Source organism: Primulina eburnea, chromosome 1 (genome assembly GCF_022965805.1).
Source record: "Primulina eburnea isolate SZY01 chromosome 1, ASM2296580v1, whole genome shotgun sequence".
Classification (NCBI taxonomy): Eukaryota; Viridiplantae; Streptophyta; class Magnoliopsida; order Lamiales; family Gesneriaceae; genus Primulina; species Primulina eburnea.
Genome location: NC_133101.1, coordinates 6606023 through 6890812, shown reverse-complemented (window position 1 = coordinate 6890812; position 284790 = coordinate 6606023). Strand labels below are relative to the sequence as shown.

Below are 284790 nucleotides of genomic sequence, written 5' to 3'. Positions count from 1 at the left end.
AACTTGCTTACTCAATGGAAAACACAACTGATACACCGAGTCAATTCATGAAATCAAAATCTGGAATTTTCTGCTAATTACCTGAAAATAGTCCATTTCAGCAGCTAAAGACAATAACTCCAGCAATAAACAAGGCCAATCAGTGGCTGAATTCGCTAACGACCGTGAAAACCCACCCTTACTGTTCAAATCTCGAATTGCATTCACCCTCCACTTTGCTTGAGCCTTGATAACCTCTTTCGCCAACTTCAATGCAGCCATCGCCTCCTTGTAATATGATCCCTCCTCCACATTAATGGAAGCATCAAAGTCCCCATTCATCTCCTGCTCACTAAGTCCAGCAGATAATTTAAAAACTGCACTATCCCACAAATGTGATGTAGTAACCCTGTTCTTATTTCTTACAGCCACTCTGTAATTCACAGCATCACCTTTGAGATTCAAAATTCGATTGAGGGCAGTGGTTGGACTGTGCCATTTTGTGAGAATGGTGAATATTTGCTGGGAGCTGATGGTCCCAAGCTGAATGGCCTTTTGAGTCATGGATTCCAGACAGTTTTCAAGCTGAGCCTTCAATGTTACAAGTTTAGGTGCTGGACAAATGGACCATGAGGTCCATGGAAATGATTGACCTTGCTTTGGATGGTGATCTTCAACTGACTCCGCAAAGTCGATATAGCCAGTAATGTGAGGACTTGTGTTCCATTTATCAAGCAGACCTGTCAAAGACACCAAAATGTATAATGATTAGAAGGAACAGTACCAATCAACATTAATTCTACGGATTATTTCCCATGGTAGGAGGTGCCATATTTATGACCTTACAAAGTACTTGAAGTATGCAGCATGGGAAATATGATAATATATCATACCAGGAATTCATTGTTTGTCCACCATTCAAGTTACACAAACCCATTAACACATTAGCCTTGATCTTCTGCAATTGGTAGCAAAATGAACAGATTGTACTATTTTATTATGATCAATCATAACTCAGTGAATCTTCATATGACTGCTGTATTCTCCAAACTTCAGGAATATATATAATTGAGTGATGAAATTCATTATTACTTTTTAAAATTTCAGCTACAGATTATTGATAATTTCTTTTATTCAATACCTTCATCATTATTAACCTACATTTCGTTAAGAATCATCGCTCTAACCTTGGCAGAGTTAAAAATATTCTCTGAAAGGCAGAAGTTTGATTTTTATCTGTTTCTCCCTGTGTCACATCCAAAACCAAACAGCAAAGTAGAAAGAAGAAACAAGCAACAAATTAGTCATTGAAATGGCTTCCGATCAGAGTCCTCATATCACCAGAAACCCCCACAAAAACGGAAAAAACTTCATAAAACACCCATTACCAGCGCCCGGATACACCTCTCGTGATTTATCACCCTCTTTCACAAAATCCCATAATATAAAAGAAGCCCTACTCATTCATCAAAATTCAAGTAAATAAATGTACACAGATCGATAGAAAATGGCTTGTTTGTGACTTACGTTCCAGGATCAGCGTGGTTTGCCGACCCCACGAGGGCCGTGAAGGATGAGGGCTGAGGCACTCGGTGATGCTGCATGTGGTTGTTGAGGATGGTCTCCAACAGAGGTCTTGGGATGATTCGCCATGCCCTGTTCCGCACCATAGATATCTACTCTGCAATTGCCCAGCTTGAAGGAGGGTAGCTGCTTAAACACTTTCAGTAAGCCCTTTCTATTAAAAAAAATCCATAATTATTTAATTTAATCAATTATCAATTATATATATATATATATTAAAAAAATTCCATAACTATTTAATTTAATCAATTATCAATTATATATATATATATATATATATATTTATATATATATATATATATATATATATATATATCTATCTCAGTAAGCCCTTCTATTAAAAAAATTCCATAATTATATATATATCAGTAAGCCCTTTCTATTAAAAAAAATCCATAATTATTTAATTTAATCAATTTTATATATATATATATAAAAAAAATTCTCTCAACATATTTCGAGTGTCTATAAATAGCCCAACAACACGGTGTACATTATATATATATATATATATAATTCTGATATACACCGCGTTGTTGGGCTATATATATATATATATATATATATATATATATATATATATATATATATATATATATATATATATATATATATAATTCTGATATAATGTACACCGCGTTGTTGGGCTATTTATAGACACTCGAAACATCTTGAGAGAATTTAATGTCGAGTGTTTCATGAACCTCGGAAAGATATTATGGTAACCGTCGATGTAACATTTCACAAGATTTTCGCGCGAACATCTTGTGATACACATAGTTAGTTGCTCACCTAATGGTGAACCTTGCCCCCATACATCCTACCTTCAACACAATGAACTTGCCTGAAAATCTTGTGATACACATAGTTAGTTGCTCACCTAATAGTTAACCTTGGCCCCATACATCATACCTTCAACACAATGAACTTGCCTAGGAGCATATTTATATAATATTTTATGTCATATACTATTAATTAAACCAAAGGATTCATTGAAAAACATTTTGCCTTGTAGACAACTCAACTCATTAAACCAAATGATTGATTGAACTCAACGTGTGAAACTCTCATACATATTAAGCACATGGGTTTGCATGAACAACTCAACTCTACCACCCTTTTTAGCATAATGGGTAGGGATGTTTTGCGAAAGATGTATGTGTAATGTCGATTATGTGAGTCCTTGTAGACAACGGATACTGTACTGATATGCAGGGCCGTAACTCTTGTGAGGCGAGAGAGGCCATCGCCTCAGGGCCCGGCCCTCACAGAGGCTAAAAAAAAAATCATAAGTCTCATATTGTTGAAGCATGCACCTAAATAGTATGTGCAATGGACATTAAAAAAAAATTGGGCATTGATCCATAGAAAACATGATTAAATATGATGAATGTGTTCCTTGTGGATTTAATCAAATATATAGAGCCCAACAATAAGGCTACACGGCTCATTAATTAAATTTTTAAAAATTTTGTATGCATAAAATGATCATGTTTATCCAATATATTTATTATTTTATCTTGTATCAACTCATGTGTTAAACTTTTATACTTTACTTGTCGATTATTTGGCATCTTTTCTTGAATTTATGTGGTTGGACCATTTCAAAAAAATAAAACACAAAAAATTGTGATACTTACCTATTTTACATATCTTTATTTTCTATTTTCTTGAATAAAATATTATATTTATTATTTAAAACAAATCATATATTTTTACAATATTGACTCTTTATATTTATCATTTTGTTATTTTGATAGTTTATATTGATAAATTTCAATTTTGGTAACATATCTTACAATTTTTGCCAATTCAATCTTTTTTCGATATAATTGTTCATATGATACTGCATTAAGTTAGAGTCATGCTGATGTTGTGGCGACTGACGTACGAAGAAAAAAATCGCAAAAGATAAATATATAACTCGTAAATTATATTTTTCTTATATCTATTGTTTGATTATTTTTAATTTGCAAAATGAGCTTTACAATTATTCATCACAACAAGATTTTTTTAACATATTGCCTCAGGCTTTGTAAACCACAGGTACGGCTCTGCTGATATGACAACATGTCTATCAGAGATATTTACCAAATCTTGATCATGGATCACTTCCTACAATTTCTGCGAAAATTGGTTCCATAAACTTTTATTCTCTGAGTCATCGACATCTCATGTAATGAAGTATTGACATAAATCTCCATCTTGGGCTACACAAGAAGCAAAAAACCTCTATATTTTGCCTTTAGAAAATTTTCATCAATTACTATAACTTTTCGCATTTAAAAAACCCAGATATTCATACCACATAAGCTAGGAATATGTTTAAATCTTCCAATAGAGTCTATCTCTAAACGAGTTACAATATCTTTGTACACTTTCTTAACAATGAATAAATAAGCTTGCAATGTTCCGTAACACTCTTCTCGATCTCCCATCAAATGATTAGGAGCAAGTTACTTCTCTTATAAGCTTTGTAATAGTTAAGACCAAACCCTTTATTTTCCACCATTTTCATTATTGTTTTTGGTGCAGAGATGATTTGTTGTCATATCAAGTTTTTTAGCAACATATTTGCAACTACAACATAACTTGCTTGTCGGTTCTTTTGTCGTTTGTCAAAACAAGTATGTGTTTTACAATATATATGAATTCCAAACTAAGTGGAAATCTCTTTTTGTGTTGCTCGCACTCTCGGACTGCATTTTTCTATAATGCATCTCACTACATAAAGTTTTTATGTTAACTTTTCAACATTCATTTCAAATTAAGCATTCAGATAAATCTTAGTCAATTCTTTCTTAAGTTTGGCTTCTCAACTTTTGACCAACTGATAAACTCGATCCATTTGTGTCACCATCTCTAATTGACAAAAAAAATTGTGTGTTACCTTCACTAAATCAGAACGATAGTAATCAACATGTGAACTTTAGGTTCTTCGTAGAACGAAGACATAATTCTAGCTAGATCAAGTTTTCGTTGACATTATTTCTTTTATTGTTTCAGTCAATTCAAAATCGTCTTGGATAAAAATATAACCAAATTATTCATCAAGTGGACACGGTTTAAAAGCATTCATATCCAAATCAATTTTCTTTCCTCCACATTCTACATTTGTATCAAAATCACATTATCTTCTTCTATACTAACGTTTATATCATATTAATAGTGCACATTCTTTTCTTCTATATTTTAAATTTATATCATAATTAATAGCACTACCCTTTACATACCCGAAATGCACATTATTGTCATTATTTTTTTATTTATCAACTCTAATGTCACAAATCTTAATGACTTTCATATCATTAAAGTTGAAAGACTTAACATATAATCAGATAACATAACATATAAAAGTGAATGACCGAAAATAATACTTAGCGACTGAACAAAAGAATAAATATATATATATATATATATATATATATATAATTATGTTTACAATATACACATAATAATACAAACCAGTAAAGTGATTTAAAAAATATTTTGAGAAGCATTAAAACTTATATCTTATTTAATTAAAATATTTTACAATGTTGTGAAAAGTTGAGGAAAACAACATTCTCTTGCTTAATGTAGAGGAAGAACTAAAAAAAGGAGAAAATCAATTAGTGAAGATGGAGAAAAGAAGAAGGGAATGAATGGAATAACTAATGAACACATTTCATGTTTTTTTACGTTGTTTTTATTTCTTAATATAATTGGCTTTATATTTTGTTTTTGTTTTTGTTTTGTGCCAATATTTCAATTCTAAAGGTCTAATAATTCGAAAAAGAAACTCATATGTTAAATACTGAAATTAATTACATTTAAAACTCCGTGTTTTAAAAATTAGACATAAAAATCCTTATAGAAATAGGGTAAATTTGTTTGATTTTTGTAACATATGGATTAAATGAATTAATTTTCTTTTTTAAAAAAAAAACAAAGGGTATGTTTTACAGGATTTTATGTCATTTATAAACTTTTCAAAAAGAGTCGATAAAATTTACGATGTTTAATATTTATATAAAACAGCTAATATATATATATATATATATATATATATATATATATATATATATTTGTTTGAATAATTTTTTTACATTTTTGAATTTATAATCAAGTTTATTTTTCTCGATACTTTAAAAAATCTGAAATATTTTAAAAATAAAATTTATTTCGAATTAAATAAAAAAAAGTAGAATTTGTAGGCCAATATGGTCACGTTCCACGCGGCCAGAACCTGTCATTGGGTACTTTAATTCTTGCATGTAACCAAATATATCCTTAACTTCTGTTTGTTGAGCACAAACACATTTAGGTGGGGGCCGAACATTAAATATCACAGGATTCCAAAAAATAAATCTTTTATTATTTTTATATTATATTTTTTGAATATTTAGTTTTATAATTAAGGTCAACATCATCTCGACGCACTTCCTGAAATCAATAATCGGTTTGCATTTTCTCCGGGCATCCTTCTTATTTTTAAATATTGGCACGAGCCTCGCAATAATTCTACACACATATATTACACATTATATATATAGAGTTGATACAGGGATCAGTTACTGCAGAGATGCATTTATGTGAACCACATTACGTCACATATTGTATAGACTACATATTTGTTGCTGAGCAACTCATGGACACCCCAACAAGATATTCATATGAACATCTTGAAATAATATGTAACAGTTTTCTCGAGACATGAAAATTTGGACAAATTGAGACGTTCCACAAGATATAAACATCTTGTTGCATTAGGTGCGTGATATATCAAAATTCATACGAACAACTTGTCCGTGCCCATGAGTTGCTCATCAACAGGTGTGCAACACACACACACATATATATATATATATGTGTGTGTATAATTAAACAAAGAGCGAAATGACATTTTTTTAGAAATAAATCAAATCTAATTTTTTCTCAAATGAGAATTTTAGAATAGGCTGATCTAAGATTAAAAAAAAATTAATATTTTTGTTATTGTATTGTTTTTAACATTTTCATAGTTAATTGATTAAGAGTAGAAATGAATCAAATTAACATAAATTGATTGATTTTTTTTATGATCATATAAGCTTGTCTCAAATTTCGAACTTTATAAAGTTTAATCGAACCAGTTAAATAAACTAGTTTGGTTTTTGTTTGAGTTTGAGTTAGCTATGTTAGGTTACACAGACCATATCGATTACCATTTGTAAACAAAGATGAGTCGAATTAATATAGAATTTTTGATCCGACATATGTGATGTGACCAAATTTTGTCTGTCGATATTACCCACATAACATCGAAGAAATCCTCTACGTATTACCTATTAGGTTGGCTTACCATACCTAAAATAAACGCTTTCTACCATAATAATAATAATAATAATAATATAAATAGAGTAGGTCTCTTATGAGACGATCTCACGAATCTTTATCTGTGAGACGGATCAACCCTACCGATATTCACAATAAAAAGTAATACTCTTAGTATAAAAAGTAATATTTTTCGTGAATGATCAAAATAAGATATCTGTATCACAAAATGCAACTCGTAAAACCGTCTCACACAATTTTTTGTCATAATGATAATAATAATCATCATAATAAAATATATTAAAACGAAGAGCTTCAATTTTTTTTGGTAAAATATTTTGGATAACCAATCATAATAACTATTTAAATAGTTTTTTTAAAAAAATCCATATATAGTGTTCATAATATAGAAAATTATGAATTTTTTAGATCAACTGCGATTATGATCGACACCATAAATGGTTGGTCACATCTTTAATATCTGTATTTAATATGTTACAATGTAGTATAGAAAATAGTAAAATTGGTATATAAATTTGCTTAATTTCGATTTTAGTTTTATAATGAGTGGAATCTCAATATCAGAGCAATAAATAACTTTTCTTCTTTCACAATTTTCTTATATTTTTTTTATTGACAATAGAACCCACAACTGCTATATTTCGATACATACGAGATACACAATTGGATTAATACAATGACATGCAAACTTCGTTAGTTAGGCAATATAAAATAGTTCAAGAAAGTGTTGATATAAGTGATCAAACTCCTAAATATTAATCAAATATTCACTTAACCACCAACTCAAATACTTCCTCAGATGTCTTAGCAGCACAATTTTATCATTCGTTATTTACATATCTCATGCTATATCAATATTTCAACAAAAATGTCCAAAAGATGTCTAAGTTGGTAGAATAGAAGAACGTTTGACTAGTGGTCAGGAAGTCGATTTCAGAAATCAAAACACTTTTGAGCAAATTTATCTAATATGATTTATATACCAAAAAAAAAAAAGATTGACTATTCTTACATCATAAAATATATCCAATATTATTTTACAATGTTTTTTCCCTAGACTAGACACATATATATCAAACTCATTTACGCAACTATATATTTATATTACGTATGAAGGCTTTGTCTTCTTACTAGATATTGGTACTATTAAAGTCCACTAGGAACTCACTGCTACACCGATCTCACTTACCACCTCCGATTTGTCTGCAAATCTTCCGATCTACACTCAAATGCTAGCAACAATGGCGGAAGCAAGATCGAAAACGCTAAAAAATGGCGGAAACTCCCCCCACCCCCACCATGACACCTTCTTCTTCCCCAGGCTCTCGTACAGAGAGAACTCCATCTCTTCCACCCCCAACGGGGACGGATCTTTCCGGGTCCTGTACTACGGCGGCGCCGGTTCGGTTCCTTTCACGTGGGAGTCTCGACCGGGAACTCCCAAGCAGACGTCCGAAAACCGCGCGCGCGCGCCGCATCTCACTCCCCCGCCGTCGTACCAGCTCGGCAGCCCACGAGCGAATCACCCTTCGCGGAAAAAGCATCATCATCCTCCCAAAAGCTCCAAGATCTGCAAGTCCATGTTCTCAAGAAACAGGGCTTCGAAGAAATCCGACGTCGTGCCCACGTTCTCCCCCTCGTCGTCGCAGTCGTCTTCCTCGTACTCGCCGCCGAAGTCCCGATCCCCATCGGCGGCTCGTCTCGAGCCTGATCCGAGCTCTCCTTCTTCAACGATGTGCTTCGGCCCGAGAAGTAACGGGGATTCGAGGATGATTTGGGATTACTATGATCCAATCAAGAATGTGAAGAAGATGGTGCTGTCCATTGTGGGGCATGCAAAGAATAATTAAGAATCTTAATTAATAGGCTCACTGAATTATATTTTTTTCGAATTTTAGCAGCATAATTTATATTATTATTGAATTATATGATTCATTAATAACATATATTATGGTCTAATAATTCGATTCATATGTAATTCAAAAATATAGAACCAATTAAGTTGCGTGGATGCCGCAATAGTTTACATAATCCAATTAAAACTTTATTATTAAGGTTAATTAATAAGGAAATGTATTTGAGTATTTTCCTTTCTTTTTTAAAAAATTTTTGTGAATGATCCAAGAAACGAGTCAAATCAAAGGTCTATTTGATTTGTTTGTCTCTATATTTCGTGCATTTAATATAATTTAAATTTTATGGATTTTTTGGTTTTTATTTTCTGTTGACCGACACTCTATTTTGAATTTATTTGGTAAAAAAAAAAATTCGGATCCCTTTTATTTAGGGGAATAGGATAGGCCGGGTGGCTGAGTTTGATCCATGGATAATGAATTATACCTTTTGAGATATTAATTAGAACTTTTCAAAAAGCATTATTATGATTTAAAGTAAAAGTAAAAATACATTGTCGCTGCAACCAAATGTTAAATTCAATAGTAGTTATTTTGTGAAGGTTTAACGGATTTTTTTCATAAGATAGGTTGACCTAACACATCATTATGATGAAAATTAGTTTATTTTTGACAAAAAAATGATACTTTTTTATGAGTTGAATCGGATTGGAGATTCATCTCATAATTCGAAACAATATTGAGTAACATTTGTCATATCCCGATCCCAGAACGTAGTAGCATCACCGTGTTCAAGTAGGGATAATTGTATATAAATTTAGAAGATTAGCCTTTTACTCCATATACAAAAAATATGCTTATTACACCAAAAAAAACACAAATAAAATTATTTGAATGAACCTTTTCTATAATGAATGAATTAAATATATTATAGGAAGATTAATTAACAAAATGACAATAGCATAGTATCATAAAAACAACAACAGCATCAGAGATGAGATATATGTAATAGTAGGAAATCACCTCTCCCAATATTTCTCCTGATCATTGATATCTTATTTGGGAAGTGGGGTAGGGGTACAAACTTTATACAATCCAGTATTAGAACATGAATAAAATGGCTAACAAAACTCAAAAAATGATATAAAAATACACGTTGGTTTAACTGATATCAAGCTCCTAAATTTCTTTTCGCGGAATTTTCTTAGGATTGCTTTTTTATGCTAGCCTTAGGGCACATCCGACGATAGCGGTTGTAACGGGTAAAATCAAAATCAAAGTCACAAGCTTGTATACTAATTGGTATGTCACGTATCTTTTTGTTTAAACCATCTTTCTAGAAATATCACAAAGACGTTGTGATCCAGATGCTTCAAAATTCACACGCATATCCATCACAAAATTCTCAAGTTGATCCGGAAGTGACAAAAGCTCAACAGGTGGAAAATATTTTGGGTAAAATTGAGCTAATGTAAATTGGTAATTTCACGTCTGAATTCAAGTGGCGCAGCTGCCCCCTTTGCCTCTTAGTGGAGCTGCCAGTGTTCTTATTCAAGCCATATAGAAGACATGATATTTCTGCAACTCGTTCTAATTTTTATATATATATATATATATATATATATATCAAGACATTAATATAATAAAGCAACAGAAACGCAACTACCTCCAAAGACTTATTAAATTAATGATCCAGTCTTCTTTATATATATTAGTCAATACTATTAGTTAGTTTGATTCTCGCCCGACATTTTTTGGGTAAGTCTGTCGCATATAAGTTACTCAGTACGGTTTATCTTACAAACGTGGTTTGCTGTTACTATGTTAGATCATAGTCTACCCAAAACACACCAAATGATAAAAGCTACAAGTTTCATCATCATTTTTTTTTTTGAAAAAAAACAGTTATTTAGTTTAATAAAATATTTGAGGTTTGGGACTCGAAAGACCACGTGGTAGAAATCCAAGAATTATAATTATTATTTCCGATTATTAATTAAAAATAATAATGGATTCGTAAAGACCCTTAAATTATGCGTCTTTAATATGATAACTGAGATTAAACAAAGTGTTAAAATAGCAGATCTGCAGGCTTCATCTCACTTGGGCGAACTGTTTGCCTTAATGTTCGGGTCAAACAAGAATGCGTATATATTTTATTCAGAAAAATGCTACTTATATTCTCCAATAATCGATATATAATAAGCGTAAGATTTACATAAATATTCTTATTTTTTTCCCACAAAATTATTATAATTTACTACATTTACACAATATTAATCGAGAAAAAATCACTAACTTGTATTGTGGGCTTTCATCTATAAAGTATTCAAAATTTGGTCATGATGGAACATCTTCTATTTTGTTAGTCATATTTTGCCGAGTGATGGTGTGCTTGTCCAACGCTATGTCAGCCAATGGTGTCAATTTGGGTGGGTTGCGTCGGGTTGAGCAATAGTATTATTCAAAAATTGCCTAATCCGAACCCGAGCCAACCCGAAAACTCTAAACCCGAACATGAACCCGATTAACCTGATTTTGAATTTTTTTAAAGAAAATTAAATAAAATTCAAAAAAATAATATTTTAATTTAAACACATAATAACAAAATCTCCTCATATATATATGATTTAAATTTGAAAGTCTAATTGTAGAAAAATAAAATAAATTTACTAAATCAAATAAATAATTGTTTAAAAAATAAAAAAAATGTTCAAATAGATATTAAATTATGAAAATTTATGTTATAAATATACAATAAATATTTTTTTAGACATATAATATATAAAAACGTAGACAATTTTTATAAATTATATTTTTTAAAGAACAAATTTAAAATTGTCGGTTCAACTCGTGTCAACCCGAACCCAACTCAACCAGATCATTTTTTTGGGTTAGCTATCGGATTCAACCCGATCTGCCTCGAACCCGAAAATCCCAAACTCAAACCTGATTTTTTTCGGGTTGAACCGTGTCAGGTTGGTGGGTCGTGCCTGATTTTGACACTCTTAATGTCAGCCGTCAGACTAAAATAACTAAAATATAATACATAAAAACCTATATTAGAATATTTACTATACCAAAACTCAAAAATAAATGAGTGGACAAAAAGTTACATTCTCATCATTAATTGAATCTTATAGTTGAATAACAGTTGTAAGATTATAATCGATTTCTATATAAATTAAAGGCACGTTGCAAGATTTACTTTTAGATTTATACATCATTATTACACAATATTTTATACAATAAATTTTGAGATGAAAATAGATTGGTAATATACATTTCAATTTATTAGTTAGATCACAATAATTGCGTTTAGTCTATTTTGTTGACATGTCCAAGATCGAGAAATTTAAGTGATAAAATTTGAATATGTATATTAAAGAACTAAAATTTATATTTTATGCATGAGATGTTAAAAAAACGTTAATTGTTACGAATAAAATTGACATTTTGTATGTAATATATTAGGCAAACATGTATTATATATATAAGATGAAATGAGTTGAATTTTAAAACTTGAAGATGTTTTATGTATTTATAAGTAGAGTGAGTCTCATGTGAGAACGTCTCATGGATCTTAATCTGTGAGACGGATCAACTCTACCCATATTCACAATAAAAAGTAATACTCTTAGCATAAAAAGTAATACTTTTTCATGGATGACCCAAATAAGAGATTTGTCTCACAAATACGATCCGTGAGACTGTCTCACACAAGTTTTTGCCTTATAAGTTTTGGTGATGTGTTTTAAAATAATAAAATATGAAAAGTATTAAATCCAACAAACAAGCAATTTCAATTTTCAGCACAACCATCACGCATATATCAGAAGATCTACGTTGAATTACCGAGGGTCTAGCAAAGTTGCTTCCAAGGCACATACTCCTTTGGATTTACATGTCAAGGATGAGGTTGCAAAGTCTTCTCCAAGAGATAATTAATAAGCCCGAATCTTATAAAAAAAAATTAAAGATTTTTTTATAAATCATATTTTTGTGTTTATCTAGCATTGTTATCTCTTATTATTTCTTTTTTTTATTTGATTTTATCTTATTCGTAGATTTGACAAAAAAAAGTGAAGCAGTTTAATTTTAGAGATAAAGTCAAAAAATCTTGATAAATAATGAAATAAATTATGACGATTTTTTCTTATTTTTCAAGGTGATTGTATACGACTTCAAAGATAACAAAATATCATTTTTTATTTATGAAAATAACGTGAGAGGAAGATATCAACAAACGCCAAAATTACTGAGATTTCTCTTAATCTTTCTTGATAATGTTTACTTCTATAAATTTAAACATGATTTTTTTTGCTTTTGTTTTACATTTTGAGTAGACTTTCGTAGACTAAGACCACGATATAACGAAAATAAGTTATTTTTGATGTTTTGAATTTGATTTGATTAAGTTATCTAATCAAATAATAAGTTAAGTAAATGCATATACAAATCATATATGTATTTGCCAATGTTATTCGTTTCTAATTGCTTTTTTTTAAGGATAAATATGAGATCAACACAAAAGCTATCTGATACTCACGGGAAATCTAGGGTCCGATCCCAACGAGCGTCACTAGATCAGACGTGGGCTTTAAGATGACCCTGAGCCTGAAATCAAGAAAAAGACCGTTAAGAGGGGGCCAGGAGGGTGTCCTGGCGTAGCCCCTCCGACGCTCAAGTCAGTGACTGAGGATATATGGGGGGAGCAGCTAAGGGTGCTGCTGAAAACAATATTGAATTCAATCCATTATCATACGCTCAAACCTGGTATTTATAGGAGAATACCTGGGCTTGTCATGGGCCAGTCACCTGTGGGCCTCAGAGATGGGCCGGGATTTTGGGCCGGATCTTGATGGGTTCATCCCTGGGGTATCACCAGTCTCCCCCTCCCGAGTCGAACTGAATCGTAGGTTCAAAGTTCGATTAATTGTGTTGTTCTTGAGTTACCGGGTGCGAGTTGTGCATTTTCTTCCAGTCGTTCGTCACTGCCGCACGCTCGCCCCTCGCCGAGTCGCACTGCCGCGAAACTGCCCTCGCCTCAACCGCCAGCCTCGCCAGCACGCTGCTACACCCTCGCAAAGCGCCTCTCACCCTCCTGCCACGCACGCGCAGCCAGCGCGCACACGCTCGTCCTCGCCGAGCACTCCTGCCGGGCACCCCTGCCGAGCGCGCCTCGCTCGCCCACCGCGCGCCTGCCACGCTCGCCCCCAGCAGCTCGCCCACCGTGCGCCTGCCCCGTCTGCCACGCTCGCCCACAGCAGCTTGCCCTCACCCCCAGCTCGCCCAACACCCGAGCGCCACACGCTCGCCCAGCGCCTGAGCACCAGCTCGCCCACAGCAGCTCGCCCAACACCCGAGCGCCACACGCTCGCCCAGCACCCGAGCACCAGCTCGCCCCTCGCCCTCGCCACCGCACGCCCGAGCGCAAGCACCAGCTCGCCCATCGCCACGCCACGCTCGCCCGAGCGCAAGCACCAGCTCGCCCAGCACCCGAGTGCCACGCCAGCTCGCCCGCGTCACGCCCTCACCGAGCTCGCCCGACACCCGAGCGCCACACGCTCGCCCAGCACCCGAGCACCAGCTCGCCCTCAGCAGCTCGCCCTCACCCCCAGCTCGTCCAACACCACGCCACGCTCGCCCGAGCGCAAGCACCAGCTCGCCCAAGCGCCCCGAGCGCCACGCTCGCCCCACGCCCGAGCGCCCATCCTCGTCCCGTACATTGTGAATTTTGATATATTCCCTTGCGAAGGGTTGTGTGATTTCTGCTCCCCCAACAACTTTCGTTATCGACTAACCAAAAAAATATTTTTCCTCCCAAACTCTGCTCCTCTGCTAGGCGATGCCTTAGCAGGAAAATTTAATTCTCCTCCTCAACTCTGCTCCTCTGCTAGGCGATGCCTTAGCAGGAAAATTTAATTCTCCTCCTCCACTCTGCTCCTCTGCTAGGCGACGCCATAGCAGGAAAATAACAATTAACACCTTCACCCTCTAACTCCACTCCTAGGCGATGCCTTAGCAGGAAAATAAAACTCTCACCTGACACCTTAGCAGGAAAATAAAAATTAACACCTTCACCCTTTAACTCCTCTGCTAGGTAATACCACAGCAGGAAAATAAAAATCAACACCTCGACCCCTTTAACTCCTCTGCTAAGCCGGGCCTTAGCAGGAAAATAAAAATTCAACGTCCCCACCCTCTAACTCCTCTGCTAGGTGATACCTTATCAGGAAAATAAAATTTAACACCCCCGCCATCTAACTCCTCTACTAGGCGATGCCTTAACAGAAACTAAAAATCAACTCCAACACCCTCTAACTCCTCTGCTAGGCAACACCTTAGCAGGAAAATAAAATCAGCATCTCCATCACCCTCTAACTCCTCTGCTAGGCGATGCCTTAGCAGGAAAATAAAAATTCAACACATCAACCCTCTAACTCCTCTGCTAAGTCGGGTCTTAGCAGGAAAATATAAATTCAACACCTCCACCCTCTAACTCCTCTGCTAAGCCGGGTCTTAGCAGGAAAATAAAAATCAACACCTCAACCCTCTAACTCCTCTGCTAAGCCGGGTCTTAGCAGGAAAGTAAAAATTCAACTTCTCCATCTAACTCCTCTGCTAGGTGATTCTTTAGCAGGAAAATAAAATCAACACATCCACCCTCTAACTCCTCTGCTAAGCCGGGCCTTAGCAGGAAAGTAAAAATTCAACTTCTCCATCTAACTCCTCTGCTAGGTGATTCTTTAGCAGGAAAATAAAATCAACACATCCACCCTCTAACTCCTCTGCTAAGCCGGGCCTTAGCAGGAAAAATAAAAATTCAACCGCCCACACCCTCTAACTCCTCTGCTAGGTGACACCTTAGCAGGAAAATAAAGATTCCACCTCGTCATCCTCTAACTCCTCTGCCAGGCGACGCCTTAGCAGGAAAATACATATTCTCCACCCTCACCCTCAAACTCCTCTGCTAGGCGACACCTTAGCAGGAAAATAAAATTTTTCTCCTTCACTCTTCTCCTCTACCAGGCGATGCCTTAGTAGGAAAATAAAATTTCTCTCCTGCCCTCTACTCCTCTACCAGGCGATGCCTTAGTAGGAAAATAAAATTTTTCTCCTTCCCTCTCGTAATACAACAACATTCATGAACTGAAAAGAGGAACCTGATTTTATTGAATATCAACTGATAACGTAAGACAAATTCAGGAACGAAATACATCAAAAATGAAGTAAAGATATTCTCTAAGGTGGTAAGCGTTCTCAGGCCTCTTTTAGAGCTTTACCCAGAGTTTCCATCAGTAGCACCCCCCGAGATCATATGAATCATTCCTCTCGTAGGGTGGTTATCTTCATTCATTCCCCCCCTCGGTTCGACGGGTTCCTGAGGAACATCTTGACCTCGACCTTCCCCTCTCTGCTCCCCGACCCTCTGATTTATCCATGGAGGGCCTTGACCACGTCTAGGAGACGAGCGAGACCTCTGTCGACTCCTGGATGAGGATCCTTCTCGTCTATCCCGCGAAGGCAATCTAGCACTGCTCTTAGCCCTTCGCGACTTCTCCCAGCTCTCCTCGGGCTCCCTCAACTCCGTCACCTCGTCACGACTCCTATCCAGAGGAACATGTGATGAGAATTGTCTTCTGTCCCTAGCTTTAATCTCCTCTCTTTCCCCTGCGCCCCTCTTCCTTCCTCTTCTCTCCGCTCCCTCAACTCCACTCCTCCCAGGTCGCTGCTCCATTCTCTTATGCCGCTGGGCATCTTCAAGATTTATATATTTCTCAGCTCGAGCCAACAGATCATCATAGCTCGACGGAGGCTTCTTGACCAGCGACTTGAAAAACTCCCCTCCTCTAAGTCCCTGGGTAAAGGCACTTATCATGATGTCAGGAGTGACCGCTGGTATTTCCAACGCTACGCTGTTGAAGCGCTGGACAAACTCCCGTAAAGTTTCACCCTCTTGCTGTTTCATTACAAACAAACTCAAGTAGTTTTTTTGGTGCCTTTTGCTACTAGCGAATCGGTGCAAGAAAGCAGCTGAGAAATCCTCAAAAGAGCGTATGGAGTTGGGCGGCAAGGAATTAAACCATTGCTGGGCTGACCTCACCAAAGTGCCCAGAAACACTCTGCACTTGACTCCATCTGAATACTGATGCAACAGAGCTGTGTTCTCAAACCTCCCCAAGTGTTCTTCGGGGTCCGTATGTCCATCATATTCTCCAACGTTTGACTGTCGGAAATTTGGAGGAAGCCCCTCTTCCAAAATGGCGAGGGAAAAAGGACTTCCTTTCTTGGGGGCTGCATCTCTGTTTCCCAATTGCTGCCTCAGCGTCCGTATTTCCCTCCACATCTCTTCCATCTCCAGATTCTCCTCACTTGGGCGGGGTCGCGTCTCCTCCACCCTACTCTGACTTCCCTCCACATTCTCCTCTCGCTCCTGGCGAGCGGTCTGATCTTCTGCAAACATAGACTCTTGATTCCTCTTCATGGCCTCATCCACTATCCGGGTGATAAATTGACCCAACTGTTCTAGGGTCAAGTTCCCCACATTCTCATTGGGACGGGGTTGCTCGACCCTTGTCTCGTGAAGGGGCTGCTCGGTTCTTGTCTCTTGACGAGGTTGTTCCTGTCTCGTCTCAAGATGCGGCTGTTCCTGTATTGTCTCAGCACGAGATGGTTCAAGTCCTCTCCGAGGACGTGATGATGCTGAGATAGCTCTTCCACTCCCTCTCTTACCTACCATATCTACGTCTTAACTCAAATTTCCCACAGACGGCGCCAAGTGATACTCACGAGAAATCTAGGGTCCGATCCCAACGAGCGTCACTAGATCAGACGTGGGCTTTAAGATGACCCTGAGCCTGAAATCAAGAAAAAGACCGTTAAGATGGGGCCAGGAGGGTGTCCTGGCGTAGTCCCTCCGACGCTCAAGTCAGTAACTGAGGATATATGGGGGGAGCAGCTAAGGGTGCTGCTGAAAACAATATTGAATTCAATCCATTATCATACGCTCAAACCTGGTATTTATAGGAGAATACCTGGGCTTGTCATGGGCCAGTCACCTGTGGGCCTCAGAGATGGGCCGGGATTTTGGGCCGGATCTTGATGGGTTCATCACTGGGGTATCACTATCATCTTATAAATCTTATATTACAAATAATATAATAATATATTATACATATAATAAATGTAACATAACCTAAAAAAATTAATGGAATTGGTATATTTTGTTAGGTTAGTGAAGTGGTAACATACTAACATGATAATATTTTCTTTCTATATTGCTTAGACACCTGTTTAACTGCAAACGGGGGCCCGGCCTGGAACCATAACCGGGTCAACAGGCCAACTACTCCATGTGCCAGTTCTACGGGCCCTATCCAGTAGTCGGTTGGCATGGAAGTTCGAACTCCTATGAACCTGGCCTGTAGTTTGTAAGTCTAACTCCCGACCAATGAGCCAAAGGCCTCGTATAACTTGCTTGGTTAATTGGTCTGTAGATTCGGTTTATAGCTCCGAATAGGGATGTAAACGATCCAAACCAAACCAAACAGTATCAGGCTTGAGCTTGGTTTGTTTAAAACTGTTTGAGGCTCGAGCTCGAGTTCGAGCTCGATTCGAGCTTCTGTTATCAGGCTCGAGCTTGGTTTGTATTGAAATTACTGAGCTCGTTAAAAGCTCGAGCTCGGCTCGTTAAAAGCTCGTTTAGCATGTTAATCAAGCCAGGCTCGAGCTCGGCTCGTTAAAAGCTCGTTTAGCATGTTAATCAAGTCAGGCTCGAGCTTGATTCATTAATAGCTCGTTTAACATGTTTAACGAGCCTGGCTTGAGCTCGTCTCGTTTTCGAGCTCGGTAAGCATAGAATTGAGCTCGAGTTTGAGTTTGAATCGAGCTTGTTGAAAATTAAATATATCTATAAACTAATTTTAAATCAGACATAAAAATGTAAATTCATTCATAAATAACCAAAATGACACAAATAAGAGCAAAAAAAAACATAAATAAGTATATTATTGAACATTCCAAAATCATGTTTGCGAGCCACCTAAACGAGCCGAGCTCGAGCTCGAGCTCGCGAGCCTATTATCAAACATGTTTGCGAGCTCACGAGCCGAATATCCTCAGGCTTGAGCTTGGTTTGATTAAATTTTCAAGCTCAAAATCGAGCTTGGGCTTGGTTTGATATGATTAACAAACAAACTCAAACGAGCTTTTTATCGAACCGAGCTTCGAATAGCTCGCAAACCGTTTGGTTCATTTACATCCCTAGCTCCGAATAGAAAGATTTCGCGTGCGGGTGTGTAAGATTTGGTGTATGGTTCTGAATTTTTATGGCAATCAAGAAGTATCATAGCACTTTGCTCCACTTTTTCCGAAAGCCTTTCGATGATTTATAGCTTCGGCCAAAACAAGAGTCAAACAAAGCAGAGCTGATATATCTGATATAGTTGTCTATATAATAAACAGTTTTAAAAACATCGATGTCTAATTAATAGATAGTTCTTTTATCATCTCACACAAGTTTTTGCCTTAAAAAATATAGTTGTCTATATAATAAACAGTTTTAAAAACATCGATGTCTAATTAATAGATAGTTCTTTTATCACTGAATCAAATTGTCTTTATTAGATAACCGTAAAAATTTAAATAATTGAAATAAAAATATTATTAAAGAAAGATTAATAGCTGCATTATATATTATTTTTTATAATAACATTAAGCTAATAACGTCTATTGAAGGATATCTCATCCAAAAGTTTTATATTTTGTATTTTATTAGTCGATTTTTTTTTTTTTAAAATAAACATATACATTAATCAATTTCCCAGTGCAATAAACTAATTTTGCGACAGATGGGGCAAAAAAAAGAAAATAATTCTTTAATAGTTTATGAGAATATTGAACATTCATAATATACAAGAAACTGTTATTGGGATAAAAGTTTATTAAAAAAAACAAAAAAAAAACAAAACAAAACAAAAACGATGAATATTTTTTCAAAATACAACAACCAGCAGCAAAATATATCTCTGTTGGCTCATCAGTAGCCTTGCCAAAGGCCTCGAGACCTTCTGTGTGACACTTTATAATCTTTCGAAAGACGTCCCTCATCTGGCGTTGCAACGGCTCCAATTCGTTCTTACAAGCTTCGCATACTAACTATAATTAATTTTCAGCACAACCATCACGCATATATCAGAAGATCTACGTTGAATTACCGAGGGTCTAGCAAAGTTGCTTCCAAGGCACATACTCCTTTGGATTTACATGTCAAGGATGAGGTTGCAAAGTCTTCTCCAAGAGTAATTAATAAGCCCGAATCTTATAAAAAAAAATTAAAGATTTTTTTATAAATCATATTTTTGTGTTTATCTAGCATTGTTATCTCTTATTATTTCTTTTTTTTATTTGATTTTATCTTATTCGTAGATTTGACAAAAAAAAGTGAAGCAGTTTAATTTTAGAGATAAAGTCAAAAAATCTTGATAAATAATGAAATAAATTATGACGATTTTTTCTTATTTTTCAAGGTGATTGTATACGACTTCAAAGATAACAAAATATCATTTTTTATTTATGAAAATAACGTGAGAGGAAGATATCAACAAACGCCAAAATTACTGAGATTTCTCTTAATCTTTCTTGATAATGTTTACTTCTATAAATTAATTTAAACATGATTTTTTTGCTTTTGTTTTACATTTTGAGTAGGCTTTCGTATACTAAGACCACGATATAACGAAATAAGTTATTTTTGATGTTTTGAATTTGATTTGATTAAGTTATCTAATCAAATAAAAGTTAAGTAAATACATATAAAATCATATATGTATTTGCCAATGTTATTCGTTTCTAATTGTTTTTTTTTTAAAGATAAATATGAGATCAACACAAAAGCTATCATCTTATAAATCTTATATTATAAATAATATAATAATATATTATACATATAATAAATGTAACATAACCTAAAAAAATTAATGGAATTGGTATATTTTGTTAGGTTAGTGAAGTGGTAACATACTAACATAATAATATTTTCTTTCTATATTGCTTAGACACCTGTTTAACTGCAAACGGGGGCCCGGCCTGGAACTATAACCGGGTCAACAAGCCAACTACTCTATGTCTCAGTTCTACGGGCCCTAGGCTATCTAGTAGTCGGTTGGCATGGAAGTTCGAACTCCTATGAACCTGGCCTGTAGTTTGTAAGTCTAACTCCCGACCAATGAGCCAAAGGCCTCGTATAACTTGCTTGGTTAATTGGTCTGTAGATTCGGTTTATAGCTCCAAATAGAAAGATTTCGCGTGCGGATCAACTGTTGGTCTGTAAGATTTGGGGTATGGCTCTGAATTTTTATGGCAATCAAGAAGTATCATAGCACTTTGCTCCACTTTTTCCGAAAGCCTTTCGATGATTTATAGCTTCGGCCAAAACAAGAGTCAAACAAAGCAGAGCTGATATATCCAAGGCTAGTGTCTCTAAGTTTCTAGGTTCAGTTCTGGAGATGCAGTAATTATCATCATGAATGCATAAGTGTATACTTTATATGTCGTGTCATACTTATAAGCATTGAGTAATCAACATATTCAAGTAAGATCACTTAGACAAATATATAATACATGTAAATATACAATTTCATCATTCTTTTTTAGTAATAATGTATATATATACACAAAGGGATCGATACTGCATGCTAGCAGTTTGTATTTTGATGTTCGTGTTCTAGATTCTTTGCTGATATTTAGTCGAAAATATCGATCTTTTTTATATGCGCGTGCCGAATCAAGATTGGATCCTGATGCCATCTATTATTGTCATTAGTCTCACATGGTCATGTCATCCAGGACAGTGCTTGCAGTTATTATTGTCCATATTAGCGTACTAATTACCTATTTAACATAAATTTAACCGAAACATTTGTCTAAAAGGCATCACTAGTTAATTAGTCCTATAACCTGTATCTATCTCTACTCGCTAAAGCCTAAACGAAAAAGAATCGAGATTACTTTAATGACGTTTCAGCTCCTTGACGACACAAATTAGGATCCGGATTATGTTAATCATGATGTTTTGTCCTTGAAATTGTTTTTTTTCTTAATTTCTTCATGTGATAATGTGTATCGAGGAAAAATAAGTAAAGATAATCAGATTCATTCGGGATTACTCCCATCAAAATTTGTGATCTTTGATCACATATTATAGATGCCTAATAAACAAAATTAAAGCAGCATATGAAGATATGTATATTATAAATGCCTGCCAAAAAAACATAATTATATATAGCATGCCATATATATATATATATATATATATATATATATATATATATATATAAATATATATATATTGGCTTTAATTATGATATTATTCATTATTTTCAATCCAATTCTTGACAGCGTTCGAGATTCTTCGTTTCACCTTCTGAGCATTAATTCTTTCTTCATTTTCTTCAATCTGTCAAGAGTTTATAAATTCAGTAAAAGAATTAGATTTCTGCCCTTGTTTATTGATGCTAATTAAAAACATAATTAATGGGCTATTTAAAATATAAAACTTAATAAAATTTATAATTTGGATGGGACAATTTAAAACTTTCAAACACATACTTAAATTTAAGTATTTTTCTAGTTTTGAGATAAGAGTTATTACTCTACTCACCCTCCTTCCGATCCATATCAAGAATAACAATACTCCTATAGAAATAGAGCAAGGATTTTGCTCTTTAAAGAATCCGCCATATGTCTATGAAAAATACTAACGCAAGACATAACCAAGAAAATCTGATTTCAAAAGTATTGCTGTTTGAAGAATATCAGTCGATTCGCAATCTCGTTTATCATATATATCTTGGTTAGTTTTTGTGGCCTTCTTTGATTTTTTGTGTGTGTAAAATAAACCTTCTCATGCATAATAAATTCATAATAGCACTAAGCAGAAGACAAAATTAAAAGCTAAAGACAAGTATATCCTATATCAAAATTTTCGTCAAGTAATGGTTAAATTCTCTAAATTCTCCTATTTAAGTCTCAGAGGACTAAACAGGCATTGTCGTTAAGTAAGACACTCTTCATAATTAACTTCAAAATCTATAATATATCTGATTTTTTTTCCATTCATTTTACGTCCAAACAACGTTTGCATCGCGACCCGTAAATAAATAAAGCAGGAATTTATATAGTTTTTATTTTATCTAGGTAATTATTAAAAAGGGGTCGATGTTTAAATTTCTTACTTCTCCACCAATGGCTTGTAAATGGAAGTTATCAGCACAAGAAACCCTAGCTTCCACAACGGTCAGACCTAGCTCTTCAAATGTTTCCAATATGTAAACCAGAAGCCCCGGGCAGCTTTTCAGTGCATGCACGTTTACTAAAAAGCCCTTCTCTAGGGCTTCTACGGTAACTTGCTGCAACGAAACATATGGAAATTAATTCATGAAAGTGCAACATTGATTGCACAAGGTACTGCATTGAATAAATATTACCTATGTTACATTTTTAAAATAGAGGGAAATTGTGTTTCTCATTATGTGTATTGCCTCTTAATTTATGAATAAGGTCCTCTGTATTGTCTAATTTCAATCTTATTACACTATCTTCATTTTTTTTCTGGTGCAATTTTAGTATTTTAACATGATACGGCAATGATGTATGTACTATCATACAAGCTAGCACTTCAGATGAAAAATGATTAAAATTGTTAAAAATCGAAATATACAAGACTAAGAAAAACACAAAAATGGTAAACATACATAATCAAAAATTTAATTTGCCTTAAAATAAATAAATAATATATTCAAACCTTTACTTAGTTCCATATTTAAAAACATCATAAATACTACCCCCTTTGTCCGGGAATCATTGTTTTAATATTTTGTGGTCAAACTGTTAATTTGACTAACTCGTATTAAATATATATTTTGATAAATTCAAGAAAACTTTCAAATTTAATATTTATTGTTTTGTTGCTTGTTGGTGTATATATATATTGAATCTTTTCTACATAGAGAGTTATTTTTACATTAGTACTTGCTCTTCGATCCGTACGTTCGTGAAATTTTAAATCAAGGATCTCAAATTTATCTCTAATTTGTTTGGGAAAAATCCACTTAAAATAGATTCAAATCCTAACTACTTATTTGGATAAATAAGAAGTCATTTCAAATTTTATCACAAATTTACTTAAATATTTTTTTTCCAACAATTATATAATTTGAAAATTGATCAAAATTTAACCAAATTATTTCTTATATATAAAATATAATATAAAAATATACCTAGTTTAAAATAAAAAAATTACACATTATTACTATCGTACGATCAACTTAACCATTAATTTCATGTTTAATAGTTAGCCTAGTTGCTTATTTATTCTACAAGTGGTTTGATAACATGAAATATATATGTTAGTTATGATAATATCAAAATAATAAAGTAACAATTTTAGTTAATGAAAAAAATAAGCAGGACTTTAAGAATGTGAAATTAAATAAAGGGATAGATATAGAAAAATAAAATAATAAAGGTATAAATAGTAAAAGAAATTAAAAGGTTAGAAGTATTACTGGCCATGGATTGATGCGAGTGTTTGAACTTTGTGCAGTTGCTCTGTCTTGGTTGAGTCTGTCTACTTTATTCTTCAACTCTGTGATGTAATTTGATGCATCCAATACTATTGAGGCTTCGTTCATCTAGTATCAACAAAATAATATTAAAATCATCAAAATTAGTTTTGTAACAAAACTACACGATAAAATACAAAGATTTACGTGAAAAATCCGAAACGAGTAAAAAATCATACAGATGGAGGAGGAGAATTTGCCATATTGGAAATCAAGAACAAGAGGAAAATGACATCTTACACACACATATTAACCACAAACCTTAATTTTTCTTATATAAATATGTATGAAAAATCCTATTGATCCCATCTTTATATACACTAGCGACTATGTACACGTGATGCGTATATACAAAATATCAAAGTAAAAACCCACAAGAAATCTTAGGAACCACGATTCTAAAAAAAAAAATCTGCCCATAAAATTTTATTTCTTCACACACACACACACACACAAAGATATATATATATATATATATATATATATATATATATATATATATATATATATATATATATATATATGCCAAAATCCAGGAGTTTGATCTTAATCTGTATTCCAAACTACAGACACCGAGAATTTCAATGTGGAAAATCTATAAATATATCAGATGATATGATATGATCGATTCATATATGTGTATAGAAGAATGAAATGATGGAAAATGGAAGGAATTGAATTGAATAACATAAAATTACTGCATGAGAATGAGTGATTGCACGAAGACGCTGCAGCTTATCATGAAGAAGTGCTTCTCTCTTTCGCTCCCTCGAAACCATTTCCAGCGATTTTGATTCTTTCTGAGAATCGTGAAGAGCTACAGCCTTTAAATCGACTTCATTTTTTTGTTTGCTTCCTAAAATATCAAATAATGAGTTTGCGAAGCTGGCCGTTGGTTGAAAGGACTATTTTGCTCCTGGAAAATTCTTTTTAAAAAATTGTTTTTATTTTTTGTATTAATATGCCAGCAACATGGACGATGCAGCATTTTTAATAATTATTACAATAGTGTTTCAGACTTTTTAGTTATTGGATACTTTGTGATCATATCAGGATATATAGCGTTGATGAACGAAAGAGAAAATTGTATTTTTGGTTATATATATTTGTTGGTTCATGGTTTAATCTTATATTTGTCAAATTCTAGTCTTAGCAATCATGTTTTTGGACAATTTGCCATGATAAATAAATTTATTTATTTTTGGATATTTTAAGCTTAATAAATGAAAATTAAGTAAAGACGGATATAAAACTCGAAACAGAATATTGAAGGGAAAACCGACGCTCCCCAACAACGAGAAATGCACCAAAACGCCTTAGAGGTGCCTAAGTCCTTCCTTTGTTCCATGGAATTTCCAGAGCAAAGAGGGAGGCGCTTAGGCAGATTGTCAAATGTTGTGAGTTTTTATGGTACTCTGCATTTAAATGGTGTCTTTTGATGATTTGTAATATTTTTTTTTTTTTTTGGATGAATGGACATTTTTAAATGAAACAACACGTCTCTAATGATTGATTTTTATATATACATGATCCAAGACAAAAATAAAGAACTTTTGAGGGAAAAAAATTTTTGATCATCGGATTTTCTTGCACATTTACATTCACATCGAGTGTCTTCTTCTTCTTCTTCTTATTTCTTCTAGACAAGAGACAAGTCCGTCATTGGAAACACCACTTCATGTCTGACTTGTATGTGTTAAGCATGCTGCTAGGAGTTTATATCATTTCATGGTTATGTAACTTGTGATTTTTAATGCTACTATCATAAGTTGGAAGTTGTTTTATCTTGGTAGATGATTGTCATATCCTCGTGAGCACCAAGTACATGACAAATTTTTCTTAAGGACAAAGAGATATCTCTTGACTTGACTTCAAATTTTCTAGCATTATTTTTTATTATGGCCATCTTTAGATTGCAAATCCCGCCAAGATGTTGATTGGAGAATCCACACCAACAATCTTAAGACATATTTTCTATTCTTTGGATTTTTTTTTCTTTTGGTTTACAACTTTGAAGATGTATGACCACGAACGACTTCAAATTATGTAGTTTCACGACTTGTGAATATCTGAATTTCCAATACTAGGTTTTGAAAATTTTCATTGTTTCTTCTTGTTATAGTCCTTAAATATGACGTTCTTTCAAATTTTTTGATTGAAAAACTAGGAATATGTTAGTTTTTCTCTACAATAAGCAAAGATTGAAAATTGTGAACCACGAGGATTATGTTAAACACATGAATATAAGTAAGTCCATTCAAGTAGTTTCTGCCTCATTAATTCAATGCTTTGTGTATTGAGTGTAAGAAGATTCTTGACACTAAAGAAACAAAAAAATTGGAATGAAACTCGAGTTCTTAAATTTAGACTATGGATTGAAAAAAATAATCAATCATATGTCTAAAATTTTACAGCATTAAATAAGATATGCGTTGAATCATAAATGGTCTCAATCCATCTACTAGAAAGTTTTATGGCTCCTTAAATAGGGGAAAATAATATTTCATCATATTCATTTATGACCGTACATGTATGGGATGTATATCTTTTGAAATGAAAAATGAAGCTTTAGTGGCTTCTAATTGACATAAAAATGATATTGCAATTATATACATTTGACAAGTTGTTGTATTCTCTATTGTTTGGTTCCAATTGAATTTTGTAAGATGTGTATGATTAAAACTTTTGAATTTTTAATATTTAAATCTTGAATTAAGTTTTATAAGCTTTTATGCTTAAAATTCAATTTTTTTATTGAAATTCGAGATTCTAAATTTTAAATTTTGTAAAGAAACATGCTTAAATCTAAATTTTTAAGATATATAAATATTTAATTTAGACTTCTAAGTTAAAATGCTTAAAATTTGAAAACTTGGAAGTTTCAATACAAATTCAACTATAAGTGAAGTGATAGAATTTGTAGGACCGAGCGCTTGCCGCTTTACCAAAAGCTATAGCTAGTAATAATAGTGCAACTCAAATCTTTTAAACCACACAGCAGCTCAAGCACCACGATTCGATCGCTCTACTAAGTAGGGACCATTATTGCACCCAACAATCTCCCTCCTAATAATTGCACTCCTTGCAATCAATGAGAATCGAACCCATGACCTTGGCTCTGATACCAATTGTAGGACCGAGCGCTTGCCGCTTTACCAAAAGCTATAACTAGTAGTAATGGTGCAACTCAAATCTTTTAAACCACACAGCAGCTCAAGCACCACGGTTCGATCGCTCTACCAAGCAGAGACGATTATTACACCCAACAGACTTGAAAAATATAATGTTGTCAAATTTTATAATAATGTACTTGATTTGAATTCTTTAAGAAAAACGATTAATTCAAAACATAGAAAGATATAAAATATTTAATTTGGATGTATAAGTTATTATTGCTTAGAATTTGATAAAGTTATGCTTACTTAAATACGTGGGGGAAAGTCTTTGATATTGGGTATAATTGAATTACATCATTCTCATTTCTCTCTTTTTTTTTTAAAAAAAATAATTAATTCTACATGCAAATTTTTAAGTTTTCACACTTAAAAATACAAAATTTATAAGATATAAACTCTTGAATTTGGATTTTTCAAGTTATGCGCTTAAAATTCGAATTTTGTAATTATATTAGAGAGCTATTTTGAATTCTTTAAACAATCACTTGTAAATCCAAGTTTTCGAGAAATTAATTCATTGATTTGGATTTAATGTTTTATCACTTAAAATTCAAATTGGATAGGACTCTATACATTTCAAAGTTTGTGTAACTTCAAAAATGTCATAAAGTCCTATAAATAATTCGAAGTCCCGGGTTGTCGTATTTAAGTTAAAAATATCATATTAAAATATGACACAAAATTAAATGAATGATGGTAAGTCTTGACTTGTACGTCAAATACACAATACCATGCTAAACTTAATCTCCAATGTTATCATTTCGATTGAGTGAAATCATAAAATAATTTAACGATCACGTTGTATAAAGCCTTGTACGAAGATCAAATATGTAGCCTGTCAAGAGGAATGAACTTAAAACTTACAAAATAAAATTTTCATAGTGGTAAACCAACCTCGTTGATTGGACAACTCAAGATCCTGGTTCAATGGAACAACAAAATTATGAGAACTTGAACGAACACTCAGGAATTATTCGTTTCTCATTCCTATGACGATGAGTGTTGTAACCTACTAATGTATAGTAGTGATGTTAAGTATTGTAGTTTTAATGATTTTCTTTACCTGTAAAAAGTGGAGTACAGTAGAATACTTTTAAAGGAAAGTTACATATGTCAGCGTGAGAACGGACTGCTGAAAGAAACATTTATGAAATCAAGATGTGTTCTATGGTCAAAGCGGACACAACCATAATAATAATAATAATAATAATAATAAGAAATTTATTGTATAGCTACTGATGTCTGGTTTTACACAAACTGCCAAGAAGTTCAAGACATCGTATTCACTTCGTGGCATAGTAAATCTGATAGTATTCTACCAATGTTCAAAGCCAAAAGCTAGAGGGAGGCTTCTAGACGCCCGTAAATTCACTCCTAGGCACCTGGCGTGCGCAAATTGGTAAATGTTGCGAGTTTTCATGATACCCTACATCCAAATAGTTTCTTTGATTATTTTCAATCAATTTTTTGAATGAAGGGACATCTCTTAGATGAAACAACATGTCTCTAATGATTGATATCATATGTACATGATCAAAGACAACATGAAAACACTTTTGAGAAAAAAACAAATTTGATCATCAGATTTTCCTGCATATTTGCATTCATATTGAGTGTCTTTTTCTTCTAGACAAGAGAGAATTCATATCATTTCATGGTTATTAAACTTGTATTTATAGTGCTACCATCACAAGTTGAAATTCGTTGTATCTTGGGTGACGATTATCATATATCGTGAGTACCAAATGTGGGGCAAATTCGCCTTACGATGTAGAAATCTCTCTTGCCTTAACTTAAAATTTGCTAGCATTTTTTTAATATGGTCATCTTAAGATTGCAGATTCCGCCAAAATGTTGAAAGGCGAATGATATATGTTTAGTCGACTTTTCAAATCTTTTGATGTATTCAATGTGATTAATTTACTTTGCTACATTAAATAAATGTTAATCACGTGTCACTAAATCTGTTTAACGTTTTAATATATTTTAAAATTTCATATAACATAAACTGAAAATCTCAAGATTTTCAAGATAATTTTTTTAATAATATATATATATATATATATATATATATATATATATATATATATATGTGTGTGTGTGTGTGTGTGTGTGTGTGATAATTAAAATCGTATATGACTAATCAATTCAAGATGAAAAAAACAAGCTCGTGATCATGGCTTGGATTGGGGAGTGGAAACAATGTATATGAAATTATTGTTTGTTTTTTTGTATAAAAAAATATTATCGAGAAAAGTGAAGGGGAATCATCAAATATGGATGTGTTTTTTTCTTAATAATTTTGGGAATTTTGGAAGGATCCAAACACCCCTCACGGGGAATTTGGAGCTCCCTCTTCTAACAGCCGTCATTTTTGTCTTCTTCCACTCTCTTTCTACACGTGCCACTCCTCCTCTGTCATAACTCTGTAAACGATCCCTAATACCTTCTAATCCTTGTTTGCCCATTTGCATTTACTACATAATATTTATAGTTTCGAAAAAAAAATAAAAAATAAATTTAAACTTTGATAAGAGATTTGCATTAAATGAACACCCCTCCGAAGAGGGACGACATAAATAATATTTAATCTTTTTACTACAAATAGAACAAATTTTAAAAAATGATATTCAAAACGGAAATAAAATATAATGTTTGAGAAGAAATCTGATACAAAAGTGGAAATGGATATCGGATTTGAAGATACAAATTTTTAGAAATAAAAAAATTAAAATCATACTATTTCTAATAAAGTGTTTGGTTATATATCAATTTATTATCTTTATCTCTCAATTTATGATCCTCTTCGAATACATTATTTTAATATGTTATCTTACGAATTAAACAGTGCCCAAAATCATTGGAAAATTTAGTTTTACTCAACTTTTTATATTACACATGTGGAAAAATATCATATGCTTAAAATAAATAATTAAAGACACTCATTGTATTGTGGGTAGGTCTCTTGTGAGACGGTATCACGAATCTTATCTGTGAGATGAGTCAATCCTACCGATATTCACAATAAAAAGTAATACTCTTAGCATAAAAAGTAATATTTTTCATGGATGACCCAAATAAAAGACCCGTCTCACAAAATACGACCTGTGAGACCGTCTCACATAAGTTTTTGCCTTGTAATATATATATACGATCTGTATCGAGTAGGTATATATCGTAAGGTTAGTTTTTCGCAATTTGTTTTCAACGATAACCAGAAATGTTATTTTTCTTAGGTTTGGTTTATTGCAATTTTAGTCTTTTTCCGGCTTATTTTCAGATGATGTTTAGGTGTATAGTTACATCATTACTCCTAATAAAAAATGACTAAATTTATTAAAAATAAATAAATAAATAAATAAAACAAGGCTAAAAACCCAATTTCATGACCAAAATTGCAATGATGCGAAATCCACCACATAAATTTCAATTTTTATTACTGATTATTAAGTGTGTTCCTTTATGAAAAAAGGTTGAAATGTGTATTTTATGTTCCTAATTAATTTTATGAGCTATCACCTCGAGAGACGATAAACTAGCATATATATACAAACTCAGTTTGGGACTAATTATCTTGCACGTGCATGTAAGGATTCTTACAATAAATTATAGCCATTAATATTAGGGGACAAAACACCAACATATATATAAAATTATTGAGGAATATAATAATGGTAGTCACATTTCTTCACCCTCGCTCAGCTAGATGAATATTAAATAAACATTACCAGTGGGCGGGCGGCGCCTCGGCGGTGGACGACAAAAATCTCTTAGGTGGGGGTGCCTAGGTGTTAGACGGTGGACCCATTTTTAAGAACATGATGTTTTTGGGCGTTGTTAAAAAATTTGACCACCTAGGCTGCTTAGTCGTCGCCTAATTTAATATATATATCAGTTTTTATATCATGTATACCTACGTACACACCTATGTGTGTACCGATGAGGTGTCACCCACCAATTGGATGTGATGAAATATAGAAAAATTGCGCATCCAATGGGTGAGTGACACCTCATCGGTTATCACATAGGTGTGCACGGTAGGTGTGCATGATATCAAAATCGTATATATATATATATATATATATATATATATATATATATATATTTTAAAAAAGATTGTTTGACAATTTTGTATCGGATAAAGATGAAGAATATATCATTTATTTTGAGTTTGAATACGATATAGAAAATTATTTGATAAATATGGAGATAGTTGACTGGCTATCTAGTACCGTTTACCGCTTTTCTTAGAATACTGAACATTACATAAAAGAGAAGTTGATCTTGCATGTCACATTAATATAAATACAATTAAAATTTAATACTTACATTATATCGATACTGAATATAATCTAATACTATATATATTGCTAACCATAAGTAAGACATCCATAGTGGTGAATATTTTTCTACTCTTATCCAAAATAATTAGAAAATTTTCTGCTCTATCCAAAATAATCCGTATCTATTTTTTTCAGAAAAAAAACCCCCCCTTAACTAACAATGCTGTTTTAATAGCTAAAATATAAGTGATTAATTTTTTCAAAATGATTTAAACTTATCCATTTTTAAATTTACTTTAAATGTACGTTTTTAGTAAAAAAAATTCTTTATCTTAATTAATTTGGGTTGTAAAATATTAATCTATATATTACATATAAATTTATATGTTATTCATTATTTATACATACAACATGTCATGCCCCCGGGTCTAGGCCTCCGTATACACGACTAAATAATGATCTCATCCAAATATTATTTTGTATCCGTCAATTCCCCAAATACTTAATATAGATGATCATAAAAAATGTAAAATATTTGATAGGATCAATAGAGTGATTAAGAAATTCAAATGTTATAATCAAGTATCAACGTCATTCTACACCTGAAAAACTCCATTTTACAAAAAATGTTTTGGCAAAGTTATTATAAGTTTATATATGTCTCATTATAAACCAATTTAAATTTTATTTTATTTTCTAATTCAACATGTGGGATAGGAACATCACAATCACCCCTTCTATGAACGCGATGTTCTCGTCACAGTTTGACCCATTACATTGATCCACCGGCACTAGGAGTCCAGAAGTAACTCATAGATAGATGCTGTGAGAACCCGAACTTCCAGCAGTAGTTAACATTTTGCAGCAGCTACAATATTCAGCAGCAATGCAAAAGTTCCAGCAGCAGCTAAAATTCCAGCAGCAAATAATATTTCAGAAGCTGATATTTTCCAGCAGATAGAATCCAGCAGCAGAAGAGTTCAGTAGCGGGAGATTCCAGCAGACAGCTACTGATTCTGCTTATAACTTGTAACTGAAGTATTTAACATGGAATAAAGATTGTTAATGGCACATCGTAGCAGATTATGACAATTAATTGGGAGGCTAACAGTCAGAATTTTACCTATAAATAGCAACCTCAAATTTCTGAAATGATGTTATACAAATCTTGAGTAATCACTTGAAATTCGAGCTAAGAGAGTACCTAGTTTCGAGCAGTAGAAACCAGTAGCAAGAACAAGCAAATTCAAGAATTCAACCGAAACTTTATAGCAAATTACAGTAAGTGGGCTTATGTATAAATATCTTGAAACCAATTTAATGATTCTGTTTTGAAGCAAAGTATATGTATTTCTGATTTCTAAAATCTGATTTTTGAAGCACTGAAACCTAGTGAACTAATGGTAGGAATATATATTTTGAACATTACTGAATTCTGATTACTGATTAGTGGCCTCACCCCTTATAGGAGAGAGAACATATAGGGGACTGACATCTAAATTTTAAGTTTTGATTCTTGTTCTGAATACTTATTTTTGAATACTGATTCCTGAATATTGATTCATGTTCTAAAAATAAGAGTTTTCGGTATATTGTTTGTATTATTGTTTCTATGGAAAATGATTTTGAAAACTAGGAGTTATTCTCGCCCCCGCTTACTGAGTGACAACCATATCACTCACCCACCAAACCCATCTCAGATAAGAACGAGGAAGAATTGTTAGAAGAAAAAGAGCAGAATCAGTTTTGGGGCTGGTGAAGAAGATTGTTGTTTTTATATTCTAAGTTATGTTTCTGTTGTATCTGTTAAGACGTTGTTTTGTTTGGTTTTACATTTTCGTTGTAAAACATTAGTATTTGAGTTTGTATCAGACAATGAATTATTTAGTATTATGAATAAAAATTAAGACTGGTTTATGAATTTTGTACTTCTAAGACTTGTTGTTTTCGAGTGTAAATTTGAGTCAACGTCGGTGTCGACTAAACCCGTCACTGAGGCTAAGGGTGTCAATCGGGTGGGTTGGGTCGGGTTTCGAGTCAACCCGCGAAATTTTGTTTATTTTTTTTTCAACCCGAACCCGTATAACCCGACTCAACCTGTCTAACCCGCCTAACCCGAATTTTTTTAATTTTTTTAAATTTTTTTTAAAAAATTAATGAAAAAAATTCAAAAAATAAAAATAATAGTAATATTTTAATTTAAACACATAATAACAAAATTTTTGATATAAATTTGAAAATTTAATCGTAGAAAATTAAAAATATATTTACTAAATCAAATAAAAAATTGTTAAAAAAATAAAAATATGCAAAATAAATATTAAATGATGAAAATTTATCATATAAATATACAATAAATTTTGTTCAAACATACAATATATAAAAATATAAGTAATATTTTCAAAAAAACAGTTCGCGGGTCAACCCGACCCAACCCGAAACACGCCTAACATGACACTAACCCGAATCCACCCATCCCGAACCCAACCCCAACCCCAACAACCCCAACCCGAACCTGATTTTTTTCATGTTAGGTCGTGTCGCATTTTGACACTCCTAACTGGGACGTGACATATGCTCCCATGGATGTAGCAATATTGTCAAATAAATTTAAAAGGTGCATGTATACCATACACATGGTATTTTACGCTGCATAACACTTATCTCCCAGTATTATTTCTCGCAGACAGCTCTAAAATTGGAGCTATACCAACTTAAACACAATTGCGCGATGGATTTTTGAAGCAATCAATTCATATCCCTTCTCGTTTTATCAAAATAATTAACCCAAGTCCGTGATACATAGAAGTCCGTTCTAGCTTAATTATAAATCATTTAAAATATCGTTTTATATATATATATATATATATATATATATATATATATATATATATATATATATATATATATATATATATATATTACGCGCACAAGGTTGCCGACCCATCTGCTGCATCATCAAGAGAACTGGCAAATTTTGGATTCAAATGGCTATTATTACAGAACATACAACAAGTGACAATAAACTTTCATAAATCCTGAAATATGTCGAGTGAGATTAATCACGAGATGTTATAAGTACGTATATACATACAAAAATACAAACTTAATATAATCAGAGCATAAGAGTTCCTGCACATATATAATTAAGTTGCCATTCTTCCATTCTTGCTTGTTGACAAATATTCACGTACGTACCAACCTGTTCACATGTGTGCACTTCATCATTACAACCAAACAATGCATTTCATGCATATACTGTGATTTATATTTGTCTCTTGCATTCTATAAAATACAAGAAGTGTCCGGGATTGATTTTTTTAGGGTTTTCCAAGAAAATTAACTATTCGGCCGAGTTTGATCTAGATTTTATTAAAAATTTATTATCATAAAATGCCAAATATTTGAAATATAAACGAACGATAATGTTATTTTATGTTTTAACAACTTTGACCACAAAAGAATCTTTCAGGATGTTAGAACAATTTTCATAATTATTTAGTTTGTTGATAACGAATAATGTTTACCCTTGCGAAAATTACGGGGATCGACCTGTAAGGCAACTCTTTGGAAACAACACCTTGTTTCATGATGGGTTTTCATGAAAGAGTGCAATGTTTGATGAAGAATCACGTCTGTTCTGAATTGAATTTTCATTTCTATATATATGACATCATTAGATCAAGAAGTTCAGTTTTGTTTGTGTTGGCTTCTGATTTGATTTAGTCACCTACAAATACAGAATATCTTCATTGTATCCTGAGAGAAATTTTTCATATCTATCTGACTAAAGTGATGGAGAAAAAATTTCTTAAAACAAAGCGTTAGCAAACTTGCCTTGGAGTTCATTCACAAATTATTTATACTCGAAATATTTTCTCAACGCGGGATTATATCGAAAAATCAATCTTCTTGAAGTTGTATTCCTTTGCTAGCTTTTGGTTAATTTCCATATCGTTGATAGTGTATGCACATGAAATTTTTGAAGATGGATACATGCATATATATATATATATATATATATATATATATATATATATATGAATAAACAAAAATTATTTTTGTTTCATTTAGAGTTCGAATCGAGTTTTACAATAATCGGAGTTAAAATCAAGGAAAAATAACTTTTTTGGTCCATTGACCTTTTGGGGTTTTGTATAATTCGATCTTAGTATAGCTATGACTGAGATCAAAAGATAAAATTCTAGTGTGATATTATAATGCATTATTATACGATGGATTTAATGAAGATAGATATATGAAATTAGATACATGTATGATGTATAATAGCCATAAATAGACTTTGTGTTGAAAGCTAGCTACTTTTCTAAAGTTTAAATGTGATAATATAAGCTTGTTGAATGAATAGACAAGATTTACTTATTAATTACAGTTACTTAATACTAGGTCTCCTATTTGGTGAAAGTATATATATCACCTATACATATTACAAGAAATCAGGCCAGGATTTAGAGACCAAGGATTTGATAAAAACAGACGTCTTCGGTCTAACCTCTGTTTTTTCTTATACGTGTGGAAAATTTGTCATCTAATAAATAATTTGCAAGACTGAGTAAGTGTTTGTTTACGTTTTACCAAAAGTTATAGCTGGTGGTAACTGTACAACTAAAACCTTTTAAACCACATAACAACTCAAACGTCATGATTCGATCGTTCTCCCTACATAAACAATTATTGCACTCCAATAATCTATCTCTCAATAATTGCAATAAATGATAATCGAACATGTGATAATGACTCTGATATTAATTGTAGTAACCTTATTGTTACACCGAAAGTTATAGTTGGTGGTAACAACACAACTTAAATATTTAAAACCGTATATCAGCTCTAGTACCAGGATTCAATCCTTCTCCGGACAAAGATATATATTGCACCCCAACATAATTGAAGATTCAACCGGATTCAAGAGAAGAATTACAATGAAATACAGGTAAACCAAAGTATTGGTATTCTTCTGAATTGTCTGAATTTTTCTAGTTCTTACTTGTTTGTATGGGCTGGATGTGAAAATTATTTGTGTTTTATAGTGGTAATAGGCGCCTAAGAAGGATTTAAAAAAGGCGTGGGCAAAAACTTAAATGATAAATTTTAGTAGAGAAAATATAGTATCTTTACCTATGCGGCTATATATATTCCCATGATTGCTATTTACTTCACGTTGATTAAAATCTCGTTTCATCTATGTACACCATGTAGTTGTGATTAACGCATCCGCACCAGACAGACCCGGCCTGTGCAACTGGCTCGTCCGAGAAAGTGTTGGTACGTAGAGAGAATCAAACTCATAATCATTGATCAAGCGTTCACCTACAACCTAATTAATCTCACTTTTTCTCTCTCTATTTTAAAAAACGATATATATATATATATATATATATATATATATATATATATATATATATATATATATATATATATATATATATATATATATATATGATTATGTAAATTTTTTTTTTTTTTGGAAATATCAAAATGAAGGTTAGCTCAGTTCTCCTTTTTCATTTCTAAATTATTTTCACTCTTTCTTAAGTAATTTACTTGAATCTATTTTATCCGTGTTTAAACTTTATTTTCTCAACTAGTTAGGAAGAAAATTGGTCACGTGACTTGCTCTCTAAGAAAGTACATTCACATGCAAATGTTACAAATCAAAACAAAATAATTTAAAACATAAAGTTGAAACAAAATTATATTTATATTTAAATTGCATACACCGAACAGATAATAATATATATTTATTTTTCGAAGTGAACATATGAAAATGATAGATAATATAGATTTTAAAGCCAACGACAAATTTCACCTGGGCCTACGCCTCCACATCAATTCATATATTTCATCCTATGTCCCGTTCGAAACCTGGAGATAACAAGGAAAACTGCAAATTGTCTCATAATTCGACATGATACTTAGTTTTGGGTTTGGGTCATATACTTAGTTTTAATTCAATAAATTAGTCTTTTTTTAAAAAAAATAATATTTTTTATCATAATGTTGACGTAATATTTAAAAATTATTTACATGATATAGCACCAGACATGCCATCAAATCTGAAAACATTAGGTTTAGTTGAAAATTAATAATTTTTTATGTGTTATTTTATTTTTACTAGAGATGTAAATGGATCTGGCTGATTGAGTTCGGGTCACTTTTAGTGCACCTGATTTTATTACCGGATCGAATTGACATGAAAAAATAGCCAACTATGTTAAAAGCTGGTCAGGATCAGGTTCGAGTCGACCTCTCGTTTTGACCTTCATCCCGTAATCTCATCTCATAATTTTCAAATTTAAAAAATAGTGTCATGACATTATTTATTCTATTGAGAATAACATATTACATATAAAATCGCGTTTATTACAAATGTGTTGGTGTATATATATCCCTTTTAAGGAAATCATATTTTTACAATTATAGGACTAGTCATGTAGTATAATCTATGAACATGTATCAGCTCATATTTTTGTCATCACAATTTTAGATTTGATGTTACATACATACATATACATATATACAGAGAGAGAGAGTCGCGTTAGTTTGTTCACCATTAGGTGAGCAACCACGGGCGATATCTTATGGAATGTCGCCCTTTACGCATCTTTCTATGTCTTGAAAAATGTATTATATTAAATTCTTTCAAAATGTTCGTGTGCACAATTCGCGACAAATGTGAGCAATATATCAAATTATATATATATATATATATATATATATATATATATATATATATATATATATATATATATATATATATATATATATATATTGCCTTAATCTTGACATAGATACCCACTCAAAACTTTTTTCAGAAGAGGAGGTAGAAGATTTGGAATTCGTGAAGTCTTGATCTTGAAATTACTTAGGTGTGTGTGTGGATCTTCGGATAATCTCGTAGACTAATTTATTAAGGAAAATAACTGATCCCGACCACATTATCATCCCTCGAAATCATACTAAGAGACAAGGAAGCTCCTTTCTCAAGTATGGATTAATCTCGTGTAATATGTACGACTTTATCCCCATTAGAATAATATGCATTTGGCTATCATGCAGTCATGCTCCAAGTCTGAAAACATAATTTTTTTTAGGGAAGCTGCATTTTTTGGTAATTTTGGTCGTCTATGTCGACAAATTTCAGTCTTAATTATTTAGTTTTGTGTTCGTGATATTTTATCATTTTTTCGATGCGATGCTGATGTGACGCCAATGCAAAGCTAATGTGACATTGATATGATATAAATGTGTATAAAAAATTCCGATGAAAATGACTAAAATTGTAAAAAAATAAAAAGTAAAAAATCGTAAAAGATGATTAAGATTGAAATTTCATAGGACAAAAGGACCAAAATCGCAAAGAAGTAAACATATATGACTGAATATACAATTTTCCCAAAACATTTATTAGAAATTACGAGTCGATATTGAAAATGATGTTAGAAATTCTAGTCGAATAATGATATAATTTATTTGGTTGAGACGAAAATGAACCTCCGTTCTTGAGGAGATATCATCGCGTTATGATCATCATCATTCTCGTCAATATAATTATTCTTCCAAAAAATATTAAATAATCAGAATTGACATGATTATAAATCACAAATTCTACTAATCATGTACGTTTTAGATCACTCACTTTAATAATTATTCAGAAAAACCACAATAATACACGGATATTTCTCCCAAATATTTATCATTTCATTTGTTCACGCCATAAATCAAATACGCATTTATCGAATATCTCACATTTCACAATCAAATATGCATCACTGTCACTAAATAAATTTAAATAAAATTATTTTTTTTAAATTTTATCTTAATTAATTTCATTTATAATTTTTTAATTGTTATTTTCATTTAATATTTAATTTATGTAAATATTTTGATAATTATCTATTACAATTAATTTAATATAAAAAATTTATTTAACAAGAAATGGTATTACATAGCAGTACGAAGGTTTGACATATTGTAAATTTGAATAACTAAATTTTTCGTAATTGAATATTGGTGTAGAAGATTGAAATGAATGAAAAATTGGTATTTGGTAGTAAGAAATGAGATATTTATAGAAAAATTATTTTTTAAAGAAAATTAAATCAATTTTGCAAGCGCTAAATTAGTCGTTGTACAACACTAGCACGCACAATGAAGAATCAATAATTTTAAAAAATATTTTTTAAAAAAAAATACTAACAATTTCCACATAAGCCAAAATGTTATCCATACAGCTATCATTTGGAGAAATGTCCCCTAGTTGTTGGTATCTAACACGTTATTTTATAAATCACGTTAACCAAGTAATTTATGTTAAGTAAAACTTGTATGACAGATTCGTCTAAGTAAGTGTTTACGGAAGAAATCAAAATCATGACAATTGATCAGAATCTCATCTAGCTACTTCATAAACTTAAACACTCATCGATGGGCTTACAACATATTACAAAAATCGTTAATACGTAGGAGTGAAAAAACTCGTGAAACTTTAATTTAAAAAAGTTACAATTTTAGTTATGTATACTTATTTTTAACTATTTCAGTAATTTATATTGTTGAAATTCAATCCGAGTACTGATATCACGAAAACAATACATATAATAAATATGAGATGATGTAATTTTAAGAACCAACAATGCAGACCTAAATTATTTTTTGTTCCTGCTTTGTTCATATTGAATGAGAGAATATTTTGGCATTACTAATTGATATATTGATTGGGATTTCTGGAAATAGCTTCACATTCGTCACCATTTGTAAGGTATATAAAGTTCAAACAAGTTAAAATTTGTAACATGCAATGATTTTATGTTTGGTTCTATCACGGGATCGATCTATTCAATTTTTTGGTACTTATGAGTCGATTTATTTCACAGGATTTTCCAATTCGATTAAGGGAAATTTACAATTTTAACTTGGCATATTTTAGATTTTATTCGTATAATTTGCCAAATGTTAACGTAGTACCAACTATTGCCGAGATGGTATCGAAAATTGTTGACTTTGTCCAGCGTCACGTCGGCAATTGAACAAAAATAGTAAGGAATTAAAAATGAGTGCGCAAGAACAATATTTTAAAAAGTTAGTAGACTAAAACTCGAAACATGATAAGTTTGTTACAAAAAATACTTTTCCGTATAAATTATTATGGGATATTTTTTTTTTTTTTTATTTTTGTGTGTTTTTTAGAAATAAAAATAATTTCCAAAAAATATTGGATAAGTATCCGTGGGAGTAGTACTGATTACACGGGTGTTTCCTAGCTTGTCCAGATTTCGAGTTCACATGTATGTATGTATATACAACAAAAATGAATGAACCACATACAAAGGCAGGCAGGCATGATTCCAATTTTTCCAGCCAATATGTCAAGGCAAGCTCCAACACACATTTCAGGTTCTTCTCTGAGGGGATTCCTTTTCAATAAAATTCACTTGGTACACAAATTTTGGCACTTACATCAACTTGAGAATTCAATCAATCAATTTTAATTTTTTACCGTAAACCGAAATACTGTTACGAGACAATATATGATCATGTTAGCTGAATAACCAAAATTTGTCGTTTAGACAGTCGTACGGTTTGAAATATTTAAGTTACATGGTTACAATCGGTTGGAGTTTGTACTAAACTGACAAAAACTTGATCTTATCAATTTATATACATATTTATACAGAGGCGGAGACACAATATATGACATACGGGCTTTAGCCCGGGTGATCTAATTTTTTGTTTAAAAAAATTTATATATAAATTTTGAATTAATTTGATATTAGCTCGGGTAGATCAATTTTAAATATTACAAGATTATAAAGTTTAAAATTCTAGCTCGGGTAGAAGTTTATTCCTGGCTCCACCACTGTATATATATACACGAAAATATGGCCTAGACATGTATATGTGTGTGCACTACATAATCAACTATCAACTCCCTAAATTAAATCTTTGAAATAGTGTTGGTAAATGTTTAGAAAGATAATTATGTATTTTTTTTTTTTACAAAGTTTCGTAAATTTGAAAAAGAAAAATCATAATCATTTTTTTAAATATTTACAAATAATACCTAAGTAGGTAGGAAAATATTTTTTGTGTGTATGTTCCGGATATAACATGTAAAATACGTTCTACTTTTTATAATTTTATGATATATATTTAATATATCAAAATAACTATGCTAAAGTTATGCATATTTTTTTTAAAATTTAGTTTGGCTGATGTATTGTGTGGATAAATAAGATTGCAATTATTAAAGAGTGAGATATGGAATATTAATGAATAGTTAATGATCATATATTTGTTTTGATTGATTAAATTTGAAATAAGACGATAAATTATAATTTTGTCATTTTTCATAATTATTGAATATAAATAAAATAAAAGATTTAAATATTGGATTATTAAACAATTCAGCCCCTAATCAATCTATCCAAACGTATGGACCGTGTGATATGGCCATATGGGCGACCCACTAGAATTCCAAAGCAAAAGAATCGGTCTTTTAAGTAAAAATTTAAGAATAAACACTTTAATATAAACAAAATATAAACAAAACATATTTTTCTGAATAAAATACCTTTCCACTGGGTATAGCCGAGGTATACAAACCTGGATAAATATTACCTCGAACTGATTGATGTTCAGTATAAACTCGATTGTACGATGATCTTTTATAACGACGACTTCATATCCATCGTTGGTTTACAAAAATTGTCAACCCAAATTGCTATATGAATTCATTGTAACTACTTACAAAGAAACAGATAAAAATTCTACAGCATATGGAGCAAGGTTTTAAGGCAACTACTGAGTTAATTACTAACTCGGCAAACACAAGTGTCAAACAATAATGTTAAAACTAAAAATATACATAATTATAATTTGCAAATTATCATAATTAAAAATGAAAAAACATGGAAGTTAATTATAGACAAAAATATACTTTGTTTGAATCCAACCTTCGAACTAGGTCTGCAATCTTGAAGTCATACCAAGTCAAACTAAAGAAAAAGTAATGAAAAATACATTGTGAAGCAAATATGTTAAAAGTTGTCCTAAAATATTAAATTTTTTTTCACAAATTGACTAACACCATATTCCAATTTATATTGTTTCAAGTCGCCATTCTCATAATACTTAATTTATAATCTATTTTCTCTACTGTACATTGTCCGGCCATAATACATGGGACAAAATACATTGGAACGATGCAACTTACTAAATTTTGAAGTTCTCCATTCCTTTTGTTTTCACGAGATCGAAAACACAGTTAGAAAGAAGAAGGTTTGGAGTGAGGAAGATGATTGTTTTCATTAATTGCACAGATGAGTACATTTACAAGTATATATACATAAAGTAACAAATGAATTAATGACACCTGGAATGGGTTTGTTACACAGTTGAAACTATCCTAACTATATCACAAAATGACAAATTCAATCAAACTCCCTCATGTGCACATTGGGCTGCTGATCTTTTGTTGTTATCTTTAACTGTCCCCTGCAAGCACAGCGTGGGAAGAAGTTCAACGCGAAGCTTGGTTCTGTAACGATGAAATGAAAGAGCAGACAATGGTTTAGTCAATACATCAGCTGCTTGATCCAAAGATGGAACATGTTGAACAGACAAGACTTTGGATAAAACTTTTTCACGGACAAAGTAAAGATCAAGTTCCACATGTTTGGTACGAGAATGTAGAATAGGATTGGCACTTAGTGCGATTGCACTAATGTTATCACACCATAGGATTGGGGTGCTGGATAGAGGAACACATAACTCTTTGAGAAGTGACTGAATCCAAATCAACTCAGAAGTGGCATTTGCCATGCTTCGAAATTCTGCTTCTGTACTAGATCTAGCAACAACCTGTTGCTTCTTTGAACTCCAACAAATGGGAGAATTACCCAGAAACCAACAAAAGCCGGATGTGGAACGCCGATCATCGGGATCGCTACCCCAATCTGCGTCACAATAACCATGCAAACCAAGACGGGAAGGAGCAGACAACTTAATACCATATTCAAGTGTACCATTTAAATACCTCAAGATACGTTTAACTGCCTTCCAATGTGAGTGTAAAGGAGTGTGCATGAATTGACACACCTTATTGACGCTGTAAGCAATGTCGGGTCGTGTAATGGTTAAATATTGTAAGGCACCCACTGTGCTTCTATACAGTGTAGCATCTTCAAAGAAATCATCACCATGAGAAGATAGTTTGAGACCCGAAGTCATTGGGGTTGGTAATGGCTTAGCATGATCCATTTTTGTTTTCACCAGCAGCTCTTTAATATATTTTGTCTGTTTAATAAAAAAGGCATTTGTAGAAGGCTGAGACACCTCAATCCCCAAGAAATAAGATAGAGAACCCAAATCACGCAGCTCAAATTGATTATTCAATTTCTGAATCACTGTTTTAACTTGACAGAGATCACTTCCTGTAACAAGTATATCATCAACATAAATAAGGATGTAAATCGCAGAGTTATTGATGATCTTAAGAAAAAGGGAAGCATCCGCCTTAGAAGCAAGAAAACCCATGGCTTGAAGAGTAGTTCGAAGTCTATCAAACCATGCTCGCGGGGCCTGCTTAAGGCCATAAATTGCTTTGTGCAGTTTACACACAAGTGGTTGCTTAGCATTTTGAATTTCAAACTCCGGTGGTTGTTGCATATATATATCCTCTTCTAGATTGCCATGAAGAAAGGCATTGTGAACATCTAATTGCTGGACTGACCATCCTTTGGACACAGCAAGAGTAAGAATGATTCGAATGGTAGTGGGCTTTACCACAGGGCTGAAAGTTTCATTGTAATCAAGACCAGCAGTTTGGGAGTAACCCTTGGCTACTAATCGAGCTTTGTAGCGAGCAACAGAGCCATCAGTGTTGGTCTTGACCTTAAAGACCCAACGGCAGTCTACAATAGGAACATTAGGAGGTTGTTCAACCAAAGTCCAAGTGTTGTTTTTCAGCAATGCATTATACTCGGAGGTCATGGCATTAGCCCATTCAGGATGAGATTTCGCCTCCTGTACAGTGGAAGGTTCACAAGAAGCATAATGATTAGTTAAAAACACTCTAGGCTTAAAAACTCCTACCTTGGATCGAGTAGTCATTGGGTGAGTATTCACACAGGGAATGGCTGATCTGTCATCAGAATTAGAAGAAGAAGAGTGAACTGGGATGGAATCAGATGCAGGAGAAATAAAAGGATCGGGTGTATATTCATGTTCTTGAGAACTTATACATGGAGAAGAGAGAATAGAGGATGGAGAAGGGATTGAAGGAAGATATAAGGACGATGACTCGATGGATTGAGCAGGTTGAACCTTATCAGCAAATTTATGAGCAAAAAGAAAGAAAGACTCATCAAATGTAACATGCCGGGAAATGTAAATCCGACCATCCGAACTTAAGCACTTGTACCCTTTGTGCTTTTCACTGTAACCAATGAATGTACACGGAGTAGAACGAAAATTTAATTTATGTAAGTTATAAGGACGAAGACAAGGAAAGCACCTACACCCAAACACTCGAAGCAATAAATAATTCGGTTGTTTTTTAAACAAACAGTAAGTAGGGGTAGCATTTTGAAGAACAGGTGTTGGGAGCATGTTAATGAGATATACTGCTGTGAAGAAGGCATTATCCCAAAAATCAAGAGGCATGGATGCTTGAGCAAGAAGGGACAACCCCATATCAACTATGTGTCTATGTTTTCGCTCAACCACCCCGTTTTGCTGTGAAGTATGAGGACAAGACAATCTATGAAGAATGCCATGAAGCTTAAGGAATGAAGTTAAAGCTCTAAACTCACCTCCCCAATCTGTTTGTAGAATTTTTATTTTGGCATTGAATTGAACCTCAACTTGGGTTTTAAAATCTGTGAACACTCGGAAAACTTCAGACTTAGATTTGAGAAAGAAAATCCAAGTGTATCTACTGTAAGCATCCACAAAACTCACATAATATCTATATCCATTGGTGGAAACCGTGTGTGCTGGTCCCCAAACATCGGAATAAACTAGTTCAAGAGGTTCAGAATAAACAGTTTGTGAGGATGAGAAAGGCAGCTGATGATGTTTTCCCAAAGCACAGGCAGAACAAAAACGTAAGTTATCATTTCTTGAAATAGGAATATTACATTTGGTCAAAACTTGCTTAACAACATATAAGGAAGGATGACCTAATCTAAAGTGCCATTGATCTAAAGTGTGCGGCATTTCTTGTGGAGACTGAAGCAAAGGTTGAGGATGCTTTGGGCTAAATTCAGGACCTGAAGTGTGGAGATAAACAGCTGGTTGAGGAAGAGGATGAATTGGCAGTCCCAGATTGAATCTATAAAGTCCTTCATGCAAAGTCCCTCGTAGAAGAGGTGCTTGAGTTGCTAGGTCCTTCACGACACAAAACTGAGGATGGAATTCAAAAAAAACATTATTATCTAACGCAAACTTACTTACACTAAGTAAATTTTTGGTAATAAGAGGAACTCGAAGCAAATTATTCAGAAACAAGGTGCGAGATGATGAAAGTGGACGATATTTAGAAAGACCAACATATGATATTGACAGACCTGATCCATTACCCATGTGAACCTTACCAACGCCTGAGTATTCTGATCCAAGAATTAAGTTTGAAAGATCATTGGTCACATGGTGCGAAGCTCCTGAGTCAGGAAACCATCATTCATCATTCATATTTTCAGAACCTGTAGTGGCCACGGCTGCTACTGGTGAAGTATTGAAAGATCTGTTGTAGAAATTCTGATTAGTAGACTGAGTTCTCATGGTTTTGGGAACAAAATCTTTGTCAAATCGATAGTAACACTTATGTGCAACATGACCATCAATCCCACAGATTTGACACACGGGACGACCACTGTTGGTGTTCCATCCTCGTCTTCCACCTCGAGTATTTCTGCCACGGCCACGACCACGAGGTGAGGAATCCGAGCGAGAATAAGAGTGATCATTTTTTTTGTGTGAGGAGAGAACAGCAGCATTCACAGCAGGTGATGTGTTGTCCAAAGTAAGATTGAAGGATTCAATCCTTCCTTCATGGGCTAATAAGAGGGCTCCAACCTCTGAGACTGAAAGAGCTTCCACACGAGATGTGACATGGACAACAACTGAATCAAATTCAAGGCCTACACCGCCTAGAATGTGAAGAATTTGGTCCTCCTCAGGGATAGAATGCCCACAGGCTGCAAGGATATCGATGTATCCTTTCGTCTTGCTGAGATAATCTCGCATACTCATGGTTCCTTTATTTAGTGTTTGTAGTTGCAATTTGTATTGCATAACTCGAGCTTTAGAACTAGACGCAAAGAGTCGTGAGACCCGCAACCAGATCTGCGAAGAGGTTTCACAGCCGATCATTTGGCTTTGGACGCCTTCGGTCATAGAAGCTAAAAGAAAAGAAAACAAAAGTTGATCCTGACGACACCAGGAGACATAGCTCGGATTTATAAAATCTACCGTTTCTTCAGTAGTTATCATCTTCAAAGGAATGGGTGGGGTTTCGAGAATGAAGAGCTCTAACCCCAAACCACGAATTGCAGAGAAAACTTGAAGGTGCCAGAGTAAGTAATTCTCATCGGTGAGTTTGACCGAGCTGATCTGGTTGGCAGGATTAATTAAAATGAAATTGGTGCTGGAAGAGGTGTTGTTACTGGAATCAACATGAGAGAGGGCTTCCGCCATTAAGAGCTCTGATACCAAGAAAGAAGAAGGTTTGGAGTGAGGAAGATGATTGTTTTCATTAATTGCACCGATGAGTACATTTACAAGTATATATACATAAAGTAACAAATGAATTAAGAAGAAGGTTTGGAGTGAGGAAGATGATTGTTTTCATTAATTGCACCGATGAGTACATTTACAAGTATATATACATAAAGTAACAAATGAATTAATGACACCTGGAATGGGTTTGTTACACAGTTGAAACTATCCTAACTATATCACAAAATGACAAATTCAATCAAACTCCCTCATGTGCACATTGGGCTGCTGATCTTTTGTTGTTATCTTTAACTCAGTTATTTAAGATTTATATTCGAGTATTCGCCGATCTTAAATGTTCGTCCCGGAGGTCAGGCATCCGACCGCCTCAACTAGTATTGTAGGGGAGGAGTTTTGCTTCTCATACCTTGTAGATTTGACTGTGAAAAAAAAGATTGGATTTTCTAGCAAAAGTGTTAATGTGTTGGACGATAATGGAAGCACGCTTTTGCAAGTTGAAGGTGGATTTTGGCAATTCAAGAAGAAGAGAACGATGTATGATTCAGTGGGTGCACCTATTATCACAATGCGCCAAAAGGTACGTACCTTTCTACACCGGCAAATCGAGTTGGCGACGAGGGGGCCAGCAATCGAAAATTTTCGAACTTTTTATGTAGTTTTTGCTAAATATCATGTTTCGTCCGTCCCTCTCCCCCGCTATCGAATCTAGTGAGTAACCGCCCTTTTGTCCCATCTCACCTCATAGTCAAAATTTCAAGCCTGTGGTGCACGGGGGGAGTGTATGTTATTCAATTTAAGACACTGAATTATGCAATATATGAAATTTCCACGTTGACTCTTAGGGTAGTTATTGAACGTCTCACGTAACATGTACGAATTTACGAAATTTTATCTAGGATATATGTAATAAGTGAATTAATAGTGCGAAATTTATTTCACACTGATGTGTTTCACTAGATGTAATGTAGCCTCAACCCTATTAACTATAATTGCAAGTCGGACTAATTGACTAATAAAGATAATATTTTTGGTCGAAAAACCCTTCTGGACATGATCAAAATCTTGCCTCTTGGAGGCAAGAACTGAAAGCTGCAGTAACAATATGCAAATTCTTGATCTGTTTTAGAAGGTTTCATGGCGCCAAGAATGGATAGTTCATCGTGGAGATGGAGACAATCTTCTGTTTACAGTAGTGCAGCAGACAAGTCCTATCCAGCTCAAAACACAACTTCAAGTGTTCTTGGCTTCAAATCTCACCTCGCAAATTTGCGACTTTCGTGTAGTAGGAAGCTATTTGTCTCAATCTTTTAAAGTTTATAAAGGTGACACCGTGATCGCCGAGGTACGGGAAAAAAACTAAATTTTTAGATATAATTTTTTGCAGACATAGTGTTCGGGTTAAAATGTTTTTTTTGTTTTTCTTGCTATGGTTTAGGTAAAGCAAAGGTTCAAGTTGGGAAGCTTGGGCAAAGAGATCTTTGAAGCCAGAATCTATCCCGGGATTGACTATGTGTTCATTGTGTCACTACTTGTAATTCTTAATGAAATAGATTAATCGTAGGCAACAATTTTACGTTTCATCGTATATGTGAAATTACGAGATCGCTGACATGCTGTCGTATACTCGAGTCTTAGATATATATATATAAAACAATATGTGCTAGCTAAGCTGTACGTACATAAATAATACGTCGTCCCCACAAGCAAAATAACTAAGATCAAAGTAAATATCATGAAATGCTCGCCAATAATTATCAGATACATGATGAGGCATCCAAGATCCGTGATCATCACACAAATCTGAACCACATCTTACTCGACCCAGCCGAAATACTCTTTCATCAATCCGGCATAAGACGCCGACTCGTCGGAATACATAAATCCCATTATAAAGTCCACTGATATGACCACCATAATTCCTAATCATGAAGAAGGCTGGAATAACTCCTAAGACCTTGGATCCCTGCGCCAATTATGCTAGTCGACACGTTGAAAAACCGACCCCGGGACCTCTCGTCTATGTGGGCCGGCCTCGCTTTTGGACAGGAGAGGGGTGACAGCTCCGGTGGCGAAGGTAGCCGGAGCCATGGTGGAGGGAATTTTCGGTTTCTTGATTGTGTGACATAAACATGTGTGGCCCATGCAAGTTGTTAATTTTAGAATTTGAACCTAACTCAACCTCAAAAGCTAGTTCAAGGAAGAGATTGTCCAAAATTATATATACAACTATCCAACTGATGTGAGGCAACTAACACACCCACTCACGCCCAAGAATGAACATCTGGAGCGTGAAGTTTACAAATGACTCAATTATGGACAGAACGGGTGACCCAACTATGGACAGGTCCAACACATAACGGTGGGAACTGAGCTCTGATACCATGTTAAGATTGGAACTTGGACATAACTCAACCCAAAAACTAGCTCAAGGGGGAAGATTATCCAAGACCATTTATACAACTCTAAATTATTTTATCCAACCAACGTGGGATAATTAATATAAATTGTCGACTGGGTCATGTTGGCAAGTGAGAGAGATGGTATTTAATTTCTGGAGTTCTATTGTTGATATCCAAAGGTTCATTTTTTTTAATGACAGGTGTGGATGAAATTATTATTTAAATTTCAACAAGCAAAATATATATTTTAAAATACGATCATATAGCCGACTTTGAATGAACAAATCCAAAAGCACAAGGAATAACGACTCCTAAGCCATTATTGTTATGTAGGTAGACAGACGCCATTGCACCTGACTCTTTAAAATTCAATATTTAATGGCGGCATTGATTATTGTTGACCTTTATTAATCACGTGTCATTATTATCTTAATTGTCCAAAGCTTTTTTTTTATGCATATACATAATTCAACAATGATTAATTTTTGGATAACTAATTAGAATCCCACAAGCAAGAGATTTTGAATATTCTTTGCCACGTATAATGCTTTTACAATAAGCAATTTAAGTGCCAATGAATACTTGCATGGGAATTTCAAGGCTTGCATGGCAATCAAATAAAATAAAATCCTACACGCCAGATATATTGTTTTTCTTTTCCAGAATGTAATGATCAGACACAAATTATTTAGAATAATGATGGTATTCAATAGATCCATTTTACAAATTCCCAGCTAATGCCCGAGTGTATGATAACGAAAAGTTGCAAGAGTCTCAGCTAAGGTCCATAGTTGCCAACTGAGAAGCAGGCTTTCGAATCATTCGTAGGGGAGATGAGCAGTGTTTTTAGGAGTCGACCATGAACTGGTCGAGGAGAGGTAGTAACGGTCGGTTCGCGATGTTATTTCCACGATGATGAATGTCTCCGCTCTTCATTTCTTGACAAAATAACTACACAGGTTTGAGTAGATGGCAATCACACTCGTCCCCACAGCCAGAAAGACCACTAGCACAGCCAACACCTTATCTCGTGTAGTTGAGATTCGAAGAATGTCTCTGCAGAAAAAAGTCCAAAATAACAGATCACAAATAATAATTTATCAAGAAAAGTCAGTCGATATGATCTGGACAAACTTGAATTTTCTCAAAAAGCTCTTTGAGAGTTGAGACAGCGGTTAAGACGAAAATGATATCATAAACTTAGCTAACATATATGTACCTAAGAATGATTGAGCTTGGGAATATGAACATGAGGAACATTACAGTCGTTGTCCCCATGAACTGAAAGAAGTACCATATGTTTGGAATGGCTATTGCTGCCATGTATATGAAAGCAACTAGAGAACACGTAATAGATAAAAACCGAATGTTTGCTTCGGCTAACGCGCTTCTTTTAGGGAAGAATAGTTCGTCAACATTGACCCTTAGAGAGTAGTTCATCACGGGAAACACCAGCATGAGGTGAATTGCATAGCTCAATCTGATGGTGTCATTGAGAACTGTACCGATAAATGAATCTGGAGTTTTTTCGAAGTTGACTAGCATATCAGCCATTATCGAGTCCCCAAAAAGCAAGTAGCCAAAGAAACCGACAGCGAAATAGATTGCAGTACATATTACAAGTGCGATTCGGACTGCAAAAGTCATATCAGATGGTCTGCCAAGTTCAGCTCTAACAGGATGAACTGCATGCACAAGCAGTTCTAGATTATGAGCTATGCTTTATCCATGAATGCAACACAACTTTCAGGATTCATTTTGCCTGGTCGAATGTATCTACATTAATATAACAATATTCTTACCATTTACATGACATCCAAAGGCCGTCACAATGACTGGAATAGTGGTGAAGAGGTCAAACACAGATACACCATTCGAAAAGTCAGGAAACAGTCGTGGACTTTGTGTTTTCCCAACAACCATGGCATGTATTGCCATCACTGAACATAAGGCGACGAAAAATGCAGCTAGTAGCACAGATAAAGCCGAGATATGCCTCAAAGAATCTGCAGGTAACAAAAACTGTCTCATTCTATTATTACACATATAGCTATTTAATTATTCTAAACAAAACTGTTTCCTATTAATATTATCGATAAATCACCATCAGTAACCTATGCGACGGATAAGAAGCAAAGGAAGCAAGACGAAGAGAACAACAACAATGAGTGAGCATGCACGCGAATTCCACCAGTGGATGCCAAACCATTCTTGCAGAACGCCCAAGTGTACTGTTCCTTCAGATTTATTCCCTGAGAGGACATCTCCTGTAAAATCATTCAAACTAATCGGTCTTAAAACAGACAACAAATTCATGATGTTAAATAGTGGCACATCGGTAAAAACAACTCACCAATTATAATCAGATAAATTATCAAAGCTCCAAGATTGGTGATCATGACACAAATTTGGAGTGCCACCGATCCGCACTTCCCAAAAGACTCAGCCATCATCTCCCCATACGTATTCGACTCACCCGAACTCGTATACTTCAACATAAACTCCACCGTAACTTCCACAAAATAGGCAATAATCAAGACAACAACAAAGCTAGGAAACACGCCCAAGACTTTAAATGAAGCCGGAATCGACATGATCCCGGATCCCACCATGCCTGTAGCAATGTTAAATATTGCCCCATAAATGGATCCACCCTCAGAAGATCTTATAACATCATTCGGCCGGGGTTGCTGGACCAATGGGGTTTCAACTCCACATTCTTCCTTTTCTACAATCATCCTCAGCTATATATACTCACTCAATCTAAAGTGCCACAAACCACAACTGGTGGTGGCAATCTTCAGGTATGTGTTGTTTTCTGGATGGCGCTCACAAACACCTGCCAAAAATACACCACAATATCCTGAAATTTACATGGTCACATTTGGTTGTGTTTTCTTATCATCAAAGTTTCTGTTTGATTAAAAAAAAATTGACTTGCGTAAGAATTTGAAGCTTGGAGTTGAAAAAATAACAATTTTCAAAGCGAAAGCTTAAATATCATCCACATCAACAGGCAAAAAAACTAAAATATATTTGAAAATTCTTAATCTCAAAAACTCAATCCAAATGAGGTTAGTTCCCGATCAGGGATTTCCAAATACTTCTTCTCTAACAAGCTTCACAGCTATAGTTGATGACATCACTATTGTTACTTCTTGATTCAATGAAGCTTACTAGTAAAGAAAATAGGTGCTAAAACATAACACGAACACAAACAGGCAATCTCAGCAAGATCGTAGCAGCTACTGGAAAATATTTTATAGTTTTCGATTTATAACACAAGTTTTGCAATAAAGTTATCACATAATTTTCCATCATTCTGCCTTTGCTACATACGAAACCTCCCATTGGATTTTCCACATCAAGATTTCTGTGAGAAGTTTCTTTGTTTTTCTGATTTTTTTAATTAATATAAAATTGAGAATAAGAACAAACCCACATGAAATTTCACCTGAAATACGATTAATGCCTCCAAGAAAGTCTCTTGCGCCTATTTGCTCTCTCAAATTACAGCACGGTACCCACAACTTTTCTTCAGCAGAAGTATTAATATTGAAATCACCTAGGCCCGAAAGATTTTACCTTACCTTTTAGGCGTGCCGACGATGTTTATCAGCTAAAAGGGATGCCAAATTGTTGCTCCCGAATTATTTTTCCACCAAGTCAAACTGCACAAAAGCTATGGCATCTTCCATTTTTTCGTGTTCGATAATTGGACTAATCCTACCAATTTTTGTGTGTGTTGATTGTTTGATGGCGTCATTTCTCCTTAAAGTCCGTAAACGGCTGGCGGTGTGGGGACAGAGAAAAGTGGGGAAATGAGTCATTGAAGTCATTTAGTTTTTAAATAGAAAAAAAAAATCATCTTAATTTTCTTATTTTGTCTGAAAAATAAAAAAGTTAAATTAATTGAAATAAAAATTGCACATCAAACACATAAAACTTCATCCGGAATTCAACTTCAAAATTTCATTAAACTCTATCGAAATGTGTAAAATTCGACTCGAATATGGAAATATTGACTCAAATGTGAAAAGTCGACTCAAATTTTAAAAATTTGACCCAAATATGAACATCTCGATTCAAATATGAAAAACTTAACCCAAACTCGACCCAAATGTGAAAAGGTTTACTCGAATATGAAAAGTCAACTCATTATGAAAATTTTGATCCATGCTAGACCCAATGTGAAAACTTGGCTCAAACTCGATCCAAAACTGTGAAAACTCGACCTTTATACAATATGTATATAAATATTTAGTTAAATGTGGTATAGTGTAGTGGTAACGTGTTGTATTGTGAAAAACACATGGTTTGAATCTCAATTAAGTTAAAATATGATATTATTTTTTTATTTTATACTAACAAATATGTATAGAGATTATATTGTCCTTTAATCAATCTCATTGACCAAATTTAAATAGTCAAGACTCCCTCCAATTAAATTAAATCAACAGGGAGTCATATATATTTTAATGACCATGAGAAAATTTGAATTTATCTGGACAAAGTTTTTTAGGAAAAAAGTATTTAATTATAAAAAATTTAAACCCAAAATTCCAAAAATTTAATATATGTCAAAATACATATATTTTGATGTTTTGTGTGTGGTTTTATTGTGAAAAACTAGCGGGAAAAGGACCAAAATCTGAATAATTACGTGAAAAAATATTACTGTTTTTTGGGTCCTGTTAGTTTTTATAACATAGAATTAGAGTTATGTGTTGGGAATCTGATGCTGCACGAAATTCGTGTGATCAATCAATCCGGTGAACACGCTGAGAATATCCGCTACTTTTGCAGTCCACCTTAAAAAATATCGGGGTCGCCACCTATGTCACGAAATGAGTTTAGAGGTGTCGGTAGATACCTGGGGAAAAATCCTCCAGCACTCTAGTTAGCAAACACCTCAAGATACGTACTCACAAAAGCTAGAGACTATTGAAGCATAAAATGAGATAATGTGAATGTTTTTTTTCTAAAATGGAGAGATAGTTCATATTTATAGACTTCCATGATGGGTCATGGGCTTGAATATAATGGGCTCTCTGTTGAGCCCATTTTCCTTAATTAATGGCTCATACCAATCTTTATACCTTTAATCAAATTTTAATTATGCCAAACTAATATTCACAAAATTAAATAATTTTCTAGACTAAAACCCATCATAAATCCCTCACTTTCGAACACCTACACTATACAGAAGGTGATCGAGAGTATTAATTTAACCGAAGAAAAAGTTTTCCCCCACGTCCCAAATAAAATATAATAAATTAACATCAAATTCGTTTTATCCTTCGTTTTAATCATGCCACTAGGTCAAATTAAACCATATCTCCCTATATAAGGGTCTCACACACATCATTTCTCTTCAGACTCCCCGTCGCCATGTCAGGTATCCCTTTTTGCTTTGATTTCTTTCTTTATGAGTCACTATTCTTGATTTCTATATTATATACATATATTCACCTGCTTTTCTTTTATTTTTTTAATGTATGCTCCATGAAACAATCGTCTCTCTTCTCCCTTCTATTCGGTTTACTCTCGTAATTTTGTGAGCCACCCTGGAACTCTTCGACCATTACGCATTGGTACGACCTTGGTGGAGAAAAATGTCTAAAAGCTCCAGCGATACCATCCTCTTCATGGCGCCTTTCTCTTCTGCAAACCGATCGGAATCATAAGTGATTTGTGACCTGCAAATCGCTCAAGTTCTGCAAAAATGGTGGCTTGTTCCACACACTTCCTTGTTTTCTATTGGTGTTCACATAAGTAAATAGCTGCTATTTGATGAATGACGCTTGTGCGATGGTTCTTGCACTAGTATAATTTTTAGTTTTTACTTCGCTACTGATTATTTCGGCGATTATTAATTATGAAGTAGTATATATCAATCAACTTCGATAATAACATCGACGAAGTAAAACATTATTTGTAACTTCAAAATTTAAAAAACACGGGCTTCGCTTCTAATTTTTTGCAACATTTTACTTTGACAGAGTAGTTTTGATGAAGTAAAAATTTAAAAAAATTCAAATTTATATTTAGTGAATTAAAAAATGAATCGTACTTAACTTTTAATTTTTCTTAATTATTTTGTAAAAGATGAACCAATAGTTAACTTTTAATCTCCGTCGATTTTTAAATTGTAGCACTTAAAATCTGAAATAGCCAATCAACCGCAATTTAAGTAAAAAATTTAAATATATAATTTTATTTGAAAAGGAGACTGAAATGTTAATTTTATTTACTGAATTAAAATACAGTCCAAAATCCACTCATAACCCTAATCTACGGTTCTCCTCCCGCTGCTCCGTTTCCTTCCAATTATTTCCTTCACTTTCAGCCTCGACCTCAGCTTTCGCTTCAACAGCTGCCTTCAGGTTTGTCATTTTTGGGTGGGTGCTTCGGATTTATGCCTGGTTTCTCGATGATTGTTGCTGCTTGCGGTATATGTTTTGAAGGGCGTCGATTTTGGGTGTTTCAAGATTTCATTTTTTTTTAATTTTGTGTAACTTATGATTTACCAAAAACAGAAGAGAGTTTAAAAAATGGTGGAACTTACGGTTCCTTCCAATTGATTTTTTGTTTATTTTTTAACTGCTGCGGTTCCTTCCAATTAATTTTTTTGCTGCTTGCCTCTCTGATGTGAATTTAGGAATTATATAGTTGTCTAAATAAGGTATTGAACGAACAAAATATATTGCCCCTACCTTATGGTTTATATAATCGACATTTAGCGCAAGATCGGTGAGCTGAATAGTAGAAATCAACACCGATTAAAAAAAAAATCCAAACTTCAGATAAATTTGCCGGGATTTCGGGGATAAAGCTTGAAATCAAATCGAGGTTACTTGTGTTTCGGGGGAACCCGCGTTTGGATTTGGGTCTATGATTGATTGTCCAAGGTTTTGCGCAACGGTAATTTGATTGGAAATCATTCTGATTGTTGTTTACCTTAATCTCAGCCAACGTTGACTCGTAAATTTCTGTTTGGTATCTTGTTGGTTTTGTTGGGATACTGTACATTGCTTTCAGACTCGTACAGCTCACTTAGTGCATTGTAGGTGTTTGATTATTTTCCTCAATGAGTAAGAAGATTGAAGGGTCCATTTCTTGGCATACTTGGCATTCATCTTCTGATATTTTATCTTGAAGTTATGAAATTCATCGAGTTTTCAATTATGTTAGTGTAATAATTGACTGTTTAAATTTTCAAATTGTTTTCCTTTGTGATGGAGTGTAAAGTGTTAGTAATTGTTTGAATTATGAGTTACAAATTTCTTATTTAAAGTATGTTTTCTAGCAATTCGTCGTTTTCTATTAGTGGAATATTATTGTCTATGTGGAGAACTCTTTTAATTAGCTTTGTGTGTGCATTTTTTTGTAAGGTACCCTTTCAAGTGATACCACCAATGCATTGGGAGGAATACATTTCTGAAATAGCATCAAGCATAATAAAGGAGCAGAGTCCTAAACTGTTATGCATTACATTGCTTGTGCCCCTTTACGACATTACCGCCCTTGTTTGTAAATGTACATTCTTTCCTATTTTCCTATTTGGTGTGCTTATAACTTGAGCACAGTATTGATACATCTCACATATACTTCTTGTGCAGTTATCTGGAAAAGAATGGCGGCACGTGCTTGAGTTTAATCTCGTTATTAAATATCTGCACCTTTTATTTGTGAACAAGTAATGGGCTTTTCTCTTTTCGGTTTATTATAATAAGTTTTGACTATCTCTTTGATTTCACCTGTGTGGATAATGTGTTCCTTGCTCATAGCTGCGCTGAAGAATCTCAGTTCTCAAATAGTTTCTGTAGTGACCCGTTCCAGAATCACCTACTAATCAGAACTTAAGCATGCAAAATTAACATTTAAAACTGAATCAGGTAAACAACGGAAAAACAGTAATACAACCCAATCGAATCTGTAAGTACAAAATACTTAAACAACCAGATCGAACTAAATACCAAGAACAAATACCAACAACTACAGGTCAACCTCTGCCAGCTCCCTGTCCACTCCCTCCTGGGCCGTCCAACCTGAGACCTGCCCCATCGAATAGGGTGTCCAAAACAGAGATAAACCGAGGACGTGAGCATAAAACGCTCAGCACCGAAAGCATGAGTATACAAGACTATGACATGCATGTATGCAAAATGTACTGGATACCAGGATCTGGGTATATCGAAATACTGCTCAGGTAAATGACGTCAAGGTATGTAGCACTCTGCGCCGTCGCACCAGGAGGTGGCTCCCATACCAAAATAAACCTGTGGATATACCGGTGACCTGACCACCGTCGGCCAACGGGGTCCAACCATCCACAACAAACGAGGGCTGAGCACCCTCTCAACAGGCTATCTCAAAGATAATCAGGCTCAACATGATTATGCAAATGCCGCATAATAAACCATGCATCATATGACAGATAATAATGCAACATATAAACATGCAACACATAGTAAAGCATACTCAATCCTGCTATCTCGGATAGTACTTTCGTACCTCAAATCAGTAGATCCTAGCAATCAGCCCTAGAATCAAGCCTGCGTCCGTAGTCAGCCCACTGATGCCGCTAGCTCCCAACTAGAGCACAGCTCCGCTACAAGACTAGTAGCTCCCCGCTAGTGCCTAATCCTCGGGAAAAAGACTAGAAACCCATCAGAAACGACTAAAACGCTCTGGAACACTCGGAATTGGCGAGTAACAAATGAAGCCTCGCGCCTCTATTTATAGACAACGATCGGAAGATCCGATCCACTTCGGAAGATCCGATCCGGCACACTTCGGACGATCCGAACTCTGATCGGACGATCCGAACCTTGCATGTCTTCCATGTGTCCAGACACCTGTCTTCGGACGATCCGAACCCTGATCGGACGATCCGAACTCTGCATGTCTTCCACGTGTCCAGCCACCTGTCTTCGGACGATTCGAACCCTCTTCGGACGATCCGAACCCGCTTCGGACGATCCGAACTCTGTTCGGTCCTTCCGATCCCACCGAAATATAATTAATCCAATAATTAACTCAAATTAGGCATCGGGATACTACATTCTCCCCCCCTAAAAAGGATTTCGTCCGCGAAATCGAGTCTGAAGAATGACAATTCTGAACAACAATACATTCAACTTAAGAATGAATTACAACTGAAAGTACAACTGAAATTACAATCATTACTGAAAATACTACAACTAGAACAACTCTGGATGCTCTGACCGCATGCGACTCTCTAGTTCCCAAGTAGCTTCTTCAGTACCTCGGCGCTGCCACTGCACTAAGACAAGAGGAATAGTCTTATTCCGCAGTACCTTATCCTTCCGGTCTAAGATCGAAACCGGTCTTTCCACAAAAGACAAATCCGGATTCAGCTGAACTTCTGTCGGATGCAAAACATGAGACTCATCCGCTACGTATCGTCTCAACAAGGACACATGAAACACATTGTGAACACTAGACAGATACGGTGGCAAAGCTAATCTGTAGGCCAAATCTCCCACACATTCTAAGATCTCAAAAGGACCAATGAATCTCGGAGATAGCTTACCCTTGAGTCCAAATCTCAGAATCCTCCGAAAAGGTGATACCTTGAGAAACACTTTCTCGCCTGCATCAAAATGAAGAGGTCTGCGCTTGGAGTTCGCATAACTCGCTTGTCGATCTTGAGCAGTCTTAATCCGCTGTTTGATCACAAGAACTTTGTCCATGGCCTGCTGAATCAATTCTGGACCCTCGACCTGTCGTTCTCCGATTTCCTCCCAGAATAGAGGAGTACGACAACGTCGACCATACAATGCTTCAAACGGAGACATACCAATACTCCTATGAAAACTGTTGTTGTATGCAAACTCTATCAGTGGCAGATGATCCTGCCAAGCTGGCCCGAAATCCATCACACAAGATCTCAACATATCCTCAAGAGTACGAATAGTCCTCTCTGACTGACCGTCAGTCTCTGGGTGATATGCAGTACTCAAACTCAAGGTAGTGCCCAAAGCTTGCTGAAAGCTGCCCCAAAATCTAGATGTAAATCGAGGATCTCTGTCACTAACGATACTCACGGGCACACCATGAAACCGTACAATCTCCTGAATGTACAACCGTGCCATCCGATCGAAAGTGAAATCTCTGTTATACGGAAGAAAATGGGCAGACTTAGTAAGTCGATCCACTACCACCCAGATAGCATCTCTATTCCCCACAGACATAGGCAAGTGAGTCACGAAGTCCATCGTGATATGCTCCCACTTCCACTCCGGAATAGGAAGATTGTGCAACAAACCTCCAGGTCGTCGATACTCAGCCTTCACCTGCTGACAGACAAGGCACTTGGAGACATACTGATAAACATTACGTTTCATACCTTTCCACCAAAATCGAGTCCTCAAATCTTATACATCTTGTTGCTCCCTGGATGAACACTCAACTTGCTACGATGAGCCTGGGACAAAATCTCCTCCCTCAAAGTGTCATCTTCCGGTACAACAACACGACCAGATAAGCACAAAAGACCCTCGGACTGATAGTGGAAACCAGAAGTATTATCTCCATCAGCTAACCGAGCTAATTTCTGAATCTTAGAATCAGACATCTGAGCATCTCTAATCCGAGAATACAAAACTGGCTCGGACAAAATAGTAGCTATACGGATACTCTCTGTTCCCTTCCGATGCTTACAATTGAATCCCATCGAACAGAAATCCTGAATAATCCCAGATACAGCACAAGTCTGAAGAGCAGATAATCTCACCTTGCGACTAAGAGCATCGGCCGTGAGATTCGCAGATCCTGGATGATACTTGATCTCACAATCGTAATCCTTGAGTAGATCCATCCAACGACGCTGACGCATGTTCAACTCAGCCTGAGTGAACAGATACTTCAAACTCTTATGATCAGTGAAGATCTCAAATCGCTCACCATACAGATAATGGCGCCAGATTTTCAAAGCAAAAACGATCGCTGCTAATTCCAGATCATGAACAGGATAGTTTTCCTCATGAGGCTTTAACTGTCTCGACGCATAAGCAATCACATGCTCATTCTGCATCAGAACACACCCTAGTCCCTGTAAAGAGGCATCGGTGTAAACACTGAAACCACCAGATCCAGACGGTAAAGCCAAAACAGGCGCAGATGTCAAACGTCTGCGAAGTTCCAAGAAACTCTCTTCGCACTCTGATGTCCATTCAAATGAAACATCTTTCCGAGTGAGCTGAGTGAGTGGCTTAGCAATCTGAGAGAAGTTGACAATGAAACGGCGATAATACCCAGCCAATCCCAGAAAACTGCGGATCTCGGCTACTGTCGTCGGACGCGACCAGTTCAATACCGCTTCCACCTTACTTGGGTCAACTGAAACTCCCTTGCTAGAAATGACATGACCAAGGAATACAACCCTGTCAATCCAAAACTCACATTTACTCAACTTCGCATAAAGCTGATTCTCGCGAAGCGTCTGTAAAATAATCATTAAGTGTTGTGCGTGTTCTTGCTGATCATGCGAATAGATTAAGATATCATCTATAAACACCACAACAAACTTATCCAAGAATTCCCGAAAAACCCGATTCATCAGATCCATAAAAACTGCTGGTGCATTCGTCACCCCAAAAGGCATAACCAGAAACTCATAATGCCCATACCGGGTCCTGAATGCAGTCTTCGATATATCTCCCTGATGAACTCGAAGCTGATGATAACCAGACCTTAAATCAATTTTGGAATACACAGAGGTACCTTGCAGTTGATCAAATAAATCATCAATCCGTGGCAACGGATACTTATTCTTTATCGTAGCACGATTCAACTGCCGATAATCTATGCAGAGCCGCATAGAACCATCCTTCTTTTTGACAAAAAGAACTGGTGCTCCCCACGGGGACACACTGGGTCGAATATACCCCTTGTCAAGAAGATCCTGCAACTGCTGTTTCAATTCTTGCATCTCCGATGGAGCTAAACGATAAGGAGCTCTAGAGATTGGTGTCGTGCCTGGCACTAAATCAATGCCGAAATCCACATCCCGAACGGGAGGAAAACCAGGAATCTCCTCGGGAAAAACATCCGGAAAATCGCAAACCACTGGAATGTCACTGATACCGACACTATCTGCGGACGAATCAATAGCATAGATAAGGTAGCCTTCCCCGCCCGACTCTAAAGCACGACAGGCTTTCAGAGCAGAAACCACAGGCATCGGGGGTCGCGCTCCCTCTCCATAGAAAAACCAACTGTCGCCCTCAACTGGACGAAACTGCACAAACTTCTGATAACAGTCCACAGTAGCTCTAAACACAGTCAGCACATCTATTCCCAGAATGCAATCAAAATCCTCCATCGCAAGAATCATCAAATTAGCAGTTAAAACATTACCCTCAAACTCTAGAGGACAACCCAAAACTAGACGTTTAGCTAGCACCGAATGACCCATCGGCGTGGAAACAGATACCACAACGCCCAAAGAAGTGAAAGGTAACTTATGACGCTTAGCAAATCTCGCAGATATGAATGAATGAGATGCACCAGTGTCAATGAGAACGTAAGCAGGTAATCCACATAATAAAAACACACCTGCGATAACTCTCTCGTTCTCCTCAGCCGCCTGATCCTGGTTAAGAGCAAAGACCTGCCCTTGAGTACGCGGTCGGAGGTTAGAACCCTGAGTAGACTGTCCCTGCTGTGGCCTCTGATGAACTGAAGCCTGAGAACCAGATCCTGATCCTCCGCCCGTCTGTGGACAATCTCTCTTCATGTGGCCCATCTCACCGCACTTGTAACAAGCACCCGCAACCTTGCGACAACGCTCCGTCGGATGATCCTTCCCGCAGTGCTGACACGGGCCCCTCTTCTTCCCAAAATGGTGAACTCCTCCAGATCCAGAGGAAGAAGAAGTAGATCCAGCTTTCTTGAATGCTTGGGCGCGGGGACCCAAGAAACTAGTAGGACGAGCAGACTGCATGGCTCGACCTCTCAGCAAACTGCCCTCAGCCTGGCGACAACGATTCACAAGACCCTCATACGATGTCGGATCATCGCAGACAACAACCCGATCATAAATCTCCTGATTGAGGCCCTGAAGAAAATGGTTATACTTGGCACTAGCATTGTCACTGACATGCGGAACATACGGAAGCAACTCAAAGAACTTCTGCTGATACTCATCAACAGACAAACTTCCCTGCTTCAGATTGATCAACTCAATCGCCTTGGTCTGCAGAAGAGCTGGCGGAAAGTAAAGCAGCATGAAAGCGGCTTGGAAATCGGCCCAAAGAACTCGACCCTGTCGCTGAACTATCGGTGCAGAGGTAGACCTCCACCACTTGCGCGCACCACCCTCCAGCAAGAAATCAAGGGTATCAATCTGCTGCTCCGCCGAGCACTGAAAAGTCTTGAAGCAGCTCTCCATCCTCTCGAGCCAGTTCTCCGCAACATCCGGGGTCTCACCGCCTGAAAGAGGTTTCGGCCCCATCTGCAAGAACCGATGCATACTAAAACTCCGAGGCTCATCACGACGGTGTTGACGACGTTCTCGATGCTCTCGACGACGCTCCCGATCGTCGCGGTCTCCCCAGCGTCCAACGCTGCCATGACTACTAGCATCGTCGTCAAAACCAGACATCTCTTAGCTACAAAAGTTACCAGAGATTAAACCCAAAAGAACAGTTCCTAATCCCAAAATCTTAATGCATGCTCTGATACCATAAATGTAGTGACCCGTTCCAGAATCACCTACTAATCAGAACTTAAGCATGCAAAATTAACATTTAAAACTGAATCAGGTAAACAACGGAAAAACAGTAATACAACCCAATCGAATCTGTAAGTACAAAATACTTAAACAACCAGATCGAACTAAATACCAAGAACAAATACCAACAACTACAGGTCAACCTCTGCCAGCTCCCTGTCCACTCCCTCCTGGGCCGTCCAACCTGAGACCTGCCCCATCGAATAGGGTGTCCAAAACAGAGATAAACCGAGGACGTGAGCATAAAACGCTCAGCACCTGAAAGCATGAGTATACAAGACTATGACATGCATGTATGCAAAATGTACTGGATACCAGGATCTGGGTATATCGAAATACTGCTCAGGTAAATGACGTCAAGGTATGTAGCACTCTGCGCCGTCGCACCAGGAGGTGGCTCCCATACCAAAATAAACCTGTGGATATACCGGTGACCTGACCACCGTCGGCCAACGGGGTCCAACCATCCACAACAAACGAGGGCTGAGCACCCTCTCAACAGGCTATCTCAAAGATAATCAGGCTCAACATGATTATGCAAATGCCGCATAATAAACCATGCATCATATGACAGATAATAATGCAACATATAAACATGCAACACATAGTAAAGCATACTCAATCCTGCTATCTCGGATAGTACTTTCGTACCTCAAATCAGTAGATCCTAGCAATCAGCCCTAGAATCAAGCCTGCGTCCGTAGTCAGCCCACTGATGCCGCTAGCTCCCAACTAGAGCACAGCTCCGCTACAAGACTAGTAGCTCCCCGCTAGTGCCTAATCCTCGGGAAAAAGACTAGAAACCCATCAGAAACGACTAAAACGCTCTGGAACACTCGAATTGGCGAGTAACAAATGAAGCCTCGCGCCTCTATTTATAAACAACGATCGGAAGATCCGATCCACTTCGGAAGATCCGATCCGGCACACTTCGGACGATCCGAACTCTGATCGGACGATCCGAACCTTGCATGTCTTCCACGTGTCCAGACACCTGTCTTCGGACGATCCGAACCCTAATCGGACGATCCGAACTCTGCATGTCTTCCACGTGTCCAGCCACCTGTCTTCGGACGATTCGAACCCTCTTCGGACGATCCGAACCCGCTTCGGACGATCCGAACTCTGTTCGGTCCTTCCGATCCCACCGAAATATAATTAATCCAATAATTAACTCAAATTAGGCATCGGGATACTACAGTTTCAGTGTGGAAAGATATTGCCAAGAATTTAGATGTTCTTTAAGTTTCCTGTTACTTTCATGCGTGGTGGAAGGATATCTTGGACTAGATTTTTGTATTTTTTTTATAACTAACATGGCGCCAACAAAGTTTTGGGAATTCAGATCACTTGTGTTGGAGGCTTAGGAGTTAGGGTATGAGAGATATTCATAGTTCATACCAGTTACCAACCTTTATGATTGGTTCTTATGACATAATCTATCGTTGGAACTTGAAAAGTAATTTTTCCTTTGGATTTCCATTTTCCTTGTTCATTGTGTTTATGTTTTAAGTTTGATTTTATCACAATAGTACTTGCAAAATTTTAAAATTTTCCACTGGACATGATTAGAGTAGTTATCTTGTACATTTTACATTTCAGTTTGTAGGATCAATCAAGAACCAATATTACAACTAATCTCAATATGATGAAGTCAGAAGTGAATGGAGTGAATTCGTCTATTTGTATGTAGGTGCTTAAATGGATCGTGTGCGTTGGGATAAATCTTTGGTTTGTCATTGTGCATTTTAGGATATGCTTGTGGATTTACACTTTCGGTTTTGTGGATATACTCGTGGATATATTTTTGGGTTATACTTGTGGATTTGTGGATATATACTTGTGGATTGGTAGATTAACTTGTGGATACATACACTTTGAGTTGAGTTACCCGCCTTTCTTCTTTCTTGATTCCGAGTTTCTCATCCTCTCTATTCCTTTTAATAAGATAACGAGGTTCTATAGCTTCTTCGATGCGAATGTACTTTTCTACTCTTTCAAGTAATTCTTCCAAAGTATTCGGGGGTTTTCCCGTTATTGACTCTTTAAATCTCCGATGACGGAGGTTCTGCTGCATGATTCCTGCCAGTAAATCGTGATTGACATGCGGGACCTCATGAAAGGCCTGAGTGAATCGTTGTACGAACTGTCGAACTCTCTCAAGCTCTTTCCCTCTCTCTGGACTATGGTGAACAAATAAGATGCTGTTTTGAGATACTTCCTATTAATGGAGAATTGTTAAAGAAAACGTCTGGTGAGTTCCTCCAGACTGCCTACTGTCCCCGGGGTAGCTTGTTGAACCAAGTGAGGGCTTGTCCTGATCGGGTAGTTCGAAAGATTTTACAGTAAGCAGCGTCGCTGATATCATAAAGGTCCGCCTTTGCATAAAATTTGTCGAGGTGATCTTGTGGATCCCCTTCTCCTTTATACTCAGATAGGTTTTCTATCTTTAATCCAACCGGCAGCATTTTCGCTAGTACAGCTATGGTGAAAGGGCTACGCTGTGTAGGTAAAATTGCCAATGAAGCCACTTCTCCTTTCTTGGCGTGGAGTTTTTGACAGGAAGGAGGTGCATGGCTATGAGCCTCGTCTTCTTGAAGTGTAGTCCTCTTCTTTAGGTTTTTCGGCGGCACGTCGTTGGTCCCGACTACCCCTCTTTCTCGCATGATTCTGTAGTATCCCGATGCCTAATTTGAGTTAATTATTGGATTAATTATATTTCGTTGGGATCGGAAGGACCGAACCGGGTTCGGATCGTCTGAAGAGGGTTCGGATCGTCCGATCAGGGTTCGGATCGTCCGAAGACAGGTGGCTGGACACGTGGAAGACATGCAAGGTTCGGATCGTCCGATCAGGGTTCGGATCGTCCGAAGACAGGTGTCTGGACACGTGGAAGACATGCAAGGTTCGGATCGTCCGATCAGAGTTCGGATCGTCCGAAGTGTGCCGGATCGGATCTTCCGAAGTGGATCGGATCTTCCGATCGTTGTCTATAAATAGAGGCGCGAGGTTTCACTTTTTACTCGCCAATTCCGAGTGTTCCAGAGCGTTTTAGTCGTTTCTGATGGGTTTCTAGTCTTTTCCCGAGGTTTAGGCACTAGCGGGGAGCTACTAGTCTTGTAGCGGAGCTGTGCTCTAGTTGGGAGCTAGCGGCATCAGTGGGCTGACTTCGGACGCAGGCTTGATTCTAGGGCTGATTGCTAGGATCTACTGATTTGAGGTACGAAAGTACTATCCGAGATAGCAGGATTGAGTATGCTTTACTATGTGTTGCATGTTTATATGTTGCATTATTATCTGTCATATGATGCATGGTTTATTATGCGGCATTTGCATAATCATGTTGAGCCTGATTATCTTTGAGATAGCCTGTTGAGAGGGTGCTCAGCCCTCGTTTGTTGTGGATGGTTGGACCCCGTTGGCCGACGGTGGTCAGGTCACCGGTATATCCACAGGTTTATTTTGGTATGGGAGCCACCTCCTGGTGCGACGGCGCAGAGTGCTACATACCTTGACGTCATTTACCTGAGCAGTATTTCGTTATACTCAGATCCTGGTATCCAGTACATTTTGCATACATGCATGTCATAGTCTTGTATACTCATGCTTTCGGTGCTGAGCGTTTTATGCTCACGTCCTCGGTTTATCTCTGTTTTGGACACCCTATTCGATGGGGCAGGTCTCAGGTTGGACTGGTCCAGGAGGGAGTGGGCAGGGAGCTGGCAGAGGTTGACTTGTAGTTGTCGGTATTTGTTCTTGAATTTAGTTCGATCTGGTTGTTTAAGTATTTTTGTACTTACAGATTCGATTGGGTTGTATTACTGTTTTTCCGCTGTTTACCTGATTCAGTTTAAATGTTAAATTTTGCATGCTTAAGTTCTGATTAGTAGGTGATTCTGGAACGGGTCACTACATTTATGGTATCAGAGCATGCATTAAGATTTTGGGATTAGGAACTGTTCTTTTGGGTTTAATCTCTAGTAACTTTTGTAGCTAGCGATGTCTGGTTTTGACGACGATGCCAGTAGTCATGGCAGCATTGGACGCTGGGGAGACCGCGACGATCGGGAGCGTCGCCGAGAGCATCGAGAACGTCGTCAACACCTGTCGTGACGAGCCTCGGAGTTTTAGTATGCATCGGTTCTTGCAGATGGGGCCGAAACCTCTTTCGGGCGGTGAGACTCCGGATGTTGCGGAGAACTGGCTCGAGAGGATGGAGAGCTGCTTCAAGACTTTTCAGTGCTCGGCGGAGCAGCAGATTGATACCCTTGATTTCTTGCTGGAGGGTGGTGCGCGTAAGTGGTGGAGGTCTACCTCTGCACCGATAGTTCAGCGACAGGGTCGAGTTCTTTGGGCCGATTTCCGAGCCGCTTTCATGCTGCTTTACTTTCCGCCTAGCTCTTCTGCAGACCAAGGCGATTGAGTTGATCAATCTGAAACAGGGAAGTTTGTCTGTTGATGAGTATCAGCAGAAGTTCTTTGAGTTGCTTCCGTATGTTCCACATGTCAGTGACAATGCTAGTGCCAAGTATAACCATTTTCTTCAGGGCCTCAATCAGGAGATTTATGATCGGGTTGTTGTCTGCGATGATCCGACATCGTATGAGGGCCTTGTGAATCGTTGTCGCCAGACTGAGGGCAGTTTGCTAAGAGGTCGAGCCATGCAGTCTGCTCGTCCTACTAGTTCTTTGGGTCCCCGCGCCCAAGCATTCAAGAAGGCTGGATCTACTTCTTCTTCCTCTGGATCTGGAGGAATTCACCATTTTGGGAAGAAGAAGGGCCCGTGTCAGCATTGCGGGAAGGATCATCCGACGGAGCGTTGTCGCAAGGTTGCGGGTGCTTGTTACAAGTGCGGTGAGATGGGCCACATGAAGAGAGATTGTCCACAGACGGGCGGAGGATCAGGATCTGGTTCTCAGGCTTCAGTTCATCAGAGGCCACAGCAGGGACAGTCTACTCAGGGTTCTAACCTCCGACCGCGTACTCAAGGGCAGGTCTTTGCTCTTAACCAGGATCAGGCGGCTGAGGAGAACGAGAGAGTTATCGCAGGTGTGTTTTTATTATGTGGATTACCTGCTTACGTTCTCATTGACTACTGGTGCATCTCATTCATTCATATCTGCGAGATTTGCTAAGCGTCATAAGTTACCTTTCACTTCTTTGGACGTTGTGGTATCTGTTTCCACGCCGATGGGTCATTCGGTGCTAGCTAAACGTCTAGTTTTGGGTTGTCCTCTAGAGTTTGAGGGTAATGTTTTAACTGCTAATTTGATGATTCTTGCGATGGAGGATTTTGATTGCATTCTGGGAATAGATGTGCTGACTGTGTTTAGAGCTACTGTGGACTGTTATCAGAAGTTTGTGCAGTTTCGTCCAGTTGAGGGCGACAGTTGGTTTTTCTATGGAGAGGGAGCGCGACCCCCGATGCCTGTGGTTTCTGCTCTGAAAGCCTGTCGTGCTTTAGAGTCAGGGCGGGGAAGGCTACCTTATCTATGCTATTGATTCGTCCGCAGATAGTGTCGGTATCAGTGACATTCCAGTGGTTTGCGATTTTCCGGATGTTTTTCCCGAGGAGATTCCTGGTTTTCCTCCCGTTCGGGATGTGGATTTCGGCATTGATTTAGTACCAGGCACGACACCAATCTCTAGAGCTCCTTATCGTTTAGCTCCATCGGAGATGCAAGAATTGAAACAGCAGTTGCAGGATCTTCTTGACAAGGGGTATATTCGACCCAGTGTGTCCCCGTGGGGAGCACCAGTTCTTTTTGTCAAAAATAAGGATGGTTCTATGCGGCTCTGCATAGATTATCGGCAGTTGAATCGTGCGACGATAAAGAATAAGTATCCGTTGCCACGGATTGATGATTTATTTGATCAACTGCAAGGTACCTCTGTGTATTCCAAGATTGATTTAAGGTCTGGTTATCATCAGCTTCGAGTTCATCAGGGAGATATATCGAAGACTGCATTCAGGACCCGGTATGGGCATTATGAGTTTCTGGTTATGCCTTTTGGGGTGACGAATGCACCAGCAGTTTTTATGGACCTGATGAATCGGGTATTTCGGGATTTCTTGGATAAGTTTGTTGTGGTGTTTATAGATGATATCTTAATCTATTCGCATGATCAGCAAGAACACGTACAACACTTAAGGATTATTTTACAGACCCTTCGCGAGAATCAGCTTTATGCGAAGTTGAGTAAATGTGAGTTTTGGATTGACAGGGTTGTATTCCTTGGTCATGTCATTTCTAGCGAGGGAGTTTCAGTTGACCCAAGCAAGGTGGAAGCGGTATTGAACTGGTCGCGTCCGACGACAGTAGCCGAGATCCGCAGTTTTCTGGGATTGGCTGGGTATTATCGCCGTTTCATTGTCAACTTCTCTCAGATTGCTAAGCCACTCACTCAGCTCACTCGGAAAGATGTTTCATTTGAGTGGACATCAGAGTGCGAAGAGAGTTTCTTGGAACTTCGCAGACGTTTGACATCTGCGCCTGTTTTGGCTTTACCGTCTGGATCTGGTGGTTTCAGTGTTTACACCGATGCCTCCTTGCAGGGACTAGGGTGTGTTCTGATGCAGAATGAGCATGTGATTGCTTATGCATCGAGACAGTTGAAGCCTCATGAGGAAAACTATCCTGTTCATGATCTGGAATTAGCAGCGATCGTTTTTGCTTTGAAAATCTGGCGCCATTATCTGTATGGTGAGCGATTTGAGATTTTCACCGATCATAAGAGTTTGAAGTATCTGTTCACTCAGGCTGAGTTGAACATGCGTCAGCGTCGTTGGATGGATCTACTCAAAGATTACGATTGTGAGATCAAGTATCATCCAGGATCTGCGAATCTCACGGCCGATGCTCTTAGTCGCAAGGTGAGGTTATCTGCTCTTCAGACTTGTGCTGTATCTGGGATTATTCAGGATTTCTGTTCGATGGGATTCAATTGTAAGCATCGGAAGGGAACAGAGAGTATCCGTATAGCTACTATTTTGTCCGAGCCAGTTTTGTATTCTCGGATTAGAGATGCTCAGATGTCTGATTCTAAGGTTCAGAAATTAGCTCGGTTGGCTGATAGAGCTAATACTTCTGGATTCCACTATCAGTCCGAGGGTCTTTTGTGCTTATCTGGTCGTGTTGTTGTACCGGAAGATGACACTTTGAGGGAGGAGATTTTGTCCCAGGCTCATCGTAGCAAGTTGAGTGTTCATCCGGCGAGCAACAAGATGTATAAGGATTTGAGGACTCGATTTTGGTGGAAGGGTATGAAACGTAATGTTTATCAGTATGTCTCCAAGTGCCTAGTCTGTCAGCAGGTGAAGGCTGAGTATCGACGACCCGGAGGTTTGTTACAGAATCTTCCTATTTCGGAGTGGAAGTGGGAGCATATCACGATGGACTTCGTGACTCACTTGCCTATGTCTGTGGGGAATAGAGATGCTATCTGGGTGGTAGTGGATCGACTTACTAAGTCTGCCCATTTTCTTCCGTATAACAGAGATTTCACTTTCGATCGGATGGCACGGTTGTACATTCAGGAGATTGTACGGTTTCATGGTGTGTCCGTGAGTATCGTTAGTGACAGAGATCCTCGATTTACATCTAGATTTTGGGGCAGCTTTCAGCAAGCTTTGGGCACTACCTTGAGTTTGAGTACTGCATATCACCCAGAGACTGACGGTCAGTCAGAGAGGACTATTCGTACTCTTGAGGATATGTTGAGATCTTGTGTGATGGATTTCGGGCCAGCTTGGCAGGATCATCTGCCACTGATAGAGTTTGCATACAACAACAGTTTTCATAGGAGTATTGGTATGTCTCCGTTTGAAGCATTGTATGGTCGACGTTGTCGTACTCCTCTGTTCTGGGAGGAAGTCGGAGAACGACAGGTCGAGGGTCCAGAATTGATTCAGCAGGCCATGGACAAAGTTCTTGTGATCAAACAGCGGATTAAGACTGCTCAGGATCGACAAGCGAGTTATGCGAACACCAAGCGCAGACCTCTTCATTTTGATGCAGGCGAGAAAGTGTTTCTCAAGGTATCACCTTTTCGGAGGATTCTGAGATTTGGACTCAAGGGTAAGCTATCTCCGAGATTCATTGGTCCTTTTGAGATCTTAGAATGTGTGGGAGATTTGGCCTACAGATTAGCTTTGCCACCGTATCTGTCTAGTGTTCACAATGTGTTTCATGTGTCCTTGTTGAGACGATACGTAGCGGATGAGTCTCATGTTTTGCATCCGACAGAAGTTCAGCTGAATCCGGATTTGTCTTTTGTGGAAAGACCGGTTTCGATCTTAGACCGGAAGGATAAGGTACTGCGGAATAAGACTATTCCTCTTGTCTTAGTGCAGTGGCAGCGCCGAGGTACTGAAGAAGCTACTTGGGAACTAGAGAGTCGCATGCGGTCAGAGCATCCAGAGTTGTTCTAGTTGTAGTATTTTCAGTTATGATTGTAATTTCAGTTGTGCTTTCAGTTGTAATTCATTCTTAAGTTGAATATATTGTTGTTCAGAATTGTCATTCTTCAGACTCGATTTCGCGGACGAAATCCTTTTTAGGGGGGGAGAATGTAGTATCCCGATGCCTAATTTGAGTTAATTATTGGATTAATTATATTTCGTTGGGATCGGAAGGACCGAACCGGGTTCGGATCGTCTGAAGAGGGTTCGGATCGTCCGATCAGGGTTCGGATCGTCCGAAGACAGGTGGCTGGACACGTGGAAGACATGCAAGGTTCGGATCGTCCGATCAGGGTTCGGATCGTCCGAAGACAGGTGTCTGGACACGTGGAAGACATGCAAGGTTCGGATCGTCCGATCAGAGTTCGGATCGTCCGAAGTGTGCCGGATCGGATCTTCCGAAGTGGATCGGATCTTCCGATCGTTGTCTATAAATAGAGGCGCGAGGTTTCACTTTTTACTCGTCAATTCCGAGTGTTCCAGAGCGTTTTAGTCGTTTCTGATGGGTTTCTAGTCTTTTCCCGAGGTTTAGGCACTAGCGGGGAGCTACTAGTCTTGTAGCGGAGCTGTGCTCTAGTTGGGAGCTAGCGGCATCAGTGGGCTGACTTCGGACGCAGGCTTGATTCTAGGGCTGATTGCTAGGATCTACTGATTTGAGGTACGAAAGTACTATCCGAGATAGCATGATTGAGTATGCTTTACTATGTGTTGCATGTTTATATGTTGCATTATTATCTGTCATATGATGCATGGTTTATTATGCGGCATTTGCATAATCATGTTGAGCCTGATTATCTTTGAGATAGCCTGTTGAGAGGGTGCTCAGCCCTCGTTTGTTGTGGATGGTTGGACCCCGTTGACCGACGGTGGTCAGGTCACCGGTATATCCACATGTTTATTTTGGTATGGGAGCCACCTCCTGGTGCGACGGCGCAGAGTGCTACATACCTTGACGTCATTTACCTGAGCAGTATTTCGTTATACTCAGATCCTGGTATCCAGTACATTTTGCATACATGCATGTCATAGTCTTGTATACTCATGCTTTCGGTGCTGAGCGTTTTATGCTCACGTCCTCGGTTTATCTCTGTTTTGGACACCCTATTCGATGGGGCAGGTCTCAGGTTGGACGGTCCAGGAGGGAGTGGGCAGGGAGCTGGCAGAGGTTGACTTGTAGTTGTCGGTATTTGTTCTTGAATTTAGTTCGATCTGGTTGTTTAAGTATTTTTGTACTTACAGATTCGATTGGGTTGTATTACTGTTTTTCCGCTGTTTACCTGATTCAGTTTAAATGTTAAATTTTGCATGCTTAAGTTCTGATTAGTAGGTGATTCTGGAACGGGTCACTACAGATTCTCTCTGAATGATGTGAATGGGCTCCTCCGCCGTGCGCTCCCCTGCTCTCGTTGTCCTGCTGCCGAGTCGCGAGGAATTGCGCCATGACTTCGGTTGCAGCCCGAGATGCTGCATCCTCCATCAATGCCTTCAGAACCTCGGACGTGATCAGGAGCTCCTCATGTAGCGGGCGAGTTGGAGGAGGGCGTCCATGCCCCTCTTGGGCATCATGAGTCGTATGCGAGCATGTTTGCATTCTCAGTGATCAGGTGGCAGGGTTCCCACAAACGGCGCCAAACTGATGCTGCACGAAATTCGGGTGATCAATCAATCCGGTGAACACGCTATTATGAGAGAATATCCGCTACTTTCGCGTCCACCCTAGTAAATACCGGGGTCGCAACCTATGTCACGAAGTGAGGTTAGAGGTGTCGGTAGATACCCGGTGAAAAATCCTCCAGCACTCGAGTTAGCAAACACCTCAAGATACGTACTCACAAAAGCTAGAGACTTTTGGAGCATAAAATGATATAATGTGAATGTTTTTCTAAAATGGAGAGATAGTTCCTATTTATTGACTTCCATGATGGGTCACAGACTTGAATATTATGGGCTCTCTATTGAGCCTATTTTCCTTAATTAATTCGTACCAATCTTTATAACTTTAATCAATTTTTAATTATGCCAAACTAATGTTCACAAAAATAAATAATTTTCTAGACTTACACCCATCATTGAGAATCTCTTTCGTATCTCACAAACAAGAAATACCAAAACGATTTAAATTTATAATTTTGATAAATTCGGCGTTCGAAGTTAGAATTTATGGGTGTCCCAAGACGTTTGTGCAAACATATCAGAAAAATTTATTGTTTTCCATAAAGAGTAAGTCTCTTGTGAGACGTGTCAATCCTACCGATATTCATAATAAAAAGTAATACTCTTAACATAAAAAGTAATACTTTTTCATGGATGACTCAAATAAGATATTCGACCCACAAAATTGATCTGTGAGACTGTCTCACAAGAGTTTTTGTATTCCAATAAAATGTTTATACGAACATCTTGATATGTTCATAGATGTCAAACAATAGATGCACGCAATTAGATAACTCTTTTAAAGTTAATAATGACAAAAAATAGTCAATCTATAAATTATCATCACTTCATTAATGTCCTAATTATAAATTGCAGTATGCGGTTTGATAGGGAAATAAATCTTGTATTAAGATTTTTGAACTTATTGTTTTAAAATATTGTTTAGAATTAAAGAAATTATTATATATTTACAAAAAAAATCATACAATGATATATTTGAAAGAAATCAATATATTCATAAATTCAAATATGCATTATAAGAACATAACTTATTCTCGTATAATTATTTAAATATGGTTTGAAAATTTGGTTGAGTGAATTTTTTTATTCCGTATTCTATTTCGATAGAATTATCGACTTTTCGTTTATTGGGATCAAGTCAATAAAAGCACCGGAGAAGTTCAATTTGGCAAAAATATGTCTTTCTATTGCGAAAACAGCTTTTGTTCATTTAATTTTGTCACTTGCGATTTTGATGTTTTATGTTATTAAATTTTATTTCTAATTATGCAAGTTTTTAATCTTTGAAAATTTTAATCATTCTTTAATGGGAGTGTTGATGTCATTATACACATTAATTTCACATCAACAATGTATTGGTTCTATGTCAGGGTCAAGTGGAAAAATTACTAAAATTATCGTTTTTTAACTAAGCTTGTGAGAACACGTTTTAATCCCATATATGTTGAATTCAAGTAAAGTTGGTAGTTAATCCCATATTAGAAATTAATCACGTTTTAACTGTGTGTTTTGATCTTAATGGCTTTTTGAAAGTAAATTATATGTATCGATAAAGATTTAATTTTTATTTATTATGAGAACAAAAAGAGAGAGAGAGAGTCAAACAAAGAGTATGAAAAGAGAGAACGACTCTCTCTATATTTATTTCCTACGCACCGGCAATTTCCCCCTTCACCCTTGTGAGACCAGAAACCCTCGCACAGCCCGACCCGGAAATGTAAAACCCGACAGCCGACTTCTCTTCTTCCTTCTCCAAACAGCCACAGCTCAAACAGCAGCAATGGATTCCTCCACCACTACACATCGCCGCACTCCCCCCCGCCCGCCGCAACCAATCACTAGATCTGAACCAAACAACCCGTACCCTACCACCTTCGTCCAAGCCGACACCACCTCCTTCAAGAAAGTCGTCCAAATTCTCACCGGCTCATCTGAAACCCTATTTGGAGTTTCTTTCGCCGCAGTGAGCAAACCCTTCACCATCAATTCCGATGCTGCGTAAGAAGAGACCTCAATGGAAACAGTTGGTTGACGCAGATGGTTTTAGTAAACCATAGAAAGAGGTTATTCACCGAGCTACTATCTTCAAATGAACGATCTTCAATTTATTTTCTTCGTATGTGTTGTGTTTTTGCTTTGAAGTTGTTAATTTTATTCCTTTTCTTCCATATAGTGTAGAGACTATACGTTAGTCGAAAATGTCTGGCGCTGAGAAGATAGGAGAAAATCTTTTATCTTTATTTCATTTTCCTTTACAAATTTGCCATAAAGCTCGTTGTAAAATCACTCCATTCCAAAAATTTTCTTGGCCAACCTCATTTTTGTCAACATGGAGTGTTCGTGTTATTTCACGGGCTGTGAGCTTTTGATTTGTCAGAGAACATCGTGTTGCTCTGTTTTGTTTTTTTGCTTCTGACTAATTGAATTGAATACAGCCTGACTGCTTTTTTGGATACATTTTGAGTAGTTTCAGACTGAAGGAGGAGAATTTATTGTAAGACTCAGTATTAACCCTCTATGTAACTCTCGCAGATTCAGGTTGGTGGTCTCTTGAATTCAGCCATCAACCCTTGGATGTACCATTGTTGCAAGAGGTGCTCCAAGAAGAGACCAAGGAGAGACTTTCTTCTTCCAGAAATGGTTTACAAAGTTCTTTTACATCTGCCAGCTTTAGTTTTACGTGATGTTATGAAGCATGTTTGCCGAGAGTGGAGCCTCATGATCCGTTCTCGAAATTTCATGCTTGACCACCTTTTGAATTCACCATGTGGACTTATAATCCAGGGTTATCATTTGTCTCGCGGTGCTTTGTTTGTGGAAATGCGAGGTGTTTGTCTCGAGATATCCAGGTTTGAATTTGTGTATTGTTTATTATGGACTAGCTGTAATGGTTTAGTTTTGATCAATTATTTCAGAGACGGACACTATCTTTACATTGCTAATCCCATGACAAAGCAGCAGCTCCTTCTCCCTCGGTTTTTCTTTGGAATAAAACACCATGAACGTTGTGGTTTAGCATTTGTGGAAGCCTCCATGAAGTATAAAGTGGTGCAGGTGTACAGAGGTTTCGAATATGTAAAATGTGTTGTGCTAACTATTGGGGTTGATAAAGTTTGGAGGCATATTGACATCGAACACCTCTCTATCACAACTAAGAAAGCTGTGATGTCTTTCCCATGGGTTTGTGGAGGCTTTATGTACTTGGTTCGCGAGACTGTTCTCTTGATGATGAATGTTGAGACAGAAATAGTTAGCCAGTTTCCTCTTTCTCCATGGGGAAAGATACCAAAGGTTTTTACCAATGGGCAGTAATCTATCCATTATTGCTATTGCCAATGGTATTTTGTGGGATGTTTGGGAAATGAATCTGGAAATTGGAGAATAGGGCAAGGTTCTTAGCTTTGATTTGGAACCTCATAGCACGATACTAAAGAACTTGTTTGGTTAAAAAAAGGGTCTGATAACACCCATCGGTTGATTAATAGATAGGGAAAACTTATAATGTGAAGACAGGAGAAGCTCAGCCTATTGAGTTGGACACGAATGATTATTCTCATACATTTCTAGCTCATGTTATTGGGAAACACGACATAGTGTACCATTCATAATAGGGGAACACGACATAGTGCACCATAATAAGGGAACACGGTATAACCCTATTTCAACATTATTCATCTTGCCTGCATCCATGTACATCTCTGTATCTACGTCCCAATAAAAAAAGAAAGAAAAAATTTATTGGGAAAGAGGTTTCCTTGACAATAGATAGCTTTATATCATCACCACTTTATTGTCAAAAACGAATAAGAAAATGTAGGATCTGCTCAAAGTTTAGTTATTTCGTTTATATTCTTACATTTGTTACGGTGTTTTTAAGTTTATTTGATTTCTCATTTCTGTGTTACAAGCATATCTAGATCATTAGATTATATATTGAACTATTTTCACATTAGTTTGAACCAGATATAAAAATAATAAGGTTATAAGATCAATTTTTTCCCTCAATTCTTTGGTTTCATTCGTTTTTGTTTGGGCATACTTATTTCTTTTGTGTGTCTTTGTTTTTATTATGATGTTATATACAATTATATTTGTTTATATTATATTAATGTAGTAGTTACAAGAAATAGTTTTATTTGACATATATTATTCTAATAATAATGCGTTACCTTTTATTTGTATATTTCTACAAATTATATTTTATATTTTTACAAATTATGTTTGTTAATGAGAAATGATTTCTTAGAAATAATTTCTTTCCAAAGTTATTTTTTTCTTTAAATAATATTGATTGTTTTGATTGATATTTTAAATTTATTATTTTAATGATTCGTTATATTGAATATGTTTTCTATCGCTAGTTTTATTAATAAATGGAAGATTGCTTAAAGTTGACAAGTTCGATGCAAAATTTTTTTTTATCAGCTATCAACTTGAAAAGATTTAAAATGATATCAATAAGATGAAAAAAGCATGACCATGCTAAGAAAGAAACTGTTTGGTGATACCAAAGAGTTTGTTGTTCTAGCAAATCTTTTTGCTTTGCTGAAAGTACTTCTGTCGGAGTTGTCGAACCAAAGGTTTCCATTGGCGTTGACACAATTTGATGAGAATACAAGCTTGGAAATGAAGGAATCCTTTGGCAAAAATGTTTTAAAGCATAATGTCGCATTCGAGTTTCTGGTTTACTAGATAGTTTTTTTCATGTAGTTGAGGGATTCGAGTTGTCAACTCATGAAGGATTTTGTGATATTTCGTTGGCGCCGGGTGTAGCGAGGTAATGTTATATTTATTTTTTGTGATGCTACAAAATTTATTATATAATTTTAATTCAATCGTAATGATTATTTTTTAGATTTGGGGAAATACAGAAATTCAAACAACGGGAGCAGAAATTGATTGCTGACTTTGATCGCCTTCTGTTAGAAAATGACAAACTGATATGTCCTTGAGAATTATTTAATTTATAAAATAAAATTCCTATACATATTTGTATACATAAGTTTTTATCATAAATTAAGAATCAGAAAATTGAAGCTCTGCAAAGACGTTGATGAATAGAACTTTGGAATTTTATCTTGCAATATATTTTTCATCTCCAGTTTCATTTTCTCGTACTTCTCTGATTAATATAGTTCAATGTTGCTTTTTCTTTTTGAAATGAAATTTGAAGAGAATATTGGTTTACAGTTTTCTTATTGATTTACATACATGATATCTACACTTTCAGTAACATACTACTTTCGTTTATCGTTATGTTTTTACGATACTTTCGTTTATCGTTATGTTTTTACGATACTATTATTGCTCTGTTCTGTGCTAATTGTACATTGTATTCATACTTCGGGTTTAAACATCTCTTCAATTTATACTTACAACTATAAATAAATTCTATGTATAAAAAATTGAGAATTTATTTTGAGCACATTATTAATTCTTAATTTTTTATACATAGAATTTTGAGCACATTATTAAGTCTCAATTTTTTATACATAGAATTTATTTATATTTGTATGTATAAATTGAAGAGATGTTTAAACTCGAAGTATGAATACAATGTACAATTAGCACAGAGCAGAGCAATGATAGTATCACAAAAACATAATGCTAAACGAAATTAGTATGTTACTGAAAGTGTAGATATCATTTATGTAAATCAATAAGAAAACTGTAAACCAATATCTTTGCAGAGCTTCCATTTTCTGATTCTGAATTTATGATTATACGAATATGTACAGAAATTTTATTTTTTAAATTAAATAATTCTCAAGGACATATCAGTTTGTCATTTTCTAACAGAAGGCGATCAAAGTCAGCAATCAATTTATGCTCCCGTTGTTTGAATTTCTGTATTTCCTCAAATCTAAAAAATAATCTTAACGATTGAATTAAAATGATATAATAAATTTTGTAGTATCACAAAAAATAAATATAACATTACCTCGCTACACCCGACGCCAACGAAATATAACAAAATCTTTTATGAGTTGACAACTCGAATCCTTCAACTACATGAAAAAAAACTATCTAGTAAACCAGAAACTCGGATGCGACATTATGCTTTAGAACATTTTTGCCAAAGGATTCCTTCATTTTCTTGCTTGTATTCTCATCAAATTGTGTCAACGCCAATGAAAACTTTTGGTTAGGCAACTCCAACAGAAGTACTTTCAGCAAAACAAATTTTTTTGCTAGAACAGTAAACTCCTTCGTATCATCAAACCGTTTCTTTCTTAGCATGGCCATGCTTTTTTCCTCTCACTGATATCATTTTCAATCTTTTCAAGTTGATCGCTGATAAAAAAAATTGCATCAAACTTGCCAACTTTAAGCAATCTTTCCATTTATTAATAAAACTAGCGATCGAATGCATATTCAATATAACGAATCATTAGAATAATAAAATTTAAAATATCAATCAAAACAGTCAATATGATTTCAAGAAAAAATAACTTTGGAAAGAAATCATTTCTAAAGAAATCATTAACAAACATAATTTGTAGAAATATAAAAATATAATTTGTAGAAATATAAAAATAAAAGGTATCACATTATTATTAGAATAATATGTGTTAAATAAATTTATTTATTGTCAACTACTACATTAATATCATATAAACAAATATAACTGTATACAACATCATAATAAAAACAAAGACACACACACAAAAGAAATAAGTATGCCCAAACAAAACGAATGAAACAAAATAATTGAGGAAAAAAAATTAATCTTATAACTTTATTATTTTTAAATCTGGTTCAAACTCATGTGAAAATAGTTCAATATCTAATATAATGATCTAGATATCTGTAATACAGAAATGAGAAATCAATTAAACTTAAAAACACCATAATAAATGTTAGAATCGAAACGAAATAACTGAACTTTGAGCAGATCCTACATTTTCTTATTCCTTTTTGACAATAAAGTGGTGATGATATAAAGCTATCTATTGTCGAAAAACCTCTTTCCCAATAAATTTTTTCTTTTTTTTATTGGGATGTAGATGCAGAGATGTACATGGATGCAGGCAAGATGAATAATGTTGAAATAGGGGTATGCCGTGTTCCCCTATTATGAATGGTGTTGCTGAACTTTGAACAGGCGAAAAGCCTAGTCTTAAGCATCTGCATGTTTGGAGATGTTCAGCTAAGACAAGATCTTACAAGCCTAATGAAAAGAAATTGGACTCAAGGACGACCATGTTCTATTTTATTGGATACTCTAAAAGATTCAAGGAGTAAAAGTTTATGATCCCACAAAAAAGTTGATTTTTTAGTCGGAAAATGTCCTGTTATTTGAGGATGTTGAGTTTGCGGGGAGAGATATGGTCTGGAGATAAATATTCCCATATGTGCCTTAGACATTGATCAGGATCACATTTATCATTTCGACAAAGACACAATACATGAAGATAATATTAGAGATCATTCCATTCCAGATGAACATATTCAAGCACCTCCCGAACCTATCCTATGTCATTAAGGAAATCCACTAGAGAGTAGAGAAATGCAATATGATTACATTGTATTTTCTTCAAAAATATGATGCAGACATTGGAATGATGGAGGATAATCTTTGAACTTTCATCAAGCTGTGGAAAGTTCTAACTTTCAAAAGTAAAATAATGTCATGAATGAATAGATAAAGTCTATGAAGGACAATGACATATGTGATCTTGTCTTGTTGCCCAAAAGTACGAAGCCCATTGGTTGCAAATGGATATTTGAAATCAAAATGATTCGAAAGACAATGTGGAAAGATATAAAACTCGTGTCGTCGCTAATGGCTTTACGCAGAAAGAAATCATTGATTATAAAGAGACTTATTCTTTGGTGTCCTCGAAATACTTTTTAAGGATTAAACAAGAAATATCAGAAAATAATGATAGACATTATCTATATATAGTTTATTGTGCACTGACGCCCGTAACCACGTTCTCTATTATCTTCCCCGTTGAAAAAACGGTTAAGAAGAGAAATTAAATGGTTCTCTCAAGGAAAAATCACGTAGATCTGGAAGATCAAGACACATTCTAAAGAATTTAAGATTATGGATTCAGGTATGCTTCCGATTAAGTTTTCAGTCAAATTCTTAATGATTTAACATAATAGATTATATGGTCTATTTGGATTTTTCACAACACAAACTCCAACAATGAGACGAAGATGATGAAGCCGACAATAAGTAAAGAGTGGATCCATACGCAAAATGTATATGTTCCTTGCTTTCACCTATATAAATTTAAAACACCAGGAAAGGTACAAAAGAATGATAATTTTTTTAAAGGCATATGATAGGAGATGTTGTCCACACCAACAATGGTTGCCCAAGTTTGTTCTCTTCTTCGAGTCTTCGTAAGACCAGACCCTCGACTGAAAATGGCTCTCTCGATGCTGATAAGTGAACAAATTCCACCTTAATAAACCGGCCACTTACCTGAGAATCCAATTGGCTGTGGAAACCTATACTCTAGCTATCAACACACGCAAAACTCCTTTCTATATCTGTTCAACCGAGTATGAAGACATTGTTCAAGATGGGGACGTTAAGGTACGCATTCTGAATCTACATATAATCCATTAAATGGAAATATAAAGATGGCTTGTGTCTATTTTTATCTAGGAAATGAATATGTACAACCTGAAAATCATTTCTATGATGGCACAAGCATCAATAATCAAAACACAAAGTCAGCATGCACTATACAATATATTTTTAACATAAAAAATAATATTTTGTTATTGTAATCGTCAAAAAGTAATACATAAAATAATAATTTTCATGGGTATAATTAGGTCATAAATTGAATACAAGACCATGTCGTTGAAGAAGTTTTTTGTGTAAAATAAAAAACAATCCCTCCTCCCGTGTCGTGAATCGTGATAAAATGTTAACGCTAATGGACTGGGCCCTCAGCCCACGGGCTCCCATTCTTTTCAATGACCAATTCTGGGCGTGACAGAAAATAGATTTAATGATAATTAGGCCTTGGGTATAATATTTTCAGCCCACGAGTCGTCGGGGGTTTCTTTTGATTCCGCGTTTGCAGTGGTGTCTCAACGCCGATTTTTACATCACTCCCTAATGCTTACTTTTTTCCTGCTCATCTTTGCATTTTTTAGCCGATTTGCTTTTGGTAGATTCTTCTTAAAATCTACGAGTTCCTTTCTCGAGTTTTCTTTAGAGCCATGATTCGTGACATCTTTCCACTTTCTTCTACTACGCATATCCTTTACTCAAATTTGTGAAATTGTAGATTAATTATAAATCGATTATCCAGAGAGATGTGGTCTTTAGTTTGAATAATGGATCAATTTTGTTTGTGCTGCTCAACCTAGGCGATCGAATAATGTAAGAGCAGATATTTTTCAATTTGTTGGGCTTTTTGTGTTTTATTATCGACCCGAAAATACTTGTCTTGACAGAATTGTTTTTGTGATTTTTGAGCATTGTGGAGAAATCGTAATGAACAGTTTTATATTGATTTTTTGTGTTGTTTTTAAATGTGCTCGGTTTTCAATTTTATTATGTAGTTGCATTTCACGGTGTGTGTTGATCTGTAGCTGGTATCCCATAAAGGCTGAAACCTTATTTGGAGTTTCTTTCGCCGCAGAGAGCAAACCCTTCACCATCAATTCCGATGCTGCCTAATAAGAAACCTCAATGGAAACAGTTGGTTGACGCAGATGGTTTTAGTAAACCAAAGACAGAGGTAATTCACCGAGTTACTATCTTCAAATGACATGGAACAATCATGAATTTATTTTCTTCGTATGTGTTGTGTTTTAGCTCTGAAGTCGTTAATTTTATTCATTTTCTTCCATATAGTATAGAGACCATACGTTAGTCGCAGATGTCTTCCGCTGAGAAGATAGGAGAAAATCTTTGATCTTTATTTCATTTTCCTTTGCAAATTTGCCATATAATTCATGGTAAAATCACTCCATTACAAAAATTTTCTTTGCCGGCCTCATTTTTGTCAACATGCAGTGTTATAACACGGGCTGTTGAGCTTTTGGTTTGTCAAAGAACATCATCGTGTTGCTCTGTTATCTTTTCTCGTCTGACTAATTGAATTGAATACAGCCTGACTGCTTTTTTGGATAAATTTTGAGTAGTTTCAGGCCGAAGGAGGAGAATTTAGTGTTAGACTCAGTATTATCCCTCTATGTAACTTGTGCAGATTCAGGTTGGTGGTCTCTTGAATTCAGCCATCAACCCTTGGATGTACCATAGTCGCAAGAGGTGCTCCAAGAAAAGACCAAGGGGAGACTTTCTTCCTCCAGAAATGGTTTACAAAGTTCTTTTACATATGCCAGCTTTAGTTTTACGTGATGTGATGAAGCATGTTTGCCGAGAGTGGAGCCTCATGATCCGTTCTCGAAATTTCATGCATGACCACCTTTTGAATTCACCACGTGGACTTATAATCCATGGTTTTCATTTGTCTCGCGGTGCGATGTTTGTGGAAATGCGAGGTGGTTTTCTCGAGATATCCAAGTTTGAATGTGTGTTTGATTGTTTATTATGGACTAGCTGTAATGGTTTAGTTTTGATCAATTATTTCAGAGACAGACACTATCTTTACATTGCTAATCCCATGTCAAAGCAGCAGCTCCTTCTCCATCGGTTTTTCTTTGGAAAAAACACCATGAACGTTGTGGTTTAGCATTTGTGGAAGCCTCGATGAAGTATAAAGTGGTGCAGGTGTACAGAGGTTTCGAATATGTAAAATGTGTTGTGCTAACTATTGGGGTTGATAAAGTTTGGAGGCATATTGATATCAAACACCTCTCTATCACAACTAAGAAAGCTTTGATGTCATTCCCATCGGTTTGTGGAGGCTTTATGTACTGTGTTCGCGAGACTGTTCTCTTGATGATGAATGTTGAGACAGAATTAGTTAGCCAGTTTCCTCTTCCTCCATTGGGGGGAAGATACCAAAAGTTTTTACCAATGGGCAGTAATCTATCCATTTATTGCTACTGCCAATGGCATTTTGTGGGATGTTCGGGAAATGAATCCGGAAATTGAAGAATGGGGCAAGGTTCTTAGCTTTGTTTTGGAACCTCATAGCACGATATTAAAGAACTTGTTTGGTAAAAAAAAAGGGTCTGATAACACCCATCGGTTGGTTAATAGACCTTTGAGGTATTGGTTTTCTGCGGTGAACCGCCTCAGAGATACTGTGGTGCTTATAATCTGAAGACAGGAGAAGCTCAGCCTATTAAGTTGGACACAAATGATTATTCTCATACATTTCTAGCTTATGTAATTGGAAACACGGCATAGTGTACCATTCATAATAGGGGAACACGGCATAGTGTACCATAATAGGGGAACACGGCATACACCTATTTCAATATTATTCATCTTGTATGCATCCATGTCATCTCTGCATCTATGTCCCAATAAAAAAGAAAGAAAAAACTTATTGGGAAAGAGGTTTCCTTGACAATAGATAGCTATACATCATCACCACTTTATTGTAAAAAAGGAATAAGAAAATGTAGGATCTACTCAAAGTTTAGTTATTTCGTTTCTATTCTAACATTTGTTACGGTGTTTTTAAGTTTAATTGATTTCTCATTTCTGTGTTATAGGCATATTTAGATCATTAGATTAGATATTGAACTATTTTCACATGAGTTTGAACCAGATTTAAAAATAATAAGGTTATAAGTAGGGGTGGGCACGGGTCGGGTTTTTCGGGTTTCGGGTAGTTCGGGTCGGGTACCCGATTTTTTCGGGTAGTATTTTCATTACCCGAACCCGACCCGATTCTGGTCACTACCCGATTTTTCGGGTACCCGAAAAAGTCGGGTTCGGGTAGGGGTCGGGTTCGGGTTTTTTTTTTGTGAAGAAATAACATTTTATCTTTTTGTGTCTACAAATTAATATATGATGAGAAAATAAGCTTGTGAAAATAATATTGTCTCGTGAATGTCTACAAAAGTTAAACACAAATATTTATCTCAAAATATAGAATGAGTATTATGATTAACAAATCTTTAAATCGAGCATAAACAAATATTTATCTCAAAACATAGAATGAGTATTATAATTAACAAGTCTAATCTTGAAAATTCAACTTAGATCTTCACCAAAATATTCCAGAATTCAACTTGCAAAATATCTTCTGGAATATTTCATCACCTACATAAAAAGATGTAAATTTATTAACAAAAAAATGAACATCATAAAACAAAAAATAAAGTGTCCCAATAATTCATGTTTTTCATCAATGCAGGAAACAAACCTGAGAAAAATAAATGCAAGAAAATAATGAAGAATAATCAAATAACCTGAGAAAATTAAAATGCAATAAAGTGTACCTATAATTCAAGAATAATCAAACATCAATAATAGATGTATCAACACCCAATTTTGTCAACTCTGCAAAATAAACAAAGAAAATAAAATGTTAGTACTTCGAAATGTTGAGATATATCTAAAGTAAATAAAATAAAATTAAAATACCTTTGTCAATCATTTCGACATCACACAAATCTTCCTCTATATTAATTGGTTTCGTATCACATCGAAACCAGTCTTGAGCACAAATGAGAGATTGAACTATCTTGGGCGATAAAGAACTCCTAAATGCATCAAGTACACGCCCTCCGGTGCTAAATGCAGCTTCTGAAGCAACTGTGGAAATTGGAACTGCCAATATATCTCGAGCCATCTGAGAAAGAATGGGAAACCTAGGACTATTATCTTTCCACCATTGCAATATATTAAAGTTCTTTCTTTCCTCCTCAACATCTTCAGTCAAATATTTCTCCAACTCAGACTTTAATACTTCACCTTTTCCTCCACTCTTATACATCTTGAACTCTTGCTTCAACGACAATCTAATAGCCATTTCAGACTCATCGTCCGCCTCACACAAGCGTTTCTTAGACATATCTTGCGAGCCAAGGGTGGAATTATTTGATGAAGAGCATAAACTTTTAGAAATGTTTGGAAGGTTATTGGAATGCCTCAGTTTATAATCATCAAACAACTCGTAAAGGCCAAGTCTCACTTGTTCTTTCATGGTCTCATTTTTCCCAACACTGCCATACATTCTATCGAAAGAAAATTCAACAAACTCCAACTTATGTCGCGGATCAAGGATCACAACATAATATAAAATCATATTCATTTTCTCAGTTGATCCCCAATACTTATCATACTTTTCTTTCATTTTTTTTGCCATCAAACTTAGTTCAAAGTCAGCACTTTCCAACCATTGCTTAAGAAGCATGTCAACCTTACTAATCTCATGAAACATAATGTTCGATGTAACATACAAAGAACCAGAAATACGCAAAGTGAGTTTATAGAAATGTTTCAAAAATTTCAGCAAAAGCTTGGATCTTTCCCAATCATGCTCATTTGGAACCCCATCATATGGCTTTTTTGAAAGATCAATTCGGTAAGCAAGATCGACTTCATCATACGCATCAAATGCTCTTTTAAGACATATTGCCGACTCTAACATTAAGTATGTTGAGTTCCATCTGGTGGGCACATCAAGAGTCAACAACTTATTTGTTTCTATTTTTTCAAGTTGAACACACTCTTGAAATCTTTTGTACCTGGCTGGAGAACTCCGTATGTACCTAACAGCTCCCCTAACACGCGAAATAGCTACATGCTCATCATTTCCTTTCAAACCATCCTGCACGACGAGATTAATAATATGTGCAATACACCTTACATGAACATATTTCCCACCCAAAATATTGTTTCCCCAATTGTCAAATTTCTTCCGCAAATAAACAATTGCCCCATCATTCGAAGATGCATTATCCACAGTGATAGAAAATATTGTACCTATACTCCAATCAAGTAAACATCTCTCAATACTTTTTCCTATTTCTTCACCTTTATGACCAGATATTGGGCAAAAGTTCAAAATCCTTTTGTGTAACTTCCAATTTGCATCAACATAATGAGCAGTAAGACACATGTAGTTAACTTTCTGAATAGATGTCCATGTATCTGTGGTAATGCACATCCTTTGACAGTTATCCTTTATGAACTGCTGTAATTTCGCCTTTTCACTCAAATAGGACTTGTAAATTTCTCTTGTTATTGTCCTTCGTGATGGAATATCAAACATTGGACATGCAACCGACAAAAAATGTCTAAAACCAGGGTTCTCAACCGTCTTGAATGGGAGTTCATCCACAATCAACATGTAACACAATGCATCTCTAACTTTTTGTTGCTCAAATCTCCAGTTAACAAGAGAGGCATCTATATCACTTTTATGAATTGATTGAAACGAGAGTCTTTTTTGATTTGTTTCAACCTCATGTGGTTTCTTCTTGCATGATTCATAATGATTTTTAAGAGGTTTAGTGCCATGAGCTTTTGGATCAGCTTTAATCTCTCTAGAACAATATTTGCATCTACCTTTTTGAACATTCTCATTTTCACAAAAAAACCTTTCAAAGTGTTCCCACCATTGTGACCTAGACACAACCGTCCGAGTACGTTTTTTGGAATCACATAATTTATCATCCTTCTCATCAACCTTATCATCAATGTCCATACTAACCTCTTTGTATAAGTCACTTTGTGGTTGTATGTTTGGCGAAGAAAGAGTTTCAGATATTCCTCCAAATTCCATCGCTACATCAAACAAGAAAATCAAATTGTAAGTGACAACAATGAGTAATGACAGCAACACAATGACATCAAAATAGAAAACATGCTACTGGACAAGAAACAAAAAACTGGCACTGTACAAGAAACAAGATAACATGCTACTGGAGAAGGAAAAATTCTACTGGACAAGACACACAATTAATATATGAATATACAATGCTTAAACTAACGGCCAAATATATTTTTACAACATAATTTTTTACAAAAAAAACATGGCACTATATTCAATTCATTTTTTACAACATAATTTTTTGTCAAATTTATGCACTCCAGTAATACAATTCATAACCATAATCACATTAATTTACACAAACTTAAACAAAATCAAGAAAAGTACAGCAGAAATCGAGCTTTAGATATGAAAGCTCTATCAATTCCACAGACAAGATTAGATATGAAAATAAAATAATTAGCTAGGTCACTGAATTCCACAAAACCCTTGTCCTAATATTGGATGACACCAAACAACCACCTTTTCACGCCAACGAGTCCAAAATGCGATTGTTTTCAATTTTCAGCATGAATGTATGATACAGGCAATTCAGCAAACACGTAGTGAACAAGATTTGAATGATACCAACAACTGTAAAATACCAACCAAAGCCAAGATTCGAGCTTGCCCTTTGGATTTTGGAATTCTGTAAAACACCAGCCGCTCACAGAGTCACAATCACGGACCACCGACCCTCGCTCTAAGTAGAAGTCTCGTGCGGTGCTTTGCTTTTGGATTTTGGAATTCTGAAACGTAGAAGAATTATAAGCTTGGCCTTTGGACTTGGGCCTTTCCAATTTATTAAGCTGGACCAATAATTATAACTTATAAGCCCTGAAGCCCATATGGTTTTTTTTAAAACATCGGGTACCCGATAGGGTAATTCGGGTAACAACTTCAAACCCGAACCCGATCCGACTAAAATATTGTCGGGTTCGGGTACTACCCGAACCCGACTATTAACCCTTTTTAAACCCGAAAATTACACCCGATCGGGTTCGGGTCGGGTGAAACCCGAAAAACCCGACCCGATTGCCCACCCCTACATATGGGAATATTTATCTCCAGACCATATCTCTCCCCGCAAACTCAACATCCTCAAATAACAGGACATTTTCCGACTAAAAAATCAACTTTTTTGTGGGATCATAAAACTTTTACTCCTTGAATCTTTTAGAGTATCCAATAAAATAGAACATGGTCGTCCTTGAGTCCAATTTCTTTTCATTAGGCTTGTAAGATCTTGTCTTAGCTGAACATCTCCAAACATGCAGATGCTTAAGACTAGGCTTTTCGCCTGTTCAAAGTTCAGCAACACCATTCATAATAGGGGAACACGGCATACCCCTATTTCAACATTATTCATCTTGCCTGCATCCATGTACATCTCTGCATCTACATCCCAATAAAAAAAGAAAAAATTTATTGGGAAAGAGGTTTTTCGACAATAGATAGCTTTATATCATCACCACTTTATTGTCAAAAAGGAATAAGAAAATGTAGGATCTGCTCAAAGTTCAGTTATTTCGTTTCGATTCTAACATTTATTATGGTGTTTTTAAGTTTAATTGATTTCTCATTTCTGTATTACAGGTATCTAGATCATTATATTAGATATTGAACTATTTTCACATGAGTTTGAACCAGATTTAAAAATAATAAAGTTATAAGATTAATTTTTTTTCCTCAATTATTTTGTTTCATTCGTTTTGTTTGGGCATACTTATTTCTTTTGTGTGTGTGTCTTTGTTTTTATTATGATGTTGTATACAGTTATATTTGTTTATATGATATTAATGTAGTAGTTGACAATAAATAAATTTATTTAACACATATTATTCTAATAATAATGTGATATCTTTTATTTTTATATTTCTACAAATTATATTTTTATATTTCTACAAATTATGTTTGTTAATGATTCTTTAGAAATGATTTCTTTCCAAAGTTATTTTTTCTTGAAATCATATTGACTGTTTTGATTGATATTTTAAATTTTATTATTCTAATGATTCGTTATATTGAATATACATTCGATCGCTAGTTTTATTAATAAATGGAAAGATTGCTTAAAGTTGGCAAGTTTGATGCAATTTTTTTTATCAGCTATCAACTTGAAAAGATTGAAAATTATATCAATGAGAGGAAAAAAACATGACATGCTAAGAAAAAAACTGTTTGGTGATACTAAAGAGTTTGTTGTTCTAGCAAAATTTTTTTGTTTTGCTGAAATTACTTCTGTTGGAGTTGCCGAACCAAAGGTTTCCATTGACGTTGACACAATTTGATGAAAGTACAAGTAGGGAAAATGAAGGAATCCTTTGGCAAAAATGTTCTAAAGCATAATGTCCTATCTGAGGTTTCTGGTTTACTAGATAGTTTTTTTCATGTAGTTAAAGGATTCGAGTTGTCAACTCATGAAGGATTTTGTCATATTTCGTTAGCTCCGGGTGTAGCGAGGTAATGTTATATTTATTTTTTGTGATGCTACAAAATTTATTATATCATTTTAATTCAATCATTATGATTATTTTTTAGATTTGGGGAAATACAGAAATTCAAACAACGAGAGCATAAATTGATTGCTGACTTTGATCATCTTCTTTTAGAAATTGACAAACTGGTATGCCCTTGAGAATTATTTAATTTAAAAAATAAAATTCCTGTACGTATTCGTATACATAAGTTTTTGTCATAAATTCAGAATCAGAAAATGGAAGCTTTTCAAAGACGCTGATGAATGGAATTTTGGGATTTTATCCTGCAACATATTTTTAATCTCCAGCTTCAGTCTTGCTTTTTCTTTTTGAAATGAAATTTCAAGGCAACACTGAACTATATTAATCAGAGAAGTACTAGAAAATGAAGCTGGAGATGAAAAATATGTCGCAAGATAAAATCCCAAGGTTCTATTCATCAGCGTTTTTGCAGAGCTTCCATTTTCTGATTCTGAATTTATGACAAAAACTTTTGTATACGAATATGTACAGGAATTTTATTTTTTAAATTAAATAATCTCAAGGGCATACCAGTTTGTCATTTTCTAACAGAAGGCTATCAAAGTCATCAATCAATTTCTGCTCTCGTTGTTTGAATTTCTGTATTTCCCCAAATTTAATAAATAATCATAATGATTGAATTAAAATGATATAATAAATTTTGTAGCATCACAAAAAATAAATATAACATTACCTCGCTACACTCAGCGCCAACGAAATATGACAAAATCCTTCATGAGTTGACAACTCGAATCCTTCAACTACATGAAAAAAACTATCTAGTAAACCAGAAACCTCGGATGCGATATTATGCTTTAGACATTTTTGCCAAAGGATTCCTTCATTTTTCTGCTTGCACGCTCATCAAATTGTGTCAACGCCAATGGAAACCTTTGGTTCGGCAACTCCAACAGAAGTACTTTCAGCAAAGCAAAAAATTTTGCTAGAACAACAAACTCTTTAGTATCACCAAACAGTTTCTTTCTTAGCACGATCATAATTTTTTTCCTCTCATTGATATCATTTTCAATCTTTTCAAGTTGATAGCTGATAAAAGAAAAAAATTGCATCAAACATGCCAACCTTTAAGCAATTTTTCTATTTATTAATAAAACTAGCGATCGAAAGCATATTCAATATAACGAATCATTAAAATATCAATCAATATTATTTCAAGAAAAAAATAATTTTGGAAGGAAATTATTTTTGAAGAAATCATTAACAAACATAATTTGTAGAAATATAAAAGGTAACACATTATTATTAAAATAATATGTGTCAAATAAATCTATTTCTTGTCAACTACTACATTAATATCATATAAACAAATATAACTGTATACAATATCATAACAAAGACATGCACATAAAAGAAATAAGAATGCCCAAACAAAACGAATGAAACCAAAGAATTGAGGGAAAAAATTTATCTTATAACCTTATTATTTTTAAATCTGGTTCAAACTAATGTGAAAATAGTTCAATATCTAATATAATGATCTAGATATGCTTGTAACACAGAAATGAGAAATCAATTAAACACCATAACAAATGTTAGAATAGAAAAGAAATAACTGAACTTTGAGCAGATCCTACATTTTCTTATTCTTTTTTGACAATAAAGTGGTGATGATATAAAGCTACCTATTGTCAAAGAAACTCTTTCCGAATAAATTTTTTCTTTATTTTTTCTTTGGGATGTAGATGCTGAGATGTACATGGATGCAGACAAGATGAATAATATTGAAATAGGGGTATGTCGTGTTCCCTTATTATGGTACACTATGCCGTGTTCCCCTATTATGGTACATTATGTCGTGTTTACCTATTATGAATGGTGTTGCTGAACTTTGGATAGGCGAAAAGGCTAGTCTTAAGCATCTGCATGTTTGGAGATGTTCAGCTGAGGCAAGATCTTACAAGCCTAATGAAAAGAAATTGGACTCAAGGACGGTCATTTTCTATTTTATTGGATACTCTGAAAGATTCAGGGAGTAAAAGTTTTATGATCCCACAAGAAAGTTGATTTTTTTTAGTCGGAAAATGTCCGGTTATTTGAGGATGTTGAGTTTGCGGGGAGAGATAAAGTAAGAGATATGGTCTGGAGATAAATATTCCCTTATGTGCCTTAGACATTGATCTGGATCACATTTATCGTTTCGACCAAGACACAATACATGAAGATGATATTAGAGATCGTCTCATTCTAGATGAACATACTCAAGCACCTCCTGAACCTATGTTATTAAGGAGATCCACTAGAGAACGGAGAAATGCAATGTCAGATGATTACATGGTATTTCTTCAAGAATATGATGTAGACATTGGAATGATGGAGGATGATCCTTGAACTTTCGTCAAGCCGTGGAAAGTTATAACTCTCAAAAGTAAAATGATGCCATGAATGAGGACAATGACGTATGTGATCTTGTCTTGTTGCCCAAAAGTACGAAGTTCATTGGTTGCAAATAGATATTTAAAACCAAAAAGATTCGAAAGACAATGTGGAAAGATATAAAGCTCGTCTTGTTGCTAATGGTTTTACGCAGAAAGAAGACATTGGTTATAAAGAGACTTTTTCTTTGGTTTCTTCGAAATATTCTTTAAGGATTAAAACAGAAATATCCAAAAATAATGATACACATTATCTATATATAGTTTATGATGCACTGACGCGCGTAACCACGTTCCCTATTATCTTCTCCATTGAAAATACGATTAAGAAGAGAAAACTAAAGGATTGTCTCAAGGAAGGATCACGTTGATCTGGAAGATCAAGACACATTCTAAAGAATTTAGGATCATGGATTCATGTATGCTTTTGCTTAAGTTTTCAGTCAAATTCTTAATGATTTAACATAATAGATTATGTGGTCTTTTTGGATTTTTCCCAACGCAAACTCCAAAATTAAGACGGAGATGACGAAGCTGACAATAAGTAAAGAGTGGATCCATGCGCAAAATGTATATGTTCTTTACTTTCACCTATAAATTTAAAACACCAGGAAAGACACAAAAGAATGATAAATTTTTTTAAAGGCATAGGAGATGATGTCCACACCAACAATGGTTGCCCAAGTTTGTTCTCTTCTTCGAGTCTTCGTAAGACCAGACCCTCGACTGAAAATGGCTCTCTCGATGCCGATAAGTGAACAAATTCCACCTTAATAAACCGGCCACTTACCTGGAAATCCAATTGGCTGTGGTTACCTGTACCCTAGCTATCAACATACACGAAACTCCTTTCTATATCTGTTCAACCGAGTATGAAGACATTGTTCAAGATGGGGACGTTAAGGTACGCATTCCGAATCTACATATAATCAATTAAATGGAAATACAAAGATGGCTTGTGTCTACATTTATCTAGGAAATGAACATGTACAACCTGAAAATTAATTCTATGATAGCCCAATCATTAATAATCAAAACACAAAATCAGTATACACCACACAATATATTTATAACATAAAAAATAATATTTTTTTTACTGTACTCGTCAAACCATAATCCATAAAATAATCATTTCCATGGGTCGAACTAGGTCATAAAATGGAATACAAGACTATGTCATTGAAGAAGTATTTTGTGTAAAATAAAAAAACAATCCCTCCTCTTCCCCATCACTCCCTAATGCCTACTTTTTTCCTGCTCATCTTTGCATTTTTTAGCCGATTTGCTTTTGGTAGATTCTTCTTAAAATCTACGAGTTCCTTTCTCGAGGTTTATTTAGAGCCTTGGTTCGTGACATCTTTCCACTTTCTTCTACTACGCATATCCTTGACTCAAATTTGTGAAATTCTAGATTAATTATAAATCGATTATCCAGAAAGATGTGGTCTTTAGTTTGGATAATGGATCAATTTTGTTTGTGCTGCTCAACCCAGGCGATCGAATAATGTAAGAGCATATATTTTCCAATTTGTTGGGCTTTTTGTGTTTTATTCTCGACCCGAAAATACTTGTATTGACAGAATTGTTTTTTGTGATTTTTGAGCATTGTGGAGAAATCGTAAAGAACAGTTTTATATTGATTTTTTGTATTGTTTTTAAATGTGCTCGATTTTCAATTTTATCATGTAGATGCATTTCACGGTGTGTGTTGATCTGTAGCTGGTATCCCATAAAGGCTGAAACCTTATTTGGAGTTTCTTTCGCCGCAGAGAGCAAACCCTTCACCATCAATTCCGATGCTGCCTAAGAAGAGACCTCAATGGAAACAGTTGGTTGAGCAGATGGTTTTAGTAAACCAAAGACAGAGGTAATTGACCGAGTTACTATCTTCAAATGACATGGAACAATCATGAATTTATTTTCTTCGTATGTGTTGTGTTTTAGCTCTGAAGTCGTTAATTTTATTCCTTTTCTTCCATATAGTGTAGAGACCATACGCGCAGATGTCTTCCGCTGAGAAGATAGGAGAAAATCTTTGATCTTTATTTTCATTTTCCTTTGCAAATTTGCCATATAATTCATTGTAAAATCACTCCATTCCAAAAATTTTCTTTGCCGACCTCATTTTTGTCAACATGGAGTGTTATAACACGGGCTGTTGAGCTTTTGGTTTGTCAGAGAACATCATCGTGTTGCTCTGTTATCTTTTTTCGTCTGACTAATTGAATTGAATACAGCCCGACTGCTTTTTTGGATAAATTTTGAGTAGTTTCAGGCCGAAGGAGGAGAATTTAGTGTTAGACTCAGTATTATCCCTCTATGTAACTTGTGCAGATTCAGGTTGGTGGTCTCTTGAATTCAGCCATCAACCCTTGGATGTACCATTGTTGTAAGAGGTGTTCCAAGAAGAGACCAAGGATAGACTTTCTTCCTCCAGAAATGGTTTACAAAGTTCTTTTACATCTGCCAGCTTTAGTTTTACGTGATGTGATGTAGCATGTTTGCCGAGAGTGGAGCCTCATGATCCGTTCTCGAAATTTCATTCATGACCACCTTTTGAATTCACCACGTGGACTTATAATCCGGGGTTGTCATTTCTCTTGCAGTGCGATGTTTATGGAAATGCGAGGTGGTTGTCTCGAGATATCCAAGTTTGACTGTGCATTTGATTATTTATTATGGACTAGCTGTAAAGGTTTAGTTTTGACCAATAATTTCAGAGACAGGCACCATCTTTGTGTTGTTAATCCCATGACAAAGCAGCAGCTCCTTCTCCCTCGGTTTTTCTGTGGAATAATAGGACATGAACGTTGTGGTTTAGCATTTGTTGAAGCCTCCATGAAGTATAAAGTGGTGCAGGTGTATGATTATTACAGAGGTTTCGAATAAAAAGCTTTGATGTCATTCCCATTGGTTTGTGGATGCTTTAGTACTGGGTTCGCGAAAGTGTTCTCTTGATGATGAATGTTGAGACAAATATTGAGCCAGTTTCCTATTCCTCCATTGGGGAAAAGACGAAGGTTTTTACCGATGGGCAGTAATCTATACATTATTGCTATTGCCAATGATTTTGTGGGATGTTTGGGAGATGAATCCGGAAATTGGAGAATAGGGGCAAGGTTCTTAGCTTTGATTTGGAACCTCAGAGCACGATACTAAAGAACTTGTTTTGTGAAAAAAAGGGTCTGATAACACCCATTGGTTGGTTAATAGATAGGGAGGTATTGGTTTTCTGCGGTGGCCCGCCTGAGAGATACTGTGTTGCTTATAATGTGAAGACAGGAGGAGTTCAGCCTATTAAGTTGGACACGAATGATTATTCCCATACATTGGAAGCTCATGTTAACAGTCTAGGTTGGTTGGAATGAGTATTTATAGCGCATAAACTGAAAAGGAGATGGGGGATGCCAATTTCTTCGTCTTCTGGCGCATGCTAGGGAAGGGAATGGTTGGATACACCTAACCTAAAATGTAGAGTATGAATCATGTTAATTTTATCAGGATAACTTGATCTGTCACTTGGCACTTGGCACAAAGCTTAGCCCAAGATTATAGAGCATATTTATTCCAGTCAGTCATATTATAATCAGAATTTGGTAATATAATATCATGAAAATGTTACGCCACAAGAGCTAAAAACACCAAATCTACGAAAACTAGTGCCAGTCATAATGTCAATGTCAAAAAACTACAAATTTCTAACAAAAAGCCAGCATAACATTTACGCTATTAGGGCACCCACATTGGGTGTTAAAGGGGTGTTATAACACCCCTTTAACACCCACTCTCCAATGTGAGTGGGCGTTATAACGCCCACTCAATGAGAGAGGGTGTGGGGCGTTCATATGTATGAATGCCGATGAACGCTCCATGTGTCAGCCTATTTTTTTTTTAAAAATTCCACATTTAGCGACGGTGTTTTAAAATCTGTCGCTACTAGCGACGGATTTATAGAAACCGTCGCCGATCTGCTGACACGCGGGTCCCACGTGTTTTGAATTATATTTGGACGACCAAAAAAATTGGCCATTTAGCGACGGGTTTTTTTAAACAGTCGCTAAATCGTCGCTTTTTACGACGGCGTTTAACTAACCGTCGCTAAACGTTGTTACATGTATAAAAACAAATTATTATTAATATAAAATAATAATAATTTAAATTTCTTAAAAAATTTGAAATTGAATTTATTTAATGTAAAATAAGAGTGGGATGAATGAGTGGACAGCAGGACCCACAAATAATGAGTGTGAATGTTAAAAACGAATGTGAGAGAATATATGTGTTAATGTAATGTGTATGTGGCATGTGGATCCCACGATTTTTGATGAGGTGGTGGGTGTTATAACACCCACCAATGCGGATGCTCTTAGAGAACCATAGAGCATTTGGTGTTATGGTCTCTCACTATCTCACAGAAGCCGAAATCCACATAATTTATCGGTGAAATCCGATAAATTTTGCGATGTTTTAATAAGAAGATTATATTTCAATTTTTTTTTTACCAAAATCATTTTTCTAAGTATCCTCAAATTTTAAGGGGGTGTATTAGTTATAAATTTTTAATGACTTTTATGGAGTTTAAAAGTCTAGAATTATTTAATTTTGATTTTTATATACTCGATAAAAATTTAGTGGTATTCAATATAAATTTTTGTAGAATTTTAAAAATTCACATGCTATTCAAATTTGACTTTTAAAAACTGTACAAAATTTTATAAGTATTCAAAATGTCAATAGACTTTTAATAACTCTATGAAATTCTATTGAGTACGAGAATTAAAGTTAAAGGTATCACAATAAAATGTCAAAAAATGTCTTTGATTCAACCTAAAGATTTGGATATACATTTAACTGAAAAATCTCCGAAACTCACGTACTCAATACAAACATTAATTTTCATTCTTTTCTCATCTATATATTTTTCCTTTTATTTGACTTTTTAAAAACATATTTTTTTTAATTGTTAACAATAATTTAAAATAAAAATTATTAACATCATTCATTTTATTTTTTGAGTTCTAATCATAATACCTCCTAAAATTTAAAATTAGATTTATTTAAAAAATTTAAAATTTATTACACTACGTAAAAAAAAAATTATTTTATTGATATATAAATTGAAAATAATAATTATTTTTAATTAGCAAAAATTAATTTTTTTATTAATTATTATATAGCGTTTGATATGTAATTATTTTTTTAAAATTTTAGTTAATCTATATTTTGATTTTGATTATAACTCAAATTTCTTGCATATATATATATATATATATATATATATATATATATATATATATATATATATATGTGATTAATATATAATTTTTGAAGTTTATCAACACTAATATATAAGGATAACTGGATAACTGTAATAAATTAAAATATTAAGATTTTATAAATTTACGCTAATTACAAATACTTTAACATATTTATTATTTATTTTCAGGTATAAATAATTATTTTGTTTATTTTTTTATTGACATATTGTCAAAAACAAAATGGATATATTTTTTATACAAATATTTATATAAAATGAATTAAATTATTTTCATTTTAATTATTGATTGATATTGAAAATTATTATTATGTATTTTTAAAATATTAATTATAAAAATAAACATATTGAATTGACTTGAATAATTAAAGTTTAATTACAATAAATTTAATATCGACTTATTTGTTGTCTTTCGTAAAATCAATATGTAAAAAATATTATATTGTGAGAGATAAATATTTGAAATAAGTAAAAGTTATTCACATTCAATTGTTAGTTCAAATAAATTTAAAAAATTCACAATAATAAATTACAAAATCCATATGAATTACAAATGTCAATAAAAATCATGAAAAATAAATCTAAATAATTCTGTGAAATTTTTTAGAAATATATTATTTAAAAAAATCAATAAATCTATGCAACTACCATACTTTTTTAACTATTTAATATAAATATATTTTAACATATGGTGAGATGGACAAAAACTTGTGTGAAACGGTCTCACGGGTCGTATTTTGTGAGACAGATCTTTATTTGAGTCATCCATGAAAAGATATTACTTTTTATGCTAAGAGTATAACTTTTTATTGTTAATATGAGTAGGGTTGACCGACCTCACAAGTGGATCATCATAAAAACTTTAAACAGCCCGCTCCTGGTGCCAAATTCAAATCTCTGGGATTTGCCATGATTCATTTGCATGTCCAGTTACAAGTAAACAGAAAACAGATCCCCAACAGAAATGCTTTAATCAATAAATTCATTTTCTATGGCCCATTTTAGTTGCATTGGTTTAATTTGTTAACTTGTATTTGAATTCGTCAGTTTGAAAATCTTGAAATTTTGAATTCTCATTGATTCAAACTTTTTCAACGTAAATGGATGACGGGAGTATCTTAAAGAGTCGATCTTTGTCAGGGCCCAGATCTGAATCAAAGGTTGGACCATTTAAAATAACGTTGGATTTTTGTTGTGCGATAAGTTTTTAGTTTTGTAATCCTTGTTTTATCCGTAAAATTTCTTAGGGTTCTGGTTTTCATTTGGTAGGTTTCGGTAGAGCAGAAAAGGGGCGTTCTTGAAGTCGAAGAAAAATCTGGAAATTCTCCAAAACGAATTAAAATGCGTGATATTGAATCTGTTTTTCGCTCTGAAGGTGTGAGTTTAGCTTCCCTTTTTTCTTTTTGGATTTTCTTGAAGTTTCACTGTTTATCTAGACATGTTAGTCTAAATTTATTGATTGAATAGTTCAAAATATTGCATATTTATCGGCTGATTTAGGCTTTATCAAGTTCAACATGTCCCTCGTGAGTTTCATTTTTTCCTCCTCTGAATGCAAGGAAGGTTCATGTTTTGTGATGGTTTATGTTGATGAATATGGGCATTTTCGTTTTGAAGTAAGGAAAATTGCTACAAAAATTTGTGCAGGATTTTGTGTAATTTATTCGGTAGAGACGAGTGTTGAAGTCTTTGTCCTTCAAATGATATTGAGCTGCAATGGTTCTAAGAGTTCTCTGCAATTCTTTTCCCGATATACAATGGCTACCTATTTCGAGATAATAGGACTTTAAATTTTGAAATCTATCACGATGGGGAGGATTTTGGGTAAGGGGTCCATCTTCAATGAACATCTATCCATGTTTTCTGATGTTCCCGTACTAATGCTAATGGAACGCAGCAAGCCTAACATTTGGGAGTTGGGACATAACAATATTATCAGTCTGTAGTGAACAGTAGACCAATATAATATTCGTGAATGCTCATCAACCTGGAATAGATTTAGATAAGTACAGTCGTTGCAAATATTTCATGTTTACCGTCATATATGCCACACCACATTCTCTATGTCTTGAAAATCTCGGAGTCTTTGTCTGTGTATGATGTAATGCCTTGATGTCAATATATGTTTCACAAACACTTAACAAATATGCCCGTACAGTATATGGACACATCATGTGGCAAATTTAAAATGTTGATATGCTTGTGCAAAGGGTCCGACAAATTTTTATAATTAAGTTGTGTTTAGTTCAACGTTTCTCAAAATTTATGGGTAAAAGGTTGAAGTATTCATTTATAAGAGATCTCTTATTTTTTTATATGTTTTGAATTATGGTTTCAATTTTTCTAAAAGGTTATGATTTTAATTTTTGTAGTGGATCTATTATGTGTTGGAGTTTGTTTTAATTTCAAAATGTGATAGAATTGTATCAATATATGTTTAATGATAAATTTTCTTAAACTTTGATATTATTTTATATTGTCAGTTTTTATTTTCAATATTCCTAATTTACATATCTATATTTGTGATTTAGTCTAGTTCTTGCCATGTCATGTACTAAATCTTTTAACAATACGTGAAGCCCCGCATTACTGTTTGTGTATTATAGATGCAATATATGTTTTTATTACCAATGAACGAATAAAGAAGTTTTGCGTAGGTTATACAATCAGACAAGTGATGCCTTGTTGCCTGTTGGTACTTATCAAGTTATCCAACAATTAATCTCTCAAAATATTTTTGTTAGTTGGGAAAGAATACATGCGCTTTAAATGTTGCTAAATTAATTAGCTAATTCTCTTATGTTTTTTTCCTTTTACTGCTGAATCTGTTGTTATCTGATCTATCATGTCCAAGAAACTCATCTCATGTGGTGCAGCCCAAGCAGGAGGAGAAGCAAACAATGTGGCGCATTTAAATGTCAATATTGCTTCAAGAGAACTTGATCTTAATGTTAACATTGATCCTATCAATGATGCGAATGGAAATGAAGCTCGTGCTAAGGAACTTAACAAATCCTTCTCCCCTAAGATTCAAGCAATGGAATGCAGGGATGGTTTTGCGAAGGCTAGAGGACTTGATCTAGATCTAAATGTTGAAGATATCTCCAGTTCCATAAACCACCCTTACCATTCTTACAAGAACCCTGAAAATCTGAAGTCCGTGGATGATTCTGATTGTGGAAGTTCTATAGGGCCTCTTGATGAAAAAGATTCCATGAAACTTTGGAAAGAGATTAAACAAAACGGTTATATGTCTGCTCCTTATGGAGCTGTACCTGTGTTGATACCGAAGTCACGTGGGCGGAAGAGTAAAAATGAAATGCTGAAGAAAAGATAGAACTTGCAAAGAAAGAACAGATTGATCGTTTTGCCAGGGTTGCTGCTCCTAGTGGTTTGCTTCATGCACTAAATCCTGGAATTATTAACCACGTGAGAAACAAAAAACAGGTTCACTCTATCATTGAAGCAATCGTTATGTCTGAAAGAAATGAAAATCTATTTTCTGGAAGCGATCAATGTGGTCAAATGAAGAGTGGTATAAAAGAACATGCTGAGCGGAAGAACATGGAAAATGTGAGTAGTTCAGGACCAAAAGGACACGAAGCTCATCCTGAAGATACATTTTTTGGAAGCATGCAAATGAAGGGCTATCCATTTTTCTCTGGGCCAATGTCTTTGAATTCTGAGGTCACACGAGATGATGATTCATATATGGGAGCAAGAATGACTTCAGCAAGAATGCATTCAAAGTTTAAAGCAGAAAATGGTGATGATGCACTTATATTTAGGCCGTTATCTTCTGAAATGGTTGCATCAGAGAACAATAGCTCTTTGACCCATGACTCAGCAAACCTCAGCAGTGTTACTTCACTTTCTGTTAAAGGTTGTTCAGGCATCTCTAGATTTTCCTTTGCCCTTTTCTTTTTTCCGTTGTTATAATTCATTCAATCATCTGAAGGCTCAAATGTTTGAGAGCAAATGATTTTTTTGATACTGCTGAATGTTATTTCTCATGTGTCTTTTTCAGCTGCTAATGTAGCTTCCCAATGGTTGGAACTTCTTAATCAAGATATCAAAGGGCGGCTTGCGGGTAAGTTATCTTTGAAAATGATTAAAGGTACCACCATGTACATATACATAATTTTAGAACGTACTGCTTTCTAATCACAGCACTAAGACGAAGTAAGAAAAGAGTCCGTGCTGTAATTCAGATCGATTTACCTTTCCTAATGTCAAAAGAATCTTCATCTGACCAAGAAACAACAAAAGGTCACGGAGAAAATGCTGAAGCACACTGTATTCGATGGAGTAGTCTCTTTGGACAAATGGATAAAGCCCTTTCTGAAGAGGAGAGGCATTTGGTGAGTCGGTGATAAAGTTTTTAACGTGATAACACCAATAGAAAAGAATAAATTATCCTCTGGTGGACCATTTCCTATCAATATCATTATATTTGATGCATCATTATTTGATTTATTCTTAAATCTTGACTGCGTGGAACAAAGGCAGGTTCATATTTTATGCTAACTCTAACTTAGTTCCCTAATATTTCACTCAGTTCTAGAGAAATTAATGGTTCAAAAATCTTTTCTTTATATGCTATCAGGAAAGTTGGCTGAACCAAGTGAAGGAAATGCAGTTGAATTGTGATAAAGGGTTCTACAAAACCAGTTCTTACTATGCTCCACAACACTCCAGTCTAACCAGAAATGAAAGCAGGTAAACATTAGTAATATTTTGTTTTTCAAAAAAATATAAAACTAGAAAGCGAAACATGAAACAGAAAACACCAGTTCTTCCAAATGGGCTCCGAAATCTTTCATCTTTTAACCGTTTGAAAATGCAGATCAGCAGAAGTTGATAACTCACAGAAGGATCTAGCAACTAGAGCTGCTGCTGCTTCGATATATTCTACTTGCAACTTTTTGTTGTCAATGAAAAACCAACCATGCTGCTAATTTTCCAATCAGCAACTTGTTGTAGTAAGTTTTTAACTGGAGTGAGGCATTCAAACCTGGTCATTTGCTTGTAATTGTAGCACAACACTAGTAGGTAAAATTAGTTTGTAGTTAGGTTAGCAGATGTCTAGGTAAAGTTAGTTTCTTGCTTTGTTCTTTTAATCTGCTTGCCATGTTATAGTGTAACATTAGGCATTAGGATTATTGTGGTCATGCACATGTCCTCTGTTCTTAACTTATTACCTAGCATAGGAGTGTATTTGTTGTTTGAAAAACTAATCATAAACTTGATTTATTTTTAAAATTTGGAATTCTGTTGTTTCCACTAATGTAGAGGCTTGTCAAATATCACAATTGGATTATCATTAATTGTTTTTTGGATAAAGTTAACAAGCTTAAATTGTTAATTTTATCCAATTTTAATAGATGCAATTTACTTTACTTTTGTTCTTTAAATGTGTATAGTTTCCATTTTAATCAAATTAATTCAATGCTTTATATATTTATTTTAGTCGAATATTAACATATACTGATAATACGTTTAACTAATTACATATGGAAAAAATATATTTAAAAAGGTAATATAATTGAAAAGTAATACAAAATTATTATATATTTCTATCAAAACTTTTAATTTCGTCCATGAAATAGATTATATTGTAGAATTTAAAATTTACTTTTATTTTTCTAATGGAATAATATTCTATAGGTTCTTATTAAATTTAAAAGATTTTAACGTTTACATATTACAATAAATTTCGAATCCTATGAATTTATTTACTTGGTGTGAACTTTACTCGATGAAATCCAATTTTAATTCGATTTTGGAGAGAGTGGCATCATAGCTCGAAACAAAGCGCATTGACGCGTTCCCTTTTCCTAAATTGATCCGTCAACTCTTCCAAACAGTATAGCCTCTCTCTCCGATTGAACCATTTTCCCTTCCAAGAAACTACAGATACAATAACAATGTTGACGAAGATCTGCACGACACCGGGCTCATTATTGTTCTTCCTTCGGACCCATATGGCAATGGATCTATCTTGTTCAAACCTGGATCAGATATTGAGATAAAGATTTAATCTTGGTTCCAAGAAAGTTTTGGGGGGTGATGAGAATTTTAATGTTAGCCCTAACGGTGATTTTCTTGACTTGTGTTGTCGTCCCATGTCATTCCGATGGGTCTTTTTCTTATATCTTTCGAAAATTAGAGGAGGATTCTGATGCTTCGAAGCTAACTGCTCGGGTATGGGTAGCCTACATAGTGTTTTTTATTTTTTTTCTTTGTAGCGTTTATTGCTAAGGTTGATCGTGAAAAATGTTTGATTTTAGGTATCTCCATCGCCTAGCCCTGTTCCTGTGGAGAATAGGAATTCTGGGAAAGCGGGAAGTCCTGTAAATTCACCAAAGGAGACATGTGACATGGTGGTGGATAAGTGTGGTATTGAGGAATCACATGTTTCAGCCTGTGTTCCTTTTGATGGAAATGGTAACTTTCTTTGTCTATTTGTTTGGTTCATTTCTCTGATGCTGAATGAATGATTATTTTTCAGATTTTATGTCCCTCCTTGATAAATCACATTGCCTTCTTTGAACTTACTTGTTCCATCCTTATGTATATGCATGCCATATGTATGATACTTTCTGTGAGTAGTGTGATGACTGATGAGCAATATAGTTTAGCTAAGAAATATAGGAGACCTCATTTTGTAATTCGTTTGCAAAGATGTTTATGTGAAGTGTGTATGAATTACTCCATCAGCTGAGTTGTCTCTACTGTTTGTTTTGTTAATGAATACTGACTAAATGGTGGTAATAGAGAAGAGGACATGTGAAGTTAAGATGGAGTCATCTTTCCATCTTTCTTGGTGTCAGTGATGATTATATCAAAGTAAAGTATGACTGAGGTCCAAGAACCTTACATAGATTTTTAGGATCGTTTTGCAAATGGAACCATTCTTTACGATTTGGTTTTTCGTCTCTTATTGGCGGTACTGGCATATTGGACTGCCCTTTTTCTAGATTTGTTATTTAACCTTCTTCTCATCCAAACTCATTTGTTAGTTGGTTCACGAAGGTATTAAATCCAACAGAGTCAAAGCATTAAGAACTTATCACAACCTCAAATGTTCAATGTTGACTAGCAGAATGGACAATCTTGTGACAAGCAAACTTGACATGAGGCAAACAATCCTCTTAACTACCATTTGTCTAGGGATGATGTGTATTTAAAAGCAATAATTTGGTTCCCAACTTTCCCTTTTAAAGGTAGCTCTCAACTTCACACCCAATCTGATAAGATAGTCCTATAATTGAAAAATCTGTCCACAATAACAAGAATAGAATTCACACCTTTTTTTAGGTAATCCTAAACATAGTTATTAGAGGCGCAGGGCACACCAAGGCGATCTTGGAGCCTGAGGCGTGCATTTTATTGAAGCTATATTTCTATTAATTTTTTTAAAAAAACTTATTTATATACTATATCATTATATGACAAAAAGGTTATTATTGAAATAATTAAGCTTTTCAGATGTCTAATTCATCAATAAAAATGATTATTTGTTTGTTTGATGATTTGGAGACCCTTCGTTTTCTTCTTCAGGATGCTTGCTGATGCTGGGACTTTGATTGTTTTTATTTATTTTTTATTTTTCAAAACAGAAAAGAAGATAACAGGGCTTTGATTGTTGCTGTCCGCTTCTTATTTTTTAGGGTTTATGCTTTGGGCTTTTTTTCTAAACCAGCTTTGGCTTTTTTTTCCCTAAACCAGCTTTGGGCTCTAAGCTTTGCAGCCCATTTTTGTTAAAAAATAGAGAAACTGGGCCAGTGAAATACCGAAGCGCGCTTTTTGTCGCCTCAGGAAAGCCTTGAGCCTTGCAAGTGGTGTGCGCCTGAGCTCGCCTCTTGCAAGGTCGGCGCCTGTGTGGTTACCCAGGCGTGTAGGGTGCGCCTGGCTGTGCCTTGCGCCTAGGCACACGCTTTATACAACTATGATCCTAAAGCAAAATCCATGGAAACATCCACCAAGGTTCACTCAATAACAAAGTGGACAAAAATGGAATCAAATGCCACCAAAAATTAGTCTTGATAAGTTCTTCATTTCCAAGTTATGCTCACATGAAGAAAATTTTAAATTTTTACTTCAAAGCTTTGTGAATAACGCAAGAAATAACACCTCCCATGTTTATTAATGGGCTTAGACGGAACCGTGCAAATTGGGCCTAAATTAACATTTGGATCACTTGTTCTCGGTTCTCCCAATTGGTTTAGATTGTAGGTCTTGGCCCATAAATTATTGATTAACCCTTCTCTCTTTGAATTTCTTAGCTGATGATCTCGTTATTTAACTGGGTTTAGTGATTAGAGGGTCTACATTTTCGTGCTCTGCAGCATGCTTTCCATTAGGTTCATTCCACCCTGAAAACAACTAGTTCATTTGGTATTCAGCTGGAATCATGTATTTTCATTTAATTAGATAATCTATATGTGTTGCTTAGTCTAAAAACAAAACCCTCCGCTTAGGATCCCCTCCGGTGGTGGATCAAAAGAACTTAGGAGAACCAACAATAGAGCAAAACAGACAAATTTAGCATGTCGTATGCTTCAAACATTTATTGAGGAAAGCTCAAGTGATCCAGCACGGTGGGTGCTTTAACCATGTCTCAAATATATGGAAAGTTTATTATAGTTGACCAGACAACTGTGCAAACTTCTTATATTGATACAAACAATGAATAAAACATGAATTTGAATCAAATATCACACCCAAATTGGCTGTCAAATGAAAACAGCCGGGAAACATTGTTAGAATGCAAATCTAATGAAACAGCTTCTTCTTTTTTTTGGACTCGTTTTAAAGTTTATCATAGTTGCAAGTCTCATAGTATCTATTTTCCTAGCAGTATCTCAAGCCAAATATGTGCTTGTCATTAATGAGGGTGAGAGCTCTCACAGATTAAGCATTACCATCTTTCCTGCAAATGTTACTGTGGAGGAGAATACCGATATATCTGGACACCAAAGCAAGAAGGTGCTGCTATTAACTTTTATTTTCTCCTCTTTGTTCCTGTCCTGGCATCATCCCTGCATTCCTACTCATTTAACATGGATGGATTTCATCCTCTGTTTTATGATCGAGTTCATCCCTGCATTCCTACTCATTTAACATGGATGGATTTCATCCTCTGTTTTATGATCGAGTTTCTGTTTATTTTTCGGTCATGTTTCCCGCAACAGGTAAAATTACTATCGAACATGGGATCAGGGTATTCTTCGATATTGCTAAGCGCTGAAAATGGAAACTGCACCATTCACTTGGGAGCTTCGCTACCTAAAGGTTTTTATATGAATTATGTAACACCAGTAAATGGAACATACTTATTTTTTGTGACAGCATTCTTCATTGGAGGAACTTTGATGTGCTGCAAGTTTAAGAGGAAGGGACGACACCTTGACGGTGTAAAGTATAAGGAACTTGAAATGGGGGAGCAGCAAACCAACTCGACATTTACAATTGAAACACATGAAGATTGGAATGAAGAATGGGGTGATGATGACTGGGATGTGGAAAAGAGATGATATGTTCCTGCCCTTAAGTGGATATGCTCTATTCAACTGGAAACGGATAGGATTTAAATCGAGATTGAGATATACCATACTCGTCGGTCAGCTCTTGGATTACACGGAAATTAAACCACAGACAGCCAAAGAGCAGTGTAAACAACCGAGCCTTGCAACTTGTATGTATGCATGCAGCCACGTTTGAAAAATATGCTATGGAGTAAGGACATCTTACAAAGTTTCGGAATACATCATAAGTGAACACAAATTATCTTTCCGAATGTATACCACCAATTTGGACAGACATTTTGGTTTTACTTGTGCAATTAACGTTTGTTGTCTGATAGAAGCTGAATATTTAAACTGTTTGATAGGTCTTTTTGGTTTCTTGAAATATGGTCGGTGTTATTGCTTATATGGAGTTAGTCTATACAACAAGATATTGATTAAAAACATTTCCTATGTATCACGTGTCGTTAGATATACAGGTCTCGTTTTTTTCCTGATATGGCATATGTCAATTCTTTTGCCTGCCATGACACTTTTATGAGAAAAGGGAAAAAAAATTCCATGTTTGGTGCAGAAATAAAAGGGTCAATATAACTATATTCTTATTTCATCTGATGATTGGTTCGAGTTCTATCATAATGGAAGTAAAAACTAATCATATTATACATATTTTTCAATTTTTTTATCTCGACTTTTATTATCTCATCTCACATATCTGGGGATATATGACAAAAATTTGTGTGAGCACGGGTCGTATTTTGTGAGACGGATCTCTTATTTGGGTCCTCCATGAGAAAGTATTACTTTTTATGCTAAGAGTATTACTTTTTATTGTGAATATCGGTAGAGTTAACCCGTCTCACAGATAAAGATTCGTGAGACCGTCTCACAAGAGACATATTCTAATCATTACTCACATATACGCTCCGTTGAATTTCAACAACAACATAATAATAATAATAATATATTTATTATATATATTTTTTAAATGACAAAATTGTCATGTATTAACTAAGTAATGGTTACTAATAAATATATTATTGTAGTTATTTTTATTATTGAAACTATATATATTAAGAACTACTCATAAAAATTTGTATACCCAAAAATTCTTCATAAATATTTACATTTTGTGAAATAGTCTGGTAAATTTTAGTATATTCAATTTTTAGATTTAAATAGAGCTACGGAACCAAATATATAGCCGCTGAAATAAAATAAGACTTTAAAAAACTCAATGCACCGAACAAGGTAATGTAATAAAACTAAAATAAATATAGACTAACATATAATTCGGAAGATGAGAGCTCAAAATGACTATCAAAATAAATTATTGGAAACTAATATAATCTCATAATTTTATAAAAATGATAAGTATATTATATAGATTAACATAACCGTAAACATGGGCGGAGCAGCTAAGGCCCAGTGTGGGCACTTGCCTACACTGGGCCTTAGCTAACTATGTATATATATTATAATTTTTAGGAAAAAATTAAGTATATATATATATATATATATATATATATATATATATATATATATATATATATATATATATATATATATATATATATTATAAGTTGTAAATCAAAAATTTTAAGTCTTGATATTCTAATATTGTGTAATTCCCCAAATTAACTTAAAAAACAACAAAAATATTTCTTTAATTTATAGACTCAAATTTTAGATTTTTAACTTGATAGTACTATTCTGATTGACAATATGTAATATTCTATACAATTTTTTCCACATAAGCCCCATACTTCATATGATTTGATTAATAGTCATTCCAATTCATATTAACTAATGTCACATTTTTTATATTCCCAACAAAATCCAGAATTTTATGAAATTTAAGATCGTTTTTTTCATTTAATATTATTCGATCATTCAACTGTTTTATTTTTTTGCAATCGAGAATGAATTTATGCATATTTTTCGTTTGTAAAATTTATATTTTCTATCAGATTTTGTTTTGATTGTTGGTTTTGTACGCAATATTTTTTGTCATTTTTCTGATGTTTTCCATCAACTAACAGATGTTTCAGGCTTTGTGTAGCTTGTGTTCTAATCTTACAACACATTTTTTATGGTTTTTGTTTAACCGGTTTTTTTTTTTGCTTTATTAATTGTAGTATATTATTGCCTACACTGAATAATAATTCTGACTCCGCCCCTGACCGTAAAAACCGATTAAGAAAAAGAAATGGATCCAAACACTTATCATCGATAAATTAAACTAATTAAATCAAGGAAACCAATGTAGAGTCAAATAACTGATTAAAAAAAAAACTCATCTCTAAAATAAAATGAAACCCTAAAAGATCCAATACTAAAAAAAATTAATGTAATAAAAATAAAATAAATATAGACTGATATACAGTTTGGATGAGGGGGGTCAAAATAACCAACAAATAAATCCTTAGAGATCGAGATGCAATCTTCAAATTTTGTGATAAATGTCAAATATATTTTACTAATCAATTAACCAAACTCTGAAAAAATCAAGAAGAAGCCATATAGAACAGCAAGACTGGAAAAAGTAGGAATAAATTCAATGTATTCAATAACTATTACTGCTCATATGTATACACACACACACACACATATATCTATATCTATATCTATATACAGATTGAATTGTGAATTTACTCTATTGTCTTTATCCTTATTATTATCTATTAATTACAATTATGCATTTACTCTTTTGTCCTTATCCTTATTATTTATTTACTAATTACTAAACTTTTAAATTCAATCCTTATTATTAATTATTAATTACAATTATGCATTTATTCTTTTGTACTTATCTTATTATTTATTTACTAATTACTAAACTTTTAATCCTTATTATTATTATTTATTTACTAATTACTAAACTTTTAAATTCAATAGCCGAGATTAAAATTTGTTTTGTGAAAAAAAACCTTACAAATAATCTATATCTATCTATATCTATCTATACTAATATAAATATATGAATGTGACCTTCATTTAATAATAATCATTAATATATATTTTTTTTAAATCAATTTTCAATATATGATGTTAAATACATAGCTAAATACATATTACTAAATAATATATTATCTATTATTAATCTATTAAGTATATGACTTTCATTTGTGAGCTTACTATTATATTATTTTTTTGTTTTACAATTTGTCATGTTAATGGTGTTATTTAATTCATTGTTTTCCTTAGTTTAATAAGATCATTAATAGTGTATTTAACTCAATCAAACTAATTATTATTTTAATTTACTTTAAATTTAATTTTAGTTACTTAAATTTATACATTGCCATCAAATAATAACAGGAAGACAAAGGGAAATGAGTCGGATTGAATAAAAATAAATTATTTATAAATATTAATGTCATACAAAATTTCTTTCTCCCATTTAGAATAAAAATAATTTCACACTCTTTAAGTGTCAATAAAGATATGTGATTGAGAGAAATATTTGTCTTTAAGTGATTTCAAACATTGTTTTTAAGTTATTTAGTCAATTTTTTTTATAAATGCTTGTAATGCCCGAGAATTTGATTACCGTAATCTGAAATGATTTATGGATTAAAGGTTGAAGTTATACGAACTAGAATGAAGAAGCCGGGCGTCGTGGCATGGTGAGCCAAGATGTTGGACAGAACATCTGGCGCTCGAGCGGTAGAAAAGAACCGCCCGAGCGCCAATACACCATAAAAGAAAAAGTCGGACAGAACGTCTGGCGCTCGAGCGGCAGAAAGTTACCGCCCGAGCGCCAGTGGTGATCAAGTTGATCTTCGGACAGAATGTGCCGCGCTCGAGCGGTAGAGATTAACCGCCCGAGCGCGAGTCATGCAAAACGTGAAATTGACACTTGGTCACTTGCATGCAAACGTGTATGTATATAGATATATATATGTACAAACGTTAATATATTCATTCAGAGGAAATCAAGAAAAGCTTCTGTATATGTGTAGAAAATCCTTACGCCTTTTCTGAGAAATCCGTCCGTCTGAATTGTAATCCGACTTCAGTACTGAAGTCCTATCAACGTAGGCTACAACTGGACGTAAGTTTTGCTACGTTTTGACATGTTTTGAAATTAGACTATTGTCAGAATTGAATAGGATTCATATATGATGTTCTTGTCATGTTAGACATCATAGAATCGAAGTCAGATTAAAGAACGGACTGTTGATGTAACTGTTATGATTTTTGGAATCGATTTGACTGAGAATTCATATCAGATATGTATGGTTATTGAGATTATGACTGGTATTGATATTGATTATGAGTTCTGGTATTATATCTGTGATGTTTGGACTGACGGGATTATCGAGAAAGTATTGTTATGCCGTCGAAACATCAGTTAATTGATATTGATCAGATTCAGTAGTGATTTCGATTATATCGTGATATTGCCGATATGGATTAGATTAGGTCTTGACTTGACATTGATCAGATTTTATTGTGATTTGAATATTGATCAGAACATGTATTGAACTGAGTTGTTTATTGATGTTATATCTGTTCGATATTGTTATTACCAGATTGGGAATGGACCGAGATAGAGTCGGGACTTCTTCTTCTTCTTCGGAGCGAGAAGATAAAGGTATAAATTAATGTGGAGTTGGGATTGCACAACTCGAGTGAGGTTGGGCTCGAGTTTCCCTAAATCACATACTTTACCTTCTTGCATTGACATTTGCATTGGGTTGATTGATGTACTTGTTCTCTTGATATTAGATAACAGGTATTCGTCGAATTATCTTGTGACAGAAGTGCCTGATAGTGGTGGAATCGCCACGGGCACATTGCACGATGTCTCAAGATAGGATATTAGCGATAGAGCTACAGTCCATGACGGATAGGTCAGGACACCGGATGTTTGGTTATATCGAGTAATAGGAAATGGGAATTCGTCTATTACGGAGTTCGATATAGGAATACCAGGATATTGGTTATATCGAGTAATAGGAATACGGTTCCTTCTATTACGGAATTCGATATAGGAATACCACATCTGGAAACCGGGATCCCTAGACTAGGATTGAGTCTAGTCTAAAATGTAGAGTCACTAGCCTGAGTGACAGCTACATTGAGTGGTATTGATTAATACTGATTAAGGTCCTGACATTGGCACAAGTTTAGAATAGAAGTTATTCTTGAGATTGATGATGTTCCTGATATTGGTACATGTTTAGAATAGGAATTATTCTTGATACTGATTGATGTTCCTGATATTGGTACATGTTTAGAATAGGAATTATTCTTGATACTGATTTATGTTCCTGATATTGGTACATGCCTAGAATAGGATTTATTCTAGATATTGAATTATGTTCCTGACTAGGGTACATGTTTAGAATATGATTTATTCTTGTTATTAATTTATATCATGATGTTGATATAGGATATGATTTTGTTATATGCTCTTATATGATTTATATGATTGCATGTATACATGATTTATACTGGGATATTTATATCTCACCGGAGTTATCCGGCTGTTGTCTTGTTTGTATGTGTGCATGGCAACAGGTGGGCTAGAATCAGGGTCGTGAAGAGAATGAGGCTGGACTAGATAGCGTGGAGATCCGGGCTTCAGAAGCAACTTAGGATTCAGTACTGATATGTAGTTGAACCTAGTTGGATTATTGTAGATGACATCAGATTTTTATGTTCATGTTTAACATGTAATTGGATTTTAATTACATTACGTTTCCGCTTTGCATTTTAGAAGAAAAAAAAAATTTAGACCCTGTTTATTATGAATGATTAAATATTCCTAAAGATGATTAAGGAATGGATTAGCGTCCGGGTCCCCACAATGCTGCTAAATAAATATTACTAAATAATATGCTCCATTTGATCATTTTGTGTTCTTGCAATGAGAAGAGTTTTTTTTTAACCCTAGCGTTAACATGTTTGATTGTTATATGTCTTTTGTATTGATCATGTAATTGTGTTTGCATTGTTTATGTGATTTGTTTGTTTGCACAAAAGAAAAGAGAAAACAAAATCAAATATCCAACAAAAACGGTTATTTTTCAATTTTTTATTGTTGAGATATTTTGTTAATTTTTAAACACATAATGCATGTTTTCTGTTTGCTTAGATTACTTAGTTTGAAGTGACTTAGAAAATATTAAAAAGATTGAAATATTTATTCGTTTTTACCTTATGTCTCATAATATCAAGAGATAACATTTTTTATTTATTGGGGCAAATGTATTTTCAAACTTCTGTCTATAAATCAATATTTAAATTTTTTACGACATTATTATATTCTCTAATCAATTTTTTTTACTTAAATTGATAGAAGGCATTTTAATTTGAGTTTTTATGTTCTTGCTTATATTATTTTTGTAATATTATTTATCATGAAAATAATATGTGAACTACAAAATTTGGTAGGTCTAAGAGTCCTCTGGTGAACGACAAATATGGATAAATTATTAAAATATATATTATCCAGTAGATTTTTGGCATGCGATTTTGCTTTAATTCAATGATTATGCGTCATTCTGAATTTTAATTATATCACAAGTTAACGCATGCTTTGTTGTTGCTAGATATATTTAGTCAATAGTCTAATATGTTTCTATGGTTTAAGAAAAATTGTGTGACTTTGTATTATATTTTTACTGCTGCTTTTCTAAATGGTTTTATTATGATTTCAAGGCACCATTTTTCATGTGTTTTTTAAAGAAGTGAAATGAATATCTATAAAACGATGACATTAATAAGGCTTCTTCTCTTTATTTGAAAAAAATATTGGAAAATTTATACAAATTGTGAATAATATGAGTTAATATTTAATTTGAGAGTGATTTATGCTTTTTATTGCTCGTATATACTTCAATTTTTTTATTATTGTACTAAATAAATTATTTTTAAACTTTGAGTTATCATTTTTTTTTCTTATCGAGGTTGTTTGTGTTATGATTTTTTATTCGTTTTGGTTAGTATTGTTGGCGGTAATTGATTTTTCTGATATTATATCACGTGTCTTGTTGTTTATATAAAAATAAGTATGCGAGTACATCAATCAAAGCCACGTATTTTGGGTCTTCTGTTCTACGAAGAGAATAGTAAATGGTTTCTGTGAATTATATAATTTCTTGGTTTTTCATACATATAGTCTACGAAATGCGTCAAATTTTGAACAAAAAAGTTTTGACAAACATAGTTGATGAAAAAAATGACATGTTAAATAAAAAAAATAATGTTGTGTATTACTATGTTGGGTGCGATAATTGTCCCTGCTTGGTAGAGCAGTCGAACCGTGGTGCTTGAGCTGCTGTGCGGTTTAAAAGATTTGAGTTGCACAATTATTACTAGCTATAGCTTTTGGTAAAACGACAAGCGATCGGTCTTACAATTGGTATCAGAGTCAAGGTCACGAGTTCGATTCCCATTGATTGCAAGGAGTGCAATTATTGGGAGGAAGATTGTTGGATGCAATAATTGTCTCTGCTTGCTTGAGCGGCCGAACTGTGGTGCTTGAGATGCTGCGCGATTTAAAAGATTTAAGTTGCACCATTACTACTAGCTATAGCTTTTGGTAAAGCGGCAAGCGTTCGGTCCTACATACTATGTCCTAATTTCTGTATGATATAATTCAAACACATTTTTTTTATAGATATTTGAAATTAGGTCTAATTAAGTAACATGAAACATATACATATATATTAAATCATACTTAAAGCAAAATGTTAAGATCAAGAATGATTCAGATTTAAATTTCAACGAAACATAATGAAGAAGGAATTGAAGAATTGTATGTGTACGTTAAGTGTTATATAATGATTATGTTGCTACTTCATGGTTGTGCGACATATGAATGTCATATAAAATATCAATATTTCTCAATAAAATAGTTTTTTTCAAAAAGAAAAAATTATTCATTTAGAAAAAGAAATACATGAAAAACAAATTGTGCATAATTCTCATTCTATTTATAATGGTATGAGAACAATTCTAAAACTTTGTTGACACAATATAACAGATCAATTCTGTGCATTTTATTGAGACATTGAGTCAGTTTCACTTTATTTTCTCCAATATTATCTCGATATATTTCGAGGTGATACGAGATTGTTTTTGTCTCTTTTTTAATCAAAGTGTCTAACTAGCTAATTCATAACATATATGATGGTAGTATAGAAAAATCCTCATCAAATAAATTCACTTAGCAAAATATTGAAATTCAAATAAAATTCTACAATATTTCATCAAATTAATTTTGACTATCATAAAATGCTCATCAAATCTAAATGGTTATATTATTAAATGAGATATTGAATAAGACAAATACTTTGACATATATTTGAATGATATCTCATATGCATATCTTAATTACATTATTCATATATCTTCTCAAGCTTTTTAAAATACAATAATTAATTTTGTATATCGTTCCACAAGATATAAAATATTATAAAACAAAATATAAACTCGATAGAAGAAAATTTGTTTTGTTTCAATGAATAATATAATATTATGTTCTAAACGCAACAAATGAGATTGAAACTATATCATCATCATGACATGATGCTCGCAATCATTATTTCAAAGCTTCCAAAAAATGACGATCAAGATGACTTTCTTGAATTGTGTCAAATTAAATGAGGACACAATTCTAAGATATAGCCATTTGAAAAAATTTAAGTATTTTTCTCACACTGATTGAGAAATGGTTGTTAAAAATTTATTAACCTTACAGCTATATGTTGATAATATTGATACTAAATATATAAAAATGATATCACAAATATCACAATATTTGAAGAAGGTGCAACACCATTGATTGGTTATGTTATTGAAGAATATATAGGTTATAAATACTTTTAGTCACAAGTGAAAACTTATCACGAGTAAAAGCATTTTTTCTTAGGAGTTATAGTCGATTATTGTCAAAAGCTGACAAATCATTTAACAACAAAAAAATAGTCGGAAAAATAAGATTATCAAATAAAAACAATATAGAAAATCGAAAAAATGTCGTGATAAAGAAGCAAACTACGAGCACTGTCAGATCCCGGATAAGGATTTTAAATAACATAATAGATGTTAAAGACGATCAGATACTTGTTGAGCATATCAAAATAATTATATGTATATTATAACAAACTACGACAAAGAGCTGTTGAGTTGTCAAAATCAACCAAGAAGCATATTGGAAAGTGTGTCAAGTGGATAAGATACTTTCTCTGATTTATATACCGTCTATAGTCATTATTTTTTTTATTTTTTATGGCTTAGTTTGTTTCAGTTGATAAATGTTAATAACCATGTTTTAATTCATTTAAATATTATTAAAATTTCGTACATATATTTTCAGTAGTTTAGTTTTTTACGTGCAACGCACGTGCATTTTTCTAGTGTATATATATATATATATATATATATAATTCGGAAGATGAGAGCATAAAATGACTATCAAAATAAATCTTTCGAGACTATTATAATCTCATAATTTTGTGAAAATGATAAGTATATTATATAGATTGCCCGAACCATAAAAAAATAAAGAAAAAGAAATGGAAACAAAACACAAACCATCAATAAATTAAATTAATTAATTAAATCAAGGAAATCAATGTAACATCAAATAAGTAAAAAAGAAAAATAGATAATCACTAAAATAAAATAAACCCTAAAAAATCCAATGTGTTAAACAAATTAATGTAATAAAACTAAAATAAATATATACTAATATATAGTTTAGATTAAGGGAATTCAAAATAATCATAAAATAAATCACAGACTACTCCCTGCTTAAGATTCAGACTCAATCGTTTGCTGCGAATGGAGGAAAATACCTGCATGAAACAAGGAAATCGGCCAAGTGTGCCCTGAACGACCGGCGCAAGTTCGTACCACTTGCGCGCCGCCTCGAGATAAGTCCATTTCTGCTAACGGAATGCAAAAAGCTCTCCATGCGCTAACCATCCTCAGCATCATCGGAGTTCACGCCGACAAAGGCTTAGCCCACTGAATGAAACGGTCAAAAACGCTAGGACATCCGACGATGACGATGTTCACGATGACGCCTACGATCGTCCTGGTCACCCCAACGACCTACACTTCCCTGACTACTCTCATCACCAAAGTGGTCAGCCATCGCTACAAGATAGAATGGGGAAAATGGTAAAATGGTCAACGAAAATCCCAAAACAGAATCTATATCCCAAAATCGTAAGCATGCTCTGATACCATAAATGTAGTGACCCGTTCCAGAATCACCTACTAATCAAGAACTAAGCATGCAACTAACTTAATTAATAATAATCAGAGATAATTGCGGAAAAGGCCAACAAACGATAGTTATACAACCCCATCGAAAATCAATAACAACTCAGAATGAAAAGAAAGTATACGGTACAACCATATCGAATCAAAGAGTACTGAATAAATAACTCCACCGGCTACTCAACGTCCTCCTCCTCCTCCTCCTGAGCCATCCAACCTGAGGCCTGCCCCGTGGGAATGGGGTGTCCAAGATAAACAAAACCGAGGACGTGAGCGATAAGAACGCCCAGTACAAAAGCATGAGTATACAAACCTATATGAAATGCACATGCTATGATATGATACCAGGGTAGTCAAGAAACAGGAGTAACAAAGGATCTCAAAATGCTCAGTCTAGAGGCGCCAAGTGGATAGTGCCGCGCGGTACTCCTCTGGGTCACTGCATCCACTACAAGAACAGACGTGGACCTAAAATGTCCCGGATCACCGAAGCCCTCCGGACCCGTCGGCCACTGTGTACTCTCGGTGTCCATGCGTCCACAAGACAAGACAGGGCTGAGCGGCCCCACAAGATATAGCTTATCTCGAAAGAGATACAGCTCAACAGTAAAGGCTATCTCGAAAGAGATACGGCTCAACATGAAATGCAACATGCATCATAAAACGTGACATAATAGCATGCATCATATGACATATATCAATGCACCACATAATAATGCAACACATATAAGAATGTATACTCGACCAGGATATCTCGGATAGTACTTTCGTACCTCTATCACTGCAATCCTAACAATCAGTCCTAGACTCACGCCTGCGTCCGCAGTCAGCCCACTGATGCCGCTAGCTCCAAACTAGAGCACAGCTCCGCTACAACACTAGTAGCTCCCCGCTAGTGCCCGAACCTCGGAAAAAAGACTAGAAACTTGTCAGAAACGACTGAAATTCTCTGAAACGCTCTGAAATGGCGAGTCACAAATGAAGCCTCGCGCCTCTATTTATAGCCAGTGTTCGGACGCTCCGAACCACTTCGTACGATCCGATCCGGTACACTTCGGACGGTCCGAACCCTGATCGGACGATCCGAACCTTGCATGACTTCCACGAGTACAGCCACCTGTCTCGGACGATCCGAACCCCGATCGGACGATCCGAACTTTACCACGTGTCCAGAACCCTTCCACGTCTTCCAGACACCTGTCTCGGACGGTCCGAACCACCTTCGGACGCTCCGAACCCTCTTCGGACGATCCGAACCCGGTTCGGTCCTTCCGATCCTACCGAAAATAATTAATCCAATAATTAACTCAAATTAGGAATCGGGATACTACAGATATACTTATATTTAAGTAGATTAATTACCCGGACTCTGAGAAAAAAAACAAGAAAAAGCCATGTAGAACCGCAAGAGAGGAAGTAAAAATAATTCAATGTAATCAATGGAAGTGGCGTATTTACATGTAAGTATAATCTTGTTTGAATGTTAGACTATATTAAACGAAGGTTAGGGACCTAAAATCTTGAAATCATGCGAAGGAAAGGATACTAAAGGTATAAACGATCTCATGAGTTGATTCGAAAAATATTTTATTGGTATTTGAAATTATAAAATTGAAACCAAACTCGAAATTTCGAATTTTTTTTCGAACCTGAATGATTTTGTTCGATGGTTCACCATCTGCTAATGACGTCAATATTTTATTAATAAAATATAAATATATTTCGATTCTTTATTTTATAGTAATTCACAGACATAATCGAATATTTTAAGCTAAACTCGAGGCTCATTTTAAACCAAATTCGAACCAAAAATATTAAAATTTTCAATTATCGAACCGAGCTCAAGTCACTAATAAGAAACTTAAAATTTTCTTCATATTCAGCCCGATTCAGATTTGTTCACACCCCTCCCGTAACTTCAACAAATCTAATTGAGGAGCCTGCGAAAGAATGAGAAAGGCAGTTGTCCTCTTGACTCCCACATTTTTCCACAGACACATGAAATTCAGAGAGTTTCTAAGGGAGTTTTTATATGTTTGTTGAAAATCTATATAATGATGGAAGAACCTAAATAACTCAGTGCTAAACTACTATATTGAACATCTGAATTGATCTACCTAGATAAGAGGTAATAATTCAAAGCCGGTGAATAGGAATCCGATAAACGAGTATGATAAGAAGTAGCTGCATAAAACTCGACTTGTGCACAGAAAACTCCAAAAGAATTTCAAACAAGAAATAGAGCTACTTCTCCTTTCATAATTTGAACTAACCGGATTCGTCTTCACCGATCACCCAGCATTTTTAGCAAGTCTATTGCTCAAAACTCAGAAAAGAATTAGCTTAGTTCTCACAGCTCATCCTGGCTTTCCGAAGGACATCTAAGAAGCTCCAAAATATTAACAACTTCTGCCATATCAGGCCTGTTTGAAGGCACTTGTGATGTGCAGATTAAACCCAACTTCAGTACTGTTGTTGCCTCTTCCTCCGGAAACTTACCCTGAAGCCTAATATCGACACATTCCTCTATTCTACCTTCATCAAGTGTTCCTCTAACCATATCACATAACACTACAACATCATCATCCATATACTCAACGGGTCTTTTTCCAGTGGCCACTTCAAGAACCAGAACGCCAAATCCATAGACATCACATTTTTCGGTTATCTTGACAGTTTTGCATGCAAATTCAGGTGCCATGTAACCGAGGGCGCTTTGAATCTTACTGCTCAACACGTATCGATCTAGTGTTGGTAGAAGTCTGGCTAGGCCATAATCTGAAACCTTTGGTTCACCAAAGCTGTCAATCAATATATTGCTTGATTTTATGTTGTAGTGGATTATGCTAGTCTGGTGCAAATGAGCCAGCCCTTTAGCCGCCCCAAGAAGAATGTTGAATCGTTCGTTCCAATTAAGAAAACTTTCACCAGATCCTTTGTGGAGAAGCTTGTATAAGTTTCCACCAGATACGTATTCGTATATCAGAAGCTGTAGTGATGGTGTCCAGTAATAGCCATCAAGTGACACAAGATTATCATGGCGTATTTTCCCGAGTATATTAACTTCCTTTTCAAAATCTTCTTGGGACTTGACAAGGCTCGAAACAGCGAGTTTCTTGATGGCAACCGAATGCCCATTTCTAAGCATAGTGTGATAAACAGACCCAAATCCGCCTCGACCAAGCTCACAATCCTTGTTCAGCAGCGAGTGTGTGCCAGTACTAAAATCGGGATTGCCTGAGAACATAACAAGCTTCCCTGAATCGCCATTTGGTGAAGACAAATGGCTGAAAGAATCATCGCCAACTGAAAAAGTAAGAGCTCCAGCAGGCTGAGACGTGGAAGCACGCACACGAAGATTAAGTACAGTGACAGCAATTACACCAACAACAATTGCACCAGCTGCACAAATGGCTATCAGGGACGAAATGCTCAACATTTTCTTACGGCCAGAACTTTCGGTGATGGCACCCGTTGTGGCATTGGTGTAGTCGGGATTAAGTACAATAGGTTTAGGGAGGACAGCAGGGCAACTCCTATTAACAGCTCCACGGCAAAGAGATGGATTTCCAGATACAGATGATGGATCAATGGTGTTGAAAAATCCACCAGCGGGCAGGTCACCTTGTAGTTGGTTGTATGCAATGTTAAATGACTGCAGGTGTGCAAGATTTGCCAGCTGCTTTGGCAGGGTACCTGTCAACTTGTTGAAAGAAAAGTCAACATTTTGCAGGAATGTAAGCTCGGCCAGGGATACAGGGATGGAGCCAGCTATTTTGTTGTGAGCTAAAGACCTGTGAAATTCAATCATTGGCAAAAGGAACTTAGCTCAGCAAAGTCTGGAACTTATAACCGAAGGGTCAGCTAAACTCTAATAATGAAGAAATGTTTCATAACAAAAATCACAAGTTCATGGCTTTAGTCATTGAAGTTAAAGATACGATCCAAACTGACCAAATCAAATTACCTGTTAAAAAATAAAAAGATATAAAAGTCATCCATCAAAAGTTAATCTAATTTAACTAGTTACAAAACTAACCATTTCGACCATTATTTAAATCAGCATCACACAACTCCAAGAAACAACAAGATGGCAGCTTGGGAACTAGTTGTACATAGTTGATTAGAATTACAATCTTTCGTCAGAAATATTATTGACAAAAACAGTTGAAACTAAATCATAGAGAAACCAGAAAAGGATTTTATATAAAACATCACAAGATCGAGCAAATAACTCACAACAACATTAGTGAAGAGCAATCCCCAATTGTAGTTGGAATGCTACCATTCAACTGATTCTCACTCAAATCCAGAACACTCAAAGCCTTTAGTTTTCCGATGCTTGCAGGAATGCTACCGAGGAACTCATTGCTTGCCATATTTAAGAACTGTAAGCCTCCAAAGCTCAAAATACTGGACGGAATTTCACCTGATAACTTATTTCTGGATACATCCAAAATCGAAAGATCTCTCACTGAGTTCTCCGATGCTGAATCCAAAGCATTATCAATGCTCCCACTCAACTCGTTATTTGAAATCTTAAATTTCTGTAAACCAAGCTTGAATGCCCAAACAGGAAAACTACCTGCAATTAAATTATGACTAATATCAAAAGAGAGAAGTTTAACAAGGTTTTCTATGACCTCAGGCAAGATCCCAGTTAGAGCGTTCTTGGATACATTTAGAATCTTCAATGATTGAAGATTCCCAATAGACTCCGGGATTTGGCCGCTGAAGTTATTTTCAGAAAAATCAAGGATCTCTAGGCTTCTCATTGCCCCAATCCATTCAGGAACCACTCCTTCGAATCCATTTTTGCTTAAAACAAGATCATTGCACAATCTAAGCTTCTGCATTGTGCTTGGAAGTGCACCAGAGAGTAAGTTTTGGCTTAAATCAATCGACTTCAATAACAAACAGTTCCCAATTCCATCCGGGACTTCGCCATTAAACCGATTTTTCCTCAACCTAATCATCCTCAAATTGTTCAGACCTTCAACATCCCTTGGTATTTCACCCTTCAACATATTGTCAGACAAATCAAGTGACCTCAAAGCAGATAATGACCTAACTCCAAAAGGTATCACACCTGAAAACTGATTGCCCGAAAAGTTCAAAGAAACAAGCATCGAGCACGAGCCCAAACTCTCAGGAATTTGTCCGGAGAACTTGTTGTTAGCCAATGATATAGATCTCAAACTCCCACATTGGATAAAGAAATCACTTGATATGGAACCGGTAAAGGCATTCCCACTCAAGTCTAAGACCCTCAGATGAGGAAGCTGAGCTAAGCTAAGGCTTACGCTTCCTGTTAGATTGTTTCTTGCAAGAGATAGCTTTCGCAGTAACTTCAACTGAAGGAGACCTCCTCTACCTAATTTTCCTGAAAGCCCAAAGTCATCGAGAACAAGTTCAGTCACTCTATTGGATCTGGGATTGCATCTCACCCCGTCCCAATTACAAGGCTTTTCATCATCTTCATTCCAAGAATTTAATCTCCCATATGGATCTATAACATCAGCTTTGAACACAATCAGTCCCAGAACATCATCATCTAAAGAAGGGCTCAAAGATTTCACCAAAAACGGCGATAAACAAATGAAAATAAGAACTCCAAAGAGCCTCCTCATCTTCAACAAAAACAACATAACACAGGCTGTTTTAAGGCATTAACTCTCTCTCTCTCTCTCTCTCTCTCTCTCTCTCTCTCTCAAGGAAAAACAGAGACTACTAACTGCATAGCCACCGACGTTAAATTCCAGCTGAAAAGACGCAGATTTTTCAACCGTTTTGAACCATAAAAACCCAACATTTATTACTGCTCCACCTCCTCAAAACACATACATGCACGTGTACGCATACACTTCAACTTTTCTCGACTCTCAATGGCTAGAAACGAAGACCTGGGGGAAAAAATGAAACCGACCCAGAAAAACTAAAGTACCAAAGCATCAACGACTACAACCACGCCGCCACATAAACAAAGAAAGAAGACCCAAAAACAGGAGTTCGATCCGGAAGCAAAGCCCAAGCGTGTGATGAAAGATTCGCCGGGATATTCTCTGCGCAACAAGAACTGCGACTAAAAGGGAGCGTCACCGGCATGTACGCCGGAAAATGTGGAGGACTCGAAGGCGTTTTCCGGCCACTGGTGGTAGCATTTAAGGCGTTCACTGTCTTCTTCGTTACTGTCTCTACTTTTTGTCGAAGTCCAACGTTCTAACAGCTAAAAAGAAAAGGGAGAAGGGTCCACTGGACCTGCTTCTGTAATTGTGACTCCTGGAAGATTTTGCTATTTTTACGATGCCACGTGGCAGTCGGACATGGACCCGTCTAGTCATCTCCAGACACCATTTTAGCATAAAGTATAAATTGTTGCTCCAACCTAGAACGTTATCTTAGTGTCATTAAATTTTTTTATTCTAATTGTTTATTATAAGATACTTGTTGACATGACAAATTATATTTATAATGTCTCCAAGTTAGATTGATAAATTAATGAACAAATGAAGTAAACTAACAAGATTATTGTTGAAATAACATCGTGTGTGCTGATATCAAAATCTCTGACAAAAGAAAAGACTAACAAATTTTTTATAGACAAATCAAATTGTCCAACTCAACCGGTATGCTATGCATCCTCCAACAACTTGAATGGAATTAAGGTGTCAACATTAAACTCTTAACATAATAGATCGGTTGTTAGATTGTTCCGACAAAAACCTCTGAAGACAAAAAGAGTTATCTATGAGTTTATTCTGAAAAGCTATCAACAAAGACGGAACAATGATATGTTGGTTACCCATTCAGCTATTGTACAAAGAATTTGAATTAACCGTTGCTATATTTGGAAACACGACGGTGACACATGGCATTTTTTCTTAAATGTCGGTTATCTAGTAAATTTATGAGTACTCATATATTTATTAATGTTAATGATTAACACATATAAAAGGGGATGAATCAAGAAATGAGAAGACTAATATTACATTAATCTTCATCAAACATTTTCAACTTGCACAGACTTTTGTTCAAGCTGTTATTGCAAACGAAAAGAGTTTTATCAATTCAATTTAAGAATAACTTTATGCACATTTTTATTCTCACTTGTATCTTGTCTACACGAGCTATATTATTTTGTGAGAATCATTATAAATGTGAGAAGCTTGCTTCTGAATAGATCGAGTTAAGAAAAGAGTGTGCTAGAAGTTCATATTAAAAAGAGATAAATCCCAAGGAGAAGCGAGTTTGTACAAAGAGTTGTACCGATACTTCTAGAGAATCCTTCTAAAAACATAAAAAGGAGAGGCGTAGAAGGTTGGCCTCCGAACTTCCATATACAAACATTTGCATCCTCTATTTACTGTCATTTTATTGCTATCGATCTCATCTGGTATCATTCGTGTTATTGAGCTTCTAGCCTGAACTGATATGTTGCATTTATATATAATCATATTCACTAAGTAATTTGAGTTGTTTCCACACTTAGATATTTGCTTTAGTAGCTTAAATTACTTTGTATGATTAAAATATTGACTTGAACTATTAACACAACATAAATTTCACATAATTTGTCATAAATGCATAACAGATCATTCACCCCTAAATTATTCTCTTACCTTAGCAATATTTTTAAGCTTAATTATTAATAATTAAATTATATTATTATCAAAATTTGTAACTATTTATTTTTAAAATTTATTTATTCGATAAATAACTAAATTTATGTTTTTAAATTATATTATTAACTGAATAAAACAATTAAATTTTAATTTGATAACTATGAATGTTATATTTAATATTTTTATATTAATATTATTTTATGTATAATGTATTTCAATAGTAAAATTTATTATTATATTAAACCAAGTAATGAGTTTGATTATTTAATATTTCAACTAATTAGAGTAATTGTTTAAATAAATTTAGTTATTTAAATTAAATAATTAATCATTTCATGAATGAAAATGATTGTAGTCATACACGTTTAAAAGAAAAATGCGAATAATTTTAGCATGACCCAATTTGAGTTAAAATCACAAACAGAAATACGTCGTGATAAAGTGAAATACAACATAACGTAATAAATTATAATACGACATGCTGTTAAATACAAAATTATTTGACGGTAAATAATTAACACGAACTAATTAAATTATTATTCTTTACCGCTATAATAAAATAAATGCGCAATTCAACTTTTCAATCTCCGCGCCTCTCTATTTTCTTTGTAAGCGCACGCCCTTCTCTATTTCCCAAATTTTTTCACGCCCCCACGCCCTTCTCTATTTCCCAAATCTCTGAATCACTCAATCGATCGTCTCTCCTTCACTCAATCGCTCAGTGCTTCTCGAAATCACTCAATCGATCTTCTCACTTCACTCAATCGCTGTGGCTTCTCGCTTCACGCAAGTATGCTTTCTTTTCTCAATAACTCCATCGAGAATTTTTTTGTATGCAAGTCTTTAGAATGAAAAATAGACAAATTTTTCCTTCTAAAATAACTTAATCGCTCCAGTTATTAATGTTATGTATGGAAGAAAAGCCACTTGTATGATAGATACAACTTTGCTGTGGGTGTAATAAGATTTTCCTGTCATTATTGTGTGTTTCTTATTTATTAATATTTATTCCCAATTCTAGCGGTTATCGCTCGATTTATACCTCTGCTTACTCAAAAGTTTCCAATTTCGCAGGTAAATTTTCCCTTTTTAAAATTAATAGTAATCGATTTATGATCTGTTTTGTTGTGTTTTTCGGATGATTTTTAGCTGTCTAACGTTGGAGTTTCTGATATTTCTGTATGATTGATTTTTTGTAATCTTAGTCTCTTTTTCGTTGAATTTCGTGATGCTTTGGCTGTGGTTATTTTACTTTTCGAATGAATATGACTGATTCGTTCCATTGTATTTGTTAAACTGTCATGTTCTTCTTAAAATGACACCTTCATTTCGTCCCATCACTGTCATAGTGTTCATAATATTCTGCCTATAAATCGTCTTGATAATAGTCTTCACTGTCGCTTGTGTTATTGTGTGCTCTTTATGGCTGAATGATGTGAACCATTTGTTTTCTTCTTGCTTTTCTGTCAACTACCTTTTGGTCTTTATTATCCTCTGAGTCAGTGGCCATGTTTTTTAAAGTCTTTGCATAAATAATTGTAAATGGTTGTATTCACGAATCTGAGAAGGTAAAAACCATCGCTTTTTAAAAGAACAAGCTGATTGCTGATGTTAAAAAAATGATCTATTTATTGTGCGAGTGATTGTCAATGTGCTTCTTCTGCACAGTAGATTTTCTAGTGACCTCACAGTAGAAGTAATTTAATGAAGCTTCTTACATTGGAGATTTGTTGTTTGAGATATTTTTTGCTTTATCTCAATATGTAGGTTGGTAGTGGTGGCAGTATTGGGGTTGGGAATGATATTGGTAGCGGTTGTGATATCAATCGTCCCAAAAAAAGTGGTACTGCTGATAATGTGAACCAACATCAAGCTGCATCTCGGGTAACTATCTTAAAAGTTTGTGTTATCTAAACCACATTTGTTATAAAATAGATATGGCATAATTAATACTTTGTATTGTTTATATGCAGTCAAATTTAAAGAATGTGAGTCATGGAGATATCCCTGAAAATACTAAATGTAAGTTGCTTCATTGGTGTGGTGATGGAGTTGTTGCTGAAGGTCGAATTGCATCCACAGATTCAACGGTAAAAGTGCATCATGTTCCTCTTGGTGGATCTTGTTGGAAAGTTTGGGTTGATAAAGTTCTTGTGGAGCAGGTAGACTTGATTCGACCGAATTCTGAAATGATATTTTTGGATGATGCTGTTGGAAGCACAGTAGCATGGTTTTCTAAATTTATCGTTTTGTGTGACTGATACAGTTTCTATTGGTTCTAGAATTAGAGACAATATTGCATCAAACCTTCATATTACTGAGTATTTTGTTTACTTTATCAAGTTTTTTGTTTTATTGGATAAAGGAGAATTTACATTAATTACTTAGTTTTTATGTTATCTTATTACATGCTTTTATTCTGGTAATTGGTTGGATGTGGTGTGATAAATCTTTTGAGTTTCGATATAATTGTTTCAATTTTGGTTCATAATAATAAAAATAACGTTAATGTGTTGCACGTTGCTAATAAACCAAATCGATAGCACGCTTTGTACAATATTGATTATGTCAATTAGAGCTTGCATTGCCACCTGGAAATACTTTTAATCGCAGCGTGCACTTGCACGCTGCCAATAGATCAATTATCAACAGCATATTATGCACGCCTAAGATACTTTTAACCGCCGCCTGCAATGCACGCTGCCAATTCTTCAACATAACAACAGCATGCCTTACACGCCGTTGATAACCTTAACCATAGCATGCGATGCCCGCTACCGAAAGATAACTATCAACCGCATTGTTTGCACGCCGTTAATACGTTACCGAAAGATAACTATCAACCGCATTGTTTGCACGCCGTTAATACGTTTAGTCATAGCGCGCTGTGCACGCCGCCGAAATAGAACTATCAACAGCAAACACTGCACGTCGTTATTATAATAAACCGCGGCGTAAACCGCACGCTGCCAATAGTTGAAACTAAAGACGGCTTTCAATTTTGCGGCGTGCGTTGCAGCGTGCGTGGCACGCTGTGGATAGCTTTCCGCGGCGCACATTGCACGCTGCGGAAACCCACTTTTCTTGTAGTGTTTCATGAATCATAACATAAATAATTAAACATAAATTGATTCATATTTTAAAATTTTAATTATCTTAATTATATAATTTTAATTTAATTAATTAACATTGAATACAAAGATACTACTTTGAAAAAACAATTTAAAATCACAAACATTAATTATTTGAAAATCAAAGACAATGATAAAAAAATTGAAATAAACAAAGATAACAAAACACTAAATTATTAATAACGACATTACAATATAACATGACATAACATAACATAAAATAAAATAAGATGAGAAACACTTGACATCAAAGATAATGATACAACATAAACTTAAACAAGATAATAAATAACAAATTATTAAAAGTCACACTACAATACAATAAAATAAATTAGGAAGACAAGCACTGAAATCTTAAAACTTTGTCCTAATCTCATCGATTCAATTGTTCGTGACATATATTCATATTTTTTTTAATTTTGATTTTTCACTCCAAGTGATCGCTACGACGAATTACCACCAATATTTCATCACTTAAGTCTCAAATGTTGATAATCCAAGGGACGCTGATTCGGGGGAATCCGTTGCTTGTGTGTCTGATTGTGGAGATTTGAAAATTCAATACCTCTTTGAATTGGCGCCGTGAGGAGTTTGATGAAACTGCAAAATTTTCCGTATCTTTCATAATACACCATATATGATCAAATTAGCATCCTGTTTTGCGCGAATTATTTGTATATAAAATTAAAGTAATGATAGTAACATATAAGTGTAGACATTTCATCAAAAAAAAACTCACAATATCTATTTCTGAAGCACCGTTTGGATGGAGTTGTTCAACTTGTTGGATGTATGTTTTTAATTTATTAACTGCCGCATGTTAGAATAGATGTCATGCAAGCTAACGGTTGGATAGAGAATTTATTGACTCAAGTAAAATAAACAATCTTTATTTTAATATAATTTAAGTTTTTGTGGTTTCACTTTACTTCATCTGTATACACATGCAATCAGTATAGATAAAGTCCTTGATTATACTTGAATGCAAATGAATCGTAATTCGATCTTGAAACTCATTTGTAGACACTGTATATTCTAAATTCGTTCCTAGTCGATTCAGCCGCCTAAAATAAGGATAAAGGCCGCTTGAGCTTGAAATTAACATCTGTGATGTTGTGTACTGTGTTTCATGGTAAGGGTCTAAAGATGTTCAATCATGCAGGTGAGTAATTATACAATGATTGTACCGAACAACCCTCCTTCGTACTTTCCAAGTGGTTATCATTCATCGAGAGAAAATTCTGTGATTATGATTGTACATGATTAGTCCTTACGACTCGGGACAATACTGAGGCTCTACATACTATGATTGTGCTTTGACTTGTTCGCAAGGGTCACAAAGTGACGAGGTTGGTTGCATTGCGACATGTGTAGGAGCCAATGCATTACAGTCGTGAATTCACCGCTCACCTACGGGTGTAGATATCCTATGTGATCTAACGAAATAATAGTGCATGAAATCTCTGGCCAGAGTGTGATATGTACATTAGGAAAAGAGTTCTCTAGTTGTGCATGCGATGACACTATGAATATTTTATTATTGTATCGAATATAATATGCAACCCTCGATGAATCAATGGTTGCATATTCGATCGAAATATATGAGATGAATGGACCGTAATGTACATTAATCATATCTGATCAGTTCTTGCATGTACTATCAGTGGTATCTAAAGAATCATGAGACGATGTTACTAGACGTTCTTACCATGATTCGATGGTTTTAATCATAAAATGATTTTTGACATTCTCATGATCAAATGTTGGTGCATGGAATGGAGAAAATTAGGGTAAACCAGAATAAAGAAAATTGTCCTGAATCACAAAGATTTGTGAACCCACTGTTAGCTGTATCCCTGAACTATTGAGGGTCACACAAGTATTGGTTTACTTGTTCCCGTTGAGAAAATAAATTCAATGATTTGAATTTACGAGAAATAAGTTTGATATGATCAATCGATAAACTTATAAATAAAGTTTACAAAAGCTTATAGAAATTTTGAGAGCTTGATTGCTAAAGATAGTCAAAGGAAGTGCATCTACCTTATTTAGATATTGGTGGTCTCGAAATTAAAGTGTGCATCATAATAACAAATAAGTTGAAATTTTCACATCGATGATATTGGATCTTCGATCGGGAATAAGATGAGATTGATGTAATGGGAGCATGAAACATGGGATTGTAAGAGTATAAGCATATCATGCTAATTTATTAAATTTCAAATGGGCTTTAATGATTAAATTATATATTAATTGAGTTAAAATATAGCCCATTAAGTTTTTATAAAATATGGTATTGATTTATGTAATATGAAAATATTCATGATACCATAATTTTAAAACTTGCACACAAAGCAAAATAATATTGATACATGATATTCTCAAAATATAAAGCAAAATAATATTGATGCATGATATTCTCAAAATATATGCATCAATCGAGATTTGCCATGATATGAGATGCATTTAGAATTTTTAATTAACTTGATTAATTTAAGAAAAGAAAAGATTAAAAAATAATAATAAGGATTTTGTTTCTTATTTTACAAAATTGCATCAGAAAGTTTTTAAAAAAGAAAAGGAGTGATGCTCTTGACATTACTATTTTGCAAGAAGTTTTCGACAATCCTAATTAATAGCACTGAGTCGATTTCTTTTTCGTGTTCTATCTCTACGCAAAAACATCATCTAATTTTCTAGTACAAATTAGAAGAGAAACAAGTAATCAGGTCGTGGACCTGATTCGGAGATCGAAGAATGAGGTTCGAAGAAAGTCCGTATGGATTTACAATAAGAGCTACGTCCGCTAATACTAGAGTAGTTGGAGCCGAGTGAATTATTCACTAAGGTATATCTTCTGACATTCTATGTATGTTTGTTTAATTTAAACCATACGAGTGTCCAAAGAAAAGTTTGATTGTATAAATAAAATTTTAAACTTCCGCTGCGATTTAGACATGAGAAAAATCGATGTCCCAACACCGTCGATATTAACTTCGTATGAGATTGCAAATATCTTTTGTTACGAACTTCAGTCAAAACAAAACTCACATGATCTTTTGTTGGCATATGGCACACCAGTGGATACTTCTGATGAATATATTAAGATATGATGTCTTCAACGTTTTTTTCGGGATATTGTTGAGGTGTTTGCATAGCGATACCTAAGGTCACCTACCCCCGTTGATATTGATAGAATTTTGTGTATTGGTGGAAAACATGGATTTCCCGCAATGTTGGGAAGCTTAGATTGTGCATTGGAGATGGAAAAATTGTCCAACAACATGGGCTAGAAAATATACAGGCTATAGTGGTTCTTTGACCATTATTTTGGAACCAGTTGCTGATTATGATCCTTGGATCTAACTTCATTTTTTGGTATTCTGGGGTCTAACAATGATATTAATGTTCTTGAGGCATCCAATCTATTTTCAAATCTTGCACAAGATATCACTCTTCTGGCGAATTACTTTATTGATGGAAAGCAGCACCATCAAGGATATTACTTAGATGATGATAAATATCATAAATGGTCAACTATGTTGCCAACTATTTACGATCCATGATATCCTAAATTTTTTTTTAAACAAAGGTCACATAGACATGATGTCGAACACGCGTTTGTAGTAATTCAATCACGATTTCCAATTGTAGCATCTCCGATACGTGCTTGACATAAGAAACACTTGCAAGATATAATGATTGTATGTATTATAATGCATAATATGATTATCAAGGATGAGCATAACTTAGATACACCAATCCAAGGTGAGATGAAAGCACCAACTCCGAATGTAGAAATGGTTATTGATCAAAATATAAGATTTCAAAAAAAATTCGCTTGGTATAAAAAAAATAAGGGATAGAGAGGCTCACTTCGCACTACAAAATGTATTAATAAATCATTTATGAGATTTATATAGTAATTCAGTTAATTATTGATCAAAATATAAGATTTCAAAAAAATTTCGCTTGGTATAAAAAAAATAAGGGATAGAGAGGCTCACTTCGCACTACAAAATGTACTAATAAATCATTTATGAGATTTATATAGTAATTCAGTTAATTAAAAATTGGATATTTGTGTTTCATTTTTATTTTAGAGGCATTATTTATAACATTTGTTGTATGTAATAATTCATCTACATATGATTTTTAAGTGTGGTTGTAATTTTTTTTAATAATCGATTAATTACATTTAATTAAATAATAAGTTTAAGTATTTAAAATAATAAGATTAAATATTTTAAAATTTTGAAGTAATTCTTAAAATAGATTTAATAATTTTTAATTCATTAATATTTCTAATGAATATAAATATAGAAATTATTTTCAATATTATTGATATATATTTTAATTATTGTGTTTAAAAATATGTTGTGGAATAAATTAATTGGTATGAATAAAATAATAGAGAATATTTTGAAAATATTCATTTTAGTGCAGAGTTTAGATTTGATGGGTTGGAGATGAGTTTTATATTCGGTGTAAGAATTACAATATCTTATAGTTAATGTTATACTAAGATAACGAGATGTGGATTACCTAAAACGAAAAAAAAGGGTTAGTTAATTTAAAACTAACTTTTGAAAAATAAAAATAATAATATATAAACCTACATTGAAATAATTTTTTCTTTATATTTTATATACAAAATAATGTACGTAAGATTATATGTAGAGCCCAAAATCAGTACACGTAAACCCATGTCTTTATTAAATTGTTGAATTATTTATTTAAATTTTAAAATGATTTTTAACGATACATGATTTATGAATTTCATTATTTTAAATTATTACATGTTTATTTGATGTACGTTAAAACGTAATCTTGAGTTTTATGTTTCAGACGAATATTCGATGCGGGATCGGGAAACGAGACCGATGACGATTTAGGCGATTTATGAAAATGTGGTATTTTATTTCATGCCATAAAAATTGGTATTTTAAATGATTTATGAAAGTTTTAGCATTTCAAAATCTAATTTAATTTATTAGATGGTTTTGAGATTTTAGACTTTTCAAAAATACTAATTTGAATAGTTGGGATTTCAAATCTTGTAAATTAGTTTATTAAATCTTTGCGTGGGATTAAATAATTAGATTAGTATCATTTTATCACTAATCATTCAATTAAACAATTTTAGTCCCTAATTAACACCTAAACACACACACATGTCATTCACGCACACACACAATTACACACACACATTTCATTTCTTTGAGGGAAAACCAAGGGTTTTGGAGCCCTTCTCTTTTAGCAGCCTCCATATCATCCCTTCCCATCGATTTTCAGAAGATTCGCGCTGGTTTTGTAGAAAGAATCGTGCCACAAGTCGTCCTGGATCGATTCTCACATCTCCTCACGTCGTTATTCGTCGTTTTGTGAGTATAATCATCGAAAACATGTATAATCTTTCGTTTTCGCATCGATCTTGTCATATTAAACATTTTGATGCTTATTGTATGTAGAAATATGTGTATGTAATGCAAAAGTTTGAGCAAAAATGTTTAAAACGATTTTGGATCAAACTTTTAGATCTCAAAACCGAGTCTGCTGTCATTTCGAGTTCTGCAAATTTTAGGTTGATTTTCTGGAAAATCTTTCAACATATAAAACGTAGTACTTTTTGATACCTTCGATTTGACAGTAAATCCGAAATTTTTGGACAAGAAACGAGTGAGTTATGATCATTTTTGTGCGACTGCTCAAACTGTGACGTTTTTAAAAATATGTTTTTCATGTTTCTTAAGTTATTTGGTTGCAGGCTTCGTTGGGAATCGCCGAGTGGTCTTTGCTTTGTTTAGGTGTGTCATGTGTAGTGATCAAATGCTAGTGGATGCTTCGTTTTGAGTTGATAAGGTTTTGGTTTCAATAGAAGTCGTACGGAAGCGAATTATGCCGAATTTCGGGTTTATGGGAATGTGATGTGTTGTGGTTATGTGTCATTGCTTGGGGAATGTTTGGGGCATTTGTATGGGTTAGAGTCAATGTCTTAGCGTCCTAGGATGTATCTCGATGGGTTGGTTCGAGTCGGTTGAGTATGGCTTAGAGTTTTGATCAAGAATCATTTTTGGGAAAATGTTTCGTAGGTCGGGCATCACGGCGCTGTCCTCGTTGCACCGCAGCGCCAACGTTTCAATGTTTGTATTGCCACGCTGCTGCCCGTGTGGTGCCGCAGCGCTAGCAATTCGGTGCTTGTAGCGCCGCGGCGCTGGCAATCTAGGCTTAGCAGCGCCGTATGTCTCGACGCCTATGACTAGTTCAAGGTTGTTTGGGTTGCTATTTTGGGCAGTCTTGGTCCGTAACTTCCATTGATTGGAGAATGTTCATACTTTATATCGGGATTGTTTTTGGGGATCAATGTTATATTTTAGTATGATAGTTACATGGTCAAGTCCCTAGTGGTCTAGAAAATCATAAGTTATTTAATTATTTTGGTAGTGAGTACGATGTCATGATTAAGTTATGAAATTTGAGTTGCTTGAAATACGTGTTAGCATGTGCAGCAGTAGCCCAAGCGAGATCCAACGAATCCCTCAACACTATGTAAGTATGTTTGACGTGCAAAAGAAAATATTTTATGTTTTTGAGGTATGGTAATTGTCTTGTGGCCAAATATGAACGGGTTTAGAAACCGGAGAACGTGTATAGGGACCTCTCCACCTTGATAAAGTATGACCGGATTTTGATCAGGATTGGAAAATGGTAAAATATGACCAGGGACCAATCCACCTGGTAAATTATGACCGGTGATCTTATGTATGTGGTAATGGACATCCCTGTCAGCCCAGTACTGTGATTTAGTCTGATCAGACACACTATGTTATGTGTCACTTACTTTGAAACATATCTATATACAAAATGATGATGATATGCATGTTTAAGTATGTATGATGCAAGTACGTTTATGAAAAAATTTATGAAATGTTGGCACGTCTATGTTTATACAAGTATATTCAGAGTTTAAGTATGTATGGTCTACTTTAAAAATCATGTGATTTTATTATGTATTATTTGCTATGCTCAGTTTATTCATTTTGAGTCTTTAGACTCAGTAGACTTGATCGATGCAGGTGAGGACGAGTATGAGGAGACAAGAGGTGGGGACCAGTGAGTTGGCTCGGACGGTGCGAAGGTCTAACCCGAGGACCGCTTAGTTTTCAAGGATTTTTATACATGTTATTTCATTTACTCTGATTTATAAGAAAATCACTTCTTGTGTTTAAAACAAGTACTTGGTGCATGTTCGTTTACATTTCAAATATTTAATCAAGCATTTTATTCATATTGCATCTTTTTAAAGATTATTGTTTATTTAAGAAAATTTTTTATTTTCCACAAATTTTAAGTAGTTTAAAAACTACGGTACGTTACATTATATTTTATATTAAAATTTAATCACACATAGTATATGTATGATTGAATACCGACAATGTTACGTTAAGAGTGGCGAATGGAAATCAGATCAGAACATGATTACTCCACTTAAGGTCATCCTCGATTTTAGAATCGCATTCTCTCCTCCAAAAAAAAGTTTTACTTTCTCAATTCTCAATTTATCCACAAGAATGAATATTTTGGTTGGTTATTTGCGCCTAGTTTTCGATTCATCTTCTCAAGTATTTCATAGTTGGACATCGAATCCATATCATATAATGAGAGTTGCCTATGTATTGAGATAAGAAAGCAGAGTTCCTGTTCACCACTACAAAATCAATGGTGCAAGAGGATAAATAATCTCCCCCATTATATTTTTTAAAAATGTTTAGTTTTTGAAAAAAATATTAATGGGGTTATATTTTCTTGAAGAAGTTGAATCATACACAATAAAAAAGATTACAATAACCAATTAACCACCAATTAGCTAGCCTACAATGCTCACAACATCGTCTACTACGTTCTCTTCTTCGGCGACTCCATCTGGACAAGCGCAATACACAGCATTTGAGTCCATCTATGGCACGGGATCTGTCCATCGTCGGCATCCGATTTGAACATGGAAACAAACATAGATATCTATACAAACCATAACGTTGAAAGTGAAGTATCAAGGATGGCCAAGCTTCACCTTTGAGGCCTTTTCCTATTAGTGACAAAATATTCACTGTAAAGTTTGCACAACTTCTTTGTGCATGCCACGACATGTACATTATTTGGATTCTCATCATTAAAGAAAAAAATTATAGTGAGTGGTTTTGAGATGGGCTCCAAGCCTCCAAGTCCGCATCTAGCCCGGACCGAAAAAATTAAGCCGAAGTTCATTTTTTGTCTGGTTATCGATTCGATTAAACAAAATCTATATAAAAAAAATTAATAATAAGGAAATATGTTCTCTCTTTCGAAATATATTTTCATATCTAGGTTAACATTGATATATGAAATTATTGTATTTAATTTAGTTTTTCATCACTAAAAATTATTTTTATAATTATATTATATTTTCCCTCAATACATTATCTTATGAATCAAAAAAAATTTTGTGAGACGGTCGTACGAGCTGTTAATTTTGTGATAATAATATCCTATTTGGATCACCTATGAAAAATTATTACGTAATTACTTATTATTGTAAATATGAACATGACTGACTCGTTTCACGGATAAAGATTTGTGAGATCCTCTCACAAGATACTTACTACTTTTTAATTACCTCAACAAGGCATAAAATTTTTACCTAAAAAACTAAATATAAATCACATTACTTAATTTCTACATATCTAAAAATAATATTTAGGAATACCGTTAGTAAAACCAAAAAGAACTCTAGAAAACCGTGACTATTTAAATGCGAAGATTAATACATAAATTCGTAATTTAAAAATTCAAGTCATTGAATTTCAAAAATAAATAAAAGTCAATAGAAATAAGGCATTTATTATTTTATATTTTAAATAAATAGTTCAAAATAATATATGTGGCTGCTGGGATTCGAGCCCAGGTCTCCACGGCCACAACGTGGAATTCTCACCACTAAACTACAGCCACTTCTTGTCCTGGTTCTCCCGGAAGATTTTATTAATAACTTAATTCTCCACAAACCTTGAACTTTTGATCATTAACTCGTGCCACTACACACGAATCTCTTGTTACTCATATTTCGGACCACACACGAAACGTATCAGTTAAGTTCAAGCCATTTGGTCGAGTTGATGGCAATATTGCTTGGCACACTTGTCTACGGCGAACATTCGGAATCCCGACCTTCTAAATTGCTATCGATGCATAATATATGAAACATGTTAAGTTCATGTCATTTAGTCGAGTTGATGACAGTCCTTTTAGTCTAGCTGATGGCCATACACTGCATATATAATCTTATAATAAGCTTTATGTGAGATAGTCTCACGTGTCTATTTTTGGTAATAATTTTTTATGGATCGAGTTGAAGAACTGTATCATGAAATTGACTTATGAGACCGTCTCGTAACAGTTTTGTGATAATCTTAATGGTTATGTGGGTAATGATCCAAATTAAGGCAGCCTCTTATAAATCTCCAAGTATCCTTTTATGAGGTCCAGGAGACCACAGCCTTAGAGGGGGCATAATTTTTTTTTTTATTACATATATATTTTGAGTATGTGGCTTAGTGAAATAAAAAAATTTAGCCCAATAGTAAATAAAAAGAAGATAAATTTGAATATTTTATTTTTATAATTTATCAAACTCGAAGTATTTTCAATTTCGATTTGAATAATTTAAACAATATCAAGAGAATTTGGGGTATTTGTTGAGTTCAAATAAGTTAAAAGATGTAGTCTTTAACTAATTTGATGAAGTATTGTATGAAATTTCAACAATTTTTGAATATGCTACGAATAATTTATTTCGAAATATTTATATTGTCTATAAAATTTTCTTAACCATATAAGTAACTATTGCAATGACAGAAAGAAATTTATCGAAATTAAAGTTAATAAAGACTTTTTTTAATCAACAATATCAAAAGATAGATTAAATGAACTAGTTATGTTGTTAATTAATAAAAAAATGATTCGACAATTAGATTATAAAGATTCGATAAATATGTTTACTCCTAAAAGAGATAGATGAATATTATTTATGTAATTATTTTAAATATTTATTGACTTATTTTTCATATAATATATTGTTGTTGGTGTATTTATATAATATTTATTATATTTATTATTTACTCACTAAATTTTATTATCATTTATCACAACAAGAGAAGTCATTTTTAGATTTTTTTGCTTTGAATCCATGGAACACAACACTGATTCGACTCTTATAGAGCTAAGGTAAGCAAAGTAAGCCAAAATCATATAACATGTCGGGGAAATTGTCTTTGATTCCTACGATGAAACATATACTTCAATCCAAATAGTCTATAAGAACACCATTATAGTACAAGGAAAATACATATACTTCAATCTTTTCTCATGTACTTATTTTCCTGATCCAGGACTTGGAATTTGGAAATACGAGTTTCATAGGGGGGAATGCCATGATCCTACATGACGTGTTTTTCTCATGTCCGAAGGCCATTATTTTTTTCCCTGGAAAGAAATAACCACATTTCCATTTTTCTCATCTTTTCGAAAGATTCGGAGATTTACAGTAGCCTAATGTTGTGAGATTTCATCATTTATGGCTATGGCTATGTACTACCATGTTTTCAATGTAAAATCCTGTGAAGATATGGCACGGTTATTAATAGGAAGACCCAATGCGAGAAAATTGAAGATTAGTACTCCATAATAGTAGTAGCATCAGTGTAGGATCTCATGGAGCAGTGAGGAGATTCTGACATTGATTCTGATACTGATTTTGATACTGTACTGGAGGTGGAAAATTTGGATTTTTGTTTTAATTTTCTAAACCAAAACGGGATTTTATTGGTGATCGAATACTGCATCAAATCCAGGGAAACTTAAGGAGATCACGAAATATCTGTGACAAACTTTGGAAATTTGAATTTTTTTCTTGAAAACCCAAAAAGGTTTTGGGTCTTTCATTCTCTTAAATACGACCAACCACGCTGAGGGACTCTGCGTTCCTTCTCTTTCTTGGTGGGCTTCCAATTTTTATGGATATTATTTAGTGTGTTTTTTGGTGCTACTTTTAGGTGGGTTCTGGCTGTATAGTCAAGAAAGTGATAAAAATGGATACTTCGGGTTCGGGTGATTTCAGAGAGGGAACGGTGGGTGATGTGGAAGAACCTCATGTTCTTGCGGTTGATGACAATTTAGTCGATCGTAAAATTGTTGAGAAATTGCTCAAGAATTCATCTTGCAAAGGTATTAATGGCAATTTCCTTCTTTTTGGGCTAAAATTTGTCTCGATTTTACTGAATCTCAGTGTGTGTGTGTGTGTGTGTGTGTGTGTGTGAATGCCTTGATTGCCATGTAGAGTTTATGTTTCTTGAAATGAATTTATTTTCACATAAAATGTCATTTTTGTAAGAATATTGCCTACCATTTAGTATCTTTTTGAGGCTTGCTTGAGGTGAGAAACTTATCGATGCTTTTGTTTCTTGATAGATAATTTAACAAAATCAATGGTGCAAGGGGAAAAATCTAAGAATTTTGAGCGTGAATGGTCATTTTACAAAAAAGCTTTTTAAAAAAAAAAGGTTTATGTACTTATATATGTTTTTCTTGCAGTGACTACTGCAGAAAATGGAGTGAGGGCATTGGAGTATCTTGGTTTAGGAGATAACAACCAGAGCAGCAATGTGAATAACAAAGTAAGCAACTTCGCGATTATTATCTTAGTTTTAGCTCGATTTGATGGGCAAACGAAATATTGAACTTGGCTCACATGAGTAAAAATTCCCTGAATTTTTTGAAAAGTTGGAAATTATAGAACTGGTGTGTCACTAAAGAAGTAAGAAGTTGCTCGAGCTAGATAGGTCGAGCTTTGGCCAAGCGGCTTGATTCACTTGCTGCAGCTCTATAGATATTAGCAGAGCATTTAACATATTAGCAAACTACTAAATCCCAGATCCAGTTTCATCTTCGGGATCTTTTCTGCATATTCGTCGCGCCAAATGTTGACATTTTCGAGTCCCTCGTTTCTGTTTGCAATGCAGAAGGTCTCAAAGGTGAATATGATTATCACAGACTATTGCATGCCGGGAATGACCGGATATGAACTGCTCAAGAAAATTAAGGTGAGTTGTTATGAACTCCAAATGTAGAATAATTTCACTTGATTAATACGAGAATTTAGAAAGTTCATGTTGAAATCTTCCTAAGCAGGAATCATCAGTCATGAAGGATGTGCCTGTTATCATAATGTCATCCGAAAACGTCCCAACTCGTATAAACAAGTAATTCATATGTTTCTTGTCTTAGTTCAAGATACTTTTCTATACATGTTACGGTTAGGTATCACATTTACAATTCTTTGAATCGATCGATAGGTGCTTAGAGGAAGGCGCACAAATGTTCATGCTAAAGCCTCTTAAATACTCAGACGTGAAGAAGTTGAGTTGCCAGTTGCTACAATCCTCAGTGGGAACATCCTCCAAAATCTTGGTCTGATTCAGTTCTTTAGTACTTTGTGACTTCTTATTTCTTAGACAGTGTTTTCTTGATAAAGGAAGCAAATTTTCAGTTAGTTTCTTTGACTTTTTGGCCCACACATCAATGTGGATTTGCATCTTCTTTATGCCATAATTTACAAATATTTTGTCATAATTTTCAGTTTTTCTCTATGGGTTTAGCCTAATGTGAATAAAAACAGATTGACCAAATGAAATCCAAGCTACGAATAAATGAGTTCAGTACACTTATTTCCATTTTTTATGGCCTGCACTCGAGATCGAAATCGAGCCCGTTCGCACGTCAGAAAGGTAGCATTATATGCCTACAAGAATAGATCACATCGATAAGGTGCATGGTGAGGACTTGAGCATTCTTGATTAAATACAACCAGAACCATTATATCGATCACTAGAGATTTCATTTTAGCACATCAAATTGCATAACATAATGTGAACTCTTGCCTTTTTTTGGTGTGGTTCCCGAGTTGCTTCACTTTGGAAAAACGACGAAAATTTCCAAACACAAACATATATAGCAGACTAAAACTAAAATTTGAAAACAACGAAACCGCAAAAAAATAAATATACATCACCAAAAATACAATTTTCCCTTAATATATACCAAACATTGTAACTTTGTAACACTTTATATCTGTCGATCAAATGTTATGTTTGAGTTTTTGCATGAACTTTACCAAGAATGGGCAAAAAAAAATTATCAGACGTCCGAATGATCAAAAACCAAATCGAACAAAAGAATTAACCCACTATCATATATTAATCAATCCCACCAAATTTTTTAAAAAAATTATTAATACATAATCCCCAAGAATTATGACAAGAACATGAAAATATATCAATAAAAATGGTTGTGGTGATGATGCCTGCAATCATCCCATCCGCAGCACTGCAGCACAGGATAACACACAACAAACATGCATCTCCCTATCATTCTAAACACAGAGGAAACCAATAAACATGGCCAGCAGCAGCAAGCCACGATCGGATCGCCGTAGTCGAGGCCGTGGTCGTGGTCATGGTGGTGGTGATGGTGGCGATTGTGGCCCATTGATTTCGTATATAAATCTGAAATATATATATATATATATATATATATATATATATATATATATAGGGACCTCAAATTGTTGAGGTGTTGACCCAAGTTTTTATGCGGTAAATGATAAATGTTGTTAGGTGTTTGTCCAATTTTGTATATAGTAAATGGTAAATTTTGTTTATAATTTAAAAACGCAAAATGTGTATTCATATTTGTATATATTTAATTGTATAAGCCTTTTTTAAAATGCGCGACATTTATAGAAGTTTTTAAGTTGGTTAAATAATGAACTGTGTCAAAAAGTTTGTGGGTACCTAAAGGATTTTTATGTATTTATAACCAAAAGTGTCATATTTTTAGTTTTTGTGAATATTGATATTTTTGGAAAAGCTAAGAGGCAAGCTTTACGTTACTAAATCTTGTTAAAAAAATATTAATAAAGTTTAAACATCATAAATTCATAATAGCATGCTAATTCACATAAATTCTATGTAATGTATATAGGTAGCACATGCCTAGGAAAAACAAACAGCTTCATAACTTCATTCCTCGTTTCTGCTTTGGGATTGTACCTGAAGAAAACAAAGCCAGCACAATAAGGTGAGTTAGATTCTAGTTTAATAGATGGTGTTCAATCGTAGAAATTTAATTTATCAGAAAAGAAAAAAGGCTAGCAAATCTAATCATACTATTTAAGTTTATTAGAAATAAACAGCTGGTGAAAATATGGAGATTTTATTAAAAAAAAATTCTCTAATGAAGACAAATTATTATTCGTAAGCAAGATTAAGTAACAATATATTTGCAAAAGCTATATCATATGTTAATATTTGGTCGGCATATCTATGATACGTCATTTATTGACTAAAAGTATAAAGAAGCTAAACAAATTAGCCAGTAGTTGGGTCATTAATAACAGATATAGCCTGAAATGTTTAAAAATAGATATATCAAATAGAAAGAAATTGTATACCAAGAACGTTAGAAAGGTTATTTATGTATTGCAATAGGAAAAATGTGATCAAGTGTAAAACGAAATATAAAGACTAACTTCTACACATGTGGGTTAGTTCCAGCATTTCTTCTAGCAAAAATTTCGTCGCAATGTACTCCCATTGAGGTGAAAGCAAACATGTTATTATAACTATGAACGCACATATTAAACTCCTTTGCATCGTCATCATTGCCAGTATACAGTTGTACCAAATCAGAAAACATTTCTGAAGACAAAAGATTTATTTCTCCCGAAGAACAACAAAATGTCGGTGGCTCAGCATATATGCGCTTGGCACCACAATATTTACAATCTGGCACAGCCGGTAGCACATCTGGACCATTTGCTATACACAATAATAGGTCGGCCATAGTATTTTCTACATAAACCTATTGCAAATCATGCGTTGCATTTTTTTTTCCTGTCGCCGAATTTTTTTTCTAACCTACGATCATTTGGACAAACAAATTTTCGTTTACGAGAGTTATTAGTCTTGTTTATATCTACTGAGGTTTTTTTTTTTTGCGGCGGCATCGTAGTTAATTCATAATATTGAGCAATTCAAAGTAGCCACATTTAATATTATTAGCCCGCTGATATAAAAAAATGTAAAATAAAGCTGTCTATGACAAGATAAAACCAAAAACAAATTGGGCTATAAACTTTGATTTAGCAGCACAAAATATAATAAATAAAAGCTCTCTGTAACAAAATAATAATAACAAACATGAACAAAAAAACCAACATATATAGCAACAAAGTAAGAGTGATAGAAGCTGAACTAATAACTCGGGAATAAAAGATCAAACCTGTATAAAGTGCGAGTAGAAGAAATCGCCATAGGTTTTAGCTGGTTAAGCTTCTTAATGAAAAAACAGCTACTTCAATATAGCAAATTCAAATCCAACCTACATATGTCAACAAAATAACAAATTATTTAAGCTAAGCAATATAACAAGTCAGTAGTGTGATAGCAAACAAAATAATTTATACCCCGAAATCATAAAGCAAACTGAGCCTGAGTATTTCAATTTTTCCTAAAAGTATTGTATTTTTTCCTTGTAAAAACAGAAAGAGTCAACCTTTTTTTCTATAAGGAAAATAAAAATAAATAAAATATTTTAAGTGTGTTTGTTCGTCGAGTATAATGAAACCAAATCTCGCAAATGAATAACAAATATAATAAAACCCTTTAAAAAGCATATGAGGAACTATAAATAATTCTTATATTAAATCAAAGCTATATGGTTTGGCTGCCAGAGCTGAGCGTTAAAACAGCCGGGAAAACCCAAAAAACGCAAAGCATACTAAAACAATCATAAAAAACAACAACGCTACAGATAATTGGGAAATCGAATCCTTTTGGTCAATAACGAATATGCTAAATCCCTTTATTAACCACAAAAAATCGCATATCAAACCCAACCTAGCATTAGATTAGAAACAAAATAGCCAAAAAAATTGTAAAACAATATTGGAAAACAGCAAGACTACAGATAACTGGGGGAAAAAAGCAAGTTATTCCAAAAAAACGGAGCGTAGAACACCATAGCCAAACGAATCCAAGGGAAAAAAGCACCTAATTGACACTGTTCAAAGCAAAATCAAAGTAGGTCGCTCCGTGGGCAAAAACATTCAACACAAAAATCCGCGAGATGGACGGTGACCGAAGAAAAGGTTAATAAAATATTTACGGGTTAAATGAGAACGACACACAAGCAGAACGAAGGACAAAAAAAAACCGAAAGTTAGCCGGTGGTAGAGAAGAAGATGAACAACGGACAAGGCGGAGGGGGAAGGCACAAAACATAAGCAGAATGATGCGCAAAAAAAAAAAACAAAAGGTAACCGGAGGCAGAGAAGAAGACGTACAACGGAGAAGGTGGAGGAGAGAAGGAATTTGGGAAGAAAGGGCGAAGTAGATAGGAGCTGAAGAGACGAAGGAGAAGGGAAAACCGACTACCACAACTGTGAGACAAACAACTTGCTCTTGACAGCGAATGCCTTTGGGTTGTTGGAAGACTCAGCATCTGACACGTATTTTTTTGGGTGACCGGAAACCGTACAAAAACAGGCCCGTTTTACATTATTCACGCTTTCAGTATAGTACTAGGTATGATAACCTCAATTCTTGAGGTGTTTACCCATTGTATTACCATTTTTTTTTCAAGCAATGAAACATGCATCTACATTTGTATATGTATTTTTTTAAACTTTATTTATTGCTAAATGCATAAAAATAATTAAATCTAAACAAAAATTCTTTTTAATTTAATTGACATAGTTATAACATATATGGCTAGTTTTAAAAGTATTAATAAAAAATAATCTGTTCAAGTACAAATGTTAAAGAAATAAAAAATGGGAAATATATTCTATCAATGTTAAGTATGAAAAAAAGTCATTATGGTAATAAAAAATGAAATAAAATGAAATTATAATTTTTTAAAAATTGGTAATGCAATTAAATTTTGTAATTAGGTCTGAACCAATTTCTTTCTCACAGAAAGAGATCTACGTCATCGGTAGACATGAAAATAAGTGATTGACAAAAAGATTTAGAATCCAGCTTGCTAAACCTTTAGGCCTAAAATATAAATCTATATGACAATTAGCAAGTGCATATGCACAATATGACTTAAGCTAGTGATGTTTGTAATATTATATGTAAGAGTTGTGGTGTAGAGAATATTTCTGATGCAAAGACTGTTGAGGCTCAGGCCTAGAGATGTCAAAATCAGATACGACTCACCAACTCGAAAAAAATCATGTTGGGTTCGGGGTTTTCGGGTTCGGGTTAGACTCGATAGCTGACCCGGGAAAAATGATCGGGTTGGGTTGTGGATTAAGCTTGAAGTTATTTATGATGACAGGTTTGCTACCTTTTGCTATGACAAGCGAGCAAACTTGGGCCGTCACACATCGATTCGGTATTTAAAGAATTCGGTGGCAAACCCAAATTGGTGATATATTGTTAAATTTGATCGTGAATTATTTAGTTCTGGCCATATTGATAAGTTGTTTTTGTTATTGGGTGAGAAAACTGAAGATAATGCATATCTAGAATTGATAAAAAGGTTGTTTGAATGTAAGACAGTCAACGTTGAATTGGGTGGGGTTTGTTTAGGCAGTGGTCTGCCTCAAGAATCCGCATTGAGTTCAATGTTGATCAATGTTTAATTTAATAGGTTTGATAAGGAAGTTCAAGAATTACGATTAAGCACGTATAAAGAGATTCCTAAATTCATCGAAAATGATCTTGTCTCGGCTTGAAAGAGATTCCGACCATGTTTTTTATAAGCCATTAAAGATTTATGATGTCCGATTATTGGATGAGATATTGATTATTACCTCGGGAACAAAGATGATGGCTTTAGAATTGAAGAATAAAGTAGTGAATTTATTATAACGCGATTTCGATTTGAGAGTGGATAAACTTACAGCAGTAATTCATAGCGCGGCTGATGAGAAGATAGACTTCATGGGAATGAAGCTTCAGGTAGTTGCACCTTTGGTGTTCCGTCCGCCGAGAGAGAGAAAGCTATTATGGCACAAAAAAAGTATATTAGGGAAAAAGAAGTCCGACTTTCGGAGTTGAAAAATGTATAAGAGAGAAATAGGAAGAGTGAATGAAGTTATTGAAGCATATGTTCAGGAAGTTGAAATAGAGCCATCGATTCAAATTCGAGTTCCAGATTGAGAATGAAGCGAGACAAATTTTTCGCACTTGGGATAGGAAGTGGTTCAAGAGTTTCTTGGATCTGTGGATGAATGAGATGAATGGCACCTGAAATTGTCTGTTGGTGATTTTCTCTCTTTGAAAAATATTCGAAATTCTCTTCCACGTGATCTTGTTGATGCTTATGCCAACTTCCAACGTCAATTAAGTTGATTAGTATTTGAGACCGATGAAGGCTAAGAAGGTGTTTGAGGAAGAAGTGAAAAGAGCAGAAGAGGAAGAAGACCGGAAATATGACGAAAGAACCATCGAGGAATTGACAAGACAGTAAGTCAAAGTCGATGCACCCATGTAACTCATTCGGAAGGCAGTCGAGATGGTTGGATTCACCAATAGCACGGGTCGTCCTAGGCCTCTAACTTGGCTTATGGTTCTTGAAGATGTCGACATAAAATGTTGTACCGGGGTGGGAAGAAATTGGCTTGATTTATATTGCTGCTGCCACAACTTCCGAACAATGAAAATCATCGTAACTTATCATCTTCGATTCTCTTGTATCTTGACTTTAGCAGAAAAACACGAAGCCACCAAGCCTGAGACAATCAAGCAATCAATAGTCTATTTAGAAATGATTCATTGGGCCGTGTCGAAATACTATTTGGGCTGGACTCAGGTCAGAGTCTAGCAGGCTCTATCATCTGGGTTTGACCCATTTTGAAAAAATACATTTGTCTTGATCGAAAAACGACTAAAATTTTAATATTCATGATGTCTCCTTTTGTCTGTTTATATTTTTTGAAAATATTTTTTGTTCTTTAAATTTTCATATTCATATAAATTTTAAATTCTTCAATAAGCAATGTTTAAAATATTATTTTAATTTCGTTTTATTATTATATTATTATATTATATTTTAACTCAAAAACTTTACAAGAAGGACAATAACAAAATATGTAACACAATTTTCGAAATAAAATTTCTAAAAATAAGTATTTTTGAAATTAATTATACTGAATGTAAATTTTAAATTTATTCACCCAATTATATTATTGAATACACTTTTTTTCATGTCAATATTATGTAAATCAACCTTGACAAATAGTTCGTGAAAAAATCTAGATTGAACTGGATTGTTTACAAAACATGTGGAACAGAGGTGGTCTAAAACATCACATAATTATTTTAAACCAGCTCTCCTCTGCTTTCTTGGAAGAATCTGATCCATTGACGGATGTACAAGTTCCAAACCTACATTTGTATCGTGCGACCAATTTTTTTTCCACAAAATAAGTAAATTTTATTTGCTATTATACTCTGAAAAGGCAACTATAGAGGTCTAATAGCATAGGAGAAAAATCCACTCAACACAGATGAAAGTAATTTCTCCCAACAACAAAATAACAGCAATTCCTGCAGGAAAAAACTTAGAAGTTGAACATCAAAAGTGTTTAATCAATCATGAAATGATCCTATATGGCTGCTTCGTTAGAAACAAATGAAACATGAAAGAAGAGTAGCAGTGAATAGAGAAGATTGATAAAGTAATTTCTAATTTACATTCAGAATTCTATAAAAGGTTGCATCTTGAAGCTCCCAGTAACAAACCTAAAGCTTAATCCTGGAACAACCGTCAAATACTAACTCGCTTCTCCTCTTCAGTGGACTTGACAGACATTCCAAAGCACTCAGCGTACTTCATCTTCTTCTGGATATCCGTAAACGCAGCGCTGCCATTAACGTCGCTCGTTTTCGCATCGACCTCCTCGAACTTACCCGTCGATTTATCAGCATCTGCTTCGGAAGACGTCGCTGGGATGTTTGAGGATGAATTTTTTGTCGTTGGATCCGAATCCAGATTGAAGAAGTTTCTAGGGTTTTCGATTTCGATTTTGATACCAGCCGCCGCCGCCATAGTAGGTGCGGATGCGGAGTTTTTCTGTGTGCATGTTAGAGCGTGAAGTAAGCCAAATGAAGCCTAAAGTTGACAGAAATGGCAGATGAATTCCTCAGGATTGCGAGTAGGTTGATTTTGGCATTGATTCTGAACTCGAGAAATAATAAACAAGTGAAAAGTATGCTAGAAAGAAGGAAAGAGAAGAAGAGCATATAATGTCCTCTGCCTTTTTAACCGGACCCACATGTTGCTCAATTTTGTTTGTTGTGGTGGAGAGAGACGTGCATGACACGTGTTATGAAAGTTACCGGCTACGGAACAAAAACAGGCCCAAAAAAATTTATTCGCTCTTTCATATAAGTAGATATATATATATATATATATATATATATATATATATATATATATATATATAAATCATTAAAAAAAACTCAAATCCAAGAATTCCAGTACTCTGAGAATCTTGATATACGGATTGCAGCAGCAGCAACTAGTGATCTATGGACACTTTTTAATCCAATTTGTTAAATCTTTAGTTTCCAATATGAAAAAAAATAAATTACCTGGATGGCCCTTTGTTGATGAATTTGTATAGGAGATATAATAATTGTGTGTGCCTGTGCGTGTGCTTGTATATATATATATTTATATATGGAGAACATTACAATTTACAAATCGTGCTAAATACGCGTTGGGCCACCTAATTAATAATTAGTACTAATTAATTTTATTTTATCTACAAAGTTTTTGATGTATAAAATAATTTTTTTCGTGTTAAACTAATTTTTAGTAAGAAATAAACTAGAAAAATATATACTAGAATTTAAAACTTTTGGGCAAAAACTTGCATAAGATTCAAGTTTTTTTATATTCAATTTGAATATTTATTTAAGAGAGATTTTAAAAAAAGTTTATACTGCTTTATAATAAGTTTATAGATTTTTCGCGTTCATTATTATTGTAAAATATAAATAATAATAATATATACTTCACAATTTAATTTCGATAATGGGAATACGTAGGCTGGATTTTGGATCGACATAATAATAATCATAAATTAGAAAATGCAAAGCTTTGAACAGCATGACAACTTTTTTTTTTCGTTTTTATTTAAATAAATTTTTGTATGAAGAGATGTCCGACTTAATCGAGAAGTTAAGTATTTGACTAGCGTTCTTGAATTCGATTATCTTTTCAACATCTTTTCGAGAGATATGATCACGCATGACTTACCTAATATGATTTATTTGGCTTGTGTAATTTGCAGATTATTATATTAATATGAGAGTTTTATTAAAGAGTAGGTCTCTTGTGAGATGGTCTCACGAATCTTTATATGTAAGATGAGTCAATCCTACCGATATTCACAATAAAAAATAATATTCTCAGCATAAAAAGTAATATTTTTTCATGGATGACCCAAATAAAAGATCTGTCACACAAAATACGATCCGTGAGATCGTTTCAAACAAGTTTTTGCTTTTATTAAATGTATGTCGAATGATAATGATTGATTATGAGTCATGTCGTCGTTAAAAAAAGGCAAAAACTTGTGTGAGACGGTCTCACGGGTCGTATCTGTGAGACGGATCTCTTATTTGGGTCACCCATGTAAAAGTATTACTTTTTATTGTGAATATGGATAGGGTTGACCCGTCTCACAAATTATGATCCGTGAGATGGTCTCTCTACTCTTAAAAAAACTACTCTTAAAAAAAGGATTTGCTTCTAACGAGGACTTACATCCATTTAGTTGGGTTGATCTGTTTGTATAGTAGATAAATAAATAATGTTGTGATTATTAAAATTGTTGAGTAAGACATGAAATAATATTAAATAAATAATAATATATTTGATTTGATTTGATTAATTAAATTTAAGATTTGTCATTTTTAAACCTAAATTCTAATGTTCTAAAAGTATATTATTTTTTGATTAAGCAATTTATTTATTTGATTTGAAATCTACGATAAGTCTTGTTGTGCCAAAATAAAATCAATATACAATTTATTTCCTAAAATTATTTTTTAATAATTATTTTCCGAAACTATTCCCTTAGAACTCCAAAAATAAAACAAAATAAATCCCTCAAATTTCTTGCGAGGAGCCAAGAATAATGTTTTATAATAACCATTTGGCTTTAGATATTAAGGTTGCCGAAATGTTCGCTTGGTGGTTGGACATGAGTTCAACTCGAGTTTGGTTTAAATTTCGTTTATTATTTATTTTTTAAAGATAATTTAAATTACTATTTTATCTTATATTATCTCTATTATATTTATATATTTATAAATATTAAATGGTATTTTTACCAGCAGACGATCAAGCTTAAAGAAAATCAAGTTTCTTCTCTGTTCTCAAGTTACCCGAATATTAATCCATTTTGAAAATATGTAGCCTAATTTAGTTGAAGCTTGAGCTCGAATATAAAGTTTTCTATCAACTCAAAATCAAACTCAACTTGCACCAACATACCTCATATTTCAACTCTAACTACATCGATATTTGAATTAAAGATAAGAGATTGAAAGACTATAAAATGATAAGCTTACCCCTTAAATTATATATTGATCAGCTAAAATTGAGCTTATTTAACGAGCTAGAAAACAAGTCAGCTTAACGAGCCGATCTTGAGTCAGACTAATTAACCATGATAAACGAGCTTAAAGAACTGACTCGCAAATTTAATAATTTCAAAACGATCAATCATGATTTATTCAGCTATACTATGATGATTCATCCTGATATCAATATCCGATTATTCACTATTCAATATGTTTCACTTTTTTGTCAGTGGTGTTGATATTCCATAAGGATGATTATACTATACATAATATGTTTCACCGGTGTTCATGCATTCATAGCTGAACAATTTAAAGCTCAGCAAAGGAATTGTTGCAACTCAAACCAAAAAATAATAGTTTACAACGAATGTATACTTTTTTTTTTACAAAATAGGGGGAAAAGGCTTTTGTTCACAGAAGAAATACTACTACTACAGAGCAAGTATGGACTTCTTACATTAAATATATAAAAAAATTAGTTGCCACTAAAAAGGAACTACAAATCCCCTGATGAACGGGGAACAAATGTACAGAAATATGGCAAAAATCGGTTCTCTTGTACCTAAAATTACATCCCCGATGAGGTTCTGTTTATCCTCTGAGCACCCAATTTAGGAGCAGCTGGTTTGGCTCCTCTACCTCGCCCGGATGACAAAGACTTCGGCCCAGTGGTTGGTGGAGGAGCTGCAATGGATGCCCAGAGGTCATCATCAACAGATCCACTAGATTTCAGATTCAAAGGCTTGGAAGATGTTTTAGGAACTGGGGCAGCAATAGCGCCCCACGGATCATCATCATCAACTTTGCTGGATTTCGAGTTCAGAGGTTTTGATTTAGATTTTGGAGCAGGCTGCGCTACAGAACCCCAAGCATCACCATCATCGTCGTCGTCATCAGCGTTGCTTGTCTTTAACGTGCTCTTCGGTCTTGAGCTTGGAACTGAACCGACATTGCATCGGATTAGAAATAAATCTAGAGTGATTTTTCACGCACAACTGTGCATCATTATGTGATAATATGGGTTCAAGAACATTTTTTCAAGGCATCCTCTTTGGAAGTATTACCTCGAGGTTTTGGCTGTGAGACTGGACGTTTTTGAGCAGCTTGGATGCTTGAAAGAGCTGAAGATGGTTTCGATTCCTCCAACGGCTCAATATCATCCCAACCATCTTTGTCTTCACCAATGCCGTTTTCGAGTTCACCCCACTCATCAGTCGATGTAGGGGATGCGGGTGGAGGATGGTCCGTGAATTCAGCTAAGTCAGAATGGGAATTGACCCGGACCGATGTTACATTTGCTGTATCCATCACTGTGGCATGAAAATATAAAAGTCAGTACAGTGTCTGGTCAACAGGCAAGTAAGTGCAGACAAGGGAAGAACAACAATTAATTAGAGGCGTATCCTTGAAGGATAAGTCAATTATCACCAAAAAAAGAGGTATAACGGAAAAGAGAGGTAGAATGTGCACCAGGGCTGGAATTGGAAATTGATGAAGTAAGAGCTGCATTTTTTGTGTCCGATGAAGCAAGGGTATTCTGTTCATAAGGTTTGCCTTTAAGAGTCAAAGAGCTCATCGCCCATCTGCATCAAAATCCGTAAAACTGATACCAACAGCGAAGGCAAATCTCTTTGATAATGAAAAGAGTAGACATTTAGTTCAAAAATATTAGATCCCGCAGTTTTATTTAGCGATGAGAAAAACAAGATAGCGTAGAATACACATAGCAGCCATAGAGCCATTAAAGGGGACAGACCCCGAGAGTATATCACCCTTCATTTGAAAATCCCAATCATCCTTCAGTTCTCTCTCCAATACAATTTTTATCACAAGTCAAAATACAAATTATTTTTACCACAAAAGTCATCCTATCTACAAGTAAACCCCATCAAGAATATTGAGGATTTCCAACCACGTACTAAATACTACATTCAACACAGATATTATAACATGGATTTCAAGTGGATAAAGAAAAAAAGACGAGGAAAATATATTAGGCTCTGTGGCTCATAAAACTCCAAAAAGTATATAGACTCAGACTCAACATACCCAAGTAAACCAGCATTTCCAGGTACTGACGAAATTCCTGCATCTGATGAACCTGTGGTGTCTCTGGTGCTTGTCTAGAGGAACCAAAAAATACCATTAATCCACAAATCAGAAAAGAAAAGAGAGAGGAAGAGATAGTCAGTCATTTAGTATCCAATCCATTGATTAAATCTTGCGCTTGTGACAGCAGAAAACAAGCGTAAATAGCATGCACTATTTTGCAGTCAAGTCTTTATCTTTCTCACTATCTTGATTAAGTTATGAATCACACTGTTCTTCAGAGTTTTCGTGAGCTTTAGCATTAATTTCTTCATATCCTTTTACCAATATGCAGGAAGTAAAACCAAAGCAATCAGGCGCACACCTTCTGATGGTATTGTTTCACTAATTGCAAAAACTGTTCAACAGCCTGGAATGCCTTTGATCGAACATCACTGTGCCCAACAGAGGAGTAAGAAAAGATGAAAAATTATGAAAAAGTCTAATAAGATGAGCAGCCCATGACAAAAGGAATCAAATGCGCTTAAATAAAGATATAAACATATGTTAATGATAATGAGTCGTCAAGGGTAGAACACGGAAAATCACGGGGATAAGAAGAGGTTAGAATATGGAGAGAAGGAAACAGAAGAAAATAAGACAGACACTTTCATCGCGCATTAAAGTCAGTACGCCTAAACAAAATGCAATATATACAAGAACACCCATATAGCTGGCATAATTTTAAAGTAAGAAGTTCACCACAAGAAATACGTAGTTCAATTTTTTGCAAAGATTGAAAGATGATGTGGTTTCCTCAATTTTGATGTCGCACAATTCAACTGTATTATCTTGAGAAGCGTAAAATGAAATATTTACAGTAATCAGTGCAATATCAACCTTTCTATTTAATTCGTGGTATTAATGCTTCCCCAAAACCAAAAAGTTTCTGCATGGAGCTCAATCTCATGAAGCATATTCAAGGTCAACCTAGCAAAACTTTAAAAAATGCAATGAAAAGATTTGTATAAACGCGACATCCAGTGTCAATTAATTAAAGATCAGCTCATTGGGACATTCTTAAGAACACAGAAACAACAAAATAAAGATGAAGGGAGAAATTAATACTCTAACCGGACAATCGAAGTAAATTAATACCTGTCAGGATCTATGGTCAGGACAACAACATTTGGTAAAATCCGAGTTGCAATCTCATTGACATCATAATAAGAACTAGTGGCTGATAAAGCCATAACACCTGACACAAGAAAGTAATAATATAGGAGAGATGAGAGGTGGGGCGAGGGGAACCTGGAAAGGATAGAGAATTCATTTTGACTAATTGAGGTACAAAAACTTTCTTTATACGTCCTCTTTGGGTAAAAGATTATATAGTAGAAAAACCAATTCGGACACTATAGTTTTCCATCTATGAGGGGTCAAGAAATGAGTAAGGCTTTACCTGCTCCTCGAGCAGGAGAAAATGTATCACGCAAGGCTCGAACTGTAAATGCATTTATCAGAACTCTTTTCCTTGTCTGCAATACAATAAATACTTGAGTTGTTAATATTGGAACCAAATATTTATTTAGTATTAAAGGATATAAGTGCAGAAACATCTGGAAGGTCAGAACGTATAAGAACCATTTGACACTGACCCCTTCATTCAGGTGACTCGCAATATTTCCGAGTAATATAGTTGTATTTGTTCTGATTGCTGGTTCTTCATCAACCTTCACCAGTAATAAAGTAGAATAACAAATTCGTTGAACACTAAAAACAACAAAGGAGGCCACAGACGTAAAAGTTTGGAAAAATTATGGCAAATTCGACTAAGAGACTTCTTAAGTGCATAAGCGCATACCTGTAGCTTTGAAAGAAACTTTAGCAACGATCCTGATAGAGTGCGCTGAGAGAGCTGTGGAAAGGTTGAGCGAGGAAAAATTCAAGAATAATTCAGATAGTTTTGGCTTGACCATCAGCTTGTGCATCCCTTAACTGTCAATGATATGAAAGACAAGTGCAGTTACCTTGGGAGCCAAGACAAGCATAGATTTTAGGGTCAACTCTCTCAGAAAAGCTGATGTGTCAGAAAATCCATTAGCCACGTGAGGGTAAACCTGCAATAAAACATATTTTTTCTTTATCACTCCATGCCGATTTATTTGTCCATCAAACAGAGGGGAGATTTAACAATGAGTATTTATCGTGATTATGAAACTTGTTCACACTTGTTCGTCAACAATTTGAGCAGATAAGGCCTCGCCATACTGATCGATATGCTGAAGAAGACTAACTCGCATAGCCCGATCATTAGATGCAAAAAGTTTGACAACCTGTAGGCAATATCTGCAAACAACAAACCAAGTTTAACTACAAGAATAAGCAATACGAAAGATTGCAATAAAGATACAAAAGATAGTTGCCTTATGACTATATTCTTCTGTTGAAAGCCAAGAACCCAGTTTCAACAATGCAGTCAATGCAGGTGCAGCAGCTGAACCAAATTCCATGGAGGACGCTAGTAATGGAAGCAACTAAAAAAGTAAAGCTTTAGTAAATTCAGTTGTAAAATTAAACAACAGAACATGGAAATTCATCAACACCCACCTTTTTCAGCACTATTTGGCGAGGCAGCTGTTCGGCAAGATTTGGAAGCTTACGGAAAAAGTTATCCTTTTCTACACTGTCCTTAAGTTAAGAATTTCCATAAACTGTATGGTCTCCACCAACTTGTTTTCAAAATATTCTGCCAATACATAACAAGAAAATTGAAGTACATTAAATAAGTTGTCCCAAAACAAGGTTACTCATAGTCTTGAACCAGCAGTCAAAATATATTCTTCGTGTCAATAAAAATCGAACCACAAATCTTTAAGGAAAAAACAACGCCGTTACAATTCCATCAAAGAATTTTCTTTTGTTTTTCTAGCAAATCTAAAGCAAACCTTAACGATTGTTTTTGTGTCCGTGGTCTTATAAATTCAATAACACAAATCATGGGAGTGAATTATAGATCAACAAAACCCAAACATCATTGATCGACTTGTTCCACAAGTTTAGAGAAACAAACGACAGAGTCACAGAAGAATGCTTGATATCTATTTCTAGATGAAATTTCAGCCTAGTTTTGCAAACCTTTGACAAGTACACATCAATTTCGCACACAAAAGCAAATAAGAGTGGAATTGACTCGGCATATTGTCTTCGATCTTAAAGACCAAATATAAATGCAAGTGACGTCAGTGCTAACTGGAGAAGGAATAGTTAGAACTAAACATACATCGTCTTTAATTTGCAAAAAAAAAAAAAACTTCACATGAGTTGAAGTGAAAAGATAAATGAAACCCTTCTTGAGGAAAGAGGAAATAGTCACACAAAAAAGTGACATCTTGTCATAGAGTGATCGAATACATTCAAACTGTAACAAATCATATCAGATGACTAATATGTATAACCATGGTAACCTATACCATGATTATTTAATTATAAACTACATAACAATGCTCATGCACTCAATATCGAAGCAGCAGTTGTTCAGAGGAAATATTAAGAAATAAAATTCTAACAGGCAATGTAATTATAAGGTAATATGAAGTTACAGAGAATTCTATCAGGAAATGTCAAGTTACGTTAGTACCGTCCATTCTAGATAGAAAAATTGTAAAATAATTCAACCAAATTTACTGAAATATCAGAAGAAAAACATACCACCATTTTCCAGAAGCTTTGACGAATTCAACCTGCGAGAGGGCATAGAACTCAAAAGACGCTGATAATCTGGAAGTAGAGACTGGGACAGACCAATATAGAATTCCAAAAGTTAACCAATTATCATATCTGATGAAAGTAGAAGAAATCACTGAACCAAAAGAATTAGGATTGCATAATAATTACACAATCCTAGAATAAAAATAAAATTCTGAACACCAACTGGAACATACTTCTGATAAGTTAAAAAAGCATGAACAATTATGTCGCACCTTAGGTATGCTAGAAGTATTCCGCAACTCCTCTGTTTTACTCAACTTAGTGCCCGAGAATAGTTCATAAATCAGACAGCCTATCATTGCAGCATCAAAAATAAAAATAAAAATAAAAAAGGAGAAATCTTGGGATAAAGGATGTCATGTTTTTCATTTCAAATTTTGAAAGAAATAGAAAATTAAAAGGAAAAGTAACCCAAAAGAAAAATAATATTCCGGCATCCATCCAAAAGTAATCATCCTTCCATTAAAAAGCTAATTAAAAAAAGATGCAACAAAGCATTTTAATGGAGACGCTTATCCACCAGAAAACATTCTACAAGGTACACATGGTTTTCATCAACTTAAGATACTATTTTGTTTTCCTAGGCCATTAATGGATGCAAAAATATAGTCCGGTCTTCTACTCAAAAGATTGTTTTTCAAAGATCATCTGTGTTGTATTAATTTCAAGAATTTCATCACAAAAAGGGATCTCACAGCGAAATAAGAGGATAGCAGCCTTTATTCTATTTATCCAGCAGAGAAAGAAGAAAAGAATATTAAAAGTCCATCTAACCTCAAATTATATTAAATTAACACAGGCTGCTTTTGCCATACAACAAAATGAGACACGAATCTAAATTCTCAAGAAGAAAACTGCTTCAGCTTTCCATCCACCGAAATATAAATTAGATCGATCTCAAAGTTTGCTAGGTAAATAATTAACCAAACATCTTATCAGGTGTTGAACAATCAAATGCACACTTACCTAAGCCCCAAGAATCAATAGCCCATGGTGGAGATTTTCTTATAGCTGCCCAGTCAGATTTCGCCAACTCCATAGACTTGTATTGTGAACCAATAAGCCATTCATATTGCTGTGTCAAAAAATGTCAAAGTTGATTAAATGAAAGCAGGTCCATCCCAATGTGTTTAAGCAGAAAACAATCAACGTATTTTAAGTGGCAATAAAATGGAAGTTGAATTAGAACAAAAGTATGCCATATACAAGATCTTGTAAAATGTTACTTGGTTCAGTTCGAATTTGTAATGACTCAAATCCTTATTTTGAATGAAATATTAATTAAAAGATAATTAAAGAGTTGTTAATTAAGTATTATTAAGAAATTGATAATTCAGGATCAAGCTGTTGGGATCCACCGAATTTAAAATAGACGACCCAATCTACTTCAGATTACATTATCCCGAGAAATCCAACTAAACAAATGAGATTCTGACACGTGACAGATAAGATTGATTCGAATTTTCTGAACTAGTCCGATGCAGCTTATAAATAGAAGATGATTTCTTTTGTTTCCTACACAGCATCCTTCAGCGAGAGTTCTAGCCATATACCTAAGGTTTTCTAGCCAGTTTCTTGGGCGGTTTGGTATTGGGAAGTTTCGGAGCTATTGTCGACTCGAGGAGAGGCCGGTGAACTGAGATCGAGACATCATCAGCAGGCTGACGACGGACACATGTATAATCCTAAATCCTTCAATAGTGATTTAATGATTATTAGGAAGAACTTTGTAACATGCTTGGTAATTCAAGATCTGGTTTGACAGTGATTTCATTATGTTGGTATTCTCTAGGTTCAGAGCTTTTTGTCAGATTGTTTTAGTGAGGTACGTGATGTACTGACTGAGATATCCAAGCTTAGTATACACACTTATATGCTGCATATTTATCTGTTGCACGATACATGTTTTACTGATTTGGCATATTATGTATGACATATCTGTTGCATGATACATGTTAAGACTGTTGTTATTGTTCTGTTTTCGTTTGATTGTAAGATGATTAAGTTATTTGGTTTCCGCTATTTAATTGTTGTTATTAAATTTAATTTTGCATGTGTATTAGTCTGTTTAGTAATGGCTCGCGTAATTAGTCTGTTTAGCAGTGACTCGCGTAAGGGTGCAACAGAAATAGATATTCCCTCAGAGAGAGAATAAAAATTCTAAAAGCATAAACTTTTTCAAAAATTATATGTTTTCAAGCATTTTAATTTATGATAAGATTCTATTAGCAGGATTTTTCTCACTCGTGTTACAATCTGATATGTTACTATTTTAGCTTCATCCCAACACACCAAATTAATGGAAATAATCTTCATATAGTCAGGTAAGGGTGTAAATGAGGTCACATTATTTTGAGTTTAAGACACATAAAAGAACTTTGTTTTCCCTTGTACTGGGAAGCTAAAACCGGTTTCTCCAAAAGTACAATGTGAAGAACTGTGAAAAAGATGGGCTCAAACTGATAACTTACCAGCATTGGACCAGTAGCAGCTTCATTATTCCCGTCAAATTCAGATAGAACATCAAATGCGTGGAGCTTCCAGTCCAAAGTTTGAGTGACGACAACACTAGCCATGCAAACATTGCCATGAACCTGCAATAGGATAACACCAAAGACATAATCCTTTGTATATATAGCTAAAAGCAGGAATTCGGTAAAACTCAGGGAGTTCATTGACCAAACGAAATTTTGTATTTATACAGATACTCATACACAATGATAGCGGAGATCCACTTAATTTATATGGGGCTGTTTTGTTTTATAACCCTGGTCAAACTTTTTTTAAAAAAAATAGCCTTCAGTAGTGTATTTGTTCACTACATGGGAGGGTTATTTTTTTTAAAAAAAGTTTGACAAGTCTATTTTCCCAAATATCCCATTTATAGGGCTGTTTTGTTTTATAACCCTGGTCAAACTTTTTTTAAAAAAAATAGCCTTCAGTAGTGTATTTGTTCACTACATGGGAGGGTTATTTTTTGCATATAGAGTCACAATATCACATGAACATATCTAGCATTTCATAAGACATTTCATCAACTCACAACACAATCACATAGAAGCGTGAACGTTTTATGACTGCAAATTTAATACATTACTCGTTTCAAAGCTCATAACAAGTCCTTTTCCATATTCACCATCCAGAAACAGGCTGCCAAGTTATTGAAGAATTTTTTTATATAAATAAATATCATCAAATAAAAGACATAATCACAGGAATTATAGCTAGATTGCAGAACTCAAGCAATGCAACCAGAAAATGATCACATGCAGGTTCTCCCCAAATGGAAATGTTATTACAGAGGAAACTGCTGAAACTAGATATAGATGCAAACCAATTTACAATCATTAATTAAAAAGCTCATATTATTACAGAGGAAAAAGCTGAAACTGGTTATAAGCTGCATACCAATTTACAATCATTATTTAAAAAGCTCACAGCTTTAGCTATCCGATGAAGTCCCCAAGCAAAGTATTCATTGCTGACACAAGAAGCAAGAAAACATTAGAAATAATGAAATACGGCAAACAGGAAGATAAATCTGAGGAAGCTAGAGAAATCTGCCACGAGAGCTCTAGTTTGGGATAGAGTTACAGATCTATTGACTACGAGTTCGTCCAGATCGGAGAGCTTATGTTTGCCTTTGTTCTTTGGAATTTTTCTCCCACTTCTAGCTATTGCTGGTAATTGAATTAACATAGAGGCTCGTTATAAAGAACCTCACGATCCATGCACACGATTTTTAGAATAAATTCAACTTAACTTTATTCATCGATAGAATGTCGTTAAATACAACCAAAGCCCTATCTTGATAACAACCAATCCTAGAGATAACACAAATCAAATAACAGCCAAATCCTAAGGATAACAATTAAGAGCACGGAAACTTTAAAACTCCTCGGCCGGTGCTGTTTTGAATTTCCCATGTGTGTGTCATTGACACGTGGTCACATCCGTGTTGCTTGGCGGGCTTGGGCTTGCGTGAGGCGTGCTCACAACAAAATTTTACAAAAGATGACATGTCGAAATGGCGTCATTTAAACTACTATGTATGACTCCTAAGAACAAAAACACAAAGTCGTACAAACTAACGATCTGTTGGTAGGATTGAATAATATCTAAGGAACCAAGGCATCAAATTATTGAAAATATACTTATTAAAGCAAACAAAAGCCAAAGGTTAAAGAATGTTATTCAATGATTGAATGACAATAGAGAAAAAGACTGTAAAAATATCACACCTTTGGCTGCCTTCTAACTCCAATTCCTTGATCTTTTCCGACAGGGGCATAACAGGCTCCGTCACAATATAGATAGTGACCTTTGTGCTAGAACCATCAAAAGTTTCTGCTTCAGTACTGTGCAGAAATGACAAAATGTTTGGATGCCTGACCTGGCGAAATAAACACAGTTCTGAGTTGAGAAAACCAGTAGGGAAATCAAATGCACAAGTTTGATTCACCATTCTCAAGAACTATGAAAAACATGAAAAAATGGAAAAGGAAGATAAATCGGAAGTCGTGTCATCTTCTACGTCTTGACAATAATATTTAATCTGGCCACACGAATTTTCATGCTAATTTTATCAGAATTATGATGCATTAGCAACGCGTTCTCTTTAAGCAAAAGATGTTTCACCATCTCGGCTTAATCACATAGAACTGTAAGGGTGGCTTCGATGCTACAGTGGAGGTATTTCCCCCACTGTTAATCCAATGGCTCACATGGAACCAAATTAGCTTTTACAGGTGGTCCCACACGTTGGCCCACGTGTAAAAAAATTGGCTAAACATAGACCAAAAAAATTGGCTCAAAATAGACCCTTGGATTAACAATTGGGTTAATAACCCCACTCTAGCATGGAATAAATCGAACTGCAAGATAGCTTTTCACATCAAATAAATTCAGGACTCAACTGGAAACCAGGGAAGACTGACTCGTAAAGAAGAAGCAGCTCAATTATTTCAACAATAGTTTCACAAATTGATTGGCAAAAGCGAAGCTCACAGTTCGAAGGCGTTTGACACCGTTACGACCAGCAGCTAAATGCCCATCATTCACATTGCTTCCGGAAAGAGAAAATATTGAAACAGGAGTCCCATCATCCTGTTTGGTAAGAGGAATCAAATGAAAAGGTAAAAATTAGAGACCTTTATTTTATTAGGATCAGGATTACAATTGAAACACGATTCGGAAAGTACCAAGCAATTTCAATGAGACACGTAACTGAAGAAAGTCGACTACTGACTACACAATAAATAAAACCCTAAATACTGTCACAAGCAAGGAACCTCTGAAAGCGTCAAGGCGCTACCTCGGCACGGCAAATATATGTATGGAAAAAAAACATTCCATCAATAAAAAAGCAATGGCGTAAAATCCACTCTCAAACAACAAACACACCATAAATTGTGTTTCTATGATTGTTGGATAATGTAACCGTCACGACCACTCAACCAGTCATGCCATGTCATGTACACATGTCACCCATGTCAAACCACTAGTATCACCAATGTGACGAGAATCTATAGTCGCAAGCTTCTTGTAAAGCAAAAAGGATTATGTACTTATGATTGTCATAATGATACAGCTTATATTAGCAACTAACTGATACCATCCATTACTCGACCCCTCTCTCTTCTCCAACTTCATCTTCTAATCTTATTCAGTCAAGAACTATTGCCGACAGTAAGCAGCCTTCAATTACAATGAGTAACTACCAAACCAGATTAAACCACCAAATGACGCATCAATATTTTCAACCTTCAAATCCTACTCCAAGTTTCAAGTAATATATTAAAAAAGGGAGAAAAAATCACGAGCCTAGTTGTAGTCCACAGATGCTGAAATTTCAAATTAGCCCCATATTTGTCCCAAAATACAAGTTCCAACTTTGTAAATAGCTTCCCAACTGAATCCTAATTCTGCCCTTATGATGCTATTACTACCAGAAACATACATGTCACGAAGCTGGAACCGAAGAAGCGTAATTCGGCACGTCAAAAGAATCGACCGGCAAAGCTCCAGATGGAAAAGATACCAACCTTGGAGGTTCCACGGCAGTGCACCCAAGATCCCCAGGAAGAGGAGTAAGGCTCTCCGATATTGTACGGCAGATCTTTCAGGCCGGTGCCGGATCCGCCGACCACCCCTTTCAGAAATTTGAACATCCCTCAAGTCCCGGCTCCTGATCCAGGAAACCGATGCAGAAACTCGATCTACGACACTGTAAAGGGATTTGGCAAAGGGGCTGAACGCGATCAGAAAGAGCGTGATAATTTACTTCGATAGATCGATCATTCAGTTGCTTCGCTCCCTCCAATGTCCATGCCACATTATGAGTTTTGTTCACCGTGGATTAGTCACCCGAATAAGATCCTGATGGGCCGTTAGCCCATAACACATAATTGGGCCATTGACCCATAATATAATAAAAACCAAAAGTATTTTTTTTATTTTAAAATAAATATTATTAATTTTTAAAATTGTAACAATAGAAAATAAAATATAAAAAAATTATTATAATATAGTGAAATCAAATAATTAGTTTGATAAGATGTAAACAAATCAAAAATTACATTACTCTTATATTATATGTATATATATATATTAAAAATATTTTTGACCACGTCAAGACGCACCACATTTTTTTAAAAAAACGAAACTCATTTAATCAAAATATAACACGGTTTAGGTCTTAGGACACCAAATAAAATAATACAAGGATGGTTTAAAAAAGAAAAATAAGATTCCTAATTAATCAAACCTAATTTTGAAAGTAAATTGTTAGTATCGATCATTTTGATTTAATCGAAATTTTGTTCATCATTAATTCTGATAATATTATTATTTGTTATTTTTGTCTTCAATTTTATTAGTTTTGTTGATTTTAAAATTTATTTCACATGATTTATTCTTATATTCCTTTTATCAATATTATATTACATCATTAGGTTTTTTTATTTAAATAATATTAAAAAATAATTATACTTGTCGAAATATAAAAAAATCTAAAAAAAAAATAGCCCCCTTATTATTTAATTTAAAATCCCCAAAAACTGACGTTATTTGCAAAGAGTTGTCATCTCCATTTGTGCAGTTTACATACGCGGAGAAGATAAACAGAGCTGAATCTGCCAAATTCAAGGGTTTTTTTTTCCATCGACCATGGCCATCCCAGCTGCGTCAGGATCCGGACTCTTCAAGTTCCTCAGCCCCGGAATACGACCCCAATATGTTGACGTCCAGGCAGCAGCCTTCTGGGGCGTCGCCGCCGGCACGACCGCCCTCTATTTGGTCCAGGTTTTCAATATTCTCTTGAATTCTCCATTTCATTATCGATCTGAAATTCCCACTTTATTTTTTTTGTAAAAAGATTAGATGATTCGCCAATTTTGTGGATGGAAGTATTGTCATCTTCTGTTTTGACGAGAAATTGTTTATTGATTGTTGTTATCAATTTCCTGATTTTCGTGGTTTATTTATGTTTTCATGTGGGATTTGATAGTTGGAAACTTGGAATTGGCTTTAGCACGAGAAGATCAAATCTTGATATGAAAATTATCCTGCAATGTATATAGACCCGTGCCCTGAATTTATGCCTTGGGAGAGCAGCAACTAAATCAATCCCATTTGAAATACATTCTTCGAAACTAAACTCGATATATCCTCGGGAAAAAAGGATTTGATAGTAACACCAGGGACCGATTGTGAGTATGCTTAATTGTATTAATGAAGCTTGTTTAGTGTAAACAGCTAGTAGCTGACTGTTTGAATGAAACTATATTCATTTTCATTTAATTACTCCCTATTTTATGTCATAGGCTACAATGGAGCAAATATTGTAATTTTTGAAATATATCAAGCTCTATATTCTACTTGAATGAGGATGATTGACAGTACTCGAAGCTTCATCGCTGGCTTTTCAATGGTGGCATATCCATATCAGTGAATTATTTCACTAACAATCTATGATTAGTAAGAGGAGAGGTACATAATAATCATGAGAAAGTCAGACTAGGCATATCAATATAGTAAATAACACAATGGAGAAGAGGGATTAATGTATCTGAAATCAATTTTTTTTTTTTTTTTTGAAAAGAAACAATATTAATATTATAAATCGATTGTTTACATCGGCGGATAAGAAATCCGCCAAATATTACAAACACCATATGACAGAGTCAAAAGATTATATCACTACCAAACATAATTCCAGTCCCTAACTAAGTCTGAGATACTGCAATGGTTAAATTCTGGCAGAATCACCAACCAACTTGCAACTCGGAATTTTATGTTATCCCAGATTTCTTCTACCGAGTCGGCCTGATCTTGAAAAATTCTTTTGTTGCGCTCCAACCATAAATTCCAGAATATGCACTGCACTATCAAATACCAGAAAGTAGTTTGTCTTCTCCCAACTTGCAGACTTGGCTTTAGCAGAAACATGTCTTTTGCTTTCTTTGGAAACGTCCACTGAAATCCCATTGCTTGTATGACCTTGATCCAAATGCTATAAGAGAATGGACAATGTAGTAGCAAATGATCTTGATTTTCTTCATGTGACCTGCAAAGGCAACACCAATTCGGTCGTAGTGCACATGTGGGCCATCTTTTTTGCATGGATTCTCCTGTTTGCAATTTCCCCAAAGCCACTATCCACGAAAACACATAAACCTTTGTAGGTACAGGTACATCCCAGATGTTACGACCGAATGATAAGAAACTTGGACTTGGATTATTGAAAAAAGACTTATAGAATGACCCTACCGAAAACACTCCCGACGAATCCCCCAACCAAACTCTATAATCCCCGACACCCCACTGGACCCTCACCGATTGTAAGATACCTAACAAGGCCATGAAGTCATGTTCTTCCCTCTCTATGAATCCTCGTCTAAAAGCTAAATCCCAGCTAGTTATATCTGTGCCATTTCTCTGTGATTGATCTACGAAAAACTGAATAGGCTTATTAGTAACAGAAGAGATTAGAAATAAAGAAGGAAAACGCTCTTTAAATGGCATCCCCCCAACCCATTCATCCTCCCAGATATATGGAGTTTCCCCTGTTCTACTTTAGGTGGCCTGTGGCCTTAGTGAAATCGTGTATTGATTAGAAATGGATTTTATCCTGCATGTGTTAGGTTGTAGAGAATGGTTATTTTATCTTCTATAATTGAAATTCTTGTGAACGTGTTTCTTATGAGCATCTTGAAATTTCATGGTAAATTACATTTTGCTATTATGTATGCTATGGAGTTCTGTTATCACGTTTTTACTTTATTTCACTTACATACGTTTCCTTTCCTGTCTGTCACCCAAAAAGGGGATTGAGATAACCATTATGCTTGTTCGAGCACCTTAGATACAATGATCTTGAACAGTTCCGTGCACTCTGTATATTGAACATTCTTGAAGTGGTAATTAAGTGTGTTATATTTTCGTGTTCTTGAATAATCGTGATTTAGATTTTTCCTTCATTTTTCAAATTGGACAGCCTTTCGATTGGTTGAGGAAGACATTTTTCGAGAAGTCTAACTCTAACCCCGAAGAGAAGTGAAGAGATATGTGAATTATCTAGCTTTTATCTCTAGTTTCTTGATTATGTCGTTGACTCCAGACTTTGGGGATTATGCATTGGGTGGAATAATAATGTTTTGTTTCTTTGCTTCTAAGCGCATATGAAGCTGTTTTTCTTGTTCTGTTTTTCTGGTATTAATGCAGAAACAAGCTGGGAGAGATCTGTTGCTCTCTTCTATTTGTTGGTTCGCATTTACTGATCTTCCATTACTTGTGTTATATATTTTTTTTATAAAACAGGCGATAGAATTTCTATCTCAACTGTTACACTAAACTCAAGATCCAACTCAAGCCCCTCACCACAAAGGGATCCTTGGCCATTACTTATATTATTATAAAAAAAATTGGTTAAACTAAATTAACTTCTTTAAAAAACATTTTAATAAAGGACTATATTTATATTTTTTTCTTTCATAGAATTTCGAATTTTTAAGATCTTTTAACTAGATTTCGTGGAAATACTATTTAATTGCATTTTATTATTGTTGGGAATTTTAGATAATAAGATATAGATTCTAAATATTTCTTGGATGTCTTTAGTGACAAGTTGGGATTGCCAAATTAATTAGAAAATTGTTATATTATGGGTTATTATGTTGTATTTGAATTGATGAATTTTAAATGTATTTTTGTTATTTTAAAGAAGTATGATCATAAACTCTAAAATCATTTGTATATTTATATAGTGTTTCATGTTAATTATGATTAATTTTCAATTCACTCAATAATTATTTCAATTTAAATCTAGCGTAAATAAGTAAAATATGGATTTGAAATTATATTTATTATTTATTTGTTAACAATAAAATTATAATCGAAATCTAAACTTTTGATGAATTTGAATTAAAATAATTTAGGCCTTGATCTATGGAACTAATACTTTATGATTTTAGTTCATCTCACGTGTTTTGATACCAAAACTCCTCTATATTTTATGCATATTTTTTTATGCGAGCTCCGAATAAAAATTATAGAGTGAGTTTTTTGTGAGATGGTCTCACGAATCTTTATCTATGAGACGGGTCAATCCTATCGATATTATAATAAAAAGTAATATTTTTAACATAAAAAATAATATTTTTTCATAGATGACCGATATTCACTGTCGATATTCACAATAAAAAGTAATATTTTTTCATTGATGATCGATATTACAATAAAAGTAATACTTTTAGCATAAAAAGTAATACTTTTTCTTAGATAACCTAAATAAAAGATTTATCTTACAAAATACGATCTGTAAGATCGTCTCACACAAATTTTTATCAAAATTATTAAATTTTCGACGCAAGACAACATCGATCGAATACTTGAAATGTAGTGACGTACGACGGCTTTGACATTATGATGCCCTTGAATTTCAGTCCTTTTAAAGCCCAAGATCCGAATTAAATTACCAAGCCAATTTCCTTCATCCGTCCCAACATTATATATATTTTTGATCTCTTCAAATTGTTGTGCCATAGTCATCGTGACTGACTCGAATTTTCTGGGAATCGGTAAGTTTCGTTTTCTTGTTTAGTTGAACATTTATCGTCAGTTTTAAAATAAAAATAAAAATTATCATCTTGTGTATGCCGTGAGAACTAGGCTAAGACTTGAAATTTGGGGTCTATGTTTCCTATTCTGTTTTCAAAATTGTCCCTTTTGAGGTTTAATTCGATTTTACTTGGATGCTCGGTGATGTATGGCTTCCGTTTGAAGGATTCGAGTTGAATATTTTTGTAATCACCGTGACAACTTTTATATTGCAGCCTAGGTGTTCGAGAAATTGCCTAATCCTTTTAGGTGTTCTCTCCCTTGGACTTGTTGTGTAACATTTTGTAATTCCCTTTGTTTTTACTGGTTTCACTTTTAAATTCGTTCTCTTGATTATCATTTTATAGCTGTATAATTAGGATACTCGAGGCAGGACAAAAACAACGTTATGTTAGCCTGAAACCTCGTTACAATTGTATCTGAATTATTTGAAGTTTTCTTTTTCAAAAAGTATTGGTAACCTAGGCTTCCGTGTGATGGCATTACTTGATTAGCAACTGCTAGATGGGGTCTTTATACCGTGCTTGGTACTTTTGTTTCTGGTATTTGGTGCTTGTTTTTTACCTTGTTTTTGTTTTGGGCAGTTGCTATTTGCAGAAGAAGGGAGAGTCGAATTAAAGTTACGAAAAGAAATGAGAGGAGGAAGGAAGAATCTTAAGAGAGCAGTCACGGAAGAGATGGTGACTCTGCAGCAAGGTCAAAGTATAATGCAAGTTGTGGACCTCAGGGGATCCAATCTTATCGAGGTAGTTGCTTTCTTGTCTACCCATTTTTTTTAAGTTGCAGGTTTTGTTATTGCTGAAGTAACTATATTTGAATTTGGAAGGTGATGGACGCAAAAGGGTATAAATTACTGGCAATCTTCCCAGCAAAGTTCCAGAAAAGCATGTGGTTTAAACGAGGTATGATGCGCGAAAATAAGATAAAATTCTGAAATTTTCAGCAGAGCTTATTAACTCAAGGGCCTTGAAATTAGGTTCCTCGTTGGTTTCGGCTATGTTTCTGTTTTGGTTATGTTTCTCAAACTGTGATCCGTTCTTTAAAAAAGTTCATTATCTTATCGTCAAACATGAATGACCTACATGATAGAGGATTGCTTCTTGGTTTTCTTATGTCTAGGGAGTTTTATTGTGATTGATGAAAGTGGGAGAGAAGAGGCTGCTGAATCTGGTAGAAAAGTGGGAGGCATCGTTACCCAAGTTCTTTATCACGACCAAGTTCGTCTGCTTCAAAAATCACCAGAATGGTGTGTTCTCACTTTTGCTTGATCTTTTTTTCTCTGTAGATCCCATGGTTTCTGGAGTTACAATGGACCTAAAGAGTCGAGCATAAAGGACTTTCCCACCACCTGTATATTTCATTAACAAAACTCAGACGCGGTACCTTTTCAAGGGAAATAGAATTGTTTAGTTATTTATTATTACTTTTTTATTTCTTTACTTTGTGATACAAAATGTATGGTTCAACAATGATAGACTGTGATTTGAACTTAGAAAATGATTAGTGAGAGAAATAAATTTGTTTCATGGTTCTCTATCTCGTGTGAAGTTGAAAAATCTTACAGGACAAAAAAAGAGTCCATGTTCTTAATCATTTTACCATCATATTGAGGTGATCAAATGCATGAATTCTGAATTCTGATATGTGGGCTTTCATTTGAACCGATCAACCCTCTGTTCTGTCTTTGAAGAAAGATTTTTTTCACTTGTCATTCAGAGCTTCAAATATTTCATTGGCAGCTTTCGACCTTGTTACAATGATTTTCTAGAGAAAAGTGTATACTTTTTGCATAATTGAGGTGTTTGTATCTATTAACTCATTTCAACATCAAGAAGATCTTATTTATTAAGTATTAACTCGATCAGATAGTGTGTGTTTGTTCATATATCCCCTGCTAGCCGAGTTTGTGAGGAGAGAATAAAACTATTTTCTTACTAGTGCTCGGTAGTTCCTCCCAATGCAGGCCACAGATTTTCAGATTCAATCCCCAAGAAGACTCCAAGCTGCAATTGCAGTCAAATACTTCCCAAAACGACGATGAAAGTTCTAGTGGGGATGATGGACTTCCTCCTTTGGAAGCCAACACGAACAGGCTAAATCCTATGGGATCTCGTGTCGACACTGAATCAGATTCGGAATCAGATTCTGCTAAAAATTAGTAGCTAGTTCACAGATTGTAATCGTATTGTTAAAATACCGAGGTAACTTTATTCTGTTGAGACCATCTCTCCAAATCTTAAGTTGAGACAATGTTCCCAAATCTGCCTTAATTTGCTATCTCTATATATGCTTAACCTCGAGTTGGATTGAGCAATATAGAGTGGCTATCGACTTATAAGTATATCCTTTGATGTCGAATTTATATAGTGTTTTTTTTCCTTGATAACCAACTAGGTCTGTGTCCAATATAATTTCAACTTCTTTCCTTAGACGTTCATATCATTCTGTGTCGATTAATTTAGACATGTATAGCAACCGACTTGGTACATTAATATGACGCAGAAATAAATTTAGATGCATAATCTTCATACTTGTAAGCTAATGCAAATATTAACAAAACAATGGGAAAACTAACAGCTATAAAGGAGGAGAAAATTCTCTCATGAATCTAGCTCAAAAACCACTGTATCAATTTCAAAAATCATTTTTTCCAAAAATCGAAAATTATATAACACACATCGCGTGTGTCGGTTTCTTGGCCCATAACTAGTATTCTAAATTTGTTTAGAATTAAAAGTATGAATTTATTCGTTCGGCCAATAATGTGGCACATTTTCTTGCTCATAGAGCTTTCAATAACTTTTCTGATGAAATTTGGCTAGATGGAAATATTCCATCTTGGCTTTCTTGTATTGTAAATCGGGATTTACCTACTTAATATAATGAATGTTTATTTTTCAAAAAAAAAAAAAAAAAAAAAAGTATGAATTTATCACAACAATATCAATAGCATTTATTCTATGATATCAAGTAAGAGCATCTTAGTTGATTTCAAGCTCAATCTTATATTATAAAAATAATAAAACAAAACTATCAAATTATAATTAAAAAAAAAACCGTATGATATTAAAATCAAAATAATTTTAAAACACTTTTAAAAAAATATTTTAAAAATAAATATCTATTATATACATACCGTCGACGTAACATATTATGTTTTTTTAATGAAGTAATTTTATTAAAAGAATAAAAAAGAGTTGCAAATAAAGTATATTGGGCATCTTCAGGAGATACACATAAAATCGAAACACTGCAATCTACCTACGTCAAACTAGAAAACAAATCAGAGGAAGAAGGTGAACGTAAGTGTGAATTTGAATCTTTTTTATTATCCCTTCAAGAGCCGTGACTCTCATTCTATTCACTATAGACTTCCCTCTGTACGTCTCTCGAAAAGCTTTCAGAATCGATGTTGGGGTACCCGTAATCTTCTTCATGCCTAGCCACTTACGCACATCATCCCAAATCAGTTTCGAGATCCTGCACTTGAAGAATAGGTGTGTGTTCGATTCCTCGAATGCCTGGCAAAGCACGCATTGTTTGTCTTCAACAAACCCAAGTCTATCACGTGTTAGCAACTTGCGATGAGCAATCAGCCATAGCACAATGCGGTGTTTCGGAAGAATGCATCCTCGGGACAGTATGTTATTCCAAGGCCACTTATCTTTAGCTTTTACATAATAATCATATGCGCTAGGCATTCCATTTGGTGCTTCGAACCATGATTGAAGCTTCGCTATTACCGAACCACCGAACCCAATCTACCAAGGAGATGATCATGAACATTCAGTATTTGCTTAACAAGCGGTGAGCCATCTTTCTTCACTCCCCAATTCCACACATCACCATAAAATCTGTAAATGTGGTTTACCCACCGAATCCAGAGTGTGTCTTTTTTCAAATGAATCCTCCATAAAGTCTTCGCAATTAGCGCCTTATTCCACGCTTTGAGGTCTTTGAGCCCCAGACCTCCATCAGCTAGAGGTTTGCATACTGTAATCCAAGCAATCGGTGGGTGCTTCGTCGGCCACACAAACTTGCGATAGATTGAATGGATGAAGTCAATCACACAAGAAGGTACCGACATTATAGAAAGCCAGAAGCATTCAATCCCTTGGACAACTGATAAAGAATGTCTGGGCCAAGAATTAACCTTTCTCGCAATAGAATCAACAAGTAAGCTGTAATCCGCTGCTTTCAACCGAGAGACTGCTAAAGGAACTCCTAAGTATCTGAACGGCAGTGTACCACTGACAAAACCTTTAATCCCCAAGATATCTTGCTTCACAGCATCATCCACACTAGCCAAAAATATGTTAGATTTTTGTGCGTTAATTCGAAGCCCTGCCATATCTCCAAAGTCAAGCAAACACTGCATAATCATAGAAACACTACGCACATCTCCACCAGACAAGAGTAGCAAATCATCGGCATAAGCTAAACGAGTGATCTTTAGATTACCACATTTCGGGTGAAAAACGTAACATATTATGTTACTCGCATTAATGTGTGTGCGTTGTCGTAGTATATACATCTATTATATTTTATTAAAGTTGGGAGCATTATAATAACCATCTAGGAAAGACATCAATTTTTTTATTCTAACTTTACTCTAGTGTGATATTAATATTACATTTTTATTTTTATTTTATTTTTAAACTTCAACACACTAATTTTTTTTTCAACAATTCAAATATCAATTTAATTTTTTTATAATTTATCAAATAATATCCACACACGTGCACGCGTGCAAAATAACTAATTTATACATAACAAAGAAGATATATATAGAAGAAGATACTGCTACACAAACTGATTTTTCTCCAATGGCAGCTCTCTGCACTCCAACCTTGACTTTCAGAAGCTCCGCCGCCGGCACTCACTGCCGTCGTTTTATGTGGACACCTCGAACCCTGAGGCTGCAAGCCACAGTCTCTGTTGAGATCCCGCCCTCCTCCACCTCAGCCGGCGGTGGCGCTCCGAAACTCCTGCTTCAAGTCAAAGATCTCTCCGCCGTAATCGCGGAGTCCAAGCAGCCCATTCTTAAAGGCGTTAATCTTACGGTTCACGAAGGCGAGGTACCTAATTTAAGTTTTTCCCTCCTTGTGTGGTATACAAATTGATGTCGATATGGTTTATTCCATTGTGCTGCATATGTATTTTTTCCACCCGATTTGATGCAATTATGATAAACAGTTAAGTGGGGGCTAAGTTGGACGGGTATAGATGTTAAGTGGGCAAGATGATAGTTTGATAATGTAATGTAATTTATCTTTTCACAATTCTGCTGTATAATTTTAAGGATCACAATATTAATGTATGGATATTATGCGGAAAGAAATTGACATTTTTGTTGCATTCAAATTGGCTTTGTGAATTTTATTCGGAAAAGCACTGTATAATTTGTGGGAAGGTTCGATCCTGGGTGTGGGGGCAGTGCCCACACCCAGGATCAAGGGTTGAGATTCATATAATGGGGAATAAAAAATTAAAAAAAATTGGACCAGAAAAAATTCTGACCCTTGGATGTACCTCTGCAGGCACTGCCTGCAGGGGTAGGTGTGAAATAATCCTAATTTGTGTTCCACGGTGATGTATTGCATCTGTCGAAAGATTCGAGTTGAATATTTTTGTAATCACATGACCACTTTTATATTGCAGCGTAGGTGTTTGAGAAATTGCTTAAACTAGATTTTTTTCTTTGCAAATTTTTGGCAAAACCTTTGTTTTTGTCGATATTTTATTTTTTTCGATAAAGCATGTATATTTTTAGTGAGACGGATTAATAATGATGGTTGAGAGGGAACTAAAACTACATATATATATATATATATATATATATATATATATATATATATATATATATATATATTTTATTGAACAAAAGTAAATATCGAGACAAATAAAGGTTTTACTCTAATTCTAGTTGTAAGCACATAGTTTTTCAGTTTCTTTGACTCCTAATTTTTGGTTGTTGGATATGAAAGGTTCATGCTGTGATGGGAAAGAATGGATCTGGGAAGAGTACATTCGCAAAGGTCGGTGCCTTTTTCGTGGTTATTTGTGATTTCAATATTGTAATTTCAGGCGCATATAAAGAATGAGTCGTGAATGTGATATTTCTAGTCGAGCTCAAGTTTTAATTGCTTTATTTTATCGGGCTGAATTGAGCTCATACAAGCTGATTATTTGAATTTAGGGTAAAGAACAAGTTTGAGTTGTTCTCATTAAATATAAATTCTTCAAGCTTGTAATTTAGCTAGTCTGAGTTGTTCCAATTATTTTCCGCATTGATGTTTTAGTGATGCAGGGTATCAGTCAGATAAGTAGGATCTCTGGTTTTTTTAAAATTTTTATAATGTATAATTAATTCTTCCATTTCAAACATATTAACTAAATGAGAATGTGCTTTTACTTGATGGTGAGGATGTTTGTTTGACGTGGGTATAACGAATTCGGTACAACTAGAGCAAATATATACATCTGCAATTCTGCCTTAATTTCTATTGTACAGATTTTGCTCGCTTTTACTAAACTCGTAGTCGATAAATAATTTGATTTCCTTGACCACTTATTTGATTTTTTTTAAATGGAGAAAAGTTTCAGCTGTCATTGTTTGGTCATTGGTCTTTCTTTATTTTAGAAAAAACAGCCATGGAAATTCATATCTTTGCTGTCTATGATTGAATGCTTCTTCATCGTTTTATTTTATAATACACCGGGAGAAAGACTCCTATAGCTTACAATATAGATATTTAATGTATCAGTATAACTTACACAAGTTATCATTCATCCAACCCCTTTTCATCGGTGTGTGTATCACACATGATTTGTGTTATAAACACTTTGCAATGGTTTATTTAATAATCTACCATTTGAAATTGTAAAGCAGTCCATTTCACGTACATGAAGCTACAGTTTGTTTCTTTATTGAATTCTGTTTTATAATTTGTTCTTTTAGGTCCTTGTAGGTCATCCAGATTATGAAATTACAGGAGGCAATGTAACATATAAAGGTCAAGATTTGTTGGAGATGGAACCTGAGGAAAGAGCTGTGGCTGGATTGTTTATGAGTTTCCAGTCTCCTGTTGAGATTCCTGGAGTTAGCAATATCGACTTCTTAAACATGGCATACAATGCTCGAAGGAGAAAACTTGGGCTTCCGGAGCTTGGGCCAATTGAGGTTGTTATTTGATAATTTAGTTTTATTTCTGATTTTCCTCGAACCTTTATGTGCATCGTCAACATTTTAATTTTTCTTTGCAGTTCTATGGTTATGTGGCACCTAAGCTTGAGATTGTGAATATGAAGATAGATTTTTTGAATAGAAATGTCAATGAAGGCTTCAGTGGTGGAGAAAGGAAGCGCAATGAGATTTTACAACTTGCGGTATGGCACCAGGGTGGAACTTTCTCTATCGCACTTGTACTCTATTTAATTGAATGTGGTACCTGTTAAGCTATTAGTGCCTTCAGGTTTGTGTCAATTGCCAAAAGGAAAAGTAAACTGAAAGTTCCTCTTCTTTGCAGGTTCTTGGTGCAGACATGGCCATATTGGATGAAATTGATTCTGGTTTAGACGTTGATGCTCTTCAAGATGTAGCGAAATCAGTCAATGGGCTTCTGACTCCCAGTAATTCAATTTTGATTATCACCCACTATCTACGTCTTTTGGAGTTCATTAAACCGACTTATATTCACATAATGGTGAGCAAATTATATATCAGCAGCGGGTACAATGAGACATTGGTTATGAGGGACTTTTATAATTAATAAAGTGTCGGTCTCTTGAAGTTTTCCATTTATATAGTTTTCCCGTTTTTGTATAATTATTCAAAAGTGTAGTGTGCCATTCTAAGTTTTATCTCGAACTCATTTTTTTAGCCCACACATAGCTGTCGTACACAAACCTAGACGCCTGCCCTAAAATTCTGTGGCACATCAATTGCTAATTGGTTAGCGACAATAAACCTGGGGATGTATTTTGTGCATTTCACTCTTTAAATAAAAAATTGTTTGGTTCATGCATCAAGCTGTTTCCTTTTGCAGGAAAATGGCAGAATAGTGAAGACTGGGGATGTTTCCTTAGCCGAAATTCTGGAGAGAGAAGGATACAAGGCAATTTCTGCTGCCTAGTTTTGGACAGGAGCCTGGGCTCTCTCTCTCTCTGGTAGTGACTCCTACACTACCTAAAATATAACTTGTAAGTAGTTTATATTTCTTTCCGTTCCTCTAGATGGTCATTGCTACATGAAAACTATGAATACGTTTTCTTTCCGTAGGCACCAAAGGTGGAAATAGACGAGAGCTTCCAAATTCATGTTTGACAATGAAGATCATGTGTTACTTGACAATTCCTCAAGTAACAAATTGATCAATTCATCGTCTAGTTGTTTTATCATTCTCATGCTAGCGCTGTATAGTTGCTTCTTGTTCCCTTGGGTCGTGATTGTACGATATATATCGATGTGTGTTTCTAGCAATGTGTTGCTCCCGGCTTTATCTGCACGCGAATGATGATACATGAGCTGTAAAAATCTAGTCTTTAGTATCTTGCTTTGGAAGTGGACGAATCTTGGTTTAATCTTCAGTTGTGTATTGGGGGGTAGCATTGAAGTTTTGTACTCAATTTTCACTGTTCGCTTGTTATTTTATCAGATGGAGTGACATTCTTATTGTTTATTTATATTTGTTTTTATTTTTCTAATAATAACGTACGAGGTTTTGATTTCGTATCTAGCCATTCTTGTCGTTTGTTATATATTATCATCATTGATTATTTTTGCAACTATGTATTGTGGTTATTACAAGTATTTCATATAACAACGCTTTAGGTGTTGAAGATGCAATTAAAATCAAGTTGATAATCAAAAATTGTGAAACATGATTTTTTTTTAAAGAAAAAAACATTATGGATGAAGGCTAATGTGTTTTAATTTTTATGAATTTTATTAGGTCTTGCTTCGATGCAATGTTTTTATAACCTAATCGGTGTTTGAACCCGTCTGTCTTAAAATAGTGGTCAGTCATTTGGGCCAATTCACCGAGACAGTCGGACCAGAATAATTTTATATTATATCAAAAACAATAATATAATATAGTAGATAATATATTTTAAATTATATAAAATAATAAGTCGAATTCGATTTTAAAAACGATGACTGGATTGAATTTGTATTGGGTATATTTGAAATAAACCTAAGATGAGTGTCATTTTAGATTGGCAAAAACTTGTGTGAGATGGTCTCACGGGTCGTATTTGTGAGACGAATTTCTTATTTGGGTCATCTAAGAAAAAGTATTACTTTTTATGCTAAGAGTATTGTAGTATCCCGATGCCTAATTTGAGTTAATTATTGGATTAATTATATTTCGGTGAGATCGGAAGGACCGAACCGGGTTCGGATCGTCCGAATAGGGTTCGGATCGTCCGAAGACAGGTGGCTGGACACGTGGAAGACATGCAGAGTTCGGATCGTCCGATCAGGGTTCGGATCGTCCGAAGACAGGTGTCTGGACACGTGGAAGACATGCAGGGTTCGGATCGTCCGATAAGGGTTCGGAAGGTCCGAAGGGTACAGGGTTCGGATCGTCCGAAGTGGATCGGATCGTCCGATCGTTGTCTATAAATAGAGGCGCGAGGCTTCACTTTTTACTCGCCAATTCCGAGTGTTCCAGAGCGTTTTAGTCGTTTCTGATGGGTTTCTAGTCTTTTCCCGAGGTTTAGGCACTAGCGGGGAGCTACTGGTTTTGTAGCGGAGCTGTGCTCTAGTTGGGAGCTAGCGGCATCAGTGGGCTGACTACGGACGCAGGCTTGATTCTAGGGCTGATTGCTAGGATCTACTGATTTGAGGTACGAAAGTACTATCCGAGATAGCAGGATTGAGTATGCTTTACTATGTGTTGCATGTTTATATGTTGCATTATTAACTGTCATATGATGCATGGTTTATTATGCGGCATTTGCATAATCATGTTGAGCCTGACTATTTTTGAGATAGCCTGTTGAGAGGGTGCTCAGCCCTCGTTTGTTGTGGATGGTTGGACCCCGTTGGCCGACGGTGGTCAGGTCACCGGTATATCCACAGGTTTATTTTGGTATGGGAGCCACCTCCTGGTGCGACGGCGCAGAGTGCTACATACCTTGACGTCATTTACCTGAGCAGTATTTCGATATACCCAGATCCTGGTATCCAGTACATTTTGCATACATGCATGTCATAGTCTTGTATACTCATGCTTTCGGTGCTGAGCGTTTTATGCTCACGTCCTCGGTTTATCTCTGTTTTGGACACCCTATTCGATGGGGCAGGTCTCAGGTTGGACGGTCCAGGAGGGAGTGGACAGGGAGCTGGCAGAGGTTGACTTGTAGTTATTGGTATTTGTTCTTGGAATTTAGTTCGATCTGGTTGTTTAAGTATTTTGTACTTACAGATTCGATTGGGTTGTATTACTGTTTTTCCGCTGTTTTACCTGATTCAGTTTTAATGTTAATTTTGCATGCTTAAGTTCTGATTAGTAGGTGATTCTGGAACGGGTCACTACATTTATGGTATCAGAGCATGCATTAAGATTTTGGGATTTAGAACTGTTCTTTTGGGTTTAATCTCTGGTAACTTTTGTAGCTAAAAGATGTCTGGTTTTGACGACGATGCTAGTAGTCATGGCAGCGTTGGACGCTGGGGAGACCACGACGATCGGGAGCGTCGTCGAGAGCATCGAGAACGTCGTCAACACCGTCGTGATGAGCCTCGGAGTTTTAGTATGCATCGGTTCTTGCAGATGGGGCCGAAACCTCTTTCGGGCGGTGAGACTCCGGATGTTGCGGAGAACTGGCTTGAGAGGATGGAGAGCTGCTTCAAGACTTTTCAGTGCTCGGCGGAGCAGCAGATTGATACCCTTGATTTCTTGCTGGAGGGTGGTGCGCGCAAGTGGTGGAGGTCTACCTCTGCACCGATAGTTCAGCGACAGGGTCGAGTTCTTTGGGCCGATTTCCGAGCCGCTTTCATGTTGCTTTACTTTCCGCCAGCTCTTCTGCAGACCAAGGCGATTGAGTTGATCAATCTGAAGCAGGGAAGTTTGTCTGTTGATGAGTATCAGCAGAAGTTCTTTGAGTTGCTTCCGTATGTTCCACATGTCAGTGACAATGCTAGTGCCAAGTATAACCATTTTCTTCAGGGCCTCAATCAGGAGATTTATGATCGGGTTGTTGTCTGCGATGATCCGACATCGTATGAGGGCCTTGTGAATCGTTGTCGCCAGGCTGAGGGCAGTTTGCTGAGAGGTCGAGCCATGCAGTCTGCTCGTCCTACTAGTTCTTTGGGTCCCCGCGCCCAAGCATTCAAGAAAGCTGGATCTACTTCTTCTTCCTCTGGATCTGGAGGAGTTCACCATTTTGGGAAGAAGAGGGGCCCGTGTCAGCACTGCGGGAAGGATCATCCGACGGAGCGTTGTCGCAAGGTTGCGGGTGCTTGTTACAAGTGCGGTGAGATGGGCCACATGAAGAGAGATTGTCCACAGACGGGCGGAGGATCAGGATCTGGTTCTCAGGCTTCAGTTCATCAGAGGCCACAGCAAGGACAGTCTACTCAGGGTTCTAACCTCCGACCGCGTACTCAAGGGCAGGTCTTTGCTCTTAACCAGGATCAGGCTGCTGAGGAGAACGAGAGAGTTATCGCAGGTTTATTTTTATTATGTGGATTACCTGCTTACGTTCTCATTGATACTGGTGCATCTCATTCATTCATATCTGCAAGATTTGCTAAGCGTCATGCATTACCTTTCACTTCTTTGGGCGTTGTGGTATCTGTTTCCACACCGATGGGTCATTCGGTGTTAGCTAAACGTCTAGTTTTGGGTTGTCCTCTAGAGTTTGAGGGTAATGTTTTAACTGCTAATTTGATGATTCTTGCGATGGAGGATTTTGATTGCATTCTGGGAATAGATGTGCTGACTGTGTTTAGAGCTACTGTGGACTGTTATCAGAAGTTTGTGCAGTTTCGTCCAGTTGAGGGCGACAGTTGGTTTTTCTATGGAGAGGGAGCGCGACCCCCGATGCCCGTGGTTTCTGCTCTGAAAGCCTGTCGTGCTTTAGAGTCGGGCGGGGAAGGCTACCTTATCTATGCTATTGATTCGTCCGCAGTTAGTGTCGGTATCAGTGACATTCCAGTGGTTTGCGATTTTCCGGATGTTTTTCCCGAAGAGATTCCTGGTTTTCCTCCCGTTCGGGATGTGGATTTCGGCATTGATTTAGTGCCAGGCACGGCACCAATCTCTAGAGCTCCTTATCGTTTAGCTCCATCGGAGATGCAAGAATTGAAACAACAGTTGCAGGATCTTCTTGACAAGGGGTATATTCGATCCAGTGTGTCCCCGTGGGGAGCACCAGTTCTTTTTGTCAAAAAGAAGGATGGTTCTATGCGGCTCTGCATAGATTATCGGCAGTTGAATCGTGCTACGATAAAGAATAAGTATCCGTTGCCACGGATTGATGATTTATTTGATCAACTACAAGGTACCTCTGTGTATTCCAAGATTGATTTAAGGTCTGGTTATCATCAGCTTCGAGTTCATCAGGGAGATATATCGAAGACTGCATTCAGGACCCGGTATGGGCATTATGAGTTTCTGGTTATGCCTTTTGGGGTGACGAATGCACCAGCAGTTTTTATGGATCTGATGAATCGGGTTTTTCGGGAATTCTTGGATAAGTTTGTTGTGGTGTTTATAGATGATATCTTAATCTATTCGCATGATCAGCAAGAACACGCACAACACTTAAGGATTATTTTACAGACACTTCGCGAGAATCAGCTTTATGCGAAGTTGAGTAAATGTGAGTTTTGGATTGACAGGGTTGTATTCCTTGGTCATGTCATTTCTAGCAAGGGAGTTTCAGTTGACCCAAGCCAGGTGGAAGCGGTATTGAACTGGTCGCGTCCGACGACAGTAGCCGAGATCCGCAGTTTTCTGGGATTGGCTGGGTATTATCGCCGTTTCATTGTCAACTTCTCTCAGATTGCTAAGTCACTCACTCAGCTCACTCGGAAAGATGTTTCATTTGAGTGGACATCAGAGTGCGAAGAGAGTTTCTTGGAACTTCGCAGACGTTTGACATCTGCGCCTGTTTTGGCTCTATCGTCTGGATCTGGTGGTTTCAGTGTTTACACCGATGCCTCTTTACAGGGACTAGAGTGTGTTCTGATGCAGAATGAGCATGTGATTGCTTATGCGTCGAGACAGTTGAAACCTCATGAAGAAAACTATCCTGTTCATGATCTGGAATTAGCAGCGATCGTTTTTGCTTTGAAAATCTGGCGCCATTATCTGTATGGTGAGCGATTTGATATCTTCACTGATCATAAGAGTTTGAAGTATCTGTTCACTCAGGCTGAGTTGAACATGCGTCAGCGTCGTTGGATGGATCTACTCAAGGATTACGATTGTGAGATCAAGTATCATCCAGGATCTGCGAATCTCACGGCCGATGCTCTTAGTCGCAAGGTGAGATTATCTGCTCTTCAGACTTGTGCTGTATCTGAGATTATTCAGGATTTCTGTTCGATGGGATTCAATTGTAAGCATCGGAAGGGAACAGAGAGTATCCGTATAGCTACTATTTGTCCGAGCCAGTTTTGTATTCTCGGATTAGAGATGCTCAGATGTCTGATTCTAAGGTTCAGAAATTAGCTCGGTTGGCTGATGGAGATAATACTTCTGGATTCCACTATCAGTCCGAGGGTCTTTTGTGCTTATCTGGTCGTGTTGTTGTACCAGAAGATGACACTTTGAGGGAGGAGATTTTGTCTCAGGCTCATCGTAGCAAGTTGAGTGTTCATCCAGGGAGCAACAAGATGTATAAGGATTTGAGGACTCGATTTTGGTGGAAAGGTATGAAACGTAATGTTTATCAGTATGTCTCCAAGTGCCTAGTCTGTCAGCAGGTGAAGGCTGAGTATCGACGACCTGGAGGTTTGTTGCAGAATCTTCCTATTCCGGAGTGGAAGTGGGAGCATATCACGATGGACTTCGTGACTCACTTGCCTATGTCTGTGGGGAATAGAGATGCTATCTGGGTGGTAGTGGATCGGCTTACTAAGTCTGCCCATTTTCTTCCTTATAACAGAGATTTCACTTTCGATCGGATGGCACGGTTGTACATTCAGGAGATTGTACGGTTTCATGGTGTGCCCGTGAGTATCGTTAGTGACAGAGATCCTCGATTTACATCTAGATTTTGGGACAGCTTTCAGCAAGCTTTGGGCACTACCTTGAGTTTGAGTACTGCATATCACCCAGAGACTGACGGTCAGTCAGAGAGGACTATTCGTACTCTTGAGGATATGTTGAGATCTTGTGTGATGGATTTCGGGCCAGCTTGGCAGGATCATCTGCCACTGATAGAGTTTGCATACAACAACAGTTTTCATAGGAGTATTGGTATGTCTCCGTTTGAAGCATTGTATGGTCGACGTTGTCGTACTCCTCTGTTCTGGGAGGAAGTCGGAGAACGACAGGTCGAGGGTCCAGAATTGATTCAGCAGGCCATGGACAAAGTTCTTGTGATCAAACAGCGGATTAAGACTGCTCAGGATCGACAAGCGAGTTATGCGAACACCAAACGCAGACCTCTTCATTTTGATGCAGGTGAGAAAGTGTTTCTCAAGGTATCACCTTTTCGGAGGATTCTGAGATTTGGACTCAAGGGTAAGCTATCTCCGAGATTCATTGGTCCTTTTGAGATCTTAGAATGTGTGGGAGATTTGGCCTACAGATTAGCTTTGCCACCGTATCTGTCTAGTGTTCACAATGTGTTTCATGTGTCCTTGTTGAGACGATACGTAGCGGATGAGTCTCATGTTTTGCATCCAGCAGAAGTTCAGCTGAATCCGGATTTGTCTTTTGTAGAAAGACCGGTTTCGATCTTAGACCGGAAGGATAAGGTACTGCGGCATAAGACTATTCCTCTTGTCTTAGTGCAGTGGCAGCGCCGAGGTACTGAAGAAGCTACTTGGGAACTAGAGAGTCGCATGCGGTCAGAGCATCCAGAGTTGTTCTAGTTGTAGTATTTTCAGTTATGATTGTAATTTCAGTTGTGCTTTCAGTTGTAATTCATTCTTAAGTTGAATGTATTGTTGTTCAGAATTGTCATTCTTCAGACTCGATTTCGCGGACGAAATCCTTTTTAGAGGGGGAGAATGTAGTATCCCGATGCCTAATTTGAGTTAATTATTGGATTAATTATATTTCGGTGAGATCGGAAGGACCGAACCGGGTTCGGATCGTCCGAATAGGGTTCGGATCGTCCGAAAAGGGTTCGGATCGTCCGAAGACAGGTGGCTGGACACGTGGAAGACATGCAGAGTTCGGATCGTCCGATCAGGGTTCGGATCGTCCGAAGACAGGTGGCTGGACACGTGGAAGACATGCAGAGTTCGGATCGTCCGATCAGGGTTCGGATCGTCCGAAGACAGGTGTCTGGACACGTGGAAGACATGCAGGGTTCGGATCGTCCGATAAGGGTTCGGAAGGTCCGAAGGGTACAGGGTTCGGATCGTCCGAAGTGGATCGGATCGTCCTATCGTTGTCTATAAATAGAGGCGCGAGGCTTCACTTTTTACTCGCCAATTCCGAGTGTTCCAGAGCGTTTTAGTCGTTTCTGATGGGTTTCTAGTCTTTTCCCGAGGTTTAGGCACTAGCGGGGAGCTACTGGTTTTGTAGCGGAGCTGTGCTCTAGTTGGGAGCTAGCGGCATCAGTGGGCTGACTACGGACGCAGGCTTGATTCTAGGGCTGATTGCTAGGATCTACTGATTTGAGGTACGAAAGTACTATCCGAGATAGCAGGATTGAGTATGCTTTACTATGTGTTGCATGTTTATATGTTGCATTATTATCTGTCATATGATGCATGGTTTATTATGCGGCATTTGCATAATCATGTTGAGCCTGATTATCTTTGAGATAGCCTGTTGAGAGGGTGCTCAGCCCTCGTTTGTTGTGGATGGTTGGACCCCGTTGGCCGACGGTGGTCAGGTCACCGGTATATCCACAGGTTTATTTTGGTATGGGAGCCACCTCCTGGTGCGACGGCGCAGAGTGCTACATACCTTGACGTCATTTACCTGAGCAGTATTTCGATATACCCAGATCCTGGTATCCAGTACATTTTGCATACATGCATGTCATAGTCTTGTATACTCATGCTTTCGGTGCTGAGCGTTTTATGCTCACGTCCTCGGTTTATCTCTGTTTTGGACACCCTATTCGATGGGGCAGGTCTCAGGTTGGACGGTCCAGGAGGGAGTGGACAGGGAGCTGGCAGAGGTTGACTTGTAGTTATTGGTATTTGTTCTTGGAATTTAGTTCGATCTGGTTGTTTAAGTATTTTGTACTTACAGATTCGATTGGGTTGTATTACTGTTTTTCCGCTGTTTTACCTGATTCAGTTTTAATGTTAATTTTGCATGCTTAAGTTCTGATTAGTAGGTGATTCTGGAACGGGTCACTACAAGTATTATTTTTTATTGTGAATATGAGTAGGATTGATCCGTCTCACATATTATGATCTGTGAGACGGTCTCCCTACTCTTTCAGATTTATCCATCATTCAACTTTTTTCACATATCAAATCTTTTCCTCCAATAGCATCATTAACGACTTAAAAGAACTTTAAAAATGCGTAACATTGAAAAATGAAAAAAAAAAATTATTATCTAATTTTGAAAATTTGAGTTTTGAATTATAAAATGGATTATAAAATTCCTAGTCTCACATATCGATTTTATGATACATATATCATATGCGATTCGAGTCATAAAAAAATATTATTTTTTATATCAAAATTATTATTTTTAGCGGATATTAATCGAAGAAACTCAGCGTATATAAGTTCGTGAATTTGTCTCACAATATAAGTATTATAAAATAGATTATCACACTTATAGTATGATAAATTTACCCCTAAGCTTTTACATAATTCTTTCGTTTTTTGGATAGAAATGTATTGCGGTAAATGGGGAAAAATATTTATTTAGATAATTATTTACAGTAACTCGTATAAATTACACAACTTGTGGGATTTGACTTTATAATTAAAAAAAGCAAAAACTTATGTGAGACGGTCTCACGGGTCGTATTTGTGAGACGGATCTCTTATTTGGGTTATCCATAAAAAAATATTACTTTTTATGCTAAGAGTATAACTTTTTAGTGTGAATATGAGTAGAATTAATCCGTCTCACAGATTAAGATCCGTGAGACGGTCTCACATAAGACCCACTCTTAAAAAAAATAAAATCAAAGAAAACCAAATTGAATGAATGATAAATTGATAATGTACATCCCCTTCTATATGTCTTTTTCTAACTCGGGTTTTCCCCCACTTACTTCATAAGTTCAATTTTTATTCAAATTTTTGTGTTTCTTTAAATTGATTTCATTGATTGAGTGAGTCTCATGTGAGACCGTCTCACGGATCTTAATCTGTGAGACGGGTCAACCCTACCCATATTTACAATAAAATGTAATACTCTTAGCATAAAAAGTAATACTTATTCATGAATGATCCAAATAAGAGATCCGTCTCACAAATACGACCCGTGAGACCGTCTCACACAAGTTTTTGCCTCATTGATGTATGTAATTTTGGGTTTCTTTCGACAGTGATTCAATAATTGATCAGTTTTATTTTATGGAAAACCATTATATATATTTTTAATAGTTTATATCTATTTTGTGTAAATATGTAATATTTTTAATTATCATTAAATCTTTTCTATTTGTTCCTTGAATATAAATTAGTCTTTTGTGTTAATGTAATTTTTAAATATTTTAATTTTTTTTTTTATAAGATCTCAAAGTCAAAAAATTATGTGGTTACGGCCCTACTCGTGGATATATTTATGTCCTTGCATAAGATTATGAATTCATGATCCTACGATCTGTACATGAAGTTTTCGAAGAAAAAATATTCGGGCATAAAAATTCAACTCAAGATAAGTGAGTTAATTTTTCAAAGAAAATTAGAGTTGGACATAAAATTCAACTCATGATAATTGGCAAATTGAATTTTGTATATGTTTTGCATTTAATGGGTTACAAATATGTTATCACATTTAATAATCTATTTTAATTTAATTAAAAAAATTTGAAAATATATTGTTTACTATAACATGTCCATTAGAAGTTTAGAACTAATTAATCAATGCAATATACATATATAGTTCTTGCGTTGGTTTCAGGTAACTCTAGCTGGACGACATATCGTAAGATTGAAAGTTTGTCATTTTACAAAAAAATATAACTAATAATAATTGTGAAATTCGAATATTTTAAATCGTACAACAACTCAAACGTCATGTTTCGATTGTTCTACTCAGCAAATATAATTGTTGCACATCATTAATATCCATCTCAATAATTATACTACTTGCAATTAGTGATAATCGAACTCGTGTCATTGGCTCTAGTATCGATTTTAGGACCGGACGTTTGTCGTTTACCAAAAGTTATAGCTAATAAGAACGGTGTAATTCAAATATTTTAAATTATATAACAGTTCAAACGTCACATTTCGATTATTCTATCTAATAAAAATAATTATTGCATCCAATTAACATGTTTCATAATCATGTGCTTTCATAGAAAAATTTCTCCAACGATCGTTTGGGAATGAATGCAAACCATCGCGTTGTTGAATAGCTAACAGACAATGCATCGAGCTACTCAATGTTATTTGATTCGAAGTTTCTTGTCTCATTTATAGACAATGAGCCGAGGTAATATCTTCAATCCACGATAAATTATAGGTAAAAATTTGTGTGAGACGGTCTCACAGGTCGTATTTGTGAGACATATCTCTTATTTGGGTAATCCATGAAAAAATATTATTTTTTATTGTGAATATAGATAGGATTGATCAATCTCACAATTAAGATCCGTGAGACAGTCTCACATAAGACCCACTCCAAATTATATAAGAGCGTCGTCATCAGATTTTTAATTTTAAATTTTTATGGTAATCGAGAGACTTTGTAATTAATTGCATTGGTCATTTGGGATTAAAGTCCAACTTTATGCCGTCTAGAAACGTTGTATAATCACCAATGATTTATAATTCATCTGTCACCGAGATCTCAATTTGAGATAAACTATAATATTTGAAACTCAATTATAGCAAAATCTCTCTCAACTAAAAAAAAAAAACTTGATATATAACTATAAGTAATTATTTTTGAAATTATCTTTTTAATTAAATTTTTTTTCTATACATCATAATATTTGAAAATTGGACTGAAGGATCAAAATTTGAAAAGAGAATTCATAATTTAGATTTCAAAATATTCCAAATTACGAGAATTTGGAATTTAAAATGTAGAACCAAAATATAAAATGCAGATTTTAAATTTTAAAATATTTGAAATGGAAAAAGTATAAATTTTGTCTGAAATTAATTATTTTATATTATATTATTAAACTTGTACAAAAACTATATTGAAAACAATCTCGTGTGTCAATTTATGGTATAAATATCCAATCTAACTTGATTAGTAAAACTATTATTTTTTATTTTTAAGTTTGAATCGAGCTGATCTTTTGTATGTAAATAAATATGTGAGATTGTCTACCAAAATATCAACTATTAAACTTGAACATATCATACTTAATGATTTTGATATATTAATGTTACACCAAAATTTCTTTAGAATTTTATCCTTGATAATATTTGTTAGTTAAATTTGTTGTATGAATTTATTATTAATATTTATACAATTTTCTTATTTTTTCTACAATTTATCTTTAAAGAGTGAGTCTCGTGTGAGACCGTCTCACAGATCATAATCTGTGAGACGGGGCAACCCTACCCATATTCACAATAAAAAGTAATACTCTTAGCATAAAAAATAGTATTTTTTCATGGGTGACCCAAATAAGAGATCCGTCTCACAAATACTATCCGAGAGACCGTCTCATACAAGTTTTTTCCATCTTTAAATTACGTGAGAGTTCGAACTATTTCGATAAATCGTGTATAATTATTTATTAATAAATATCAGATCATAATAAAATAATATATAATTTTTATACAACAATTATTAAACAGAAAATAATTAAATATCATAATAAAATAATATATATAATTTTTTTATACAACACAAAAATAATTTAATATAAAGCCTGCCGGTGTACCGCTGTTGTACCTTCTCTTCTCCCCACATATTTTATTCAACCTATCACGAATCACCATCATTGAATTCTCCAATTTTTTTTTTTTTTTTTTTTTTTGCAATTAATCTTTGTTAATCATACCCTGTTGTGTAATTAGATATGATTATTTCTTTTTAATTTGATTTATTTCGTCTGACTCTTCCCGAACGGACCGATTGCTCCATTTTCTGTAACCGAAGAATCCCTCATCTGAACAAAAGAAAGGGTTTTTGGGTCAAGAAGCATTGGATTTCGGTTTTGAAGAAGAAGAAACCTCAGATTTCGAGATAAATATTAGTGGGTTTTGATAATTTTGGTGGTGTTTTTTTTTTATGGACACATCAAATTCTGATGCTTCGAATTCGGCACCTTCGTCGCCAAGCAATGGAGGTGGGAGCTCAAGGGCCCTCCAGTTCCCTTCTCTCCGGTACTTACAGTCCCCTGTTTCGTCACTGCTTGAATACTCCGGTATCCTGAGGGTTCGGCCTGAATACGCGTATTCTGAAGCCCACCCCCTTATAACCCGGGATGGTAATACGATTCCCAGTGTCAGCAATCAAAGCCCTAGGAATTTGGAGCTGATTAACGGCGATGTTGGAGTTGACGGGAGTGGGAATGGCGTTAGTAATGGGGAGGTTTCGATTCGGATACTTGGAGAGCAAGATAGGGTTAGGGCTTTGAATGATGGTGAAAATGATGTTAATGGGGTGGTGGGATCGGGTGCGGAGGAGTCTGTGTTTGGTGCTGATGAGGTAAACGGGAATGGGAATGGGGGAGGTAGTGAGGATAATAACAGAGAAACGTCATCATATCCGAGATATGAGATACAACAGGTGGCGAGGTGGGTTGAGCAGATTCTTCCGTTTTCTCTGCTTTTGTTGGTGGTTTTCATCCGGCAGCACTTGCAAGGTGTATAACATGGGAAACCTTATCGTGTAAAATTCCCAGTTATTTCTTTGTTTATGTGATGATGTGATAATTCCTAGTTTTTTTACGAAATAGCAGTCCAGTTGTAAACTCTGTTCTATTGTTTTATACAATTAGATTAGATGATAAATTTTTTGATTGCATGAAATATTAAAAAGCAGCTCAATTGTGTAATAGAAGACGTAGTTGCATTCCTCTATAGTTGGTTAATTTCCTGACTTTGGTTTGTTTAGGGTTGTGGATGCGGGTGATATAACAAATTTGACATCGTTCTAGTTTTTTGTGTTCCGTTTGGAATTTGCATTTTTTGTTACATTTTTTGAAGCTATAAAAGTGTACTTTATGGCATCTACTATGAACTATTCTGCTCGTGCACTTTTAATAACTACGACCTCTTTGGTGTACTATTGTTTCTGTCTGTCATAAGTTTCCTTTGAACTGAACTCTTACTCTGTTGAGTATTGTTTTCAAGGATTTTTTGTTACTATCTACATCTATGCTGTCTTGGTCAAGTCTAATGACATTCTTCGGAAGCAAACAGCACTAAAGGTGAATATCCTGTTCCATGGTTGAATTGTTTGCTTCATTATTCCTATACTTGAAATCAATGTTACCAAAGGGACTTATCAGACCACCCTAATTTTGCAGGGAGAAAGGAAAATATCCGTCCTGGTTGGCTATTCCATTTTCTTCACGCTTCAGATATTTGGAATCTATTGGTGGTATCGGAAGGATGACATTTTCTACCCATTACTCATGATTCCTCCAAAGACAATCCCACCTTTCTGGCATGCAATCTTTGTTACACTTGTGAATGGTATGATCATTGACCACTTGTGATTTTTTATTTGTTGGAATAACTTTTTATTGTGATGTTCGTGGCCCAACAAAACATTCACTCAGACACACTTCATTTGTTAGCTTTTTTTTGGGTCTTTTTACTTGTGGATTGAGCGCTTCATATTTTTTTTTTTGAAAGTAAAACAACTTCATTACTTCATAATATCATGATTTACAATATTACGTAACCAAACTGGTATATCACCAGAACACCAAACAACAAAAGAGGAAACATCAGAAGCTACACGAGCTAAACGATGAGCAGCTCTGTTGGCCGATCTCGGCATGTGGTTGATAGACAAGAAAGCATCCATCTTCAGCATATGGAGAATGTCGATTGAGAGCACACCACTCGGACCAAGGTCAACTAATGAGGTGCTAATAGCTTGAACAGCAAGTAACGAATCTGAGAAAATATTAACATCGTGAAGGCCTAGATTCAAACAAAACTCCATGCCGAACCTGATAGCACATAATTCCGCATCTTTCACTGATCCCGGATGACGAATAATGTGCGCCGAAGCTCCCAAGACTGTACCATTATTATCACGGATCACAGCCCCAACACTGAACCGGTTTCTACCTTCATCAAACCCAACGTCAACGTCTAGTCGCAACTGATTCGGGACTGGAGGCACCCAACACTGGCTCAATAAATTGGCCGAAACTAATCTGGTGGAGAAAGTCTTACCATGCTGTCGAAAAGCACTTAGGAAGGAATAAACCCAATCAATACTAATTTCGCTACTAGGCTCAATCGCAGCGTGCTTGCCCTTACAAATTTCTGTCCACAAAGCCCAACTCATAACCACAAACAACTCAAATGCCTCAGTATCAAAATGCTTAGAAATCACAGATGCAAGCTCAATGAAATCAACACCCCTCAACTTCTTCAACACAAACCAATAAACAGTAGGTTTCCACACTACTTTAATGCTTGGGCAAAAGAACAAAACATGGCATGTGGTTGCAAAAGATAATTTACACAATTCACAACAACCATCAACTGGAACATGATGCGCTAGTAAATTCATCGAAGAAGGAATGAAATTTCTAGAAGCACGCCACAAGAAAATACGTACCTTGGGAGGCAGGTTTAGCGTCCAGATTCTTTTCCACCAATCAAGATGCGGGTGAATCGATTGAAACGGTGGGGGAGCTGTACATTTAATTTCCGAGAGATATCCGGTCTTAACCGAATATCTTCCGTCTTTGTTGTTTTTCCAGTAGCGAATGTCCTCGCTCCCAATCCGATTCAGAAAAGTATTGAGTATGGCTTCTGCTGCAACAGGTGGAAAATTAAGCCTCACTTCCTGTTCATCCCAATTCCCATCATGAATATACCGTGCCACTGTAGAACCGGCCAATAAAGACGAAGGGTGTCTGCACAATCCTGCTGGCAAAGTCGGGAGCCAATGATCTTGATGTGCCAATATAGAATTACCATTCCCAACTCTCCAACACAGCCCCTTCTCAATAAGATCCCTGCCCCAAATCAAAGAGCGCCAAACATAAGACGGTCTTGAGCCTAAATCTGCCATCATGATGTCGTTGTTTCTAAAATATCGACTTTTGAGCACTCGCGCCATTAAAGAATTTGGATCTTGAATTATTCTCCACACTTGTTTAGCAAGTAGCGCTTTGTTGAAAGCACTTAATTTTCTGAAGCCCATACCTCCATCTCCTTTAGGCAGACACATATTATCCCATTTGGCCCAATGCATTCCTTTTTTATCACCATGAGCATTCCACCAGAACTTAGCAAAAAGTTGTTCAATATTGCGGCAAAGAGTAATTGGGAGTTTGAAGCATGACATTGCATAGGTTGGGATGGCTTGTAATACTGCTTTGATAAGGACTTCTCGACCACCCATGGAGAAAAATTTAGCATTCCAGCTTTGAGATTTTTTAAGGACTCGTTCACGCAAATAATCAAATTGGATTTTTTTCTTTCTCAAGGAGAAGGTGGGCAATCCTAAATATAAATCATGACCCATAACCACTGGAATTGTGAGAGTCTGCCTGATAATATCAATGTCCTGACATGAGGTGCTCGGACTGAAAGTTACGGCTGATTTTTCGAAATTGACCATTTGTCCGGATGCTTTTTCATACATCTTGAGACAATTCTTTACTTCTAAGCAGTCCGCCTTGGAAGCCCGAAAGAAGATAAGGCTGTCATCAGCAAAGAAAAGATGTGAAATAATAGGACATGATTGTGCCACCTTAACACCCCGGATTAACTTCCTCTCCACTGAGTTCGAAATGATCTTAGATAAACCTTGAGCACATAAAACAAAAGGATAAGGAGAGAGAGGATCTCCCTGTCTTAATCCCCCGGAAGGACGTGTGACACCAACAATGGACTGATTAATGCGGAAAGAATAAGAAACTGTTGAGACGCATCTCAAAATCAGCCTCACCCAAGGTGTCGCAAACCCCAATTTCAGCAACATTGCTTCCAAGAAGCTCCATTCTATTCTATCATATGCCTTACTCATATCTAATTTTAAGGCTGCATAACCGGAGTTGGCCTTGCGGTGGTTCCGAATCCAATGCATACATTCAAAACCCACAATGACATTATCAAGTATCAGTTTGCCTGGTATGAACGCACTTTGATATTGATCAATAATTTGTGTGAGTATCGGCCGGAGTCTGTTAGTCATCGCTCGCGCCACTATTTTGTAACAAGTGTTGCACAAACTTATAGGCCTAAAATCTTTCAATGCTTCCGGAGTCTGAATTTTAGGGATAAGAGTGATTAATGTTGAATTCCACTCCGAAGGGTCACCCTGATCATTCAGGATAGAAAGCACTGCTGAAACCACCTGTTCACCCACTATAGGCCACATTTTCTGGTAGAAAAGCGCTGTAAAGCCATCCGGCCCGGGGGCTTTTGATGGATGCATATCGAATACCGCACGTCGAACCTCTTCACCCGTAAAAGGGGCACATAAAACTCCATTCATCTGAGCATCTACAACTGCATCAACTGCATCTGTTACTTTTGCAATATCCACCTGGGATGGATGAGAAGATGAAAAGAGAGTGTCAAAATAATCTAAGGTGATTTCCCCCAGTCGATGATCATCCTCACACCATACTCCCCTTGAATTAAACAACCCTTTGATGGCATTCGCTCTTAGTCTGATAGAAGCTGAGGAGTGGAAAACTTTGTGTTCCGATCCCCATGTTTCAGCCAATTGATCCTTGATCTCTGTGCCCAATGAAGTTCGTCTTGTTCCTCTAACCTCTCTATGTCTCGTTCCAGCTGAGAAATTTTGGCCATGTTGTTTTTGATAATTTGAGATCGCATAAGCCCTTTCAACTCTTGTCGAAGATTTTTTATTTTCTTTCTAAGATGATCAAACCTATTCCCAGCCCACATTTTGAGATCCGAGCTGCAGCGACGTAGCGAGTCTGGCAGACTAATATTACTCCCGAGTGCATCCCACTTGTAAGAAAAGAACCCCTCAAAGCCTTCGTCCAGCAGCCACTTGTGTTCAAACGTAAATCTTCTATGGCCTAGAAATGTGTTTCTCCTTAGTGGATTTTTAAGGCTCATGATTAGTGCTCGATGATCAGAACCATAAAACTCTAAATGTTTGACCTCTGCATCTGGGAATTTTAAGTTCCAGGCAGAGCTGCAGAAAAAGCGATCCAATCTAGCTAGGATATTCTCCTCGCCTCCACGTCGATTACACCAAGTAAACGGGTCACCTGCAAAAGGCATATCATGAAGACCACTCTCGCATATTACATCTGCAAAATCAGACATTTGTTTCACATTTCTTGGAGTCCCTCCCTTTTTCTCCGAATCAAATAATATTTCATTAAAATCCCCACCTATCAGCCACGGCAAGGAATTCAATTCATGGATGTTTGATAAGCGTTTGAGAAGCTGCCATGAGTGGTGGCGCAGGGCTGATACTGAATTTCCATAAAATCCCGTAAATCGCCATCGCTGGCAGCCATTACAAATGATACAATCGATGTGACCAGTAGAGTAGGATTGAATATGCACCTCAAAAGGTTCCTTCCACAATAGTACAAGACCCCCACAGCGACGATCACAATTGACAACAAAAAGGCCCTCAAATCGAAATTTTCTCCTCCACCAATTGCACTGTGCAGCCATCAGCTTAGATTCACTAATAAAAACTAGTGATGGGTTACTTTCGTCTAAAAGACGATGAAGTTCGCGGATTGCACGATGGTTCCCAAGCCCTCGTGCATTCCAAATAAGACAACTCATGGTGATCGGCGAGGTTGCATCGCAACCTTCGCCGTATGGAGAACCATGTCAGAACCATCCTCTCTAATGGCCTTTAATTTTTTGCCAGTATCGAAGGGGCCATCTTGGTCCTGGATTGGACGTTTCCCTAGCTTAGTGGCTTCAAAATCTGCATTAGTCTCATCCGGAATATCTTGAATCCCTCTGGCCATTCTCTTCCATTTTTTCTTATGAGTTGACTGTGTAGTGATCTTGATTGGTACCACGCTGCTATTCTCTTGTATGCACATCTCGCTGGAGTCTAATTGTTCGCTGCCTTCCATATTTAATGCCTGCTTTTGATTGTCTAGCACAAGTAGTGAGTTATCTCCTGATTCGCTTTGCTCCCTGGATGACACTATATCTATCAAATTTGTTGGAGACTTGACCATTACCGGCTGATCTGGACTATTCTCATGGTCCGGAGATGGCGCATTGAGAGAAACACTACTAGGATTTTTGCGAGGATTGTAGACAATAGAGCTTCGAACGCCTGCTGTAGATTGGGCACGTAGCCAGTTGCCATACTTCTCTGCTTGCCCTTCAATGCTCTTTGAATCACAATTCCTTTGGGCATGCCCTATGATCCCGCAACTGAAGCAAAAATTGGGAAGCCGTTCATATAAGAGTACAATACAGACTGCTTCGGACTTCTCTTCAGTTTGCACCCAAATTCCTTGCTTGAGAGGCTTAGTAATATCGAGCATCACTCTAACTCGTGCAAAGCGCCCTATACAATTCCCATCGTCTCCTGCTTCGATATCAATAACTTGACCTATTTTGGAACCAATATTTCGCAAAATGGTCGATTGCATAAAAGCTATCGGGATATTATAGCATTGAACCCATATAGGCATTTCATCGAACACTAGGTCTGCTGGTTTTTGTAGCCCCTGGGGAGCTTTAAAAACCACCAAATCCTTGAAGAACGTCCAAGGGCCATCCATTAGTGCGTGTCGTCTATCAATCACTGAGTGAAAGTCAAGTAAGAAAGTATTTTCACCCACCACCTCAATATTTACCGGTTTCTTGGCTTGTAGAATTCGGGGCATATGAGTTCTGAAAGTGTCTCGATTTACTGCTTTGGATGAAAGAACTTTGCCCACAAGACATGAATCTAATCGTTGAAGGCCCTGTGAAGTAAGATCTGCTGAAATAATGACCACTCCATCTTTATTGCTTGAAGAAAGTTTGAGGGCATTCACTCGCCTTACTATTTCCTCAGAATCCATAGAACACCCTGGTGAAGAGAAACCAGGAAAAACTCTATCCCAAGATAGAAGAGCTCCTCACATCGCCACCGTGAGGAAAACGAGAGAGACTTTTTATTGAGCGCTTCATAGTTAGCTCCCCATTTACGTCATGATTCATGGAGACTTAAGTAACTTTTTGTATTAGCATGTTTGTCATCATGGTATCATGAATTTAGTTGCGGCACACTTAATTAAAATACACCTAAAAAATGCTCTATATTTGCCTCACCATCCTATCTCGATTCTCATGATAGGAGGCCTTTTAAAGGTTACTTATCTCAACCTACGTATCAAGTTCATCCTCAGTTTTTCTTTGTGTGACCTGATATTGGTTCAGTACTGTCACAAGCACCAATAATAAATTAACGTGCAATTATCTTGGCCTTCTTTGTACTTTTAGTTTATTGTCACCCCTCCTGTCTTTTTTTGATCTGGGCAGGGCAGGGCGGGGCGGAGTGGGGACTCTCTCAATCATGTATTCGCGTTTATGGGCAACAATGTTATATCTGCATACATGCCTATAACTCTATATCACCTTCTTTGTGTTTGGTGCTGCAGATACGATGGTGCGTGAGGCAGCAATGGTCTTGAAATTAATCCTGTTGATGTATTACAAGAATGGTAAAGGCCATAATTTTCGTAGACAGGTAACAAAACCCAAGTGTATAATATGGAATAGAATCTGATTTATTAATTTATAGTCATATTATTTATAATCTGGCAATGGTCTGTGAAGTTGCGTGGGAATTAAACAGTAATATTTTGGCTGTGTAGGGCCAAATGTTGACACTGGTTGAGTACACATTGCTCCTGTACCGTGCATTATTACCAGCCCCTGTGTGGTATAGATTTTTCCTAAACAAAGTCTATGGGAGTCTGTTTTCATCACTAATAACAGGGTTGTATTTAACTTTTAAGCTAACTTCACTTGTTGAGAAGGTATGTATTTAATAAGTTATTTGATGTTCTACCTATCTTGTTCTTTAATTTTGAAAGTCAGCCATATCTAATCACTTTTTTTATTTCTTCCTTTAGGTCCGATCATTCTTGTCTTCAATAAAAGCTTTATCAAAAAAAGAAATTCATTATGGGTGTCATGCAACGTCAGAGCAGGTTTGATGCTTCTTTTGACCTTCCAAAATTGCATTTGTTTGTGAACTTTTACATGCAAATTTCTTCTTATTTTTTTTTTTGATAGGAAACTTAATTATATTAATATAAAATTGTTTTTCAATTACACAAAGTGGACTAGTGGTCCACTATGAATGAAATCGAGGTTTATCCTCTAGCAATACACATAAGAGAGATCCCTCATAAGATCTAATAATGATAAACCCTTAAATTCTTTTATAATTCCAATCCAACTAATTATCTTGTATCTGATTTTCTCCCAGCATTCTTGAGCATCCTCCTCGAAATCTTCAAATATTCTTGCATTTCTCTGTAGCCAAATTCCCCAGCATACGCCATGGATGACCACTGTCCAAAAAAATTTTCCTCTTTTTCCAACAAGATGTCCGAGATCAGTATTGAACAAATCAGCTGTTGTCCTCGGTGTAACCCACTTGAATTTCAATTCCTTCAAGGCCCTTGACCACAATTCATTAGCAAAATTACAGTGTATTAGCAAATGGTCCTGTGTCTCCACTTCATTACGGCATAAAACACACCAATTCGGAGAAAGAGCACAATTAGGCCATCTCTTTTGCATCAACTCTGATGTAGGCAACTTTCCAAGAATTGCCGTCCAAGAAAAAATCTGAATCTTTTAAGGAATGGAAGTCTTCCAAATGAAATTATAAAATTCGAAGTGCTGGACACCATTAATGGGTGGGAAAAAAGAATTGTAAAATGACTTAACTGAAAATTTCCCCGACGGGTCCCCCTCCCACACTCGAAAATCCTCAACCCCTTCGACAATCCTAACCATTTCTAAAATACCTAACAACGAAGACATCTGAACAATTTCATCATCAAGTAGGATCCTACGAAAATGAAAATCCCATGAATAATCATTTGACACACTGTCGAAAGCAAAGAAATAAGATATTGGCAAGTTACGAGCTGAGCTAATAATATATAAAGAAGGAAATAAATCACGAAAAGCTACGTCCCCCCACCAAATATCCTCCCAAAATCTGATACTAGTTCCACCTCTAACCACTAATCTCACTAGTTGGTGATAAGTCGGGTAAATGCTTGAGATAAATCTCCACGGACACCTAAACGTAACATTCAACGCCAACCCCGCATCCCAACCATTTTCTTGTAACCCATATTTACTCCTTATTATTCTCTTCCACAAGGGTTCGTTTTCAGCCCCAAACCTCCACCACCATTTTCCCAAAAGCGATTTATTCCTCAAGCAAATGTTTCCTATCCCCAATCCTCCATTCTCTTTCGGTTTACAAACTTGTTCCCACTTTACCAAATGACAGTGCGATTCACCGTCGCTGCCATCCCAAAGAAAATTGCGCATCATTTTTTCCATCTTCGCCGATACTCCTTTCGGCACTTTGAAAAGTGACATAAAATATATAGGCAATGCATTCAACACCGCAGCAATCAATGTGAGTCTTCCCCCTTTGGACAAAAATCCTTTTTTCCACGTTGCCAATTTCTTTTTAATTCTGTTCAGAATTGGTTCCCAAAAAGATAATTTCGATGGATTACCTCCTAAAGGAACTCCCAAATAAGTGATAGGCCATGTTTCCCTTCGACAACCCAGCTTTCCAGCTATTTGTTCCTCTTCAACCTCATCCTGACATAAACCCAATAATGCACTTTTATCCCAGTTGATCTTAAGTCCTGACATAGCACAAAACGACTCCAGAATTTTAACTAGAAAATCTAGATGCACTTCCTGTTGAACGAAAAACAAGGAATCGTCCGCAAACTGTATATGTGAGACATCCAACTTCTCTCGGCCCACCTCAAATCCTTTTATCAAACTAACTTCCTTTGCTTTCTCAATCAAGCTGCCTAAAACATCAACCACCATATTGAACAGAAAGGGTGACAGCGGATCTCCCTGTCGTAGACCTCTACTTGATTTAAACTTTCCCCTCGGTTTTCCATTGATCATGATTGAAAAAGAGACATTAGATATGCATCCTCTTATCCATTTTCTCCATGTATCTCCAAATCCCTTTTTACGTAGCACAAAGTCCAGAAAATCCCACTCCACATTGTCGTATGCTTTTTCAAAATCGACTTTGAAGACCCAGCCTTTTTTTTTCTTTCTCCTTCTTCCACCATCTCGTTTGCAATGAGACAGCAATCCAAAATTTGTTTCCCCTCCATGAACGCATTCTGGGATTCAGACAGTGTGTATTTCATCACCTTTTTCAACCTTGCCGCGAGAACTTTAGCAATTATCTTGTATAAACTCGTTGTAAGACTAATGGGTCTGAAATCTTTGATCCTTAGTGAATCGTGTTTCTTTGGTATCAAACATATATATGTTTCATTTGTTATCCCATTTATGATCCCCCCTTCGTAAAATTCCTCGAAAACCTTCATTAGATCCCCCTTAAAAACTTCCCAGCAATCCTGGTATAGAGCAAACGAGTACCCATCAGGTCCCGGTGATTTACATCTGTTGCACTCGAAAATAGCATTCTTAATTTCTTCCTCGAGAAATGGTTTTTCAATTTCAGCTCTCATATCGAAATCGATAGGTCTCCATTCGACCCCCTCGATCCCAAATCTGCTTACATTTCTGTTGCTGTACAGTAGCTGGAAGTATTCTGTGATGGCACTGATTATTTGCTCTTCATCCTCTACAACCACCCCATCATCTTTTTCCAGTCTATTAATTATTCCCTTGCTTCTTCGGTGATTTAGTAGAGAATGGAAGAACTTTGTGTTTTGATCTCCCTCTTTTAACCAATGTAATTTTGCTTTTTGATATAACATTCGATTCCTTCGACACAACAATTCTTCCAACTCACATTTTAAAATTTTTCTCTCTGTAACTCCTTCCTCATTCTCCCTCCCTTCAGCTTCTCTCTCATCCAAAACAACGATTTTGTTTTTCAATTCGGCCTCCCTCATCTCATTCTTCCCAAACACCTCGCCATTCCACATCTTAATATTTTCCTTAACAGACTTAAGCTTTCTCATAAACTTATATCCCTCCCAACCGTGAAAATGTGTGTTATTCCACCAGGTTGCAAAATTCCCTTTAAAGCTTTTATGTTCCAGCCACATGTTCTCGAATCTAAATGGAGTAGGCCCCCATTTCAGTTTTTGTGTATCCAAAATAATTGGAAAATGGTCCGATGTTACTCGAGGCAGTACATATTGCCGCTGAAATGGGAATAACTCCATCCACCCTCCCAAGAACAAGAATCTGTCTAGTCTGCTGCAAATCGGTTCGGCCCTCAAATTCGACCATGTATATTTCGCATTCAGTAATGGGGGATCAATCAATTCTAATTCCTGCACCAACGTATCAAAGCAATCCATACTTGTTGTCCGAGTTTTACTGTTTATTTTCTCGTTTAAAGATCGCACAACATTAAAGTCCCCTCCCACACACCATCTATTCCCACATAGGACTCTCAGACCCGACAATTCATCCCAAAAAAGATTTCTGAGTCGTGCTTTGCATGGTCCATAAACTGCAGATAACCACCAACTTCCTTCATCTCTTTCTTTTTCAATGCAAATGGAAACAGTAAATTCTCCAATCAAATTGTCCTTAACTGACACCACTCGAGGATCCCACATGACCAAAATTCCACCTGAATTTCCAATTGAAGGTAGTTGAACCCATTCAACAAACCTTGATTTCCAAACACTGGATATGAATCTCCTGTCTACAGTTTCTTTTTTCGTTTCTTGTAAAATAACTACGTCTGGCTTTTCCTTCCTCAACATATCTCGAATGAAACCCCTTTTCGTTGCCGAACCTCCCCCTCTTATGTTCCATGAAAGAATCTTCATCAAACAACTTTTTCACCCCTCACACTTTTGCCAACCGGCCTCCACCCAACCTCCAAATCCACCCTTTGTACTCCCAACATTTCCAAAACTCCAACCTCTTTTTCATGATCAGACACTATCATCTGCCCCTCACTTTTCCTATCACTGTCTTTGATTTTTATCTCCGCCATACCCGACTTATCACAAACCGTATTACAGTCCCTACCCTCTACTTCCCTCCCTTGCCCCGGGACTCGACTTAAAGAAAAAGACGAAGAAGGATCAAATGGAAGATTGGGTACCTGATTATGAGACTGTGGTATTTTGTTGTGTACCTTATCAGAGTTTATTGCAAAGAGATCTCCTATGTCCTCCCATCCCAAACTGGTATGTGTCATGGCGTCTGAAATTTCCGAAATATGAGTTTCAACATCACTGTAGTCGCTATCCTCTTCCACCACACTCTCTCGCGACATTTTGAAATCCGTGTCCTCCCATGCATCACTCTGTCTTCTATGCGTTGGTCCATCCTCCATAGACGAGGGCTTGTTAAAGGTCCCTTAAGTGCCTGGCTCAGCATTTGGTAAAGATATTGTCATTGATGAACCTTTCATACTGCTAAAATACAAGTCTTTCTGAGTCACTTTCAGGGTTCTCTCTCTTTTTTTTTAAAAAAAAAAACCTCTATAGTTCTTTTGTCTTGCTCAATCATCTGAATTGTTCTAAAATTAACAATTCTCTCACGAGGCCAAAACTGGTAGTTTTGATTGAGCTCAATCTGGCCTACAGCTTAATATTTCATTCCATTATTATATATTCCTCACTCTTCCTTGCAACTTAATATTTCATTCTATTATTATTATATTCCTCTTTGAGTTCAGAAAACTGTTCAAGGTTTTTATGATGTGATCAACTGTATTCTATTGTTCTTCGCCACTAGCTAATAATTGTTATCCCACTGTTAACAAGGATAATATACGCCTCATGTTTTCTTTTTCAGGTTATTTGTGAGAAATTTTAGTACTTCATAAGTTGGTGTTCCTACTTTGTGAAATTGCCTCATGATCTGCTTAAGAAGTTTGCCTAGGTTAAAAAATAAGACATCTGCTAACGGAACTTTTATTTATCATATTTAGGTTAATGCATCTGGAGACCTGTGTGCTATATGCCAGGAGAAGATGCACGCCCCAATTTTGTTGCGCTGCAAGCATATCTTCTGTGAAGACTGTGTTTCTGAATGGTTGGGTTTCATTTTTTATTTCATGCTAAATTATATTTTATGATCCTATAAAGAGTGCTTTTTTCTTGATTGATGTTGGTTCATATATGTATGTACTAGTTTGAGTTGGTTTCTCAGGCATCACTGAATCGGATCTGTCAAAATCAGCACCCTTTGAAAAATTCAATATTTGTTCTGTTAAATTGACAACTTCAAATGTATCATGCCAAAATGGCGAAGCTGATAACTGATGTAGGTAGTTACTCATGGAACAACTGAAAGTTGAAACATGTTTTTAATTGTGCAATAACTGCATGGTCCGCCCATAGCAATCTAGTTTGCAGTTCTCCTTCTCCTCTCCTCTCCTCTCCTCTCTCCTCTCTCTCTCGCTTGTGAACACACTACAGTGTGTGTAACAATGTAGTGATATTGCCTCATCTAATGATGCGTGTCGTATAAATTCAACCTCCAAGAATAACATTTTCTTGAAAATGTTAACTAATGTCTGTTGATATATAAATCATCGACGAATGCCTTCGTTATACCACTTTAGAGCACAACAGTTTTATGATTTTTCATCTACGCCTTCCGTTTATATCATGGTCTGTGAGGCGATGATATTGAGAAAGAGAGCTGAATAATTGACCATTCATCACACGTATAAAAAGTCTTGTTTTAAATGATCCACTTTTAAGATATCATATTTACGTGCCCTATTCACGGTTAATGGTGGGAATGTTTGTGAACTTTTTATACATGGAACTATAAAAATTATATTTACTTCTATATTCGCACATTCACTTTAAAAATTGCTAAAATGTCAATCATTTTTATTAGGCCTGGGGGAAGGTGTATTTGTATTATTTTCATAGTTTGATACATGATTTAGTTGCAATGGTATCATGATGATATAAAAACTCACGGTGTACCATGGGTTGAATATTTTATTGGGTATGAGAATTTTTTGATTTGCATGGAATTATTATTGTAACAAGATGAGGAAATGGACAGCATTGTAGTTCATGTATTATTATTATACGTAAATGTTCATGAACTAATAAGCTTGCATTTTGCGTTTCCAGGTTTGAAAGAGAGAGGACGTGCCCTTTGTGCAGAGCACTGGTTAGACCTGCTGATCTTCGATCATATGGTGATGGATCAACGAGTCTTCTCTTCCAACTGTTCTAATTTGACTGGGACTTTCAAATTCATTCTGGTATTTTGCGAACCTTTTCTGCGAAATAGGGCATTTTCCAAACACTGACCCGGGTTCATATTCGAAAGAAGAATCGTTCATTGTTGTTCTATGCAAAAATCTTCTGTCTACATAAAGCATGCTTGTATAATGTATCTGATAACATCGATACTACCTCGATGGATGATAGGATCTTTGTATTCCACTGTTGTATGTATTGTTTTCAACTTTTAACACTCGTTAACGAAGACTGAAGTGAGCTTTGTTATGCCGCATCTAGCTTATTGCTTGTTAAAGATTTGGAGTGTGAAGTACAGACTTCATTATAACTTGAAGCAGACGTGAAATCATTTTTGCATTTGACAAGGATGGTAAGTGTAGAATACATTAGAATGAGAGGCGAATGCAAAAATCTCACTTTATATCCCATGCCTTGTTTTCGTGGGGGTGTGTGCTTATAACTTATTTGCTTGCATATGTAAGCATAAGGGGTTCGTTTAACTATAGACTTGGACCATGGTAGACCCAAGGATTCCACGCGTTGGAGAGGTGAGGGATCGGTTTTATGAATTTTTATTCGTGAGCATGTTATTACTTATTAGAGCCATGCTCAACGAGCGTCAGCTTCCGCGCCCGCTGGTTTCCTTGGCCTCCAATGGCCAATGAAGAGGCACGCTAAAGTATCGCTCACAGTGGACCTCACGCGGTGAAGTCTAGTTTTTTTTTTTTTTTTTTTAAATTATAAAATAAAATGAAATCAACATGCTGCTGATTAATCAGGCACGCTAAAGTATCGCTCACATAGGTTTTGCTAAGTGTGATTTAGGTGACTAACGTGATTTACAGGCTATTATGTTAACTCGAAGATTGACTCAATCGCACCGAATAGTAGCGACTACAGTTCCCCGAGAAGACAAAATAATATATGAAACCCTAATTCACATAAACTGTATTTATCGAATCCCAAATTCTCCACTATATCGTGACTAAAATCATAGTACAGAGGCTAAGCTTCGTCACAACTCACAAGCCTTTTATGTTACAAACAAAACGAAATCTTCTGCTACACAGTACATCAAACTTAATAAAATTGACCAAAACGATTTAATGAAAATTGAGAAAGTATAATTTGAGTAATAATTGAATTATATCAAATATAAAATAAAATATAAGTATTTCGACTCATTCACGTCCAGATCATGAATGATTGAAACCCAAAGATCATTATTTTCAGTTATCTGAATCGAAGAGCGATATAAGATCGATCTATTTCGTAGCATACATCTCGCTCGTTATCGTACAAGGGTTAGTGGCAGCACAATATATATGCACTATCTTGCTCGTTTGGGCTTATGTCGGGGTAGCGGGTTGCGCTGGCGGGGGACCGGACCCATTCCCACGTCTGCTAGTCAAATTTGACATTATCAGATTATGAATTTTTGAATTTTGAGGACACGACCACATGTATTGCTCCTTAATTTTCACAAAATTCTTGTAAAAATATGATATTGACTTTTTTTCTATAAAGCATTACTATTTATCTAATTTTCATTAAGCATGTTATATGAGGCTAATGTAAATAATATCTATATTACTTTTTTGTTTAAGTTATGTTGGAACAATACTTTCCCGTTATGTTTAAGATTTCGATTTAATATTTTTGTTTTTCAATAAAAAAAATATGGATATTACAGAGATGAGCATTTTAAGCAGGATCGTGGTGTCTCGCATTTAATAATATATTGTTGAAGTTGGCATATTTTTAAATTTTCCATAATGGAATAATTCGTTTTTTCGTCTTTCTCATCGCTTAAGTTAATAAAATGAAGTGAAACCTATGTCCTATATAATATATTCACTGGATTTTTACATATACCAAGTGGTACTAATGCGTCATTACAAAATCTAACATTCAATTGTGTACACTTAACTTGCACATGCTAGCTTCAGTTCGAATGTGCCTCACTAGCTATGATTCCATTGATCTCAATTTGGTCACTATGGATGGCATGCAAATGTCAACTTTTAAGCCGGGGCGGGTGACCGGAGAAAGAAGGAGGATCGGTTTATGCATATTTTAAGCCGGTTTAGGGTTAAAATATTTATTAATTGACTCGTTTAAATTTGTAAGAAATTTTATGTTTTGAATTTGATGAACTATTTCAAAATTCATTTAATTTTATTTATGAGGTTGGAATATGTTTCTTTCATGAATGTCTAGAAATTCAAAATTAAATTAATTTTATTTAAGATCAGATATGACCGTAGGGAATGTCTAGTCATTGTTATTCTATTACAGTAAAGATGCACTTTTGATAGGGTCAAGTTAGGCCATGTTTCACTATCGCGTGTCGTGAAGTATAAAGACAAGAGGGGTTAAATTTCAACTTTTTCCGAGTCCATGGAATCCAACGCAAGAGAGACCTTGCATAATGAGTGTCTACTGATTCGGTAAAAAATATCGAATTTTTGGTATATCGAAATTATCGTAACGAAAGAATGTCAAATTTATCGAATTTTCAATATACCGAAGAGTTCGATACGGTACTGTAAGAATACCGAATTTTCCGGTACGGTAACGGTATGCAATTTGAAAATTTCGGTATATACCACAATACCGAAAAAATATAAAAAAAATTAAAATATATAATATTTTTAAACAATAAATTCATAAAAATTTTAAAATGTAATGTTTTTTTCGGTATAAAACGGTATATACCGATACCGTACCGAAATCTCGGTATACCGTACAATTTCGGTATAATCGGTATGCTAGTTATAATTACCAAAATTTTCGGTACGGTATCGGTATGAATTTTTTATACCAAAATTTTTCGATACGGTATATGATTTTCGGTACGGTACGATACGGTATACCACCTTTACGAGTGTCGTATTTGAGATTTATTTTCAGGTTTGATAATTCGAAAAATGATATTAATAAAATGTTTTTTTTTTTATTTTGACCTTCAAACATACAAGGAAAATAAAAATTAAACAAAAGTAAAAAAATTGATAATTTTAGATTTCAAATTCATGGTCAAACAAATATAATCTTGTTAAATATTTCCTTAAAAAATAATGACATAATATGTATTTAGACCATTTTCAACCAAGAATTTCTAATACTTTATTATTTTTTTATTCCATTTTTGGTATCTGAACAATTAAAAGTAAAATAACTTTTGATTTATATTAATTTGATTGAATATTAACTTTATTTTTTTCATTTAATTTGTTCATGATGAGAGCTCGAATAATTTTTTTATAATCACCATCATTCATATATTGATGAATTAAAATTTTCAGATTATTTTGATTTTCTTGTTTCATATCCATCAAATTACAAATTATTACTCCCCTCGTTAATTTTATTGTTGACACTAGTTATTATATTTAGTCTGCCTCTAATTATTATAATTTTTTTTGGGGTTAAACACATTCCATTTTTTTTTTTACATTTATACTATAATTTGAAAATAGTACACTTTAATTGATTTTTGTTTTTGATAAATTCGTTAATAGTCTTATTCCTAAAATAATTCATCTTTAATTATTTAAAAACTTATAGTTAAAATTTCAATATTCTTAGATGGAAAAAATACACGAACCATTGTTAAAAAAATGCAGAAAGTAAATACTAAAAATAGTATCGATTAAAAAATTCATTACTTTTATTTTCATCTTAATTTATGCTCCATTTCCAATTTTCGAAAATGTGATGTTTCATTCTTATACAAGCTAATATGACTAATAAATTATTTTTGTAAAAAATAAAATATTTTATTTTTATCCGAAATTTGTTTTGGTATATTTATGTGTGGACATTCTTAAAAAAAAAAGAAGAAGAAATAAATGAATTGTATTATTTTAGTGTTTATCCACATAAAATGATTTATATTTCTCAGAGTATCTACATGCTATGACTTTATGCAAAATTATCAAAATTTTATGCATCCTAAGACTTTATGCATTTATGAAAATATTAGCCAATATTTTATACACCCTCACTAAAAATTGGGGTAAGATATGGATGAGTTTAAAAAATATTGTTATTTATATATGATTAAAAATTATGACAAAATTTCAAAATTTTGTTGTTGATGCATAATAGGATTGCATTTTCAGTTTTGTAAGGGAATTTAAAATTTTATAATAGAAGGAAAGTAATTATAAGGGTAATCTTTTCTACTATTAAATTAAATAGATGTTGGAAATTTGAATCAAATTTAGAGTTTAAATAAAAGTTATGATTCATGAATGTAGGAGTATCTTTTGACTCTTCATATTCTTTAGTTGATTGTGGTTCATTATTGTGGAGTGTTTTTTGACTTTCCATATTCTTGGTTACTTGAAGACTTTTGGTTCTTCATATTCTTGAGTTGATGAGAAAATTAACTGAGTTAATTAATCTTGCATGACTCTTGGTATACATTTTGGGGCTTATAAATAGTGTGTTTATTTCTTCTGTAACGAGGCCCATGCTGGACCATCCTAACGACCCATGACCAGTAGTGGTGCATGGGTATGGGCCGAGGTCCTTTGTTGGTTCAGTCTAATGACCCATGATCGTTACATCTTCATTTCATACACATGGAAATTTTTTCTCTTTCAAGTATTCTCTTGCATTTCATATTGTTAGCTTTTCATTTGGCCTCCGTTAAATCTCGGTGATAAAGTAAAGGTACGTTTTCAGTTCGCCGTAGTAGTGTCTCGTGCTAAGTCACTGCAGGTTGTTCCGTTGTATCATGTGAAACAGACGTCCAAGACGATCCTCGAAGCACATACATGAGGGGACAAATATGTTTTAAGGACACTGTACTTTGTTTAAGTCTCAGTTTGGTTTACTTCATTTATAGCGTTTCTCTACTGCTTTCTCTTCAATATTTTGCTCGTTGGTTTTTTTTATAAAAACCATTCTGTACTGTACCATTTGATAAAATTGTGCAACAATAGATCATATGAAACGTTATTAACACTTTTTGAAATATAAATAACACTTCCCATAAATTAAAAATAATAATTTTTTAATCTTTCTAACAATATAAATTATATTTGGACTCCATTTATTAATTAATATGTATGTAGTTATGTTTGTATGATTTAATATTCATTTAATTACACAAGCTAGCCAATTTGATAGTAACTAATTCATAAATCGTGCCTTGAATAATATTTGGGTTTTTGTTTGAAGAACTACTGGACTTTCAAAGTTTGTGTTATGAGACGATCGGACTTATGAATAAAATTACATTATTTTGCCTGTATTTTTTAAATAAAAAAATAGGTATGTTGATAAACTACGTCAAAATTCTCAAATTTGATGGAAATATGACTCCGAACCTTAATGATAAAATTTTGGGATGAGAACTAAAATCTTCTCTCATTCACAAGCTATATCATATTCTTATTGTGTCAAAGATTTTGATTAAAAAAAAAAATTAATGAAAACTTTGATTACGTCTAAATTATTCCTAAAATAATAATTTATTGATTTTTTAATATATATTAATTTTTAATAAAATTGTAAGACTGAGCATGCACCTGTCTGTCAAAAGTCCCATCAACCAACAGTGGGGTAACTTCGCCCTGCAAACACAACGTGAGATGTGGGAAGATGAGCATCAACGATATTATTATTATTAAGAATAATTTATTGTCGAACATATATTACACAACAATCAACATCATCATCTTCTTAACTGTGGTCCATTTTCATATGTTGACAATATATAAAAAAAAAATCGCGTCTTTTCAGTGCGATCCGCATATAGTACTTCCACTGTTCTTCTTTCTTTTGAGGTATTGTTTTTGTTTTGACACTGCAGATTCTGCCCCAAGAAACGTCTCAGAACTTCGGAGATATCACCTCTATAAATGCCCTGAATTCGCAAGAACACAACCCACCACTGTGTGTGTGGATGTGTGTGTTGGGAGATTAAACAGGGTTGCTTTCGTAAATCTCTGATTCTCATGATGAATGTGACCCTTCGTCTTGGATCCACTGTTCATACCTTCCTTTTATGACAGACCCTACTTTTTTTTTGGCCTTTTAAAATTTAAATACCCATTATTATTCTTGTTTTTGCTCATTAAAAGCAGATAATATTATATAAATATATAGGATTTTGCAGCTGCTGATGTTCATGCTGTTGAACATCAAGAAACTTATGGGAGAGTTGGGGTTTGAACTTTGAAGTATTGCTTGTCAAGTACTAATTTGTTGACTGGTAATTGCTTGATTTTCCAACATTATTGGGTGGATCTAACATTTTTTTTGTTTCTAAATAAACTCTTCTTTTTGGGATCACAAATGTTTAATTCCCTCTTGCAAATATTCTTCTTCTCCTTCTTGTATTTTTAGTGATCAGAATGATGGTTTTATGTGGTGCATTGATTATTTTTCCACCATTTTTCCTCCATGTTCTTGATGTTTCATTCTAAAAAGTATGTTAGAAGATGAATCTTGTTCTTGCTTGTGTAGATCACCCTATTCCTTTGAGCTAGGGTTTGTGAAAAAGCTGTTAATTACCCTCATCGAGACCTTGGACTGAAAAGGTCAATGGATTTAATCTGATTTTCGATTGCATCTCTGTGATTTTTCAAGATTTTCAGCAGTTAGTTTTGTCAGAAAGCTGACATATTGAGGTATTCTTCGAATATATTCTCCCAGATTTTTCCTTGAATTAAGAACGTTTTGACACTTTTCTTGAGCTTATAATTTCCTCGATTCCATTTTGTTTATCGGGATCATTAAATTTTTTTTAAAAAAATATTGGTGTTAAATTTTCTCAAAATGATAATATTAAATCTTACTTTTTATTCAGAATGTTCTTACATCAACCATTATTAAAAGATAAATTTTATTTATTGCGTACCTATAAATAAATACAGTTTATATACACTTCTAAGCGAATGAAGACCTAATATTTATGAAAATTATTAGTGGTTTGTACCTCCTTTTTCTAAATTTATTTAGATGCAAAATGGGTTTGATTTTATTGTCAAGGATTATTTATGGTAGTTAGCATCTTAACAACGTTTTTGGAGGTTTATTTGATTTTGTATCACGGAGTACTTGTTAAATAATCATCATTTCACTTTTCCACTGAGAAAAATTGTTAGACACATCTAGTTGTTAATTGATCTATTTTGGAGAGTTCGTCATTCGGGTTCTTGAAATCGAATGAGAAGATTGCTTATTTTTCGAAATCTTTGCGTTTGAACGAGAAGATTGCTTATTTTTCGAAGTTTTGGCTTGAGCGACTCGATCGTGAGCAGAGGAAAACTTGCAACTGCGCATTGGAGTAGCTCGAAATTTCTCTAGGCTGGAGAGGATTTATATTGATTTTGATGAAGTATCGAATTGTGAGGTTTCTTAAGCGAGGCGTGACGGGAAGGCTATGGTAGTTGAAAGCGTCGTGGCGTTATCACTTGGAGGGATGATACTGGACTGAGAGATGTCGTAAGAGGAGCTTCCTTCAGTCCACTCACGGGCGAAATCCGGGGCTGAACTAGCTGCCGACTCATTCATTCAAACACTCGGTAGAAACCCCGGGAAGTTTGATGCTACTGTGATTGAGTGAATGATGCGGGAGATAGTTTCACGCCACTCTCATTCTGTGCTTGGACTGAAGGGAGCTCCTTTGCTATTTACTTCATTCCCTTTCTCCGCAAAGGGTTCCATCTCGTCTCTGGAAAAAGGATGCTCGATCCAGTCATGTTAATTTAGGAAGAAGAATTACATCATTCATTGAAACAGTAGCTAGTTCTCATTTAATTTTGTTGTCGCAAAACTCTGAGATGTCGTCAACACACACTCACACACATGTATTCATGGTTCGCCGGAACGGCCGTTATGCGGCCGGAACAGAACGGGAACGGTGACCACCGTTCCAAAGTTCCAGGGCAAAGCGGTGATTGTTTTGTAGCGCTGTTCTTCGACGTTTTATCGGCGATTTAACGAGAAAGCGGAACGGTTTGGTGTTTAAAAAATATGATTATGAGATATTTATGGTTCACTACGGTGTATGGTAATGGATATTGTAGATGATTATTGTTTATGGTTCATTTATGGTTATGGTTATGGAGTGGGGGGACATCGACAAATTCAAATGACAGATAATTATGGATCGATGAGTTACAATTGGAACTCTCAGTATGTTGGGTATGATCCGACTGGATATCAATCAGGTGAATATGGATATCAATCAGGTGGATATGGATATCAGGGTAATTATAATTCTACACACGATTCTTTTGATAGATCATTTGATTTTTCAACATCTGGTACACATGGAATTAGACATCGCGTATTTGATTATGGGTCGTCTCAGTATATTGGTGATAGATATAATGAATCTTCATCATCTATATGGCGTGGTGTTGGACGTCATGGTCCCGAGTATAGATCTTCAAGTACAGCTGATAGTTCTACTGTGTATCGTGGATTCGGATACTATAATCGTCGTGACGAAACACTATTAGAAAATTAGTCATCCCATTCTAATGATCTTTCGTCATCTTAATCTAATCAATATCCCTATGAACAATCACGTCAATATCCAAATGTTCGAAATCAATTTAATCTACGAGATAGTGATGAAGAATATAACAATGATCTTGCTCCTCCGCGTCACACTTCATGGTATTAGTTTTGGTATGTTATAATTTTTAGTGTGTATTTCTTATTGTGCTATTATTGTAAAATAGTTTTGTATTGATATATTAATTTGTAATAACTTCATATATTTTATTTTTTAGTATGATGTAATTTATATTTAATTTTTTTACCAATTTTTTGAATTTATTAATTTTTTTATACAACCGTTCTGCAACCGTTCCGCAACATAACATTGGAATTGGAACGATCGTTGCCGTTCCAAGCACCGCAACCGTTCCGGCGAACCATGCATGTATTTGTCTCTGAATGCCTCGATTCCTTGCTGCACTCATTCAGGATGCACCCAAGTTCTGTATCATAATCGACACACTTGTACCAATTATCTTTCTCAATAAAGATAATACCGTTACGAGGTCATATTTGTGTTTTCGGATGAAAGTCGGTATAAAATATTGAAAACATGATACTAATATATAATATTTGAATATTAATTTTTTCAGATATGATATTAATATATGATTTTTGAGTTAATAGTTTTTCTGTTTTTAAACTCAAAATCTTGTGTTTTAAAACAATTAGAATTCATATATCATACAGTTGTAAAATATTTCAATATTTTGCATCGATTTCATCAGAAAAAAACAATTTTTTCATTAATATGAGTTTTTGCAATATATATTTGAGTGCTAAAAAATTATATATTAATATCATATTTAAAATAATTGATAATATATTAGTATAATATTTTTTATTTTTTGTATCCATTTTCGTCTAAGAAAGAAATGAGTGCCCAGGGAGTTTAAATACATTTTTTTGCATGGAGATTGAAAGCAAATTTATGCTTGTTTTGTGGAGATTTTTTAGCAATTTATCCTAAATCTAACAAAGAATCAAATCAAATTATTAGTATGTTAAAAAAAGTACAAATTACGTACGATAAAAAATAAATATTATGAAACAACTAACAAAAAAATAAAATTTTGAATTATAAAAATAAAATTATGAAAATAATTATATTTTTAGTAATAAAGTAAATCGGATCTTTGATCCTTCAATATCTCCAAAATAATAACCTAAATCGACATTATCACGACTTTCAGCTTGAAGTTGTTTTTCAAAAATTTTTTAGTTTTAGTTTGCTCAAAGTATTTGGATCAGTACTTTTACTTTTGTGTTGTATTGTTAATTTAATATCACATGTTGATGATTTTTTTCCTTCCAATATATGGTTTTTTAAAAAGATTTTTTTTATTAAAAATATTTTTTTTTCAAATAATTAATTCGAAACATAAATTATAAGATTTAATTATTACATTGTTATCAAACTATAAATAATTACTATAAATAAAAATATTGAAATAAATAATAATATATTATTACATTGCGTAACGTAATGCAGATGAGTTGGATATGATTTTTATGTAGCACCAATGTAGTACAGAATATAACGCAACGGGTTGGACGTGACATTACGACGGTAGACATCACAAATACCAAATTCAAATTAGGATGGTAGAAAACATAACATGATATGTGTTAATTGTCCCACATCGGTTGGATAAATAACCTTTGAGTGACATATATTGGCTTGGACAATCCTCCCCCCTTGAGCTAGCTTTTGGGGTTGAGTTATGTCCAAATTCCATTCTTAACATGGTATCAGAGCCGGGGTTTCACCGTTATGTGTTGGACTGCCTATAATTAGGCCCATAATTGGGTTATTTGTAAACTTCACGCTCTAGATGTTCATTCCTGGGCGTGAGATAGGTGTGTTAATTGTCCCACATCGATTGGATAAATAACCTTTGAGTGGCATATATTGGCTTGGACAATCCCCCCCTTGAGCTAGCTTTTGGGGTTGACTATTGTCCAAATTTCATTCTTAACAATATGAAGTGTTTATCAAGTGATCTATATTCAGTGTAAGTCACCAAACTATTATTTTTTCAGTCTCAAATTTAAAAGTTATTTTTCCAATGTCTCAAATATGTAGTTCATTTTTATTTAAAATATACTTATATTAACTAAGCTTTGGAAAATATGCAACTATTTTATGAATAAATTAAATAAAGATAAAATATGAAGTTAATTTGTAACTTTTGTTTGTTCGATGTCTTGTGAAAAATAAATGTGTCTATATATTTGAAACAAATGGAATATTACGTTATACAAAAACTAAAGTGAGATTGTTTCGTATCTTAATTTTTTTTAAGAAGAAATTTGTGAGTATGTTTGTGTTTTTGTTTGTTTTAAACTATAATTCAGTATTATGTATCAAACAAAATTTATGGAATGCAATATGTACTGTAAAAATTATTTTCTCAAAAAATAATAACAATCAATCAATCAAGTCTCTGAAAATTGACAAAAATTTGTGTTAGATGATCTCACGAGTCGTATTTTGTGATACAGATCTCTTATTTGAGTCATCCATGAAAAAATATTATTTTTTATGTTAAAAATGTTATTTTTTATTGTGAATATCGGTAGGGTTGACCTGTCTCACAGATTAAGATCCATGAGACAGTCTTACATGAGACACACTCCTGAAAATTAAATCTCATTTTTTTTTTTGAAAAAAGCAAACGTTGCACAAAAACTTAGGGTTCTTGTCTTTAGGGGTTTATTAACCTTTCTTCAGAGGATGGTCCCCCAACAAAGTACGGTACACTTCTGTTTACAAAAGGCCTCTATTGTTTCTTTAATATTTAAGTAGAGAAAAAATCTTTTTTAGTGAACAATTAAATAAGCGACGAAATTCACAACATATAATATTATACACTGTGATGAACAAAGTACATTCCAGTTTATGTTATTCAATCCTATGATTTTGAGCAAGTGGCATCTATCTTGTGTGTATGGAGGAGATGAAATTCGCAAACCCAGAAACGCTGAAGCGCAAAATCTCAGAAAGTGCACCGAATTCCCTCCGTTCAACATGCTCTTCCTTTCTTGGTTTCTACCAAACTTTGTACCTATTTTACCAGGTACTGCTGAAAATATAGCGTCTTTGTCTCTGTGATAGATTTGTTTGGGCTCGACGTGCTTTATTTTAGTGTGGAACGATGCGGAATGGCGGTTGTATTTTGTTTGGATAGCTTTTACTGGTTGGAGATTTGACGGACTGGGAAATGGCGCTGTGCGGCAAGATTAAGGAAGCTGCTTTGGAAGCCAAGGCAAATGGCGACGCATGCTTTTCGAATGGGGATTTCTCCAATGCTTTGCGTTTCTACTCGCAGGTAGCATAATTAAACAACCCATCGTGGTGTTTTTTTAACTAAGTTGCTAGAGTGGAAGAGAAAAAAGCTATGATCTTTAATGTATACAGGAGGAGCTGAAGCAGGGTTTACAGTTTTGGGTATTATAAAGGAGGATTTGAGTTTGACATATGTTTTGTTTTATTTTGAAGAAAGATTGCATTTTTTAAGTGCTTCCAAATATTGACTTGAATTTTTAAGTCCTTCTAGTCTGGAATAGTAATAGTTATGGATTATATATGCGAGATTAGTTTCATTTGAAATACGAGTTTGTAATTCCTTCTTCAATTTAAATTTTCAGTGTTTCCTGTTGAAGGGAAAATTGCATATGATGGCTCCTGTTGAAAAGTTATTGTTTACTACCTTTTGATCAATTTTGAATATCTTTTAAATTTTACAAGGATTACGTAGACCTCTGGAAGCCCTATCTTTGACAATGCATGTTTGCGTTCATGTTTGACAATGCATGTTTCCCACAAGAACTCAGATTAGTGGTTCTTCATGAAGACATGAGCTTCCAATCACTTGGTGTAATTTTTTTTTAATTATCAAGTTTATTGTATTTTCGGCATTTATTATCTTTTTAGAAAAATTGCTGTTCAAAACGCACTTACTCTCTCAGTTGGAGGACAAATCATGTTTTTCTTTTACATTTCTTTTATCTCGTTAAATCCATACAAGAATTCTCAGCGCATATTCTAATTTAGGCATGGTTTAGGAGAGCTATGGCCAATGCTTCTATACGGAACCATGAAGATGCGATAAATGACTTGACGATTTCACTAAAGACGGATACATCCTCGAGTGGAAAAAGACAGATACAAGGCGAGCTAAAATTATCTTGGATCATTCTGCGATAAGAAGCAGTCTACCAGAGGAACCATACGATAATTACTCGAGGTTTTCTCGTGCCATCTTATCTTTATCTCTTTTATCAAAGAAATGTGTTTCAGATAAGTATCTCACACATTCTATCAGTTTGTTATTTGTGCTTTGCAATCAGATATCAATTGTTTGTAGCAATCATTTTTATCATCGAGACTGTTGCGTTTGATATTTATCGTTGAAGTCATTTTACTGCTATGCATTGTTGGTATTTACATCTTTCGGACATTTTTCCTACTCCGTGACACATAAATCTGTGTTTCTTGCTAAAGCTTTCCTTTAACAAAGCTCAATATAATCTTGTAAATCGTCCTGGTAAGCCGACCCCGTGAAATAGGGAATTTTATGGTTTTAATAGTAGGTTTATCCCAAGGTTATCAATATATGACAAATTTTAATTTCTTCACAATTGTATGAGAAATATGATTTTTTATTTTATTTTGTATTGGATTTAAAAAAGAGAGATTCTTTTCTGTGCTGGAGATCAAATTTTATTCATAAGAAATTATTTTGGGTTGTTCATTGATTCGTGGATTCAACCAACAAAACTGATTTCTTATTACTATAAATTGGCTTATTGGACTCTACTCATTTAGATTTAGCATGTTTTGCTAATATATATCTTGTGTCTTGTACGAACTATGGATTTGTTTGTTTGAATACTCTCCTGTGGTTAGTTGACTCTCGGAGCCAGAACTGTTTATCTTCCTTCTGTTCCATTGGTGCTGATGTGGTTTAGCCAATTATGAACTAGCTGTGCGGTTCAAACTATTTAGTTCATAGCATAATATTTACTGAACGCATCTCTTGGAATGTTTGCTGTTGTTGCATTTGTACATGTTTATTGCTTTACTTTGGTTCGTGTAACATGTAATTTTTGGTGCTGCTATTTAGTTCATATCATAATATTTACTAAACTTATCTCTTGGAATGTTTGCTGTTGTTGCACTTGTACATGTTTATTTCTTTACTTTGCTTTGTGTGACATGTAATTATTGTTTCTTTAATTTCTCATACTCTAGGTCTTATGTGACACACGAGCCACTGCAAGTGGAACTCCAATTTGTCTTTACTCAACTAAGGGAAGGGGAATGACTTATTGTGCTGATGTTGCTACAGGCCTCTTTAATGCACAAGGAAGATCCTTATGCTGTTGTAAGTGTTAAAATCTTTTTCCCCCGATATAAAGTTCTTTTAGTAGTTATAAACAATCATACTATGGATGTATTTCTTCAAAAGGTTATTTCATGTAGTATACATTTTGCAATCTTGTGCGCTAAGCTAACATCTTGGTTTTATTTCCATCCATTGCCTTATGCCAAACTTAAGAATTCTATTTTGTAAAAAGAATGGACAACTATGATAAACAAAGGAGCCGTTTTTAACGTAAATATGCAGCACTAATACTTTCTCACCTGAAGAACTGATGTGCAGATTATATTGAAGCATTGTCGCGAGACCCATTGTCACTACTGTTTCAAAGCCGTGTCCTACATCTGATGCTCAATACCATTTTACTGATCTAAAAAATGGCAAATGCTAGCTGGAGGATGTGGTTCTTCTGAACATAAGAAAAAATATGAATTTCTAAGAAACTTAATAGATGATCTTGAAGACTATGTTAGAAACGTGACTGCACCTTCAATTACCAGTTCCGAACTTGACTATACTGCTGAACTCAAGTACGAGTGTCAAAGTGTGTACTGGCCTGCAGTTTTGCCATCCAATGTAGTTTTGGCTTGCCATGTCCTCGTGAAACATATACAGCAGCAGAGCTATGATGGTGCTCATCCAAACATTCATGTGATTCTGTTAGTTTATACATTTTTTTTCTTTTCTTTGTGTCCTGCTATCCATTTTGCTTCAAGCTGACAGCCTTGCTAAATTCCAGGATCTTTGTCAGAATTATGAGAAATTAGCAAATGAAAGCAAGTTGGAGTTGCATGTATATGCTGTGATCCTGTTATGCTGTATTCAGAAATTTTATTCCTCGAAACTTTCCTTTAACGCGGTCATAATTTCAGAGGTAAATCACATTGCTTGAAAAGTCATTAGAACTGCGGCATGCTGTACTTTTTTGTAGCTTTATATCTCTACAGTGCCCATCTTTTGCCAAAATTTTATATAGCACTTTATTCATTTGTTTTACTTTTTCCCCACATTTTGCATTTTCCTCAATACAGATTACCTTGCTTAAATCTGAAATTAGGGTCAATTCCATGGCAATTGTCTGGATGAAATTATTCAGATGCCAGTCAGCCTCTAGATTATCAAGGAACAATGTCTATGGAGCAGGTACTCACCACAGTGTCATGTCTAATTCTTTTCTAGCTATTTTTACAGTAAATAAATGACAGCCAAGCTTTTCATTTTATGCATGAATAGTGACCTGAGAGGAAAAGCTAGACTTTTCTTGCTACTCAAAGAACTAATTTAGGATGATATAAATTACTCTTACAAATCATATGGGCAATAAAAATATTAGACTTGATAGCAATCATATGATGGCTCTCCTAATAGCTAGCTGCTCGCAAAGCCTTATCAGCATGGGGGAGGTAGTGTGATCCATAAAAAAACATCACGCATAAATATTTCCATGCATGAAGCTTCACAGTATCTTTGGCTTAGCTAAAATATGAGGTTTTATTCTTGTTTTCTTTCTTGAAGTGGCAAGGAGGGTTCATATCCAAATATTTCTTTCTTTTGTTTTATCTGTTTCAGCAGGGTTCATATCCAAATATTTCTTTCTTTTTGTTTTATCTGTTTCAGCACCACGTTATTTGATGCAGAGAACCCAAACTTTATCTATGTCACTAATTCTCTTTCTGTCAGTCACTTTATCAGGATGCTGTATTAATGAAAAGAGTTGTACTTTCCAACTATAGCTGAATTCGATATACTTTCTCACATTCTATTTGACTGATTTCGTCGAAGAGACATCCTCCCATGTGGATCCATTGAGTATTAGTAGTAGACTGGGACAAACCATAGAATTATACAGTGTACTTTGTTCATCACATTGTAGACTGGGATCACATTCGAGCAGACTGATTTGCTTTAGGACTCTTTATCATTTTAAGCTAAATTTCATTAGTACTAATACCCCAACTGGAAAGTACTAAATAAAGAGTATTAGTACTTTGTTTGGTGTGTATATACTTTTGTCTATTGACTGGGATCACATTCTATATTCTTAAATTTCATTGCCAAATTATATATACTTTTCCTTGGTGTGTATGTGAACAAAGTACTAATACCCCAGCTGGAAAGTACTAAATTAAACTGAATTCGATGTACTTTTCCTTGGTGTGTATGATACTGGAAAAACTTGAAAGCTACTAACACCATTAAGTAGAAAGTGGGCCAAATGTTGGTTTCTGTTATTAAATTCCCGTGAAATCAAAAGCTATCTTGTACTTAAACAGCACTGTTTCCTCAAATTTTCCTTATTATTTAGTTGAGATATGATGCTGAATTTTGTGACCATCTTGAATCTGTCCAATGTCATTATCTAGGTTAGAGTGGCTCGAGCTGTCTATTCTGGTGGGAGTTTATTTAATCATTCTTTCCAGTCAAATGTTCACGCGTATTTCCTTCGCGTACTCTCTTCATACAAACAACCAAGTATTTCACTGCAGGATCCCAACTGGAGCTCTCTTATGGCCTCAGGTTCTTCAGTAACAAACCTATATGCTTAAAAATTAAGATTTTTTACATGATACGACTTGATTTCATAATGTTAGCCATGGCTGCTGTGGTATTGCCTATTGATAAAAATGGATCGCGTCCCGGCATATTTCTGGAGGTTATGTTGATCCATATGAAAAATGATACTGTTATAATGGGAACCAATGGTTTATTTGCAACACACAGCCATACTTCATTTATAGCCAAGCTATGCAAATTTCATCACAGGCAATAATTTTTGTAGGGTGGCCAGCTTTGAACGGCATCAAGTTTTGGAAGAGCGATACTCATTTATTTGGCAATGTAGAAGTTGTACTCGAGTGGATCTCTTTGATCTTGTCATCATCGATGTGCTAAGCCAACTTGTTTAGGAGTAGTTCTGGACAGCTGTCACCAAATACGAGAAAGAGAAACTCCGACGCAGGTCTTTGCTTTAGGACTCTTTATCATTTTAAGCTAAATTTCATTAGCTCGACATGTTATCCCCACCTGATCCACCCGATATCTGGCAGACACTTTAAAATGCTTAGATTAAAGAATTCCATCAAAATCATGTCATTTTTATGCACCTCGCATAAACTCCAATTGAAGATGGAGAACCATTTACTCTTATGTTCCATTTTTGCACTCCATCCCAATTACTTTAAACAAGGACTTGGTATTGAATCATAACATCTTGCATTTCTACTTAGCTTAGTTGATCAAGTAGAAAAGGCATCACCATACTGCATCCCCTTCCCTTTAAACGATGATAACTCTGTCATTGATGAAGGTGGAAAAAGTTACTAGCGACTTTATCTCTCATCTTGTAGGATCAAATGCTTGCTACTAGATCAAAATTTATTACCAACTGTGAACTACATTGCCAATCAAAATTGAACTATATAGCAAACCAAACAGATTGTTGTTCCACATTGGCAATCATATGGGACAGTATGGTTAGTTGTTTAACTCCAACAATAGCTCCAATTAACAATTAATTAGAATCCAACACGACCTTGTCTGTGAGAACAATTATACGATCAAGATAGTGACAATAAATCAATCTTATATCTGATTATTACGAGGTTAGGGAATCAAATCTAAGTAAATCAAATAATTTATTTTCCAAGCGAAGAATAATACATCCTCGGACATTGAGTAATGCCAAGGCATCTGGTTTCAATTTTCTTATGATCGAAAGGATTTTATTCTTTTTGTATTTACTATTGTTAATTGTCCCACATCGGTTGGATAAATAAACTTTGAGTGACATATATTGGTTTGGACAATCTTCCCCCCCTTGAGCTAGCTTTTGGGGTTGAGGTAGGTCCAAGTTCCAATTTTAACATGGTATCAGAGCCCGGGTTCCACCGTTATGTGTTGTTGGACTGCCTATAATTAGGCCACCCGTTTTGCCCATAATTGGGTCATCCAGATGTTCATTCCTGGGCGTGAGAGGGTGTGTTAATTGTCCCACATCGGTTGGACAAATAACCTTTGAGTGTCATATATTGGCTTGGACAATCCTTCCCCCTTGAGCTAGCATTTGGGGTTGAGTTAGGTCCAAGTTCCAATCTTAACAACTATTGATGTCTATTCTATTTTGCACATCGTTCGAAAATTACATTTTCTTGTCATATAGCTATTGTCCCACGGACACAATTGATTATTTCAACCGGGAATTGGTTCATTTAACGACTTTGACACTGGCAGATCCTGGAAAAACTTTATGGTAAAGACCATATAGTTATTGGAAACGAGTTGATCAAACTTGTATTGCTGTCAATGGGTCACGAAATTGCTGCCGGAAATGCTAATCGATCGCATCAGCGGAGATTCTGAATTAGTTTTGCTATGTTTTTTCTTGTTTGGAGACAGATTGTGGTTTGTGATCTATGTTAGTATAGTTTATATTGATTGATTGTTTGTTGTATCTATAGACGAGAACTAGGTTTAGAGGTATACTTCTTGAATAAGTTATAGAGTAGATTTCTTATGAAACGGTCTCACGAATCTTTATTTGTGAGACATGTCAACTCTACATATATTCATAATAAAAAGTAATACTTTTAGCATAAAAATAATATTTTTTCATGGATAACTCAAATAAGAGATCTGTTTCACAAAATACAACTCGTGAAATCGTCTCACACAAGTTTTTGGCTAAGTTATAAGAAATTAGTGATTTAGTTTATGAAATGCAAACGAGTCGAATTGAATCGAGCATGAGTGTTGTTGAGCTGACTTCCGGATAGACTCGTAGATTAAGTGAACAATTTTGTGTTCGAGTTTGTTTCTCATTGGTATTCCACGAGTTTGATTTGTTTGGTTTGAACTTAATTTGAGGTATATAAAGTGTGATTTATGCCTTATATTGATTAAATAATTTGGGTTGGAATTCAATTTAAAATAATATAATAACACTTATCTTGTGGTGGCCAACGTCCCAACATGGAGGTTATTAAAATTGATTAAATGGATCGATCAATTTGTTTTTTGAATCAAATTAATGAAATCGATTTAAATTTGGTCGTTTTAGTTGGTTAATTAGTCCATCCTTTTTTTTTCTTTTAGAAAAAATTGTAAATTTGAAATCCATCGATTCAACTACCACCTAAATTCTTTCATAAACGCAATCTAGCAAGTCGCCACCAACTAAATTAGATTTTTGTGCTTTATTAGAAGGCTTGATTTAAGTACAAAAATAAAACGATTAGTTCTGTTTTGACCACACTTGGTTATTGAAAATGATTAAATAGATCGATCAATTTGTATTTTGAATTAAATTAATGAAAAATGAATTTAATCTGCGAACAGATACAATCAACCAAACTAAAGAAAATGTGTAACAGACCACAAGACATACAAATGTTGATAATTGTTTCTACAAACATTGTCAAATAGGTAATTCAACTTTTCTGTCATTTAGTTTAAACCCCCCAACTGGTCGTATCTAGTTACATGCAACAGTCAGTTTGACATATTTTTGCATCAGAATGAACGTATCATTCATCTGAAGGGGATTGGGGTGGGGGGGGGGGGGGGGGGGGGGGGGGGGGTTGAAGAATATAGAACCACAGGTACAAGTTCCAGGTCAGGTATAAAATTTGAGTATGTTATTATCTTGGCACTGTCTCCTATCTGCTGCCTTTAAATGCTGAAAGGGAGAAGAATGACCTTGTTGCTGAAAGAAAATTCATTAGATAATATTAAAATCTGGAGAAAAAAAAGAATGCATCATGGAAAACTATAAGGGCGAGAAACTCAAGCAAAGAGCAATCTCGTCAATCTGACCTTTGGTAGTTGTCACAGAAGCTGAAGTGTAGCCCTCGTGCAACTGCCGGGATAAACTCTGAGAGTTGGATTCGCCAATAATTGCTTCATCTGAAACACAAATTCATTGCATTTATACAAATAAATGAGATCCAGTCTGACATAAATGAGAGAACATAAGAAACTATAATCAAAAATAGGATATGAGGAAATTGTGAGGCACAAAAGTACCGGGACGTTTTTGGTAGCTTTCATGAGTAGCTTTTGAATGTCCATTGTTGATTGATTGAAGGGTTACTTTCTTCACCAGATTTTCAGCACTTCTTTTATTTACAAATTTTGAATCCTCTGTGTCTTCCTCTCCTTCGGAAAATAAAGTCGGACTCGACCAACCAGTTGTATTTAAATCATTCTTACTCTTGCGAGCAAACTTTAGAAGCCTCTTAAATCCTTTAGGCACATCTTTTTGGAAGGACATCGGTGGAGGATTTTCAGCATTGCCCCAGCCAGTGATATCAGGTTCATTGTTTTCCTCGAGAAGCATCTGTGACAGAGAATGACGACCCCGTGAGTTTGATGCGTTAACCGGGGCTACATAAGAAGGAGATCCCATTTCATAAACGTGGCCATTGGATGTAACGGAATGATCTACATTTTCCTCTATTTCGACCCAAGCTGAAGGCGAGATGGTTGATCCTTCTTCAATATCAGTTTCTAGTTCTCGATCTCTGACACTGTCAATGACAGGATCATTGGTGGAGTACACTTGGGCAAGGCTCTCCCTGTCTTCACATTTTGGAGGGCTTGTAGCACAGATCCTCAGGTTCCGTCAATATATTGATTTCTGATTCTTCAATTTCATTCTCTTCATGCTGAACTAAAGGATCAGAAGAATTGGAAATTGACTTATTTTCCTCAATTAGGATTGGGTCTGAATTGATAATCAATGGTTTTTGAGATTGCGAGGATGCTTTAATCTTTGAGACTAGATTAACGTTGGAGCTAGTTCCAGAACCTTTGCGAATAAAAGGCTTCGATTCCAGGAGAACAACGTTACCCTTCTTGGTAACCTTGTTGTGTAAGTTAGGCTTTGCTGAGGAAACAGGATTTCCAGGGGCAGTTTGAACTTTGCTTTTCGTGCTTTTGATCATTTCTGTTACAGAATGCTTCTTCTTATCAGTAGTGCTTGTCAAACTCTTCTCGATATTGTTGTTTGATTTTACAGATATTGGCTGTGTTTGAGGTGTCTCTAATTTTTTGCTCGACTGAGAAACTGATGATACTGGATGTGATTTATGAGCTTGTGTGGCACCAACAGAAGCTCTCCCGGTAGAGACCTTGGTGGGTGACACCCCTGAAGCTCTTGGAGATGGCATTGATGGCCATGATTTGCGTGTGGCAGGCAGAGAAGATGCTTTCAGTGAATTTTCCTTAATAATGCCAAGTTTTGGAGAATCTGGTTTTGGTAATTCAGGTTGAGAGACATTTTTCTGTGCCAGAGAAGATGCTTTCCGTGAATTTTCCTTAGTACTGCCAAGTTTTGGAGACTCTGGTTTTGGTAATTCAGGTTGAGAGACATTTTTCTGTGGCTTCTGGGGTTTCTTCACATTTTGTTTTTTACCAGAATCACTCGTGTTTACGGAGGCCAATTCTGATTTTTTTGAACCAAGAACCTGTTGCATTGCCCTGAATTGTTTGTCTTTTTCTGCTTTCCTTCTAGCAGTTTCTCCTCGAAGTTTCTCATCCCTCTTTTCCTTGTAGGGGTCATAAAAGCCACCTCTCTGTTCATCCGTTAAGCTTCGTCTTTTGTTATTATTGGGCACAGCAGTCCTAGATTTTGTAGGCTTGGTATCTACCATCTTCATCATCGAATCATTTAGTTCTGCTTCAGTTTTAAGATTCCATTCAGCCAAGGCAGCTTTTTTCTGGTCAAATTTAGTTGATTCGATCGGAAGAGTTCTCCTCTTGCGCAAATGCTGGACCACATTCTGTCCCTTCAGGTGAGTTCAGTTTCACGTCTAAGTTACAATGCTCAACAGGAATATCTTCAAAAGAAACACTAGACTGAACTTCAGCTGCTGCTGGTGAACTATTAGCAATTTCCATATTTTTTAGATTATTTTGGACCTGGGGAACATCTTCTAAAACAGATTCCTCGTGACACCTTGAAGATTGTTGACCGATTCCACTACTCCATCTTCTCAGTACAGATTTATTTCCACCACTAGATGCATTCAACGATGACCTTGCATTCTGAATATCCCTAATTTGATCCTTTTGTTTCAGCTCAAAAAGACTTATTGCATCTTGCACACTTATTCTGACATTATTCTCAGATTTCTTTAGAGCGTGTTCATGTCCTTCTTATCACTATCACTTCCAGCTGGATTATTAGGTAATACCAACCTTTCTCTGGCAGGAATATAGTTGAGATTTTTGATAGATATTGCGGTAGATCTTCGAGATCCAGACCTCCCAATCTGTACCCTTCGCATTGGAGATGCTGACCTCCTAGGTGAAGCAGATCTTATGAGAGAGCGACTTCTTTCCACTGATGTTTGCTCTTCCTCACTCGAGAAAGAAGATTCCTCATGGTCCGATGAGCTTCGTCTCTCCATCTGTGCAACTTTTGCTGGAGAAGCACCATCTTCTACTGATGGCCCTGAAGATAATGATCCAACAGAATCATTATTCCCTTGGTTTGAACAGATTTGATCGCTCTCCAAAAACTGTTTGCTGCATGAAACAGCAACCAACTGATCTCGTACAAGTTCTATGTGCTTGCTCAAGGAATCCCTGGAATGAATATATGTGCATCAGTATTCATAAATAATTGAGAGACAGAAAGGAGGATAACTCTTTTCGATTGAGCTGACTTTGATGCAACCTATTCTAGAGTAAGGAATACCTCAGGTATATTGAACCAAAATGGTTAGAGAACTTCTCTAAATCTGTCATTTCCTCAACGGAAAATTGAGAATCGATAGCTCTGTCAAAAGCAGCAGTCAGTTCTCCTCTTAATGCAGTAAGCCTCAAGTCCATGGCTCGCATCAATTCATTTCTGTAACCAACCAACAGTTCGTACTATAGAATATGTCATTCCATAATTACAAGTAGTAGAACCAACAGTTCATACAATAGAATATGTCATTCCATAAGTACAAGTAGCAGTAGACAAATTAGAAGACATACTTGGAAGCATCTGATCCTTCAGTCTGTAAGTATTCAGTCAACTCAATCAGCGTATGCAAATGTGTATGTACAAAATCATACTTGATACGGTATGCATAACATCAATACCAAAAATCAAGAAAAGAAAAATATGATATTACCTTTGGAGTTGACGAGGAGCCATGAGATGAGCTACTATCTGCCAGGACAAAAGGGAAAAAAAATGAACTTGGTATCTTTTCGACAACGGTAAATGCTTTATCTTTCACCCGAATGGAGTAATATTATGTTTTCCTTGTAGGCAGTACCACAAATTAGATTCTCTTGACAGCATAAGTCATGCATGTTGTATGGGTAACACCTCCAAGTGAGAATTCTTGTTAACAACTGCAACGGAAATCCCATTCTACAAAAAATTATCAAACTAACCTGTTTCGCCACTTTGGACCTCAGACTCCATACCCTGAAAAAAGAATAAATATGAAAACTTACTGTTACTTGCAGCTTAACTCAAGGTCAAAATCAGCCAATTTCACCTTTGCATACAGAGAAAGGTGAAATCTCCGGGCTTCCTCTAGCTGAGACATCTCTCTTCTAATGGCATTGGTAATGTCCAGAATATGAGGTGAACAAGTCATATGTAGAAACCTAGTTCATTAAAAAAGTAGACAAAACCAATAGCAGCAGACTTGTCAATGATAATAGCTGAACTCTAAACAAAGTAAACTACAAAAACAAAAAATTGATTTCCAAACCTTTCCAACATGGACCTTGTAAACCATTTTAAGTCGCGTGGATTTTCCGGAGATTTAAGTTTGTATTTAGCATCGGATCGTTTTGAATGCAAAGCATTGATTTCAGCTGAATGTAGCAACAGATGCTCCAAAAATCCAGATGCTATTTTCTTCTCTTTCTTGTTCACATAGCACACACATGCCTCGTACCTTTATAAAGAAACAGCAAACAATGTAATATTGACAAGGCAGATCAAAGAACAAAACATAATAGATGACAAGAATTCCGACAGCCATTTTGGCAAGTGAATGTGAATCAAGGGGAAAAAATGGTGTTGCCCTGCAATCACAAGGTAAAGTAAAAAAATACAGAGAAAGGAAGGAAACTCATAACCTAATTACAAAAATATAAATAATATATAAATACAAAGCAACTGCACATATATAGTCATGCAACATCGAGACATTCTTTCCATTGCATGCAATTGAATAAGAGGTGGAAATATAACCTATTTTGGCTTGGAGAAATCTGAAACTCGATGTAGTCCAATGGCATGTCAGCATCCATAACAACATCAATCTTCACAAGCGAACTGACTGACTGAAGAAATTTAAAATTAGCGCTTTAACCAAGATTTACAGATAAAAATTATTTCCTCGCACGAGTAAATTTTGATGACCAGAAAAAGGGAAAGAAATAGAAACCACCTAGGCTTCGCCAGAGTTTCTAATTTTTCAGAATCCTAAACTCTTATTCATCAAACAACATAATCCTGGTGGCCGAATCACAAATTCGAACCGTCGGACAAGCATTGCACCACTTGAATATAATTCATCATAGAAACATGTGGTATGCCTACACAAAGGGATCCATTTTTGCACACTAGCACAAGCACCAAAAAGATCTAAAAGGAATAATGCTACTGACCATCCGCATTCCAAAATATATTCCACTGCCTAATCGCAGCAAAATAAACTCTCCAATGGCCACAGGATAACACCATGCGTCACACAATCTATAGAGAATAATAATCAGCAAAAATAATTCCCCGCCACACCCATTCACTACAGAAACCGAACCGAACCGTCCCGAATTCAAATTCAAAATTTAAAATATACCATTCGAATCAAAGAGTGCACAGCTATCTCTCAAGATCAGATTTTGTTTCCAATCAATAACGAAAGATACAACTTTACAATGGCACCAGCGATATCCAAATCCATCACCAAAAATACACAATAATAATCAGCAACAAATTTCAAATCCTACTACAACTCCACAATGCACTAAAATCAAACTCCATTAAATAAAAAAAAAATAAAAAATAACAAACTAAAAACAAGCAAATCGATAGTAGTACTCACTGCAGCTGAATCAAACCGAGGTTCAGAACGAGAAACGGAGCTCAGTGTAGTTCAAAACTTTAAACTACAAAAAAAATATTAAACAAACAGTGAAAACGAGATCTCAAACAAGAGCTGAAAAGTCCATAAAAGAATTGATTAATAATTGCTTTCGAATCAATAATTAAGCATTACTTTTATCTAACTCGAGGCAAGTGTAGAGAGAGAAGCCTGAAAAGTAAGCAGGAAGCAGCCTTTCAGCTTTGAGTTGAGTGTAGAGAGAGATACCGCACAACAGCAAGTCTCCAAGATTCAAGCTTTATTTCATTTTTTTCCTATTTTGGTGATTTTTTTTTAGCTTGCCACCTAATTATTACAATTTATATGAAACTCCATGTTTATTCTCGAATTATGTCAGATGAATTATAAATCATCGAAATTATTTCAGATTATGTCAGTTGAGTCGTAAATTATCAACCATAATTATATTTATTTTACATATAATAATAATATTTGGTAAGTGAATATTTTTAAAAGTGGAATTATTATTATTATTATTATTATTATTATTATTATTAATGACAGGTGAGAAGCTTATGACAAAAGATAGAAGAAGTTGGTGAATTTAAGAATTAGATTCGATCACAACATCATTGGTAAGCAAGTGGTTAAGCAAACAAAAGTTACTTATATACGTAATTTATATTATATTTGATTTATGATTTTATTAGTTTAAAAAAATATCTCTTTTTTTTTGCTCTACGATATTGCGATGAATTATAAATTAAAATCTATTAGGTTATTATTATGACCATATTCCTTTTGAATTTTTAATTTAATGTGCTTGGGAAAACGATTTCGTTAGGCATTTTAAATACTTGTAGCTCCATGAACTTCGTGTATATTTCTTGTGAAATGATATATCAAATCTATTTATGTGAGACTGGTCATTTATTATACATAGTTAACATGATTAGATTGTTGGGCTATTGTTGGACTTTTGTAGTATTGGGCTTGGTCCATTTGAAAGAGAAATTGGACTAGCTTGTGGATGGTAAATGGGAAGTGTCCCACATAAGAAAAAGAACAAGGCATTGGTGAGCTTATATTGATTTACACTTTGTAGAGGTGTAAGTAAGATTGGTCAAGAGGCTCTCTCTCACGCCCGCCGGCTCAGGAGGTGCAAATCATGGGGTCGATTTGCAGTGGAAAAAGGCTTGACTTGTGTGCAAGCGTACGAGCGCGACCTGGGTGTGTCGAATGTCGGACCGATCAAGGCAAAATTTCCCACCAAAGTTCACCTGACTTTTGCTAATTTTCTTTTTTCGAAATTTCAGTTATGAATGACCTTCCAGCTGCCTGACTCTTCATATGGCTTGCGTGACGGTTGATGCTCCAGCTGGGTGACGGTTGGTGCTCCAGCTGGGCTGGCCTTTGGCCTTTCGGATGACCAACAGTTACAGTCATATGGAACCGGAGTGCCTATATACAGAGGCAGCCTGACTCCATCAGGGATTATCCAACACACTCTCCTGCCCTCTCAAATATTCAAAGCTTTCTTCCTTTCTCAGCTGCTGCTGCTTCCATCGGCTGTTGTTCCTCTGTCATTCCTCTGTACTCGTGATAAAGTTCAGGTACTTTTTCAGTTCGCCGTGGTGGTGCCTTGTGCTACGGTACTACTGGTTTTCCGTTGTATCCTGGGAAACAGACGTCCACGTTCATCCTCGCAGCACACACCAGAGGGGACGAATCTGTTTGAAGGACACTGTATTTCATACAGGCCTCGGTTTGCTTTATTTTTTACATTGTCCTGATGTTTTGTTTATCGCACTGCTTCGCTTGTTTTGCACTTCGCTTTTTGCTCCGTACCATTCCATATATTTTGGATGACATAGTACTTCAGATAATAATTTTCGAATCTCATGAATTGTATTTTATTCTAATATTAATTATCTTATTACTCAGTCTCATTAATTATACATAGTAACATGATTAGAAAATAAAAATATTAATTTATAATATCATTTTAGGCTTTTTTTTTCAAATTCCAACCACTATTTTCTGTTTTCATATAAAAATATTTTTATATCTCTAACATACAGTTTTGGTATTTTATACATCTATCGTACACATTTATGTGATCATCGATGAAGTGATATTCACTTATTGGATGTAGAAAAATTGAATATGTATTTATGTGAGCACCGATAAAATGACATTCATCTATTGGACGTAGAAAAATTGAATATCCAATAGATGAATGTCATTTTATCGGTGCTCACATAAATACACACGATGAATATGTAACGTATCAAAACTGCTTCATGATATACTAAAATAGAAAGAAAAAATAAACTACCTCCAAGCTAAATATATAGAAAAATTGAAAATATTACTCTCAAACCAACCTAAATATAGATTAGCCTTATTTTAAAATCAATAATATTAATATTGTATTTTGGGTCTTAGAAGTAAGCTGTATGGAGTAAATTTTGTTGGCTTCTAGCCGTCGATATAGACATTATAAATCAGTATAATTTTGTTAATAAAAACCCAATGTTTATGATTTCGTATTCGTTTTCGTTTTCAGGAATAACAAATTGAAATCGAAATTATAATCGGTTCATAATTTTTTTCTATTTTTCCGATAACATATTATGTCAACCCCTAATCTAAGACTATTTCTTTATTATAACATGCGTAGCCATTGAGAAACCCTACGTGAATAATGTAACAAATTTTTCTTGTAAACTTTTCACTCTTTCTCATCTTCTTCATTCTAAAATCTTAAATTTGGATAACTTACTTGCTCAAGAAAAATATATAGTTAAAATTTGTGATGAATAAAATAAAGGCGAAGTTTTAATTTAAATTTTGGTTTTTTGTGAGATATTAAGATTTGTTTGAATCATGTTTAGCTTAATGATTTCTCTCTTAAAATGATTGCAAAATAAATATAATAAATAGAGTTTTTTTAAAAAGAAATTTCACAATCAAGTGATTATCATTTGTTAAAAAATAAATAAATAATGCACTAAAGAAATAACAGATAGATGTAGTCATGCAATATCGAGTGTTTGTTGTTGCACCAAATATTATAGTTAATAATAATGATACAACTTAAATATATTTTTTATAAAAATTTATATATCACGTTTCAATCTCTCTCATAACATTGTTGCATATCAACAATTACACTTTTTGTAATCCATGAAAATTAGACACGCGACCTTAGATATGACAAAAATGGTAGGATCTGATGCTCTTCTCTTTAGCATAACTTTTCTTTTTTTTTTTTTAATTTTATGACTTAAACATCATATTTCGATTGTTTTGTTAAGAAAAAATTATTACTTTCCCAAAATTTAACAAATTTCAAATTTGATATTTTAGCTGTAGAAATTAACTAATTGGAATGGCCCAGTGGTGAGGCCCATCGTAAACTAGTGGAAATATGGGCTGGAAGGTAAGCTTGTTGATGGGCCCATTCTAATCATTTCACAAGTGATGAGGTATGAATTCTCTCTCAAATAATTATATAGTTTTTTTAAAATAATTGAATAACATGTTTATAATTATCATGTCCCATAATCTCAAATCCTCAAAACTACTAAAATAATTTCAAAATTTATCTATACTTTGAATTTTTATAAAAATGTATATATGTTTATTTCAAATTATTGGCAATTTTTTTTATCTCTATTATGTATATTTTGGGTGTATTGGAGGTAGTTGTTATTTTCCATAAATTGGAGACACGGGTCATGCTGGATTGCTAGGACAGCAAAATAAAGCATACAATAATGTTCAATTATATAGCAAAACTTGGAGGTTGGAAACTGACGCACCAATAATGTAACTTTATCAAATTTAGAAATTTGTGTGGAGGGAGGACCTATAATTCATACATGACATCAAAGTCCTTAATTTGAGACGTAATTTCGGGTTCGAGATTCAATGACAACAAATATGTTCGACTCGGAAATTATAAAAGTTTGTTACTCAATTTAGACAAAAACTTGTGTGAGACGGTTTCACGGGTCGTATTTTGTGAGACAGATCTCTTATTTGGGTTATCCATGAAAAAATATTATTTTTTATGCTAAGATTATTACTTTTTATTGTGAATATCGGTAAGGTTGACATGTCTCATAGATAAAGATTTAGGATACCGTCTCACAAGATACATACTTCTCAATCTACAGTAGCAAGCTGACTCACAAACTATATGAAATATTTATCATATTTTAATTCTAAAATTATTAATGTAATTAGCTTAAAATAAATTAACGAGATAACAACAAAATTGAGTGTTTGTTAGTAAGTAATAAATAATATTAACTTGAGAGAAAGAAATATAATGTAAGAATAGGTCATTTAAGATTTGTTAAATAAAAAATAAATTAAAGAAATTTTTTATTATATATTTTTTGATTTAAAAAATGAAGCTATACTATTGTCTTTTTTAAAATTGGATAGGAATCTGAACGAAGTTGTTATCCATCCTTTTTTTATTAACCACATGTGTGTTGTCATTTTTAAAATTGGATAGGAACCTGAATTCTTTTCGTCACAAAAACATTCACATGTCTTCAAAATTGCTCTATTTTTTATAACAACATTCATTTCATTGACACGTGACATTAACAAATTATGACTAGCTTTTTTTGGACATCACAAGTGGCAAAAATACACCAAATGTTGTGATTACTAAGGTTTCTAAATATAAATTACAAATTGTAATTTACCACCCGTCAACAAATACAGATAACAAACCTGCTTTTATTGAAGTCGACAAAAACAACCACAACATTTATTATAAATTATTTATGATTCTACACATTTCATATAATATATGAAATTCACTTAGTACCCTTTATTATATACTGATATGCTTAATTACCTGATCTTTCAAAGAAAAAATTTATGTGAGACAGTCTCGCATGTTGTATTTTGTAAGACTTATATCTTATTTGGGTTATCATGAAAATGTAGTACTTTTTATGCTAAGAGTATTACTTTTTAGTATAAATATTGGTAGAATTGACGCGTCTCACATAAAAAAAAAATTGTGAGACCGTCTCACAAGAGACATACTCATCTTCAAATCCTTGCCAGACATAGAAAGAAAAAATCTGAATCCAAAATTTCTTCTAACAAAGTAAATGACCCCTAATATATGTTTTGAAAGGTAAGCTTGTAATTTAATTAAGATAAATCGTTCATTACAAACTCAACCAACCAATGAGGAAAAGCCCCATTCAACCAAACAAAGGGTGAAGGAGACAAAGAAGCAAATTTAGCCAAACTATGAGCCACATTGTTAGACAATCTAGATTCATAGACTATGCCAGAAATAAATTGATCTTGCACCAGTAGATTGATATCAGACGCACAAGCTCCAATGTAACCGAGATTTTCATGTACGGCTTTGACTGCTTGCACTGCCAATACAGAGTCACAAACAACTAGAACATCACGAAAGTTCTTTTCATAGACCAATTTAACTCCTTCCCGAATAGCCAGAAGTTCACCATGGGCAACAGACAGAGGTTGAGAGATTTGCTTGCCAAATGCTAACAATAATCTGCCCTGACAGTCTCTAAGAGCACCACCTACGCTGTGTAGATTAGTATTTTCATTAACACAAGCGTCAACATTTAGTTTGTAGGTACCTGTAGCCGGTCTCATCCATCTCTTGTTTGCAGGTTCACTAGGGGATGCGATCTCTTGAATATCAAGGGCCTTAGCCCGCTGAAAGTCTGAAAGAAAGGTCAAACTCCACGAAACATCCTCTGCCATGCTAGATCTGTTTGTATCATGAATCAAGTTTTGTCTTTCTTTCCATATGGCCCAAGTTTGAATAGCAAATTTTTCAAACTCACCTTTTGATAATTTATCCCTCATCCATCCACAAAGATCAATAGTGCTGCTCTGTCTTGCCAATCTAAGGACTGGATATATTTCAGTATTTTTCCATATACGCTTAGATGTGGCACAAAAAAATAAAGAGTGGCATGTTGTGTCTTGTGGGTTGAAACAAAGCACACAAGCTCCAGAAGTCGGGACATGGTGCCTTAGAAGATTGAGGTTGGTGGGTATAATATCATGGGTTAATAAGATGTAACGATATCTCCATTGATACGATGTCTTTTAGGTAAAATCTAAAAGCAAACTCATAAGATTTTAAGCTCAAAACGGACAATATTATGGAGATATGTGATTTTCATTTTACAACAATTGGTATCAGAGTAATGGTAAAAATCAAGCCGTGTAGATGAAATCTTCGGACCACGTTAACACTAGTCAGGATGTTCGTTTATGCATTCGAACACGTCAGACGAAGAATGTCTGAGTAGTGTAGTTGAATAGTTTGAGTAATTGGGTTTCTTATTTGGTGGAGAGTTGTTTTGTTGGGAGTGAACAATGTGATCTATTTTGAGGAAGGGAGGCTCATATTTTTATTGGAATTATCCTGATAAGGAGAATGAACCACTGCCCATACTTAGCATTCCACAAAGGTTGTATTGGATGGAGTAAATTGGATTTGAGGACAAGATTTTATAGGTGTTGAAAGAATTTGAAAGCTAGTATATTAATTCACAAACAAACTAAAAATAAAGGGTAATGAACTTCAAAAGAATGGAATTCAATTACATCTGAGTAGGTGAGATGGATTTAGTCATAAACATAAAACTCCTTCATTTCATATCATACGAATCAAACGGTATCTTAAACCTCTCTCCCGACTTTTACACTCATAATAACAAATATATTTTTATATTTTTCCTTATTGTATCTTATATATTCCATTGCCTACCTTACATCAAGCCATAAACTCCCTTCAGGTGGAAAAATAGCACCACGCCTTAGTACATGAGGTTTATTCAATTTTATTAGCATTGATGAAGAAACCTATATTCTTGTCTTCCTATCTGCATCATCGGGGAGGCGAATATCAAGTCACGACTTGCAAAACAGGCTCCTCTTGTGCAGCTCCGAATACTCTTTGGAGGAATTTATCAACAATTGATACAAATTCTTCCGCCTTTTCTTCCTGGGGCAGGTGACCACAGTTCTTGATAATCTCTAGGAATGATCCGGGAATGGCCCGTGAGAGTCTTTCGGAGTTCCAAGCAGGGACAAGTCGATCCGTGTCACCAGTAATGATCAGTACTGTGGTTCATGAAGTAAATCGAGACAGTAAGAACCATATTTTTTTTATCATTTGAATATTTCATTTTAAGTCTGCAAATATACTATCCGAGTTCAAGCACATTCATCTTGAATCAGTAGAATCAGAAGAAATAAAAAATAGATCGAACAAGATTCAAACATAAAACGTGGAACCAACCTCTGGAGGACATCAACAAGTATAGTTCTGATCCAGTAACTATTCTCAGGCAATCGGCTTTAGTTTTCAGCAGAAACGTTCCATGTTTTTCATTAACATTTTCCCAGATATTTCAGCAGGGAATGACAAAATCGATCTTTATACTATAATTACATGATTAAAATTGAGATTATGACCATATATGCAGTCACTTTACACAATTTTCCTGTAAACTTTAATATGAAATATACGTGAATATCAATTTTAGTCAAATAAATATATTCCAGTAATCAATTTATTAATTCCTGTTACTTTACACAATAATTCCTATCACTTCCAAAACAAGAAAAGACACTAGTTAGTTGCATTATCACAATAGACATAGAAAAGTCTTCAAATTAATGAACAAAAGGAAAATTTAACTTTAAAACCTGGGCAGGAGATGTCTTTCAGCCTTTCCGCCAGTGGTGGCTTCAGATTAGATGCCGTATCTGTTAGCACTGCCACTGTATATTCCACCAGAGCCCTGTCCCAGCCCTTGATCGTCAGCGGCTTCATCGTGAAAAAACATTTGATTACTCAATGTTTGAAAAAAACTGGTCGGCTTCGTTGTTCAGACGAGAGGAATAGCAAGTATTCACCTTTGTATATCCGCGTAAAACAATTTCAGAAACTTGATTTGAATCATACCATGAAGCTCGAATGGCAGGTATTCCAAATTTATAGATTATCATCCTTACCTGAAACCATGAACCAGAAATCTTTACTAGAGATATAGATATAGATATATAAAATTATATCATGATCATATAAAGCACATGTTTCAAAATTATTGAGGAAATCTAATATTACTCGATCCAAAATTTTAAAAATTCTTACCAACATTACACCAACTGAAGAGCGCAGGATTGAAGAAACAGCTTTCTTATACAGAGAATTTACTATGATTCCAATACTTTTTGCGATGCTCACAATTGTGTCAGCAATGTATTTAGTAAACTTTAATAAAATTTTGCGAAGAATAAGAAATAGAGTCGCTGGAGTTGTTGAATTTGAGATGTTTCCCTTCATGCTGTTATCAAATCCGGCTTGATCATCTTCTCTAACTTTCCTCGTGAAAAATGGTGCAACAATGGCTGGGGAAACAAGGATTAGAGCAGCTACACGCTCTGGTGCCTCAAAATATGTATCTACAGCAACAAGGGAACCAGCAGAGTGCCTGAACTTCTCCCAGTAAATACAATAAGTATCAGAGATCTCAACTTAATATATGTAAAATTTAAAAAATATAAATTTGTACCGACAGTACTCTTACATTTAATCCGTGTGTTTCTTACAAGGAGTCTCAGACAAACTAACAGAGCTTTATTTGATTTCGAGAGTAGAAAAATCAGTAAGCTAAAACTTGCATATATTTAGTTCGCTCACTCAATATAAACAAAACTCTGATAGGATAGGGGAAGGGTGATTAAATATTTAATTGGCTACAAAAAAATTGCAGGATCCAGTTCACATTCCGATAGCACATACCCCACAAGAATGACCTTCTCAGCAGCTAAGAAATTGATGAAGAAGAGTGTCGCCAACACGGAGAACATCATGGAATAAGGATTTAAAGGTCTTCCATCTTTGTTATTCGTAGATGAATCCTTGATAGTATTTACCCTTGATGTCAATCCAAAAGCTGGTCTGTCAAAAGCGAGAACCTTAGACCCCGTGACCTGGGCTAAAGGTTTCATGACCCGGTTCCAAGAAAAGACCGAGGATCCGAACCCATGTAACAAAATCAAAGGAAAACCGACCCTTTCAGTAACACTACTTGTCCCTTCTTGTAACGTTTTTAAAGCTGGAAACTCAGAATCACAAAGTTTGTGGTGGAACTGTACCCCATTAAATTCACAGAAACAACTGTCTGGATCAGCTAATAGTGTTGGATCTTCTATTTCCTCTTGATCTGTGCCAGCAATACTTCGTGTTTTCTGATTTGGTTTTGCTCCAAACAGTTGCTCTAGAAACATTCAGAAAACACCCTTTAGCATAAAACTCATGGCAGTCAACGTGCATCAAACAAATAATCTGAAGTTGGTATTTTCTGTTTCACGTAATTCTGATCACCCCATCCTAGTACACGATACTCAAATAATCAACGAAAAAATGACTAATCCTCGTCATTTAGAAACATAGTTCTTTCACATAGATCAAAATCTAAAGTTGCACCCACCCTTTATAATCTTGTATATAGCTAACACGAGGACAACAAAATTCAATTATTCCTTTGTATAATTCTCAAAGTTCAAGCTGTAGCAAGCATTTAGACAACCATTTCCTAAACTAATAAAGTCAATAAGATGAACTCTTGCATATTAAATCAATTTCAATTTTCACATGAGAACTATAGCTACATTAGGCCAGTGCACCTACTAGTCTAAGTTCTAACCCCTGATTCAGATAAAAATCCTAAATGGCAAACTTCATCAAAATGTCACCCGAATATTCGTCCCCGGAGCCATTGAGTGGAGGAAAAGAAGAAGCCGAGGCAGAGGCCTTTGCAAGAAACTTCCTTCTTGAACTGGGTTTTTGGCAGGAAACAGAATGAAGAAAAAGGAAAATTTGACAGCTCCCAGCTCCGAAATCCCTCGAAATGCACTCGGATCGGTGAACTTTGTTGCAAATTTGGGAGCCTGACAATGATGAACTGAGGATTTCCATACACTGCACTTGAACTCATGTGTAGTTTTTACTCCTCCCGGCACAGAATTCTTGAAAAATTATGCGGAAAATGCACCAAAGGTCTTGATTATTGATGGAGGGAAGAAGAACGGATATTCATATACAACAATTTCTGGGAATTCTTTAGCGGGTTTTCGTCCAATGTAGGAGACTACGAAAACGACGTCGCATGTACCATTGCAGGAGATTATGCTGTTCTGTACCGAAGTCGTTGCTCAAGGATGAAATCAATCACTAGGAGTTTACCTCGTACCACCAGATTTATGAACCTTAATTTCCAAATATATATATATATATATATATATATATATATATATATATAGGGGTGAGCAAGATATCGGTTAAACCAAATTAACCGACCGAACCGAGCAAATTCGGAAATTCGGTTCGGTTATTTCGGAAATTCGGTTTTCAAATTAAAAAAATTCGGTTATATCGGTTAATTCGGTTCGGTTACAGTTTTCAAAATTTTAAAATCGGTTAACCGAATTAACCGATATAATAAATATTATTATTTAATAAATTTTTTTATTTATCAATTTTTATAAATATTTTTATTTTTAATTTTAAAATCGATATAATATGTATTAATTGTGTCCAAATAAAACTTATATATTTGTGATGTGTGTGATTTTATGTTTTTATACATTTGTGTAAATTATAGTGTTAAAAAAATTTACAAATATAATTAAAATTAAATCACAAATTTTTTTTAAACTAATCGGTTAATTCGGTCACCGACCGAATTAACCGATTTTAATTCGGTTCGGTTTTCATCGGTTATGAAATATAATTCGGTCGGTTCGGTTATTGCTAAATATTTCGGTTCAGTTCGGTTATGGCTAATTCGGTTCGGTCGGTAACCGAATTAACCGAATACTCACCCCATAATGTACTATGATTTTCATATAATGTAATTACGCTATTAAATATGTTTAAATTATTTCAAGAACGAATTATTTTATCCAAATTTGAATAAGTAGTTCAAAAAGTGATAATATTCATAATTTTTGTTAAATATTTCTCACTATATGATTCAAAATACAAGCAATACTTTAAAAATTCATAGTAATATAAAATTATGAAGTTTTAGGTTGTCTTTAGACAAGTGAATTTGTCAAAATCCTTATTTGATTGGATGAATAAATTAAATTAGATTTCAAATCCACTTTATATCAAATTAAGTTAATTTAGTATTAATTATACCTAATTTCAAATTTATACAAAATAGTGTAATTTCAAATTCATCACTAAATCCCATGTGTTTAATTATTTTCTAGTTTATATAAAGCCAAGTTGGGCATTGTAGAGTTTCTTAATGAACCATCAATCGAGCTTTTCTTGCACTGAAAATCGCCAATAAAAATTAAATATTTTATGTTCCAATACATCGCAAGTGTGCGAGTCAATTATAGTATAATGTACAAAGTAGGAGTATCGTTCTTACATAGATTGATTAGATAAATTTACTTTAAGCACTATTCTTTAGTTAACTACAACGAAAAGATGAAATTTAAAAACTAAATTGAACAAATGCAATAATCAAATGAATAAATAAACAACTGTAAGGATCACGGTTCACATACTCTTTACTCTTTTCTAATGATTAAATTTCAATTCATAACTCATATTTTTTTATGGAATTCTTTAATTTATAAAAATATTTTGTCGAATTACATTAATCTAGTTAACAAAATGCAATAATCAAGTGTCATTATATTATTTAACAATTATAATAGCATTAACGAACCGTAATTTTATTTTCTTACATGACGTAATTTTATTTTCTTATACACGTGGCAGTGAATAATACACATACTTGGGTCCTAATGGATCGAGCTGTTAAGCACATAAGTCAAAAGAGATGTGTGTTTATTTGTTAATATTGTCTCACACATCTTAGAGACCAATCTTACAATTTTTCTATAGTAAGTCTTGTCTCCAACTGAAACAGTATTACTCGTTAAGATCTAATGTCACTATTTTATAACCCACTTAATTAACCAGATCAAGCGATGCTACGCACGAGAACTTTCCAGCAAATCATTCATTCTGGTATTACTCTTACTCATACATGTTTGACCAATATCCTTCCCAAGTAGTATAAAAATATGTTCAGGGATACTTGAACAATGACCTCGTTCTGATATCAACTGTTAAAATAAAATATTTATTACTAGTCCAAAAATTATGGTTATTAGTCAAAACACAACTTTTTCTTATACTCGTGGTAAAACAAAGTGCACCTACTTGACTTCTAATAGGTCGGGCTATTAGGCACATGAGTCCGAAGATGTACATGTCTATTTGTCGGCGTTGTCTCATACTCATTAGATATCAGTATTAAGCTTTTCCTACCGTCGATCATGTCTTCAGCAGAGACAATATTATCCGTTAAAGTATGACGTCGCTCTTTACGACTCACCTAGCAAACCAGATCAAGTGACTTAACGTCAGAAATTTGTCGCACAAGAACTTATGTAGACGTCACTAATCAATACTACTTTCACTCACGTATGTTTAACATAACAAGTAGTTTTTATCGATTTCATTAATTCAAAATTTGTCCACATAATTTTCTATAAATAAAGAAGTTAATAATTTATGGAGCATCATAATATCTTCTCAAAGAAATTTTATTAACAACCACATACACTTTAGGTATATGTCAAGATACTAAATCATTTTTCTATAAAATCAATTTAATACTTTTCAATTAGTTTTTGAAAGAAAATAAACAATTTAGCTTTGGGGGTACTTTCGATATTAAAATTTTGGAGAAAATAGTTTTTGTCCACTAACTTCCTCAATTTTGAGTTTTGATCAATTAAATTTTTATTTTGGTACATTAATTTTTAATTTTCGATTATTTTAGTCTAATTGTTAATATGTTATCCAAAAATCAAACGTGACATAAAAAATATCGACTTATCAAATGTAATATCGACTTATCAAATGTCATGTCAGTAATTGGACAAAAATAAAAAATATTAATACTAAACTTTAAAAATTTAACAGATCAAAACCTAAAATAAAAAAAGTTGAACAAAAAATTATTTTCCTAAAATTTTGTGTACCTAGGTGATTCACAACCACTCATCCAATGGTATGACCGAGAAGGTATGACACTGGCTATCTGCCAGTTTATTTTGTTTCATGTCTGACTCAATCTCTGAAACAACTTAAATCATATATTCTTTTTTAACATATCTTTTCAATTTATTATCTTCATATTACCCGTCATTTATCGTATTATCTCGTCTCATAAATCAAGTGATACTTGTAAAATGTGATTCGACTTTTCTTACATAAATATATATACTCCAAATCAAAATTATTTTAAGTTTCTTAACTACTATTTAATTAACCTACATGCATTTTCGACTGTGTTTCGATTTATATTTCAGCAGTGTTAACCAATTACATATGTGCCATAACCAGTTCCGAATTAATTCAAGGAAACATCATTTAAAATAGAAAATGAATAGGTTCTTTTACCCCCCTTGGCCTCCAATCTGTAGGCCACATAATTCATGATTAACTCTTGATACAAAAACTACTTTTAATTCGACACAATATGTATAATATACCCATTCTTGGAGCACATTGAATGTTCAATGGAAGAATTGATCTCCTCCTACATAACAAGAGTTTGATACACTACAAGTTTGGATTATGGGGCATGTTGGGAGGAAAACAAGTTTCTTCGCCACCGGTGCTCCACAAGAAATTGGCATATCTTGAAGCGTAGTAAGAGTTCTCTGGCTCCGCGGACAAAGCTTGCAGGAATCTCTCCTCTGCTCCCCAGATGTCCCTCCGAACCATCCACAAGAAGTTGGCGTATAAGCTCAAACATTCTGCATCCGGTGGGGGTATCTGTAGTGCTCTTTTGTAGCATTCCTCGGCTCTGTCAAGCATCATGCATATTAGCATCGATCTCAAGAACTAAGGCCAATCTATGTGTATATATGTGTCACCGGTCTGAGATGTTTTTACATATTATACGAGTCGGAAAACATATTTTGTACTGTTTTGATTACTTGAATAGATACCGAGACAAGAGATATAGCAGTATTATACCTGTCATAATCATGAGCAACAAGGTGCAAGAACTGCGCATAGTTGCAAAGCAAGAGTGCGTTGTCAGGTTCATAAGACAAATTCATCTGATATAAAAGATCAGTTCTGATGTACTCTTCATAGCCATCAGGTTCAAGCTCAACCGACAAGGGTGCAATGACAATATTCTTCATTTCTTGATTGATTGCCTGATCCTCGACCCCTTCTCGCATCTTAGTCGCCTCGTCCACCATCGAGTTCCATAGATTCATTTCGACCACACTCCCCAACTCATGATCAGCGGTAGGTGCCTTTCCGACAAGGGTTTCTCTGCCATTTCCTGAGGCCAAGTCCACTTGTTTCTCCTGGGTCCACAGTGCATCAGTTGAAGATTCGCAGATGGCCACCCTCGATTGTGAGGCTATGGCAAGTGCAACATCATGGGAGGCAGAATAGACAACAAAATTTGCCAAAAGAATCATTACATAAAGCATCAAAGACGGTGTCCTCGAAAAAACTTGTTGGAAAAGCCAAACAAATGAAGAATTCATGTCTTTCTGCACTTTGGATATGATGACTTCTAAATCTTCAGTTACACAAAGCTTCTCTCATCTGCAGAGCATAGGTCTGAAGTTCAACTATGATGAAAACCATCGAGGCAAACGCTGCCTTGATCGAGCAATAGACCGACTCTTTAGGCTCTGTGAACCCTTCTTCACATTGTAGTTTCTTCTTTATCATCCTTAGAGACAAGGGAATCTCCAAACTCTTAGCCTTCTGCTCGATAGTGGCCCACACAGCAGTTTCTTGATCTGGCCGATTGGTGAACTCCAGCCTAATGCCAAGCATCATCGGCTCCAAGAAATCAAACCGTGTACCCGAGAACAAATCTTGATCCCTCCCAACAACAGGATCTCTCTTAGATATCGTGTAATGTGCCTTCTTATTCGTGCCTCCTTCGTTCTCTTGGCTACCAGTAGTAAGTCCATGGTTCTTGCCCAATCCTTGCACATGAAGGGGTGATTCCTCGTGATAAATTTCACCCAAATTTAAACTACAAAATCGCCGAACCGGTCGAGATCTTGAATTTTTAAAACTTTGAGACTTCCCAAAATTCTTGTATACAAAGGAGGTGGAAAGAACGAGGGAGACGGCCCTATCCGTGCCACCGGAGTACTTCTTCCAACAATAAGAGTTGAAAAGAGACGATGGCACTAAAGAAGCAAATTCTGCACTTGATGCAATCACTTTGAGCTTCATGGTTTGATGATCACGGAATATCAAGTGAGTAAATTAATCACAAAGGAAAAAGGGATAGGAGAGGCCAAAGGCCGAGCTAAAATCAAGGAGGTGACTAAAAAAGATTTAAAAAAATGGACAAGAAATGGTCAAAATCAAGATAACAGAAAGCCCGTGTAAAAGGGCTTCTTCCATGAATCAGTATCGGATCTCGGATAGGAAGAGTCGAGTCTAGATTACTCTTTTCATGTTGCTTACTAATGAAACCTGTGAAATACAGAAGAAAATCAAAGCAATAAATTAAGCCAAGAATGGTCAATCATAAGGAGAAACTAAAATCTTGCAACTTTCTTGCAAATTTCACGCTTCATTATTATCTCTACTCCCAAACCAAACTTCTCAAAAATATCTAGCACATAAAAGTAAACATGAGCGCATTCTTCCATCATTTTGAATCTTACATTGCATATTTTAATAAAAGTAGTAATGTCACGTGTAAGAAGCCCATCAACATATTAACATCAATACACAAAGCTTCGATGAAACTCACTAGCAAGAAAAACTTGGCTCATCGAGAAACAAGAAAAGAAAAGATTTCTCTAAAAAGAAACATAGGAAATCGAGATATGGCAAAAGGGTTTTAGAAACTCACCAAGATTAATCAAATGCCATAAAGGGAAGTTCTGACTTCTGAAAGTGCAAGAAAAATGGAAGCAAGTTCAGTGTCTTGGATATGATACCTTATTTTTTTTATATGTGTTTATTAATTCAAGAAACCAGATAATTTGAGAAAAAAATTGAGCGATAGGATGACAGAATGGGAAGACGATATTTAGTAAGCACCAAAAAACAAAAAACAAAAACAAAAATCAACAGAATGAGAAGACGATATTTAGTAAGCACCAAAAACTAACAAACAAAAACCAACAAACAAATGCACTTTTTAGGGGTTAAGTCGATGTTATTTAAAGGGTACTGTCTCCATATGATTTGTATGAACAAGATTCATGATTTTAAAAAAATTAGTTAACCTCGTGTACGTGTGGATAAATTTGAACCTTTAATTCTATCATGTGGATAGTACTTCTACATATAGGATGAAATCAACTTTTTTTTAGATCGGTGGGGTCTGCTTTCAGGATCAGACCAACTTCGTGTGTTTATTCACAAATAAATTTTGAGGGATTTAATAGTGAAAATTATTTGGCAGGAAAAATGTGGCATCTTCAAGGAACCTTCTAATCGAAACGTGTTATTTCGTCTTTATTTTAATATGAAAAAAGGATGGTTTTTTTATGATTAATTTTTTTAAAAATAAATTCTAAAAATACATTAAAATGAACAATCATCCAAAAATACCGCAAGTCGACACAGTAATTTTTTCATCGTCCATTGTCGTTAGCCCCGAACGCTACAAATAGCAGCGTCCGGGGCCCAGCAGGCAGCGGATGCTGGCAAACGGGCCCAACAATTCTCTTGGATGGATATAATTTCCAAAAAAAATCGATTTATAAATCAAGAATTTGAATATTTTAATGGAAAAGATAAGTTTTGGAAGACTAAAAAATATGAGTCATTTCATATATACAAATCAAGAAAAAAAATCAATACAAAAATTTAATTTGTCAAAATCTCATGATATATTGAATATAAAATCTCACAATATAATAACAAAATCTAAGATGTTATTGGTGTAAGATATATTAGATGTATATTTAACATTATGCTAAAAAATATAACAAAACTATAAGTTATTTGTATTTTATTTTAATCATTTTTAAGCCATTACACAGTTTTTTTAAAAAAAATATATTTAAAACTGCCATTACTCAGTATAATATAAAGAAAAGGACTAAAATAGTAAATGAAAGATAGTTATTACGCTAACACGTTTTTTGTGTGAACATATTACGCTAACACTTAAATTTAAGTAGATTGGAAGTAAATTTTGGCCTATTCATAAGACCAAATCGACACTTTTATTATTATTATTGTTGTTGTTGTTGTTGTTGTGGGGACCCGGACGCTAATCATCTCCTTAATCTTCTTTTGGGATTTAATTATCATTTCTCATAAACAGGGTCTAAAAATTTTTCTTGTTAAAATATAAATGCGGAAGGTAATGGAATCTAAATAATATACATCTCAGTATAAAATACATTTCAGTATAAAAGTACAATACTGTACAATCTAAGTCTAAGGTTCGGTTACTAAGTTCAAGTAATAAACCAAATCTACAGTAAGTCCGGAATCACCACGCTAACTCTTCTTCTCTCGTCATATTCTCGACCCCGATCCAGCCCCACCTGTTGTCATGCACACATACAAAACAAGACAACAGCCGGATAATTCCGGTGAGAATAAATCCCAGTATAAAACATGGTAAACATGTATATACATAAAGTAAATCATGAAATATTCTATCATGAATAAACTTAAAACAATAGATTTCATAATCTATGAAATCAACTCAAATAAGCATGCAACACAAATCAATTAAACATGCTACTCAAATCAAATCATGAAAACATGCTATCATGACTGAAAGCAATAACAATGAGTTTCATAGTCTATGAAACCACATCCATAGACGCATGCAGTTCTAGTCAAATCATGTCTAGACTCGACTCAACTATAACTCTAGGGATCCCGGTGTGAATAAGACGTCAATAGCTGTCACCTACCCTCCCAATCGGGGTGACTGTACGTCTTATTCCTAGACTTCGTTCTGAGCTGTATCGAGTAATCTACAATAGGAGGGTGTCTGCTCCTACGTAACGATATACCGAACGTCTAGAAGTCTGACTATGTAAAACTTTCCTATCTCAAATGCAATGTATAACAATCTGTAAACAAAACATGCTCATTTCCAAAAGATTTGAATATAAAGTCTATAAACAAATCATAATCATATCAGAAGATAAACAATAATCAAGTATGTAATTTTATTGGGAAACTCAAATGAGATCTGATTTGAGTTGTATCTTCCAAGATATCACATGAATTATACCTTTGTCGTCCCGGTCTGACGAAAACGATGATCTGTATTCAAATCTGTCCATATCAATCTGAAATGACAATATCGAATACGCTGTATCAGTGAATAATTCAATTCACAATCTGTTCTGATCAATACTCAAAGCAGTACATAATCTGATCAATGTCTGAACAAGATACAATCTAATTCATATCATCGACATCACAATATAATCGAAATCATATCTGAATCTGACCAGTCTAAATCAACTGATGTTTCGACGGCATAACGATACAATCTGAATAACCCCGTCAATCTGAACATCCCAAATATAATACCAGAACTCATAATCTCAATATCGGTATATTCAAAATCAGTACTACACAATTCTGATATCAAAATCTCAGTCAATATCTTTCAAAAATCATAACAATTACAGAAATAGTCTATTATTTAATCAGACTTCAATTACATAATATCTACGGTAGTAGAAACATCATATCCGAATCACATTCAATTCTGACAATATCATAAATTCAAATAATGTCTAAACGTAACAAAATTTACGTTTAGTTATAGCCTGCGTTGATAGGAACACAGTACTGAAGTCAGATTTAAAATCTGACGGACGGATTTCTCGCCAAGTCAAATTACAAGCTTCGAAAGCTTTCCTCTCACTTTCGTTTCCTTCCTTTTCTCCTTTCTGATGGATTTGCATGTAAGTATATATATATATATATATATATATATATATATATATATATATATATATATATATATATATATATATATATATATATATATATATATAAAACTACCGCCCGGGCGCCACACCTTCTGCCCGGACATTAATTTGTGATGCATTGGCGCTCGGGCGGTCCTTTTCTACCGCTCGAGTGCCGAAGGTTCTGTCCAAATTCTTGGTTAACCATGCAACGACGCCCGGCCTCGTCATTTGAGTTCTTATAACCTCAGTTATGTCAATTAATCAACGTCTGATTACAGGAATTAATTCTCGGGCATTACAATTATGCAGCCAAAATGTTTGGACACATGAATAATTTAGATTGAAAAAATGAAAATTTATTTCTCGTAAATTTATTTACTTTAGATTCCAGTTTTGTAACTTGTTAATATTTGATTTTCATCAACTGACTTTGGAATATTTTTGTTTTTTTTTCCCTACCAAACCCACTAAATTCACTAATTATGGTTTACGTCACATTTATTCTCTCATACGTGGCTCAATATAAAGAATAATGCTTATGTTACACTAATAAAAATTCATCGAAACAAAAATAAAGCAAAATATCACCAGTAATTCAAATACAAGGAAAAAACTTGTCATTTTATTTATTTTTGTTTCAGTGGATTTTAATGTGTGTAATAGAGATTTTATTCTCCTCACATATGTAATATAGGAGAACATCAATATCAAATAAGTAATATTCAGTGGATTCAGTGGTGTCGGATGAAAAGATGACAAAAACGAAAAAAAATCAAAGGTAATAGATGAAAACTAAAATTTGACAAATTATAAGATTGAAAAAAAAACAAGTAAAATGAACATAATTACATTTTTTTCCTAATTTAGATATCAAATGTGACTTTATATGAAGATCTTCAGGAGCAAAAAATAAATAATATACACATTTTATATACATAAAAATCAAATAAACAAGATGAAGAATAGAAAACAAGAAATCCCAAGCTTCTCAATATACACATTTATAAATATACACATTTATATACATAAAAATCAAATAAACAAAGATGAGAATCGAAAACAAGAAATCCCAAGCTTCTCAACCATTTTAAAAAAAATCCCACCGGAATGGTCGAAGCAGTAATGTAAGGAATAAGGGGTTGATTTCATCCTACATGTAAGGGACACTACCTATATGTGTGCGAATCTTGTCCATCCAAATCATGTGAGGGCAGTGCCCCACATGTAGTATCGACTTAACCGGTATAAGGATAGGTGTTGAAGCTTCAAGGAGTCATTTTCTCATCTTTTTCTTTGAACAGTTAAGTTTTGGAAGAAACATGCCTTAGGATTATCTATCAACACCCCGCGTAAATTTCTTTTTCTTTTTCATTATTTTTTTCACATTTTCTATTTTTTAAAAATAAAAATTCCGCAACGATCTTCGTGATCTTTCTGTGAAAAATGCTAGCACCCCACCACAAGGGCGGAGATGTCTCCACTGTCCTTGGATCGTCCTGCTGCTACAAGTTTGAGCTCAAGCAGCGTAAGATCAATAATGTTAATATGATTAAAAATGTCGATGCGTTACATCAATATTACGTCAATCAGATCAGTGTTATACGTTCAAATCAAAATTTGACAAAATAGATTATCAAGATTACAAAGATTCAAACATAAATTACTAAAATTTTAATTTTCTGTAAGTTTTTGTTTGTGTGTCAAATAAGAAGAAGATTTAAATTAGATGGTGCAAAAGTCGAGTTTGCCATATCATAAAGCCATTTGTCAACTTTAATTTTCCCATTTGAACAGTTGAATTAATGTGATTTTTGGACTTTTGAAGGCTAGTGATCGATTTACATTTGGCTACTGAAGAATATATACATATATTTAACCAGTAATTAATAGGGTGGATTTAGTTAGGCAAGTAATCGCGATCATTCAATAAAATAATTATTTTGTAAAAATAAATTAATAAAATTTAATTTAATTTAATTTTATGTATCACCTCAAGGCTTTATTAATGTTCCAATAATTAATGGTTTTGTCAAAATATTATATACACTTCCTTCTTAATATTTCCATTTTGCTTCTAATATTTAGTATCTCGTGTGGAAACTTATATTGAACATGCAAGCAAAGAAAAAACGTGTTAGAATTATTTTATTATGATGACATTTTATCTATACAAATATATTGATTACAAGAAAATATTTAAATTAAATTTTTCGACAAATAAATATTTTATGTGTGTATACTAACTAGTAATTCTTATATTTATAAATCAATTTTATGCGTGTTAGTCGAGACATATTTTTTTTGTCATGTGAAATTTTTGTATAAAAAATCTAATGTTTTTATTAAATTAAGATCTATGGAAATGATTTTTATATAATTACTTTTTATAAATATTTACAATAATTATCTAAGTATGACACAATTTTGTTACGTTTTTTAGAATTTACGGTGTTATATTGTAAATTTTTACATTTTTTTTTAAAAAAAATTCGTAAGGACACTATAAATAGTTATTCTACAATTTGTCTGACTATTCTGTGCGTATTGGGGAAACCATCGTTTTAACATAATAGCATGCAAACTACGTTAGTCAGATAAACTACACTGAATAAATTTTGTATGGCAAGCTCATCTAAAAAATTGTTGGTAGAAAAAAATTGAGATCATAATAATTAACCAAACGCTTACATACTCCACTAGCAGAATCAGTCCTAGACTTTGAAGGGTCCAATAGGAAAAGTATTGGATCATTTATATTCATATAAAAATAATAATAAAATCAAACATATAAATATAATTTCATTTTTTGATCACATAATGAGATCTATAATATTAAATATATATATATATATATATATATATATATATATATTATATTCTATATTGTTAAAGATCAGTATCATTACATCATAGAAAAAGAGAAAAAAGACATGTCATTCCAATTAACTATGGAAAACTGACCTTCTTGTATTTTTTATTGGCAAAGTCATCATTCAATATTTCATAAATAAATTAATGCATTCAATCTTGTTTGGGTTATGGTTGGTCTCAAACTCGTTATGGTTGGTCTCAGACAAGAGTTCAACAGTTTAAATTTAGAAAAATTTCTTTCAACAAATGTAGCATTAACTAGAATAGTCAATAATATTTGGTAACAATTCATTCTTTTTGTTAAAAAATAAAAATAATATTTCACCTTTTGTTTTTGTTTCTTTTGGTAGCATATGTGTGGGGACTCGGACGTTAATTCATTCCTTAATCGTCTTTAAGAATAAATAATCAAGTATAATAAACAGAGTCTAAAATTTTTTTTTCCTACATTACACAGCGGAAACATAATGTAATTAAATTCAAATTACATAGTAAATATCCCATACAACTATTGTATGATCTACAAAAATCCGACAAGGTTCAACTACAAGTCCGTGCTGAATCCTACGTTGCTTCAAAGCCCGGATCTCCACGCTATCTAGTCCAGCCTCGTTCTCGTCCTGACCCCGCTTCTATCTCACCATGCAAATACTAACTGGGAACCAATAGCAGGAACTATATCAACATCAGATAATCTATAATCCTAGCGAAACATACCAATATCTAAGGAACAACAAGAATAACATTCTAACAGTCCAATATCAGGAACAACAAGGAACTGAACATGCAGGAACATATCAAATCAATCAATAATATAAATCAATATATACGTCACTCAGACTCGTGACTCCACGTTTTAGACTAGACTCAATCCTAGCCTAGGGATCCCGGTTTCCAGATGTGGTATTCCTATATCGACCACCAGTAATAGAAAAGACTTCAGTTCTATCCACGTCGATATAACCAAACATCCAGTGTCCTGACCTAACCGTCATGGACTGTGGTCCTATCACCAATATCCTGTCCTGTGACAAAGTGCAATGGGCCAGTGACGAGTCCTCACTATCCGGCCATTCTGTCACAAGATGAAATGTCTACGACTAAGCATATCCGCTTATGACTCAAGACATACATTGTCTATAAATCCATAGACCAAAAATATCAATCGTATTCAATTGCAAATAACAATGCAATAAAATAAAGTATGTGATTTAGGGAAACTCGAGTCAAACCTTCCTCAAGTTGTGCAATCCCAACTCAACATTAATTTATACATGTATCTTCTCGCTCAGAAGAAGAAGAAGTCCCGACTCTATCTCGATCCATTCCCAATCTGGTAATAACAATACCGAACAGATATAATATCAATAACAACTCAATTCAATACTTGTTCTGAACAATATTCAAATCGAAATATACGTTGATCGATATCAAATCAAGGTACCATCTAATCCATATCGACGATATCACGATATAATCGAAATTACTACTGAATCTGATCAATATCAATTAACTGATGTTTCGACGGTATAACAATACAGTCTCGATAACCCCGTCAATCCAAACATCACGGATATAATACCAGAACTCATAATCAATATCGATACTAGTCATAATCTCAATAACCCTACATATCTGATATGAGTTCTCAGTCAAATCGACATCGAAAATCATAACAATTACATAATCAATTTGTTTCTCAATCTGACTTCGATTCTATGATGTCTAACATGACAAGAACATCATATATGAATCCTATTCAATTCTGACAATAGTCTAATTTCAAAACATGTCAAAACGTAGCAAAACTTACGTTCAGTTGTAGTCTACGTTGCTAGGAACTGCGATACCGAAGTCGGATTTAAAATCAGACGGACGAATCGATCGTAACTCAATTTCTGAAATTCAAAAGCAATTCTTCCCCGAAGCTTCCGTTTTCTTTCTGAAGATTCAATTGCATGTTTTTATATATATGTATATATACCCCGCACATGCATCATGCCAATGGCCGCTCTAACGCGCAACACGTCTTGCGGCGATATGCGGACCACCTTCCATCCGCGCATATGGCGCGAGAAACTTTCTGTCTCGGCTGATTCGGTCTCGGCGCGTAGCTTCACGGGGACTCGCGCATATGCGCGACACCCTTCCGCGCATATGCGCGAGGCCTACTGTCTGCTTGGCGCATGTGCGCGCGTTCTGTCGCGCATGTGCGCCGATGCTACTGTCCTCGCACATACATTTCCACACGTATTCTTATTTCGTGTCCCGATTAATCCTCTCATAATCATGTCAAATTATAATTCAATAATTATAGATTATTAGGATTAACTTTCCGGGCATTACAATATGTTTTATGCCTTCCAGTTCTCGTCCTCGATATATATCATCTCCATCCAAATCTGAAACGTCTTGCATGTTCTTTTTTTTCTTTATTGTTTCATTTCAAGATTCTTGCAACGAACTTTCAAGTCCTCGTAAATTAATGAACTCAATTTTTTATGAATCCAAATTGCCAAATTTCAGAAGCACTGAAAAGTTATCGCCCGGGACCGCCATGTCCATCAACTCGAAGACTCTCGTTAGCGTTGTTCTACATTCTTCGGATGATTTAACATAGTCCAAATACTTATTAAATATTAAAATCGACCTTTTGGCTTCATATATGAATATGTGGAACAAAACAACATGATTCTTTATTTGTTTTTTAGTGAGATTTTAATCTTTTATTCAATTTTATTTTTTTAAAAAAAATAAAAATTGAATGGAGAGATTGAGGGTTTGTTTATTCGAGATTCAGGAATTAAATACGTAAAAATACTTATCAAATTTTCATGATCTGTTATATTTAATTAAAATGAATTTTCATCGTCTTTATATTAAGTCAAAATCGAACTACCTTAAGTAATTATTTCGAGGATTTTTTTTAATCACTTTTTGTTTCTAGTACATATCAATTTGATATATAAATTGAGACAAAAATTTGTGTGAGACGGTTTCACGGGTCTTATTTTGTGAGACGGATCTCTTATTTGGGTCATTCATGAAAAAATATACTTTTTATGCTAAGAGTATTACTTTTTATTGTGAATATCGGTAAGGTTGACCGTCTCACAGATAAAGATTCGTGAGACCGTCTCACAACATATCTCCTCGTAAATTGAATAGTTAAGTCAAGAGAATAAATAAGACAAATACTAAAATAAAAATGACTTATCTTGTAATTTGTTTAATTGTTGTCACGAGATAAGTTCGAATAATCTATCAATTCAATATGACGCAGGGAACAATATAATATATATGACAAAAATTTATGTGAGATGGTCTCACGGGTCGTATTTGTGAGACATATCTCTTATTTGGGTCATTCATTAAAAATATTACTTTTTATTGTGAATATGAGTAAGGTTGACATGTCTCACAGATTAAGATCCGTGAGACGATCTCACATAAAACTCACTCCATATATAATGAATTCTAATTTCTTAAATCATATCAACTTGCCAACATTTTTTAAGCTGAGTAATTTATTTTTTTGGACAGTTCATGATAAATCTAGATATAATTTAAAAACATAGATATTAGATTTTAGTGTGTCAGAATAATTGAGTTATTTTCAAGAATCGTACGTGATTTAAAATAATATTTGTTATCAATTTTCTTGTCATGATATTGAAAATTAAACCTAACCTAATTACCCTATCATTTGATGAGTCGAATTCACTGCTCCGGGCCACCAGACTCGACATCGGGTCGAGTGAAACACAACCGACGTAGTTGGGATCATTCGATCCGCGTAGTCGTCTACATTTTCGGGGAATCCAATGGCTATCGTTTGGTGGGCGGTTCAGTAAAAGCGCCGTGCAACATGTGAAGGTCAAGCTGGGAGAGTATTCAAGAAACTGGAAGAAGAGAGACAATGTAGGGACTAGTCGGCTCTATTATTATTATTATTATGACGACTTCTTCTCAATTCACAGCCACAAAAAAATATTACAGTGACACCATAGCTAAGTTGAGCAAATGACATTTTTGTGGAATAATATTACACAATTGGTGACTCCAAATGCATACATAGTACAAAGGGTAAGAAAAAAACATTGGCCACATGTTGAAGATGATAGATTCCCCAAGGGATTGTGTTTGTTTGTCTCGGCAGAAAAATCATGATCTAGACTTGAATGGAATGGCTCTGATCACCACCACATGGTAGATAGCTGCGAGTGCTGCCCCGATGAATGGTCCAACCCAGTACACCCACTGCAAAATACACATCAGACAGATCAGCAAAATCAAGTTTTTTTGTTTACAGAATCTTGTGTGACAAGTGCTAAAGATTCAAGTTTCCTCCCGTTGTTTCGAGTATTTGGGAAGAGATGTGAACAAGAAAAGGATTTTTAGCGTACATGATCATCCCAAGCCTGGTCGTTGTTGTAGATGATGGCTGCTCCAAGACTCCTGGCGGGGTTGATACCCGTGCCAGTGATGGGGATGGTGGCCAAGTGCACCAAGAACACCGCGAATCCAATAGGGAGAGGGGCCAGTAACTGAAAATATAATACAATTAACCCGATGAGAATTATTTTTAGAATCACAACAAAAGCATGGGATCGTCACTCATATAAACAAGGTGATAGTTGCGAATTGGATACGAGGACGTACCGGGACGTGGGAGTCTCTTGCGCTACGCTTGGCATCAGTTGCGGAGAAGACGGTGTAAACAAGCACGAAAGTGCCGATGATTTCAGCACCAAGGCCATCACCCTTGGTGTAACCAGGATTGATGGTGTTGGCCCCGCCGCCCGCTGTCTGGTAGAGGTTCTTGTTGAATCCCTTCACCACACCCGCACCGCATATTGCCCCCAGGCATTGCATCACCATATAGAACAGCGCTCGCGTCAAGGACAGTTTCCTCGCCAAGAATAGCCCAAATGTCACCGCCGGATTGATGTGACCCCCTGCAGTTTCATCAAGATTTTTTATTCAGAAACAAACCATAAACCCACAACCAACAGAATCAAGATCTTAAATTTAGAATCCACTGGATACATGATCAGATATGGATCTAAGCTAAGAAGATTACCTGAAATTCCAGCAGTGCAATAAACAAGAGCAAAAATCATGCCGCCAAACGCCCAAGCGATGCCTTGAATACCAACAGTAGTACACTTGGAATCAGCTTTTTTATACCCCATGACTGTCAAGATAGTCACGTATAGAAACAGAAAAGTGGCGATAAATTCAGCGATGCCAGCTCTGTAAAACGACCAAGAACTCAGCTCCCCCGGTTCAAACAGCGGCGCCGGCGGCGGCTCCTTGTAGTCCCTGTCTTCATCAGTCTGCGCCACCGTCCCGATCGCCTGCCTCTCCTCAAACTTATTGGCTCCTAGACGGACATCCTCCTCTTTGCCCTCCATCTCTTCTCTCTTTTTCACTCTGCTAACAAGAACTCAAGAAAATTCGGCTGATGGCTTTTCTGCCACTGGCAACTGATGGCTTAAATACAGGAATAGTGGGTGGCTAATGGGGCCTAGTGACCTCCATCGGTGACTCAAATTTCAATATATAATATTACCGACCATCAATAATTACGGGGTTTTGAGTTAATAATTTTTGTATGGATATGGAAATTTTGTTGGCTGGTGAAAGTGACAACTCTTTTGTTTGGCATAGTGGAATGATCCACCTGGCGAAACGAGGCCTTTAGGTGTGAGAGATGATGAATAGAATAGACTATTGCCACCGCCCACAGCTGGGTAGTGGTACAATGGTGGGGTAGCGGCGGAGGGGCGGCGGCCAGTTCTTCCGGATAAGGAGTGGTTACAATCTATAACTCATATCCAATACAATCTGTACTCCAATCACAATTCAAATTTGTCTGGTATAAATCAGGATACCCTAAAAATCAACATAATTCTATAATCAGTCCATTTCTCAATCTGACTTCGATTCTACGATGTCTAACATGTCAAGAACATCATATATGAGTTTCATTCAATTCTGACAATATCATAATTTCAAAGCATGTCAAAACGTAGTAAAACTTACGTCCAGTTGTAGCCTACGTTGCTAGGAACTCAATACCGAAGTCGGATTCAAAATCAGACGGACGGATTTCTCGCAAAAGGCGTAAGGATTTTCAACTCTTTTCCAGAACCCTTTTCTCGATTCCTTGCTGCTAAAATATGAAGGAAACGAATGGCTCAACATATATATATATATATACTAGAAAAGTGCACGTGCGTTGTACGTGGAAATGATTTTATTTGATATAAAATTAGTTGATATAATAAATAAAAATGAAAATTATATTTTTTATAAATTCATATTAATTACATATATGAAATTTACATGTTTGCACATATTTATTTTAAATAATTTACTTTTCGTTATGTAATTTTGTTTGTTATTTCTGTTACATGTCAAGTCTTAATAACAAGTACGGATATCGTCCGACAAAACTTGATATATTACAAATCTACATTAAAAACAATTCTTTAATTAACTTGAAAAAAAAATTGAATAAATTAATAAATTAAATTGAAATTAAAATAAAAAGATGAAACAAACACAATTTAAACAATTTAAATTAAAATAATTAATAAACGACTGTTCAAATATCGGTTAATGCACATATCAATTCTTAAGCAATGCTTTTGAAGTAATTCATTATTTTATCAATATACTATGTCAAATTATATTTAACTAATTCAACAACATACAATAACCAAGTGTCCTTTTGTTATTTCATAATTGCTATTGCAACAATGAATGGTGGATTTCTCTAGCTTTCGTTTTTTAGTCTATGACTATCAGCATATACTCAATCTCATATGTTTTTAGGACCCGCTAGATGTTTAGAGGGGGTGAATGAATACCTATTAAAACTTTCGGTATTATTTGTTCGAGCTAACAAAATACAATCGCTTTATCTCAATTCAGTTGAGTTAGAAGTCAACAAGGTAAAATATGTGCGCATAAAAAGAATTGTGTTCAAAGTTGAACCAAATAAATACTAACACGAAAATCGGTAGATGCAGTTATCCATCAAAAAATATTCATGATGTTCAGTAGTTTTTCGTTGATGAAAATACTGTTAAACAACCATTTCAAGCTGATTTTGATGGAGAAAATGGAGAAGAAATGCAGCATCCTTTGGAGAATGCATAATCTGTAGAGTACAAGCAACAATCAATAATCAATCAATATATTTCAGTCAATGAGACAGAAAATGAACAAAGATCTCAAAGATTTAGAAGAAGAGTAAAATGGATGACAAATTATGAGGTAACTGGTAATAACCAAATTGAAGATTAATTTGTTCATTTTGCTCTATTTTCATATTATGATCCAGTAGATTTCGAAGAAGGTGTCAAAGAATCGAAATAGCAAAAGGCAATGGATTCTGAAATCACATCCATCGATAAAAATAAAACTTGGGAACTTATCGAGCTTCCAAAAGGTCAAAAAATGATGTGTGAAGTATATTTACAATTGAAAGAAAATGGAAAGCCTACAAATTCAAGGCACCGTTGGTAGCAAAAGATTACAAACAAGAGTTTGGAGTCGTTATAAAGAAATATTTGCTCAGTTGCAAGACATGATACGATCAGACTGGTAATTGCCTTAGTAGCACAATATTCATGGTCTATCTTCTATTTGGCTGTGAAATAGACGTTTTTACATGGAGACTTGGAAGAACATATATGTATCCATCAACCTCCTTGTTATATTAAGTTGGAAATGAGCATAAAGTGTATAAATTGAAAAAAACTTTGTATGGGCTAAAGCAAGTCCCACGAGCTTAGTATAGTCGAATTGAGACTTATTTTTTAAGGTATGTTTTCAAAAAAGTCCATATGAGTATAAACTTTGTACAAAATTGAAGATGAAGGAAAAATCTCATTGTTTGTTTATATGTTAATGATCTTATATTTTCTGAAAATGATAGTGTCATGTTTGAAAATTTTAAGAAGTCCATGATGGTTGAGTTTGATATGTAGGATCTTGGCAAGATGCATCATTTTCTTGGTATGAAGTAGTTCAATCTACTTATGAGATTTTTATTTCACAAAAGAAACGTGTTCAAAAAGTTTTGTGCAGATTTAATAGGAAGAAATGCAATTCTGCAAGTACTCCCATAGACTATGGTTTGAAGCTAACAAAATTTTGTGAAGGAAAGAAGATTGACAACACATTTTACAAGCAAATTGTTAGAAGCTTAATGTATTTGACAGCAACAATGTCGGATATTATGTATTCTTTCAGTCTCATAAGCAGATACATTGAGAATCCTACAGAAATGCATTTTTAAGCTGTTAAGAGGATTTTATGATGCCGACAACGAACACAAGAACTTGGTCTCTACTACAAGAAAGGAGAACAATCAGATTTGAAGGAAATCGAGATGATAGAAAAAGAACTTAAGGATATGATTTTTTTCTTAGATCAAACGGTTGTTCCATGCACTTCGAAGAAACAATCAATTGTTACTTTATCAACTATTGAAGCTAAATTTGTTGCATCAACTTCACGTGCATGTCAAGCTATTTGGTTGAGAAAAATTCTTGAAGAGCTTAAATTCAAGAATCATGATCCTTTTACAATTTATTATGATAATAGTTCAGCCATAAAACTATCAAAGAATCTAGTCCTCCATGGAAGAAGCAAGCTCATTGATGTGAAATATCAATTTTAAGTGACCTCACAAAGAATGAAACAATTGATCTCATCTATTGCAAAAGTGAAAACCAAGTAGCTGACATGTTTACCAAGTCCCTGAAACTGCCTGCATTTCATAAACTAAGGGAGCTACTTGGTATTAGCATACTACAAAACAAATTTGAGGGATGATGTTCTTATTAAGCCGATGTTTACCTTATCGGTTTAAGGGAGATATTATTGAATTGTTAAAGGTTTGTCGAAATACTTAGTTATCTGTCTTGTCAAATAAAGTCTGTTAGTCATTGTTTATTATTAACAAAGTATTATAGAAAATAATTATCTTAGCATATTTGTTATTTCATGGTTTAGTGGTCAAATATTGTTGTTATTTTTATGATTATTTTCATATGTGTATTTGCCTATAAAAGGATCATTGGTGAATAAATAAAATATATAACAGAAAACAAAATTCTTCTCTTTGTTTGATTTATATTTTATTCTCTGAACCACTAACCACAAATCTATATGTTCATTTAACTTGAAGTTTAAAAAATACAGTTTGAACCATTTTTGCTTATAAAACGTATATGTTTATTTGGCTTGAAGTTTAAAAAATTATGTTTGAACTATTTTTTGTTATGAAACATAGAATATATACCTTTAAAAAATATTAATAGTAGCCTACTTTTTAATTTGAAAGAATGCATAATAAAAAAATATGTAAGAAATATTAATAACATTCAATTTTTTATTTGAAATAATGCATATTTATGTATCAATTAAATAAATAAATAAGCTAAATTAAATTAAAATATATCAATTATTAACTAATAATTGGGAAAATAATGCATAATGATGTATCAATCTATCAATTAAATAAATTAACTTTATTTAACTTGAAGTTTTAAAAATTAAGTCTGAACCTCTAACTAAAAATTAATATGTTCATTTAACTTTAATTTTAAAAAAATTAAGAACATATGTTAATCATATATAAATCAATCAAATCAACAAACGTTAGAACAATATTATATGAGTATGTTCATTTTAATAAGTCGGTGAAATCACAATACTTTATTATTATTATTACAAAAAATAAAGAACTAAAATTATTCACATCGTGATGATCTCACAATTATTTCAAATACAATAAATCACCAACATCTACAAATATTTATTTAAGCTAAATTTATATATTGAAACCATATGCAAATCAAATATTAGATCACCAAAAATGTATGGATGAGTGTTATAGATAAATATAAATGAGATAATGACATATTTATATATTCATTTAACTTTAAGCTAAAAAAGTTAAGTATGAATCATTTTTTGTTAAAAAAATAGAAAATATATTATAGGTTTAAAAAATACTAACCACAAATTTATATATTTATTTAACTTGAAGTTTAATAAATACATTTTAAATTATTTTTGGTTATAAAACATATATGTTTATTTAATTTGAAGTTTCAAGAATTAAGTCTGAACCGCTAACAAAAAATTTATATGTTCATGTAGCTTGAAGTTTAAAAATTAAGTCCTTACCATTTTTGGTTATAAAACATAGAAAATTTTATTGTAGATTTAAAAAATACTAACCATAAATTTATATATATGTTCATTTAACTTGAAGTTTAAAAAATAAAGTTTGAACTATTTTTAGGTATAAAACATAATAAGAAAATTGAAAAGTCACCTAAATAAATAAATAAGACATTAATTAAGTAATAGCTGGAAAAAGGTAACCAAGTGAATTCACAATTCAAACTCATATATTTATAATAGTAAGTATAAGTATAGATATAGATAGATAGTTGGAAAAAGGTAACCAAGTAAATTCACAATTCAAACTCATATATTTATAACAGTATATAGATATAGATATAGATAGATATAGATATGTTAATGTAACTTGAAGTTTAAAAAAATTAAGTCCGAACCATTTTTTTATTATAAAGTTTAGAAAATATATTGATGTGAAATAATGCATAGTAAAATAAAATGTATTAATTAAACAAATTAGGTAATTAGATAAGAAAATTGAAAAGTCACCTAAATAAATAAATAAGACATTAATTAAGTAATAGTTGGAAAAGGGTAATCAAGTGAATTCACAATTCAAACTCATATATTTATACTAGCATATTTATGTATCAATTAAATAAATAAATAAGCTAAATTAAATTAAAATATATCAATTATTAACTAATAATTGGGAAAATAATGCATAATGATGTATCAATCTATCAATTAAATAAATTAACTTTATTTAACTTGAAGTTTTAAAAATTAAGTCTGAACCTCTAACTAAAAATTAATATGTTCATTTAACTTTAATTTTAAAAAAATTAAGAACATATGTTAATCATATATAAATCAATCAAATCAACAAACGTTAGAACAATATTATATGAGTATGTTCATTTTAATAAGTCGGTGAAATCACAATACTTTATTATTATTATTACAAAAAATAAAGAACTAAAATTATTCACATCGTGATGATCTCACAATTATTTCAAATACAATAAATCACCAACATCTACAAATATTTATTTAAGCTAAATTTATATATTGAAACCATATGCAAATCAAATATTAGATCACCAAAAATGTATGGATGAGTGTTATAGATAAATATAAATGAGATAATGACATATTTATATATTCATTTAACTTTAAGCTAAAAAAGTTAAGTATGAATCATTTTTTGTTAAAAAAATAGAAAATATATTATAGGTTTAAAAAATACTAACCACAAATTTATATATTTATTTAACTTGAAGTTTAATAAATACATTTTAAATTATTTTTGGTTATAAAACATATATGTTTATTTAATTTGAAGTTTCAAGAATTAAGTCTGAACCGCTAACAAAAAATTTATATGTTCATGTAACTTGAAGTTTAAAAATTAAGTCCTTACCATTTTTGGTTATAAAACATAGAAAATTTTATTGTAGATTTAAAAAATACTAACCATAAATTTATATATATGTTCATTTAACTTGAAGTTTAAAAAATAAAGTTTGAACTATTTTTAGGTATAAAACATAATAAGAAAATTGAAAAGTCACCTAAATAAATAAATAAGACATTAATTAAGTAATAGCTGGAAAAAGGTAACCAAGTGAATTCACAATTCAAACTCATATATTTATAATAGTAAGTATAAGTATAGATATAGATAGATAGTTGGAAAAAGGTAACCAAGTAAATTCACAATTCAAACTCATATATTTATAACAGTATATAGATATAGATATAGATAGATATAGATATGTTAATGTAACTTGAAGTTTAAAAAAATTAAGTCCGAACCATTTTTTTATTATAAAGTTTAGAAAATATATTGATGTGAAATAATGCATAGTAAAATAAAATGTATTAATTAAACAAATTAGGTAATTAGATAAGAAAATTGAAAAGTCACCTAAATAAATAAATAAGACATTAATTAAGTAATAGTTGGAAAAGGGTAATCAAGTGAATTCACAATTCAAACTCATATATTTATACTAGCATATTTATGTATCAATTAAATAAATAAATAAGCTAAATTAAATTAAAATATATCAATTATTAACTAATAATTGGGAAAATAATGCATAATGATGTATCAATCTATCAATTAAATAAATTAACTTTATTTAACTTGAAGTTTTAAAAATTAAGTCTGAACCTCTAACTAAAAATTAATATGTTCATTTAACTTTAATTTTAAAAAAATTAAGAACATATGTTAATCATATATAAATCAATCAAATCAACAAACGTTAGAACAATATTATATGAGTATGTTCATTTTAATAAGTCGGTGAAATCACAATACTTTATTATTATTATTACAAAAAATAAAGAACTAAAATTATTCACATCGTGATGATCTCACAATTATTTCAAATACAATAAGTCACCAACATCTACAAATATTTATTTAAGCTAAATTTATATATTGAAACCATATGCAAATCAAATATTAGATCACCAAAAATGTATGGATGAGTGTTATAGATAAATATAAATGAGATAATGACATATTTATATATTCATTTAACTTTAAGCTAAAAAAGTTAAATATGAATCATTTTTTGTTAAAAAAATAGAAAATATATTATAGGTTTAAAAAATACTAACCACAAATTTATATATTTATTTAACTTGAAGTTTAATAAATACATTTTAAATTATTTTTGGTTATAAAACATATATGTTTATTTAATTTGAAGTTTCAAGAATTAAGTCTGAACCGCTAACAAAAAATTTATATGTTCATGTAACTTGAAGTTTAAAAATTAAGTCCTTACCATTTTTGGTTATAAAACATAGAAAATTTTATTTTAGATTTAAAAAATACTAACCATAAATTTATATATATGTTCATTTAACTTGAAGTTTAAAAAATAAAGTTTGAACTATTTTTAGGTATAAAACATAATAAGAAAATTGAAAAGTCACCTAAATAAATAAATAAGACATTAATTAAGTAATAGCTGGAAAAAGGTAACCAAGTGAATTCACAATTCAAACTCATATATTTATAATAGTAAGTATAAGTATAGATATAGATAGATAGTTGGAAAAAGGTAACCAAGTAAATTCACAATTCAAACTCATATATTTATAACAGTATATAGATATAGATATAGATAGATATAGATATGTTAATGTAACTTGAAGTTTAAAAAAATTAAGTCCGAACCATTTTTTTATTATAAAGTTTAGAAAATATATTGATGTGAAATAATGCATAGTAAAATAAAATGTATTAATTAAACAAATTAGGTAATTAGATAAGAAAATTGAAAAGTCACCTAAATAAATAAATAAGACATTAATTAAGTAATAGTTGGAAAAGGGTAATCAAGTGAATTCACAATTCAAACTCATATATTTATATATATATATATATATATATATATATATATATATATATATATATATATAAGTATAAGTATAAGTGAGGTGTATTCAATTCAGAGTTTTGATGACTTTTAATGACTTTTTTAAATGATAGACTTTTATGGATTTGATAAATTTTTATTGACTTTTATGGAATCTCACAGATTTATAAACAGATTTATGTGGATTTATGTAGACTTTTTTGCAAGATTTTTATAGACTTTTGTAGATTTTTTTTTATAGAATTTTATAAATTTTGTACTTAACTAATCATAAATTAAAAATCACAAAATCAATTCTATAATTCAAAATTTCCCCGTGTTATTAAAATAAAAATTATTAAATAACAATCAGCCAAAAAATGAAAAATTTGAAAAAAAAAATGAAAATATATATAGAGATACACTTCGAAAATTTGATAGAGTAATAGAAATAGATGAGAGGAGAGAAGATATGAAGATATGTGATGTGAAGCGACAGAGAGAGAGAGTTATAAGTTTTAAAAAATCCATTCAAATCTTTATGGTGAACCAAATACAATTTTTTACAATTTGTAGTTGTACCTTAGGCTTTAATGTTTGTATGTCAATGAATTCCATGGAGTTATTAAAAGTCCATGAAAAATTTGAATATATGTAGACTTTTATAGAGTTTATAAAAGTCAATGTTGAATACCACTTGACTTTTTAAAACTCCAAGAAAGTCTATTTTGAATACCACAAGACTTCTATAGAGTATGCAAAAGTCTTGATTGAATACATCTATATTTTTAAAATCTACAAAAGTCATTAAAAGTCAATAAATTTCTCACGTTGAATACACCCCCCTTAAGTATAGATATAGATAGATAGTTGGAAAAGGGTAACCAAGTAAATTCACAATTCAAACTCATATATTTATAATAGTATAGATATATATATCCATGCAATAACATGAGACGTGGCATAGCTCTTTGCACTGCACGTCACACCGCGGGTGCGGTCCTTGATGCACCGCGGGTGCGGTCGTGTTTCTTACCGCGGGTGCGGTCTCAGTTTTTCAAAAATTGCTACCCTACTGGACATCGACCGCGGATGCGGTCTAACCATGAGTGTGGGTGTGGTGTTGCTTCGGCAACACATTCTAAATTCAAAATAAATAGCCGCATATTATCCTAAATCGTGTCTCAATTGGTCCTTTCATAATCACGTTCAATTATAAATCAATAATCCTTGATTAATAGTGATTAATTCTCGGGCATTACAATTGATAACCTTTTTATATTTTTTTTAAACAACTAAAATCTCGGCTCTTTTCATAATAAAGTGCAATTTTTAAAATGGAGAAATAAACATTTTTTTAAAAAAATATCATAGATGTATGTGTATGTTGTCCATAGAAATATGTGTGTATAGTCTATTGAAAAAAATGGACTAATAAACAGGTTTTTTTAAAAAATTAAAATAAAAGTTTTTTATTTTTTTTGGAAAAATATGGTTTTCAATTTTTAAAATTGATATAATGGGAAAGAAAAAAAGAATTAAGAGAACATAAAATATATAGTTGTATAGTTAAAGTATAAACAATAGTGATTATATTAAAATTTAATTATTGGAAGGATGTATTTTTCACTACAAAAAAATAAAATAAAAATAATATATATTATTATTATATATATATAGTCAAACAGCCAAACGTTTGGCTTTTTTGAAAAAAAGTTTAAAAAAAATTAATGGAGCAGTGTGTAATGGGATACAGCACGCTCTCCTAAGTACTGTGTAATGCACGTGCCAGACGTATTACACATGCCAGACGTTCGTGTTTGAATCGTGTTTTCAGACGATCTTGTCTTTTTTTAAAAAAAAAAAATTATGTGAATTAACTAAATTAATTCAGTTGAATTTCCATGCTGACATATCAGCATGATTATAATCTACACATCCATATTAGTGAATGAATACTAAATGGTGTTTATAATTACTCATTAATGCACCAATGTGGATGCTCTAATGTATTAGTCCAAAAATTTGAGTGTACATAAAAAAAATACCGATCGTGGATTTTATAATAAAATATAATGTTAACATTTCATTAAGATATCTCTCAAATGTGAAACCTATCGCTTCATGAAGTCACTTCAGATTCTCTATTAGCCGTGCAAGCAACCACAAGGTTGGAAGAGAATCTCAATTACGTAGGGTCAATTGCTACAGATATTAGAATTCTCCTGGAGTCCTTAAGTAACACTTCACTTAGCCATATTCGACGATCGGCGAATGTAGTTGCACACTCGATCGCTTCTTTTGCTATTTCTTCCTCATCTCATTTTGTGTGAGAGATTGGAGATTTTCCTATTTGGTTGATTCGTCTTGTAACAAATGACATTTTAGATTTTCAATAAAGTACAAGCATTGACCTTAAAAAAAACATTTCATTAAGGTATATATAAAAAAAGATAATGATTTTTGTAGTTTTTCTTCACTGAATTTAGTATTTTATTCTAATTATTTGCTTATATTACAGTGTTCTAAAAGGTGCCTCTTAGGACCATCTAAGCTGCGTATATGGCGCTGAGCGGTCACCCATCGTCCCAATTTTTAAATCCACGCAACTGCCTAATATAATATATAGAACTTTTTAATTTTTTATAAAATATTGTTTGATATATTTTTCTATCAATTTATTAAGAAAAAAGATGATATACTTTTAATTTTGAGTTAAAGTATGATATAGAGGAATTATTTAAAAAAAAATTAGATATTTAAATAAAAAACGTCTAGACGGACAACAATAAATTATGTTCTGTTTATTTTTGGAATAACTAAAACACCTATATACATTAAAAACTAAATTAACTAGGACCTTCATAAAAATAATTTTGGAACTTTATATTAGATGTAATTTACGGACAACAAAATTAAGAAATAATAATAAAATATGAGCAAATGATCAATAAATAATCATTTTATAGTTAAATTTGTATTGAGTTCTATCATACTTTTTTTTTTTTTCCAATTCCTTATTAACACCATAAATGTTTCCAGTACAAAATATTGAAAATTTGAAACAAAAATATGATATTTGAGAACTAAATGTTGTAGATATGACACTAATATATATGATTGACATGTACTTTTTCGGATGAAAATTCGGTATAAAACCTTGAAAAACTACTGTTAATTTATGACATTTGAAAATTAAATGTTCCAGATCTGTCACTAATACATGATTTCTGAGTATCAAATATGTATAACAAATTTGATATTAATAATATGTCTTTTTCGGATGAAAATTTGATACAAAACTGTGAAAATTTGGTATTGATATTTGGGTATTAAATGTTACATATCTGACACTGATATATTATTATTTTTTATTACCCAAACATGTATAACAAATTTTGATATTAATCACACATGTTTTTTCGGATAAAAATTTGTATAAAACAGAAAAAATGTGGTACTGATATGTGATATTTCAGTATAAAATCTTTTAAATTGGTTACTAATATACGATATTTGAGCACACAAACAAAGTATAAAAATATTGATATTAATATAGTTGTTCAAATTTTATACTCAAAATTTTATCTGCTATATAACTATATCAGATCTAAAATAATTTGTTATGTAATATCATATATTTTATACCAAATTACATCTGAAAAAATAATTGTGGACGTCGGGAGTATGTACACATTTTTTTTTTAAATCATAGAAGGCGGCAGAGAAGTTTCTTCTTGGGATTTTGAGTTGATATTATTATTTTAATATTTAAAATTAATTATAAAAATTTAAAAAAATTAATAAAAGTCAATTAACATTATTATTTTGTAAACAAGGCGCTGATTAGTTAGTGCCTCGCTTTGTTGCAGCCACTTGAATTTTTTATTCTCCTTCGGAAGCTTTCGGAAAAAGACAGCAAGAAAAGAATCAAACAATTGACAGTAGAAATCAGCTGAACAACCTCAAGATTGAATCTTTACTAGAAAACGTTCGAGCTCGTATGCTTTTCTTGTAATCCTTTCCAATTGGTGAGTTTTTTGTAACTTTTTTTCTTGGGGTATAGTTGGTTTATTTTCCGTAATTTTCAGTGTTTATTTTCTTTACCGGTTGATATAACTGAGAAATTTTACGCCCAAGTATGTGTTTTCCCCCGATTTTGAGGATTGGTTTTCTAAGTCATACTCCGATTTTATTTCATACTTTTTGGAATTGATTGATTTAGTTTGGGAATTTTTGCTAGATTTAATTATAGATGGAATCTAGGTTATTCTTTTCTTTATCAATGATGCAATATGGGCTTATGATTTTTGAGTTCCCTCTCTTCTTGATGTGAATATCATATAGCTTGTTTGGCTGAACATAGATTGACTATTCAGTTTTTTTTTTTTTTTTAAGTTTTGTTCGTTCCATTTATTATCTTCAGTAAAGGGTCATTAACTTATTGGCATTTCTTGTCGAACATATACAACAGAATTGGTTGTTTTATATGAGGAAGGGAAATGATTGATTTCATTGCATAGCATAGTACAAAATCAACATGGTGTCAAATGATAATTGCGAGAAAACCGGTGAAGGTGAGGGGTCTAGTGTTGTTAAAGGCAAGAATCTCGCCCCTCTTCATATTTCGACGTCTCAAAGGGGTCTTATAAGTGATGAAATATCGGGAAATGGGTTCAAAGATGGCCTTTCTCCTCGTTCCAAGAAGCTCAATTTCTTTAAGTTTGGTAAATTGGACTCTCCATCTGTGAAGTTTCAACGCATAGCCGAGGAGAGGGATGTATTTTCGCGCTCGGTGCCATCTTCTAGCAGTCTTCATATTCGTGAACGTTTTCAGCGAATATTTTCTCGGAAAATCGATTGGAATAGTCTTGGGAAGATCAGCCAAGAATGGATAAGGAATCCCATAAACTTGGCTCTTTTTGTTTGGATCGTGTGTGTGGCTGTTTCCGGTGCTATTTTATTCATGGTCATGACTGGAATGCTGAACCACGCTCTCCCGAAGAAGTCGCAAAGAGATGCTTGGTTTGAAGTCAATAATCAGATTCTCAATGCGCTATTCACACTCATGTGTTTGTATCAACACCCAAAACGAATATATCACTTTGTGTTATTATTGAAATGGCAGCCCGAAGATGTTGTGAAGCTCCGTAAAATATACTGCAAGAATGGCACATATAAACCCCACGAATGGGCGCATATGATGGTAGTTGTGATTCTGCTCAATGTTAACTGTTTTGCTCAATATGCATTATGTGGTCTTAATTTGGGCTATAAGAGGTCAGAACGACCCCCAATTGGGGTCGGATTGTGTATATCTGTAGCAATTGGTGCTCCGGCATTTGCTGGAATTTACTCTATGCTTAGCCCTCTTGGCAAAGACTATGAGCCGGAAATAGATGAAGAAGCAGGGATTCCAATTACCACAGATGATAGTACAAGGCAAGAACAATTGAAGGAGAAGATCACTGGAAAAGAGATTTTCATTTGCAGTCAAGAGATGAGCAAAGAACCGTTGAGACGAAGCCACGGTGGAGTGGAGGTATTCTTGATTTTTGGGACGATATTTCCCTGGCTTACCTCTCGTTATTCTGTAGCTTTTGTGTTTTTGGATGGAATATGGAGAGGCTCGGTCTAGGCAACATGTACGTCCACGTTGCAACGTTTCTTCTATTTTGCTATGGCTCCTTTTTGGATTTTCAATCTTGCTGCTATTAATATCAACAACGAGACTGTCCGTGAGGCTTTAGGCGTGACTGGAATTTTCCTGTGTGTGTTTGGACTACTTTACGGCGGATTTTGGAGGATACAAATGCGGAAAAGATTCAACTTGCCACCATATAAATTTTGCTGTGGTAAACCTGCTGTTACCGATTGTGCTCTGTGGCTTTTCTGCTGTTGGTGCTCCCTTGCTCAAGAAGTAAGAACTGGGAATTCATATGATATCGTAGAGGATAAGTTTTGCAAGAAAAAAGACGATGTATCATCTATATCCCCGTTGCCTCGTGAAGATGGAGAATTCCAATTAATATCCGGTCCTGGTTCTCCTTCCGCCAACGACTCTTCTCCATCACATATCATGAAGGCTAACTCCCCTAGTCCAAGCCGTTTTTTCAATGAGCACCAAAGGCATGTTGCCGAGCATTCTGTTATAGAACACGGATCTTTTGCACACGGTAGAGATGAAACAATGTCGCCGCCGGCTCCTTCGGTTATACGAAGAGATATAGCATGAAGTGTCTTTGAACCGTCGTGCTATTTGTATCGATACATTCAGATAATCCATAAAATCGCTCTTATGACGACCCTTGTGTTGTAACTTTATGTAAGTCTAGGGTGGAGTGTCTATTCTGTTGCTTCTTGATTCTCAGATGCCATAAGAGATCTAGTTTTCTGGTATATGTGTAAATGAATTCAAAGATGTCAAGTTATTGGATTTTCTTTTGTTTTTGAAGTGTGCTGTATCCTTCCATCTCTAGGAAAGACGGAAGTTTACTTGCTGGAAGAGATATTGAATCTCATTGGAATATATTAAAATAAAATGGATTAAAATTATTATTCTCACATTTTGAAATTAATAACAAATATCATTGTAATGAATTATAATGTTCGATTTAAGATAGCAGAAATCTATTTTTTTAAAGTTAACAAAAAAAAATACTTTAATGAACAATAAGCAAAATAACATTTGAATAAGATGAAAAACAATACATCAAAGTTATTTCCGCTAAATTTCTAAAATTTAATTGAAGAAAAACATATTATAACATTAAAATTAACTTCTCGATTTAAATGAAAAAAACATATTATATCCATATCGCCTTTATCTGGAGCCTTCTTTGTTCCGCCTAAAGTTCGGCTATTCTGGTGGAGTATTTCCCATGATTGTATCCTCACTAATCGTAATCTAAGTCGTCAACATGTGTTGGTAAGGGAATCTTGTATGATTCATAATTTTTCCGTAGATTCGTCCTGTCATGCTCTATTATTCTGCCCTGCTCTTAACGTCCTATGAAATAACACACCGTTCCAGAATGTCTTAAAAAAAGCTTCCCGAACCACCACTATGGAGATATGTCCATGGCAGAAAGACCAAATGACCAAGTTCGAATACCTAGCAATATATACATGGGCAATTTGGAGAGAAATGCTGAATTTTCTTCATGGCTATAAGAGGAACCGATGACGGAAAATATCTCATGGAGCTCTGCAATGCTATCTGAATTTCAAAAGGCATGAATGAAGGAGACAATTGCCTGCCCATCTGAGCGAGGAAGCCAGGAGATGACTTGGCAACTACCAAAGTCATGCGCTCTCAAACTTAATGTAGGTGGAATGAGGATCAGAATCAATATAGCATTGGTGGAGTAGTTCGAGATTGACATTCGGTAAACAAATTAATCAACCAATTTCTATAGCTCATGGTGAACTCCTGACATTCTGATAAGGCATTAAACTGCTATATGAGAAAAGTTTTCAAGATGTTCAAGTTGCATCATATTCACTTCTGGCATGTGCAGACAGTAACCACCAAACATATCTTAGCTATATTGGATTCTGTACGTACAGAAATAATAGAGAACATGAAAGCACCTATGGTTTATAATATTATTCATGAGCGCAGATCTAGTTAATAAAATAGCTCATCATATTGCTTGTTTTACTTTTTCCTCTCCTTATCTTTTGTTTGGGTAAATGGTAACTTTTTTTCTTGTTGCTAAAGCTTGTAACTGAAGATTATTTACAATAATATTATGAGCTTTTTGACCTTAAAAAAATTTTATTTGCAAAAAAAATAAATTATTTCATGGGAAAATCAAGTCAATCTGCAAGAGATTCCAACGACTGGCAAAGGTAACAGCCTCCAACAACCAAAGGCGCCGCCGGACCCAAGACCCGACCCATATTATATCCGGACAATAGTGTACCTCGTCGATACGGCATATGGATGTGACCGAGAACTCGGAGCAGCGGCGGAGGTTGTTAGCGACTGCGTTACCCAGTGCTTTCAATATACTCTCAAAGAAGCCAAGGCAGGTGATATTGCCATGCAGGTGCTCGTGGGACGAATGTATTACAGCGGGTACGGGGTTCCCAGGGATGCCCAGAAGGTATCTTCCATTATTTGTTTCTGTCATTCAGAGTTAATGGGTCTTTATTTCTTATATCGTGGTTGTTTGTTTTGTTAAATTCTACGTTTTGAGGGATTTTTTTAAAACTTATTTGCGGAAAGATTGAATTGAGAAAATAGATGTTCAAACTAAATAATGTTGTTTTAATGGTCAGTGAGACAATTAGTGTGGTGAAGTTAAGTGGAAGGGAGATGTTCTTGAAGTTAGTTTAGGGATGTATATTTGCACGACCATGGGTTATTCTCTGTGCTTCGCAAATTTTACGGACAAAGTCACAAAGACGTCATGCACAACAGTGTAAGAAAGCATACAAGTATAGATAAATGAGGATAATTCCGTTATGGTTTATTTCAAAAGCAAACAGTTCTTGATAATATTAGCTTACTAGTGTGTAATAAGTCCGCAGGAATTAGGAATGGTTTGTGAAGTCCATTGGCCAAAAATACTTCTGTTCTCGAAAGGGATACCTATTTAGAAATGTTTGCAACTCAGTCTTGGATATTAGAATTATCAAAGATTCAACCTTTTTATATTGGAATCATCAAAGATTCGACCTTTGTTTGAATATGGATTATGGAAGTGCGTTAGCTTCTCATGGATTTTGTATTCAGGGAAGAACGCGGATAGGCAGGGCATCCCGAATTCAGTGTGGAAAGTTGGCAATAAGCATCCAGGTGCATTTTTTGTTTTTGCCTTAATCTACAGAAATATCTGTGGTTCCATGTGATTCCTCCCTTGTTTTCTGTATAGTCTTGAGAATACTAATTTTTTCTTTAGGTTGTTATAATGCGAGTGACTCGGATTCTGATGATACCAAGGAAGATGTCAAGTAGGTCGAGATGTTTTTTTGTGGAACGTAGGTGATAACAAATTGAGATGAATTCTCTGTGCACTTTTAATGAAAATTTATGCTGATGACTAATAGCTTCTGTTTACTACATTTGGGTCTTTAATTATTTATTTGATTTGATAGCATGAACTGCCATGGCATTGCTTGCACTTTTCACCTTCATGCGTGCTGGTTTTAACTTTTAAGAAGTTGGCACTTTCTCAATAATATACAGCTACATGAGCAAGAGGCATGATTTTTTCAAAAATTTCCACTAATGAATTTAATGAAACTACAGTCCTACAAAATTATTGCACCATAAAATGGTTTACAATAAATTTGTCAAGAATTTGATATTGGATGGTGCTGTCTCCAGAACAAGAAGTTAGAAATGTATGTTTAGTTGTTCTGAAGAAAAGTGTGATGTGCTTATACAAATGATGCATCTTTTTCTTATTTTCTTGGAAATCGGTTTCTTGAGTTCATTTAACCCTACACTTGCAATGCAGATGTGTTTCAGACGAACTACTGGATTTCCTAATGACGGCACTAAATTTACTCTTTGTGACGCGATATTGGCAACATTTTCTGGAGATCCAGTGGTGCACATTGCACAACATATTATACTTGTCCAACTGTTGCACTCTTGAAAAATTGTGTATCGACTACTGCTACGCGCTTATGATAGTATTTGTAATTGTATGCTGCACGAACGCCTAAGGTTATCAGACCTCTGTGACAGACTTCTCCTTTTTCACGCCTATTGTTTTCAAATGACGACACTTTCATTCCGAGTTTGTCACAGATCCATGGTTTTTCTCTTGGTTTCTTACAAAAAAATTTCTCAAGTTTTTAGTTTTCAATTGTATCATTTGGAAAATGTTTTTGTACGTACATGTAGCATTTCCCTATATGGTAATAAATCATTTTGCATTGGAAATCTTGATTCAAATTGTTGCACATTATTTTGTCAGAGAAAATAGGTGTTAGTAAAGAGGGTGAATGAAAGTAAGGTGCAATGCTGTGGAGTTCGAGTAGAGACTCGAGCTCGACTAGACAAACTTTCTTTGCTGGTGTTCAAACTTGCTCGAGTAGCGAATTTTGAGTTACTCTCGCTTGAGGAATGTGTTGTTTTCATGCATCAATGCAGATTGTAATACATTGATTATTAAGTTGTCCTTGAAGCAATTTATGCAAGTTCCAGTAAGCTTTTACAATTTTTAATCAATAATAATAATAATAATAATAATAATAATAATAATAATATATTACATGATGATTAACAATATGCTTCAACAATAAATATTAATGATTCCAAATCTTTCACTACTTCGACAAATCCTCATTATTATTTGAAGATTCTTTGTTTTCAGTTATCTACCTTCACGCTTGTTCTTCCTCCATTCCCATGGCATTTGAGGGTTGGATGAAGCCCATAATCCAACACGTTTGGCTCGAGCCTCTCTCTCCCACTTCATTACAATACAACACAAATAAGAAAGGTGCAAAATGATTATGTTAGACCCAATGGCACCACTCCACTCAAAAAACAGACTCTAGTTTCATAAAGAATATACATTATGATCCTTTCACAGCCTGGATAATGGCCGGAAGAACTTTCACTCATAGTTAGCATGTACTATGAGACTTCGATATAAATTCGATAATTTGCATGCATACAAAATGCCGTCAGCATACAATATGTAAATAGGAATCTATGCACGCCATTGAACGATGAATCTCCAGCTACAATGCACAAGCTCCTATATGACTAAGGATAACACTGAATTTAAGACCTCGTGGCCATCAGAAGATTGGAAAGTAAGTCACAGTATGATGTTCTTCGTGGAATGGAGTTACAAGGATGTATTGAATTGTGAAGAATAATTATGCATCACAGTAATTATAAATTCTCTGCCAATTAGTGGGGACTATTTCTGATTCGGATGAGGTTTGCTCAGTGAACTCATTCTCATTGAACACCTATTAATGCGGGGACCTCAAATATAAGATTTCATCTATTAATGCGGGGACTTCAAACAAAAGATGATATGGTAGACTTCAAATATAAGATTTCATCTTATATGATTCAATATGCTTTACAACCTATTAAATCAGATGAAAAATAAGCATTAAGTTAGTATATACGCAAAACGAACTGCTATTATCTTGCACTTCATCTTGGATTTACTTAAGATGCCATTAAAAGGCACCTTGAGCCTTAAAAGTATACCAAGGCTTCGGTTTTATCGTTGAGAGCACACTCCATTGAGGTGTTGTGCCTTTTATATTGAATCACAAAGGATGAGCTTCGTTTAGGTAAGCTTACACTTTATGGGCATTTAATAACTATGTGCATAACCAAATTTCAGAGTTTGCCCAGCATAAAAATAGAGAAGTTACCTTATCCAATTCGGGCCGTTGATCATATGCTTTATAATGCCATGCTAGTCCCTTCTTAAGCATTGATTCCTACACAGATAAGCATTCAGAAAGTCTGTGTTTTTCCCTATACATTAAATCAAATAAAAGTGCATTGCAAAAATAAGTATGCCATAATAACATTTTTTGCACACTGCACCCACATTATTTTTTTTAAAGTTTTGATGAACATTAGTAACTTTGATTTAGTACGACTAAAATTTTCAAGAAAATGTATAAAAATCTAATACCTGCACGAATACGCCGTTACAATAAACATCTGCTACAAAGCGACTGTAACGATCCTCATCGAACACCAAAACTCTTAAACACTTGCCTTGAACAATATTAGTCAGTACTTCCTTCGCCCTTTGTCCATAATCCATTTTACTCTCTGGAGCATCAATTCCCCTGCCACATTGCATTCAAGATCCATTTTAACTTGCATTGTATAAATGGGCTGATGCATGAAGAGTAAGGTTAGTCATAGTTGCAAAAGAGAAGGCGTGCGGGAGATCTTCTCCCTCAATCTTTCATTCTCCTATGCATATGCATATATTTCCAGTGGCATTCTGTTACATCCTACTTGGTTCCACAATAAATTATGGAGTGCTTTATAAGGCTAAGGGGATCCACTAACCAAGATACTTGATTGCTACGGCCTACGCAACAAAATGTTGATTGTCAAAAATCTTGATTCTGCCTCAGAATCCGAAATTACTACCATTGTGTTTCCTTTACTTGAGCATTATTTAATAAAATTATTACATTAACCAACATGATGAATCAAAATTTTTATTCTGCCTCTACATAAGGGTGCTCCTCAATACAATTAACAGTTTCCTTACCTTAGTCTTATTCGATATTTTCGTGCAAGAACCTCCTGATTTTGCACCTGTAAGACCCTGCAAGACATGCCTAACTCATTAATATTTCTTCCAGGCAGGCAAACACAAACTGAAAAAAACAAATGGAGAAACTCGACAAATTTTGCACAAGAATTATCCAACCTATATCCTAGATCAATAATTTTCTTATGAAGTTCATCAGCCTTATCATAATTCTTCTGTGCCCGTGCCTTGGATCTTTGAACAGCTGCAACTTGCACTTCTCTAGGTACAATTGCAGATTCTCTCTGATCTGTAGTGCTCACATATGCAGTAATTGTATCTCCATCTGCCACAGCCTTTGCATCAACCTTTTTATACACAAAATGTTCTGTCAAACAAGTGATATCAAACAAAAAGAAACCCCAATCCTAAAAATTGTTACAAGAAAATATATGTTTTGCTTACTGGAAGAGTGTACAATTCGAATTTGAGTCCTTGTGGTCGTGATGGAGGAGTGACACTGATGAGCTCAACCAAAATATGAGGTAAAGGAAGGCCATAAAAAGTCAACAATCCCTGTAATAAATCAATAAGTTTACTAAAACCTTGCATTCTTTGGAGGACTGTACCAAGTTTTGTTATCTTAGTACCTCAACGTCAGCTTTCTGATGTCCTTTCAAGGTCAGAATCACAAGCCTTGAAGCTTCTTCTGGTGTTTTAGGGGGAGGTTTTGTTTCTCTCCATGCCACGGAAAGTTTCCTATACCTTCATTTGTGTGCATAGGTTGAGCATAAATAAAAAACATGAGCCCGGTTAAAACTTAGTGGAGCAACTAGCAGAGCAATCATCTCAAGTTCCATTATAACTTAGATGCTTTGAAACATACAAGAGTTGTAAACAAAGTTAAGCCGTCCCTCGAGTTAAATTCTTTGCTCGTGTATGCAAATAACTTCACCTTTTAGGGGCATTTTAGTTATATATCTACCAAAATTTCACCAAGAAATTAGCTATAACGTAAAAGAAAATAATAAATCTCTAATTCAAGAAATTAGCAGTGAATTACCAGTTGGCCTGAGCTTTCTTAGAGGAGACAACATGCGTACTGAGTCCTCGAGGAACCTTAAAAATAGTGAAACCAAGATTCACAACAGCGGAACATACGTTTTTATTCCACGAAAAAAACCTAAAAACCGAAATTAAACAACTGAAAAACCTATGAATCAGTTCCCAAAGACAGATCAAACCATAAGCTCAACTAAACTCACAACATGTCCGTACAAGAGTAACCCTTTTTGCTAATTCTTTCACAAATAAATTTAATTGATAGACTTAATGCTAATGGGTAACCTGGGAAGTGATTTCAAAGCTATACAAATCCTGGGCCAGTGCCGAAACTCCAACAGTGGCGATGGTGACGCCATGGTATCCAGCCGCGTCGGAATCCGCCGCAGGCTTGCAGCATTGGCCGTACAAAAGTCTTAGAACGTTGCCCATGAACACAACCAAACAAGAAATCACGAATAGATTAAAAGATTTCGATTTGTGGGCAAGAAAAAAGTTACAATCTTGAACGGATTTCAATCTTGATATGTTTTTGCAGGAAACTTTTTCGTCATTCGGAGAAAATCCAAGGAAAGACCGGGGGAGGTTTCGTATTTCGTGGACGAAACCTGGATCAGGTAGGGCACGTGGCGAGATGCAATTGGTCTATGTTTTTTCTCACTGCAGTAATTTGAAATAATATATGACCACCAGGTAAGAATTTGAAGTCAACGGCTCGATTTGGCTCTTTTTGGCTTTCGTATAAGACAAGTAAGAAAACCGTTGCTTATTTGCTTATATATTCATCCACGCAACCAAGAGTCACTTTCGTATAATATTTTTTAACTTTATACAATTATTTTTTTTAAAATTAATTGTAATAATTTTATATTAAAATTCTATAAGTTTCCATTTTTTGTTATTTTGTTTTTACAGTGGGGGTAATATATTTTTGTTTTAACGTGTGGTTCATCCTTCACTTTTTAAATTTTTTTATGACGATGGAACCCATGACTGTAATTTTTCGATATGTATTGGATAAATTTTCGGACTAATACAATAGCTTGCAAATTACGTTAATCAAACAAATCACCTGACACTTCTTGTGCGACACACTAACCCGAGAAAATATTGGTAAGATTAAAGACGTAGTCATAAAAAATTCAACCCTAGGCTAACTGCGAAAATATGGGGGTGCAGGGCAGCGTCTCATGGTACTATATACAATATTTTTTGTATTTTTTATAAGGCAAATTATTTGTTTTATTAAACAAAATTATTACAATACGATTTTGTATTAAAAAGTGAAAAAAAATTATAATTTACATATTTGGTTTAGATATATAAAAATAAAATCAATAATAGATTTAACCAAATTTATATTATAAGTTAAAAATTGGTGTCCTATAAATATTTAATATTATATTTTTCAGGAAATAAACAAAAAAATCACCCCAACAATGTTTTTTAAGACTGATAACTATGATATTTTCTTTGTCGAAAAAGGCAAAAATAATTCTCATTCGTATTTTGTTTTTACTAATTACATAACATATTTACTCATTTTTTAGACAATTTACTAGTATTTATTGGGTATTTGGGAAGAAAACTCTAAATTTTTTTTTTTTGAACAAGTTTTTCTGTACACTTTGATTCTTAATTCAAATAAAGTTAAATTTATTGTAATAATTTTATTACCGACCTATACTAAAAAGACAAAAAACTTGTACTTTATAATATTTTTTAACATGTCTTAAGTTAAATATTTTTTATTATACATATAAAAATTAGGTTAAATATACTATATTTCGAAAAATCGACCTCTGAATGGAGCCTATCCCAGCCTTTGGGGTGACTCTATCATAGAGGTAGGATAATCAAATTTATGATCACCGTCGAACGACCATCGAATTAACGAGGAGTGCTTAATTAGTGAAGGCTCTAAATAAGATAGATTATTAGATGACAAAGTAGGAGCGCTTAGAGAAACAATCACGGACGTTTAACAAGTGGAAGATAAGAGTTCAACTCAAATTTTCACTATATCTATTATATTGTTAATGCTAAATTTAAACAACTTGTCACTTAATAATTAAGTCGATTAATTTTCAAAATAATTAATTAATGAAAATAAAAAAGATAAAAATATATACTTACTTGATTGTAAAAATATTTAGCAAAATAAGCATTTAAAACTACTGATTCAAAATAAATATAATTGGCAAAAAATTGTGTGAGACGATCTCACGGGTCGTATTTGTGAGACGAATCTCTTATTTGGGTCACCCATGAAAAATTATTACTTTTTATGCTAAGAGTATTACTTTTTATTGTGAATATGAGTAGGGTTGACCCGTCTCACAGATTATGATCCGTGAGACGGTCTCACATGAGACTTACTCAATATAATTAAACATGGAATGACAATGAATCGAAATCGGCTAGGATTTCATATCATCCGTCTTCATATCTGTTTATTATATTTATCTACATATTCGTGGATATACATATACTACACAAATATCTTATTATCAATTTATCATCTACATTTGCATTTATCCAAATCTGAATTATTTCGACGAATCTATTCTTTACCTGATTTTAAGAGAATAATAAGAAAAAATTGAAGATAAAAACTATCAAACTAAACATTATAGAAAAAATAACAAAAAAAAATTACCCCTCTTTCTCTGAGATGATTATGATTAGAGTAGGTCTCTTGTGAGGCAGTCTCACGAATCTTTATCTGTGAGAGGGTCAATCCTACTGATATTCACAATAAAAAATAATACTCTTAGCATAAAAAGTAATATTTTTTCACTGATGACTCAAATAAGAGAACTGTCTCACAAAATACGACCTGTGAGACTGTCTCACACAGGGGCGATTCACCATATGACCAGAAGGGGCCACAACCCCCAATTTTTTTAAAAAAATTATTAATATATGATATATATTTTATTATTTAGTATATATATAATTTGACCCAAAAAAATATAAAGTATCTATAAATAGTCTAATGGTTAAAGACTTTCAATATTTACACATGTGGTCAATGTTCCATTTTTCTTAGGCATTGTTATATGTTATTGATACTCACGGGAAATCTAGGGTCCGATCCCAACGAGCGTCACTAATTCAGACGTGGGCTTTAAGATGACCCTGAGCCTGAAATCAAGAAAAAGACCGTTAAGAGGGGGCCAGGAGGGTGTCCTGGCGTAGCCCCTCCGACGCTCAAGTCAGTGACTGAGGATATATGGGGGGAGCAGCTAAGGGTGCTGCTGAAAACAATATTGAATGAATGAACTGAACACTCAAACCTGGTATTTATAGGAAAATACCTGGGCCCCTGATGGGCCTGTCTTCCATTTGGGCTTGAGATGGGCCAGGGGCAGTGGGCCCATTCATGGGGTATCACCAGTCTCCCCCTCCCGAGTCGAACTGAATCGTAGGTTCGAAGTTCGATTAGTTGTGCTGTCCCCGAGTTACCGGGTGTGAGGTGTGTACTTTTCCTCTGCTACTCATTAGTCTCCACAAGTTGGGAAATAAATCAAATCGCTTTCCTGTTTTGAAGGGAAAGATTTGGTCCGGATACCAGCCTCACCCTCGCCTCGCCAAGTGAACACCCGAGCTCTTGCCTCACCGTGCGCTCGCACTTATCGTGTCATCCCTTCATCTCAGCCACTCGCCCTCATCGTCTCGCCGTAGCCCGCCTCGCCGCTCCCAGCTCTCGCCTCGCCGTCCTCGCTCTCGCCCCGCCTAGCCCACGCCCAGCTCTCGCCCATCGCCATCCCCGCCGAGCCCACGCCCAAATCTCGCCTCGCCCTCCTCGCTCTCGCCCCGCCTAGCCCACGCCCCACTCTCGTCTCGCCCCGCCCAACAACGCAGCCAGCGCCTCGCCACGCCACGCCCAGCTCTCGCCCCGCCCTCCTCGCTCTCGCCTCGCCCCGCCTAGCCCACGCCCCAACGCCCCACTCTCGTCTCGCCCCTCCCAACAGCGCAGCCAGCACCTCGCCCGACAGCGCGCCTCGTCCCGCAGCGCGCCTCGCCACGCCCAGCTCTCGCCTACAGCGCCTACCAGCGCCCAGGTGCTCTCGCCCTGCCACGCTCTCGCCCAGCCCGTGCTGCCGCACTCTCGCCCAAGCGCCACGCTCGCCCAAGCGCCTACGCCGAGTCCTCACCCGCCCAGCCCCGTGCCATGCTCGTCCTCTGTCACTGGCGACATATTGTCTAATTTCTGAAAAAATTATGGGGGCGTTGCCCCCACACCCCCACGACCTGACCGGGCAGGTCGATCCCCGTAATAGCAGCGGCAAACATCTTTCGTTGTCAACAAACGAAATAAATTTTTCTAACACAGTATGCTCTCATCGCCCCCATCTTCAAGGTCCTCCACTAAGCTTTTGAAGGAAAATAATTTTCACTTCCCCGTACCCTTGACTTCTCTGCTAAAACAGTTCTTAGCAGGAAAAATAAAATTTCAACCTCCTCACCCTCTGTCTCCTCTACTAGGCTCAGCCCAAGTAGGAAAATAAAACTACCACCTCATCATCTCGTAACTCCTCTGCTAGGAGATACCTCAGCAGGAAAATAAAATTCAACACCTTCACCCTCTAACTCCTCTGCTAGGTAATACCTCAGCAGGAAAATAGAAATCAACACCTTCACCCTCTAACTCCTCTGCTCGGTAATACCTCAGCAGGAAAATAAAAATCAACGTCACCACGCTCTAACTCCTCTGCTAGGTGACACCTGAGCAGGAATATAAAAATCAACACCTCCACCCTCTAAATCCTCTGCTAAGCCAGGTCTTAGCAGGAAAATAAAAATCAACGTCACCACGCTCTAACTCCTCTGCTAGGTGACACCTGAGCAGGAAAATAAAAATCAACACCTCCACCCTCTAACTCCTCTGCTAAGCCAGGTCTTAGCAGGAATATAAAAATCAACACCTCCACCCTCTAACTCCTCTGCTAAGCCAGGTCTTAGCAGGAATATAAAAATCAACACCTCCACCCTCTAACTCCTCTGCTAAGCCACACCTTAGCAGGAAGCCGGGCCTTAGGAGGAAAATAAAAATTCAACACCTCCATTCTCTAACTCCTCTGCTAGGCGATACCTTAGCAGGAAAATAAAAATCAACACATTCACCCTCTAACTCCTCTGCTAGGTAACACCTTAGCAGGAAAATAAAATTTCAACCCCACCACACTCTAACTCCTCTGCTAGGTAACACCTTAGCAGGAAAATAAAAATTCAACCCCACCACATTCTAACTCCTCTGCCAGGTAGCACCTTAGCAGGAAAATAAAAATTTTCTTCTACACGCTGCTCCTCTGCTAGGCGATGCCTTAGCAGGAAAATAAAATTTTTCTCCTCCACTCTGCTCCTCTGCTAGGCGATGCCTTAGCAGGAAAAATAAAATTTCAACACCTCCACCCTCTAACTCCTCTGCTAGGTGATACCTTAGCAGGAAAATAAAATTTTTCTCATCGCCGACTCTGCTTCTCTGCTAGACGATGTCTTAGCAGGAAAAATAAAATTTAATTCTCCCCCTACACTCTGCTCCTCTGCTAGGCAATGCCTTAGCAGGAAAAATATAATTTCATTCTTCTCCTCCACTCTGCTCCTCTGCTAGGCGATGCCTTAGCAGGAAAATAAAATTCTTCTCCTCCACTCTGCTCCTCTGCTAGGCGATGCCTTAGCAGGAAAATTTAATTCATTTCATCATCACCATACAACAACATCCACGAACTTAATATAAGAACTTGGCTTTATTAAATTTCAACTGATAACGTAAGACAAATTCAGGAACGAAATACATCAAAAATGAAGTAAAGATATTCTCTAAGGTGGTAAGCGTTTTCAGGCCTCTTTTAGAGCTCTACCCAGAGTTTCCATCAGTAGCACCCTCCGAGATCATATGAATCATTCCTCTCGTAGGGTGGTTATCCTCATTCATTCCCCCCCTCGGTTCGACGGGTCCCTGAGGAACATCTTGACCTCGACCTTCCCCTCTCTACTCCCCGACCCTCTGATTTATCCATGGAGGGCCTTGACCACGTCTAGGAGACGAGCGAGACCTCTGTCGACTCCTGGATGAGGATCCTTCTCGTCTATCCCGCGAAGGCAATCTAGCACTGCTCTTAGCCCTTCGCGACTTCTCCCAGCTCTCCTCGGGCTCCCTCACCTCCGTCACCTCGTCACGACTCCTATCCAGAGGAACATGTGATGAGAATTGTCTTCTGTCCCTAGCTTTAATCTCCTCTCTTTCCCCTGCGCCCCTCTTCCTTCCTCCTCTCTCCGCTCCCTCAACTCCACTCCTCCCAGGTCGCTGCTCCATTCTCTTATGCCGCTGGGCATCTTCAAGATTTATATATTTCTCAGCTCGAGCCAACAGATCATCATAGCTCGACGGAGGCTTCTTGACCAGCGACTTGAAAAACTCCCCTCCTCTAAGTCCCTGGGTAAAGGCACTTATCATGATGTCAGGAGTGACCGCTGGTATTTCCAACGCTACGCTGTTGAAGCGCTGGACAAACTCCCGTAAAGTTTCACCCTCTTGCTGTTTCATTACAAACAAACTCAAGTAGTTTTTTGGGTGCCTTTTGCTACTAGCGAATCGGTGCAAGAAAGCAGCTGAGAAATCCTCAAAAGAGCGTATGGAGTTGGGCAGCAAGGAATTAAACCATTGCTGGGCTGACCTCACCAAAGTGCCCAGAAACACTCTGCACTTGACTCCATCTGAATACTGATGCAACAGAGCTGTATTCTCAAACCTCCCCAAGTGTTCTTCGGGGTCCGTATGTCCATCATATTCTCCAACGTTTGACTGTCGGAAATTTGGAGGAAGCCCCTCTTCCAAAATGGCGAGGGAAAAAGAACTTCCTTTCTTGGGGGCTGCATCTCTGTTTCCCAATTGCTGCCTCAGCGTCCGTATTTCCTTCCACATCTCTTCCATCTCCGGATTCTCCTCACTTGGGCGGGGTCGCGTCTCCTCCACCCTACTCTGACTTCCCTCCACATTCTCCTCTCGCTCCTGGCGAGCGGTCTGATCTTCTGCAAACATAGACTCTTGATTCCTCTTCATGGCCTCATCCACTATTCGGGTGATAAATTGACCCAACTGTTCTAGGGTCAAGTTCCCCACATTCTCATTGGGACGGGGTTGCTCGACCCTTGTCTCGTGAAGGGGCTGCTCGGTTCTTGTCTCTTGACGAGGTTGTTCCTGTCTCGTCTCAAGATGCGTCTGTTCTTGTATTTTCTCAGCACGAGATGGTTCAGGTCCTCTCCGAGGACGTGACGATGCTGAGGTAGCTCTTCCACTTCCTCTCTTACCTACCATATCTACGTCTTAACTCAAACTTCCCACAGACGGCGCCAAGTGATACTCACGGGAAATCTA

General features: G+C 34.9%; 24 protein-coding genes, 4 long non-coding RNA genes, 1 other non-coding gene and 3 pseudogenes across 45 annotated transcripts; 16 read left to right on the top strand and 16 right to left on the bottom strand.

Annotated features, from left to right (window-relative positions):
• Window positions 1-10: 10 nt before the first annotated feature.
• Window positions 11-4001, bottom strand: LOC140803161 (uncharacterized). The gene is made up of 3 exons (XM_073158877.1): window positions 3869-4001; window positions 1507-1689; window positions 11-719 (listed from the first exon to the last, which is right to left on the bottom strand). Exons 1-3 carry the CDS (start codon window positions 3999-4001, stop codon window positions 46-48), a joined length of 990 nt encoding a protein of 329 aa, XP_073014978.1. The 3' UTR covers window positions 11-45.
• A 10977-nt stretch (window positions 4002-14978) lies between these two features.
• Window positions 14979-17475, bottom strand: LOC140803151 (uncharacterized). Its single transcript, XM_073158864.1, has 2 exons — window positions 15599-17475; window positions 14979-15311 (listed from the first exon to the last, which is right to left on the bottom strand). Exon 1 carries the CDS (start codon window positions 17473-17475, stop codon window positions 16015-16017), a length of 1461 nt encoding a protein of 486 aa, XP_073014965.1. The 3' UTR covers window positions 14979-15311; window positions 15599-16014.
• Window positions 17476-21877: 4402 nt separating this feature from the next.
• On the bottom strand, window positions 21878-25213 carry LOC140825259 (transcription factor bHLH61-like). The gene is made up of 4 exons (XM_073186928.1): window positions 25057-25213; window positions 24302-24427; window positions 22970-23143; window positions 21878-22191 (listed from the first exon to the last, which is right to left on the bottom strand). The coding sequence occupies exons 1-4, from the start codon at window positions 25135-25137 to the stop codon at window positions 22102-22104; spliced, it is 471 nt and encodes a 156-aa protein (XP_073043029.1). The 5' UTR covers window positions 25138-25213; the 3' UTR covers window positions 21878-22101.
• Window positions 25214-47882: 22669 nt separating this feature from the next.
• LOC140810797 (protein LURP-one-related 14-like) lies at window positions 47883-49173 on the top strand. Its single transcript, XM_073168692.1, has 3 exons — window positions 47883-48156; window positions 48706-48921; window positions 49015-49173. Exons 1-3 carry the CDS (start codon window positions 47914-47916, stop codon window positions 49132-49134), a joined length of 579 nt encoding a protein of 192 aa, XP_073024793.1. The 5' UTR covers window positions 47883-47913; the 3' UTR covers window positions 49135-49173.
• A 1436-nt stretch (window positions 49174-50609) lies between these two features.
• On the bottom strand, window positions 50610-53786 carry LOC140825240 (amino acid transporter AVT6C-like). Of its 4 annotated transcripts, none has more exons than XM_073186909.1 (6): window positions 53413-53786; window positions 52332-52796; window positions 52093-52245; window positions 51781-51984; window positions 51198-51663; window positions 50610-51034 (listed from the first exon to the last, which is right to left on the bottom strand). In XM_073186909.1, exons 2-6 carry the CDS (start codon window positions 52714-52716, stop codon window positions 50911-50913), a joined length of 1332 nt encoding a protein of 443 aa, XP_073043010.1. In that variant the 5' UTR covers window positions 52717-52796; window positions 53413-53786; the 3' UTR covers window positions 50610-50910. The 4 variants fall into 4 exon arrangements, with proteins under 4 accessions (XP_073043010.1, XP_073043002.1, XP_073043001.1 ...); XM_073186901.1 differs by having other exon boundaries at window positions 53417-53786; XM_073186900.1 differs by having other exon boundaries at window positions 52332-52817; window positions 53433-53786.
• Window positions 53787-56226: 2440 nt separating this feature from the next.
• Window positions 56227-96739, top strand: LOC140825209 (uncharacterized). 7 transcript variants are annotated; one of them, XR_012116592.1, is made up of 8 exons: window positions 56227-56364; window positions 57373-57511; window positions 57601-57677; window positions 76408-78652; window positions 78731-79009; window positions 91321-93996; window positions 94072-95293; window positions 95761-96739. XR_012116592.1 is itself a non-coding variant. In XM_073186848.1 (6 exons), the coding sequence occupies exons 3-6, from the start codon at window positions 57750-57752 to the stop codon at window positions 77185-77187; spliced, it is 612 nt and encodes a 203-aa protein (XP_073042949.1). In that variant the 5' UTR covers window positions 56227-56364; window positions 57373-57517; window positions 57601-57749; the 3' UTR covers window positions 77188-77461. The 7 variants fall into 7 exon arrangements, 1 of the variants encoding a protein (XP_073042949.1); XR_012116591.1 differs by having other exon boundaries at window positions 57373-57517; XR_012116593.1 differs by having other exon boundaries at window positions 57373-57677; window positions 76408-76515; window positions 76660-78652.
• LOC140825234 (uncharacterized) lies at window positions 77372-91853 on the bottom strand. The gene is made up of 2 exons (XR_012116598.1): window positions 91728-91853; window positions 77372-79738 (listed from the first exon to the last, which is right to left on the bottom strand). It is a non-coding gene; the product is annotated as an uncharacterized lncRNA (long non-coding RNA).
• Window positions 82281-84757, top strand: LOC140825229 (uncharacterized). Its single transcript, XM_073186881.1, has 3 exons — window positions 82281-82429; window positions 83493-83591; window positions 84063-84757. The coding sequence occupies exons 2-3, from the start codon at window positions 83520-83522 to the stop codon at window positions 84546-84548; spliced, it is 558 nt and encodes a 185-aa protein (XP_073042982.1). The 5' UTR covers window positions 82281-82429; window positions 83493-83519; the 3' UTR covers window positions 84549-84757.
• Window positions 96740-99562: 2823 nt separating the features above from the next.
• Window positions 99563-102038, top strand: LOC140825189 (uncharacterized). Of its 2 annotated transcripts, none has more exons than XM_073186823.1 (3): window positions 99563-99861; window positions 99971-100076; window positions 101587-102038. In XM_073186823.1, exons 1-3 carry the CDS (start codon window positions 99802-99804, stop codon window positions 102036-102038), a joined length of 618 nt encoding a protein of 205 aa, XP_073042924.1. In that variant the 5' UTR covers window positions 99563-99801. The 2 variants fall into 2 exon arrangements, with proteins under 2 accessions (XP_073042924.1, XP_073042915.1); XM_073186814.1 differs by having other exon boundaries at window positions 101578-102038.
• LOC140825200 (uncharacterized) lies at window positions 102022-103981 on the top strand. The gene is made up of 5 exons (XM_073186836.1): window positions 102022-102584; window positions 102729-102791; window positions 102872-103062; window positions 103308-103420; window positions 103548-103981. The coding sequence occupies exons 1-5, from the start codon at window positions 102176-102178 to the stop codon at window positions 103657-103659; spliced, it is 888 nt and encodes a 295-aa protein (XP_073042937.1). The 5' UTR covers window positions 102022-102175; the 3' UTR covers window positions 103660-103981.
• A 565-nt stretch (window positions 103982-104546) lies between these two features.
• Window positions 104547-108637, top strand: LOC140825180 (uncharacterized). The gene is made up of 4 exons (XM_073186805.1): window positions 104547-104905; window positions 104992-105148; window positions 107565-107692; window positions 107899-108637. Exons 1-4 carry the CDS (start codon window positions 104771-104773, stop codon window positions 108238-108240), a joined length of 762 nt encoding a protein of 253 aa, XP_073042906.1. The 5' UTR covers window positions 104547-104770; the 3' UTR covers window positions 108241-108637.
• Window positions 108638-120626: 11989 nt separating this feature from the next.
• Window positions 120627-124713, bottom strand: LOC140825176 (uncharacterized). The gene is made up of 2 exons (XM_073186791.1): window positions 122716-124713; window positions 120627-122270 (listed from the first exon to the last, which is right to left on the bottom strand). Exons 1-2 carry the CDS (start codon window positions 124122-124124, stop codon window positions 120827-120829), a joined length of 2853 nt encoding a protein of 950 aa, XP_073042892.1. The 5' UTR covers window positions 124125-124713; the 3' UTR covers window positions 120627-120826.
• Window positions 124714-126706: 1993 nt separating this feature from the next.
• LOC140810784 (uncharacterized) lies at window positions 126707-128487 on the top strand. The gene is made up of 3 exons (XR_012113295.1): window positions 126707-126888; window positions 127866-127982; window positions 128072-128487. It is a non-coding gene; the product is annotated as an uncharacterized lncRNA (long non-coding RNA).
• A 9658-nt stretch (window positions 128488-138145) lies between these two features.
• On the bottom strand, window positions 138146-138217 carry TRNAH-GUG (transfer RNA histidin (anticodon GUG)). Its single transcript has one exon. It is a non-coding gene; the product is annotated as a tRNA-His (tRNA).
• Window positions 138218-139722: 1505 nt separating this feature from the next.
• Window positions 139723-141923, top strand: LOC140810774 (two-component response regulator ARR17-like). Its single transcript, XM_073168669.1, has 5 exons — window positions 139723-140488; window positions 140855-140937; window positions 141283-141363; window positions 141452-141522; window positions 141616-141923. The coding sequence occupies exons 1-5, from the start codon at window positions 140353-140355 to the stop codon at window positions 141734-141736; spliced, it is 492 nt and encodes a 163-aa protein (XP_073024770.1). The 5' UTR covers window positions 139723-140352; the 3' UTR covers window positions 141737-141923.
• A 590-nt stretch (window positions 141924-142513) lies between these two features.
• Window positions 142514-150006, bottom strand: LOC140810770 (uncharacterized). Its single transcript, XR_012113292.1, has 2 exons — window positions 149929-150006; window positions 142514-142824 (listed from the first exon to the last, which is right to left on the bottom strand). It is a non-coding gene; the product is annotated as an uncharacterized lncRNA (long non-coding RNA).
• LOC140809757 (nuclear intron maturase 3, mitochondrial-like) lies at window positions 145908-148224 on the top strand (annotated as a pseudogene).
• Window positions 150007-152286: 2280 nt separating the features above from the next.
• Window positions 152287-164078, bottom strand: LOC140825169 (uncharacterized). Its single transcript, XM_073186779.1, is given in 23 exon segments — window positions 152287-152868; window positions 152994-153239; window positions 153400-153512; window positions 153979-154052; window positions 154343-154412; window positions 155116-155215; window positions 155420-155495; window positions 155616-155690; window positions 155822-155875; window positions 155988-156077; window positions 156189-156293; window positions 156295-156306; window positions 156384-156494; window positions 156568-156653; window positions 156656-156706; window positions 157669-157750; window positions 157941-158020; window positions 158695-158803; window positions 160200-160322; window positions 161137-161209; window positions 161970-162121; window positions 162736-162834; window positions 163773-164078. Coding segments are annotated over 23 exon segments (2478 nt in total). The 5' UTR covers window positions 163899-164078; the 3' UTR covers window positions 152287-152497.
• Window positions 164079-164806: 728 nt separating this feature from the next.
• Window positions 164807-167499, top strand: LOC140825164 (uncharacterized). The gene is made up of 2 exons (XR_012116584.1): window positions 164807-165030; window positions 167225-167499. It is a non-coding gene; the product is annotated as an uncharacterized lncRNA (long non-coding RNA).
• Window positions 167500-168641: 1142 nt separating this feature from the next.
• Window positions 168642-171106, top strand: LOC140825144 (uncharacterized). 4 transcript variants are annotated; one of them, XM_073186748.1, is made up of 6 exons: window positions 168656-168806; window positions 169062-169095; window positions 169431-169592; window positions 169673-169748; window positions 169966-170092; window positions 170795-171106. In XM_073186748.1, the coding sequence occupies exons 3-6, from the start codon at window positions 169479-169481 to the stop codon at window positions 171003-171005; spliced, it is 528 nt and encodes a 175-aa protein (XP_073042849.1). In that variant the 5' UTR covers window positions 168656-168806; window positions 169062-169095; window positions 169431-169478; the 3' UTR covers window positions 171006-171106. The 4 variants fall into 4 exon arrangements, with proteins under 4 accessions (XP_073042832.1, XP_073042858.1, XP_073042849.1 ...); XM_073186739.1 differs by having other exon boundaries at window positions 169062-169130; XM_073186731.1 differs by lacking the exon at window positions 169062-169095 and having other exon boundaries at window positions 168642-168806.
• A 2516-nt stretch (window positions 171107-173622) lies between these two features.
• On the top strand, window positions 173623-177649 carry LOC140825139 (ABC transporter I family member 6, chloroplastic-like). Its single transcript, XM_073186717.1, has 7 exons — window positions 173623-173924; window positions 174834-174884; window positions 175808-176029; window positions 176113-176235; window positions 176376-176552; window positions 176895-177048; window positions 177128-177649. The coding sequence occupies exons 1-6, from the start codon at window positions 173673-173675 to the stop codon at window positions 176979-176981; spliced, it is 912 nt and encodes a 303-aa protein (XP_073042818.1). The 5' UTR covers window positions 173623-173672; the 3' UTR covers window positions 176982-177048; window positions 177128-177649.
• An 11395-nt stretch (window positions 177650-189044) lies between these two features.
• Window positions 189045-203958, top strand: LOC140825134 (uncharacterized). Its single transcript, XM_073186703.1, has 8 exons — window positions 189045-189960; window positions 190451-190527; window positions 190627-190795; window positions 196906-196994; window positions 197122-197286; window positions 197383-197460; window positions 202413-202516; window positions 203578-203958. The coding sequence occupies exons 1-8, from the start codon at window positions 189384-189386 to the stop codon at window positions 203681-203683; spliced, it is 1365 nt and encodes a 454-aa protein (XP_073042804.1). The 5' UTR covers window positions 189045-189383; the 3' UTR covers window positions 203684-203958.
• Window positions 203959-217477: 13519 nt separating this feature from the next.
• LOC140825126 (uncharacterized) lies at window positions 217478-221246 on the top strand (annotated as a pseudogene).
• A 1678-nt stretch (window positions 221247-222924) lies between these two features.
• Window positions 222925-225265, bottom strand: LOC140825099 (uncharacterized). Its single transcript, XM_073186640.1, has 3 exons — window positions 223629-225265; window positions 223419-223508; window positions 222925-223308 (listed from the first exon to the last, which is right to left on the bottom strand). The coding sequence occupies exon 1, from the start codon at window positions 225263-225265 to the stop codon at window positions 224186-224188; it is 1080 nt and encodes a 359-aa protein (XP_073042741.1). The 3' UTR covers window positions 222925-223308; window positions 223419-223508; window positions 223629-224185.
• On the bottom strand, window positions 224799-228982 carry LOC140825107 (COP1-interacting protein 7-like). Of its 4 annotated transcripts, none has more exons than XM_073186651.1 (10): window positions 228842-228982; window positions 228668-228731; window positions 227812-227903; window positions 227324-227512; window positions 227105-227216; window positions 226998-227031; window positions 226730-226767; window positions 226590-226612; window positions 226306-226458; window positions 224799-226193 (listed from the first exon to the last, which is right to left on the bottom strand). In XM_073186651.1, exons 3-10 carry the CDS (start codon window positions 227868-227870, stop codon window positions 225740-225742), a joined length of 1062 nt encoding a protein of 353 aa, XP_073042752.1. In that variant the 5' UTR covers window positions 227871-227903; window positions 228668-228731; window positions 228842-228982; the 3' UTR covers window positions 224799-225739. The 4 variants fall into 4 exon arrangements, with proteins under 4 accessions (XP_073042752.1, XP_073042761.1, XP_073042771.1 ...); XM_073186660.1 differs by having other exon boundaries at window positions 227812-227899; XM_073186670.1 differs by lacking the exon at window positions 226590-226612 and having other exon boundaries at window positions 226306-226481.
• A 4872-nt stretch (window positions 228983-233854) lies between these two features.
• On the bottom strand, window positions 233855-234448 carry LOC140803136 (uncharacterized). The gene has a single exon (XM_073158830.1). The coding sequence runs from the start codon at window positions 234446-234448 to the stop codon at window positions 233855-233857; it is 594 nt and encodes a 197-aa protein (XP_073014931.1).
• An 888-nt stretch (window positions 234449-235336) lies between these two features.
• LOC140825092 (uncharacterized) lies at window positions 235337-238975 on the bottom strand. Its single transcript, XM_073186628.1, has 6 exons — window positions 238466-238975; window positions 237510-237987; window positions 236859-237198; window positions 236621-236719; window positions 236411-236531; window positions 235337-235822 (listed from the first exon to the last, which is right to left on the bottom strand). Exons 1-6 carry the CDS (start codon window positions 238686-238688, stop codon window positions 235605-235607), a joined length of 1479 nt encoding a protein of 492 aa, XP_073042729.1. The 5' UTR covers window positions 238689-238975; the 3' UTR covers window positions 235337-235604.
• A 3278-nt stretch (window positions 238976-242253) lies between these two features.
• LOC140825085 (uncharacterized) lies at window positions 242254-244852 on the bottom strand. Its single transcript, XM_073186617.1, has 3 exons — window positions 244660-244852; window positions 242790-244274; window positions 242254-242616 (listed from the first exon to the last, which is right to left on the bottom strand). Exons 2-3 carry the CDS (start codon window positions 243317-243319, stop codon window positions 242370-242372), a joined length of 777 nt encoding a protein of 258 aa, XP_073042718.1. The 5' UTR covers window positions 243320-244274; window positions 244660-244852; the 3' UTR covers window positions 242254-242369.
• Window positions 244853-254504: 9652 nt separating this feature from the next.
• On the bottom strand, window positions 254505-256072 carry LOC140825080 (aquaporin PIP1-2-like). Its single transcript, XM_073186604.1, has 4 exons — window positions 255666-256072; window positions 255245-255540; window positions 254989-255129; window positions 254505-254842 (listed from the first exon to the last, which is right to left on the bottom strand). Exons 1-4 carry the CDS (start codon window positions 255997-255999, stop codon window positions 254747-254749), a joined length of 867 nt encoding a protein of 288 aa, XP_073042705.1. The 5' UTR covers window positions 256000-256072; the 3' UTR covers window positions 254505-254746.
• Window positions 256073-267977: 11905 nt separating this feature from the next.
• Window positions 267978-270586, top strand: LOC140825070 (uncharacterized; annotated as a pseudogene).
• A 1348-nt stretch (window positions 270587-271934) lies between these two features.
• On the top strand, window positions 271935-274236 carry LOC140803127 (uncharacterized; the record flags this gene model as incomplete). The annotated part of the gene is made up of 4 exons (XM_073158823.1): window positions 271935-272243; window positions 272876-272938; window positions 273042-273093; window positions 274068-274236. Coding segments are annotated over 4 exons (456 nt in total), but the record flags the coding sequence as incomplete, so codon positions are not given.
• Window positions 274237-274297: 61 nt separating this feature from the next.
• On the bottom strand, window positions 274298-278023 carry LOC140825061 (staphylococcal-like nuclease CAN2). The gene is made up of 9 exons (XM_073186582.1): window positions 277692-278023; window positions 277408-277463; window positions 276995-277109; window positions 276810-276920; window positions 276525-276712; window positions 276363-276419; window positions 275766-275925; window positions 275497-275565; window positions 274298-274565 (listed from the first exon to the last, which is right to left on the bottom strand). Exons 1-9 carry the CDS (start codon window positions 277836-277838, stop codon window positions 274467-274469), a joined length of 1002 nt encoding a protein of 333 aa, XP_073042683.1. The 5' UTR covers window positions 277839-278023; the 3' UTR covers window positions 274298-274466.
• Between the last annotated feature and the right edge of the window lie 6767 nt (window positions 278024-284790).

Bases quoted from the DNA above. Each gene is read 5' to 3' on its own strand.
- LOC140803161 (XM_073158877.1), bottom strand. From the start codon at position 4,001: ATGGGAGATCGAGAAGAGTGTTACGGAACATTGCAAGCTTATTTATTC. The intron at 1,690-3,868 runs GTATGAATATCT...GTGTTTAAGCAG, and splicing joins ACATATTCCTAGCTTATGTG to CTACCCTCCTTCAAGCTGGG. The intron at 720-1,506 runs GTAAGTCACAAA...TGTCTTTGACAG, and splicing joins AACCACGCTGATCCTGGAAC to GTCTGCTTGATAAATGGAAC.
- LOC140803151 (XM_073158864.1), bottom strand. From the start codon at position 17,475: ATGGTAGGTAAGAGAGGGAGTGGAAGAGCTATCTCAGCATCATCACGT.
- LOC140825259 (XM_073186928.1), bottom strand. From the start codon at position 25,137: ATGGTTTCGAGGGAGCGAAAGAGAGAAGCACTTCTTCATGATAAGCTG. The intron at 24,428-25,056 runs GTAATTTTATGT...TGTTGATACTAG, and splicing joins CAATCACTCATTCTCATGCA to ATGAACGAAGCCTCAATAGT. The intron at 23,144-24,301 runs GTAATACTTCTA...GTTTCGTTGCAG, and splicing joins CTCGCATCAATCCATGGCCA to CAAGTTACCGTAGAAGCCCT.
- LOC140810797 (XM_073168692.1), top strand. From the start codon at position 47,914: ATGTTCGTCCCGGAGGTCAGGCATCCGACCGCCTCAACTAGTATTGTA. The intron at 48,157-48,705 runs GTACGTACCTTT...GATCTGTTTTAG, and splicing joins TTATCACAATGCGCCAAAAG to AAGGTTTCATGGCGCCAAGA. The intron at 48,922-49,014 runs GTACGGGAAAAA...GCTATGGTTTAG, and splicing joins GTGACACCGTGATCGCCGAG to GTAAAGCAAAGGTTCAAGTT.
- LOC140825240 (XM_073186909.1), bottom strand. From the start codon at position 52,716: ATGATTGTAGAAAAGGAAGAATGTGGAGTTGAAACCCCATTGGTCCAG. The intron at 51,985-52,092 runs GTTACTGATGGT...TGTTACCTGCAG, and splicing joins GCTTCTTATCCGTCGCATAG to ATTCTTTGAGGCATATCTCG. The intron at 51,664-51,780 runs GTAAGAATATTG...TTGTGCATGCAG, and splicing joins CTTTGGATGTCATGTAAATG to TTCATCCTGTTAGAGCTGAA.
- LOC140825209 (XM_073186848.1), top strand. From the start codon at position 57,750: ATGTGTTCCTTGCTCATAGCTGCGCTGAAGAATCTCAGTTCTCAAATA. The intron at 57,814-76,407 runs GTTCCAGAATCA...TAACTCTCGCAG, and splicing joins AATAGTTTCTGTAGTGACCC to ATTCAGGTTGGTGGTCTCTT. The intron at 76,703-76,790 runs GTGTTTGTCTCG...CAATTATTTCAG, and splicing joins TTTGTTTGTGGAAATGCGAG to AGACGGACACTATCTTTACA.
- LOC140825229 (XM_073186881.1), top strand. From the start codon at position 83,520: ATGCTGCCTAATAAGAAACCTCAATGGAAACAGTTGGTTGACGCAGAT. The intron at 83,592-84,062 runs GTAATTCACCGA...TAACTTGTGCAG, and splicing joins TTAGTAAACCAAAGACAGAG to ATTCAGGTTGGTGGTCTCTT.
- LOC140825189 (XM_073186814.1), top strand. From the start codon at position 99,802: ATGGATGACGGGAGTATCTTAAAGAGTCGATCTTTGTCAGGGCCCAGA. The intron at 99,862-99,970 runs GTTGGACCATTT...TTCATTTGGTAG, and splicing joins GGCCCAGATCTGAATCAAAG to GTTTCGGTAGAGCAGAAAAG. The intron at 100,077-101,577 runs GTGTGAGTTTAG...CATGTGGTGCAG, and splicing joins ATCTGTTTTTCGCTCTGAAG to CCCAAGCAGGAGGAGAAGCA.
- LOC140825200 (XM_073186836.1), top strand. From the start codon at position 102,176: ATGTCTGAAAGAAATGAAAATCTATTTTCTGGAAGCGATCAATGTGGT. The intron at 102,792-102,871 runs GTAAGTTATCTT...TTCTAATCACAG, and splicing joins TATCAAAGGGCGGCTTGCGG to CACTAAGACGAAGTAAGAAA. The intron at 103,063-103,307 runs GTGAGTCGGTGA...ATATGCTATCAG, and splicing joins CTGAAGAGGAGAGGCATTTG to GAAAGTTGGCTGAACCAAGT.
- LOC140825180 (XM_073186805.1), top strand. From the start codon at position 104,771: ATGAGAATTTTAATGTTAGCCCTAACGGTGATTTTCTTGACTTGTGTT. The intron at 104,906-104,991 runs GTATGGGTAGCC...GTTTGATTTTAG, and splicing joins CTTCGAAGCTAACTGCTCGG to GTATCTCCATCGCCTAGCCC. The intron at 107,693-107,898 runs GTGCTGCTATTA...TTCCCGCAACAG, and splicing joins CTGGACACCAAAGCAAGAAG to GTAAAATTACTATCGAACAT.
- LOC140825176 (XM_073186791.1), bottom strand. From the start codon at position 124,124: ATGTTGTTTTTGTTGAAGATGAGGAGGCTCTTTGGAGTTCTTATTTTC. The intron at 122,271-122,715 runs GTGAGTTATTTG...TGAATTTCACAG, and splicing joins TGCTCTTCACTAATGTTGTT to GTCTTTAGCTCACAACAAAA.
- LOC140810774 (XM_073168669.1), top strand. From the start codon at position 140,353: ATGGATACTTCGGGTTCGGGTGATTTCAGAGAGGGAACGGTGGGTGAT. The intron at 140,938-141,282 runs GTAAGCAACTTC...TTTGCAATGCAG, and splicing joins GCAGCAATGTGAATAACAAA to AAGGTCTCAAAGGTGAATAT. The intron at 141,364-141,451 runs GTGAGTTGTTAT...CTTCCTAAGCAG, and splicing joins AACTGCTCAAGAAAATTAAG to GAATCATCAGTCATGAAGGA.
- LOC140825144 (XM_073186731.1), top strand. From the start codon at position 169,479: ATGAGAGGAGGAAGGAAGAATCTTAAGAGAGCAGTCACGGAAGAGATG. The intron at 169,593-169,672 runs GTAGTTGCTTTC...TGAATTTGGAAG, and splicing joins GGGGATCCAATCTTATCGAG to GTGATGGACGCAAAAGGGTA. The intron at 169,749-169,965 runs GTATGATGCGCG...TCTTATGTCTAG, and splicing joins AAGCATGTGGTTTAAACGAG to GGAGTTTTATTGTGATTGAT.
- LOC140825139 (XM_073186717.1), top strand. From the start codon at position 173,673: ATGGCAGCTCTCTGCACTCCAACCTTGACTTTCAGAAGCTCCGCCGCC. The intron at 173,925-174,833 runs GTACCTAATTTA...TGGATATGAAAG, and splicing joins TTACGGTTCACGAAGGCGAG to GTTCATGCTGTGATGGGAAA. The intron at 176,236-176,375 runs GTATGGCACCAG...TCTTCTTTGCAG, and splicing joins ATGAGATTTTACAACTTGCG to GTTCTTGGTGCAGACATGGC.
- LOC140825134 (XM_073186703.1), top strand. From the start codon at position 189,384: ATGGACACATCAAATTCTGATGCTTCGAATTCGGCACCTTCGTCGCCA. The intron at 190,528-190,626 runs GTGAATATCCTG...CTAATTTTGCAG, and splicing joins GGAAGCAAACAGCACTAAAG to GGAGAAAGGAAAATATCCGT. The intron at 197,461-202,412 runs GTTTGATGCTTC...TATCATATTTAG, and splicing joins GTCATGCAACGTCAGAGCAG to GTTAATGCATCTGGAGACCT.
- LOC140825099 (XM_073186640.1), bottom strand. From the start codon at position 225,265: ATGATGAAGATGGTAGATACCAAGCCTACAAAATCTAGGACTGCTGTG.
- LOC140825107 (XM_073186651.1), bottom strand. From the start codon at position 227,870: ATGGATGCTGACATGCCATTGGACTACATCGAGTTTCAGATTTCTCCA. The intron at 226,613-226,729 runs GTAATATCATAT...GAATACTTACAG, and splicing joins GCTCCTCGTCAACTCCAAAG to ACTGAAGGATCAGATGCTTC. The intron at 226,194-226,305 runs GTATTCCTTACT...TATTCATTCCAG, and splicing joins TTTGGTTCAATATACCTGAG to GGATTCCTTGAGCAAGCACA.
- LOC140803136 (XM_073158830.1), bottom strand. From the start codon at position 234,448: ATGGCAGAGGATGTTTCGTGGAGTTTGACCTTTCTTTCAGACTTTCAG.
- LOC140825092 (XM_073186628.1), bottom strand. From the start codon at position 238,688: ATGGAAATCCTCAGTTCATCATTGTCAGGCTCCCAAATTTGCAACAAA. The intron at 237,988-238,465 runs GTGACATTTTGA...GAATGTTTCTAG, and splicing joins CTCCGGGGACGAATATTCGG to AGCAACTGTTTGGAGCAAAA. The intron at 236,720-236,858 runs GTAAGAATTTTT...TCATGGTTTCAG, and splicing joins CTTCAGTTGGTGTAATGTTG to GTAAGGATGATAATCTATAA.
- LOC140825085 (XM_073186617.1), bottom strand. From the start codon at position 243,319: ATGAATTCTTCATTTGTTTGGCTTTTCCAACAAGTTTTTTCGAGGACA. The intron at 242,617-242,789 runs GTATAATACTGC...GATGCTTGACAG, and splicing joins GTTGCTCATGATTATGACAG to AGCCGAGGAATGCTACAAAA.
- LOC140825080 (XM_073186604.1), bottom strand. From the start codon at position 255,999: ATGGAGGGCAAAGAGGAGGATGTCCGTCTAGGAGCCAATAAGTTTGAG. The intron at 255,541-255,665 runs GTAATCTTCTTA...ATGAAACTGCAG, and splicing joins TTGCACTGCTGGAATTTCAG to GGGGTCACATCAATCCGGCG. The intron at 254,843-254,988 runs GTACGCTAAAAA...TGTATTTTGCAG, and splicing joins ACCAGGCTTGGGATGATCAT to TGGGTGTACTGGGTTGGACC.
- LOC140825061 (XM_073186582.1), bottom strand. From the start codon at position 277,838: ATGGGCAACGTTCTAAGACTTTTGTACGGCCAATGCTGCAAGCCTGCG. The intron at 275,926-276,362 runs GTAAGGAAACTG...GCAATGTGGCAG, and splicing joins AAATATCGAATAAGACTAAG to GGGAATTGATGCTCCAGAGA. The intron at 275,566-275,765 runs GTATTAGATTTT...TTATCTGTGTAG, and splicing joins GTAACGGCGTATTCGTGCAG to GAATCAATGCTTAAGAAGGG.